General features: G+C 58.8%; 21 protein-coding genes, 5 long non-coding RNA genes and 1 other non-coding gene across 121 annotated transcripts in view; 15 read left to right on the forward strand and 12 right to left on the reverse strand.

Annotated features, from left to right (window-relative positions):
• Positions 1-146: 146 nt before the first annotated feature.
• RPLP2 (ribosomal protein lateral stalk subunit P2) lies at positions 147-2,406 on the reverse strand. The gene is made up of 5 exons (XM_059068602.2): positions 1,984-2,406; positions 1,665-1,788; positions 1,114-1,162; positions 365-463; positions 147-260 (listed from the first exon to the last, which is right to left on the reverse strand). Exons 2-5 carry the CDS (start codon positions 1,785-1,787, stop codon positions 184-186), a joined length of 348 nt encoding a protein of 115 aa, XP_058924585.1. The 5' UTR covers position 1,788; positions 1,984-2,406; the 3' UTR covers positions 147-183.
• On the reverse strand, positions 949-1,083 carry LOC131760677 (small nucleolar RNA SNORA52). Its single transcript, XR_009336782.1, has one exon. It is a non-coding gene; the product is annotated as a small nucleolar RNA SNORA52 (small nucleolar RNA).
• On the forward strand, positions 2,129-3,831 carry LOC136794482 (uncharacterized). The gene is made up of 2 exons (XR_010841324.1): positions 2,129-2,246; positions 2,325-3,831. It is a non-coding gene; the product is annotated as an uncharacterized lncRNA (long non-coding RNA).
• An 821-nt stretch (positions 3,832-4,652) lies between these two features.
• PIDD1 (p53-induced death domain protein 1) lies at positions 4,653-10,490 on the forward strand. Of its 10 annotated transcripts, none has more exons than XM_067037909.1 (16): positions 4,711-4,796; positions 5,458-5,837; positions 6,274-6,687; positions 7,027-7,236; positions 7,323-7,377; positions 7,550-7,751; positions 7,829-7,954; positions 8,090-8,269; positions 8,348-8,495; positions 8,611-8,746; positions 8,828-8,978; positions 9,073-9,148; positions 9,274-9,392; positions 9,470-9,583; positions 9,671-9,870; positions 10,104-10,490. In XM_067037909.1, exons 2-16 carry the CDS (start codon positions 5,534-5,536, stop codon positions 10,360-10,362), a joined length of 2,694 nt encoding a protein of 897 aa, XP_066894010.1. In that variant the 5' UTR covers positions 4,711-4,796; positions 5,458-5,533; the 3' UTR covers positions 10,363-10,490. The 10 variants fall into 10 exon arrangements, with proteins under 10 accessions (XP_066894013.1, XP_066894010.1, XP_066894007.1 ...); XM_067037906.1 differs by having other exon boundaries at positions 4,788-5,110; positions 9,073-9,196; XM_067037908.1 differs by having other exon boundaries at positions 4,788-5,110.
• Positions 10,491-10,957: 467 nt separating this feature from the next.
• On the forward strand, positions 10,958-19,149 carry SLC25A22 (solute carrier family 25 member 22). Of its 6 annotated transcripts, none has more exons than XM_067037918.1 (11): positions 10,986-11,067; positions 12,909-13,079; positions 14,093-14,233; positions 14,332-14,457; positions 14,640-14,695; positions 15,500-15,590; positions 16,619-16,737; positions 16,855-17,029; positions 17,112-17,266; positions 17,359-17,434; positions 17,513-19,149. In XM_067037918.1, the coding sequence occupies exons 3-11, from the start codon at positions 14,214-14,216 to the stop codon at positions 17,661-17,663; spliced, it is 969 nt and encodes a 322-aa protein (XP_066894019.1). In that variant the 5' UTR covers positions 10,986-11,067; positions 12,909-13,079; positions 14,093-14,213; the 3' UTR covers positions 17,664-19,149. The 6 variants fall into 6 exon arrangements, with proteins under 6 accessions (XP_058925183.1, XP_066894019.1, XP_066894020.1 ...); XM_067037919.1 differs by having other exon boundaries at positions 10,989-11,067; positions 12,909-13,821; XM_059069200.2 differs by lacking the exon at positions 12,909-13,079 and having other exon boundaries at positions 10,958-11,067.
• Positions 19,150-19,478: 329 nt separating this feature from the next.
• CEND1 (cell cycle exit and neuronal differentiation 1) lies at positions 19,479-22,601 on the forward strand. 3 transcript variants are annotated; one of them, XM_067037924.1, is made up of 2 exons: positions 19,479-19,600; positions 20,986-22,601. In XM_067037924.1, exon 2 carries the CDS (start codon positions 21,083-21,085, stop codon positions 21,521-21,523), a length of 441 nt encoding a protein of 146 aa, XP_066894025.1. In that variant the 5' UTR covers positions 19,479-19,600; positions 20,986-21,082; the 3' UTR covers positions 21,524-22,601. The 3 variants fall into 3 exon arrangements, with proteins under 3 accessions (XP_066894025.1, XP_058924339.1, XP_058924340.1); XM_059068356.2 differs by having other exon boundaries at positions 19,483-19,628; XM_059068357.2 differs by having other exon boundaries at positions 19,510-19,623.
• A 5,893-nt stretch (positions 22,602-28,494) lies between these two features.
• GATD1 (glutamine amidotransferase class 1 domain containing 1) lies at positions 28,495-35,362 on the forward strand. Of its 4 annotated transcripts, none has more exons than XM_059069084.2 (8): positions 28,495-28,950; positions 30,478-30,554; positions 30,990-31,095; positions 31,463-31,570; positions 32,524-32,618; positions 33,308-33,401; positions 33,572-33,683; positions 33,766-35,362. In XM_059069084.2, exons 1-8 carry the CDS (start codon positions 28,782-28,784, stop codon positions 33,770-33,772), a joined length of 768 nt encoding a protein of 255 aa, XP_058925067.2. In that variant the 5' UTR covers positions 28,495-28,781; the 3' UTR covers positions 33,773-35,362. The 4 variants fall into 4 exon arrangements, with proteins under 4 accessions (XP_058925067.2, XP_058925068.2, XP_066894028.1 ...); XM_067037926.1 differs by lacking the exon at positions 28,495-28,950 and adding an exon at positions 29,023-29,246; XM_059069085.2 differs by lacking the exon at positions 33,766-35,362 and having other exon boundaries at positions 28,689-28,950; positions 33,572-33,687.
• Positions 35,363-36,747: 1,385 nt separating this feature from the next.
• TALDO1 (transaldolase 1) lies at positions 36,748-45,981 on the reverse strand. The gene is made up of 8 exons (XM_059068987.2): positions 45,819-45,981; positions 42,089-42,212; positions 40,014-40,121; positions 39,656-39,787; positions 37,686-37,861; positions 37,400-37,597; positions 37,040-37,185; positions 36,748-36,951 (listed from the first exon to the last, which is right to left on the reverse strand). The coding sequence occupies exons 1-8, from the start codon at positions 45,913-45,915 to the stop codon at positions 36,919-36,921; spliced, it is 1,014 nt and encodes a 337-aa protein (XP_058924970.1). The 5' UTR covers positions 45,916-45,981; the 3' UTR covers positions 36,748-36,918.
• A 3,304-nt stretch (positions 45,982-49,285) lies between these two features.
• Positions 49,286-52,923, forward strand: LOC136794483 (uncharacterized). The gene is made up of 3 exons (XR_010841325.1): positions 49,286-49,361; positions 50,447-50,510; positions 52,586-52,923. It is a non-coding gene; the product is annotated as an uncharacterized lncRNA (long non-coding RNA).
• Positions 52,924-58,371: 5,448 nt separating this feature from the next.
• EPS8L2 (EPS8 signaling adaptor L2) lies at positions 58,372-76,466 on the reverse strand. Of its 3 annotated transcripts, none has more exons than XM_059069066.2 (21): positions 76,328-76,466; positions 73,994-74,086; positions 73,801-73,856; positions 72,933-72,997; positions 65,261-65,422; positions 64,679-64,828; positions 64,526-64,605; positions 64,299-64,441; positions 64,142-64,212; positions 63,841-63,967; positions 63,560-63,648; positions 63,385-63,459; positions 63,026-63,174; positions 62,776-62,908; positions 62,549-62,661; positions 61,116-61,221; positions 60,361-60,474; positions 60,009-60,078; positions 59,706-59,886; positions 59,462-59,594; positions 58,372-59,375 (listed from the first exon to the last, which is right to left on the reverse strand). In XM_059069066.2, exons 2-21 carry the CDS (start codon positions 74,005-74,007, stop codon positions 59,292-59,294), a joined length of 2,115 nt encoding a protein of 704 aa, XP_058925049.1. In that variant the 5' UTR covers positions 74,008-74,086; positions 76,328-76,466; the 3' UTR covers positions 58,372-59,291. The 3 variants fall into 3 exon arrangements, with proteins under 3 accessions (XP_058925049.1, XP_058925048.1, XP_066894029.1); XM_059069065.2 differs by having other exon boundaries at positions 73,964-74,086; positions 76,328-76,462; XM_067037928.1 differs by having other exon boundaries at positions 64,685-64,828; positions 73,964-74,086; positions 76,328-76,417.
• A 1,756-nt stretch (positions 76,467-78,222) lies between these two features.
• Positions 78,223-84,222, reverse strand: TMEM80 (transmembrane protein 80). 9 transcript variants are annotated; one of them, XM_067037956.1, is made up of 6 exons: positions 83,681-83,903; positions 82,461-82,616; positions 81,597-81,631; positions 80,722-80,815; positions 80,541-80,633; positions 78,223-79,256 (listed from the first exon to the last, which is right to left on the reverse strand). In XM_067037956.1, exons 2-6 carry the CDS (start codon positions 82,465-82,467, stop codon positions 79,051-79,053), a joined length of 435 nt encoding a protein of 144 aa, XP_066894057.1. In that variant the 5' UTR covers positions 82,468-82,616; positions 83,681-83,903; the 3' UTR covers positions 78,223-79,050. The 9 variants fall into 9 exon arrangements, with proteins under 9 accessions (XP_066894057.1, XP_066894058.1, XP_066894056.1 ...); XM_067037957.1 differs by having other exon boundaries at positions 81,612-81,631; positions 83,681-83,750; XM_067037955.1 differs by having other exon boundaries at positions 80,722-80,794; positions 80,874-81,631; positions 83,681-83,750.
• Positions 84,141-110,762, forward strand: DEAF1 (DEAF1 transcription factor). 8 transcript variants are annotated; one of them, XR_010841327.1, is made up of 13 exons: positions 84,416-84,799; positions 86,976-87,073; positions 88,493-88,622; positions 88,909-89,055; positions 89,572-89,711; positions 90,426-90,491; positions 93,982-94,108; positions 94,857-94,985; positions 95,344-95,472; positions 97,121-97,368; positions 104,186-104,275; positions 107,126-107,357; positions 110,333-110,762. XR_010841327.1 is itself a non-coding variant. In XM_059068057.2 (12 exons), the coding sequence occupies exons 1-12, from the start codon at positions 84,511-84,513 to the stop codon at positions 110,435-110,437; spliced, it is 1,698 nt and encodes a 565-aa protein (XP_058924040.1). In that variant the 5' UTR covers positions 84,141-84,510; the 3' UTR covers positions 110,438-110,762. The 8 variants fall into 8 exon arrangements, 7 of the variants coding, with proteins under 7 accessions (XP_058924040.1, XP_066894042.1, XP_066894043.1 ...); XM_059068057.2 differs by lacking the exon at positions 107,126-107,357 and having other exon boundaries at positions 84,141-84,799; XM_067037941.1 differs by lacking the exon at positions 107,126-107,357 and having other exon boundaries at positions 84,415-84,799; positions 104,189-104,275.
• A 3,175-nt stretch (positions 110,763-113,937) lies between these two features.
• Positions 113,938-134,705, reverse strand: DRD4 (dopamine receptor D4). Of its 2 annotated transcripts, XM_067037951.1 has the most exons (5): positions 134,573-134,705; positions 116,718-116,851; positions 115,080-115,192; positions 114,349-115,007; positions 113,938-114,227 (listed from the first exon to the last, which is right to left on the reverse strand). In XM_067037951.1, exons 1-5 carry the CDS (start codon positions 134,607-134,609, stop codon positions 114,025-114,027), a joined length of 1,146 nt encoding a protein of 381 aa, XP_066894052.1. In that variant the 5' UTR covers positions 134,610-134,705; the 3' UTR covers positions 113,938-114,024. The 2 variants fall into 2 exon arrangements, with proteins under 2 accessions (XP_066894052.1, XP_058924023.1); XM_059068040.2 differs by lacking the exon at positions 134,573-134,705 and having other exon boundaries at positions 116,718-116,996.
• SCT (secretin) lies at positions 124,309-125,208 on the forward strand. Its single transcript, XM_059068056.2, has 4 exons — positions 124,309-124,412; positions 124,496-124,597; positions 124,684-124,776; positions 124,994-125,208. The coding sequence occupies exons 1-4, from the start codon at positions 124,324-124,326 to the stop codon at positions 125,115-125,117; spliced, it is 408 nt and encodes a 135-aa protein (XP_058924039.1). The 5' UTR covers positions 124,309-124,323; the 3' UTR covers positions 125,118-125,208.
• CDHR5 (cadherin related family member 5) lies at positions 126,779-133,132 on the forward strand. Of its 4 annotated transcripts, none has more exons than XM_059069441.2 (14): positions 126,779-126,872; positions 127,221-127,271; positions 128,427-128,519; positions 128,661-128,762; positions 128,848-128,958; positions 129,061-129,231; positions 129,582-129,672; positions 129,811-129,908; positions 130,014-130,214; positions 130,319-130,432; positions 130,509-130,593; positions 130,680-131,567; positions 132,115-132,305; positions 132,597-133,132. In XM_059069441.2, the coding sequence occupies exons 1-14, from the start codon at positions 126,855-126,857 to the stop codon at positions 133,032-133,034; spliced, it is 2,652 nt and encodes an 883-aa protein (XP_058925424.2). In that variant the 5' UTR covers positions 126,779-126,854; the 3' UTR covers positions 133,035-133,132. The 4 variants fall into 4 exon arrangements, with proteins under 4 accessions (XP_058925424.2, XP_066894040.1, XP_066894039.1 ...); XM_067037939.1 differs by having other exon boundaries at positions 130,821-131,567; XM_067037938.1 differs by having other exon boundaries at positions 129,061-129,120.
• IRF7 (interferon regulatory factor 7) lies at positions 134,184-137,383 on the forward strand. 6 transcript variants are annotated; one of them, XM_059068037.2, is made up of 9 exons: positions 134,207-134,277; positions 134,473-134,791; positions 134,875-135,037; positions 135,132-135,339; positions 135,618-135,718; positions 135,816-136,020; positions 136,348-136,875; positions 136,954-137,072; positions 137,168-137,383. In XM_059068037.2, the coding sequence occupies exons 2-9, from the start codon at positions 134,772-134,774 to the stop codon at positions 137,333-137,335; spliced, it is 1,512 nt and encodes a 503-aa protein (XP_058924020.1). In that variant the 5' UTR covers positions 134,207-134,277; positions 134,473-134,771; the 3' UTR covers positions 137,336-137,383. The 6 variants fall into 6 exon arrangements, with proteins under 6 accessions (XP_058924022.1, XP_058924020.1, XP_058924021.1 ...); XM_059068038.2 differs by having other exon boundaries at positions 135,660-135,718; XM_067037949.1 differs by having other exon boundaries at positions 134,209-134,277; positions 134,566-134,791; positions 135,660-135,718.
• A 499-nt stretch (positions 137,384-137,882) lies between these two features.
• PHRF1 (PHD and ring finger domains 1) lies at positions 137,883-166,005 on the reverse strand. Of its 12 annotated transcripts, XM_067037931.1 has the most exons (21): positions 165,862-165,998; positions 163,067-163,951; positions 162,807-162,935; positions 162,144-162,259; positions 161,749-161,847; positions 157,828-158,042; positions 156,921-157,004; positions 155,194-155,312; positions 149,324-149,421; positions 148,882-149,057; positions 148,220-148,398; positions 145,519-145,715; positions 144,733-144,860; positions 144,103-144,284; positions 143,591-143,710; positions 142,923-143,077; positions 139,715-142,306; positions 139,336-139,481; positions 138,869-139,138; positions 138,647-138,775; positions 137,883-138,234 (listed from the first exon to the last, which is right to left on the reverse strand). In XM_067037931.1, exons 4-21 carry the CDS (start codon positions 162,235-162,237, stop codon positions 138,091-138,093), a joined length of 5,127 nt encoding a protein of 1,708 aa, XP_066894032.1. In that variant the 5' UTR covers positions 162,238-162,259; positions 162,807-162,935; positions 163,067-163,951; positions 165,862-165,998; the 3' UTR covers positions 137,883-138,090. The 12 variants fall into 12 exon arrangements, 11 of the variants coding, with proteins under 11 accessions (XP_066894032.1, XP_066894031.1, XP_058924014.1 ...); XR_010841326.1 differs by lacking the exon at positions 145,519-145,715 and having other exon boundaries at positions 139,336-139,602; positions 148,220-148,346; XM_067037930.1 differs by lacking the exon at positions 162,807-162,935 and having other exon boundaries at positions 163,871-163,951; positions 165,862-166,003.
• Positions 166,006-166,616: 611 nt separating this feature from the next.
• Positions 166,617-168,128, forward strand: LOC136794570 (uncharacterized). Its single transcript, XR_010841555.1, has 2 exons — positions 166,617-167,228; positions 167,853-168,128. It is a non-coding gene; the product is annotated as an uncharacterized lncRNA (long non-coding RNA).
• A 5,348-nt stretch (positions 168,129-173,476) lies between these two features.
• RASSF7 (Ras association domain family member 7) lies at positions 173,477-176,207 on the reverse strand. Its single transcript, XM_059068041.2, has 6 exons — positions 176,074-176,207; positions 175,395-175,525; positions 174,524-175,236; positions 174,251-174,379; positions 174,093-174,174; positions 173,477-174,010 (listed from the first exon to the last, which is right to left on the reverse strand). The coding sequence occupies exons 2-6, from the start codon at positions 175,516-175,518 to the stop codon at positions 173,979-173,981; spliced, it is 1,080 nt and encodes a 359-aa protein (XP_058924024.1). The 5' UTR covers positions 175,519-175,525; positions 176,074-176,207; the 3' UTR covers positions 173,477-173,978.
• A 65-nt stretch (positions 176,208-176,272) lies between these two features.
• On the forward strand, positions 176,273-182,856 carry LMNTD2 (lamin tail domain containing 2). Of its 14 annotated transcripts, none has more exons than XM_067037965.1 (12): positions 177,195-178,490; positions 179,131-179,215; positions 179,352-179,507; positions 179,811-179,882; positions 179,962-180,050; positions 180,340-180,641; positions 181,057-181,168; positions 181,284-181,473; positions 181,566-181,685; positions 181,770-181,966; positions 182,209-182,336; positions 182,567-182,856. In XM_067037965.1, exons 1-12 carry the CDS (start codon positions 178,303-178,305, stop codon positions 182,818-182,820), a joined length of 1,893 nt encoding a protein of 630 aa, XP_066894066.1. In that variant the 5' UTR covers positions 177,195-178,302; the 3' UTR covers positions 182,821-182,856. The 14 variants fall into 14 exon arrangements, with proteins under 14 accessions (XP_066894064.1, XP_066894062.1, XP_066894063.1 ...); XM_067037964.1 differs by having other exon boundaries at positions 177,199-178,490; positions 182,427-182,856; XM_067037967.1 differs by having other exon boundaries at positions 177,199-178,490; positions 181,284-181,401; positions 182,427-182,856.
• On the reverse strand, positions 182,805-204,462 carry LRRC56 (leucine rich repeat containing 56). Of its 5 annotated transcripts, none has more exons than XM_067037977.1 (14): positions 204,033-204,462; positions 201,400-201,869; positions 199,510-199,583; positions 198,834-199,027; positions 196,746-196,830; positions 196,156-196,216; positions 187,667-187,763; positions 187,396-187,596; positions 186,427-186,610; positions 185,917-186,093; positions 185,773-185,837; positions 185,397-185,539; positions 185,036-185,169; positions 182,805-183,732 (listed from the first exon to the last, which is right to left on the reverse strand). In XM_067037977.1, the coding sequence occupies exons 4-14, from the start codon at positions 199,011-199,013 to the stop codon at positions 183,440-183,442; spliced, it is 1,620 nt and encodes a 539-aa protein (XP_066894078.1). In that variant the 5' UTR covers positions 199,014-199,027; positions 199,510-199,583; positions 201,400-201,869; positions 204,033-204,462; the 3' UTR covers positions 182,805-183,439. The 5 variants fall into 5 exon arrangements, with proteins under 5 accessions (XP_066894078.1, XP_066894080.1, XP_066894076.1 ...); XM_067037979.1 differs by having other exon boundaries at positions 187,531-187,596; positions 196,746-196,833; XM_067037975.1 differs by having other exon boundaries at positions 196,746-196,833.
• HRAS (HRas proto-oncogene, GTPase) lies at positions 201,695-206,414 on the forward strand. Of its 10 annotated transcripts, none has more exons than XM_067037986.1 (6): positions 201,695-202,168; positions 204,775-204,936; positions 205,089-205,267; positions 205,358-205,517; positions 205,613-205,694; positions 206,049-206,414. In XM_067037986.1, the coding sequence occupies exons 2-5, from the start codon at positions 204,826-204,828 to the stop codon at positions 205,673-205,675; spliced, it is 513 nt and encodes a 170-aa protein (XP_066894087.1). In that variant the 5' UTR covers positions 201,695-202,168; positions 204,775-204,825; the 3' UTR covers positions 205,676-205,694; positions 206,049-206,414. The 10 variants fall into 10 exon arrangements, with proteins under 10 accessions (XP_066894087.1, XP_066894084.1, XP_066894088.1 ...); XM_067037987.1 differs by having other exon boundaries at positions 201,712-201,773; XM_059068929.2 differs by lacking the exon at positions 201,695-202,168 and adding an exon at positions 203,482-203,590.
• Positions 206,415-210,698: 4,284 nt separating this feature from the next.
• LOC136794485 (uncharacterized) lies at positions 210,699-214,034 on the reverse strand. The gene is made up of 2 exons (XR_010841328.1): positions 211,985-214,034; positions 210,699-211,677 (listed from the first exon to the last, which is right to left on the reverse strand). It is a non-coding gene; the product is annotated as an uncharacterized lncRNA (long non-coding RNA).
• A 19,472-nt stretch (positions 214,035-233,506) lies between these two features.
• RNH1 (ribonuclease/angiogenin inhibitor 1) lies at positions 233,507-245,438 on the forward strand. 3 transcript variants are annotated; one of them, XM_059068173.2, is made up of 10 exons: positions 233,507-233,649; positions 239,674-239,779; positions 242,635-242,805; positions 243,050-243,220; positions 243,667-243,837; positions 243,916-244,086; positions 244,180-244,350; positions 244,621-244,791; positions 244,966-245,136; positions 245,232-245,438. In XM_059068173.2, the coding sequence occupies exons 2-10, from the start codon at positions 239,694-239,696 to the stop codon at positions 245,317-245,319; spliced, it is 1,371 nt and encodes a 456-aa protein (XP_058924156.1). In that variant the 5' UTR covers positions 233,507-233,649; positions 239,674-239,693; the 3' UTR covers positions 245,320-245,438. The 3 variants fall into 3 exon arrangements, with proteins under 3 accessions (XP_058924156.1, XP_066894098.1, XP_058924157.1); XM_067037997.1 differs by lacking the exon at positions 233,507-233,649 and adding an exon at positions 237,047-237,278; XM_059068174.2 differs by lacking the exon at positions 233,507-233,649 and adding an exon at positions 237,531-237,589.
• Positions 236,480-237,534, reverse strand: LOC131759277 (uncharacterized). Its single transcript, XR_010841329.1, has 3 exons — positions 237,473-237,534; positions 236,674-236,734; positions 236,480-236,564 (listed from the first exon to the last, which is right to left on the reverse strand). It is a non-coding gene; the product is annotated as an uncharacterized lncRNA (long non-coding RNA).
• LOC136794484 (uncharacterized) lies at positions 238,478-239,665 on the forward strand. Its single transcript, XM_067037998.1, is given in 2 exon segments — positions 238,478-239,413; positions 239,416-239,665. Coding segments are annotated over 2 exon segments (1,065 nt in total). The 5' UTR covers positions 238,478-238,563; the 3' UTR covers positions 239,631-239,665.
• Positions 245,401-265,332, reverse strand: part of PTDSS2 (phosphatidylserine synthase 2) — a 29,957-nt gene continuing 10,025 nt past the window's right edge. For 7 of the 11 annotated variants that reach the window (XM_059068171.2, XM_059068170.2, XM_067037989.1 and 4 more), the window contains exons 3-12: positions 260,047-260,129; positions 255,794-255,861; positions 250,137-250,271; positions 249,834-249,884; positions 248,973-249,086; positions 248,723-248,841; positions 248,246-248,360; positions 248,029-248,174; positions 247,755-247,940; positions 245,401-247,634 (exon numbers count right to left, since the gene is read on the reverse strand). In XM_059068171.2, the coding sequence (XP_058924154.1) occupies positions 247,475-247,634; positions 247,755-247,940; positions 248,029-248,174; positions 248,246-248,360; positions 248,723-248,841; positions 248,973-249,086; positions 249,834-249,884; positions 250,137-250,271; positions 255,794-255,861; positions 260,047-260,129 (1,177 nt within the window). In that variant the 3' untranslated portion in view covers positions 245,401-247,474. Of the gene's footprint in view, positions 247,635-247,754; positions 247,941-248,028; positions 248,175-248,245; positions 248,361-248,722; positions 248,842-248,972; positions 249,087-249,833; positions 249,885-250,136; positions 250,272-250,762; positions 250,799-255,793; positions 255,862-260,046; positions 260,130-265,332 lie in introns of those variants that run through there. The other 4 variants (XM_067037993.1, XM_067037995.1, XM_067037996.1 and 1 more) reach the window with 3 other exon arrangements.

The raw sequence follows: 265,332 nt of genomic DNA on the forward strand, positions 1-265,332 counted from the left end.
GAAAGTGCCCCCCGTGCAGGCACTCCACTCCTGGCTCTTCAGGCAACCCGCTCCACCTCATTGAGCAAGGGCCTTGGTTCGTCCTGGGATAAGACTAGGATGCAGAGACCACACTCTGACAAAGGGCTCACAGACAGCTCAAGAAATACGCAAACAGGGTTTTATTTGCAAGGGAGTGGGACTCTAGTCAAACAAGCCAAAGCCCATGTCGTCATCTGACTCTTCTGACTCCTCTTTCTTCTCCTCCTTCTTCTCCTCCACTGTGGGGAAAGAGAGCATAGTGAGAAACACCCGCGGAGCAGGCCACACTCCCAGCAGAGACCTCAGTGTGTCTGCAGAGACAGCTGCCTGAGCCTCCACTTACCTGCAGCTGGGGCCGAGCCCGCAGCAGGAGTTGCAGCTCCTGGGGCTGCAGAGACGGCCACAGCCCCGCCAGCGGGCATGCTGGCCAGCTTGCCAACACCTACAGAAACCAGAAAGGAAAGGTGAGACCACAGCAGAATCCTAGCCTCAACGTTACTCAAGAGTAACGAGACACTTAGCCCAACGTATTAGGACCCATATCGTAGGTTCCTGTTCTTCCACACAGGAGGATCTGTTGTCACTCCCAGAAATTGGCTTCTAGGAATCCCTCCAGCAGGGCTACAAGACCACGACGCCCTACCCTGGAGGTAAGCTAGACAAACATGTTTACGATCAGGCAGGTAAAGTCCGCTGCCCCAGTGTCCAGCAGCGAGCTCACAGACCAAGCTGTCTGCTGAGCTGGCTTTGCCCCGTCACGGACCCAAGAACTGAAACAGCTTCCCAAGAGCTCAACTTCCAGACAAGTCCCACCTATCCCAGTCTGACACCACAGGGCAGGGGCTTGTGGTCAGCCCCAGCACCCCAAGAAGGGGTGGAGAGACTTGTTTACAAAAGCCCAGTGAGAGCATGGGAGCCCTGTCCCAGGGCTGTCTAGAAGCGCCCGCGGCATGAGCCCACTGAAACCCTGCTCACTCCTCTGGGTAAGGCTTCTAGGGTGCTCTGGTCCACAAGCGAAACCTGGCAGGTCACAGGCTGACCGGCAGGAATTAGGATGGACCGTGAAAACCAAAGTCCTGGACACAACCTCACCCTGGGCAATGACGTCCTCGATGTTCTTTCCGTTCAGCTCACTGATGACCTAAAAGAGAGGAGTGGCCTAGTTTAAAAGAGGCCTACCGTCACACCCCTGCCCCCAGCACAGCCATCACGACCGACTCGGGACAGGTGAACTAAGACGCCCTGCATGTAAAAACGAACACCAAAACCTACTGCTGAGAAAGAATACAAAATATCTCACTTTACACTCAATATGCGTCAAAATAAGTTTCACCAAGTTGGGTGAAAAAAAGATAAGATCAAGATGCACGTCACCGATTTCATTAAAAAAAATTACTAAGAAACCTTCACTTACACGTGACTTGTGTTACTACGGAGACACGGTGAGATTTCGCTTCACCCCCACTTTTTCTTCCTTCGGGCTGTACCAGTACATCAGGGCAACCCCAAAACTATATGGGCTGGCAGAAATCAGCGGGAATCTACACTTTCCCAAAGGGAAACGTCGGGTTGGGTAAGGGAGGGATCCCCCTGTGCGAAGTACAGAGCAGACTGGGGGCTTCGGGCCCCAGCAAGGCGGCTACCTTGTTGAGCCGGTCGTCGTCCGCCTCAATGCCCACGCTGTCCAGGATCTTCTTGATGTCCTTGGCGTTGGGGGAGGAATTGCCCCCGAGGGCGGCCAACAGGTAGGAGGCGACGTAGCGCATCCTGCGGCGCGAGGAGAGGGCGACGGCGTTACGGGGAGGCCTCCCGCCCCCTCCCCGGCCCGTGCACGGCCGCGCGTGGCTCGGTCCGGGGACCCCGCAGAGGTTCGGCAAGCGCCCAGCCCCGCCCCGCCCCGCCCGCCCGCCCTCCGTGGCACTCCCAGCCCGGCCCGCGCCCCGGCCTGCCCGCCCCACGAACTTGGCGGCGGCGGAGAAGCCTCGCGCGTGCGACTTCTGCGGTGTCAGGGACGGAAAGGAAAGCGCCGGTGCCGGGGGCGGGGGTAATTCGCTACCCAGAAGCCTCCGGGACCTGCGCGCAGCGCCCCTTGAGGGCGCCTCCTAGTGATGTCAGACGGTGCCTAACCCCGGAGGACGCAGGTGACGCCATTATCCCGTCTTGTCCCGCAGCCACCACCGCAAAGGCGAAAGGCAGTTCCGGGCCGCCTTCTTGTATACAGTGGGGTGAGTGCCCCTCAAGATCCCTGGGGGAAGCAGGGTAAAGCGAGGCGCGAGTCCGAAGTTCAGCGTTTTTCCTTTTAGGGCTCCCAGGATGCCACGCGGCGCCTACAGCTCCCACCATGCAGCGCAGCCTTCACGCCCAGGTCGCATCTCTGCGGGAGAGGCCGACGCAGCCGGCGAACTACAAGTCCCATGGTGCATGGCTACCGGAAGCGCGGGTACGCTGCTGCCTGCGCGGGCCGCACGTGGCCCGGGCGCTATTCCACTGGTCCAACCCGCTGCCCTTCCGGGTCGCAGGTGGTTCCCACTCGCGGGAACAGGAGTTCGCTGTCCGGCCCGCCCAGTGGGGTGGGCGATCCGCTCCACGCGCTCACACCGCGGAACCCAGCCGCTGCTCCGCCCCCAGCGCCTTGGTGGGGGCTCTGGCCGAAGCTGGGAGGCCCTGTCACCACCGCCCCGAGAAGCGGAGCCAGGGGTGCCGAAGCCCGCGTGACTCCCACCCGACCCCCGCCCTGGCCTTGTCGGCTTGGGACAAATCTCAGGGTCCACGAGGACGTAGCACACGTCACTCATTCACTCTCCGTGTCAGGAACCCTGCTGCAGGCTGGCGTCGGTCCTGAGAGGGAATAGGCCCGGTTCTGCCTCCGCAGAACTCAGGTTCTAGTGCGCGTACACACTAAATAAACGAGGCAGTTCCAGGCTGACACTAACACGGGGCTGAAGGATGAGAAGGAGCCGGCCCTGCGAAGATGTGGGGCGAGCATCAGGCCCCAGGGGTCAGATGCAAAGGCCCAACTAAGGTGGCAGGAGATGGGTTCAGAGGCAGCAGGTAGCCCGTGCGGGCTCTGACAGCAGGTGAACCCATGTGTTAGCGCCAAGCACTGGTTTATTAACGCAAGCCCCACAGTACCCTTGTCGTGTAGATGAGGTCAGGTGTAGAAAGGTTTTTTTGCTCAGGGTCACACAGCTGCGGTGAAGTGGGGAAACCATTTGCAACCACACAAAGTGTTGTGATTGTTTTTATTTAATTTTTTTTTTTTTTTTTTTTTTTTTTTTTTTGTACGCGGGCCTCTCACTGCCGTGGCCTCTCCCGTTACAGAGCACAGGCTCCGGACGCGCAGGCTCAGAGGCCATGGCTCAGGGGCCCAGCCGCTCCGCGGCATGTGGGATCTTCCCGGACCGGGCCACGAACCCGTGTCCCCTGCATCGGCAGGCGGATTCTCAACCACTGCACCACCAGGGAAGCCCTATTTAAATTTTTTAATGGTAAAATAATATATAACGTAAAACTTACCATTTTAATCATGCAATTTAGCGGCACTAGGTGCATTGACATTGCTGTGTAATCATCACCCCCATCTAGCTCCAGAACTTCTCAAACTGAACTCCATACACATTAAACAACAGCTCCCCATTCCCCACCCCCAGCCTCTGGCCCCCACCATTTTACATTCCGTTTCTATGTACTTGACTACTCTAGGGACTTTACAGAAGTGGAATCATACAGCATTTGTCCTTTTGGGTCTGGCTTATTAGAGTAATGCTCTCAAGGTTCATCCACATTATAGCATGTGTCAGTATTTCATTTCTTTTTAAGGCTGAATAATGTTGCTGTGATTTGTTTGTTTGTTTGTTTTAAATTCTTCTGGCAGCTATGTGGAAACTGAAGGGGGTATAGGAGCTGGGGAGAATGGAGGCCTGGTGGGAATTGCCCGTCCGGATGGGAGGGATGGCGGTAGCTGGCGAGGGTGGAGGAAAGAGGGTACACGCGGTATCATTTGGGGCGGAACAGGCAGGAGCAGATGTGTTTACGTGTCCGTTTATAGGCACCGACTGTGCGGGGTGAGGAAGCAGGAGTGGGGAAGGTTCTCTTGAGAGTCATACAGACCTGGTTTGAGGTCCTTAGCTTTGGCGCTCACCATCTAGTGGCCTTGGGCAACATCTGATCTCTCGGAGCCGCCTTACCATCTAGTGGCCTTGGGCAACATCTGATCTCTTGGAGCCGCCTTTTTCTCCCTTGTGAGATGCGGAAAGATAGGAGGCAGCATGTGAGGAAGCCCACTGCTGGGGGCATGTGACCCACAGTGATCACCATAAAAGTAGGGCCATTGGAGCTGGGGCCCAGGCTCTGCAGGGCTTGAGAGGAGGCCTTTGGGGCTGGCTGGGGACATTCTCAGAGCTGTTCTCTGGCAGGAGGTGGGTGTGGGGCAGCAGCTTTGATCAGCACCCGATACCCCCTGCAGCCAGAGATCCCACTAGCTCATCTCAACATGGGGCCGGGAACGCACAGCCCTAGAGCTGAGCGGGCCCAGGGCCCGAGAACCTCTGAAAGGTTGGGTTTGGTGGCGCGGAACGCGGGCCCTCCCTCAGAAGGCTGGACGGCAGAGGCAAGCGGGCCTACAGGAAGCTGAGTGCAGCAGGGCGGCGAGCGGCGGAGAGCGGGCGGGCGGGCGGGGCGGGAAGGACACTGAGATCCCGGCCTGCGGACCCTCGCCGGACATGAGGCGAGCTTCCGATGCGGTGGTACCCGGAAGCGCGCCGCCGGGAGCGCAGGTGACGCGCGGGCCGCGGGCGCGCCGTGGGGAGGGCGGCGCGGGGAGGGCGCGCTCTCCCGCCCGGGATCCGCCCCGAGCGGTGGGGGCCGCGACTGCGCGGTGCACCGACCTCTTCCGCGGACCGAGGTGCGAGCTGGAAGTGGCGGGGAGCCCACCTCCAGGCGCCAGGAAGTGGGGGTCCGGTCCTTAGGAACCCCCTCACACTCACTGCTCTGACATACGCGGGCACGATCAAGCGGCCCTTTCCTGGAACACCGGCCCCACGTGGTAGATGAGAGCCGGGACCTCTGGTCAAAGCCGAGGAATGTGAAGGTTGGAGGTGGGGCTGGACCCAGAGGGGGGGGGGGCTGGAATAGGACCTGACACCTCTAGGAGTCCCTTGTCAAGTTTCCAGATTTGGGACGTGAAGCCTCACTTTTCCCGCCTCCCTCAAGCACGTCCCCAGGCCCCTCTGCACACAGAGGTCTCCCTGCCTGCTGCCTTCCCAGCCCTGGGGAGTCCTATTCCCCGGCCCCATTGCAGCGATTATCTGTCCAGCCTAGGCTTTGGGCTCTGGACCAGCTGGCCTGGCTCAAGAGCTCCCCCCAGCCAGAGTCCCCCTTCCTCTGGCTAGAGGACGCCCAGCCCCCTCCTACCCACTCCTCCCCCTGACTCTGCAGCCTCCCTTGGCCCTGCCTGAGCAGGCCTGCCTGGCGAGCTGGGACATGTCTGGCCCCCGAGGACAGCCAGTAGGCGATGGCTGCGGTGACGGAGGGGCTGGAGCCCGAGACAGCGGCTGTAGAAGATGCTGCAAGAGATGCTACAGATGCTGTGGATGCAGGGCTGGGGGCACCCCCTCTCCTGGTTGGGAACCGGCTGAGCCTGGACCTATACCCCAGGGGCTGCCACCGGCTGCTGCACCTGTTTGCCCAGCAGGTCGGTCAGCTGCTGGAGGTGGAGTTCCTGCAGCTGAGTGGCCACGAGGACCCTCAGCTGCTGCAGGCCACCCTGGCCCGTCTGCCCTGGAGCCTGCCACGCCTCCGCTCCCTGGTCCTCAAAGGTGAGCCCCACCTGGTCCCAGCCTCATCGCTAGCTTCTGTCTCTGCTTCTTGGTCCTGAAAGGCAAACCCCGGTTCCAGCCTCATCACTGTTCTCTGCACAGCGCTACCCAACCCCTTTTCCCCCAAGAGGAAGCTGGCTGAGCCTGGGCTCCTGGACCTGGCAGCTGCCAGTGGGGTCTCCAGCAGATCCCGGTGCGGGTATTTTTCCTGGGGTGGGTTATGGGTGATGACTGCCAGCTGAGACGAGACTGCATTGTCTCTCACTGCCTCCTTCATCTGTTGGTGACTCTCCAGTATCTGTGTCCATCTTTTGCTGTCGCGGTGGGGTTGGTGTGGAGGTCTGTGTTTCCATGGACCTATTTCCCTGGCTGGCAGGGCTGAGCTGGGACCTGGGACTCTGGCTCTGAGAGCCATGTCTGCCTTTCCCCCACCCAGGTGGGCAACATCGGGACGCTCTGGGTGCCTGCCTCCGGGGCTCCCTCGCCACGCTGCCCGCCAGCCTGAGCGGCCTAGCCCACTTGGCCCACCTGGACCTGAGCTTCAACAGCCTGGAGACATTACCAGCCTGTGTCCCGCAGTTGTGTGGCCTGGGTGCCCTCCTGCTCTCTCATAACTGCCTCTCAGAGCTGCCTGAGGCCCTGGGGGCCCTCCCCGCCCTCACCTTCCTCGCTGCCACCCACAACCGCCTGCAAACGCTGCCCACAGCACTGGGGTCCTTGTCCACCCTGCAGCGCCTTGATCTCTCTGAGAACCTGCTGGTTGCTCTGCCCCCTGAGATTGGAGGCCTGAGCAGCCTGGCCGAGCTCAACCTGGCCTCCAACCGGCTGCAGGGCCTCCCTGCCTCCCTTGGTGAGTCGCAGCCTTGGCTCCCTGGGCCTGATGGGCCTGACGGCCTGTCGGCCACTGCCCAACCTGCCCTATCCCGCAGCCCTCTCTCCTCCGCAGGGTGTCGCGTGCACAGGCTGGCCCACCCTGAGCCTTCGCCCTCCTCGGCAGCCCTTGCTCGCCCCCCACTTCCCTGGCTGTTGAGGCTCCCTGCGCAGGCCTGCCCGAGCTCTCATCCAGCCAAAGAGCGGAGACTGAAAGGGCTTCTCTGGGGGGCCCCAGCGTGAGCGGCCTGGCCTGGCGCTCCAGGGCTGGGGTGGCCCTGCGCGGTCCTCCACTGGCCCTAAGCTGGCACTCCCACAGCGGGCCTGCGGTCCCTGCGGCTCCTTGTTCTGCACAGCAACCTTCTGGCTTCGGTGCCCGCTGGCCTGGCCCACCTCCCGCTGCTTGCCCGGCTCGACCTGAGGGACAACCGGCTCCAGGACGTGCCCCCCGAGCTACTGGATGCCCCCTTCGTGCGCCTGCAAGGAAACCCCCTGGGTGGGCCTAGCCCCGACCCCCACAGTCCTCCAGGTAGGCTTGCTGGTGGGGACGGGGGCAGACCACAGACAGGACGCAGGTATCATCACCATCCTAACAGCCCATCTGTCCTTCCACAGGGACACCCGTGGTCCTAGAAATGCCCAGACTGTTGCTGACTTCAGATCTGGACAGGTATGGTGTGGAGGAGGGGTCGGGCTGCACAAGTGTCTGTCCACCCTGTCACCGTGTCCACTCTGTACACCTGCCCGTGCCTTGGGGGTCTCCTAGAGTTGCCCAGGGTGCCAGACTCAGACATATGGGACCCTGCTGCGTCTGACCCGATGTCTACCCTGTCTTCTCTCAGCTTCGCCGTGACCCCCCTAGGCTGCTCTGTGACCCTGGCCTGCGGTGTTCGTCTGCAGTTCCCTGTGGGAGCCACTGCTACCCCTGTTACCATCCGCTATCGACTGTGGCTGCCAGAGCCACGCCTCGTCCCCCTGGGTCCCCATGACTCTCTGCTCAGTGGTGTCCTGGAGCTGCAGCCCCATGGGGTGGCCTTCCAGAAGGCATGGTCAGGGCAGGTCGGGGCAGATGAGGAGGGCCCAGCGGTGGCCCTGGCACTCACAGCACCCTTGCCTGGCAGGAAGTGGGCCTGTGGCTGCTCTTTGTGCCCCCACGGGCCCGGCGTTGCCGTGAGGTGGTGGTCAGGACCCTGAGTGACAATAGCTGGAGTGACCTGGAGACCCACCTGGAGGAAGAGGCGCCCAAGGTGAGGGCTGTCCAGGCCCATCTGGGAAGGGAGCATCTCTGCCCTCGCCCAACTGTCCCTGACCCTGTCCCTCTGTGTCCCCCTCCATGCCCAGTGAAGCCCCTGACCCTGTCCCTCTGCATCCCCCACGCCCAGCGGCTCTGGGCTCGCTGCCAGGTGCCTCACTTCTCCTGGTTCCTCGTGGTTTCGCGCCCTGTGTCTGACTCCTGCCTGGTGCCACCAGAGGGGACATTGCTGTGCTCCTCAGGACATCCAGGGGTCAAGGTCACATTCCCCCCTGGGGCCACTGAGGAGCCCCGTCACGTCCGCATGCAGGTACGGGCAGAGCAGCTGCCAAGGGTGGCGGGTGGTGCCTGGGCACAGAGGTGATGGCTCGGGTGCTCTCTGCTTCAGGTGGTGCGCGTGAGCAGCAGAGAACTGCCGGCCCTGCTGGGAGAGCCTGAGGCGGCCGCCAGCCCCCTGCTCTACCTCTCCCAGAGCGGCCCCCCAAGCTTCCTTCAGCCAGTCACTGTGCAACTGCCTCTGCCCCACGGCGTCACAGGTGAGAGGCGGCTGTGTGGCCTCCTGGACTTGTAGCCACGGGGTGGGGGGGACAGTGCTCAGAAGGGGGGCCCCGGGCAGGGAGGCCTCAGCCTGTGGCTCCCTGCCACCCACAGGCCTGAGTCTGGACCGCTCACACCTGCACCTGCTGTACCGGGCCCCTCCCGCGGCCACCTGGGATGACATCACGGCGCAGGTGGCGCTGGAGCTCACCCACCTGTATGCTCGCTTCCAGGTCACGCGCTTCTCCTGGTCAGTGACCCCTCCCTCCGCTTCCTCGGTCCCCCACCCCTGCCCCGGTCTGTGCACCCCGCTCACCCCCAGCCTTCCCAGGTACTGGCTCTGGTACACCACCAAGAACTGCGTGGGGAGCCTGGCGCGGAAGGCCTGGGAGCGGCTGCGGCTGCACCGCGTGAACCTCATCGCGCTGCAGAGGCGCCGGGACCCCGAGCAGGTCCTGCTGCAGTGCCTGCCCCGCAACAAGGTGGGGGCGGGGGCAGAGGGCTGGGAGGGCTGGGTGGGGGGCCAGGGGGCCAGGGCAGGGCATTGGGCTCCCAGCCAGTGGGTCGCCCCCACAGGTGGACAGCACCCTGCGGCGGCTGCTGGAGCGGTACCGTGGCCCGGAGCCCTCAGACACCGTGGAGATGTTTGAGGGTGAGAAATTCTTCGCTGCCTTCGAGAGGGGCATCAACGTGGATGCTGGTAGGCCCCCTGCAGCCGGAGAAGGGACCCTGGGGTCTGCTCCCTCAGTCCCTGCTGAGCCCACCCCCTGCCCCCAGACCGTCCAGACTGTGTGGAGGGCAGGGTGTGCTTCGTCTTCTACTCACACCTGAAGAACCTGAAGGAGGTGTACGTGACCACAGCCCTGGACCGGCGGGCTCAGGCCGTGAGGGGCCAGGTGGGCCAGTGGGGTAGGGCCCCCTGGGCTGCCAGGGCCAAGGCCAGGGCGCTGAAGCCCACCTCCTCCCACCCCAGGTGTCCTTCTACCGGGGAGAGGTGCCAGAGGAGGTGCCTGAGGAGGCGGAGGCTGCTCGGCGGAAGAGGGCTGCAGACGCCCCATGGATGGCCACCCTGCCCATAAAGCTGCCGGTGCCGCCTGGCGGGGGGGGGGGCGGGGGGGAGGGGGCAGGGCATGGCCAGGGGTATGGGCTCACTGCCACTGCATCCTCCCCACAGAGACTGCGGGGATCCGAGGGCCCAGGGCAGGGGGCTGGCCTCTCCCTGGCACCTCTGAACCTGGGCGACGCCGAGACTGGGTTCCTGACACAGAGCAACCTGCTAAACGTGGCCGGTCGCCTGGGCCCCGACTGGCCAGCCGTGGCCCTGCACCTGGGTTTGCCCTACCGTGAGCTGCAGCGCATCCGGCATGAGTTCCGGTGAGTTCTTTTGAGCCTCCCTTCCCACTGCTGGCCTGCCTACTGGAGGCTGGCTGAAGTCCTGTCCAGGGGAGGTGGGGGCACGGCAAACAGTCAGGAAAGGGAGGGTCTGGCCACCCCTGGCCCAGGGAGAAAGGAACTCATCTGTGTGTGGTGGGTGGTCCTGGGCTGGACCCCTCCCTCACCATTCCCCTGGGCTGGGCCCCTCCCTCACCATTCCCCTGTCCCCCCAGGGACGACCTGGATGGGCAGATCCGCCATATGCTCTTCTCCTGGGCTGAGCGCCAGGCTGGGCAGCCAGGGGCTGTGGGGCTCCTCGTGCAGGCCCTGGAGCAGAGCGACCGGCGGGACGTGGCCGAAGAGGTGCGGGCTGTCCTGGAGCTTGGCCGCCGCAAGTACCAAGAGGGCATCCAGCACACAAGCCTGGCCCCCGGGGACCCTGGCCCACCTGGTTCTCCAGCATCACAGTCCCCCGAGCCTGCCCAGGCCTAGAACCTACCGACTTTGGGCTGGTCCCTGACATCCTCTGGCCAATGACTAGAGGCTCCCACTTTGAAACCTTCCCTGGGTATGGGGACAGCGACCCTGTCCTCCTTGTGTAACAAACGTGCACCATCCTGGCTGCTGTCTCAGAGCTCAGTTTATTTGCTGGGTGGAGAGTCAGGTAGAAGGCACGAGGAGGCCAGATCAGAGGCCTGGCCCCTGCTGCGAGGGTCCCCGGCCCAGCGCCTCCTCTTGGTCCTGGTCTCGGGGAGAGAGGGGGCCCCAGCTACAGAGTAACGGCCGCAGCCCCGTTGGATACAAAGTCACTCTGTGCGGGATTGCTCATCTGCCCTTTGGTGACGGTGAGGAGCGGGTCCCAGCACCCGCTCCTCCCCTAGGACACCTCGTCCCAGCGCACCTCGCCATCCGCTGGCCCGACGGGAGTAGTCCCTGGTCCCTGGCCCATGCACGGGCGCGAGGCCGGACACGCAGGGAAGACCCTTGGGGACCTAGGGTGAGGGCTTGGCACTGGGCTGTGGCCCGCCGGGCGCAGTGCCCGCGGCGGCCAGGAGAGGGAGCCGGAGGCCGCAGCGGACCGAGGACCGGGGGCGGAGCGCGCGCGGCGCCGAGCGGACGCGCCCCCGCGCTTAGGTGAAGCCGGGCGCGCGGCGCGGCGGGGAGGCGAGAGCGGCGGCGGCGGCGGCAGAGCGCGCGGTGAGTGCCCGCGGGGCGGCTCCCATCGGCGGCGCCCACCCGAGTGCAGCGCGACTGCGGGGGCGAGGGGCACCACGACGGCTGTGGGAGGTGACATCTGCCCGAACGAGGCGACTCCTGCGGGGCCCGCGCCGGCGGATGCTGCGACCCGCTGCCGCTGGAGTGTGGGAGGCCGTGCTCGGCCCCGGGCGGTGCCGGGCGCGCTCCCCGCGCACACGTGTCCCCGCGGGGTAGGTTACGGGGGCCGGTGGCCAAGGAGCAGAAGCCCAGCCGTAGGGGGGACACACGTGGGGCCCTGCTGGACGTATGTGGACACGTGCTTGGCTGGAGTCGCCATCGCGTGGAGGGGGACAGCGTGGCCTCCCGGGCCCCGTCCGGACCCCCTCCAGCGAGACGGGGAGTTGAGCCGGCTTCCAAGCGGAGCCCTGAACCCCCACCCCGCGCCTCCTTTGTCGCCGGCTTGGCGCCCCTCCAGACGGCTGGACAGAAAGCGCCTCCCCGGGGGGAAGGCGCTGGGGGAAATTGAATGGGGAGCAAAATGGCCAGTCCCAGACTCTGAGCGTCACCCCCATTGCCTTTTTTGGGGGTGGGGGACCTCAGCGGCTTCATTTGTGGGAGGTTTTATATCTGCGGGGCCTGGAAGCAGCAGCATCGTCCTGTGGGTGGTCTCTGTGAGCTGCGGTGTCCGCAGCCTTGCCTGCAATCCCAGTTTACCAGGTTGCGGGGAACCGGAGGGGGTACAGGGAGGGCTGACAGCCCTGGGGCCTCAGGCCTGGCTGGGGCTGCCAGGTTTCTATGGCAACATGGGGGTGCAAGGGGAGGGCCCTCCAAGCTGTCTCATGAGCAGGGTGTGGGAACACTGAGTGAGAACAGAAAAAGGAGCGTTCAGGGTCCGGAGGACCCCTTGCCAATCGTCTCCCGGCAGAGCCCACTCCCCCCACTGTTCTCAGTTCTGCAACCGTCTTCCCCATTCCAGCCGTTAGAGTGTGGTGTGGGACCCCAGGGCTGCCTGTTTTCCTGGGACAACTTCTCCCCTCCCCACCTTGGATAGTCTGTCTGACTTCCGGGGCCCCCATCATCCAGATGTCCCTTACCCCAGACGGGAGGCAGGGCTCACTCAGTCCCCGTAGGGCAGGATGTGGACCTTGCCCCCAAGAGTCTGGGACAGCAGAGAGAGGCAGCTGTGGCCAGTCTACACCTGGAGGGTGGGGGTGGGAAGAGAAGGTCAGGTTGAAGTGCAGAGGTCAGACTCCTCTCTGCAGACTGGGGCATGGAGAAGCAGGTCCTGGCACTGAGGCCCTGGGCGAGTGTGTGGGGGGTGCAGCTTGGCAGGGCAGAGGGCTCTGGGAGTGCTGGTTCCCATGCCCTCTGGACCTGCCATGTGAACAGGCCTATGGGTGGCAACCAGTGGCCTCTGAGGCCCAGCCACCCCCTCCCTGGCCTTTCCAGCAGACAAGCATGTCTTTCTCTGCTCCAGCGTGAGTTTTCCCTGAAGTTCACCTTCCCCCAAAAGACCTACAAGTCATACAGGCACGAGTGGACACAGACCAATCTCCACCCCATGGCACCAGATTCCCCATGCCTGGGCACAGAGAGAGCCCTATCCTTGGGGTCCCAGGGCGCTAGGCAGATCCAGCCTGCAGGCTGCAGACAGAAACCCATGGGGCAGCTGGGGGCTCGGTGGTCAGGGCCTGGGGTCTCTGTGAACCGGTTGCGTGGCTTGGTTGGGTCAGCCCGAGTCTGCCCCACTACCCCACTGCCCCACGGGCTGGAGGGGGCTCCGAGACCAGTGCCTGCCTCCCAGAAGCTGTCACACCCCCTTCTCATCCCTTCTCACACAGGGGCAGGGAGCCTCGTCCCGCCCGAAGTGAAAGAGAAAGTCACCACCCCCCTCAGGCCCGCCCCGCCCCGCAGCCAATCCCCGCAGCCGGCACCGCCCTCGGCCGCTGGATCTCCTCCGCCCGCCCGCAGGCCGTAGTCTCGGAGGAGGAGCCGGGCCGGTGCACCTTGGGGTGAGCGGGACCGCGGCGGGGGGCGGAGGGGCTGATGAGGAGGCAGGGGACATCCCGGCCCAGGAAAGCGGAGGTGAAGGTCACCAGTTCTCGGAGGGACGACAGGTGTGATCCAGCCGTGTGACCCTGGGTGGCGGCGCTTCGGGTGGAAGCGTGTGACAGCTGGCCTCTGAGGGGGCCGGAGTGGGGGGAAGGACCCCACAGCCCAGTTTTTATGACTGTGCCCCCCCATCGGAGGCCCCCGAGGCTGGCTCTGGCTCCCCAACCCTGCCCCTAGAGAGGGGCCTCTTGTCTCTGCATCCCTGGAGTAGCTGGGGGACTTGCCCCGGGGAGCCTCGGAAGGTCAGCCATCCCTCTCCCAGAGGTCCCGGTCGCTGGGTTCCTCCGGGGGGGGGGGGTGAGTCTGGGGGTGAAATTCCTGGGAGGGGGTGGGCACAGGGCTGTCTGTGGCTGCGTTGGCGCTTCTCCGGTCACCAGGGGAGCGGATGGTCTGGGGGGTCCAGCGTGGACTTGCCCCGGGAGTGGGGGCAGCACCTACCCGGCAGCTGTGAGCTGAGCCCCAGTGTGGATCCTGGACACTCTCACCTGCCTCCCAAAGAGGGCAGGCGCCCGCTGACTCTGCTCAAGAATGGGGGCCGTCGCAGCCCAGTCCAGGGGCGGAGGTGCCCTGACCAGCGTGTTGGCCCCGTCCCCTGCCGCTGCCTCCCCAGAGGCGCCTGGCCCTTTAAAGGGCTCCGCGCACGTGAGCGAGCGAGGCCAGCTGGGAGGACGCAGCCGGTGGGGGCGCCTTGAGGGGAAGCCGGGGGGCCCAGGGATGGGGCCAAGGGGCGGCGCTTCACTGCACACTGAGCGCCCAGGACGTGTGGAGGGCCCCAGCCTGGGAGGGGGCGCTGGGGGAGGGGCTCAGTGCCCCTTCAGGAGACCTGGGAGGGAGGCTCGGGGGGCTTACTCCTCTGGTGTGCCTCTGAGCGGTGGGTCTGCCCACCCCCGCTGATCCCAGCCCCATTTTCTAGGAGAGAAGTGTTGGCTTTCACATTCCCTGGAAGTAGAGGACCGCCCCTCCCCCTCCTCCAGCCCCACCTCCGCTGTCTGGCATCCACCTCTGTGGCTCCTACCTGAGTGCTCCTGAGTTAGATGGCTGATAAGCAGATCAGGTCAGGAGACCACCGAGCCTCACCCCACCCCTGCCCTCCCCTCCCCGCCGACCTATGGCTTAGGAGGTCGTCCTGACACCCCCTCTCTGCCCACACAGTCTGCCAGCCAAGCTCATCAATGGCGGCATCGCTGGGCTGATCGGGGTCACCTGCGTGTTCCCCATCGACCTGGCCAAGACGAGGCTGCAGAACCAGCAGAATGGCCAGCGCCTGTACACCAGCATGTGAGCCTGCCGGGCGGGGGCTAGCGAGTGTGGAGCTATGTGTGGGGGGCAGACTACTGTGCTCTGCTCCTGTGTCCCCCCATCCTGTTAAACCACAGGGGAAACTGAGGGGGGGCAGGCCTGGGGGAGCTCCTCCCTGATGCCAGGCTGATCCCCGGCTTGCTCCCATCCCTGGGTTGTAGGTCTGACTGCCTCATCAAGACCATCCGCTCAGAGGGCTACTTCGGGATGTACCGCGGTGAGGCTGGGGATGGGGCAGGCCTGGGTAGCACCCTCCTGCAGCCCCAGAGGGGTCCTACCACAGTGGCGGGGAGGCATGTGGGAAGCCAGGGCAGGGCAGAGTACCTGGGCCTGGTGTGATAGTGTGGACCTGTCCCGTGGGGGCTGGCTGCACTTGCACCGGGGGTCATCAGCCAGGCCCTGGGTGCTGGGGGGCCAGGGGGTGGGATCTCTGGGGCACGGCAGTTCTCAGCCCCGTCCCCTGCTCACTACCAGTGCACAGCATGGCAGGACACTGTCTCTACCACAGTGGCCGCAGCCCCCTCCCCTGCCTCCCGGGACGGGTGGGACCCTGTCTATGCCAGGAGATTGGGAGGGATGGGGTTGGTACTGCAAAGCAGCTTAGGAGACAATCTCCAAGCCTGGATTTGCCCAGATGCTGTGCAGCCCTGAGTCCTCGCCGCCAAGAGGGGCTCGCCACTGCCTCCCCAGCTCTGACCCCCGCCAGGCTGGACGTGGCCTTACCCAGAGCCCCGACACAAGCACGCCTGTGGCCCAGCGGAGGTGTACCTCAGGGAGGCCGCCCACTGGACTGGGAGGGTTACATGGGAGGCTGAGCAGGCAGACGGCCTGGAGAAGTCACTCTCTGGCCTGCTGGTCCCGCCCCCGCCAGGCACAAATGTGGGCGAGAGGGCAGGAGGACATAGCCCAGGAGTGACGGGGGGTGGGCTTTGTCAACTGGGAGGCGAGTGCTGGCGGAGAGGCGGAGAGCCTCCCAAGCCCAGGCCACTGACCTGTCTGTGCTCCCCCACGTGCCACACAGGAGCCGCCGTGAACCTGACCCTCGTCACCCCGGAGAAGGCCATCAAGCTGGCAGCCAATGACTTCTTCCGATATCAGCTCTCCAAGGACGGGTGAGAGGCTCTGCTGGCTGCTGGGGCCCAGGGTCATGAGGGGGAGGGGTCTGTGCTTCCAGACAAAGGATGAAGGCTCTGTCCTCCTGGGGGCCCCTCACCCTGACCTTGCAGGGCCTCCTCTTCCTCTTCCTCCCCTCTCCTCTTCCTCCCCTCTCCTCCTCCTCCCCTCCTCCTCCTCCCCTCCTCCTCCTCCCCCTCCTCCTCTTCTCCTCCTCCCCCTCCTTCCCCTCCCCCTCCTCCCCCTCTCCCTCCCCTCCTCCCGTCCTCCCCTCCCCCTCCCCCTCCTCCCCTCCTCCTCCCCCTCCTTCTCTCCCTCCTCCCCTCCTCTCCCTCCTCCTCTTCTCCTCCTCCCCCTCCTTCCCCTCCCCCTCCTCCCCCTCTCCCTCCCCTTCTCCCCTCCTCCTCCCCCCCTCCTCCTCCTCTCCCCCTCCTCCCCCTCCTCCTCCTCCCCCTCCTCCTCCCCCCCTCCTCCCCCTCCTCCTCCTCCCCCTCCTCCTCCTCCTCCTCCCCCTCCTCCTCCTCCTCCTCCCCCTCCTCCTCCTCCTCCTCCACCTCCTCCTCCTCCACCTCCTCCTCCTCCACCTCCTCCTCCTCCTCCTCTTCTCCTCCTCTGTCCCCAGACACTGAGTCAGTGGTTCCCAGGCCCCACGGGTCCTTGGCCCCCAGCCACTGCCTGCTGCCCCTTGTAGGTTGGGATTTGGGGGCCACTGACCAGTTTTCCCCATCACCCGAGGGTGGAGCTGAAAGGGCAGTAGTCCCTTGGAGCACTTGAGCTGCGCCCCCACTCCATTTCTCTTTGCTCAACAACGGCCCCTTGGCCCTTCCCTGGCCCTGCCAGGAGCCATCTGTCAATTGGGCTCAGCGCCTGTTGCTGGAGAGCCTGGAGGGTATCTGAGGCTGCAGGGCTCTGTACCTCACAGGGCTGCCTCCGCCTCCACCCCTCCCATGCCCCCTCACTCCTGGGCGAACAGGGAGGCCCCCGGGGCCTCTGACTCTTCCTTGCAGCCCCACCCTCTTTACTACAGGCAGAAGTTGAGCCTGTTCAAGGAGATGCTGGCGGGCTGTGGGGCCGGCACCTGCCAGGTGATCGTGACCACCCCCATGGAGATGCTGAAGATCCAGCTCCAGGACGCGGGCCGCATTGGTGAGGGCGTGGGGTGGCAGGGCAGCTGGGCGGGGGAACTAACCAGGCCCCTGCCCTGCCACCACCTCGTGCCTCGTGCCGAGAGGGAGACCAGCAGGCCATCCCCTTTCTCCCCAGCTGCCCAGAGGAAGACCCTATCTGGCCAGGCCCAGCTTTCCGGCCGGGGGGGTGCCCAGCCCTCCATGGAGGCTCCAGCTGCACCCCGGCCCACAGCCACTCAGCTGACCCGGGATCTGCTGCGGAGCCGCGGCATCGCCGGCCTCTACAAGGGACTGGGGGCCACTCTGCTGAGGTAGGGGGGCGGGGAGGGTCGGGGGCGGCCCTCCCGCCTGCCCCCCACCTCCCAGCCAGTCACCACCGCCCTCCCTTCACAGGGACGTCCCCTTCTCCATCGTCTACTTCCCCCTCTTTGCCAACCTGAACCAGCTGGGCCAGCCGGCATCTGGGGAGAAGTCTCCTTTCTACGTGTCCTTCCTGGCCGGCTGCGTGGCTGGGAGCGCGGCTGCCGTGGCCGTCAACCCCTGTGACGGTCAGTGCCCAGGCCTGGGCCCGGGTCGGGGACAGGGCTAAGGAGTGGGGTCGGCAGTGAGGGGCCCACACTGACCCGCACGCCCCCTGCAGTGGTGAAGACCCGGCTCCAGACACTCGAGCGCGGCGTCAATGAGGACACCTACTCGGGGTTTCTGGACTGCGCCAGGTGGGCGAGCCCCCGGGGGGTGCGGGGCGGGGGTGGGGCGGCCCCAGCCCTGCGGCTCTGACCCACCTCCCCCCACAGGAAGATCTTGCGGAACGAGGGCCCCACAGCCTTCCTGAAGGGTGCTTACTGCCGCGCCCTGGTCATCGCCCCGCTGTTCGGCATTGCTCAGGTGGTCTACTTCCTGGGCATCGCCGAGACCCTGCTGGGGCTGCCGCGAGTCCAGCCCTGAGCCCGGCCGCCACCCCACGCCCACCAGCTGAGCGGGACCAGAGTGGGGCCAGAGCCAGGCAACACACCCGGCTGATACGAGAGTCTCTCCCCACATGGACGTGGGGGCGGGGGGAGAGGAAGGGGCACAGGGTCCACACGGTGTGCACACATGGGCCTGGTGGGGTCCTGCTTGCACGACCCCTGGGATCAATGTCTTAGGTAGAAAACTCAGAAATCTTTACATTCCTGGAGCCAGCCCTGCCCACCATTGCCCCTGCCTGAACACCCCCAGGGACAGAGCTGGACTCTGGACCGGGGGCCCCCAGGCCTGGGCTGGGCAAACTGGACCCTCCCCTCCAGTCTACCAGCTCCCGTCCCCGAGGCTTGGCCCCTAGTCCACAGAGGGGATCCTGCACAAACCTATTTATTAACTTGCTGAGCACAAGTGGCTCTGTCCATCCCTCTGTCTGTCCGTCCAGCCTCCCCTGCTGCTGTTCTCACCTTGGCCAGCCTTGCGGGAGGATTGGGCTCTCCTGTCCCCCATATTGAGCCCGGAATCCTAGGCTGGGGGTCACCCTGCGTTCTGACTCCCAGGACAGGTTCCCCGCCCCTACTGTGGGACCCAGCCTCCCTCCTGGTAGGCCCCTTGGCCTCCAGCCCAGGCTGGGGACCCAGAGCATGTGAAGTCGGGGCGCATGTATGAATGTTGTGGGAAGCAGCTGGTGGCAGCCCTTTGCTGGCCTGGCCCCTCAGGGATGGGGCTGTTGGGGGGACTGCTGCCCTTCCCCACGTGGCCAGGCGTGTGTGTGTGTGTGTGTGTGTGTGTGTGCGAGCGTGTGTGTGCGTGTGCATGTGTGTGCACACGCACGCACGTGTGCTGTGTGTGTCCTAGACTCCCCACTGCCCCCGTCCAGAAATCCATTTCTCCAGCCTGCCCCCTCCTGCTGCACCTTTAGTAGACCCCTCTTCTGAGACCACCACCCTGGTGCAGGGTTGGCCATAGGGGAGGGTAGGCACGAGGACCAATCTGGAGCCTGGGAGTGCCTGCTCCTCTTGCAGGGGTGCCAGGAGCTGCCCTTCCAGTCTTCCCAGGACCCACCCCGCTCTCTGGGCCTCTGCATACGGCCCCCCCACAATTGGTAAAGCTCCGCCCTCCCAGCGCCCCTCCCCCCACTGATGTGAATTGCGGCAGAGGCTCACCCTGCCCTGCCCTGTCCCCAGCCACGTGATCGTGTTGGTGATTGATCTGATGTGCCGGTGCTGTGTTCTCCCACCCCCCCGGGCCCCCTCCCTGGAGGCCCCTTCCCAGTGACACTACCTGGGGCTCAGGCCTGGGCCCCCCAGTTCACGGTTGTTCCTGGGAGCTGCTCTCTCCCGTCACATCTGTACCTTGGAAGCTGCTGCTTACAGAATTCTATTTTTTTTCTTTCGAATTCAAGAGTTTTAAGAAGTTGTAACTTTTTGTGTCTTGTCACGTAAGAAGATAAATAAATATTCTAAGTAGATGCCTCTTCTCTGAGACTCTGGTAGGGGTGAGGGGGGAAGGGCGCCCTCCTCTCTGGTAACTGGCTCCCCTCACCCGGCAGTGATGGGTCCGTCTCTTCCCACCCACTGCCGGGCACACTGGCTGGAGGGGGTCCTGGGAGGAGTGGCCTCCTGACTCCCTCACAGTCTGGGATGGGGTTGCGGAAAAGCCAGCCTCGGCCCCTCACCTCCCTGACTCTAAGCTGCCCTTGGGATCAAAAGCGGAGCTGGGTTTGGGGGCCCCAGAGGTCTCAGCCAGCGCGGGGCGCTCGGGTGGCCGAGAGCAGGTGGGCGGAGCCAGCGCTGATGCGGTCCCCGCCCCCTTCCTGCGCCGGAAGCAGTGCATTGTGGGAAACTCCCAGTCCTTCATCCGCAGCCGCCGCCCGCCGCCCGCCGCCCGCCGTGATCCCGCGGAGAGCGCGCTGCGCCGAGGTGGGAGCGCCGGTAGCAGCAGCGTAAGGTGGCGGGGACTCCGCGGCCTGGGGTCTGGGGCGGGCTGGGGGCGTTGGGCCCCGCAGGAAGAAGCGGCGGTTCTCCGCTATGAAGGTCACCGGGGGCCATCCGGGGCCCTTGCTCTCTTGGGCACAGCGGCCTGGAGGGGGAGGGGTAGCCGGGTGACGTTAGTATGGGCCGGAAATAACCAAGGGTCTGGGGGAGGCGGAGAGTGGACCCCCTGTCCATTGCAAACTTGATGCCCAGCAGCTGGGTGCCCCTCCAGAATGGCAGGGGTGAGGGGCTGCTGGGGTTCCCCGGGAAGTAGGACAGCAGCTGGGCCTCTCATCGGGACACCCCCATCACGCCGTGACCTTCAGGCGACCTTCACTGTGGTTACTGTGCATTGCCAGGGTAGGGACCTGGGGCTGCCACCCCCAACGCAGGCTCCCTCTCCCTGAGAGTGGAGGTGGGAATTCTCAACCTCCTGGAGAAGCGGCGGACCGCTGGTGTCCGGGTGTCCACGGAGGGAAGACTCAGGTCCAGAATGGCGAGGCCCCCAGTCCCCCTTCCCTCCCCGGACATTGAGGATCTGGGCCAGATCTTCACTACAGCCCAGAGCCCCCGTCCTGTGCCTGGCCCAGATTCGGGGACGCTGAGGCAGATGACAGGGCGCCTGCCGACCCCAGACTCACACGAGGGATTCCCTCCACTCCCGGAGGCAGGCGTGGCCTCGGGGTCACGGAGGACTCCCTGCTCTTAGGCCGGAGCAGGCAAGGCTGGTCATGGGGGTGGGTGCCTGGCGCTGGGGGGAGTAGATGGCTGGCTGGGAGGCACAGGCCTGTCACGGCCACCCTGGCTTCTCCAGCCTTCTGAGAAGACACCCTGGTTTTGTCACATCCAGGTCCTGGAGGCCTGGGGCCCGTTCCTACCCCACCAAGGCCCGAGAGCCCAGACTCTGGGTTCCCACCCTTGCCCTGCCTACCCCGCAACCCACCCAGCCCTGAGAAGGGTATGCAGTCAGTTTTGCCTAGGCCCACGGGGCTGCTGTCCACCTCCCCTGACTGCACACACTCTCTTCTCTTCCCCACCCTGGGCCAGTGTGATGGACACGGCACACGTGTGGGCAAGACCATGTCACAGATGAGGAAACTGAAACCTCTGGCTGGTCTCATCCCGACACCCCAGCCCAAAGGGGGCCCACAGCCCCTGCTTGTGTGTTTGGAGGGGCTTCTCAGAAGGTGGGTGAAGCCAGAAGGAGGCTGAGACCTGGAAGAAGAGGGTCCAGAGAACTGAGCAGGGTCTCTATAGGGACAAGGAGGTAGGAGCTGGACAGGATGCCAGGTCTCTTGTCCCAGCCCCGTTGGGTCTCCCCCACCCCCCAGGCTCCTAGGATGCCCAGGGGTGAGCTGTCCTGAGCTGCTGCAGTCTAGACACCTGCCTGTCCACGCACGCCCCGTGCAGCCCGCCAGCACACCCACCATGGAGTCCAGAGGCAAGTCGACCAGCAGCCCCAAGGCCGACACCAAGGCTGCTGCTGAGGCCCGAGCCCCCACCGCTGCGGACGGGAAAGCCCCCTCGGCTAAGCCAGGGAAGAAGGAGGCCCAAGTGGAGAAGCAGGAGCCTCCAGCAGCCCCCACCCTGCCACCTGCCAAGAAGACTCCGGCCAAGGCAGACCCTGCCCTCCTCAACAACCACAGCAACCTGAAGCCGGCCCCTGCAGCCCCCAGCAGCCCCGATGCAGACCCTGAGCCCAAGGGCCCTGGGGATGGGGCTGAGGAGGGCGAGGCCCCCAATGGGGGCCCAGGGGGCCAAGGCCCCTGCCCTTTCGAGAACTTGACCCCCCTGTTTGTGGCTGGGGGCATGGCTGTGGCAGCTGCAGCCCTGATTCTTGGTGTGGCCTTCCTGGTCCGAAAAAAATGATGGCTGGTGCCCCAGGTGGGGGCACAGCCACTTCCTGTACAGACCTCGGGAATGTAGTGCATGCCAAGTTCACACACAGCTATCTATACCTACGTAATACATATACTCGTGTACCCCCCATATACACGCAGAGGAAGAGAGAGAGGGAGAGGGCCCCTGCCAGCAGTGGAAACCAAGCCCCCTCGGTCGGTCAGTCCCCAGCACTTTCCCCTCTGAACCTGGGGGAAGAAGGAACCCAGGCTCTGGGTTACAGAGCACCACAGGTGGAGCCCTGACACGGGGTGGAGGCTCAGCCTGGACCAGGGCACCTGAGGGTGGAGGAAGGAGAGGGCTGAGTGTGGCCCGCCGGCTCAAGTGCGCCAGCCTGTCCCGAGGGCCCCAGTGGTTCTGTGGGCTTCCTGGCAGCAACATCCCGATGAGCCCCCAGGGTGGGTGCCCCTAGGGCTGGGCAGGGGTCTGGGATGGGTTCTGACCTGGGTCCAGCCCATGTGGGGACATTAAAGGGTGTGGCTGTTTCACTCTCCCCATTTCTGCTCTTTGCTTGCAGCTTGGGGTGGGGCGTTCATCTGGGTGGGCTGACTTCGGGGGGCTGACCTCTGGCGGGCGGCCACACGGGCAGAGTTTCCGAGCCACTTGCCTGGTCGCCTGAGTCCCGGCTGGGTGGACAGAGAGCCCGAAGGCTGGTGCCGGGAGGGGCTCCCCAAGTTTACCTTCTGGCTGGGCCCCCACGCTTCCTGCCCTGAGCCCCATCCCATCGTACGGCAGTTGTCCTGCGGGCAGCTGAGAGCCTGGCAGCGAGGCAGCTGTGCCGGCCTAGCCCCCGACAGATGGCGCCTCCTGCCTCACCCAGCATCCTCGGAGTCTAACAAGCGTATACATGCAATAACACAGGTAGAGTAGAACCGCTTGGCGGGTGACCGTCACCCACGTCCGCCTGCAGGGAGACCATGCTTTGCTGGGCCCGTGGCACAGTGGCAGTGGGCACTGGCAGCCCGATGTGCCCTTGCCTGGCCAGCTGGCCACTGGAACCCCGGGCCTGAGTGGAGGCCGAGTCTGAAATAAACTCTAATTATCTAAAGGCTGGGCTGGCGTCCTCACCTGCACGCGGCCGGGACAGGCTGGGGCTGCCTGTCTGGGTGTGTGGGGTGTCATGTATCCACACCGAGGGCCTTCCAGGGAGGGACAGGGACCCCCCCAGGTGCCCCTCACCAGCCCTTCCTGCCACCTCCGTGCCCTTGATCCTGGTGGGCTCTACCCACAGCCCCACCCAGGGCCTGGCCCCTCCCAGACAGCCACAGCCAGGCCTTCCTTCAGGCCCTGACCCTAGATGGACACCCAGCGGCTGCAGGACCCACCCCCAGGCCCAGGCTGCCGGCCACAGCATGGGGTCGAGCTGTACTGGAGCCACGTTGGGAGGGGAGGGGGACCTTGGCCCTCGGTCGCCCTCTCCAGCTGGGGACTCTTTCTCGACCCCTCTGTGCAGTGAGCTTGCCACTCGGGGGGTGGGGAGGTCGCTGCAGGCAAGGGGGCCCCTACCTCTCATCACCTTCCGCCCGCAGCTCCCAGCCCACCCTGGCCAGGTGTCCAGCTGGGGGAGTCGTGTGGGCGTGGGCTCGTGGGGACGAAGGCCCCCGGGCTCCAGGAGTGCTCTGCGGGCTTTGTCACCCTGGGCCCCACAGACTTCCTCAAGCTGGTTGGGGGCATGTCTCTCCCTTCTTTTCCAGGTACTCATCCCCCATTGGTGCACCCATTCCTCAGGCCCAGACAAGTCCAGAGCCCATCCTTGGGGTGAACACACCCCAAACAGACCTGACACCCTTGCCCTGAGCCATCTGGCCTGAGCTTGGCCACACAGAGCAGGAGGACGGTGCCCACACCCGCAGCCTCCAGCCGGCCTGCCCCACGGGTGCTGGGGCTGCACTTGCCTACCTTCTCCAGCCAGCCAGCCCCCTCTCCCCTTCTGTTCTGCTTTTTGCAACTTAAATGCAAACAAACAAAATTCCTGCCATTTTAGGGGACTTGGGGCAGGACGGAGGTGACTGTGAAGGTGAGCTCTGTCACCTTCAGCTGGACACCCAGGGCTCGGTCCTCCCGATGCGGTGATGTTCTCCCAGTGCTGCTGCCTCATTTTACTTCTCAATTCTCTATTAAAGGATGTTTAGGTTGTTTCAGAATCTTTGCAACTTTAGACAGAGCAGTAATGGAAATCCTTGTCCTGCCGCGGTGCCCTGTGTCTCTGGGCATCCTGCACGCACATCTGACCTTTATTTTATTGTGGTAAAACGTACAATATATAAAATTTACCATTTCATCTTAAACTTTTCAGTGCACAGGGCTTTGGCATTAATCACATTCACACTGCTGTGCTAGCATCACACCATCCGCCTCCGGAAATCATTCATCGTCCCAAACTGACAGTCTGTCCCCATTAAACACTCACTCCCCTGCCCTCCCCCCGCCCCGGCCCTCACCATCTCCTTTCTGTCTCTATGAATGACGACTCTGGGGACGTCATGTGAGTGGAATCCGACAGGATTTGTCCTGTGTCTGGCTTACTCACTGAGCAGCATGTCCCCCAGCTTCATCCACGTTGTAGCCTCTGCGTCAGTATCTCTTTCCTTTCAAGGCTGACTATGCCATCATATGCATGGACCACCTTTTGAGTGTCCTTCATTCGCTGATGGATTCTGGGCTGCCTCTACCTGTAAGGCTGCTGTGAACACGGTTGTGTGCACACCTGAGGCTCTCCCTGCGGTTCTCCTGGGACTCATCCAGAGGTAGGCCACACTGTGTATGTACCTTAAACTCAGCTGCCCTATCTCGTGCCTGTGGGTCGGCCACGAGAGCAGAGCTCCCCTCCCTTGGTGACACAGGAGCAGGTGAAGCACTCAAGGTTTTAAAGCCCATCTGGGGGCTTCCATGGGGCGCAGTGGTTAAGTATCCGCCTGCCAGTGCAGGGGACATGGGTTCGCGCCCTGATCCGGGAAGATCCCACATGCCGCGGAGCAACTAAGCCCGCGAGCCGCTACTGAGCGTGCGCTCTAGAGCCCGTGAGCCACAGCTACTGAGCCTGCGTGCCACAACTACTGAAGCCCATGCGCCTACAGCCCGCGCTCTGCAACACAAGAAGCCACCGCGGTGAGAAGCCCGCGCACCGCAACGAAGAGCAGCCCCTACTCACCGCAACTAGAGAAAGTCCGCGCGCAGCAACAAAGACCCAACGCGGCCAAAACTAACTAACTAAAATAAATAAATACAAAATAAAAATAAAGTCCATCTGAACGGGGGAAGCCGGCCACTTCTGGCTGTTTCTGTTTGCACTGATCCAACTACCACTTTTCACCAGGTTCTTGGCCATCTGGGCCTTGCCTTTTCTGATTTTTTTTTAAAAGATTTTTATTTTATTTATTTATTTTTGGCTGTGTTGGGTCTTGGTTGCTGCTCGCAGGCTTCCTCTAGTTGTGGCGAGCTGGGGCTGCTCTTCGTTGCGGTGCGCGGGCTTCTCACTACGGTGGCTTTTCTTTGTTGTGGAGCACGGACTCTAGGTGCGCAGGCTCGGTAGTTGTGGCACACAGGCTCAGTAGTTGTGACTCGCGGGCTCTAGAGCACAGGCTCAGTAGTTGTGGTGCACCGGCTTAGTTGCTCTGCGACATGTGGGATCTTCCTGGACCAGGGCTTGAACCCGTGTCCCCTGCATTGGCAGGTGGATTCTTAACCACTGTGCCACCAGGGAAGTCCTCTTTATGTGTTTTATATTCCAAGCCTTCATCAAATGGCACTTATCTGCATTCAGTGGCTGGCTTACATCTCACTGTTTCCTGCAACTAGAAATTCCAAAATCTCAGTTTATCACACGGAACTGTTGCTCCCTTTACCATGCAAGCTTTGGGAATCTCGGTTAGAAGGATGTTCTCCCTTGCTGTAGTCTAATACTCTTGGCATTTACTCACATTTAGGCCTTTAATGCATCTGGACCTTAGGTTTCATGTGGAGTAAGCTGGAGAGCTCGTGGTCTTTCTTTCTCACCAGCAGGTGTGATGGGCCAGCATCAGGCAGTGGACGGTCCCCCAAGCCCCATGGTGACTCTGTCTCCTGCTGTCACTTCTCCCACAGCCAGGGCCTACACACAGCCTGGGTCTGCCTACACCTGCCTCAAGGCCACACTGTAGTTTTAAGATAGTCACTTTGTAACCATCTCCCGTTTCTTCTGAGTCTCAGCTTCTCGTTCATAGCATCTCTAAGCTTGAGGAACGTACACATGCTTCCAAAATGAGAAAACAAACAAACAAACAAACAAAAACAACCTCTTGGGGATGCGCAGGCTAACTTAAGTTACTTTTATTATAGAACTGCTTTTGTTTATTTATTTATTTGGCTGCATCGGGTCTTAGTTGCAGCGTGAGGGCTCCAGAGGGCGCGGGCTCGGTAGTTGCGGCATGCGGGCTTAGTTGCCCCGCGGCATGTGGGATCTTAGTTCCCTGACCAGGGATCGAATCCAAATCCCCTGCATTGGAAGGCAGATGCTTAACCACTGGACCACCAAGGAAGTCCCAGAACTACTTTTAAGGTCTAAACAAAATACCAGCTATAAAAAGTATTCAGTGGGGCTTCCCTGGTGGCGCAGTGGTTGAGAGTCCGCCTGCCGATGCAGGGGACACGGGTTCGTGCCCCGGTCCGGGAAGATCCCACATGCCGCGGAGCGGCTGGGCCCGTGAGCCATGGCCGCTGAGCCTGTGCGTCCGGAGCCTGTGCGTCCGGAGCCTGTGCTCCACAACGGGAGAGGCCGCGACAGTGAGAGGCCCGCGTACCGCAAAAACAAAACAAATGTATTCAGTGTATAAAGAGTACACAATGTAAATCCCACTCGAACTTACAAGGACACCTGAAAACCAGGAGAACTCAGATGGCAGCAGCATCTCCAGGGACAGAGGCCCCAGTGGGCTGGGCACTGAGGGAGGGGATTGCAGGATAAGCTGTGTGACACATGGGGTCACCGTAGAGGGACGCAAAAGGTGTAGGGGTGGGCTTCCCTGGTGGCGCAGTGGTTGAGAATCTGCCTGCCGATGCAGGAGACACGGGTTCGTGCCCTGGTCCGGGAAGATCCCACATGCCGCGGAGCAACTAAGCCCGTGAGCCGTGGCCGCTAGGCCTGCGCGTCCGGAGCCTGTGCTCCGCAATGGGAGAGGCCACAACAGTGAGAGGCCTGCATACCGCAAAAAAAAAAAAAAAAAAAAAAAAAAAGGTGTAGGGGTCCAGTTTGCTTTCCTCTCTAGCACTCTCTCCTCTCCCGAGCATAACTTCCCTTTGGGGACCCCACCCTGGCACGCATCCTCGGTGTACCCGGGGGTGCGAATGCCGCTTCAGGATCCTGCCCTCCGCAGACATGGGCATGGCCAGGTAGGGGCCTCTGGAAATGCTCTTCCTCCAGCAAGGCAGAACAGCTGAGGCCGGGGGAGGGCAGATGTGCGGGCGCCTCACTGCCGCGGACCCTCCCCCTGGCTGCTGCATCATCAGGCCTCTCTGATTCCTATGCCTTCGGTGCACCCCTGGCCCCGAGACTCCCTGACCTCAGGGAGGTCCCAGGGCCGGGCAGGCAGAGGCTCCCTGTGCCCCAGTGACTGGTCCCGCCGTGCCTGGGCTTCCTGCCTGGTGCCTTCGGCCCCTGGAGCCGGTGCTGGCTGTCCGAGGGCTGCTGAGCAGAGCGAAAGCCCGCACCACCTTCGCTTGCCACGTCCCCCCGCCCCTGGCCCAGGCACCTGCCCAGCAGGAGAGAAGTGCACGCCTGTGTGTTGCAGAGAGCACTGAGGGGACGTCCCTGGGATCCCCCCCGGCACATGGGAACAAAGCCTGGGTGTAAGTCGGCCCCCCTCCAGCCCAGTGGTATCCGGAGGTGTGTCTGAGGGGAACCCCATTCAGACCCTCCTCTGGATCCTCCCAGGTGACCGCTGCTCCCTGTCCTGATGTCCTGGGCATTGGGGTGGGCCAGCTTGAGACAGAACCCACCTCCCTGTCACATCACCCCACTCCAGGCCACAGATCGCCACTGCCTGTCCAACTGCCTGATGTCCTCCAGCCAGGCCCTGGCAGCCTGGGGTCAGACAGTGGAACCAGCTGATCTGTCCTCTCAACAGTACTGCTGAGGCCCCACCCGAGGCAGAGGGACCCTGTGCCCAGCCCGCTGCCCTGGCCTCAGCCGCCCCAGGCTTTAGGGGCTGGTGCAGGGTCTGCATAACCCACAGGTGCTTGAGGTCTAAGTCTCCCAACAGCAGAGCCCCTGTGCCCAGCCCCCAGGCCTCCCCCACCTTCACCTGCCCCACCCGGGCGCTCACTACTGGACAAAGAGGTACCTGAACAGCGTGTAGATGATGCCGGGGGGAGGTGGGTGAGCCTACACCTCAGGTGTGACCCAGGGCAAGGGCTGTGGGATGAGGCTCAGCAGGACGGGTGGGGGCTCTGAAGGGGGAGCCCCAACCTCTCAGGTCTAGATCCTTCCCAGGAGATAGTCACCAGGCCTGGGCTGCTGGCTGCAGAACTGTCTGGTCCCCAGGCCCTCCTGCATCTGCTCCAAGAGGAGGAGTCAGCTGCCAGTTGCTCCCCTGCAGCAGCCGCCATCACCCCCAGGTGTGCACGGCCACCTGGCCCAGATGTGGGCCCTGAGGCCGGACCTGAGTAACAAGCCCCACCTCAACCGCAGGGGGCTGGGTGTGAGGGACAGGGGCCGCCCCCTGGGATGGGAACCCACTCAGGAAGGGGAAGCGAGACTGCAACCCCACCTGGGGCGCACGCCAGTCACCATGACAGGTCATCTTGTGTGTGTCCTCCCCACTGGACACGAGGGCAGACACGGAGAGGCAGGCCACTGCCAGACCCAGAACGAGGCTTCTGGCTTGTGAGGCTCCATGCCACCACCGCTGCCTCTGTGCAGGATGCCCCTCCCAATTCCACATGCCACGTGGGACCCGTACCCTCGCAGACTGGCCTGCGCGGCCCTGGACTGGGCTTGGGAAGGGGAATGAACCATGCTCCTAACCGCGGGCAGGAGTCAGGCCAGGGGTCTGCTCAGGGCTGCTGAGGGATCTGGCCCGAGAAGACCCTAGGAGGCCCCTCCTGCGGCCCCGCGCCCAAGCTCAGACCTCTGCGGGCCCGCCGGGGCCACGGGGCGGACAGCGTCGGAAGAGTGGCCCGGGCGGACCTCGACCTGGACTCCGACCCGGACCAGGCCTGGGAGGGAGAGGCGGGGCGGGAGGCGGGATGGCGCATGCGCCCGGCGCAGCTCAGCCCGGCCCCCAGGCCGCCGCGGCCCTTGACCTTGCCCCTGGCACGCTCTGCGCACGCGCAGGCCGCACAGGCCGTGGCTGGGCCCATGGCGTCCGAGCGGCTCCCGAGCCGGCCAGCCTGCCTCCTCGTGGCCAGCGGCGCCGCGGAAGGTGAGGCTCGAGAGGGCGGGGCGGGCGGGGCCGGGGGCCGTCCGCCGCGAGTGCTTCCGCCTGGGCCGGGGTTCTGTGGAGACGAGAACCGGGGATGGCGGCCCGAGGCGGGGCGGCGAGGGCAGTGGTGTCTCCTCCCCGCACCCTCCCCGCTGCCCGCCGGCCCGGCACACGGCCTGGAGGACGAGGGTGGGGAAGGGACGAGTCCGGTGGGCTCGCGGGCGCCGTGGCTGGTGGGGCCTGGTTCTCAGCCAAGGCCTCCGGGTGCTCAGGGTCAGCAGGGGAGGAACGAGCCGGTGAGAGTTGCTGGCGCACTTCCTGGGTCCTCCCCGTGCTGCCTCCATCGTAGAGGAGTGACGAGGCCAAGGTCGAGTGGCGGGAGGTGGAGAGCCGGGGTTGGGAGACAGGATAGACAAGACAGTCCGACTCTGGAGTCTGTCCCCATCTTGACTTCTGTATCTGCCCAAGTGGGCGGGGAAGTGAGGACCGCGGGTCACGGGGTCACAGTGTGCTGAGCCCCAGGGCCCCTGAGCTGTCTCCCGAATGAGGGATGGAGGAACTGAGGGACGCCCCCCCCGCCCCCGCATGGGGAGTTCAAGGGTGAGCCATCGAGAGTGGGGTTCAGTCCCGAAGACGTAGGTGGCTGGTCAGAGTGGGATAAGGGTGAGGAGGGGTCGCACTGGCTTGGCTGTGCCACGGGGAAGGGATGCTGAGGACATGGGGTGGGGGCACAGCTCTGACAAGGCTCCTGCGCTCTGTGGGCAGGACGAGCGGGCCCTCCAGAGTCCCTTCAGGGGACCCTGGGGCGGAGCAGGGGGGTGGGAGGGCTGGAGGAACTGGGCAGAACTGGGGAGACCGTCTTTGCCCAATTTGTGGACTCTTTACGATGAATGTGTATTAATTTGTAAGAGTGAATAAAGGTGAAGGCGAGGTTTTGGGATTGGGTCCCTCGATTAAATAAAGGTGGAGGGGTGCAGATCAAGTCCCTGAGAAGCAGGCGTCTCTGGTGGGGGTCTCAGCTCCCGGCAGGGTAGCCGGGAGCCTTCGCACTGGGCATGCGCAGAAGAGGCTGCACGCAGCCCCAGGGCCGGGGCGGTAGGCAGGACCGGGAGCTCGGTGAGGAAAGGAGCCAGCGCCCCACCCCCACCCCGGCCTGTGCAGAGGAGACCAGACGCACCGCGCTTCTTCCTGCTGACACCTGCTGCGGCCCCCACCTCCACGGCCACAGGCCTCGCTCACTGCTCTCCTCTGTGGCTGCATTGGGGGGTGGGGCTGGTGCTCAGCCCCTGGGGGTCTGTGCCGAGACAAGCAGAATGTCAGGGAACCTCATGCGTGGGTTTGCCTTCTGGAAAGGCCTTTCGTGGTCAGGCTGGGGAGACAGCCCCCCTCGGGGGGGTGGGGGGCTAGGGCTGCTACCCCAGCCATGTGAGGGGTGGGCCCCGGGGTGAGATGGGGTGAGGGGCTGCTCCCCAGGGCGGTCCGGGTCTGGGAGGAGCCCTGCACCCACCGGGCCGCGTCTCCTCGCAGGCGTGTCGGCCCAGTCCTTCGTCCACTGCTTCACTCTGGCCAGCGCTGCCTTCAATCTGCAGGTGGCCACCCCCGGGGTAAGTCCAGCCACCCTCTTCTCCAGGAGAGTGTTCCAGCCCCTGGGAGGAGCCGGGAGCCAGCTTGGGCTGAGGGCCCAGGACCCCGGTAGTACCATCTAGTTCTGTTCCCCATTTTCTCAGACCTTTGGGTGCCACAGACCTACCATCGGGAGGACTTCTCAGCCCTCGATGGTGTGGAGCTCAGGGTCACAGAAGTGACCCATCATGTGTTTCTCACTGCGCTAAGGGTCACCCCTGGGGTGGGTGGGACACTTGCTTCCGCTTTACAGGCAGGAGACTGAGGCCACGCAGGGCCAGGAGGGCTTGGGTGCTGCGAGGCTGGCCGGGGCTGGGCCGTCGGGTGCTTTGTCCCGAGGGACTGCTGTCAGTCCCACAGCCCTTGTCAGCATTTTCTTGAGCCACAGCGGGGCGTCTCATGTTGGGCTCCTGCAGGGGAGGACCATGGACTTCGTCGACGTGAACGAGAGCAGCGCGCGCTGGGTGCAGGATTTCCGCCTCAAGGCCTACGCCAGCCCTGCCAAGCTCGAGTCCATCGACGGTGCGGGGCCTGGGGGATCTGGGTGGGGGGTGGTTCCAGCTGGGGTCATGGCCCCAAAGTGCTCGCTCACTCTGTTCCTGGACCGTCCAGGGGCTTGTCACGAAGCACTGTGGCCATCCAGGGCCGTGTCCGGTCCGGCGTCCTGTGGCCGGAGTTCTCCAGCTCGCTCTGGGGGAGGGAGCTGGCAGGCACACAGAGGTGGTTTGTGAGCCTCGGGAGCCTTAGCCCACGTGGGGATAAGTGACACAATCCTTGTGACACAGTGGCTGGCAGGAGCAGCGAGGAGCTGGGCTGGTGGCCGTGTAGGGCCTGGTCCCAGCTGGCGACCTCGCTGTCTGTGACTGACTAGGCTGTGGTCTCCCGCCAGGTGCCCGGTACCACGCCCTCCTGATTCCCAGCTGTCCTGGGGCCCTGGCTGACCTGGCCAGCAGTGGGTCCCTGGCTCGCATCCTGCAGCACTTCCGCTCCGAGAGCAGTAAGTGGCCCCCGGGACTGGGGTTGGGGTGTGTATGCAGATTCGTGGGAAATGGGGCTCCACCAACAGGGAGGAGAGGCGGGGAGATGCCCAGTGAGGGGCATGGGAGGTGATGGCCATGGACTGCAGGGTTCAGGTTTTGTTGCTGGAGATGCCAGGTCATTTCAGGAGCCAGACAGGGTAGGTGTGAAGAGCCATGATTCTGACCAGTGAGTCCCATCAGGCCGCCGCCCCTGTGGTCCCTCTTGCCTGGCCCCCTTGGGGGCTCGTGGCTGGGGATGCTTTAGCCCCCCAGATGGGCAGGCTGGCCTTCTTCCCGGTGGGGTTTGGGCTCGGAGGCCGGTGGGGTGGGGCGGCTGGGAGGACTTCTGCTCTGGAGACATGGCGCCCTGGCTTGGCCTGGTATTGGCGGTAGCGGGCAAGTCGCTGCCATGGTGATGGGACGCTCGTTAGGGCCCAACAGGCAAACCCAGGGGCTCCACACGGCGTCCTTTGTTGGTGGGAATGGGGCCTCCTGGCCCCAGGCAGCAATTGTCCGGGCCTCCTCGGCCGTGGGAACGCACTCATGCCAGGCTGCCCTGAGAGGGAGGCTTGGAGCCAGGGGCCTGCGGGGCAAGAGGAGGGCTGGGGCGCCTCCCCCGCTGCACTCAGAGGCGGGGGGGGCTCCCAGGCTGGCTGCCCCGCAGTGCCTAGACGCCATTCGGGGCCTGGAGCCGGGTGGGTGGTTTTGCGAGGCAGAGGATGGCGGCGCTCTGGTGTGACAGGTGGGCCTGGCACCCGCCTTCCTCCTCGTTGTACCTGTTTCTTGGCCACGAGAACGACTTGAGGGGATCTGGGCTCTAAACAAATCCTAGTTCTGAGTTGTGTCTGGGGAGGGGAGCCAGGGAAGTGGGAGTGTGGGCAGGGGCCGGGGTGGCTTCCAGGGCCTCACTCTGGCCTGGCCCTGCTTCCAGAGCCCATCTGTGCTGTGGGCCATGGCGTTGCCGCCCTCTGCTGTGCCACGAACGAGGACAGGTCCTGGGTGTTCCAAGGCTACAGCGTCACGGGGGTGAGTGCACTGCAGGGGTGCTGGGTTGTGGATGGGTATGGAAGATGTGCACACGCATCTGAGAGCAGGGGGCCTGCTGGGGGGCCCAGGGTCCCCTCCGCTTGGGGGCAGCAGTCGTTTGCCCAGAGGGGCTCTTGGTTACCAGCATGGGGCAGGGGGTGGGGAGCGGGGGTCCTTTGGGGCCTTGTTTTGTGCCTGTTGAGTGTGTCACTCCTTTTGGGTCCAGGAAGAGGTGCCGCCACTTGGGCAGAGGGCCTGGCTGGACGTGGAGCCAGAGTCCGGGTTCTGGGGCAGGTCTGGGGAGGTCTGCCGGGCGAGGACTGAGGCCTAGGTGCGGGGGCTGCACGGGGCCGGCCTGGCCAGTGGCTGGGAAAGGGCAGGAGGAGAGGGGCGGGGGCTCTCCTCTGTGGGGGCCTCGGTCACCACCCTCACGTGGCTCTGTGCTCGACTCCCAGCCCTTCTGCTGGCTCTGCCCTGAGGTTACCTGCCCGGCTCATTCTGGTCACCTGTGTGCCCCGATGCTGGGTGAGGCGGTGACAGGCATCTCCCACCCCACGGTGGCCTTGTCACCTCAGGCGACCCCAAGGTGGGAGAGCCTCAGCCCCGGCCCCTGCTGCGGGCCCCTCCCTCCTCGGCAGCCCCCACGTGGCAGGCATGCCCCCCTGAGCCTGGCTGCCCTTCCCCTGCAGCCTTCCGTGTACGAGCTCGTCCGGGCACCCGGCTTCGCCCACCTGCCCCTGGTCGTGGAGGACTTCGTGAAGGACGCGGGGGCCTGCTTCAGTGGTGAGTGGGGGCCCTGGCCAGGCCCGCCTGCTGGGGCTGAGTGTCCAGAGGACCTTGGGGGCCAGCCCTTGACCACGAGTCCCTGGCCCGGGAGGGCAGGTGCGGGAGGGTCTCGGGAGCCGGCCCAGCACGTGGCCTGAGGCCTGGGCCCCCCGGGGGGTCTCCTGCAGCCAGCGAGCCTGACGCCGTGCATGTGGTGCTGGACCGCCACCTGGTCACTGGCCAGAACGCCAGCTCCACCGTCCCGGCCGTGCAGAACCTGCTCTTCCTCTGCGGCAGCCGGTGAGGGGCCTTGGCCTGGGTGGCGGGTGGGACGCTGCCTTGTGACCGGCCCCTTTGCCTTGACCCGGCCTCCGTCCCACAGGAAGTGAGGTGGCCCCGAACTGAGCCCGCCAGCGGATGCCACCACCTCCAGATGTCCCGGGTGTCCCCAGAGGCAGCTGGACTCTCAGGCTTCCGGGGACCCTGCCTCCACGACACCCCGGCCTGGCTTGCTGGTGGCTCTGAGAATCCTCCCTGAGGGGTGAAGGCTCTGGGGGAGGGGCTGAGCCCCCCACGCTGCAGTCTCCTCAGGGAGGGGTGGGGAGCGCCGAGGGCCTGCTGGAGGCCGGGTGGCCCTGGAGCACTGAGTGCCCCGCAGAGGGTCGGCTGTGGGGTCCGGGCTCCTCTGCCCGTCCCTGTTCACCCTGGTGTCGGGGGCAGAGGCTGAGCCTTCCTGGAAGCTGGGTGGCTGCCGGCTGGGATCCCAGGGTCCCGCTTCTGTGCTGAGGCTCCTCCCAGGCCTCCCTGTGGTCTCCCCAGGCCTTTGGGCGTTGGTGGGGGCTGGGTGGAGGGGGGCCCGCTGGCTGCTGCTGAAGAACCTGCTCTCACCCTAACCCTTGCCTAGTGCACGGTTTCAAACGTGATGGCGACCCCATGTTAAGGCCAGGATGGACCTTGGGGTGGATGCTGCAGTGTCACCATGTCCCTCCTGATGCTGAGAGAAACGCTTTTAATTGTGGATACAACACACGGCCCTGCCCAGGTGGCCTTGGATCCTGACGGCCGAGCCTGGTTTTGCAGCGGCTCTGCCTGTTTCAAGGTGGACGCATAGGAGCCGAGTTCCACTTGGAAGGAGGCCTTGAGTGTGGCTGGCTAGGCTGGGTTGGCAGGGGCGGCGGACAGTCCTGGGAATGCCAGGTGGCTGTCCAGCCAGCCGAGTCCCAGTGCAGCCTGGTCGCTCTCCAGCTTCCCCAGGGCACCTGTCCTGGCCTGTGGCCCTTGGCTGGGGCCTCCTGGAGCTGCTCTGGCCCCGTGTGTGTCACCATCCTTGTCTCAGCCTGACCAGCTCCGCCGTGTCCAACCCTTCAGAACAAAGGAGGAGGAAGCAGGGCGCCCCGAGTCAGAGGCAATGCTCCCATGTGCTCCTTTCTGTCCAGCATCTCCCGGTGTCAGGGCCCCTGCCCCCTGCTGGCCTGCTTTGTGCCCATGGCGCCTGGGCAGCCCCGTCGGTCACCCGTGTTTGCAGTCATCACGTCACGGAGTCATGGACGTCTCTGGACAAAAAGTTTTTTTCAAATGATGATGCCTTCTGACTGTGCAGACCAAGACCCAGGCGGGCTTCTGCGGGGGCCTCTCCACAGCCCTGCTCCCTGGTGGCTGATGCCAAGTCTGCCCCACTGGCTGGTCCTGCATATGCCAGGTCCAGGGCACTGGGGTGGCCGCTGGGTGGGTGCAGGTGCCTGTGCCCCCGGGGGTTCCCCACATGCCCAGGGTGTTTAAAATAGACACTGAGGTTTATCCAAGAGAGAGACCTACGACTCCACAAAAACAGTGCATGAACATCCGTGGTGTTTTTCGCGGTAAGCTGTAGCTTCCATAAAAGGAGCATTCTTACTACTGGACAATATTAATGTCCGTGTGGTGGACCCTTGGAAACATCATGCTCAGCAAAGGAAACCAGACATATGAAAAACCCAAAACTTCAGAGTGGATCAGTTATTTATGGCTGGGGGTGGGGGCAGAGCGAGGGACAAGTATGTTCTAAGGCGCTGGCCGCACAGGGTTGTGCCTGCAGGCAGGTGGGCTTCACGTCCGTCACTGGCATCCACCGTCTCCATCCTGAGGCCCCAGGCCAGGCAAGACGGGGAGCTGAGACCTCCAAGTCGTCCTAGGGACACAGGCCTTTGAGCAGCTCAGGGGGAGGGGGCCGCAGGAAGCCTTAGCCCCCTGACCCAACCTGGCCAGGCAGCTGGGGGACCGGGAGTGAGAAGCCCTGCCCACCTCAGCAGGTCCCTGTGCTGTGGCACCCACCCCCACCCAACCCAAGGCCACCCCCTTAGCACCAGGGTGGGTGGGTCAGCCTGGGCAGGCTAAGTGGCCCGAGGGGTGTGGCCCAGGGTGGCGCCTGTCCCCAGAGCCCTACCTGCTCAGCATTGCCCTTGCCTTTGCGGAGGGTGGCAGCTCCAGAACCACAAGTCCCAGCTACCTGCTCCAGCTCCAGCAGACAGGGTTCCAGGAGCCCCACTCACTTGCAGGGAGTCATGGGGAACAAGCCCAGCCCAGCAGGGGCCCCCAGGGTGGGGGTGGGGGGCACAGGGGCTCCCCGTTGACCCTCAGCCAGACCCAGGGCAGCGTCCCACAGGCCTATGCTGACACCTGGCTCCACTGGCGCAGACCTGGAGGGCCAGCCGGGGCCCCTTCCACCCACCTCGTGCTCCCAGGCAGTCTCACCCAGACCCTGCGTCCCCCCCACCCCCCAGCTTTGCTGTTCCAGGAACAGAGGCTGGTCCCAGGGGAGAGGAAGGCGCTCCCCTGTGGACCACCCATCACTGCCCCCCACCAACCCCTTCCCAGTGCAGCACACCTGTCGCTTGAAAAATCCAGAGGGTGCAAGTAAAGTGTCTCCACAAGCTGTGTGCCCTGCCTCTGCTCGGGGTTTGAGGTTTGGAAGCCCTGCTCAGCACACGCTACGCTGTTCACACAAGGTGGCGCCATTGCCCCACAGGAACCCGGGGCCTGTGGAAGGTCGCGGCTGTGCCTCCGCCCCAGGGCAGCATGGAGAGGCATGGGGGCCATTCCGACAGCAGGACACCCTGACGCAGCGGCTCTTCTCCTGCACAGCTCCAGAGGGCCCCTGGCACCCTCTCACCCAACTCTGCAAGCACAACCTACAAGCCCCGGGCCATGGGGCTCCAGACGCAGAGGAAGTGCTCGGGCAGGTCCCCGCCTTCTGTGTCAAGGCTCCCAGAAGCAGGTGAGGGGCTGTCACCCCTGCCTGGAGGTCCCCAGGGGGCTCTTAACCCAACCCCGCCTCTATCGGGCCAGGCTGCAGCCAGCGGAGGGGAAAGGAGACACACACGGGAACGAAAAGTGACACCTTTAATGCGCTGAGCAGAATTTTACATAAAATCAGAAATCTGTGATTCATCCCCGCTCTGATTAGTAAAAAAAAATCCAAGATTCGTAGCTAGGCATGTGCAATTAGGCCCCAATTCAAAGTCGGCGGCATATCTGCGGTCCAGCCTCAGGTGCCAAGCTATTTTCCGTTCTCCGCGCTGAACATTCGGTCCTAGAGACGGGCGGTGTGAGCCGGTGAGCCGTCCCCCGCCCCAAGCCCCCCAGCAAGGCCCCCCCAGACCGTAACCCTGGGCTCTCACTGTCAGCATCTGCTCCAGCTTCACAGCATCCGCGGCAAACCTGCGGATCCCGTCCGAGAGCTTCTCCACGGCCATGCGGTCCTCATTGTGCAGCCAGCGGAAGGCCTTCTCGTCCAGGTGGACCTTCTCCAGGTCACTGGCCTGGGCTGGGGGAGGGCACGCGCCGGGGCCTTGGGCTCAGAGCTGCCCTAAGGCCCCTGCCTGGCGCGGCCCCCGCGGCAGGTGGGCTGGACAGCAGGTGAGTGCAGGCTGGCCCTGCGGCTCTAGGCTCCACAACCTCAGGTGACGGAGGCACCGATGTCCCCATGGGGGCCTTGAGCGGGGCGGGGCGGGGGTGGTGGTGGTGGTGGGGCTCCTTACCTGCCTTGACCGAGAGCGTGGGCGCCAGCTTGCTGTGGTCCTTGAGCAGCTCCCCCAGGAGCTGGGGAGAGATGGTGAGGAAGTCGCAGCCCGCCAGGGCCTTGATCTCGCCTGTGTTGCGGAAGGAGGCACCCATGACGACGGTCTCGTAGCCGAACTTCTTGTAATAATTGTAGATCTTGGTGACGCTCTTCACTCCTGGGGGGACAGGCCCAGAGCTGCCATGCCGGCCGCCGGGAGCTGAGGGCACAGCCCTCCTCCGCCCCTGCATCCGAGTGCTACTCACCGGGGTCCTCCAGGGGCTCAAAGGACTTCTTGTCCGTGTTGGCCACGTGCCAGTCGAGGATGCGGCCCACGAAGGGGGAGATGAGTGTCACCCCCGCCTCGGCGCAGGCCACGGCCTGGGCGAAGGAGAAGAGCAGCGTCATGTTGCAGTGGATGCCACGCTGCTCCTCCAGCTGCCTGTGGGGGAGGCAGGGGCGCCATGAGCAGCGGGGACACAGCGAGAAATGCTCACGGTTCAGTAACTGAAAGGGCAGGAACAGGGTCGCCCCACCCTCGTTAAGAACAACTCTGGGGGCTTCCCTGGTGGCGCAGTGGTTAAGAATCCGCCTGCCAACGAAGGGGACACGGGTTCGAGCCCTGGTCCGGGAAGATCCCATGTGCCGCGGAGCAACTAAGCCCATGCGCCACAGCTACTGAGCCTGGGCTCTAGAGCCCGCGAGCCACAACTAATGAGCCCACGTGCCACAACTACAGAAGCCTGTGCACCTAGAGCCCGTGTTCCGCAACAAGAGAAGCCTGCACACCGCAAAAAAGAGTAGCCCCTGCTCGCCGCAACTAGAGAAAGCCCACACGCAACAAAGACCCAGTTCAGCCCAAAATAAATAAAATAAATTTATTTAAAACAAAACAAAACAAGACCCACCCCGCCCCAAAAATCCCTGGAGGAACTTCCCTGGTGGTCCAGTGGGTAAGACTCTACGCTCTCAATGCAGGGGGCCCAAGTTCGATCCCTGGTTGGGAAACTAGATCCTGCACGCAATGCTTCAACTAAGAAGTCCGCAGCCCTCAACAAAGACCCAGCATAGCCAAAAATAAATAAATAGATATTTAAAAACAAAAATGTGTAGAGTTCAAATTAGTTCATTTTACTAAAAAAAACAAAAACAAAAACAAAAAACAAACTCTGGAACATTCACCAGGGCTCTCTCGGGCTAGTGAATTGTGGGCGACCAGAACTTCCTTCATCAAACCAGCTACTCAAAACAGGGACAAAGGCGAGAGGTTCCCTGAGAGCCACAGACCCGGCCCCTCACCTCGTCACAGAATCAGCTCCTACCACAGCGCCATCCTGCCTCAGTCCCACCCGGAGCCCGCGGCCTCCCCGGCCCCACTGCTCCCCCTCGCCCTTCTGGGCCACCCTGCAGAGAGTCGGTCACCCACGTGACATCCCGCAGTGGGCCGTGAAAACAGGGCCCTGGCCCCACTCTGCGACTTGCCGGGACGTGGACTGTGACAGCCGAGTCCCTGTCCCAACAGACAGTTTCAGAGGCGCCTCTGCTGCCTGGCTGCAGGAAGGTGGCTAAGAAGTGCAGCTGAGGGGGCACAGGGCAGCCTCGATGGCCGGCACCACGACCACAGCGCCAGCAACTCCGCCCTCCAGTGTGCGCCCACCAGAGACAGCACCAAAGCTCGAGCACATGTGCCCACAGCAGCACCACCCTCGACAGCGCCAAAGGCAGGACCACCACGTGTCCCTTGAAGGACGGACTCAGAAAATGCAGCGTGTACACAAGAGCGAACAACAGCTTTAAGAGGAATGCAGCCCCAACACACGCACAGCATGTGTGAACCTTGAACACATGCCCAGCAAAGGAAGCCAGACATGAAGGCCACGTGCTGCGCGATTCCATCACACGGAAGAGTCCAGAACAGGCGAGTCCAGAGGCAGAAGGTTGCAGGAGTGGAACAGATAACACAGGGCCCCCGCTGGTGCACAAAGGGCGCTCCTGGGACAGCCGTGCATGGCCCTGCGGGGGCGGGGAGGTGGGGGGGCGGCGCCAGAGCAGCTCCCTGTCTGCACCTGCTTCTACCTCCTCCGCGCTGAGCACAGCTGCTGGGAAGTGATGTACATCCCGTACGCGGAGGACAACGTGACGACAGCGTGCGGCATCGCACGGGGCCTGCTTCCGAGGCCCACCGGGATGGGCAGGGCAGAGTCCCCACCGGCTCCCTCCTCACAGGGACACTTACTTTCCAGCCTGGATTCCTTCCCAGGTGGACGACAGCTTTATCAGTACCCGGTCCTTGCTGATGCCAGCCTCCTTGTACAGGTCGATGAGGCGCTGGGCGCGGGCCACCATAGCATCCTTATCGAAGGAGAGCCTGCGGGGGCGGGGCTGTGACAGGGGCACCCAGCAGCCAGCCAGGGGGTGCACAGTGTGCCCGGCTCAGAACAGCTTAGCGGGACTGATATTCAAGCAGGGGCCGGAGACGAGCAGCTCATCGGGGATCAGCCACAGCAGCACCTGGGCGCCACGTGGGGAACCACGGACTGAAAAGCAGCTGTTGCCCTCGGCCCACATCACCTGTGTCAGCCCTGCGTCCTTACCTTGCGTCCACTTCTGTGGATACGCGGCCTGGAATTTTCTTCAGTATTTCTGCTCCAAACAGCACAAAAAGTTTATCAGTAGCATTTGTAATCTGTTCCTCTTGTGATCTGAAAGTCCAGGGAAAAAATTAGGTTAGAAGCTTGTTAGATTTAAATGCACAGGATTCTACAAAACAAATTCTGTTATTCATTTCCCAAATTCTTTTCCCTCCAACTTTTTTCTTACAATAATTTTAAAAAATTGTGGTAAAACACACATAGCATAAAACTTACCATCTTAACCTTTTTTTTTTTAAACTTTGGCCATACCTCACAGGTTGCAGGACCTCAGTTCCCCGACCAGGGACTGAACCTGGGCCACGGCAGTGAGACTGCAGAGTCCTAACCACTAGGCCACCAGGGAACTCCCCCCATCTTAACCATTTTTTGTTTTTTATTTTTTTATTTTTATTTTTTTCATTTTTTGTTTTTTAAATGAGGATTTTGGGTTTTTTTTTTTTTCAACTAATTAATTTATTTTCGGGCTGTGTTGGGTCTCCGTTGCTGTGCGCTGGCTTTCTCTAGTTGTGGCGAGCCAGGGCTACTACTGTTCATTGCAGCGTGTGGGCTTCTCATTGCAGTGGCTTCTCTTGTTGTGGAGGATGGGCTCTAGGCATGCGGGCTCAGTAGTTGTGGTGTGCAGGCTCTAGAGCGCAGGCTCAGTAGTTGTGGCGCACAGGCTTAGTTGCTCTGCGGCACGTGGGATCTTCTAGGACCAGGGCTTGAACCCGTGTCCCCTGCACTGGCAGGCGGATTCTCAACCACTGCGCCACCAGGGAAGCCCTATCTTAACCATTTTTAAGTGACTAGTTAGGGGCACTGAGCGCATTCACATGTGGTGCAACCATCCCTGCCTTCCATCTCCACGTTTTCATCCTCCCAAACTGAACCCTGTCATTTTTTTTTTTTTTTTTTTTTTCTGTACGTGGGCCTCTCACTGTTGTGGCCTCTTCCGTTGTGGAGCACAGGCTCCGGACGCGCAGGCTCAGCAGCCATGGCTCACGGGCCCAGCCGCTCCACGGCATGTGGGATCTTCCTGGACCGGGGCACGAACCCGTGTCCCCTGCATCGGCAGGCGGACTCCCAACCACTGCGCCACCAGGGAAGCCCTGAACCCTTTCATTTTTGGGGACTTGAACAAAACAGTCTTTCCAATCTCTTTGAAGCTGCCTGGGCAGATGAGTAAGGTTCATGATGCTGTTCCAAAACGGACCAGAAAGATCTCCAGCCCGCGTGTCACAGGCTGGACATAGGAGCAGGGCTAGTCTGGTGATCACTAAGGGCACCACCTTGTCACCAATTCCAGGAATACCAAGAAGGGACAGGGAAGCAGCCAGGATGGGGGCGGGGGGCACATGGTGGGGGCAGGGTGGCCCAATGCATGGAGCAGCTGTCACACACTCACCTGCACACCACCTGACCTCAGCACACAGGAGCACCAGAAAGGGACAGGCCAGCCCAGCGTGGCTCCTGCCAGGGGTCACTGTTCCCTGTAGGCTCACTCTCAGTTGAGCAGTATTGCCCGGATGACAATTTAAAGTGACATCCAGCAAAGGCCAATCTACATAGAGGAGAGCCAGTCTATGGTCGCTGGCAGAGGCTCCAGGGAACCTTCTAGGAGGTGCAGATGCTCCAGGACCGGGTTGTGACTGTGTCTGCACCACTGCATAAACTGACCAGAATGAATTGGACAGTGCACTTAATGAATCTCACTCTAGCGGAAGTGCTAAAACATCACAAAAAGCCAGAAAGCAGGTCCACGGTCACCGGGGCAGGGGAGACTGACTGCAAAAGCGGGGAGGTACTTCTGGGGTGGTGTCTACATGTTCCTGCAAACAAAACTCAATGAACTGTATATGCACAATGGGTATTGCCTGCTATGTGTAAATAACATGTCGGCTATTTCTTTCCTGACAAAAAGAAACGGGAAAGCAGACAGCATTCCCTCCCTGAGTCTAAGACCCCTGAGAACTAAACTCAGGGAGGGAAGGAAGCAACCAGACCAGCTGAGGGCTGCTGCCCAGACCCACACTCACCCGCCCAGCCTCCGGCCGTAGGCGATGGCCTCCTCCACCAGCTCCTGGTAGGTGGGCATCTGTGCCGCGGCTAGGATCAGGGACGGGTTGGTGGTGGCATCCTGGGGCTTGTACTCATCGATGGCTGGGGAAATAATTGTGGAAAGCAGGGAAGTAAGCGGAGTGCTCGCTTCCAGCCAGCAACCCGGAAGCCAGCAACCCGAGCCAACCCCTGTAAGCCCTAAACATGTAAACAGAGTCAAGCATGTCTTCTGAGCCAGGGTGTGGCCACACTTCACACGGAAGGCTGGCCAAGAGGCAGCTGTGTGCACGATGAGAAAGCAACAGAGACTAAAGCCAGGAAGCAGGTGTGCCGAGGGCCCAGGGCCGCCCAGCGCCGGAGCAAGAAGGGAGGTGGCCGCCCGACAGCGTTGGCATCCAGGTCTGTATTCTCCTTTAACACACTAGCACCTTCTTGATAACCAGGCTAAGAAGTCCAAGGAGTCTTGTGGCCCAGAGTCATGGGGTAGCACAGAGCTCACGTTCACCAAACTCAGTTTCCAGGATTAGCTGGTTCAGTAAGTTGATTGGGCAAGTTAGTATTGTCAAAGTATCTTCTGATGACAAAACTACAGAGATGGAGAACAGGAACAGGGAAGGGGGACGGCTCTCAGGGCCAAGGGAGGTCTCTGTGGCTGGGGAACAGCTGTGTCCTACCCATCCTGGTGGCTACAAGAACCTGTGCACTATAAAACTGCCACAGGGGATGCCCCGTCCTCTGTGCAGGTGGAAACCAGTGGACATGGAGCTGGCCTGAAGCCTGTTCATGATGTCATGCTAGTGCCAAGTTCCTGGTTCTGATGTCGGCCACACAAAATGTCACCACTGGGGGACTATGGGTGAAGGATTCATGGGACTCTATGGGCTAATTTTGCAACTTCCTAAAAGTCTATAATTATTTCAAAATGACAAGTTAAGAAAAAGTACTCTAGAGCAGAACTTACACAGACAGATGTGTTAAAACCCAGAGTAATGCACTGAAAATAGTGCCTATCATCATATAAAATTATACCTTGATAAAGCTGACGTTTAGCAAAATTAAAAACAAAACCAAGGGGGCTTCCCTGATGGTACAGTGGTTAAGAATCCGACTGCCAATGCAGGGGACACGGGTTCGAGCCCTGGTCTAGGAAGATCCCACATGCCGTGGAGCAACTAAGCCCATGCACCACAACTACTGAGCCTGAGCCCCAGAGCCCGTGAGCCACAACTACTGAGCCCGTGTGCCACAACTACTGAAGCCTGCGCGCCTACAGCCCATGCTCTGCGATAAGAGAAGCCACCACGATGAGAAGCCTGTGCACCGCAACCAAGAGTAGCCCCCACTCGCCACAACTAGAAAAAGCCCGCGTGCAGCAACGAAGACCCAACACAGCCAAAAGTAAATAATTTTATTTAAACAAAACAAAACCAAGACCTATCTGGGGTCAACAGATGGACTTCAGACTCCACGGACCCTTAAACTGAACGCAAAATCGGGTGTGGGGCATCATTCTGGGAAGAGCATCCACAGCTTTGATTGTATTTTCAAAGAGGCCCACGACTCCCTGAAGGTAAGAACCTTCAGTTCATAAAGTGACCACAAACCAAATTTACAGGGGCTTCCCTGGTGGTCCAGTGGTTAAGACTCTGTACTACCAATGTAGGAGGCCATGGGTTCGATCCCTGGTTGGGGAACTAAGATCCCACATGCCAGGCGACACGGCCAAAAAATAAAAATAAAACAAAAAACCCCCCAAATTTACAACTATGTAAGATTTATGGATATACATTATCAACAAATGTATTTTTAAATAAAGTTCTTAATATTCACTTAGAAATCTTTTTTTTTAAAGTTATTTATTTATTTTTGGGTGTGTTGGGTCTTTGTTGCGGTGCACGGGCTTTTCATTGCGGTGGCTTTTCTTGCTGCAGAGCATGGACTCTAGGCGTGTGGGTTTCAGTAGTTGTGGCTCGCGGGCTCTAGAGCGCAGCCTCAGTAGTTGTGTAGGGACTTAGTTTCTCCGCGGCACGTGGGATCTTCCCGGACCAGGGCTCGAACCCGTGTCCCCTGCATTGGCAGGCGGATTCTTAACCACTGCACCACCAGGGAAGCCCTCACTTAGAAATCTTAAATGTCAGCACTTGGGTTTAGATATTTCTAAAAAGAAAGAGGGGGGTGGGGGGAAAAGCAAGCATTCCTCAGGACCCCTCCCGCCTTGTTGGCCCTACACTGACAGAAGGTGTAACAAGACCAGCCATCCTGCGGCTGCTGCCTGGTGAGACCCGAGAGGAAACGATACAGACCAGGGCTTTGTCAACTCACAAAGATGGGAAATATTCCATGCTAAGAAGGTGCAGAAATACAGGCAGCCACTTTTCCAGCACCCTCTATCCTAGTGATGGCATTGCCAGAGGCCTGGATCAGGGAGGGAGGGGGTAGAAAGAAGACCGTGGCCTCCCGGGTGAGCAGGAGCTGGAATCTCCCAGGGCCCCCAGCTCTGATCAGGCGGGGACCCTCTGGCAGATGGTTTAAAGTACAGGTTGGACTCAAGCCCATCACTGTTTCCAGCTTTTATACTGAAGCAGCTAAACATGCTTACTCACCCTCCTAGACTCTGCTAGATAAAGAGGAATTAAAGCCTGTTTCTCAAGTCACCATGAGAAAGCAGAAAAGAGAGGAAATCCCTTCCGTACTGTGTGCCCCACAGCACTCATACCCAGAGAATTTCATGATTTTCCTGAAAATCTTAATTGCTCACAGCCTAACAGAATGGACGCTCACCTAGTCTGGGTTTCCGCTGCAGAGGAAGTAAAAACTAAGTCCCCAGCTGGCTCCAAGGAACATGATTCAAAGCCAGAAAAATCTAGATCTGGGACAAGCTTTGCTTTCCTCGGCGCACGGGGTTTTATCCCCGCAGCTCCTTGGCCCAACGTGGTGAACGTCTAACTGGCCCGCACCCGGCCGCAGGCACCAGCGTGCACAGCTGTCCCCTGGGTAGGGGTGGAAAGTGTGTGCAACACGAGGTTTCAAAAGCACGTGGTGTTATTCGCAGTTTCTGGTCTTTCTGGGCCCAGAACTAACTCATGTTCCTGCTCAGAGGTCAACATTCACGCAACAAAACTACCCCGTGTAACCACAAACGGTCCGCAGCTCCAAGCCGGACCTGGAGTCTCTCCCCAAATCAAAGCATTTGTACACTGTCCTCTGACGCACTGACGGCTCACGGCGGGCTCCCGCGAGCTACCAGCAGCGCAGAGGGGAAGGCGGCCTCGGGACGAAGGCGAAAGGGGGCCGGGCACGGGCGCCGAGGGCGGGGCGCGAGGGAGAAGGGGGGCGGGAAACGCGGGGGCGAAGAGCGAAGAGGGGTCGGGGCCCCGGGAATGGGGGGCCTGGAGCGGGAGGGAGAGCGAAGATGGGGGCGGGGGGCGAAAGAGAAGGGGTACCGGGAATAGGGGGGGCGAAGGAGGGAGCCGAGGTGAAGAGGGCGGGAGGCGAGGGAGAAGGGAGCGGACGGACCGGGTAAGAGGTTCCGAGGAGAACCGGGGCCGACTTCGCGGCCGGGGAAGCCTGGTAGCCCGGCCCGCCCCCCCCCTCACTTGCACGCTCGCGCCCCCGGCACCTCTCCCCGCCTCCCCTCGCCCCGGGCCCGGCCGGCGCTCGGCGCGCACGAAGCCCCTCTCTCGGAGCTCAGGGCCAGCGCAGCCTCACCGTGGAAGTCGCCAGTGTCGGCCACCACGGTGGTGAACTGCTTGAGCTGGTCCAGCGCGCTCTCCATCCTCTGCCGCTTCACCGGGGACCCGGACATGGCAAGCGGCGGCGGGCGCGGACGGCCCACAATGCCCCGCGGGCCGTGCCCGCGGGCGCGGCCAATCCGAGCGCGGCGCCGGAAGGCGGGCCTGCGCGCCTGCGCCCGGGCGAGGCCCCGCCCCCCCGAGCTGTACCTGACCTGGGCGGTTGAGGTCTCCCGGGAGATGCGCCTCTAGGGCGGTGCCCCCGGAGCGATACGCTCCCCAGAGCGATGTGTTCCCCAGGGCGGCGCTCCCGGAACGACGAGTGCCGCCAGGAGAAGCGTCCCGGAGACGGTGCCCCGCCCCCGGGGCGGTGCCCTCAGAGCGTTGGTTTCCCCCGGAGGGATGCGGCCCCCCACAGCTGTGACCCCGGAGTGATGCCCCCTTCCAGTGATTCACCCCTCCAGTGATGCGCCCCTTGGGGCAGTGATACCCAGAGTGATGCGCCCCCTCCGGAGCCGTGACCCCCCTGGAGCGAAGCACCCCCAGGGGTGCTCCTCGCTCCCCTCCTCCCGCGAGGAGTTAAGGCTGAGGGTTAAGCGGAGTCACAGGGAGACCTAGACACCCCAGACCCTGCATCTCGGCGGCGGCCTTCTGGGACCATGAAAAGGGCCGCTGGGGGTGTGGGCCTGGGTCTGGGTTGTCCCCCCTGTTTCCCAGCCCTACTGAGGCCTGGGATGCGCAGGGTGCACGTCCTCCTCTCAGGCCTGGCTGCTCCTCCAAGCCCTCCTAGGGCAAACTGGGCCTGGTGCCTGGGGAGGGGCTGGGAGAGGTGAGGTGGCCTGAAATCAGGGCCTGTGGTTTCGTTTTCTCCTGCAGATCCAGAGCCCCAGGATGGGCCTTTGATTCTGGGAACCCAGATCTGGGAATCTGCCCCAGAGAAGTAGTATTAAGTTCAGAAGTGTGAAATAAAATTCACATTTTATGGCAAGACAAGAAAAATTTAAACATGAAAAATGTTCTCTGCCCTTTGGCCCCCTTTCTCCCCCCACTGTGCATTGTGTATCTGCATTATGCATGGACCATACTCCCCCATAAGCAGAAATACCTGCTCAGGGTCTTCCCTGGTGGCACAGTGGTTAAGAATCCGCCTGCCAATGCAGGGGGCACAGGTTCGAGCCCTGGTCCCAAAAGATCCCACATGACGCGGAACAACTAAGCCCGTGCGCCACAACTACTGAGCCTGCGCTCTAGAGCCTGCGTGCCACAACTACTGAAGCTTGCGTGCGTAGAGTCTGTGCTCCACAACAAGAGAAGCCACCACAATGAGAAGCCCACAACGAAGAGTAGCCACTGCTCGCGGCAACTAGGGAAAGCCCGTGTGTAGCAAGGAAGACCCAATGCAGCCAAAACTTAAGTTAATTAATTAATTTTTTTAAAAAAGAAAGAAATACCTGCTCAACCATAAAGAGCAACATTCTCCTAGCATCAGCAAGACAACTCCTTAAAAGATAACATTTCTTCTTGACCTTGTAAGGGGCCACAATGATACTTAGGTCTGGATTGTGTAAACTGTTGATAATACATCATGTAATATACAGCCCTCTGTCTCAAAAAACTTGTAAAACTGTGCCTGGACTTCTAATGGGTGGAACAGTTCTTGGAGCTTTCTGAGGGACTGTTCCTGAGGTTTTAATCCTCAATTTAGCTCACATAAAATTTTCCATTTCTTTCTTAGATCAACTGATTAATTTTTCATCAACAGAAGGTGTCCCAAGAGAATTAAGTACGTCGCAGGAAATGTAACTGCTGGTTGTTATGAGATTGCTTGTCTTTCTTTCTTTGAATTGAGTTCTTTGTATATTCTCGATTAAGTCTTTTGTCAGATGTGTATGTATTGCAGATATCTCCTCCAAGTCTGTGGCTTACCTTTTCATTTTCTGAACAGTGTCTTTGATGAGTTTTAATGTTGCTGAAGTTTAATATATCAATTTTTAATTTTATGGTTAGTGCTTTTTAAAAAAAATTTATTTATTTTTGGCTGCGTTGGGTCTTCGTTGCTGCACGCAGACTTTCTCTAGTTGCGGGGAGCGGGGGCTACTCTTCTTTGCGGTGCGCGGGCTTCTCATTGCGGTGGCTTCTCTTGTTGTGGAGCACGGGCTGTAGGCGCGCAGGCTTCAGTAGTTGTGGCATACGGGCTCAGTAGTTGTGGCTCGCGGGCTCTAGAGTGCAGGCTCAGTAGTTGTGGCGCATGGGCTTAGTTGCTCTGCGTCATGTGGGATCCTCCTGGACCAGGGCTCGAACCCATGTCCCCCACATTGGCAGGAGGATTCTTAACCACTGCACCACCAGGGAAGTCCCCCTATGGTTTCTACTAGAGATGTTTCAGTTTTGGCTTTGATGTTAGGGTCTTTGATGAATCTCAAATTGGTTTTGTCTGTGTTATGAGGTAGATGTCAAGAGTCATTTTTTTCCACTTGTCTTATCACTCATTGAAAGGACCTTCCTTTCTCCACTAAAATGCAAAAATGGGAAATACAATTCACAGAAGAAGAGATATTCTATTCATCAGAGAAATGCAAATCAAAACCACAATGAGATGTCTCCATTCTCTCACTCAAATAGTGAAAATTGAAAAAACTGACAGTACCAAGTGCTGGTGAGGACATGGCACAACTGGAATGAACACACAGCTGTTGGGGATGCAAAATGGCACAAAAAGAACTCTTTGGAAAACAATTGGGTGTTTTCTCATAAAGTTAAGCATGCACCGGGGCTTCCCCGGTGGTCCAGTGGTTAGGACTCCACGCTTCCACTGAAGGGGGCACGGGTTTGATCCCTGGTCCTGGTCAGGGAACTAGAATCCCGCAAGCCTCGCGGTGTGGTCAGAAAAAAAAAAAAGTTAAGCATGTGAACCAGTCCTCTCACTCCTCAGAGAAAAACATTTGCACAAAGATTTACACACAGATAATCACAGCAGCTTCACTAATTAAAGCTCCAAACTGGAAACAACCCAAATGTCCATCAGCAGAAGCTCCATGCCGGGGAGCTATCTGACCATGAAAAGTAATGGGCTAGTGACCTCTTCAGCAACTCAGAAAAATCCCACAAGTGTTCTGGTGAGTGAAAGGAGCCAGACACTAAAGATTCCATTTCTGTAAAGTTCAAGAACAGCTGACTGCTCATGGTGATACCAGTCCCCACAGTGGCTGACTCAGGGGCGGCCAGAACAGAAGGATAAAAAGCTTTACCGAACCAAACTTGGGTCTGCTTGCCTGCTGAGCAGCAAAGCCAATCACCTGACACGGGGTTGTGGTGAAGGAAAGTACAGCGCTGATTGCAGGGCTAAGCAAGGAGAACGGGCAGCTCCTGCTCAAAGACACCAACTCTCCGGAGGCAGGATCAGCACGTGGACTTTCTTCTGATTGGTTGGTGATGAGGTAACAGGGTGACATTTCAGAAATCTCAGTCATCAACCTTCTGGTTCCAACCAGTCTGGGGTCTACAGGCTTGTGGTCTGCAGGTAAGTCAACATCCACCCAGGTTGCAGGTGTCTTAGTTCCTGAAGAACAGCTCAAAGAATCCCATCAGATTGTTGTGAAAATCCTTGAGGAGGAGCTAAGGTTCAGTTTTATCCTGAACTGACTGTTGTCTTTACTTTTCTTGTTTAGCTGCTTCTCCCTCACTTCCCTAATTAGTAACTGCCTCTCCCTGCTCTTTGAACTCAGGAAGGGCTTGGCAGGCTAGAGCCTTTTTCTACAAACAAGAAATGAGGGACACAGAGGGGCTTTTGTACCCGGGAGGGCCCCGCAGGGTCCTGCTTGGTTTCAGAAGGGGGACCAGGGAGTTTTCTGGGGTGGTGGGAGTGTTCTACAGTCAAGGTTTCAGAGTGAGGCAGGACCACCAGCATCACCTCCCCCTGGGAACTTTCTGAAAAGTCTGTTTTCCGGCCGCCCACAAGGCCTTGCTGATTCTGGTGCAGGCCAGGGTCTGAGAACCTCAGCTCTGTATATTTAAAGGGTAGTGGTCACTCAGTGTAGACAAGGAACAAAACACAACAAAATACAGACCCTCGGAAACAACACCTGCCTGGCATCTACTGGTTCCCAGTACAAGACATCCTGGGGTAGAAGGTTGCAAAGATGTGGGGCAGAGACTGCTAGGCAGTTTCCTGGTGGGGCGTCTCTCCAGGGGCCCCTCTCTCTGCCTTTTCCCCACATGGGCCCCACCCAGGGGAGCAGGGAAAGGGGAGACTCCAGGAGAAGGGGTGGGCTTGTTTGCCTGCAGGAGGCTCCACCCTGGCTGTGTTCCAGCAGGCACTCACCCGCTTGGCTTCAGCCAGGTCCTCAGGGCGATTCAGATCTCTGTGGGCTGAATCTCAGTTGATGGCGGCCCATTTCCCAGAGGTGCGGATGAGTAGCTGGGCCAGGCAGGGGGAGGGGGCCTGGCCAGGCATGGGCTCCCAGGGCCATGGTCACTTCCAGGCGCTGCGGGACCGGGCCAGGAGGGAGGTGTCGACGAACATGGCCCCTGACACCGTGATGACTCAGGGAACGCCAGGAGTTCCTTCCAACCTTGTGATGAAATACAATTTATATTTTATGACAGGACAAGAAAAATTTAAAGATAAAACTATTCTCCACCCTCTTGGGCCTCCTCCCTCCCCTTTAAGGTGAGTTGTGCATATGTATTAACCAGACCTCCTTAGGAGACCACATTCCTTCTTAAACTTGTAAAGGGTCACCATGACACATTAGCTTTGTACGCTTTATCCGTGCAGATCTGGGTTGTGTAAACTGTCAACACATCTCGTAACCCTTTGTTTCAAAAACTTGAGCCAAAGTTTCAAGTTTCAAGAGGCCTAACTGTGCTTTGACCTCTAATGGGCAGAACAGTCCTCAGAGCTTTCTGAAAGACTGTGTCCTGGGTTATAATCCTCAGATTGGCTCTATGTCATTCTTAGATTGACTATTGGTTAATGTTTTCACTGACACTTATGTGGGCGGCTGTGACGCCCAGGGAACTGCAGCCTGGTCGGTGTTTACCACGCACTGAATCAGAGAAGGTGGGATGCACCTGTCTGCAAGCCTGAAACACCATCCACAGCTTCCCTCGTCCTCCCATGATTACCGGCTTTGCCGTTAAAACCCCCAAATCACCACCAACCCTGCCAGTCATCGGGACACGTCCCAGGGACACTGGGAGCCTCGCTTCCCACGTATGCTGGGCTCAGGCTGCTCTGTGGGTCCAAACTCTCGCTGGACGGCCGGCAGTGCCAGACCTGGACCGAGAGTGTGCCCAGCAGGAGGCCAGGAGCAAGGGGGTGGCAGTGAAGATGGTGAGGAGTGATGGCTGACGTCCCCCTCCATCGACTCCATGACCTTAGGGTGCTGGTGTGGCTCAGGAAGGGGGCCTCTGGAGTCCTGGAGAACCCACAGGTGCTGTATCACTACATGGCCGCTCTAACGCAAACCCGGACAGTGGCTGCGTGGGGCCAGTGGCAGGTGTAAGTTTGGGGAGACGAGGTACAGCTAAAGCCTCAGGGTCACAGAAGGAGTGAGGTGTGGGGTGAGAGTGGGGGCTGGGGATAGGGCCTCAGGGGGCCAGCTGGCCGGCTCTGACTGCTCCTGAGAGGCCTGGTGCCTGGCTCGGCCCCGTCCCAGGTGGTGGAAGGTAGGGATAACCCCAAGGTGCTCTTGCATGGGCTGCAGGAAACCTCCCAGGAGCCTTGGTGCCCCCCAGGGGTCCCCTCCTAGGTGCCCACCCCACTGATCCCTGGGGATAGGCCAAGGGTCAGGCTGGGTCAGTGGGCAGGAGGCGGCCCTGGGGAGGTCCAGCCTCACTGGGGCCGTACGGGCCGGCGTGTACAAGGAGGGCTCCAGGACTCCTGTTCCAACAGCGCCAGGACTATCCTGTGGCCCAGCCAGGGCCATGGCACCATCCACTGGGAACCCGGTCGGATGCCTGGAGGCAAAGAGAGGGTGGCAGTGGCTGCCTGGACGCCAGCTGGGAGCACATGGGGCAGAGGCCATGGGCCTGTGAGTGGTGCAGGCATCAGGGAAGGCCCCCCTGAGAAGCTGGCCTTTGAGCAGATGCCAGGGTCTAGGGAAGAGCCAGGCAGGGCGCTGCGGACGGGACACAGCCAGTGCAATAGCCCTAGGCCAGAGTCGCCACCTGTAGTAAGAACTGCACGAGGTTGAGGTCTGGAGGAGTGGGGGGATCCCGGGCCTCCCTGAAGACTTGCGTCAGGACCCTGGAGGGCTGGGAGCAGAGGATGGATAGGACTCGGGTTTTTTTGTTTTTGTTTTTGTTTTTGCGGTACGCGGGCCTCTCACTGGAGTGGCCTCTCCTGCTGCGGAGCACAGGCTCCGGACGCGCAGGCTCAGCGGCCGTGGCTCACGGGCCCAGCCACTCCGTGGCATGTGGGATCCTCCCGGACCGGGGCACGAACCCGTGTCCCCCGCATCGGCAGGCGGACCCTCAACCACTGCGCCACCAGGGAAGCCCCAGGACTCAGGTTTTAAAGGAGCCCTCTGGTGCTGTGTTGGGACAGACTTAGGAGCAAGGGTGGAAGCTGGAAGCCGTGAGGGGCCACTGCTCTCCCTGGGGGCAGGGACAGGGACCAGAGGTTGGTCATGATGGAGTGGGTGCAGGGTGGGGAGAGGATATGTTCTAGGCAACCACTGACTGCCCGTTCGCCCTGGCCAGGCATGACAGTAACCGCTTGCACAACTTGTCTTACAACAGGAAATTCTAGTAAGGAATGAGGAACTAAGAAGCTACCACCAACCGGAAGACCTCGGGAAAGGTCAAAAGGAGAGAGGAGACTCCAGTCCACATGTCCTACCAGCCTCTCAGAATCCTCCTCGCTGGAATCTGTCTTGGCTGAGCGATGGGCACGCTACCAGGAAAGACCCTGAGTCAGAGTGATTGGCCAGAGACAACCCGGAAACTAACCCCACCACCATAAAACCCCAGACTGCGAGCCACATGGCAGAGCCATCCTCCCGGGCTCCCTCACCCTGTTACCCCCGCTGCTCTCCGCCTGGGCGCCCCTTCCCAATAAAGTCTCTTGCTCTGTTGGCACATGTGTCTCCTCGGACAATCCATTTCCTAGTGTTAGACAAGAGCCCACTCTCGGGCCCTGGAAAGGGTCCCCCTCCCTGCAACACCAGGACAGCCAGCCGCTGAAGTCCTGCAAGCTGTCGGGGAGGGAGGGCATCAGGTGGGGGCAGGGGTCTCTGGTTTGGGGGGGGTCTTGGTGCTGAATGCGAAGCAGCAGTGGGGTTAGTGGTCTGGAGCTCAGGGCCGGGGCTGGGCTGGAGAAACATGTTTGAGGGGCACTGGGTGGGGCATCTGAAGCCAGGGGGCTGGAGGGACCACTCAGAGGCCCCTGTCACCAGACAGGACGTCAGGGGTGGTGGGAGGAAGGGCAGCAACCTGGGCAGAGATGGGCAGTAGGCAGATGGCTGTGGCACGGGGCGGAGGGCAGGCTCTGCAGACCACTCTGCATCCTCAGGGAGGCTGCAGGAAGCAAGGCCACCCGCCAAGACGGTCGGGACGCTGGGGGACGGGGGACGGGGTGTGGGCCAGTGAGATGGTGCAGTCCTGGATGTGGCTGGTGCGTGCAGCCTCCTGTTCCTCCTCCGGCTCTGCTGGGCAGGTGTGGGCGGGCCGGAAGGTGGATTTAACCTCTGGGGTTCAGCGGAGGAAAGGGAGCTGCTCAGGGAGAGGAGGGCCCTGTGGACACAGCGGGTGAGGTGAGAAGGGCAGGGCCTGGGGGAGGGGTCGGGTGGGGGGTTGAGTCAGGTGAGTAAGGGCTGGTGTGCAACGTGAGTCAATCAGGCGATGGCAATAGTGATGACAGACAGGAACCAGAGCTCAGCTGTCTACGCTGCCGAGGAAGTTGTCCTGGAGCAGAGTGGCTTAAAACAAGCAAACATTTCTTTCGTCTCGGTTTCTACGGGCCAAGAATACAGGAGTACCATGATTTCTTAAATATGACACCAAAAGCACAGGCAATTAAAAAAAAAAAAAAAAAAAAAGGTAAGTGGAACTGATCTCAGGTGGCCTCGGCCTGCAGAGGCATCAAGCGGGATCTCGGTGAGAGTGTGGAATCCTAACCACTGGACCATGAGGGCCAATGGACAGTGACAAGGCCCTGGCTTGTCTGCTTTGTAGAAATGAATTTCAATAAAGAGACAGAAAGTACAGAAAAGTGTTTATTAGGAGGAAAAATAGTGCGTGTGGATAGACACACGGGCGGGCTGACAGTGAGAGTCATGCCCTCGCGGTGGTTTGGATCACTTATATGGGGCATTTCTTCCGGGTTTCCTCTGGTCAGTCATCTCACCCTGCCTGGCTCTGAGTCTGTATTTGGTTTATCTCAGGCTCCTCCCCTGTGTGTACATCTCTTAGCCAAGATGGATTCTAGCGCAGAGGCATGTGGGTAGGTTGACACCACCTATTAGGGGGTGGCACCCCCTCCCTTTTTGGTCCCTGAGGAGCCTTTCTGCATGTGTGGAGTCAGGAAGGTCTCCTGGACCTCGAGAATGAGGAATATGTGGTGTTTACCTCTTATCTGGACAGGACTCGGCTCCTCTCTGCTCCAGCCATTCTCTTTATCTTGGAGCATCCGTCCACAGGGGACAGACTCCAGCTGCCCAGCTGGGGTCCCATCTATCACCTGCCTCAGAACTACATCAAAATTTAACACTTCAGGACTTCCCTGGTGGCGCAGTGTTAAGAATACGCCTGCCAATGCAGGGGACACGGGTTCGAGCCCTGGTCCGGGAAGATTCAACATGCCGCGGAGCAACTAAGCCTGTGCGCCACAACTACTGAGCCTGCGCTCTAGAGCCCTCGAGCCACAACTACTGAGCCCATGTGCCACAACTACTGAAGGCTTTGCACCTAGAGCCTGTGCTCTGCAACAAGAGAGGCCACCGCAATGAGAAGCCTGTGCACAGCAAGGTACAACGAAGAGTACGTACAACGAAGCCCGTACAATGAAGAGTAGCCCCCACTTGCCGCAACTAGAGAAAGCCCGTGCACAGCAACGAAGGCCCAACACAGCCAAAAATAAATAAGTAAATAGATAAATTTTTAAAAATTTAACACTTCGCATCAAAGGACACAATCAACCAGGTGAAAAGGCAACCCATACGAAGTGAGAGAGTGGCATGGACATATATACACTACAAAATGTAAAATAGATAGCAAGTGGGAAGCAGCCACATAGCACAGGGAGATCAGCTTGGTGCTTTGTGACCACCTAGAGGGGTGGGATAGGGAGGGTGGGAGGGAGACGCAAGATGGAGGAGATATGGGGATGTAGGTATAAGTATAGCTGATTCACTTTATTATACAGCAGAAACTAACACATCATTGTAAAGCAATTATACTCCAATAAAGATGTTAAAAAAGAAAAGGCAACTCATGAGTATAGGAGAAAAAAAGAGTCAAAAGACTATATCTGATGAGGGATTGATATCCTGGGAGCCCACCCCGTGCACGGCCCCCTGGGGCCCCCGGGACCCTCGGTCCATCTCGCTCCGTGGACGGGTCTCTGGCCGCCGTGATGGCGTCGGTCGTTTGGAAAACGCTGGTTCAGAGTCTCCCATTCCGCGTCAACGTGGAACTCACACCTACCTCACACGCTCGGAGAAAGGCCTTCAGGTGGGGGAGCTGTCTCGCTGATGCTGGCAGTTCCAAAACTCTCATTCCCACTAGAGAGCTCGGGTTTACCATGGCAACAAAGACTGTCGCTGTTTTTCTCATTTTGGAGACAACGTCTGCCAAGAGCCCCGGTGTGAACAACGACGGCCCGTCCGTCAGTGGTTCTCAGCCCTCGCCCATCGCCCGAGCCCCGCGCAGCGGGACGCTCGCACCGCCCGGCTCCTCACGCGCCTCCTCACGCGCCAGGGCCCGGACTGAAGTCAGTCCAGTTCGGAGCGTTTGCTGAAAGCTCCTCTTTCCCTGGGAGAGTGTGTGGGGAAGACGGGGGGACCCTTGCTGAGCGGCCAACAGCTTCACCCACTGGGGCTTTTGCACCATCTGTGCCACGGGAGCCCGGTGAAGACGGCAGCTCACCTGGTGTTAGCTTCCACGTCTGTGGTAACAGAGTATCATAACCTGCACGGCTTAAACACCAGGAATTCACTGTGTCCCAGCCTCCAGGACTGGGACACCTGAGTCCAAGGTCAGGTGTGGGCAGCATTAGCCTGTCTACGGCTGTGAGGGAGCATCTGGCCCAGGCCCCTCCCCCGCCTTGGTGGTCTGCTGCAATCTTTGATGTTCCTCCTCTTGTAGCAGCAGCAGCCTGATCTCTGCTTCCATCTTCAGGCTAGGGTTAGACTTCTCTGTGTGTGTGTGTCTACGTCCGAATGGCCCTTATTTATAAAGGTACTAGTCATGCTGGGTCAGGACCCACCCTCGTCACCCTATCCTACATGCATTTGGGGGGATACAATTCGATCTGCAATATACTGCTGATTGTTATGCAGCTTGTTTAGCCTTCAGGCCCCCGGGACCTGTGGAGCCCACCTGGAACGCCGTGCAGTGTGGTTTAACTACTGAACAGGTCGAGAGCCCCTCAGCTCTACTTTTGCCTCTCGCGTTAGCCTGACACTTCAGGATATCAGTCACTGTGGGGCCGGGTGTTTAATAGGGACCCTCTTCATGCTTTCAGTACCGTCCTCACCTGTGAAGCCGACCCTGCCGAGCACCACCTTCCACAGGTGACAGGTGTACCCCCACCTCTATTCTGTTCCCAGCAGCTTGATGTAGGTGTGAAGACATCTCACACCCTATGCTATTTTGTGCAGCAACCTTTTGGTGAATCAAATATTTTGAAAACGTTAAAAAGAAAGGAAGGGCTTCCCTGGTGGCACAGTGGTTGAGAGTCCGCCTGTCGATGCTGGGGACGCGGGTTCGTGCCCCGGTCTGGGAAGATCCCACATGCCGCGGAGCGGCTGGGCCCGTGAGCCATGGCCACTGAGCCTGCGCGTCCGGAGCCTGTGCTCTGCAACGGGGAGAGGCCACAACAGGGAGAGGCCTGCGTACCGCAAAAAAAAAAAAAAGGAAAAAGAAGAAACTCCACCCAAAATGTCATGGGAAGCCGCTCTTGCCTCCTGGCCGGGCCTGTATACGAGAGGAGAGGACGGGACTCAGAGCCATGCCACGCTGGTGGGAAGACGGCCACAAAGACGAGCTTGTCCCCAAGACAGAGACGGCCTTGTTGGGGGGGCAGCACAGCTGGATGCAGAGAGGGTGCTGGGCGGGCAGCTCCCCGCTGTGACGTTCCCTGCTCCACCCATGGTCAGATCCCCCGCAGCCTCCGCTGGGGCTGGTGCCATCAAACCCTCCCTCTTCCCCGCTCTGAGGGAGGGGCTCAGCCAAGCAGGGGCCGGGGCATGGTGTGGGGAGGCTGTCAGGTCCGGGTTCCCCACTGCTGGCTCTTCTGGATCAGCAGGGTCTGTGGGTTTCTGGAGGAAGGCTGATGCCCTCAGCCTTCCCTTTTCACCTTGGGCTCCTTGTCTGTGGGGTCCTGCCCAGGCCTGGGAGGACAGAGCCTCCTCTCGTGGCCTGGGGTTGGAGGGAGAACCTTCCTTTCCCAGGGAGAAGGGGCCGTGGTGGTCAAGCCTCGGTGTGGCCCAGAAGGCACCAGCCACCCCCAGTTGCCCTTGACTGGGCTCTGCTGGACAAACTCGGCCCAGCACGGCCCGTCCCAGTTGGGAGTCGGGGCTTCCGAGGCCTGGCCCAGAGAGGGACGGTCGGCCCACCATCTCCCACCGTGAAAGGCACAACCCGCCTCTGGGTCCAAGCTTCCTGTGGTTGCCCATCAGGCAGAGGCCCCGGAACCGAGCCCTCTGGACACCCTGATCCAGGGTGGGTCCGGTCCACCGGCTGCTTTGGGGATATGCAGGTCAGACGCCCCTGACCTAGCCAGGTGCTGGGGCACCCCTGCCGTCACACACCACAACAGGCAGGGCGGCCAGCAGAGAGCACCAGAGGCCTCCAAGGGTGGGGCCCAAGTTCGCTCATGGCCAGGTGGCTGGGAGCCTGCGTGGTGCAGAGAGCTGCCCCCTGTGTGCTCAGGGACTCCTCTGCTCCTGCACGGACCCCGTCCCAGCTGGCCTCCTGCCTGGCCCTGCAGGCCCACGCCCTCTTCTGGGGCACCTCCCTCAGCTCGGCCTAAGCTCTCTAAATCTAGCTTCCGTCTTGCTCCTGTAACTCATGCCCCCTCCCTCCCTGCAGGTTTGGCAGCCCTGCTCCCCACCGCTCCCAGTCGGGCCTTCCGGACAGAGAGCAGTGGGCAGGGCCCCCCTCAGCCCACAGTTCCCAGGAGTGTCCTCTGGGCCCTCTCGCAAGGGTGTGGAGGGGAGGGTGTCCTGGGCCCCCCGCTTGGTCAAGGGGTGAGCAGCCTCCCTGGGAACAGCCTGCCTCTGCTCAGGAGCTCTTCCAAAGGCGCAGTCCTGGGGGCTCCAGGTCCCACAGTGACCCCACCCACCTCCAGGAGACAGACACAGGGCTGCTGGGAGACTTAAGTGGTTTAATGGTGTGGATTCTGAGCCTTGGTCACCTTTCCTCGCTGGGGCGCCACCCGCAGAGCCCAGGGCTCCAAGACTCCCCCCCAGCATACAGCACACCAGGCAAGGCTGGCCTGAGACTTGCTCAGAGAAAGTTCCCTTCTGGCTCTGCGGAGGGGGAGCGGGCAGGGCTGGGGTGGGGGTGAGGGGTGCCCAAGGCCAGAACTCGGGTGAGTGGTGTTCAGGCCATCCTTGATCCTCCAGGTGGTGAAGGGAGAACGGCATGCCCCTCACCCCAGTGGGGCCCGGAGTCCCCCAGCCCACCCTGGGGGTGCCGTGTGCTGGGTGGGCGCTGAGGGCGATCTCTGGGGGCAAAGGGCACCAGCCCACCCAGTTCAGAGACAAGGGCAGCTGGGTGGCTGGGGTCTGCTGCCCTGGTGGCCCGCAGCCGGCCACCTGGAGGTATGGGGATGCAGTGGCTGCAGGGGGCCGTGGGGAAGGCGGCAGGGCCCGAGTCACCTGCGCTGGGAGGAACCCCTGTGTGGACGGAGGCGGCCAGAGGAAAGGCCCCTGCCCCCTCCCAGGGTGCGTGCGTGGGTTCTTCGGCCTCAGGGAGAGCTGTGGGGAAGGGCAGGGCCGGGTCTGGGACCGGCACAGCTCTGGCCTCAGCGGGCGGGCGGACGAGGGGCTGGCACCACCTGGTGGCAAGTTTGGCTACGGTGGGCGTCGGGGCAGGTGGGGAGTGTGGGCCGGGGCACCGCTGAGCCGGAGGACAGGCCCCACGTGCCATGAGGCGGGCGAGCCGGTCCCCAGCCGGCACGACTCTCCGTCCGAGTCCGCGGTCCGAAATACGTACACGTACAAAAATAATACTCCAGCCGCGGGGGCGGGCCCTGCCGCGGGCCGTGCGCCCTGCCGCAGGCCTAGCTGTCTTCCTCCGCCCGCCACTGGTTCTTGGAATGGAACTTGCTCATGAGCTCCTCCAGCTCCGATCCACCTTGTTGCTTCTGGGGGAGCCGGGGGACCCGCAGGTCAGTGTCCCGCCAGCTCCCCTTCCCGGGGCGCGCGGGGAGCGGAGGGCGGGGCGGCTCACCTCCAGGACGGCCTTCTGCACGGTGAGCTGGCTGTACACGCGGGCGCCCTCCTCCCCGCACACCTTCCGCAGCTCGGCCTTGTTGAGCGAGAAAAGCTGGGGTCCAGTCAGGATGCCCAGGTTCTCCACGATCCTGGGGGCGGGGGGCAGGGAGCGGGGAGGGGGCGTGAGGGCGGGGCCCTGGCCGTGGGCGGGGCGGCCGCCGCGCCAGCCCCCTGCCCGCCCTGTGCGCCCCTCTGCTCACCGGGCGCTGAAGGCCTTGGCTTCCAGCCAGGCGCGGACCTCGCTGGGGCCGGACGCGTAGGTGAGCGGCAGGTGCACCGGCTGGCTGCGCTCCACGCGGAAGTGCCGCGTCGGCTGTGCCTTGATGTGGCTGATCTTCTTGATGAGCTCGTCGTTGACCTCGTCCATGTGCTGCATCATCTCTGCGGGGCGCCGGGCGGCTCAGGCCTGCTCGGCGCGTACCCGGGGCTCCCTCCCCACCGCCTCCCCCGCTGGCTGTGGGCCTCGACCCCCGCCCGTAGGGTCTGGCGGCCCCATCCCTCACCTCCTTTGTTCCCGGCAAAGCCTGGGGACAGTTTGTGGGTTGGGCTGGCAGGACCCCAGTATTTCACCCCCTGCACGGTGAACAAGAGACGGGGGTGGGGGCGCCATTAGGTCAGTTTATCATCCCTCCCGGCACCCCTCCCAGCCCCTCCTCCCCCACCTCCCAGGACTTGCCCAGCCCCCCACCTTCCCAGACTCAGCCCGGAGCCGGGGAGCCCCCGCACCAGCCTCTAGAGCCGAAGGGTTCAGGCTCCGGGCCCCGTCTTTCTCTGGCCCCCGCCCCACCAACCCCCCCCCCCCCCCCCCGCTACCCGGCATGCCCCTGCAGCAGGACGAGCAGAGCTCTGCCTCACCTGCTCCAGGAGGGCGTCCTCCGGCCCGGTCTCGGCCAGGATGTTGCCGGGCACGTAGCCTGCCTGGCCGCTGCGATTTCGAAGCTTCCACCACTGGTGGTCGTCTTCCAGCACCTGTGGGCGCCGCACCTCTGCCATCACCCCTGACCCACAGCGCCCCCCCCCCCGCCATAGGCACCAGTGCTGGGTGCTGGGACCGCCGGTGTGAGCCCCTTTTTACCGATGGGCCAGAGAGAGTTCCAGAGTCCTCCCTGAGCCTGCTCCCTCCTCCCCATTCTACACACCCCCTCCAGGTGCCCTGGCCCACCTGGCCTCCCACCCATCCATAGGGGCTACCCCACCCACCCCCGTCCCTCCCAGCAGCATCCTAAGCCTCTAGCCTGGTTGTGGATATAGATCACCCCCCCACACACCCCCGAGCTGCTCCACTTTCTGTCCCCCAGTGGGTGGCCTGGATTCAGGATGGGCACAAAACTCGGAAAGTGCCTTTTGGGGGCTCCCGGGGTGGGCATGAATGACAAGCCCCTGCTGGACTGGGGTGTCCCCCACTCAGCACAGGGAGAGCCCACCCCACCCTTCAGCCTGAGCCCAGCCCAGCCCAGGGGCCCTTGGGCTCCCTCCGAGATCCCCAAGACAGGGAGGCCCCTCAGCCAGGCTGTGCTGGGGCGGGTGCCAGGCTGTGGACCCAGAGTGGAGCCCTGGGGTCAGGCAGACCCCTCCTCTGGACAACCACCCGCTCCCCGGCCCCCACTCACCTCCAGGACCTCATCCTTGAGCACCGACAGCTCGTTCGCATTGCGGGCTGTGAAGTCGTAGAGGACCTTGACGTACTTGGCCATGGCCGGTGTGGGTTCGTAGCCCCTGTGTGGAATGGGAGGGGCTGAGGCTCAGGGCTGGGCTGGGGTCTCTTCCTGGGCCTGGGGGAGGGCCAGGGACAGCAGCTTCCCAGGTGAATGGCTGCGTCCTGTTCTGCGGCACAGCGGCTGCAGCTGTCAGCTGGGATGGAAACTGTGACAGCCCCGTTGCGTCTGGCGCCCCCCTGTGTGGGGGGCAGTGGAGGCGGATAGGATGTAAGGGCCTGTAGGCACAGCAAGGTCTTTCCTGCCCTAGCCTCTAGCCCTGGGGGCCTAGAGGTCTCCAGGCCCAGCCCCCCAGGGGATCTAGAGCCAGGCATGTACCCAAGAAACGACAGGACGTCCCTGGAAAGCGGCTGACCATTGGAGGAGGGCCAGATGCTTTCAGAGCCGTAGCCCCTCTGGCACTGCAGACACGACACAGGGCCGCCCGCGAGCTGCAGAGTCCCAGGGTGTCCCAGCTCCTGCATGGAGCAGGCCTGTGCCTGCCACCCGTGCTGGGCCATCCCTCCTGGTCAGTCTGGCCCCTGATCACGAGGGCACCCCTCATACAGGTGCTGGGCTCGGGACCCTGGAGAGGTGGGGGTTCTAGGGCTGGGGCAGCCTCTGGGGCCCTGGTGGGGGGCTGTGTCAGGATTGGCCAGGCTGGACTGGTCAGGGGCTGGAGGTCAAAGGATGAAAATGTTTCTTGAAGGTGGCCCTAGGCCAGGGACCGGGGCATCAGGCTGGTGGGGCACAGGGAGGGGCACGCTTGTTCAAAACATGGACTCCAGCCCCCTCCCCTCCTGAGACTGAATCCTGGGGTCTGGTGGGTAATGAGCTCCCCAGGCAGGTCCTGGCCAGGACTGAGAACAGACAGTAGGTGGGGAGGGGAGGAAGGATGGGGACTTCCCCAGGCCCTGGGGCTGTAAGACATGGTCTGTGGAAATGTGTGTGGCCAGAGGGAGAGAGGCTGTTCCACCTAGACCATCAGTCTCCTCCTCGGGCTCTGAGGCTGGGCCTAAATCAACCCCACCAGGGCAACTGGGATCGCTGAGACCATTTAAGTTCAGTGGTTTAGTAAATTTCTAACCATGATTCTAAAGCATAAACGTGAAGAAACAGAAAGAGATGACATATTAGGTACGTCATCTAAGCACTTTATGGGTGCTTTTGACATTTTCCCCTCAATTGTGCACCACAAAGTTGAAAGGAAACCGGGCTCTAGTGTGGAAAGCATTATTTTTCCGTCGTGAAAAAGGCATTTGCTGCCACCTGGTGGCAGTGTACCCATAGCAGAGCCTCTGTGATTTGAGGGGTGAGCGTCACACTCCCTCACTTTGAGCAGAGCTTACCTGTGAGCATGTGGGGAGCTGACTTGGGGGAGGACGTCTCCCTGGGGTGTGGGCTCAGATGCGAGGCCATGCTTTGGGGAGTTTCTGAAGGACGTGCGGCTCACTGGAGTTGGCTGTGGGGAAGCGGACACGGGGGCTTGGTGTGAAGCAGGGGCTGGGCCAGGAGGGCAGCGCGGCGAGGGCAGTGGGCGGAGGTGGAGTGCAAGTGGGGCTGCGGGCGCTCTGACCTCATCACCGGGGGCTGACGCCAGCCCCTCCACCTCCCAGGGGGCCTCCTGCAGCACGTCCAGGGGTGGCTCCCAGCCGCTCTGGAACTTGGGCACGTAGGGGGGCACCTGCGGCTCCTGAGGCCACTCGGAGCTGGGGGTGAGGTCCTGGAGTGAGCTGTGCCCACCCACCAGAGCTGGCCCCACCCAGGACCCCCAGCCCACCCACCGAGGGACCCATCCTGGTGTGCACCCCATGCCACCACCCTACCGGGGTCGTGTCCAGGTCTCCCCCAGGGACTCCCACAGCGCCATCTCCTTGGGGACCAGGTGGCCGCGCAGGAAGCCCACAGTGTCTCGGGAGAGCAGGGGGCTGTAGACCGAGCGAGCAATGTCTGGGCCACCACAGGTGCTGACGATCTGGGGCACAGCGGGGCGTCAGAGGCCCCCTTCCCACCCTGTGCCTGCCTGCAACACCACTGGCCTGCCCACCGCACCCAGCACTCAGAGTGCAGACGCCGGCCCCAGCCCACTGCCCAAGGTGGGCACTTGCTTCCCCCAAAGTCAGGGGCAAGCCCCCCAGGCCCCCGGTCTCCCGCCCCAGCCCCTGCCTCCCCCCAGCCCCAGCACCAGGTCCAGAGGCCCGAAGAGGAAGTGCACCAGCTCGGCCGCGCTAGGGTTCTGGATGTGCTTCTGCAACTTGGCCTGTGGGCAGGGAGCAGGCCGACCTGTGGGGTGGCACCAGGGACAAGGCACCCCACCCCCAACATCAGCTCGGAGGGACGGGGTGGGCCACTGTACTCACGAGCAGGTTGATGGCCAGCTTGGTCTTCCGGAAACAGTCAACGAACTCGGCCTCGGAGGGGGGCCGTGCTCGCAGCGTGAGGACGCCCTCTGGACAGGGGGTGGGGGGGTAAGCCTGTCCGGCCCGTCGCTGCCCCGGTGGGCCTGGCCTCAGTCTGATGTTGCCCACCCGCTGAGACTGGACCTTGCTCCACTCAGTGGCCACTGTGCTCCCCACCTCCACTCCTGTGTCCACCCCGATGCCCCTCCCCTGTCTGGTGCCCCCCAGCCCCTGCCCCGCACCTGCCGGCCCCTTCTTCCCCTTCTTCTTTCCCTTCTTGCGCTGGTTCAGCTGCTTGAAAGCTTCAGCAGCCTTCTGCAGCCGAGCCACGAACCACTCGATGTCGTCCAGGGCGCAGTTGAGGATTTGCTGGGGTCAGAGCAGGGGCAGGGGTCAGCCTCCGGCTGGGGTCAGTCACCCGCTGCAGGGACACCCCCACCTGCTGCCTCTTGGCCCCTGGCCTGGGGGAGGGGGTGGGGGCTGGCTGGGGGCTGGCCCCAGGATCCCGGAGAGGGCGGAAGGTCCTGCCGGCCCGAGACCCACCGTCTCCTTCTCGATCTTCTGAGCCAGCACGGCCCTCGGTTCCTCGTCCTGCGACTCCCAACGGCGAAAGCCTGGCCGGGAGCAGAGCTGCTGCTGACTGAGCCCCCCCACGCCCTGCAACCCTGATGCCGCCCCCAGCCCATCCCCCTTGGCCCACCTGGGTCGCCGAGCGGCATGGGCAGGCCCACTCGGTTCTTGGTGGAAGGCGAGTCCCTGCCGTAGCGCTGGAAGGGGATGGGGGCCGGGCCCTGGGCCGGGGGCAGGACGGACTGCCGCTGCCGGATCTTCTCCTGGTGGCCCCTGAAGTGGGATGAAGGGCCGCTGAGCCTGGCCGCTGCCCCAGCCCCAGGCCCGGCCGCCCCCCCGCCCCTCCTACCCCCCTACTTGAGGGTCTGTGGCCGCATCTTCTTCCCCAGGCGGCAGTCGGCCAGCGCGCTCTCGATGTCCTCATGCACCAGCTCTGCCTGGGGGGACGGGGCGTCAGGCTGGCTCTCGGGAGGCATCTGGGCTCCCCGCCCCCCACTGCCCGCCCCTCACCTCCACCTCGTCGCAGTGGAAGAAGTGGACGTCGGGCTTGCTCTGGTCTGAGTCCTGGCACACAAGCAGCAGCACCGACGGGTAGCGTAGCTGGTTCAGCACCGTCTGGCTGTGCCGCACGGTCGGCAGCGGGAAGTTCTCCAGCTCCTCCTGGGGGACAGGCGGCTGGGCCCGGGCTCGCCGTGGCGCATGGCCAGAGTCCCAGACACGGACGAGGGCTCAGGGCCATGGGCATGGGGAAGACCCGAGGAGCGGAGGCCGGGGACACGGGCTGACTGTGGGCGTGGCCTGTGGCGTTCACGCCACGGAAAAGGAATGTGGCCTGGCCATGGGCTTGGACACGGACCCCATGGGGCAACGTGCACACACGGGCCCCGCCCCGGTCCAGCCAGTGGAGAAGCTCTGGCGAGGTGGATGTGTCCCCGTGTGGCGTGGCTCCCCTGTACTCTCGGCTCCAACCGGCCCTCCCTGCCCTCGGCCCTCTGCCTGTTCCCTCTCCCACAGAGGCCCAGTGTGTCTGGGTCACTGCCTGTGCCTGCCTTGCAGGATGGGCGAACACCCTCCCTCCTGCTGCCACCACACCTGGGATTCCACGTCCAGCAGCCGCAGCGACTGGTCGTTGACCTGCAGCAGCATCTCCTGTGTCCAGATCTTCTCCTTGGAGCTCAGCTGCACCAGCTTCCGGATGGCATCTTCCACGGACACAATGGCCTCACTCTTGTCCATGATGAACGTGGCCAGGTGCTGGGTGGGCAGGCAGGAGGTCACTCTGGGTGGAGCCCTCCTGGTACCAAGAACCAGGGCCAAGGGGCTGTGCCCTGGGGCTCTGAGGGGCTAGGGCCAACCTTGGGGGTCTGAGGGGGTCACAGCCAACCCTCGGGGTCTGAGGGGCCACGGCCAACCCTGGGGGGGGTCCGAGGGGGCCATGGCCAGCCCTGAGGGTCTGAGGGGGCCGCAGCCGACCCTGGGGGCCTGAGGGGGCCACGGCCAGCCCTGGGGGGTCCAAGGGGGCCACGGCCCGCCCTGAGGGTCTGAGGGGGCCACGGCCAGCCCTGAGGGTCTGAGGGGAACATCCCTGCCCTGGGGTTCTGAAGAGACAAAGCCCCACCTTGGGGGTCCTCTGCTCTCCTTAGGGGATATCTGTGGGGGCCATGGACGTGCCCTGGCAAACCCCTTGGCAGCCCTACACACACAGCCCCCAGCCCACCCAATCTGCCCCTGGGCTCCGGGACCAGGCTCCCTGTCCCCCCAGCAGCCCTGGTGCAGGCTCACGACAGGGCCTTAGCACGTGCCACCCCTGCCCGAGCCCGGTCTCCCCCGGCTCGCTGTTCCTTCCGGGCTGTGCTCGGACACGACCTCCCTGCCTGCCTGGCCATGGCCCCACTGTCCGCACATCCTTGACCTGCCCTGTGTTTATCATCATCCGACTTTATGCTGGACACGACATGCTTCTTTGTTTGCTATCTGGCTGCTGCCTCCCCGGTGCCTGTGACAGTGCTGGGCCCCCAGGAGGCCCCCAGTGAATGTGATGGGAAGGAATGAGCAGCCCGTGGGGACCCCTGACCCGCCCCGCTCCTCTCTCTCCAAGCCTGGCTCAGGCCCCTCCTCCTTCCAGGATCCCCCATGTGTCCTCGCTGACCTTTGCTGAATTCAGTAAACAATGCTGGGACAGCTGGGTGAACACTCACAGAAACTCCAAGCAGTTAAGGCTTAACCATGGAACATGGAAGCATGAAAGTGCTAGAAGAAAATACTAGGTAATTTCTGATAGTCTCAGGAAGGCCTTCTTCACTGGGGGACTTTGCTAAGCAAGGAAGAAAATCCAGATGCTCAAAAGACAAGCCCAGGACTTCCCTGGTGGTCCAGTGGTTAAAACTCTGAGCTTAAACTGCAGGGGGCATGGGTTCGATCCCTGGTCGGGGAACTAGGATCCTGCATATGCCATGTGGTGGGGTCACAGGAAAAAAAAAAAAAAGGGAATAAAAAGACAAGACCAACGATTTTTGTTGTTGTTGTTGTTGTTGTTTGTGGTACGCAGGCCTCTCACTGTTGTGGCCTCTCCCGTTGCGGAGCGCAGGCTCCGGACGCGCAGGCTCAGCGGCCATGGCTCACGGGCCCAGCTGCTCCGCGGCATGTGGGATCTTCCCGGACCGGGGCACGAACCCGTGTTCCCTGCATTGGCAGGCGGATTCTCAACCACTGTGCCACCAGGGAAGCCCAAGACCAACAAATTTGACTTAATGAAAAAAAAATTTCTGCCTGAGAAAAAGTACCACATACAAAGTATTAAAAAAAAACCCCACAGATATAATAATAGATATAATGGAGGTGACGTAGGCTAATTTTCTTGATACAGGAAAAGGCCAACATGCATTACAATGATAGTTCTTACTTTGTTAAAAGCTCTGTTTTGTTTAATAATTAAGGATACCAACGATAAATGAATAAAGAATGAAAGAATATGTAAATAAGTAAAAGATTAACAGCTCTATAGAAAAATTGACAAAAGGTATGAACAGAGAGTCTACAAGAAAATAAATATAAGTAGCCTTTTAATATAGAAACTTACATGCAGGGGAATTCCCTGGTGGTCCAGGGGTTAGGCCTCTGCGCTTTCATTGCCGAGGGCCCGGGTTCAATCCCTGGTTGGGGAACTAAGATCCCACAACTAAGATCCCACAGGCTGCATGGTGCGGCCAAAAAGTATATGTGTGTGTATGTATATATATATATATATATATATATATATATATATATATATATATATATATATATATATATAATATACACACACACGTATATATGCAGACTCATCCAATACAAGAATTACAAATTGAAGCTGGAGACTATGACTTTAGGAATGAGCTTTCACCTATGCTGTTGCCCAGTACTAACAAGCCCTTGTGCGTTACACTGGCTGGTTAAGACGTGGAGAAGGAGGAGCCCTTGCTCTGCACTCGCCTGGCTGCTCTGGGGGAGTTGATGACACTGGACCAGCCCACATGCTTTCCTCTTATAATCCCAAGGCAACCTGCACACGTGTAGAATGTGGCATGGGTACAAAGCTGCTCTCTGCACAACTCTTGGAGGCCAACCTACATGGCCATGGGCAGGTTAGAAAGAGACTGGGCAGGGGAATTCCCTGGTGGTCCAGTGGTTAAGAATCCGCCCTCCTATTCAGGGGACACAGGTTCGCTCCCCGGTCAGGGAACTAAGATCCCACATGCTGAGAGCCCAAGCACCGCAACTAAGACCCAACGCAGCCAAATAAATAAATGAATAAAATGCTAAAAAAAAAAAAAAAAAAGCGCACAGGGGACTTCCCTGGTGATTCAGTGGATAAGACTCTGCGCTCCCAATGCAGGGCACCCGGTTCAATCCCTGTTTGGGGCACTAGATCCCACTTGCATGCTGCAACTAAGAGTTAGCATGCCACAACCATGAGCCTGTATGCTGCAACTAAAAGATCCCGCATGCCGCAGCGAAGATCCCACATGTCGCAACTAAGACCTGGTGCAGCCAAAAGAAGTAAGTAAGTAAATAAATAAATATTTTTTAAAAAATAGGGACTTCCCTGGTGGTCCAGTGGTTGAGAATCCGCCTTCCAATGCAGGGGACGTGGGTTCTAGCCCTGGTCGGGGAACTAAGATCCCACATGCCACGGGCAACTAAGCCCACGTGCTCTAGTGTCTGCACGCCACATCAAGAGAGAAGCCCGTGTGCAGCAACTAAGATCCAACGCAGCCATAAATAAATAAACAAATAAATAAATATTTTTTAAAAGAAAAAAGAAAGAGTGGGCAGAAACGTGCAGTGACTATCAGGCAGCTGGTCTGTCTGCATGAGGCGCATTGTCAGCAAAATACTGTACAGCCAAACCATCCCCGCCGTGCTGCCCATGCACTTCAAATGACTGAAAACATACAGAGTGTATTCTCTGACCAGAATGGGATTAAATTAGAAATCAATAACAGAATGATAACTACAAAACCCTATTAATTGGAAATTAAGCAACACACTTTTAAACAAATCATGGGTCCATATTTGTAGAAATTAAACAGCACACTTTTAAACAACAAATGAGTGAAAGAGGAAATCACAAGGGAAATAAGAAAATACCTAGAGACAAATGAAAATAGAAACACAACATATCAAAACTTATGGGATGCAGCAAAAGCAGCACTAAGGGGAAATTTATACCTATAAATGCTTACATGGTTAAATGCTTAAAAAGAAGAAAAATCTAAACAACCCATGGGTCAAAGAAGTCACAAGGAAATTTAGAAAATATTCTGAGTTGCAGCAACATGGATGGACCTAGAGATGATCATACTAAGTGAAGTAAGTCAGGGACTTCCCTGGTGGCGCAGTGGTTAAGAATCTGCCTGCCAATGCAGGGGACATGGGTTTGAGCCCTGGTCTGGGAAGATCCCACATGCCGCGGAGCAACTAAGGCCGTGCGCCGCAGCTACTGAGCTTGCGTGCCACAGCTGCTGAAGCCCATGAGCCTAGACCCCGTGCTCCACCACAAGAGGAGCCACCGCAACGAGAAGCCCGCGCACCACAACAAAGAGTAGCCCCCACTCGCCGCAACTAGAGAAAAGCCCATGTGCAGAGACGAAGACCCAACGCAGCCAAAAATAAGTAAATAAATAAATTTATTTAAAAAAAATAAATAAGAAGTCAGACAGAGAAAAACAAATATATGATATCACTCATATGTGGAACCTAATTTAAAAAAATGATACAAATGAACTTACTTACAAAACAGAAACAGACTCACAAATTTCGAAAAAAAACTAACGGTTACCAAAGGGGAAAGGTGGGGAAGGGATAAATTAGGAGTTTGGGATTAACGTACACATGCTACTATATATAAAATAGATAACCAACAAGGACCCACTGTGTAGCATAGGGAATTATATTCGATATCTTGTAATAACCTATAATGGAAAAGAATCTGAAAAAGAAGGAATACATGTATATGTATAATTGAATCACTTTGCTGTACATCTGAAACTAACACATTATAAATCAACTATACTCCAATAAAATAAAATTTTAAAAAGTAAAATATTCTGAGCTGAACCACAATAAAAACAAGCACATCAAAACTTGTGGAAGGGGCTTCCCTGGTGGCGCAGTGGTTAGGAGTCCGCCTGCTAATGCAGGGGATACAAGTTCGTGCCCCAGTCCAGGAAGATCCCACATGCCGCGGAGCGGCTGGGCCCGTGAGCCATGGCCGCTGAGCCTGCGCGTCCGGAGCCTGTGCTCCACAGTGGGAGAGGCCACAGTGGTGAGGGGCCCGCGTACCGCAAAAACAAAACAAAACAAAACAAAAACAAAAAACTTGTGGAAGATAGCTAAAGCAGTCCTTTGAGGAGCTTTATAGCTTTAAATGAATGTCAGAAAAGAAGAAAAACTTAATATCAGTGGTCTGGGCATTCCTCTTAAGAAACTAGAAAATGACAATCAAATGAAACCCAGAGTAAGTGGAAAGAAGGAAAATAACAGCAGAAACCAATGAACTAGTAAAATACACAAACAACAGAGAAAAATCAACAAAGCCCAAGGTTGGTTCTGAAAAGATTGATGAAATTGATAAAACCTTGGCAAGACTGATCAAGAAAAAATAGAGAAAACACAAATGATCAATAACCAGAAGAAACGAGGGGACATCACTACAGATCATACAGGCATAAGAGTGAATTCATAATAAAAGAAAACTTCCCACAAAGGAAACCCTATATTGAGGGCCTCACAGGTGAATCCTAACAAACATTTAAGAGGGAAATCACAACAATCTTCCATAAACTCTTCCTGAAGACTAGAGGAGTAGGAACATTTCTCCACTCATTTTATAAGGCCAACATAACTCTGATACTCAAACCTGCCAAGAGCATTGCAGGAAAAGAAAATTATAGACCAATATTCTAATAAATATTAATGCAAAAAAATCCTTAACAAAATAGTAGCAATAAGTCTTGTCAATACATAAAAAGGATAATAAACCATTAGTAAATGAAGTTTATCCTAGAAATGCAAGGTTGGTTTGACATTTTAAAATATCAGCGTGATTCATTACATTAACAATAGTAAATACATTTCAATTGAGAAAGCATTTGATAAAATTCAACAACTTTCATGATAAAAGCTCTCAGCAAACAACGAATGGAACGGAACTTCCCCATTCTAGTAAAGGGTATCTACAAAAACATACAGCTTACAAAACGGGGAATTCTGAATACTTTCTTCTAAGATTGGACACAGGCAAGGATGTCCACTATCATTACTTTTATTGAGCACTGTCCTGGTAGTTCTAGCCAGGGCAATAAAGCAAGAAAAACAAAGTGGCTAAAATTAATAAATTAAGTACTGTATTTTCAGACAAAATGATTGCGTACATAAAAAAATCCAATGAATATATAAGCAATTCCTGAAACAAGTAAATGAATTCAGCAAGGTCTCAGGATACTCAATCACTATACAAAAATTCAATTGTATAAAACAAATGCTGGGACATCCCTGGTGGCACAGTGGTTAAGAATCCACTTGCCAATGCAGGGGACACGAGTTCGAGCCCTGGTCTGGGAAGATCCCATATGCCACAGAGCAACTAAGCCTGTGCGCCACAACTACTGAGCTGGTGTGCCACAACTATTGAAGCCCACACGCCTAGAGCCCGTGCTCCGGAACAAGAGAAGCCACTGCAGTGAGAAGCCTGCGTACCTCAATGAAGACCCAACTCAGCCAAATAAATAAATAAATAAATAAATAAATAAATAAACAAACCCACAAGGCTTTGGTGCCTTGTGGCACCTCCCATTGCCACCACCTCTCACCCTCCCTCTTGGCCTCAGCTTCCTCATCTGGGAGCGGTCAGCAAACCTGCCCATATCCCCAGCCTTGCTGGCTGCTGGTCAGGCAGGAGAGGTGGGCCCAGCCTGGGGTCCTTCCACAGGCTAGCTTGGACCAAAGTCTAGGAGAAGGGCTGGGAGGCCCCGCTGGCACAGGTGGCTCCTCACCAAGGAGGGCAAAGTCCCTCCCACAGAGTGGTGGCGGAGCTGCCCCTAGATGCTGAGCCTACAGCAGTCATGAGCTGACCACACAAGACAGCCCCTGCCTGCCCAGGTTGGCAGGGAGGGCTGATCACCAACACAGCCCAATGCAAGAGCCCTAGGGACTCCCATGTCTCATTGCACCCACTGTATAGATAAGAAAACTGAGGCTCAGAAAGCAATGACTCACCTGGCTTCTGTGGGCATGGAGGGCTCTAAGCAGAGGGACGTTCTTACCTTCCTGGTCCAGGGCTCCCCACCTTCCTGGTCCAGGGCTTCCCACCTTCCTTCCTGGTCCAGGCCCCTCATCTTCCTGGTCCATGGCTCCCTACCTTCCTGGTCCAGGGCTCCCCACCTTCCTGGTCCAGGCCCCTCATCTTCCTGGTCCAGGGCTCCCCACCTTCCTGGTCCATGGCTCCTCACCTTCCTGGTCCAGGGCTCCCCACCTTCCTGGTCCAGGGCTCCCCACGTTCCTGGTTCAGGCCCCTCATCTTCCTGGTCCAGGGATCCCCACCTTCCTGGTCCATGGCTCCTCACCTTCCTGGTCCAGGGCTCCCCACCTTCCTGGTTCAGGCCCCCCACCTTCCTGATCCTGGGTCCCCCTCCCTCCTTCCCCTTCAGCCATTCCCAGCCCTGTTGTCCTGCAGGTTTGGATGATGACCAGGAACCAGGAACTTGGCCAGCTGCCACGAGCAGGAAGGTCAATTAAAAAACATATTTCCTGAGTTCTAAGTGTGAATTAAAAGTGACCTAAGAGCAAAGGTCTCTGGAGCTGGTGGTTCGTCTAGAGCGCAGTTACCCATCTCGACTGTCCAGGCCTAGTGGGATTAGCCATGGAGGACGTCCCTGCAGGAGCTCAGAAAAGTGTGTCGGCTCCACCTCCTCCCTCCCAGTCTAGCTCCCTGTTGTGAGGCCAGGATGACAGTTTCCCTCCCACTGGGGCTTCCAGGGGGCACCCAGAGCTGTCCTTGCCTTCCTGTGTTGCCCGTGGCATCCCTCTCCCCAACGTGGTTCCAGGGTTCCTGTGCCCCTCAGACCGGGAGCTCCCCGGGACTGGAGGGAGGCTCCCCAGCGGGGGTGAGCCCAGAACAGGCTGCCTGCTGTGGGACCACTTCTCGCCTGGCCTCAGTTTCCCCACAGGCCCGGGGACCCCGGAGCATGGAGGACAGGAGTGCCCCGTGGGGTGAGGGGCTCACCTGGACGTGGTACTGGGAGGTCTCGTGCATGATGACATTGGAGTTGGAGTACCTCTTCCTCTGCTCTGAATAAGGAGACACGGTCACTCACCCCTGAGGGCGGGACCCCAGGTGGGGCCGCAGGGAGGACAGAGTGCAGGGGAGGAGAGCTGCTCTGTGGGCCCTTTGTGGTCGCCAGGAAGGACACAAGGGCACGGAATGGAGGGACGGCCCCTCCTGGCAGAACACGAAGCTCCCTGGGTCCCCAGGCGGGATCCCCAGCTCAGAGTGGTGATGGCACAACTGTGTCTGGATGGGGTCTGTCCTGGAGCGGATGCAGGAGGCTCAGCCTCCTTTCATGGAGGCCCCTGCCCACCTTCCTGGGGAGGGGTCTGGTCCAGGGCTTCCCCCAACTCTAAGAGCTGCCAGCTACCATCTCCCTGCCTCTCCCTGCCCCTCCCTGGGGCTCCTTGCTTTCCAGAGGCAGCACTGCATGGATGGGGGACGGTCAGAGCTGGGGGAGGTGGGGGCCAACCAGGCCCCGCCCTCCCAGAGCAGACACCTGGCACTCAGTCCAGCAGGAGCCCCCACCCCTGGAGGATCGGGTGGCGGAGAAGAGCACAGAGAATCAATATTGATGCTCCCTGAATTATTAGTAAGGCCTCTCGCCTTACTGGTTCACTGTGGGGAGGGCTATTCAGTGGCCAGAGTTTGGGGGAGGGACCTGAGCACCTGCTGGTTGATTAGGGTCCAGGGGCCTTCTCTGGGTGCCCAGGGCTGACCTGTGTCTCCCTGGGTGGGGGCCTGGAAGAGCCCTGGGGAAGTGAGTAGGCGAGACCCTCCCAGCCGAGCTGGCCCCCGAGGCCTCTTGTCCTCAAACCTCACTCACCAAACAGGTCCTTGGCACTCATCTTGGCCACACCGTCAGACCGGCCCAGGCTGCCACTGCAGGGGAGGGGCTGGTGAGGGTGGGGCCCATGCCGCACCCCTCCCTGGGGACTACGGGTGGGTAGCGGGTGGTGGGGGCCTAGTGGGTGGGGGTGGGGGCTCACTTGGCAGCACCCGGGCAACAGCTCACGGACCCTGATTGGCTCATGGCGTCCTCGACGTTGGCTGGCGGTGAGAGGGCAGACCTCAGAGTGGCCTGAGTCCAGGGCTTAGTGCCTGGCCCACACCTAAGTGCACAGGGGAGCCAAGCTGACACCTTATCGTGACCTGGCCGGGGCCTTGCTACCCCAGCACAGGGCCTGGGTCTCCTCCCCATCCCTCCCCGGATCCAGGGCCTGGAGCCCCGACTGCCTGGGCAGGCAGTCCTCAGGGAGCAGAGCTCTGCCTTCTGGACACACCAGGACCACCCCTGCTCCACATCACACTTGGTGTTCACTGCAGCCCCATCTCTCCCTGGACGCTCGGTCCTCTACAGGGACCCCCAGGACGTGCCAGCAGAGGGGTCCCATCCCCAGAGGCTGTCTGGAGCGGGGCTGCGAGGAAGATGTCCTGGGGGCTCTGAAGGGGGGTTGGGGGAAGAGGCACCTTCCAAGCAGAGGGAACAGCATGTTTAAAGGCCCTGAGGCAGGTGGGAGCCAGACAAGGGAGAAAGGCAGCAAAAGATGAGGCTGGAGCCCAGGGTGAAGGGTAGGGGGCCTGAGGACCCAGAGCCCAGGGTGAAGTCCAGACGGAGCCCACACTCTGAGGGGTGAGCAGAGCCTGGTACCCCTGGGCCAGGCTGACATGTCCTGTGGGATTCTGTGCTCCGTGGGGACCTCTGGGTCCACACTGTGCCACATCAGATGTCACCAGTGATGCCATCCATCTGTGGCTTCAGTGTTTAGGGGGCTGCAGGGTTGGGTCGCAAGCCAGGGGTGCTGGTATCCAGGGCAGGTAGTACCTGGTACCTGGTAGTTTGTACAAGTACCTGGTAGCTTGACCAGGTACTACCTACAGGGAAGGCTCCCAGGACATGTGAGGGACCCAGGGGCTTCAGGCTACCCCCTCCCACATGCCACCGAGGGTCCGGGCTTGGCCAGATTCCTCTGTCCATCTGTCCGTGGAGAATGTCCGGAATGCTCACGGCCTCTGTAGGTGAGCCCGAGTGTTTGCTTAATGGGATTCCTGGCGGGCTGAGCCGAGGGTGCTGGGCACGTGTGTCCAGATACACACACCTGGGCGAAACCGAGGCCTGTGAGCACACAGACACCTAGGTTGTGACATTCGGCCTCCCCTAGGGGGCGGGGTGGGGGGCCTCAGGGCCAGCCAGGGAGGTGGGTCCAGGCAGCTGGGGGAGGGGCCACTTACAGGCCGGCTCCAGTGGGGAGTAAGGGGGCTTCTTCAGCGGACTGGGGGGGGATGACACTAGCCCTGAGGGCCCCAGGGCCCAGGCTGCGCTTTGGTTTCACTGTGGCCATTTTCCGGGTGCAAAGGAAGGCCGAGTGGTCAGGCGGGGGAGGGGGAGGGGGCCCAGCTCCAAGTTCAAATTCCAGCAGCAGCTGACTGACCTTGGGGAGGAGCCAGCTTAAGGCCCAGGGAGCCAGGTGGGGCCCTGGGTTGGGGGAGGGAAAAGCCTGGGAAGCTGTAGGTGGGGAGCAGGACGCTGGGCTTGCACTTGGGAGACAGAGGCAGGCGGCGCTGGACCCCTGACTGCACGGGGCAGGGCCAGGAGAGGCCCCGCCACCACAGGCCGTGGGGGAGGTGCGGAAGCGCCAGCTGGGCTGGGCCTGCCAGCGCAGCTGGGCCTCACCACATCTGGGTGGGGCACAGGTGGTCGGTGGCACACTTCAGAAGCACCAGGAGCCCTGCTCACCCACCTCCGCTGCCATCGGGACACCTGAGGCACAGGGGCTGCCCCAGCCCAGCCCAGCCCAGGTTGGAGGCACACAGGACCCGGCAGCTCGGCCCCCAGCCTCCCTCCCTGAAACTCCCACGCCCCAGCCTCAACCGAGAGCCTGACCCCGGCCCGATGCTTCCCTGGCCCTGCGTTTCCGCCTGAGGAGCCCCCAGCCTGCCCAGGCAACAGTGGTGCAGATCCTTTGAGGGGCAGGGGCTGACCTCCTCAACACCACTTCACTGGAGGAGGGGGTTCTCCCCACCGAGCCCCAGGGCTGGGAGGCGCCGGCTGACTCAGAAGCCACTGGCTTACAAACATCCCCAGCGCACGGCGCCGCCCCAGGACCGGACGGGGCGGGCCAGGCCGCAGGAACCCGGCTGCGGCCACCAGCCCAGGGAAAGCCCGCGGGCCTGGCGCGGCCCCTCGCGCCCGATGCCCCATGCTCCCCGGCCCGGCCTGCAGACCCAGGCCAGGGCCCCGCGTCGCGCTGCCACCTGGGGAAACTGAGTCCCGGGCAGCCCGCCCTCCGTGCGCTCGGCTGCCCTGAGGCTCCAGGGCCAAAGCGGGTGCGGGCGCCAGGTGGGCCACTCACCTGCTCCTCTCGCGGCCCCGCGCCTGGCCGCCCACTGGTCCCTTAGTCCGCGCGTCCGTCCGCCTGCCCGTCTGTCGGAGCCTGGCTCCAGAGGACAGAGGGACGCGCGGAGGAGCCGGGGCGGGGCGCGGGGAGGAACCTGAGCAGCAGGTTAGAGTCACCGTGCGCGGGCGGGCACTGGGCAGGGGCGGGGGTGGGACGCGGATGCCCCGCCCACCCCAGACCCCGCCCCCACCGCGGCTCCCCGCGGACGGTCCCCACAGCCTCCCGGGTCCCTCTGCGCAAACCCCACCCCTAAAGCGGGGGCGCTGGCGGACGGGTGGGCGGCCCCGGGAGCCCATCCCCGACGCTGCTCTGAGATCTACCGGGGTCAAAAGCCCAGCTGCCTGCACCCTAGAGGGGTGGCGTGGAGCCCTGGGGAGGTCACACCTGCCCCTGCCAGGTGCCCCCAGCTTCAGGTGCCCCAGGACCCGGGGCCGAGTCCCACCCTCTTCCACTGGGGCCCCTCAGGTCTGGAGGGAGCGCTAGGGCCAGGCTTTAGTCTGAGTCAGTCTCAAAGGTAGGACCATGGGCCAGAAGCCCTGCAGCCCTGCTCCCTGAGCTTGCCAGGTTCCGGGGCAGGGATACCTCCTCCACGATCTGATCGAGGAGCTCCTAAAGTCTCTTTGTGTCGCCCAGCCCAGTGTTGGCACCCCCTGAGGAGTGGGGCTATCCCATGGCCGGGGAGGGGGGGTGTCAGGACGCCTGTGGCCTACACTGTCCTTGAGTGCCAGGGCAGTGTTGGTGTGAGGGCGCTCCGGGCAGTGACCCCCGCCTTAGGCCAGGCCCCAAGCTCTGCCTGCGGTTCTGTCTTTCCTCCTCCTGAACTGACCCCCAGGATGGCCATGCCCACCAAGCTGGGTGAAGAGGGCAGGCCGGGTGGTGGTGGGCACCCCCAAGGCACCCCAAGGCTCCCGCTGTTGTCCTGGGGTGGAGGAAGCAGGAAAGGTGTGCCAGGACGCAGGGTCCCAGATCCGTGGTCCTAGAAGGGCACGCAGCTGGTGTTTGCCAGGAGCCCCAGCTAAGGAGACACAGTGTGCTGGAAGGGCAGCGGCATTGTCCCTCCCCACATCGTCAGGACCTTCCTGCCTGTCTGGGGTGTTACTGGTGAGCTCGCACAGGGGTGCAGGGAGTGGCCTTCGTCCTCCGGCCCCACCCTGCCGCAGTGCCCTGGCAAGGCCTGGCTTCCTGGTTCTGTCTCCCCTCTGCTGACAACGTCCCCAGAGGGGACGGCACGCCAGCCCTTCCAGGAGGCTGAGCCTGAAAGAGCAAAACGTGGGAGGCACGCAGGGAGGGGAGCAGCTGAGGTGGGCACTCTCTGCTTCTGAAATCAACGTGATCGGCATCAGATCGGGAGCGCTGACCCCCTCAAGAATGCAGTTGGGGGCCTGGAGTCCCAGGCTGCTTGGTGGCCACCTTGAGTGTGGTATGCACCGCAGCCAAAGCAATGGGGATGTCAAGGGCCTGACCCAGACTCTTGGGCAGGCTGTGAACCAGAGGACAACAGGTATCTTGCTGCCTGGGTCTGCAGGGGAGAGTGTGGAGCCCTGCTGAGTGCACAGGAGGGTAAGCAGGAGGATGCCGCCACTGGCCTTCAGGGCTAGAGGCACACACTGGTCCTGAGCTAAAGAAGTTGGCTGAGCAGAGAGCTCTCTGCTCCCACTGGCCCCGAGGGTAAGCCTGACACCACCCGTCCCCCCTCGCTGAGGGCTGGCCCCGTGGAGGCGCAGGCTGGGGGAGCGCAGCTCCGGGGCTGCTGTGTGGGGCCTGCAGCGGGCACGCGGCCTGTGCCCTGAGGGATGAAGGGAGAACCCTGGAGGAGACAGGTGGCTGCAGTCAGGAGCAGTTCAGAGAGGTAGAGAAGCTTCTTTATTTAAAAATACCGTCAAGAGAGAATATCCAGATGCTCAAACACAACATCACTCCGGACACAGAAAATGTGAAATTGAGACCAAGGGAAGGCACTAGAAAGCGTTGGCGCAGACCCCTTCCAGGAGCTCTCGCAGAGGGCCTGGGAGCTGGGCAGCACCCCTACTGGGGACTCTCCAGCTCTCCCCTCCCCTCCACCCCCCCACCCCGTGCTGGGGCTTCCAGGTCACCTTCGCCTTTCTCCAGAATCCCCAAGGGAAAGGTGTTACAGCTGAGGGGCAACCCCCCAGCCCCGAGCTGCCTGGCCCTTGGCAGATGCCTCTTGTGCGCGGCAGAGCCCACCACCTGCCCGGGGCTCGGCCTGCAGAGCAGGACCCCTGGTCCCTGTGCCACCGCGAAGCTGCAGGGAGAGCAGAGACAGCTGATCCCGGCCTGAGAGGGAGATGCCACGACACCACGAGGGCACTGGCCTGGCTGCCTGCTTTCCGAAGGCCTCATCCCCCTCTGCACCCCGGATGTTGGTGGCTGCTGAAGCCAGATCCCCACCAGCCAGAGACGTCCCCGCAATTCCCCACAGACAGGCTGGGACAGCCCCACCCCTGCCCAGCACCTTGTTCTGCCCTGGTTCCCGACCCCACCTCCACCTCATAGACCCTCCACACCATCTGACCCTCTAACAAACACCGAGGCAGGTCAGCACAAAGATATCCTTCCCATTCAGTAACCGTCAGCTGGAGAGGTGACGGCTGGGGCATAGTCTGGCTCTGAGGAGGGTCTCCTGCCCAGGGCTGTCCCGAGGGCCAGGCACCGCCCACCTAGCCTTCAAAGGCGGCGATGGCCACTGCCTGCAGGACAGCCTCCAGGCCGTGGAGTGCCAGGAGCACGGCGCTGAGGGCCGAGTCTGCCCACAGCACCAGGGTCTGCCAGAGCAAGAAGTAGATGGACAGCAGGGCACCGCCCACCGTGAGGACCAGGCTGGCAGCCAGCGGTACCTCGGCTTCCATCAGGTTGCCCTTGGTGCCTGGAAAGCAGAACAGACGTGCTGGGTGAGTGCCGGGCTTTGGGACGCATGGGCCCGGGAGGGCCCCGGCATCTCGGCCGTGAGACCAGTGCCAGCTTTGACCACCATGTGATGCTTGAGGACTTGAGTGAAAGATCCCACTGTGACCACAGTGTGACCTCGGTTGAAAGCCAACCGAGGCTGTGATGTTCTACTCTTGGTCTTTGGGTCAGTTGTGCAGGTGGGAGAGGGAACTTGGTTTTCTAAAGACAATTCCAACTGCATTCTGACACCTTTTCCTAATTCCACATTGACTGAGAAGATTTTAAAATTTCCAAAAATAGTTCACTTTGGGCTAAGGTCATTGTGGAAAATTTCACACATATTTACAAAAAATAAAGCAACTGCACGTTTTACAAGCAAATGGGTCAGCATGGAAGACGCTGATCTCCAGCTGTCCCGGCCACGGGTGCCCAGGGTGTGCCCCAGGAGCGTGAGGGGCTTGCACATGCCCAGCGACTCTAGTGCCGTTTGCGACCCTCCCATGGGCACGGGCTCGTCTGCGTCGTGGGTGTGCGTGTGCAGGGGCCCGGGATGTGCCGGCTGTTCTATCAGCCATTCCAGAAGCAGGAGCGTTTCTCAGACGTGTCAGCAGAACACACAGCGTGATCCCGCTTAGAAGAGATGTGCTCATGTCCGTGTGCCTGTGACTGGGAACGGGGAGGCATGGGCCCTGACGGTGAGCTGTGGAGGGAGTGGGGGAGCTCTCTCAGGGCTCCTATACTGTCTTGAGCTTCAGGATGTGAGGGGAGTCGCCCAAGCAAGATTCTGGCTGTGGGCCTCCAGCAGCTGGACTGCGGAGGCAAGGGAGCCTTCCACCCTCCAGGCCCTGCTGCCCTGGTGGGGTCCTGACAGAACTTTCCAGATCCTTTTCCTCCTGGCCACTGAGGCCAACGGAAGGGGAGGAAGGAGGTGGGGGTGAGTGTTTTAGGGCCCCAGGGTTGATGACTGAGCAGGGTTCTAACCTCAGTGCTGTTTGTTACCCAGCAGCTTGTGCATGATATGCTTCCAAACAGGAAGCATCCCCACCAAGGATGTGGCCAATATTCTTCGTCTTGTGGACAAAGCTTCGGATAAACAAATGAATACTTAATGACACTGTAAAGCGAGGCCTGCAAAACCATGGGTAAGCAGTTTAAATCAAAAGTGTCTCTAAGAACCATGTTACAAAGTGACCAACATGTAAAGGTTCGCACACAAAGCTAGCAACCATCTCAAGCACTATGTGGTTTTCAGTCCACTCACCGAAGTATAACCGAATTGCTTCCAGAATGCCCATCAGAAAGAGCAGGGTCAGGTCGAAGACCAGGTAACTGTGAGGATAAGTGAGAACCTGACCTGGAGAAAAACGGGCAACAAAGCTGAGCTCCCGTTACAGGATGCAGGGCGCCCACACCTTTGAGCTGCCTTCTCGCGCGAGACTCACTTTTGTACACGGCCAGCAGGAGCATAGCTAGGAAATAAAGGGCATAGTACGTCCCACTCAGGTAGAGCAGCATCTGGAGAGGGAGCGATGAGAGCTGGCCACCGGTTAAGGACTCCCAGGCCCAGCAAATGACCCTGACTGAGGGCGCCCACCTGGGGAGCGTGGACAGCAGGGGCTGCCCTGCCACCTGTCCAGAGGCCTGGCAAACACGCGGGTCCAGCGCAGGCACCTGTGGGTAGCCACGGAGACCTGGCCGACAGCCCTCCTGGTGTCACCACACCTGGCAGGGCTCCTGTGGGCTCGGGGTGGGGCCGGGGCTTCCCCCCAGGGGACGTCCTAGCCTGCAGCAAGAGGACTGGGCACATCCTTGGTGACTGCAGGCAGGACGGCCTCGGGACCCCGGGCTTCCTCAGGTGGCATCACCCTGACCTAGGTCCCGGTTATAACACTGAGAGCAAAAAGTGACCTTTTTCACTTTCTTCAAAGAAAACTTCTTTCTCTCTTTTGGGGTGCAGTTTAATACCCACTAACAACTTTCCTGAGCTCTGAACATTTCGTATTTGTTCATGCTAAAACAAATCTGTAAGTTTTCCAAGTGAGGGGTTTTCGTGTTCCTGCCCCCCAGGGCCCGGAGGGAGTCAGGCAGCCACCCCTTGGCGTGGGGCTGAGTGGGGGGCACCAGTGGAGGAGGCTATATCAACTCTCTCCACCTGTAGTGGACGCCCTTCCCACTCAGGTGGAATGACTACTCAAAACTTATAGGGAAGGTGGGGCTGGGGGCTGGGGGCTTAAAGCAGCAAAAAGCAGGAGCCAAAAGCTGACTTCAGGTGCCTGGGAGGCCTGGGTCTTGGGCTGACGGAGGGCCACAGGGATGCAGCAGCAGAGGATACCACCGTGGAGGAAGCTCTCCCTGGAAGAGAAGATACAGTCAGAGAGGTCCCAAGTCCTACCAGGATGCTCCAGAGGCCTGTTCTCCTGTTGCCGCGGATTTATGGCCCGCAGCTAGGTTCCTTTCCAGCACCTCTGCACACACTATCCCTCCAGGGAGGATCTGACCATGTGCTTTTCTGAACCTGAGGCTGGGAGTCAGGGCATACCCACAGGTGAAGCCCAGATCCACACCTGAGGCCAGATGCCAGGAGAGAAACCAGATCCACAGCTTTTCTCATCTCATATCTGCCACACGTACATAGATGAAAACGTTTTTTGATTCAGGTTACAAGTCTCTGTCATTGATAATAGATGTTTGCTTTCCTCTGGAATTTTATTCATGGCCCCAAATACCCCTCCCCAAATAAGAATCTCCTAAGCCAGCAATCTAGTCTCTTTCCAACCCTCTCCCGCCACACAGCAGTTACACATTCTGCCCCGCGTCTTCAGATGACAGTATATGGTGGCGCGCCAATAACGACTCAGAATTTGCCAGCAGCGAGTAGGACGGTGCTCTCTCCTACTCCATTTCCTCCTTAGTCCCCGGGGGGCAAGAGAGAAACTCCCAGCCTGGGTGAGCCCTTGCTTCCTCGGCTGATTCGAGGTCCTCTGGGAGTCTCACTTGGGTGGGGGTCTTACGTGGGTCAGCACAGGACACGGGTGATGGAGAGGCATGTGCTGAGCATGGGGAGCCTCGGAGGGTGCCGAGCACGGATCATTAATAAACCTTCATCACGATATGGGAAGGGCGCTCTCTAAACCCGATCCCTTCTTTTCCAGGCCCAAGCTAAACTAGGCTGCCTCCATACCTGTCATTTATTTGGGTGGATTTCACGTTAATCAGGACTTTGCTCCCTTCTGACCCTTCTCTTGACAGTTCGCTTCAGAACTTCAGATCTATTTGCCAGTTGCCCATTGTTATGCTTGAGATGACGGGGCTCCAGGAAAAAATGCTGTTGAAAAACCTTCAGCGCCACAGGATTTAAATAATTGACACGAAGGGTAGCTACAATCAGATATGCTGTTCTAACGATTTCAGACCTACAGAAAGAGGCTCATTCTGACTAAAGACAACCGTGGCTTTTAGAACTTCGCATTTTTTGTCAATGATTCACTGTAATAACAGCGTGGCCGTCAGAAGTTAAATGTGAAAGCAAAGAGAAAGAATGTTTTTCCTTGGGTGATATACGAGCGATGTGAAGCGGATCGCTCTGGTGTAACCGTAATTTTCCACCAAATGAAAACGGGCGAACCTCAGTACCCGTGGCCTTGCACAAAGGTCTGGCGCTTGGGAACCCGGGAAAGCTCTGTCTGAAGCTCAGACCAAAGAGTCTGCTTCCTTGTCAGCTGCCCAGCTCACCGCTCCGTCTAGTCCCAACCTCTCCTCGCACGAGTAATTTCGGAGCCTGACAGCTGAGATGTGGAAATTGGCCTTTTCCATCCGGCCGAGTGAGCGCCCCGGGACGCCCGCGTACCTCGCTCTGGTTTCACGAGCTGTGAGGCGCGGGCTCTTACAGACCCAGCGGCCAGGACTTCGAATGGGCCGCCGACCGGCCGGCCCCCCGCCGCCCCGCGCAGGGCGCCGAGACAGGACAAGCCCGTGAGCCGGCAATCCCGGCAAGAATCCAAACCTTCGCTCCAGAAGCCGGTCCCACTAGGCCTGCAGGAAGGGCCCACTCCAAACCAGAGTGTCCCCTTCCTGCCAGCCCCGGACGAGCCCGGCCCTCTCGCTGCCGGCCCGCTGGCCCCGCAGGGGTTCTTATCTGGGTCTGGGGGCGCCAAGCGTCCCCTCGGGGGAGCCGTGACCTCACCGCCGTGGCTCCACCGCCCCGCGCGTCCACGGGACGCGTTCCCCGGACCAGGATCTCACCTTGTGGACACATGAAGTCCACCGGTTAACGACCCCGGCGAGCTGCACCCGCAGCTCGGCCTTCCCCGCACCAGGAGGAACCGAACCAACCGAACCCCTCTCCCGGGACGACCTCCGAGACGCCCCTAGGCCTCCGCGATACCTCACCCAGCCACTCACCTCGCCGTGAGACCGCCATCTTGCCGCGGCCCGCCCCGCGGCCCGCCCCCCGACCCGCCGCGATCCCGGCAGCCTCTCGGGGCCGGACGCAAACGGCGTCCCTTCGGCCATTTTCGCTTCTGCTCCCGAAGGAGCTCGACGGCGCCGCGTTTCGGGACTTGATTCCGAACCGTGGCCGAGGCCCGATTAGCACGTCCGACAGCGCTCGGGCACTTTCGGACAGGAGGAGGCGGAGAGCCGAGGCTCGCTCGTGAGGATCCCTGCTCGGGAGCATTCGGCTCCGCTCGGCTCCTCCTCGGGCGGGCTCGGCTCCCCCGGGCGGCGGGTGCAGGCGGATCCTGTAGCACAAGGTTCTCTAGGCAGGGTCGCGCTGCGTCGGAGGCCGGCGGAGTCGGCCTCACAGTACGGGACCCCGTTGACTGGGGACCACGGCCGGCGTGGCCTTCTAGGCCCTGAGGAGGGCTAGCGCAGAGCCTCTCGGAAACCCTCGTGCGGCCTCGGACCAATTCGGACCGACTCGGCTCCGCACTTCGGCCCACTTCGGCCCTCCTCGTTTCCGGACTCTAGGCCTCGGCTCGGCTCGACTCGACAGGGCCTCTTCGTGCCGGTTCGGCCCCTGTTCGGGTGGCCCCGGCTCGGCTTGGCGGCCGGCTTCGGGCGGGCTCGGCTCAGCTCGGCTCAGCTCGGCTCGGTTCGGGCAGCCCTCCTCGGTCAAGCTCGGCCCGGCTCGGTCCGGCTCGGGCGGCCTCCTCGGGCGGCGCGCTTCGGGCTCCGTCCCGGCCTTCGGGCGGCCCCGGCCGGTGCCTTCGGGCGGGCTCGGCGGAGTCCGGATGGAGGACTCGGACTCGGCCGCCAAGCAGCTGGGCCTGGCTGAGGCGGCGGCGGTGGCGGCCGCGGCCGCTGTGGCGGCGGCGGCCGCGGCCGCGGCGGGAGGCGAGGCGGAGGAGCCGGTGCTCAGCAGGGACGAGGACTCGGAGGAGGACGGAGACTCGGAGGCGGAGCGCGAGACGCGGCGGGTGACGGCCGTGGCGGTGATGGCTGCCGAACCCGGGCACATGGACATGGGCGCCGAGGCCTTGCCCGGCCCCGACGAGGCCGCCGCGGCCGCCGCCTTCGCAGGCAAGTGCCGCCCGCCCGCGGTTCCCGCGCACCTTTCCGCACCTGCCCCACACCTGCCCTGCGCGCCTGCCCCGTACACTCCCGCACGACCTGCCGGCACCTGCTCCGCGCGCACCTGCCCTGCCCACGCCTGGCTGACTAGCACACCCATACTCCCCCAGCACATGCCTCGCACCTACCTCGTGTGCCGTGTGGTCCCTGCACACCTGCCCCATGGGAGCATCCTGGCCCTACCCTGCCGCATACTTGCTCCCTGAACTCCTTTCCTTCCTTTCAATGCGCTGTGCTACTTCCAGAACCTTCTCAGCACCTACCTCTTGCCTTGCCTGTCCTCTCCTCCTCTGTCCTGGGTGTTGGTGACACAGGGGTCAGACACGAATCCTGTCCTGGAGGAGCCCGGGTTTGGGTGCATGTGGTCACCCAGAATCCTGAGGGCCTTTTCAGGTGTGACCTTAGCCCTGGGGAGCAAAGCATCTCACTTAGCCTGGGAGGCCCGCAGCGTCTGCCTTTGGGGGCGGTGGCCCTGCAAGCCACCACCGTGCTCCTCAGTCTCCCCTCTGGTCCGTCCGCGTGGCCCCATTTCCTTTATGGGTCTTCCTTTCTTCGGGCACCACCCGGGCTGCTGGCCCACGCTTTTGTTGCTTTTGTTCTTGCCGCACAGAACATTCTCATTTTCAAGGTTTGTGAGCCACGCCCCAAAGTGCCCTTTAGAGGTTGTGTCTCCCTGGGGCACCTTCCCGAAGGAGGTGGAGACTTTCCTAAGCATTGTTCCCTCCCACTTGGGCTCCCTTGTGGCCGGCAGAGCTGGGCACTGGAACCCCTGGGGAGCATCCTAAGGCTCTTCTCCCCTAGGGCGTTTCATGGGTTTCAGAACTGGACAGCGGCCTCACCACCCAGTGCTCCGGTTTATCCGGCCCTGGAGGAGCTGCGTGGGGCCTGCACTGCCCCCATGCCTGTGGTCTATCCGGGATCCTCGCAAAAGCCAAGGAAAGAAGGCTTTGTGGCCCTTAAAGGGTTCCATTTTCGTTGCTAAACTCTGGTTTAAAGTTGAGATTTTGGGTGGTGAAGTTTTTCTTCAGGTTTGTGTTGTTTTTGCACATGTTTTTCTGAATGCAGAAAGGGAATGTGATGTTATTCGTGGCAACATTGGAGACACGAATTGACATCAGGTGTTTCTTTCCTGCAGAGTTTTATCCTTGTGCTTTTCCAGTGTGTTAAAACTTGTTGGTTGTGAATTACCGTGGTCAGGTGATTCCCGGGTTTCTGTAACTCAGCAGGACACGTTGCCGGCTTGAGAGGCTGCCTTCCGGGCTGCTGGGCTGCTGGCGAGCTCTTTAGACCTGAGCATGTTCAGACGCCTCGGCCCCGGGCTCCCTGGGACACGGTGGAAGAGACAGATGGGGAGCAGGTGTTTTTAGAGCAGTTTAGTGAGCTCGGGCTGATGGAATGTGCAGGACTCTCGGTCAGTTTGAACACCTCCCCCAGGCCACAGGCGCTCTAGGCTTGGGACATTCTGGAAGGCAGCGCCACCCCTGGTGGCTGGGGGAGCATCAAGGGAGGGCTGTCCAGGGCAGCCTGTCAGGAGTGGGCCATGGGCAGTGGGGGGAGCATGGGGGACGGGGCGCGGCGGCGCCCCCGTATAAAGACGCTGCTGGGAGGGGCCGGGCTTAGAGTTGGGGGGCGCGTGGGGTGGGCACAGGCAGGTCTGACGCTTTTTAGGAGGAAGAGGTCCGTGGCAGGTGGGGGTGAAGGAAGGGGAGGGAGGGATAGACATGAGCCTTCCTGCGCTGACCTGCAGGAGAGAGGCCAGCAGGATCCCCACCCGGAAGGGAGGGAACTCTACGATTTTAGGGGTCTCTTTGGGGTATGGTTTTAACTAGAAGGGAGCGAGATGCCAGGGCAGAGCCATGGCCGGCTCAGTAGGTACGTGAGGGTGGGCATGCCCTGTGGTCTTCACTGTGCGTGGCAGGCTCTGTGGGGAGGGAGAGGTGGCCTCTTGTCCTTGGAAGGACCAGGTTATTCAGACTGGTCTAGAAATGTTGGTCGGGCGTTTCGTGTACAGCGTGAGGCCTCCCACGGTAGCTCAGGTACCTGGATCCACCGTGGGCCGCCCCCCACCCTCGCCCTATCCCCGGTGGCCTCTGGCTGGGCTCTGAGTCAGGCTCCTGTGTTGCAGAGGTGACCACCGTGACAGTGGCCAACGTGGGCGCCTCGGCGGACAACGTCTTCACCACGTCGGTGGCGAATGCCGCCTCGCTCTCAGGCCACGTGCTGGTAAGCCACCATGGGAGCGCTTCCGGCCCCGAGGGTGGTGGCCCGTCCCCCAGAGACCCTGAGCCTGCCCGGTGCCGACTGCCTGGGGAGGGGAGGGGAGGGGAGGGGAGGGGAGGGGAGATTGCAATGTTTCCTTTTAGCCTGGATCACACACCTGGGACGCTGTACACCTGAAAGCAAAGTGGTTGTTATTGAGATAGTGACAGGCAGAAAACTCTTGCTCCTGAGTGTAAGGGCAGCAGGTTGGTGAAGGACTCAGGGGTGCAGGTTTAAGAGTCTTGGTTTATTTCTTATGGTATCAGGATGAACACAAGCTGATAGCCAGGCAGTGATTTGGTGCCTCTAGCCGGTGTCCTGCCTGACAGCAGACTCTATCACGTTCTTGTTTTCTAGGAGGGGCTGGAGCCAGAGGGTCGGGGAGTTAGGGGCGGCCCCAAGTCAGCAGGCTCTGAGGACAAGAAGCCCCAGAAACTAGTGTGATCCTTCTGGAAACTGACAAGGAGAGGGGGTCTCAAATATCTACATGTCTCACATGCCTTCATGAGAAAAATACATTGTGGTTCTTGAATGAACACAAAGCATTCTGTTTTTCCGGTCGAGAGCTGTACGAATTCAGTGATTCAGACGCAAGCAGTGTAGACGCCCTTACTGAGGCATTGACCCTGCAGGTCTGTGAGAGCAGGCCAGGTGTGTGCATGTGCACGCCGGGTGGGGGGCCCACAACCCCACGATAAACTTCTACTCACCTCCCCTGGTTTGAAGGCCACATTTTCAGATGTAAGAAAAGGTTTTTGTCTTAGTTTTATCCTCTTAGCGTGAAAGCATGAGAGTGTCCCAGGCCTTGGTGTGGACGGGCTGCATCGGGGTCTCTAGTCCACTACAGGGCTGTCTGAGTGAGGCCATGAGCATGCGCCTGTGGGCAGTTGGTGTGGGCTCAGCGCCCGCAGGGATAGAAAAAGGGCATGTGGCTGGCCCAGAGGAGGCAGGCGCAGTCACGGCAGCATCCAGCCGCAGTGGAGAGGCATGTAAACAGCGTGGCTTGGGAGGCCCCGTGTCTGGGTGGGCTCGGGCATGAGAAGGGGTCCTGCACTGAGCCTTGACTGTGGTTATGAACTTGGCCTCTTGGAAACCCTCCCCCGAGGCCTGCAACCTCAGAGCCTGCCCAGGCAGACGGGAGAGCATTTCCTGTTCCAGGAACACATTTATCCCTTAACTTGGACAAGCCATGTGAGCATTCGTTCAGAGCCATGCGGACCTAGTGTCGCCTCTTCTTGGCCTTGGCTCTGCATCTGAGAAGCATGAGGCATGGTGGGCCCCCCGGTGGCAGTGTCAGCCAGAACCTCTCTGTAGGACCATATCCCGGCGTGCAGGTGTGCACCAGCCGCTGTCACTTGCGACTACTGGTGTTCTTTCCTCCAGTCGGGCAGGACAGCCCTTCAGATCGGGGACAGTCTGAACACCGAGAAGGCCACGCTGATCGTCGTGCACACGGACGGGAGCATCGTGGAGACTGCCGGGCTGAAGGCACCCGCTGCTCCTCTCACGCCCGGTACTGCCCGCCTGCTCCAGGCCTCGGGGCAGAACGCTCCGAGAGCTGGTGGAGTTTATCCTGGGGGTGAACTTTATCTTGTGGTGAATTTCAAATTTCAAACACTATTTAGTTTAAGTATAAAAAGTGGATTTTTTCAGTCAACAGAAGAGTTGCCCAGAGTTACAGGGGACAATGCTGCTGAGCTGGGGGAAGAACCTGTTAGAATCAAGCTGTTTTTTGTGCCTTTCTGTTATTTGGGGTGCGTTCAGGGTCTCTCATTTTCATGATGCTTTCTTTGCTCAAGGCCCTCAGTCTCCTCCAACTCCTCTGGCTCCCGGCCAAGAGAAAGGTGGAACTAAGTACAACTGGGACCCATCGGTGTACGACAGTGAGCTGCCTGTGCGCTGTCGGAACATCAGTGGCACCTTGTATAAGAGCAGGCTCGGCTCAGGTGGGCACACGCGGGGTGGGCTCAGGTGGGCAAGGGGGTGGGCCCAGGTGGGCTCGCATGGGGTGGGCCCAGGCAGCTGCTTATTTTGTTTCAAGGATCGCCTTCCTTTGGCATCCCCCACTGTAAGTCAGGGCCAAGGATGGCCTTAATGATGCATAAACTAGTTAAGCAAACGGGCAGGTTGAGGAATGGGGTGGCCCATGGTGGGGGCAGGGCTGGACCATGTTCCCTAAGGTCCTGGGTCAGCTGGGTGACCCATAGGTAGAAGGCTCTGCAAGTGGGAAGAGGCCATGAGCTCCATGTGGGATGTGGTGGAGTGTGCGGTGACCGCGGGCAGCAGGTCAGGGCTCGGGCATGCGGTGGGAAGCGCTGCCTGCAGATGTGGGCTCACCATGGCGCACCGAGGGAGCAGCTGAGAGCAGGCAGGCCCGGGATGCCAAGGGGGCATGGGCGGGAGGGGAGATGGGCCTGGGCCGCTGTCAACGGGAACTACAGCGGGTGGCTTTGTCCTTTCAGGGGGCCGGGGGCGCTGCATTAAGCAGGGGGAGAACTGGTACAGCCCTACCGAGTTTGAAGCCATGGCAGGAAGGGCCAGCAGCAAAGACTGGAAGAGAAGCATCCGCTATGCGGGGCGGCCACTGCAGTGCCTCATCCAGGTACCCAGGTGCCGCGCTTCCCTACCCTCCCGGCTCAGAGCCGCAAGCCGCAGGCCCGGCTCCTGGGGCATCAGCTGCAGGGCTTTCCAGGGCTCACAGGCTGGAGTCAGACAGACGGGATTCCGCAGGGCTTTCCAGGACTCACAGGCTGGAATCAGATGGGATTCGAGTCCCCTGCTCACTTGCTATGTGACTTGGGGCAAGTTACTTCACCTTTCCATCTGCCTCCTGATGTTCCAAATGGGATGTTGAGGGCGTTTGCTCCATACCTTGTTGTGAGGAGTGGATGAGGCAACATAACAGCTTCCATTTGAGCGCGTGTGACTTTTGTTGATTTATTCACAGGAGAAAATCAAACGGAAGTTTAATAACACGTATACATAGGAGAGACCGAGAAAAACTGAGTAACTCTGCCCGTGACTTTGTAAAAGACACCTAACTTCTCTCTCCTTGAGCTCATCCATGAGAGGAGAGGGCTCCTCATTGCTGTTTCCAGTTTAGCTCTAGGAGCTTGATAGAGAAATCATGCCTACACTCCCTGGCAGGGGAGAGATAGGTGCTGCCACCAGCAGAGACGTGTACAAGAGAGAGGTTCTGGAAATGGTGGGATTTTACCTTCCCAGGAGGATCCGGGTGAAACTGGTTGAGATCTGGGGCTGTTGACTCACTTCAGAGCCGACTTTCTCACATGTCGTGGTACTTTTTAAACTTCAGGACGGGATCCTAAACCCTCATGCCGCCTCCTGCACCTGTGCCGCCTGCTGTGATGACATGACCCTGGTGAGTGGGCCCCTGCTCCCCTCAGCTCCTCTCAGGGCTGCTTCCAGCTTAGTTTCTCCCTCAAATTCTGGTTTCTGAACATTACTCTGATGAGTGAGGCCTCAAGTGGGCCCTGGGGCTGCTCAAAGAACGTTAAGGGATAATGTCACCGTCTTTTTTTTTTTTTTTATAAATCTATTCATTTATTTATTTTTGGCTGCGTTGGGTCTTTGTTGCTGTGCGCAGGCTTTCTCTAGTTGCGGCGAGCGGGGGCTACTCTTCATTGCGGTGTGCAAGCTTCACATGGTGGTGGCTTCTCGTGTTGTGGAGCATGGGCTCTAAGTATGCAGGCTTCAGTAGTTGTGGCTCGTGGGCTCTAGAGCGCAGGCTCAGAGTTGTGTAGGGGCTTAGTTGCTCCGAGGCATGTGGGATCTTCCCGGGCCAGGGCTTGAACCCATGTCCCCTGCATTGGCAGGTAGATTCTTTAACCACTGCGCCACCAGGGAAGTCCCTATAACGTCATTGTCTTAACTGTCCTTTTTTTTCTGTGGTGACGACAAGTATATATGTGCTGTTTTATGTTTTTCATTTTTAACGTCACATCATAAAAAAATACTACACTGAGAACTTTTAACGTCTTTTGAAGTCTTTTCTTATCCTAAATTCTTAACTGTTTAAAAACAAGGGATATTTGCATTTTAATGTATGTTGCTGTATAGCTTTCAAGATGTGATACTAATTTGTTATGTGTGAACTACCAGTTTTGTTTTAATGTTCCTATTGTTGAATATTATTTTTAAATGTTTTAAAATTAACTAGAAAGCTGCATGATGAGGTTTCTTTTTTAATTTTGATTACTCACCTGGTTAATTAGCAGCAGCTATGGAAGAAAACTTAATTGGAGAGATGTTGAGTGGGAAAACCAAATATTCTAAAATTGTCTAGTTCGTGTGTAGATCGCACATGAGTCTAGTAGAATGACCAGTAGGATATTTGTGTGAGAATAAAATACTTTTAAAGTTTGCTTGGGAAGACTGGTAGGTGACATCCTTGGAGATCTTTCAGGGGTAAGAGGAGCAGAGTGGGGGTCAGCCCCATCGGGAAGCATGGAGTACCTTGTAGGTTGTTTACGGTCACTCCAAACGCCGAAATCCTCAGGTGTCACCTGACGGCACATGTACGGATCGTGTGTACTGAAGCTGGAAACTGCCAGCAAGAGAACTCCAAGAAGACATGGACCCACGGGCTGGAGGCCTTGATGCAGTGAAGACGTCCTTCTCCCCACACTGGTCTGTGGGTTTAACATGGGTCTCTTAAGAGCCCCGGCAGGATCTTGTAGACATCAACAAGTGGATTCTAAGACTCGCATCAAAAGGCAGAGGAAAAGGGGTGGCGGCACGGTTTTGAGGACGAAGCCTACAGCTGGAGGAATCACAGCACGTGACTCTCAGGCTTGCTGTGTCGTTTCCACGGTCAAGGCGGTGTGGGTGGAGGGGGACCCATTGCTCTAGGAGCAGATCCACGGTCCGCACACACACGGACCTGCAGGTGTGGCAACAGTCGGACACTCACAGGCGTAGAAGTGACCCTTGACCTAAACATGACACTTTATGCACACACGAATTCAAGATGGATCATACAGCCAAATGTGTCCAAAACTAAACTACAATTTGTAGAAGAAAATCTTTGTGATCTAGGGTTAGACCAGGGATTTCTTAGACATGGAACCAAAGGCACAATCCATGAAATGAAAACTCATAGGTCAGACTTCATCAAATTGAAACGTTGTGGCTTCTGCTTCAGGAGTGGTGCTGTGCAGGGCCCCAGGGACCCACTATAAGTAACCCTAACTGGTGAAAATGATAAAAAGCAACCACTTAAGGTCTCTGGAGATTGTCCTGGGGGCATACAACAAAAAAATAAACATTTATCCAGGAAAATCTTATGAGTCTGGCATTGGAGTCAGGCCCTGCTCCCTCCCTGCATCCCTCCAGCACAGCCTAGGGAAGCTCCATCGTCCTGGCCCCACTTGCCCCTAGGGTGGAGGTCCACACAGCCAAGGCCAGCCGAGAAGACCAAGCAGCTCGGCGAGCAGGGCTGAAGGCCTGAGTGCCATTTCTGCCGTGCTCCCGGGCAGCCCATGGGGAGGAGGCTGGCAGTGCAGGAGGCAGCCAGCTAAACCTCTCGCGCCGGGACAGCGGCCACCCTGAGGAGCCGCCTCAAAGGTTTGTCCTAAGAGCCACCCAGTACAGGAGCCTCATGTGACTGGATCTGACAGTGGAGCACTTTGCAAAGTTTAGAGCCGTCGGCTGAGTCCAACAGCTAGTGCGGTAGCTTGGTGACTGCCGCCTGGAGGCCAGCAGGGCCACACTGTGGTGAGAGAGACTTTGTCCAGGACTGCAGCCAGGAAGCCCTGGAGGGAGGGGAAGTCAGCTGCACAGCCACTCAGAACAGCACCTAAAATGTCCAGTTTCAACACAAATTGTGAGACACGTAAAGGGCCAGGGATGTCGAACCACACAGAAGAAAAGCAGCAGGCGGCAGGCACTGCCCATCATGGGGGCAGCAGCCTCTGTGTCTTCGGGGCTGAAGGAAACACGTCAAAGGGCTGTCAGCATGGGTCTCAGTCTGCGGGGACTGGGCAGGAGGCCAGGGCACTTCAGGAGCAGGCGTTGACTTTCTCACAGTTGTGGAGGCAGGCAGCCCAGGTCAAGGTGCTGGTTTGTTCCTGGCGGGGCTCCTCCTGGCTTGTAAGCTCTCGCTTACACAGCTGCTCCTACAAGGGCACTAATCTCGGCGGGTCGGGGCCCTACCCTCAAGACCCCCCCATTGCCTCCTTACTCCAAGTACGGCCACCCTGATGGTCAGGGCCTCACAGGTGGTCCTGAGGACACAGTGCAGCCTAGAAGGTGACGGCAACGTTCACATCACGTGGAGAAAATCAGTAAAGGGAGGAGCCACCAGGGAGACCCCAGTGGAGATCCTTGGGGTTGACACATAGGACGGAAGCTCACTCGCAGGTCCACAGCAGGTTTGAATGGGCAGCAGGAAGGGCCAGCGAGCCCGCAGGGGTCTTGGGCTGAGCCGGGAGGCTCCCCTGACCTTCACGTTTTCCTGCTGTTTCTGCCCCATCACGGTTCTCTCCTGCCTGTCGGGGCCTCAGGGTTTGCGGGGCACCCCCTGCTCCCCATGGGCCCTCTCCCTTCTCCTTCCTTTGTCCCACTTACTTTCTGTCTTCTGGGAATTCCTAAAAATTTGTTGTTGATATTACTCTCCTGTTTGAAGCACTGTCACTCACTCGTTCTCTCTGAAAGTACCTTTTCTGTTACTTTAAGCTGTTTGGGGCCTAAAGGGAGCTAAGGGAGCTTTGCGTGGTTCCGTCTTCTGGCCGCAGTCTGGGCACATCTCCAGGCAGGTCGCCGTCGGAGAACAGTCCCGGGTGGCGTTTCCACGTGTCTCATTCCACGTGTCTCACTTTGCCTCCTGCCCCCCCCCCCCCCGCCTCCGCCAGAGCGGGCCCGTCAGGCTCTTCGTCCCCTACAAGAGGCGCAAGAAGGAGAGCGAGCTGCCCACCACACCCGTCAAGAAGGACGCCCCCAAGAACATCACCCTGCTTCCTGCTGCAGCCGCCACCACCTGTGAGTCACAGCGAAGGAGCTGTCGTCATGCGACATGCTTTTAGCGTGTCCTGCTCACGTGTGTGGCCGAGGGGTCTGGGTCAAAAGCAGGCGCGGCTCCCGCTCAAGGAGGCTCCCTGGCCTCTTTGGTCCCGGCCTGTCCTCGGCATGGACTTCACTTTGCGACTGGAGGCGGGGCAGGCGCGGCTGGGGCACATGTAGGGAGGGGCGGGGGCGGGGGTACATGGGGGGGGCGGGCACATGTAGGGAGGGGCGGGGGCGGCGCCTGCTTCTGAAACCGCCAGGCTAGCGAGCAGCGGGCGGGCTGCTGGTGGCAGAGGGCTGCGCTGGCAGGAGAGGCCTGGGAGGCGCCCAGTCGCTAGGGGCTGTCAGCAGCCCGACGACTCCTGTGGGTGAGGCGCCCCGTGTCCTTGGTGCTGGTCGGCAGGAGCAGACAGAGCCCCCAGAATGCTGGGGACACCGCTGTGTTTTCTCTTCAGCTGTGATGAAAATCTTGTTCTTAATTCAAATTACAAAGTCCTTCTTACGTTCTTTTAAATTTTATCTCTTGCTTTTTCTGACGAGACAGCACATCCAGGTGTTCAGGACACACAGCAGGGCTGCGTTTGGTGGGGTGGGCGTCTCTGCCCCCCCAGGCACCGCCCCTGCAGAGGTGGCTATGCCCCCGCGCACCCTGCCCGGCCCCTGGGCTTTTTTGCGATGGGCCCAGTGGGCCCAGCACGCAGTGACAGCCCCCCTGCTTTTCCAGTCACCGTGACCCCCTCAGGACAGATCACTACCTCCGGCGCGCTGACCTTCGACCGCGCGTCCACCGTGGAGGCCACCGCGGTCATCTCGGGGAGTCCGGCCCAGGGCGACGTCTTCGCAGGGGCCACAGGCGAGTTGTCTCAGCGCCTGGCGGCGCAGCCCCGGGGGTCACTGGCAGAGCTGTGGGGACCCCCGCAGGCAGGGGCGGCGGGACCAGGAACTGAAAAGCTGAGGCTGCTCACGGAGCCTAGGCGGGCGCCGGGGGGCAGAAACGCCCCGTGGGCACGTGGAATGCTCTGGTAGCCGCCTCAGGAAAGTGAAAGGAAACAGTGGGAACTGGCTTTTGTACCGTGTTTTATTTCACCTAGAACATCCCAAATACCGTCCCTCTGACGGTTCACATCCTCCACTCCCGCGGCTCAGGAGCTGCCCTGTTGGACGTGCAGCACAGCTGGGTCTCACGCCATCGTGTCCCTCTCCCCTGACAGTACAAGAAGCAGGCGTGCAGCCCCCATGCAGGGTCGGCCACCCGGAGCCCCACTACCCAGGGTATCAGGACAGCTGTCAGATTGCACCGTTTCCGGAGGCCGCGTTGCCAACATCTCATCCCAAAATAGGTCAGTGTGGAAGAATTCTCTGCGAGTGGCCGTCATGTGCAGATGCAAGGCTTTCTAGGTGAGGTGGGGTGTGGGGCTTCAGGCCTGTGTTTGTAAAGCAGTTTTCACTGGAAGCTGCCACTCGTTTCTGTGTGGGGTGAGGCTGCTCACGTAGCAACCCGAGACCTGCAGAGCCTGAGATTCGGCCAGGCTCTGACCAGGACACTGTGCTTGGGGTCTGTCCCATGAGGACGCTTGTCCGGGTGGCCTCAGGTGAGAGGGTGTGTGCATGTCTGCGACTGGCCCCGCCTGAAACTTGACCCACGTGTGCATTTTGAGCGATTTGTCACTGACAGCACGTTTTAGACACATTTCTATATCAGGACACTTTTTTTACAGGGAGCATCGTAATTCCAGCTGGTGGACTTTTGTGTTTTTTTTATAGTTTCCACCAGAGACAAGACAGAAAGATAGAAACTTGTCCCCGAGTTCTAGAGAACGCCCCTTCTCCTTCTCCTTTGCTTGTCTCACTGCTCTCTCCTCTTGCTGTGACACCCCTCCCACCCTTAAAGCTTGCCTCCGTTCTGCCTCTTCCCCACACCTTGCCTCAGACCCTGGCCCCAGGCCTGGTGAGCCTCCTGGCCGGGCTGCAGCCCTGCTGACTGCGGGGTCTGGGCGGGGCCTGGATGGGGAATGTCCACGCCACGTGGTCGGCTGTGCCCCAAGCAGGGCTGCGAGGCCTGGTCTACCCATACCCCGTCCGCTTACTTGTTGGTTTGCTTGTTTCAGCGTGGACCATGGCTTCCTGTTTCATTCAGGGCGTTGCATCCTGTAGCTGGGATGGGTTGTATTGGGATGGTCCCTGATTTGGCTGGCGGGAGCCCCGAGAGTGGCTGCTGTGTGCTCTGGCCACTCTGTCACGCTGCCCGTTCCCTTATGTCCGGCTCCAGGGCCCTGCCCTTGCGGGGGTGGGGACAGGGTTCACAGCAAGGTCTGGCCATGGCCGAGGGGGGCAGGTGTCGCTTGTCCGGCTCCCGAGCGCTGACCGTGTGTCTCCTGCAGCCCGTGTCCAGTGGCCTCTCGCTGGGGGCTGGAAACGGGCCTTGGTGGGGCTTTTACACCAAGGACTTGGCTAACGCTACAGTCGGGGGTTCTTCTCTGGGAGGATGTTAGACATTCAGCAGCACAGCCTGGGTGTCTCTGCCCCCAGGCCCCCCAGGACAGGGGTGGGGAGCCCTTGCACATCCGTGTGTGGGAGTTGCCACTTCCCGTCCAGAACAGTGTCCCTTTGAGGTTCCCTCCCGCCTCCATGACTTTCTTCTCCAGCTGAGGGGACCCTGTCTCCGGCGTCCCTCATCAGCCCCCCGGGGACCACAGATCCCCAAAGGCTTTCTGTGCGAGCAGCAATGAAACCGGGAGGTTTTCGTTCTTTCGTCTGCTTTACTTTTTATGTGATGTAACAGCCCCCGCCCTCCCACTGGCTCTGCACAAGCTCCGTGGTCACCTCACCTGCAGCTGTTGTGTCGTCCATGGACAGGCGGCTTGAAGGGGGGGCCGTGGGTGTGATCTGTTTGCCACCCTACTTTCCCACATTTGATGAGCGTGCGGAGGCACCTCGAAGCCAGGAGATGGGTTAAGTTCTTTTTGTGTTTTGCTTTCCACACGCTAGTGTTGACATCCTTGCCCGCCCTGGCGGTGCCGCCCTCCACCCCCACCAAAGCCGTGTCTCCCTCTGTGGTCAGCGGGCTGGAGATGTCGGAACCGCGGAGCTGGCTGTACCTGGAGGAGATGGTCAATTCCTTGCTCAACACCGCGCAGCAGCTGAAGACGTTGTTTGAACAGGCCAAGCAGGCCAGCTCCTACCGAGAAGCCGCCGCGGCCCAGGCCAGAGTCCAGGCAGATGCAGAGCGGAAAGAGGTACCATTTGCGCGGCGGGTCTGTGGCTGCCACCTGCAGAGCCCGGCCACCTTCCTGGGCAGGGGGACCCTGAGGCCCACGTACAGGTGACACTTCTCTGATAGACAAGTGGCCACCGTTATCTGTCAGGTGCTTTTGTCCCTCACACACACCAGCTGTTGTTTTTGAGTGCCCGCCTGTTGTAGATGTCACTCACCCTGTCAGGCTGTCCTCCCGGAAAAACGGGTCTCGTGTGTTATCACATCTGGAGGAGCATCCTCTGGTGTGTCTTTGGGGCAGAGGTCGGGGCACGTATGTGTCTTGCAGTCACCAGCCCCTCCAGGCACCCGGCTCTGTGCCCGCATCTCGGCCTCACGGGGACTGGCTTCTCAGCCCCAGAGGCGCCGTCACGGGTATTTCGCTGCCGACAAGGTCCCAGTGGTTCAGGAAGCCTTGTACCCAGAGCACTTACTGTAGCACAGGGTCCCTCAGCCCTGTGGTGCCTTTTGGGATGCAGTCTTCCAGGTGACGCGGGGCATGTGCCCCAGCCGAGAGGAGGTGTGTCCTCACTGCCCAGGGCTCATCTGGGGCCGGAGGACGGTGGGCCGGGCTGCTCGGTGCCCAGAGCCCTCTTGGGGGCGGCTGGAGGCGGGAGAATGGACAGTGATACGTCTTCAGTGTCACTTTGGTTTGTAGGTGAGTCGAATTGGTGTATTTCCACCAAATCTATATAAGAAAAAGAATTTCTGTTAGTACTACTTTTTATAGGTAAGGGAAAAGAAGAGCTTTTCAGGTGCAATTTTCCTTTTTTTCTTTTTTTTATTTTGGCCGTGCCACCTGGCTTGCTGGATCTTAAGTAGGGGGGGCTCTCATTGCCAAGAGGCAGTGGATTGAAAGTCTACGTGTGTCTTTTATGGAGTTGCCTTTACTCTGCTGTGCCCCAGCCAGCCACTCAGCATGGTCGCCTCTTCCTGTACATCACTGACCATCTTCATCATCACTTCTTTAATATCTTGGCTGATCCTAACCTTCGGGTCAGCTCAGCATCTGCTTCTCTTCACTCCTTTCCTCTTGACTGTGGAAGCTCTGTTCCTTCCTTCACATTCCAGTCATTTTGTTTGTCGGACCTTTTGGGTTATTCATGGCAGAAGCTCTGAATTCTGTTGTATTCTTTCTCTTCCCCTGAAAAGTGCTGGACTTGGTTCTTAGAAGCAGCTGAGCTCCTGGCTGGTCTCCTGAACTTTGTTGTGTGAGGGGGCGTCTGTCTCGGTGACCTCCGCCCATCACATCTCTAGTCCTGGTCAGGGCGGGGCGGGGGGGTGGCATTGCTGCCCCCTCACGTGTGGGAATGCAGGCCCTTCTGGGGGGAGTGGGGACACCAAGGTCCCTGCTCAGCACAGCCTTCTGGGCTGCTATTTCTGTTGGCTCAGCCTTGTGCTGGCTGCCTGGGGGCAGCAAGTGCCTGTGGCCATCTGTACTGGTCTTGGTCTCCCTTGGTTTCCAGCCATCTGGCAGCTCGGCCCTCTGCCCGTCCCCCCAGCCCAGGTGACCATGGCCCCTTGCAGTGGCTGCACACACCTGGTGGGCAGGGGAGGCCCTGAGGGAAAAGCTGCCCCACCTGCGGGGGGCCTTTCGCCTCCCCCCACCCCCTCGGGATTGGATCCACCGCCCCCTTTCCTGCCCCACCTGCCTGGGCCTTTCTCCCCGCCCCTCCCCGGGGTTCAGTACCCACCCACCCCCATTCCTTCTTGCTTTAGTTGCTTTCAAGCCTTCAGATCATTGTGTCTTGTGCTCCGTGGTGACTATCTGGGAAGGTCAGCGCTACAGGCTGCTCTGGTCACCAGAACGGCAACTGTTCCTTCATTCTTTGTGGTTTTGGAGACTGCACATGCAGAGCAAAAGTGGTCTGTTGCTGCTTGGCAACCAATTTTTAAAAAATTTAATTTCTGCATATTTCATGTTCATAAATTTTTTTTTTTTTTTTTTTTTTTTTTTTTGCGGTACATGGGCCTCTCACCGCTGTGGCCTCTCCCATTGCGGAGCACAGGCTCCGGACACGCAGGCTCAGTGGCCATGACTCACGGGCCCAGCCGCTCCGCGGCACGTGGGATCCTCCTAGACTAGGGCACGAACCCGCGTCCCCTGCATCGGCAGGCGGACTCTCAACCACGGCGCCACCAGGGAAGCCCTGTAAACAATTTACTAGTCCTGTTTTTAAAATACTTAATTGTATCTGGTTTTTGCAGTTATAAGCAACGTCTTAATCACAAAATGCACTCATATGTTTATGTTTCTGATCATATACTTTAGAAAAATCCCCAATATGCATAACGAAAGGGCATTTTTTTTCTTCGCTGAAATATGGTTCACATACTGTGGAATTCACACCTTTAAGGTGCACAGTCCAGTAGTTAGTTCACAGACTTGTACGGCCATCATCACCATCTGATCCCAGATCATTTCCTCTCCCATAGAAGCCACGGACCCGTTAGCCGTCACTCCCCACCACCCCCAGGCCCCAGCTGCACCAACCTGTTTTCTGTCTCTGTGGCTTTGCCAGTTCTGGATGTTTCTTGGAAACGGAATCACACAACATGTGGCCTTTTGTGTCTGGCTTCTTTCACTGAGCAGAGTGTTTTCAAGGTCCATCCACATTGTAGCCTGGGTCAGAATTTCATTCCTTTTTATGGCTAAATATTAGTTGTCACACCACATGTTTCTTCATTCAACCATTGGTGGACATTTGGGTTGTTTCTACTTTTTGGCTGTTATGAACAACGCCCTGAACATTTTCGCACAGCTGTTTGTGTGGATGTGTGTTGTCACTTCTCTTGGGTATGTACCTGGGAGCAGAGCCTCTGGGTCCCACGCTGGCTCAGGGTTCACTTTCTGGGGAGCCGCCAGACTGTTTGCCAGGGCGGCTGCCCATCTTGCATCCACCACCATGTGTGCCATGTGCCGTGCCCACGGCCTCACCACCACCTGTCACTGATGAGCACGGTGGGGGGGAGACCCTCACTTCCCCCGGGGGTTGACGAGGATGCCCCCTTGCTGAGACCATGGGAGTGGGGGAGACCACTGTGTCCCCCCCATCAGGCTGGCTGGATGGCGGACGGGTGGGCGGCTTGGATCTGGGGTGGCACGGACAGTACAGAAAGCTGAACCTCATCCCAGCAGGGAAGTGCAATGGAAAAACAGTTTAACTTTGAGTTTTACATTTTTCATTAATTTTTGTGGACCTTTCTTTCACAGAATAAAATTACAAGTAAATTAGACACATCTCTTCTCCTCTGTGAAAATTCTCCAAAGACAGGTGGCATGAAAAAGACGGAGTGAGGTGTTTCCACCTGGTCGGTCCCGAGGTTACTTTCAGGGCACCGTGTTGAGTCAGCTGCGTGGGTTTTGTTTTTCACGTAGGAATAGCCCACAGTCACGGCCAGGCTCATCCCACATTTAAGGGTCCAGAAGCTGAATTCCTGTTGTGCAGAACTTCCCCCTTGACCCACCGTGGGACACGTGCTGACGTGCGTGTCTGTCAGGTCAGCCAGGAGCGTCTGCCGCAGCTGGATCTCTGAGGTCCCCACCGTGAAAGGTTGGGCTTTGCATTTCATTTGTAATTTTGTGAATTTCTAAGAAAGAAATACAACGTGAAATCTTTTTATCCTTAAAATCCTGTTTGGCGGAAGGATGCTCAGCCTTTAGTGAGAGGCTTGAGCCCACTTCCCCCGCCAAGGCATCCAACACGTTCGCACATCCTGAGCTTTGAAAATGGCTGGAGCTCTTACAGGTGTGTTTGTCCTCTCTCCAGATCTATAGGTGTGACGTGTCCTCCAGTAGTTTTCCTGTAAGCTGATCACATGGTGGGGGGAAGCTAGGCATCCGTCCTGCCCGGGTGCCACCGGTGGGTGGACGCCAGTGTCCTTTTGTGTGTGCTGATGTGACAAGGCTCCTCGGGTGACCTGGTTAAGTTGCTTGCAGACGTGGGTTGACTGCCGTGTGCACCCTGTGTGTTTTACCTGCGTAACGGGCCACGTGTCTGGTCCCCGTGGCCCCGTGCTGAGCACACAGCGCCTGGACACCGGGTTCTTGGGAGCCGGACTCCTCAGAGCCTGTTCCCCAGGATCCTCCGGGGGCTCCACGGGGCTCGGGGGGCTGAGAGGCCCTGACCTCAGTCACATGTGAGTGAGGGGACGCAAGACGTGTCCCTGAAGCAGGTGAGAAGCGGCCGGTGGGGCCTGGGGGACGATGAGCCGGGAGGCTGGGCGGGGGGCGCCGGTGGCTGTTGTGGAGAGGCTGCTGGACGACGCCCTGCGCCGCTGGGGCGAGACGGAGCCCCCAGCCGGGTGGTTGTGGGGGCCCGCCCCAGAGGGCTCTTCTGGAAGATCCTGTCCGCAGCCTCCTCCTTAGAGCGCTGGGGCTTGGTGGGGAGGGCCGGACGAGTGAGGCCTCAGGACCCCGAGGAGGAGGCTGGACCCTCCTTCTCGGCTCCCTGTGAGGGCGTGGGTGCTTGCGGCCCAGGGAGGGAAGCGGGGCTGCCCAGCTTAGACGTTTTATGTGGAATTTCTTGAAAAATCAAGTTTTAGCCCTGCTGAACTATTAAGGAGATTTTCAGTTTTAACCATGGGGCATCTGTGTTGTGTGTATATAGTTAGCTCAGCAGAGATTTAAACAGGGCGGAAGACCAGACGCCCTTCCCTTCAAGGGCGCCGTGTCCAGCACAAGCCAGCCACATGGCTGCAGGGCGCTGGGCCGCCTGCCATGGCCCCTGGCTGGGGGAATGCGTGCACTCTGGGCCCCATCCCTGTGCTCTGGCCTGTGTTCACGTCTCCCGGCTCCTTCTCAGACCTTCGATGATCTTCCCCACTTCCTTTCAAGAGGGAATTGTGGCCCGAAGAGTAGCAGCGGCAGGCGGTCTGGGCGGCGCCTCTGGCTGCACCGCAGACGCAGACGCTGTTCTCAGCGCTGGGAGAGCCGGTGCCCGCGGGTCGGTCTGGTGACACCTCTTCCAGGCTGCAGCCGAGCCTTCTGGCCATGCTGGGGGGCGGGGCGAGGTCTCTGGTTTCTCTCTTCTCATAAGCCCCCGTCCCCCTCACAGACTCATCTTACTCCAGGGCCCCAGGGCCCCAGGCCCGGCATGCGCATTTGGGGCAGATCGGAGGTTCCCATCTGTGAAGTGGTTTCCCCTTTTCCTCCCTTAGTCACCCTGGGTGGGGGTCCCCCGCCTGGACAGGGGTGATCTAGGAATATTTCCAGAATTCTTCTACGTGGGGGATCTGTCTCTTGTACCTTTGTTTGTATCAAGATGGGCTCATGGCACCCGTGTTACTTGTTTTTGCTCATCCGGTTTGGCTTTGACGGCTGGAGCTCTCAGTCGGCTCCCGCGTCCCTTACGTGCCCCTCAGAGCACCTCCCTCTTTTCTGGTGCTAGAAGATGCTCCAGGACCATCTTGGGGGTTCCCCGCCCCAGCCCTGGAATCGGCCGTTTCTCCGGGGAGCCTGGTTCCTTTATTGGAGAACAAATGCTCTTAGGAACCAAGATCTGGGCCCTCTTGGCTGGCAGTAGGGAAGCAGTGGGTCCTGACCGGTGTGTGCAGACACAGCCTGAGGGCTTCTGTGCCCGCCCGTCTCCGTCTGTCGTCTCCGTCTGTACATTAGCTGGCGTATCTGACCTGGATCTCCTGCTCCCAGTTATCTTGGGTTAAGAAGTAATTCCCAAGGGGATGTGTTGGGAGCCCGGGGTCAGAAGTGCTTGCCACACAAGAGCAGCTCCTGCCCCACGAGGTCTAGTCACAACACAGGCTTTTGATGCAGTTAAGAGGTGTTTATTGAGTGGTTGCTGTTTTCCAAGAACTGTGCTGGCTCCAGGAGCACCAACATGTCAGGTCCAGGTGAGCGGGGCTCGCGGGGCACAGGGTGTGACACGAGGCCGCTTCCCTGAGGACTTCCAAGCTGGGGCAGGAGGGTCCGTGGGGCCCCCGAGCCTCACAGGCAGCCACACCTCTGCTCCCACTAACTGTGAGACCTTTGCTCTCCCTCGAGGAATTTCTGTGTGTGGTTACAGACTGGTTTTTTTCTGTAAGTATTTTGTTCTTTAAAGTAGAGACGGGACAAGCTAACTTAGTAGTATCTCGGTGTCCCCGAAACGCGCGTGTTTCCTGAAGTGAGTGAGGCGGGTGGCGGGGGTTCGGGGTAGAGCGTGTCAATCAGCTCTGGACAGAGAAGGGAGCTGCAATCCAGAACAGGAACCAAGAAGCAGTTTGCTGCTTTGCATATGCTCTCGGGGGTAGCAGTGGGGGGTGGTCAGCGGTGTTATAAACGGGTGTCTGGTGTGGCTCATGGGTGTGTAGGTCACACACTCACCCGCTGGCTGGGAGCAGGGGCCTGGCCTGCAGTCAGCACAGCCAGGTGCGCCAGACAGTGCGGGTCATGGCTGCACACACCAGCGCTAGTGGTGCTGCTGGAGCGCCCCTCCCTGGCTGATTAGAAGGAAAAGCTCCTTCGCGTTTTGTGGGGAAGGCACACAGAAGACCCATCTAACGGAGCCGCGTGGCGGGGCCGGGGGCGCCTGGGCTGTGGATGAGGGTCCGGCTGGGGGACTGCAGGGCCTGGCCACTCAGGAGACGATCCTGACAACTGAGAATCCTGGCCTTCCTCGGTGTGGTTTCCTACCCATACTTGGTGGCAGTGAAATCCCCTGGTATTTGGAGCAAGCTTGGCGCATCGGTGTGATCTGGAGCCCTGCTTCCTTCTTAGCAGGTGCCCAACCCGCGTCTGGGCAGTGGGGGGCGGGGACGCGGGTCAGTCTGTCCGCGTGACTAATGCCTGTGCCCTCTTGCAGCAGTTCTGTGTCAACTGCGGCCGGGAGGCCCTGAGCGAGTGTACCGGCTGCCACAAGGTCAACTACTGCTCCACCTTCTGCCAGCGCAAGGTAGGCCCCCCGCGTCACTTCTGCGCTGCCCCCGGGCTCCAGCAAAGCCCCAAGGCAGCCGCACAGGCCGTGGCCGTGGCCTCGACCTTGTCGCGGTCAGCGCCGCCCAGCCCTGGACGCCTTGCCCTAGACCCCGAAAGTCAGCGCAGTTGTACATGCAGGCCTCTGATTCTAAGAAGACTAAAGAGTGTTCTGGAGTAGCAGTTGCTAGTTCAGGGTTTTGTCGCTTTTCTCACGCTTACTCAGAGTGAGGGGCTGAGCCGTTGACTGGGGCCCGTGGGGTTATTCTCTCCTCTTAGAAACTTTCCACGATTAATAAAGGTAACTTGCCGGGTGGACAGATAGTAAAATATCCCATCCCTGGTGCCTGTGACTTGGAGCTGCATCTGTGGACACAGCCTCTGCCGCGCAGGGGACCCTGTGCCTGGCGGCTTCCCAGAGCGCCCCGTCTTCAGATGTCCTCGGGTGGTAGGTGGGCAGGAGTGACCCGCAAGACCAGGGTGTGTGGGACGTGGCATCTTCCTCCTCTGTGTCTCAGGGCTTCCCGGAGGGCTGCAGGGGCCAGCACAGCGTGGAAAGCATGTCCAGGGGCTCCCAGCTATGCTCCTGAGCCCCAGCCCGTTCCCGGAGACATGGGAAAGAGACCAGCAGGTCTGCTTTCCCTGGTGTCACCTATGGCTCGTGTGCCGAGGAGAGGGCCCACATGCCTGCTGCGCTTGGGGACGCTGGGAGGAGCCCAGGCAGCCAGGAGGAGCCAGCGGGGTGGACGGGCTTCTGCTGACTCATGATCCGAGAGGGCGGCTGATCAGTGACTTCCCTGACTTTGAACCATCAGAGGAAGATTCGTGGGTTTATTTCTTGATGGAGTCGTTTTAACCAGATAACATTTTGTCTAAATGCAAGCTGCAGTCTTGGAACCTCTCTTGGTGAATTGGGCAGTTATATTTCAGGTATAACCTTGTTGACAAAGACTCCATTTCTTCCGTTGATTGTGTTAGTTTGTGCCCCTGTGACACGCTGCCCTGATAAAGGCATAGGCTTTGGTTTTATTGGGTTGGCCACAAAGTTCCTTCGGTTTTAAAGTAGAAAGAAGACACATTTTTCATTTTTCCCAACAACTTTATTGAACAACGTGTTCACCGTTTTGTTCCACTACCTTCTGCCATTTTTCAGCCAACTTCATAATTCCATCTTCCCAAAACTTTTTATCTTTTTGAGCAAAGAACTGTTCCAGGTGCCTTTTACAGTCTTCCAGGGACTTGACATTTTTTCCATTAAGAGAATTTTGTAAAGACCAGAATCAATGGAAATCCAAAGGGGCAATGTGTGGTGAATATGGCGGATGAATCAGAACTTCCCAGCCAAGCTGTAACATTTTTTGCCTGGTCATCAAAGAAACATGCGGTCTTGCATTATCCTGATGGAAGATGATGTGTTTCCTGTTGTCTTGTTCTGGATGCTTTTTGTCGAGTGCTGCTTTCAGTTGGTCTAATGGGGAGCAGTACTGGTTGGAATTAATTGTTTGGCATTCTGCAAGGAGCTTCTAATAGAGAACTCCCTTCCACTCCCACCATATATACATCACCTTCTTTGGATGAAGACCGGCGTTTAGTGTGGTTGGTGGTGGTTCATTTCGCTTGCCCCATGATCTCTTCTGTTCCACATTATTGTACAGTATCCGCTTTTCATTGCCTGTCACAATTCTTTTAAAAAATGGAACGTTTCCATTACGTTTCAGTAGAGAATCGCATGCGGAAATACGGTCAAGAAGGTTTTCTTCGCTGAACTTACGTGGAACCCAGACATCAAAGCGATGAACAGAACCAAGCTGGCGCAGATGATTTTCAGGGCTTGATACGGATATTTTGAGTATGTCAGCTCTCTCCCGCGTGGTATAACGTTGATCTCAATTGTTTCGATTTGATCGCTTTCAACTTCATCTGGTCCACCTGACCGTGGAACATCGTCCAGCGAGAAATCTCCGGCACGAAACTTCGCAAACCACTTTTTGACACGTTTGATCAGTCACAGCACCTTCTCCATACACTGCACAAGTCTTTTTTGGGGGGGGGTTTCAGCTGCATTTTTACCTTTCTTGAAATAGTGAAGCATAATATGCCGAAAATGTTGCTTTTTTCTTCAATATTAAAAAGGCTACACAAAAATTCACCAATTTTGATAACCTTTTTTTAAATGCATGCTGATAGGACAGCTGTCACAGTACAGTCTAACAAAATTGTTTCGAATGAAGTTAAAGACAATTAAATGCTACTAGAGCCATCTTATGGGAAAAAACAAACTCTTTGGCCAACCCAATATTTACAAAAATCAATGTACAGTGAAGTTCAAAAACCATAATTTTCACGTGGGATCCATCATGAACACTCGGTAGGACCTGAAAAAACTTAAGCCCTCGGCTCCTCGTAATAAATGGTGGTGCCGACAGTGCAGCTTCTGGGCCTGCCCACTGTGCTCCCCAGAATTCTGTGTGCTCCCCAAAGACCTGGCAAGGTAGTTAATGTTACTCACCTTCTTACAAGTTGGACAAGGGCCATGAATTGTTTTGGCTTTTACGTGCAGACTTTATTTTCTTTCCAAATCCCATGTGAGGGGTGTGTGTGTGTGTGTGTGTGTGTGTGTGTGTGTGTGTGTGTGTACGTTTTACATCTTCATCGAGGTAGAATTTACATACCATAAAATCCACTAATTTCAAGGGTATGATTCAGTGGTTTTTAGTAAGTTTGCATTTGCGCAAACATGACGATTTGGTTTTAGAACTTTCCATCACCCCCAAAAGCCCCCTCGGGCCCACACCCAGCCACAGGCAACCACGAATCTCTTTCTCTGTAGATTTGCCTCTTCTGGACATTTCACGTAGCAGGAGTCGTATAACGTGTGGTCTCCCGCATCTGGCTTCCTCTGATCAGCGTGTTTTCAAGGTTCATCCACGTGGAGCCTGAGTAGCGTCCACGGTGTGGCTGGGCCTCGTCTTGTCCTCCAGTCCTCAGCCAACGGACATCTGAGTGGTTCCCGCCGTGTGACTGTCGTGAACACTAATGAGCGAGCTCCAGGGTGGAGACAGGTTTTTGTTTGTCTTGGCTACATGCGTACATGGATTTGCTGAGTCATATGGTAAACTTGTGTTTAACTTTAGTAAGAAACTTCCCAACTTTTCCGAAGTGACTGCACCCCCTCGAGCGGCGGGTCCACCCACGTGCACAGCGCTTGCTCTTGCTTTCTGGTCGTAGCCCTGCTACCCGGTGTGAAGCGACATCAGTGCGTTTAGTCTGCATCTCCCTGATGTCTAAAGATGTTGAGCATCGTTGTGCGTGCTTATTGGGCATTGTATATCTTTTGGGGGGAAATGTCTACTCAAATCTTTTGCCCGTTTTTAATTGGGGTCGTTTCTCTTCTTATCGAGTGTGGAGATGTCTGTATATTCTGGATACAAGTCCTTTATCAGATACGTGATTTCCAAGTATTTCCCCCCAGTCTGTGACTTGTGTCTTAATTTCTTAATAGTGTCATTTGAAGGGCAAAAGTGTTTTTTGGAGCACAGGCTCCGGACGCGCAGGCCTAGCGGCCATGGCTCACGGGCTTAGTTGCTCCACGGCATGTGGGATCTTCCCGGACCAGGGCACGAACCCGTGTCTCCTACATCGGCAGGCGGATTCTCAACCACTGCGCCACCAGGGAAGCCCAACAAAAGTTTTTTTAATTTTGTTGAAGTCCAGTTTACTTCTAAAAAATTTTTATTATCTATTATTTTTTATTTTTGGCCGTGCCATAAGGCTTATGGGATCTTAGTTTCCTACTGGGGATCAAACCCGGGCTCCCCCTGCAGTGGAAGTATGGAGTCCTAACCACTAGGGAAGTCCCAAGAAGTCCAGTTTATTAAAAAAACATTTTTAGTAGAGATCACGCTCTTGGTGTCATATCTCAGAACTTTTGCCTGACTCAGGGTTAGGAAAATCTCCTATTTTCCTCTAAAGCATTTATAATTTTAGCTCTTTTTTATTTTCGGCCTCATAGCGTAGCTTGCAGGATCTCAGTTCACCAACCAGGGATTGAACCTCGGCCATGGCAATGAAAGTGCTGGATCCTAACCACTGGACCACCAGGGAACTCCCTTTAAAGCTCTTATTTTTAGACTTATGACCCATCTTGAGTTAATTTTTAGGTATGGTGTGAAACACTGTGGACTTGAGCCCAGCACACATAAAGTTTTACATACTGTATAGACTTACAGAGTCAGGTAATCTACATAGTCAGGTAATTTACAAATTTAAAATGTATTCTCTTGAGTCTAAAAATTAACAGGTGCTGGAGAGGGTGTGGAGAAAAGGGAACCCTCTTACACTGTTGGTGGGAATGTAAATTGGTGCAGCCACTATGGAGAGCAGTATGGAGGTTCCTTACTAAACTAAAAATAGAGTTGCCATTTGATCCAACAATCCCACTCCTGGGCATTTATCCAGAGAAAACTAATTCGAAAAGATACATGCACCCCAGTGCTCATAGCAGCACTGTTCACAATTGGCAAGACATGGAAGCAACCTAAATGTCCATCAACAGAGAATGGATAAAGGAGATGTGGTACATACATACAATGGAATACTACTCAGCCATAAAAAAGAATGAAATAATGCCATTTGCAGCAACATGGATGGACCTAGAGATTAGCATTCTGAGTGAAGTAAGTCAGAAAGAGAGAGACAAATACTGTATATCACTTATATGCGGAATCTAAAATATGACACAAATGAAATTATTTACAAAACAGAAACAGACTCACAGACATAGAGAACAGATTTGTGGTTGCCACGAGGGAGCGGGGTAGGGGAGGGATGGATTGGGATTAGCAGATGCAAACGATTATACATAGGATGGATAAACAACAAGGTCCTAATGTATAGCACGGGGAACTATATTCAATATCCTGTGATAAACCATAATGGAAAATAATGTGAAAAAGAAAAACTATATGTATATAACTGAACCACTTTGCTGTACAGCAGAAATTAACACAACACTGTAAATCAACTAAACTTCAATAAAAGATAAATTTTAAAATTTTATTCTTTTGATATACAGGCAGACCTTGTTTTATTGCACTTCTCAGATGTTGCGTTTTTACAAATTAAAGGTGTGCGGCAACCCTGCCTTGTCAGGTGATGGTTAGCATTTTTAGGAATAGAGTGTCTTTGAATTAGGTTCGTACAGTCACACACAATAGACTACAGTGTAGTGTAAACGTGATGTGTATAAGCCCCGGAAACCTGAAATCTTGTGTGACTTGCTTTATTGCTACATTTGCTTTATTCTGGAACTGAACCCGCAATGTCTCCAAGGTATGCCTGTAATGATTTGAAATTTTACTTTTTTATCATAAAAATAAGGCAACACTTGTAGAAAATTTGGAAGACATAGGACAGCATGAACATAGGCAGCTGGAACCCTGCCCTCCGGGGGTCACCGCTGGTCTCTGTTCTTCCGAGTGTGTGTGATGTTCAATCAAGTCTTGTCATGGCTCACCAAACCCTAACCTCTCCGTGCATCTTGGGGTCCGTGTCTCCACTAACCATGCCCCGTCGGGCCCCCAGAGCGAGCCCTGCTCCAGGCCAAGTTCGGCTCCATTTCCCGCCTGTGAACGGGCGACGGCAGCTCCCGCCCTGACGGGGGGCGTTGGGGAGGGGCGTGGACGTCCTGCCTGACCTCCCTGGGGGCCACGGCCTCCCAGCCCCTCTGTGGACACGTGGCTGGCTCCCGCTCAGTGCTTTCACTTTTCACGGTGGGCAGCAGCATCAGAGACAAGTGTTCCTGTGCAGTTGTGAGTGTTTTTGTTTAGATCCCAGGGAGGAAGCAGCACGGTCAGAGCGCGGACATGTCTTGGGGTCATCCTGGGTGTTTGCCTCTGGAGCGGGACCCTAAACAGCTGGGTGGGTGACTCTGGGAGCCCCCTGCCCCAGGGGGCTGGCCGCTCAGCACATGCAGACCCTCTCCCGGGCACAGCCTTCTCACTCTGAACTGTAACACGGAGTCTGTCCTTCCTTTCAGGACTGGAAGGACCACCAGCACATGTGTGGTCAGTCGGCAGCTGTCACCGTGCAGGGGGACGATGTCCATGTCGCCGAGGGTGTGATCGAGAAGGTCACCGTGTGAGGGCTCGCGGGGCCTCTGTGGCCAGGAAGGACCCTTGAGGACGGGGGGCGCTGAGGACAAGGAGGAACTTGCTGGCCAAGTTATGAGTGGACGTCGCATGACCGGCGCCCTTGGCGGTGCGCTCCTGCCGCCAAGCCCCGAAGGGGGCGGGGGGGCGGGCCTCTCCGGGGCGGCCGGTGGACGCGGCCTGGGCCCTCGATGCCTTTCGCGGTGCTTTTTTTATCCCTTGGATCATGAGCGTGCGGTCTTCCCTACGGGTGTGTCGTGTTCTGTAACACGCGTGTACATACGTGTGTCTGTCAGTAAAGTTGGCGCCCCTGCCCCACGCGGACTGGTGACTCCAAGCTCCGACCAACCCGAGGCCCGGGGGCCCGATCGTGCAGTTCGGAAGCCGAGACCGGACAGGGCCCAGCCCGGCGGGACGGGAGGCCGGCACCTGCTGCCCAGGAGCTGGGGCCCCAGAGCTGCCAGCCCGGAAGGCCGAGGCACCGTCCACTCTCAGGGACGGATCAGCATCTGGGCGTGCTACCTCCCCTTTGCACAGAGTGTGCCCGGGACCCCTGGGGACCTGCCCAGGGTGGCTCCTGCCTGCGCCCGGCTATCCTAGCCCAACTCTCGCGGGCTGTGGGCCTCGTGCCTGCCCTTCCCGGCACCCTGCCCAGCCTGTCCCCAAGCCTGGGTTCCAGGAAAGCCTGTGGTGCCCCTTCTTCTGTGCACTGAGAGATGGACTTTGACCCCGACGCTCGCCTCACTGTTCCGTCTCGTTCACACCTCCGGCCCTGCACCTCCTGGCTCCTGCTTCCAGAGGTTCTTCATAGCACACGGAGACTTGCCTTTTGGTGCCTTTTGGGCCACGGACTCCCTGGTGAGCCGAGGGGGTGGCACCCACGCCCGTTCCCCCCGCGCCCAGCCTGGCTCCAGGTGGGGGAGGACCTGCCCCCCAGAAGCCCCTCTGCCTCCGTTCCATCGGCCTCTGCGGACTAAGCGGGTTTGTTTGGGTTTTATTTGTTTTGTCGTCCCACCTCTCCACCACCCTGGGGAAGGCCAGGCCCGGCCCCTGGGGTTTGCACAGCATGAAGGTGGGGTGGGAAGCGGGGACCGGGGGTGGGGCCGCGTTGGCTGCAGCAGAAGGGGCTGCACCCCAGAAGGAACCTCCCAAACCTGAAACGGCTAAAATGGCGACTTAGGTGGGCAGCGCCCACAGGGAAAGGCTGGCAGGTCCCTCCCTGGCGTCCAGCTCCAGGCAGCGGCCTCCCTGGGAGCAGACTCGGCGGCCTCAGGACCAGGCCCTGCAGGGACGCCATCCTGGGTGAGGGTTTCCTGGGATCGGGGCGGCTTCTCCTCCCCTTCTTAAAGTAGAAGCCTGGGGAGCGCATGTGTTGGGCGCAGTTTTCCAAAGTATCGTTTCTAAGCCTTTGAAGTTATCTGCATAACCCTGGACGTCAGGAGGCTTCAGGAAGTTGCCATCCAGGTGCCAAGGGTGCATTGACACCCTCAGTTCTGTGTCAGCACTTCTGATGGCATCTTCTGCCAGACGCAGCTGCGGGGGCCAGGCCAAGGCTTCTGACAGTGGGCGGTGCGGCAGCCGTCCAGGTGCTGCCCGTCCTCTGAGCTGAGGCTGTGGTGACGCTTGGCATTGGTGGGCCTGGGACCCTCGAGGCATCTGCTGAGCCCCCGGGTCAGCCAGGCTCTCTATATCTGCACCTGTTCCCCCTGTGCCCGCCTTGGCCCCCTCTTGGGGGACACAGGAGTCTGCCCACAGGGCCAGCGGGGATGGCGCAGGACACCAGCAGATCCCAGCCCATCTGCAGCCCCACCTCCGAGAGAGGTGCACTTGCTGGCCTGGCCTGTCAGGGCCACGGTCACCCCATCCCTAGTATAGGAGATGAGAAGGGTACGTGGATGGGGACGTAGCCCTGCTCCACACAGACCCCTGGGTTGGGTGGGCATGGCGGCTGGTGCCCACGGCTGGCGGGCAGGGGTGCTGCTAGTTGAGACCCTCTTGGCAGTGGCAGACACCAGCTCTGACCACCTGGAGTGACCACGGAAGGCCCAGCAGGCGCATGTCAGAGCACATCAGAGATGGGTGGCAGGGCACGGGCGTGGGGTGCGGACCTGAGGGACGAGCCAGGTGGCAGGGCCAGCGGCCACAGTCAGGGGCCCTCTGCTCCGACCCTGACCCTGACCCTGACCCTGCCGTCAGCCTGATGGTCCCTTCAAGTCTGAGGTTCCCAGGAGGGACCACCAGCCCAGCTCTGAAGCAGGTGTCTTGCCCAGGTGAGGCTGTGCCACCTGGGGCTCCTCCCGGGAGGAGACCCAGGATATCCGCTGCAGCCATCCTCATGCTTCACAGGCAAGAAGGTGCTGGAAGCTGAAGCAGCCAACAGACCTGGGGTCCGGCCCTGGGCCCCCTCGCCCACTCCCATTTTGTGTTGGTCCCTGTGCGGTGCAGGGACACAGCACCCCATACTGGCCCCCAGTCCATCAATACTCGGTTCCTCGAGGGCAAGTCTCTCCCAGGATGATAGGGGCAGGCTGGTCCTGGTGGGTGGTCAGGGGAGGCCTCTCAGGAGGCGGCAGCTGAGACTGAGGAGGAAACGTGCTCACCCAGAGAGGGGAACAGGGCAGCCCCTCTCTCGACGGAATATTTTAGCACACTGAGGGCAGGCCTGACGGTGTGGCCCTCACAGCCCATAGTTTCTCATGTTCAGAGGAGAACTTGGCACCCGGCAGTGGCCGGCTTGGTCACAGTTCCTGACGGGAGTGCTCAGCCACAGTACTGGGAACAGCGGGTGCCCATGGCGGGGGACTGGGAGGGTCCAGGTGAAGTCCAAGTGGGGCTGTCTCGGGTTGTGGGGGGCCACGCTGTGGGCTCATGGGGGCAGCCACTCCCTCTGCTCTACCCACTTGCTCCCAGCCAAATGGGCAGAGGATGGCTGAGCGCCTTGTTAGGCCTGTGCTGGCCCTCCCTGGGGGGAGGCTGCCCCCGTGAGCCCACCCAGCACCTAGGCCCCCTGTTCCTCCAGGCTTTGGGCATCTATCGGCACGTCAGGAGCTGGTAGGGAGCTGTGCTCTGACCTTGAGGCAGCTGCCAAAGCAGTGGCAAGGGCAGCTCAGCTGCATTTTGCAGGGACAGTGGATGGGGCCACCAGGACGAGGGGAGGAGGCTGCTGGCCTGGGAACAGCTGTCGGGTCGGGGTGGGTTGCAGCTGGCCGGGTGTGGGGGGGAGGGAAATTGTTAGGGGAGGGTGAGTCGGGGCAGTCTTCCCAGGCAGCGACTGGCCCTGTTCCCAAGGCTTCTGGGGCAGGGCAGAGCTGAGCACACCTCCCTGCAGCCTCCCCGCCCACCCCAGGGGCAGAGCCAGGACCTGGCTTGGTGGGGTCTCTTCTCTGGGCTTCCTCCAAAGGAAGGAAGGAAGGGGTTAACTGGCCGGATGAGGGTCAGTGGAGGCCTGGGCTCCTCCTCCTTGCCCCCTCCCCCGCCTCCAAGAGCCTTCCCAGCAGGTGTTAGGGATCTGTTTAATTACTCCTACAAACCCCCAGGCGAGGCGGGGTGCTGATGAGGGGCTGCGGTGCCAGCGGTCTGCTCAGCAGCGGAGGCGCAGAGCCTTGCGGAAGACGGTCCGGAACTCGGCGTTGAAGATGGTGTAAATGACGGGGTTGAGGGCGCTGTTGACGTAGCCCAGCCAGGTGACCGCGCTCACCAGCCGCGGGGGCACGGCGCACGTGGGACACAGCGCCCGGGAGATGTGCACGACAAAGAAGGGCGTCCAGCACAGCAGAAAGGCCCCTGGGGGCGGGATTGGGGCTGCGGTGAGCGGCTCCCTGCCACACCCCCCGCCCTGGGCGCCGCCTCACACCCTGGGCACTGCAGTCTTCCCCTCTGCCCACGTCCCCCGGCCAGTACCCACCGACCACCACAGGCAGGACTCTCATAGCTTTGCGCTCCCGGCCCGTGATCTTGGCGCGTCTCCTCCTAAGGGCCTGCAGCGGGGGTTCGGCCGGCATGGCGTCCGAGGGCACGACGGCATCCGAGGCTGCGGTGGCGTCGGGGGGCGGGGTGGCGTCGGGGGCCGGGATGCCGTCGGGGGGTGGCGTGGCGTCGGGGGCCGGGATGCCGTCGGGGGGTGGCGTGGCGTCGGGGGCCTGGATGCCGTCGGGGGGCGGGGTGGCGTCGGGGGCAGGGATGCCGTCGGGGGGCGGGGCGGCGTCGAGGGCCGGGATGCCGTCAGGGGGCGGCGGACCGGGGCCGCTGGGGCGGCGAGGCGCACGGCTGTGCAACTGGGCGCGGCGGGCTGCCTCCCAACGCCGGAGGCCCCGGAACGTGGCCCAGTAGAGCAGCAGCATGAACGGGCAGGGCAGGAAGAAGGAACACACGGACGAGTAGACCACGTAGTAGCGGTCCTCCAGGCGGCACACGGAGGGATCGCGGCTGCGCGCGTCGTTGAGGCCGCACAACACGGGTGCCGCCACCGCTGCCGACAGCAGCCACGTGGCGCCGATGAGCAGCAGCTGCCGGCCGCCGCGGCTCTGGCGGTTGTAGTGTAGCGGCACGGCTACCGCCACGAACCTGCGGGGAGCGTGGTGAGGGCGGCGGGGCCGGAGCGGCCCTACAGGGGACGGGACGGTGGGGGCGGCCTACCTGTCCACGCTGATAGCGCACAAGTTGAAGATGGAGGCCGTGCACAGCATGACATCCATGGCCATGAGCGCGTCGCAGAGGCCGGGACTCAGCAGCCACACGCCGCCCTGGACCTGGGCGCAGGGAGGGGCCCCGGAGCAACAACAGACACAAGATGCTACCCTCCCCCAGCCGCCCGCCCAAGCTGTCTTTCTGACCCCCAATGGTCTGGGACTGAGCGGAGGGGCCTGAATATCGGAGGGGAGGGGGGAGTGAGCCGGAGACAGTTGGGCAGTCCTGCCCGCCCCTCAAGCTGGGCGCCAAGAGACGCCCCCCTTCCTTTCTCTAAGAACTGAGAAAGGCCTTGCGGGGGATCCTGGGGGGTATATTCACCTGAGGACTGTGATCTCTGATGCTGTGGGGCTCAGGGTACCGTGGGGCCCCTCCCTGCACAGGTGGGGACCCTGCAGCCCTAGAGTGTGAGCCCAGCACCCCATCTCCCCCCCGCCCCCGCAGACAGCTAAGAGTCGGTGTCTGCGGAAACTCACTCTCTGGGCCTCTGGACGGGTCATTTCACTCCTGTCCCCTCACCCGTAAGAGAGGGTGAGGATGGCACCCACAGCATTGTTACAAAGTCAAGTCCCTGGCATCGTGCCCGGCGGTCCCACCAAGGGCAAAGGAGCAGACAGCCGCCCCCTCTAAATCCCCTCCTGCTGATTTGGGGCGATTAGGAGCTTAAGAGCCATCATTGTGACGTCTGTCTGCGGCTCGGGGGGAGCGGCAGGTCATGTCTATCCTTGTCCTGCTAGCCTCTGCCCCAGCCCTGCCCAGACTCACTGTGTCCACCTTAGAAAAACCAAGCCTCCCCTCCCCCATAGCCCAGGACGCTGTGTCCCCAACTCAGCCCTAAGCAGCTTTACTCTGCCCAAACTGCAGAGTGGACATGGCTGTCATCAAGGGGGACCGACCCAAGGGCCAGACCTGCTCTGGGGCTCAGGTTCTGGCAGGGGCTCTGGCCCCCACACCTGCGCCTTCCCTTGGTTCCACTGTCAGGCCCGGGTGTCACCTCGCTCCAGCTGTGCTCACTGCCCTGCGGCTCCTGGCAGCTGAGCATCCCTCCTGCTGGGAGCCCAGTGGGCGCGTGAGTGAGGGTCTCCTGCCCTGGAGTGCGCTGGTGTGTGTGCGCCTGTGGTCCTGCCTGGCTGTGGTGTGGCCTCGTGCAGTGACGTGTGTGTCTCTGTGCCCCAGCGGGAGCCGGCATGGGGGTAAGCCTGAATCTGCCTGTCTGTCCAGCTGGCTCCCCTGGGGGAGTGGAACCCGGCTGAGGGGGCTGAGTGGGGGGCTGGACTGCCAAAGTCGCCTGTTTCTCGGGTCTCTGCTTGAAGGACAGAGGCATCTCTTGGGTAACAGACACCAAGACAGAAAGGGAGAAGAGGAGGGAGGGCGGACAGACAGCAAAGCGGGCAGATGGACAGCGAGATGGGGGAGGGGAGAGGCTCGGAGGTGCTGGAGGCTCCCGTCGTCCTGGGACCCGGCGCGGCCGCCGGCTCGAGGCTCCTGAGAGGCCAAGCGGCAGGGTCACGCTGGGTCCTCGGTGTGGCTCGGCACAGGGAACACGGGGCAGGCGAGGGTGCGCGTGCGGTCGCGACGCGGGCTCACCTCGGAGTAGACGAAGAGAGGCAGCACGAGCAGAGCGAGTAGGAGGTCGGCGGCTGCCAGGCTCACGATGAAGTAGTTGGTGGGCGTCTGCAGGGCGCGCTCGGCCGCCACGCTCACGCACACGAGCGAGTTCCCTGCGAGCACCGCGCCGATGAGCAGCACGCCCCCCGCCAGCGCCGCTGCCGCCGCCGCCGCCCCGGGGCCCCCAGCGCCGCCGCCCGTGCCGGGCCCGCGCCCAGCCAGCAGCCCGTCCGCGTCCGCGGCGCTGCGGTTCCCCATGGCGCACGGCCCCGCGCGCCCCGGCGGGCGCTCAGCACCGCGGACAGTGCCCGGGTCGGGAGCCGGAGCCCCGCCCCTCCGGCCCGCCCAGCCTGGTCTTAGTCCCGCCCTGTCCGCCTGGCTCGATGGACCCCGGGGCGCTCTAGGTTGCATCCAGTCTTTGCCCATCTTGGACTTTTGCGCTCCGAGAGACGCGGGCAGGTGGACAAATGCAACGGCCCAAAGCGACCCGAATGAAGCGATGGGATTGGCACGGGCGGGCCCAGCATCGCTCGGCGCCTGGAAGGGCTGGGGGGCGACGCGCTGGTCTGAGCCCCGAGAAACCGACGGGGATGGAAGGTCAGCCCGACCATCCCTCGAGACTCGCGGGCGCCCATGCCAGCGCCACCCCGCCCGGCCCCAGAGAGCCCCCACGTCCCTACGTGGACCCAAGCTGGGCGTCGCTCCCCCAGGGACCCTGCTGGAGGCCCTCGAGGCGGAGGTGGAGCCACTTCTCACTCCATCCGGTTCTAGCGGCTGGGGAGGACAGCCTTTTCAGGCGGCCAAGCCCAGCCTCCCCCCTGGGGCCCCCTGATGATCGGCGGTGCCAGCTCCAGGCTCACCCTTCCACCCTCTACACCCCACCCGACCCAGCCTCTTGGGCCCCTTTGCATCCCCCCACAATGATTGCAGACCTCAACCAGGGGCCCTGCACTCCCCCCACACAAAGCAGCCTCTCCACCAGTCTGGACCACACTCAGTCACTCTCCACCCACATCCACTGCCTGACACTTCATCTTCCCCCCATCAGCTGAGGGGTCAACCTCAATTCCGGCTCCATCACCTCCGAGCCTGTGACCCTGAGCAAGCTGTGCACCCCTCTGAGCCTGGAAAATGAGCTCACCCCACAGAGCCTGAAAAGCCGTAACAGGAGGAAAAGCCATGATAAGCCCACAGGGGGCTTAGCAGTCGCCAGAGTTCTGCGTGCTCTTCAGGCATGTTTTACCTGAGTTGCTTCCTTCTTCACAGAGAAAAGCCCCAAATGAGAACCCTCTCAACCTGCACCCTCCACTCCTACAAACTCACTAGACCCCGGGCCTCCCTGGAGCACTGGGAGGGGGGGGATAAGCCTGGGACCCCGTGTGCCCATCACCCTCCACCTGCCAACATAGGACTGTAGGAGCTCGAGGGGCACTGGGTACAGGGTCCCAGACTGCGTTGTATCCATGGGGCACAGAGTTGGCAGAGATGGCTGTGCATGACAGAGAGGTCAGCCCCGACCGTCTATCTCAGATTATAAAAGTGAACAGAAATGGGCTTCCCTGGTGGCACAGTGGTTGAGAGTCTGCCTGCCAATGCAGGGGACACGGGTTCGTGCCCCGGTCTGGGAAGATCCCACATGTCGCAGACCGGCTGGGCCCGGGAGCCATGGCCGCTGAGCCTGCACGTCCGGAGCCTGTGCTCCGCAATGGGAGAGGCCACAACAGTGAGAGGCCCGCATACCGCAAAAAGAAAAAAAAAAAAACCTGAAAAAAAAAAGTGAACAGAAAGAACATGCAAGGAAAATGTGCAGTGAGCATTCACTATGGCCTTCCTGTGACTGCAGCCTGGTCACTAACGGAGCCAAGAAGTGGGCTCTGCAGCTGCATCACTCGGCCCTGGGAGGGCCAGAAAACTCAGGATGGACCCGAAGCACAGAGGTGGTGCCAGGAATCAAGGATCCTGATTTCAAAGACATCAGGAGACACAGGGGCCAGCTTGAGGGACTGGTAGTGTGTGTATTAAAAAGAACACAAGGACTCTGAAGAGACAGATGTCATGATATACTCATAAGGGGCAAAATCACTTGAGGTCTGATAAAGGAAAGGTGTGCAGGACGCAGTGTAGATGGGCATCCAGGTCTGAGTTGCATTCAATATCTCCATCCCTTTCATGTGGATCAGTAAAGGGACAGGCAGGCTTCCTTCCCGTCTGAAGTCTTGAACAAGAAAACTCACAATACTAGTGACTAGGGCAGGAAGTTTCTTTTCTCACAAGACAAAAATCCAAGGCAGGGTTGCCCGCATACCGCAAAAAAAAAAAAAAAAAAAAAAAAAAAAAGAATAAAATACTTAGTAAAAAATTTAACCAAGAAGGTGAAAGACTTGTACACTGAAAACCAGAAAACATTGCTGGAAGAGATTAAAGAAGGCATAAATAAGTCAATTTAATGTTCATGGATTGGAAGATTTAATATTGTTAAGATGCCTTTTCTCACCAAATGATCCCCAGATTCAATATGCTCCCAAGTGAAACTCCAGTGACTTTTTTTAGAAATGGAAAATTCAACCCTAAAATTCATATGGAATTGCAAGGAAATCCAAATAACCAAAACATTCTTGAAAAGGAAAAAACAAAGTTGGCACAGTTGCTGATTCCAAAAATTGCTACAAAACTACAGGAATCAAAACAATATGGTACTGGTGTTAAGGACAGACATAAAGATCAATGGAATAGAATTGAGGGTTCAGATATAAACCCATACATCTGTGATCAATTGATTTTCTTTTAAAAAATATGTATTTATTTATTTTTGGCTGCATCAGGTCTTAGTTGCGGCACGCAGGATCTTTTGTTGTGGCGCACAGGCTTCTCTCTAGTTGTGGCGTGTTGGTGTGATCAATTGACTTTTAACAGGGGTGTCAAGACTATTTAATAGGGAAAGAAGAGTTTCTTCAATACATGGCATTGGAACAAGTGGACATCCACATGCAAAACAATGAAGTTCAATCCTTACCTCACACCATATCCAAAAATTAACTCAAAATGAATCAAAGTCTAAAATATTTGATATAAAACTATAAAACTGGGAATTCCCTGGCAGTCCAGTGGTTAGGACTCTGTGCTCTCACTGCTGGGGGCCTGGGTTAGATCCTGGTTGGGAACATAAGATCCCACAAGCTGCATGGTATGGTGGAAAAAAGAGTCTTACAAGAAAAATAATAAAAATTAAAATAAACCTATAAAACTCTTAGAAGAAAATATAGGGGCGAATCTTCATGACCTTGGATTTGCAATGGTTTCCAAAGAAGGTACACAAATGACCAAGAAGCATGTGAAAGATGCCCTACATCACTCGTCATTGGGGAATCGCAATTCAGAAGCACAATTTCATAGAATTCTAAAATTGATCTAACAATTTGGTGACGTTTTCATTAGTCTTCTAACTATCTTTCTGTAAACCTTGACAAGTAGATCCTAGAATTTATATGGAAATGCAGAGGGTCAAAAATAGCTAAAACACTCTTGAAGAAAAACAAGGTGAACAGATTTGATCTGTCAGCTATGAAGACTTATAAAAGTACCGTAACTAAGATAGTGAAGTAACTGAGGCATTGTAGCTAAGACAGTATGAAGGATGACAATCAGGCTGATGGCATATAACAGGGACCGTGGACTTGGACCTAAGTGCACATAGATAGTTGGTTCACAATTACAATGACATTGAAGGGCAGTGAAGAAATACGGTCTTTCAGTAACTAATGCTGGACAACTGGACAGCCGCATAGAAAAAATGAAACTTAATCACTACCTAACACCATGTGCAACATAAATTCCAGATCTATATCTGGAACATAAAATAATGACGCTTTGGGAGGTAATATATGGGGTTATCTCCCATATATTATGTTGTTATCTTAATTAAGCAGGAGACAAGAAATAGGAAAACACTGTAAGTTTCACCATATTCATATTAAGAATGTTGTCTCCCTGTGTTCACCAGCCCTAAACTATTTACAACCTTTTCTCAATCCTGGCCAGTTTCCTGCTTTGAAAGACCCTTCTTAGAGCAATTGCGCCCTTATCCCAAAGCCTGATAAGGACACCCCCTGAGCCATTCTCAGCCCACGCTCTTCCTGGCTTGGGTTTGTTAACTCAGGTTCGTTTGATCAACGGGCTCCCTTGGCGACGACAGACGATCTCGGTGGGGTCGTCGACAATTGACAGTCCTTAACTTTTTGAGATATATGCTGAAATCCTTACAGGTAAAATGATACAAGTTCTGAAACCTGCTCCAAAATTAATTTGAAAAAAATAGAGAAAATCAACAGGGATAGATAAGATTTATCATAAATTGTTGAAGCTGAGTAATGGTACATGGGCGTTTGTCTACTTTTGTATGTTTTTAATTCTCTATAATAAGAAAAGTTATTTTTCTTTCTCTGGTTCTTAAGAGGGGATGTTCATTCAGGGCCACAGAAAGGCTGCACTCTGTTACCGCAGGCCCCGGGCTCACGTTGTGACGCATCCAGCCAAACATAACCTAAGTCACACTGGACTCTGCAGTTCTGTGGACGGCAGGAAAGAGCACAGTGGCTGTAGATTTGAGAGAAATAATTCTTTTCAATACCTTTCTACGACACTCCTAACGTAGAACTAAGAGTAGATCCAATTAACTTAAACTTGACATTTAAATCTTGGTTAAAACAAACAAAAAAAGAGTAGAGAATATTTTCTGTGCTTTAGTATTCAGAGAATAAAACTGTGTCACAGTGAGAGAAATTCTTCTGCTTCAAAAATGCTCCCTCTTGGGCTTCCCTGGTGGCGCAGTGGTTGAGTATCCGCCTGCCGATGCGGGGGACACGGGTTCGTGCCCCGGTCCGGGAAGATCCCACATGCCACGGAGGGGCTGGGCCTGTGAGCCGTGGCCGCTGAGCCTGCGCGTCCGGAGCCTGTGCCCCGCAACGGGAGAGGCCACAACAGTGAGAGGCCCGCGTACCGCAAAAAACCAAAAACAACAACAACAACAACAACAAAAAGCTCTCTCCTATGTTCTACCGTGAAAAAATAAAGCTGCATATTCTTCCTCAGAATCCTGAATCCTGAAATTGGCCATTATTAGGATCCCACACACAGAGTGATGTCCGATTAGAGGCTCCAAATAGCTATTCACATACGCTGACTGTTCTCTGTGTGTTTGTAACGAGGACCCAGCCAGGATTGACGTCCTGGAAATCCCTGGGGCTCTCCCTGAAATCTGTGGGTTGAACGTGGCGTTTTGTCATGTAGCTTGTGTTGCGTGTTTCAGAGTAGGGTCCAAACCAGGCAAGGTGTGAGCGGACCCGTCCATTCCTGCTCCAGTTCCCATCAGGGTCCGGTCCTCATTACCTGTCGCATTTCAGCATGAAACGCTGAGGCAGCCACAAGTGTGGAGGACACAGGCCAGGACCATCTCTGGAGAGATTCTGAGCAGCAGAGACAAGTGATGACAGCCATTCAGACGTGATGGAGGCAGCTAGTTACAAAATCCTCTGTGCCGTGCACATGCAAGACACAGCCCGCCTCTCCTTGCCTTGGCTCCATCCGGGTCTGTCCTTCTATGCTAGTGACTGCTGAGGACCTCGAGCAGGTGTGACTGAAGTCACTCAGGGCAGTGGATGTGACCACAAAGGGCAGCAGGAGGGACTTCTTTGGGGTGATGGACTTGCTCTGTATCCTGATTATGGTGGTATTACGCGGACCCAAACGTGTTGAAATTAATTTTTTAACAGTATGTTAATTTTTTAGAAGTCAATTTTTTTTTTTTTTTTTTTTTTGCGGTACGCGGGCCTCTCACTGTTGTGGCCTCTCCCGCTGCGGAGCACAGGCTCCGGTAGCGCAGGCTCAGCGGCCATGGCTCACGGGCCCAGGCGCTCCGCGGCATGTGGGATCTTCCCAGACCGGGGCACGAACCCGTGTCCCCTGCATCGGCAGGTGGACTCTCAACCACTGAGCCACCAGGGAAGCCCTAGAAGTCAATTTTACTGCATGCAAAAAAATTTTTTTAATAGGAAGATCTTTCCTATGAAGATCTGCCTGGTCACTTAAGTGTTTGAGGTGCTAAGACATCTGACTGGTTAAACGACTACTCAGAATTTTGAGTGTTCTCATGAATGTCATTAATCGGTCAATGTTGTTAAAGTTTAGCGGTTTTAATTTGCCAAATTTGTGCAAGAGGCCACAGCAGCTGTTGCAAATACATGTACAGAAAACAACAATGAGATACCACTACACATACCCTGGTGTGAATGCAAAATGGTGCAGCCACTTTGGAAGACAGTCTGCTGCTTTCCTATAAAGCAAACCATAATCTTACCATGGGATCCAGCAGTCATGGTCTTTGATGTTTACCCAAAGGAGCTGAAAACTTATGTCTACACAGAAACCTGAACACAGATGTTTACAGCAGCTGTATTCATAATTGTCAAAACTTGGAAGCAACAAAGTTGTCCTTTAATAGGTGAGTGGATAAATAAACTGTGGTCCATCGGACAATGAAATATTATTCAGCACTAAAAAAGAATGAGCTATCAGGCCATGACAAGGCATGGAGGAACCTTAAATGCATATAACTAAGTGAAAGGAGCCAATAAGAAAAGGCCACAGACTGTATGCTTCCAACCCTATGACATTCTGGAAAAGGTAAAACTATGGAGACAGTGAAAAGATCAGGGGTTGATGAAGGAGGGGTGAACAGGTGGCCAGCAGGGGATTTTTAGGGCAGGGCCCTGGTGGTACTGTCTACAATAGCAGACTCGTGTCATTGTACATTTGTCAAAACCCACAGAATGTACAACACCAAAGTGAACCATACTGTAAATCATGGGTTTAGTTAATAATAAGGTACAATACTGGTTCATCGGTTGCAACGAATGTCCCAAACTAATGCCTGGTGCTGGGGAGGCTGGGCACGTGCGTGTGTAAGCTCCTGTACTTTCAGCTCCATTCTTCTGTAACCCTAAAACTGCTCTAAAGAAAGTCTACTAATTATCTTTAAAATGCATATAAAGTTTAACACAAGAACTACTGGTTAATAAGAAGTCCCCTTACGCGATTTGTAATTTATGTGTAAGGATTTCATGGGTGCTGGTTGTAAAAGGCCCGAAGCAGGCTCAGGTCTCCCGCCTCCAAAAATGCACCCCAAAGGCCAAGGCGCCCCAGGCCCGGGTCTTGCGCGACGTCAGCCCACTCCCCCGCCCCTGCGCCCCCGGCCCACCGCTCCCCCGCCGCCCCGCGCCTGGCGCCTGGGAAAGGTCACTGCACGGGCCGACCCCCCGCAGGTCGTGCCCGCCGCCCCCGCAGGGGTCCCCTTGTCCCCGGGAGCCCGACCCCAGCGGGCCCGCCGAGGGGCGCCACCGCGGCGGTGGGGGCGGGCGGCCGGCCGGGACGACAGCTGGGGGGGCGGCCCTGACCTTCCCGTGCGATCGATGGGGCGCGGCTCGGGCGGCGCGGAGCCAGGGCGGCGCTGACCCCCGCCCGCCCCGCTCCCGGGCGCCGCCATAAAGGGGCCGCGGCCCGACGGCCGCTCAGCCCCCGCCCGGCGCCCACCATGGCCGCTCGGGCCCTGCTGCTGCTGCTGCTGCTGCCGCCGCCGCCGCCGCCGCTCCGGGGCTGCGCCGCGCGCCCCGCGCCCCCCAGGTGAGCCCGCGGCCCCGGGGCCCGCGCCCACCCTTCCGCCCCACCCCCGCCCCGGCCCTGACCCCCCACGGCCCCCTCCGCAGGGCCCCGCGACACTCGGACGGGACTTTCACCAGCGAGCTCAGCCGCCTGCGGGAGAGCGCGCGGCTGCAGCGGCTGCTGCAGGGCCTGGTGGGGAAGCGCAGGTGAGGGGCGGCACGGTGGGGTGGGGTGGGGGCTGCCAGGGGGGCTCCCCAACTCCAGAATAATTCTGACTTGGGGTGGGGAGCAGCGAGCAGGACACAGAGAACAGCACAGCCTGGACCAGCTCTGCGGAGGGCCACCTCTGCCTGCTGTGGTCGGACGCGCCCACCCTGCAGGCCTGGTGAGCACCAGCCCCATCCCCCCATCCCCCATCCCCTGCCCCATAGCCTCCCTCCCTGGGGCACCCTAAGTCCTGGGCACAACTGGACACAGCAATGGCCCAGGGGTCTGGGAGGGTGAAACTGTCAGCGCTGGTGACCAGGAAAGGCCCAGTTTCGCCAGGTGGGCAGCAGCCTCCAGCACCAAGCCCCCAACCCCTAACCTGGCTGTCTCTGCAGGATGCCCCTGAGGCCCCCCGAGGATCAGTCCTGGTCTCCCCAGATGCCTCTTGGACTGAGGGCTGGGGTCATGGTGTCAGAGCCGGCCATCCCTGCTGCTGAGGGGACCCAGATGAGGCCCTGAGGAAGAAGGAACCTCCCAAGGGGAGCCTGGACAGGGGATGCGGGGGCGGGGGGTTGCAGTTGGCACCAATAAAGCAGCGATTCAGACCCTGGCCCTGTGAGCCTGCTCTGTGCGCCGTCTGGGTACCATCGAGGAAGCTGCTGCAGGGCAGGGCTGCCAGGGGGAAGGAGAGACCCATCCTCGGGATTCTAGGACCGTGGCCATGCCCAGCTGCCCTTTAAACCTGGGAAGCCAGTGGGGACCCTCATCTTTCCGCTTCCTTATCTCCTGCCCCATCCACTGAGCTCCCTGGAAGCCGCCCGGCACCTCTGGCATCCACATAGCAAACATTCAGGGGCTCTGGGGGGAGCTCAGATGTCCCCCAGCTCCTGCCCCGGTGAGGGGGCAAGGAGGCTCGGCCAAGCAGGAAGAGGCAACAGGCAGGACCCAGGAGGCCTCCCCCCAGTGAAAGGACCTGAGCATGAGTGTTGGCTCCCGGTCCAGGCGTGCAGTCTGGTTGGGTGGCTTGACCTTCCCGGGGCCTGTGGAGCAGGGTTGATGATGACACCCCAAGCGCCAGGCTGCAGGAGGCCTTGTAGGAACACGGGCTCAGGGTTGCTCCTCGAAGGTGTTTCAGGCGTGCACGGCCTGGGGCCTGGAGGTACAAAGGGCTCCGCCCGACCCGTCACAGCAGCCCTTCCCCCACCCAGTGTCCTCTCCCAGCTGCTGGGCTTAGGGGGCTGAGGAAAGATGGAGGTGGGGCAGTTGGGGGCCTGCGCCATGGGCCCCTCCCCAGGATACCCCTCTGTCGGGACCCAGGGTCCCTCCCCAGCTGCCAGCTGCCCCGAAGCACTGCCATCCTTGTCACTGTGACCCCACCCAGGCCCCTGGAAGAAGCCGGCTTGTTTCTGGGACAGGCAGGGGAGTCCCTAGGACACATACAACCTTTCCCTTCCAGACCTAGAGGGTTAAACTGGGGGAGAGGAGGTGGGCCTGGAGGGGAACACCTGCGGCCTGAACCTCCCTGACCGCCTTAGGAGCTGTGCCCACAAGGGTTCTGGCAGAGTGGCCCAGCAGAGGGGCATGCCGGGTTGGGGGGCAAGTACAGCAAACACAGAAGCCCACCCCAGCCCCAGCCCCAGCCCGCCCAGGCCCCCGGTGCCCACCCACCAGCTCTGGCTTCCTCTGTCTTGGGGCCTGTGGGTTGAGCCCCTGTCAGCCCCTGCATGTGGCCCGGTTCCGGCCGGGTAACCACCTGGCAGTCGGCGAGGACTGGCCGGTAGTCGGCGGGAGCCCCCTTGGTGGAGGCCAGTCCTGTGGTTGGTTGGCGCAGGCAGTCGCTGTAAAGGATCATAAAGTGGGGCGGCGCCTGGCAGGGGCGAAGGTCGCCCAGGCAGAGACTGCGCCAGCAACACAGCCGCTCAGAGGGTCCCAGAGGCCAGACGGGCCCAGACCCTCCCCCGGGGCAGCCCGCCTGCCGAGATGGGGACTTGGGCCCTGCTGCTCCCTCTACTTGTGACCGTGGCCCAGGCCCAGGGTGCTGGGGGCAGTGGCAGAGGGGCAGGGCGGCAGGCACCGACCCTTCCTCTCCAACTTCCAGTCTGCTCTGTGAACGAGAGCTTCTTCCAAGTCGATGAGAACAGGAGTCCCGAGCAGCCCCTCCTCGACATCTACGTCCCCGAGGGCCAGCAGGTGACCCTCGGATCCTCATCCAGCCCTTTCGCATTTCGGATCCAGGGGACTCAGCTGTTTCTCAACATGACCCCGGACTATGAGGTGTGGATGGTGGGCCCAGGGCTGGCTGTGCCCATGGGGTCAGCGGGGGTGGCAGACCCTCACTCCTCCCCAGAGAAGGGCTCTCTGGGGATCTTTGGGTCTCAGTTTGCCCAGGGGGGCCTCTTGGGCCCCCAGGCTTGGCTGAGGGCTGGCCCTGAGGGAGTGGGGCCCTCGGGGGATGAAGCTGCCTGGGCCTGGACGCCCTCTGGACTCAGCACAGATGACAGGGACTCTGGGCCAGCACCTGCTGCTCTCGCCCGCCCTCCGTCTCCTCACCTGTGGAATGGGGCGGGGGGTGGGGGCTGGGGCAGCTGGCCAGGTGATTCCCACCCCTGCCCACCCCTGCAGGAGAACTCAAGGCTGCAAGCAATCCTGGAGTGCAAGAGGTCTGACACTGTGGTGAGTCTGCCCCCCAGACCCCCTCCCGGCATCCCCACGTCCCCACCCTCCCCGTGATGTCAGAGGGCTCTGGCTTGGACCTCTGTGCCCTGCTCTGCCTGGCCCACAGTCACTCCCTGGCGACCTCACCCGGTGGTGTGTTTCAAGTGCCACCACTGTGCCGGCAACACCCACACTTCCTCCAGCCCAGACTGTGCCTCGCTCGAGCCGCAGACTCACAAACCCGGCCCCTGACGGACATCACACCCCACAGACGCCCCCACCCCGAGATCCAAGGCCCTCCCAGAGGCGCCTCGCTCGCCCTGCCAGCTTGGTCCTCCCCTCCCCCTCCCCACACCGGTCCTCCAGCAAATCTGCCAGCTGACTGGGCCTGACACCAGCATCTTCCGGCTGGCCCATCTGTTTCCCCCTTGGCCCCGCCCACCCCAGTCCACTCTCCGAATGGCAGGAGAACGATCCTATCCGGTAAAGCAAGCAGCGGTCCCTGCCCTCCCAAATAAAGCGAATAAAGGCCCAGCGGCGCGGTGCGCCCCCCAGCCCCCCACTCCGGCTGCTCCTTGTCACCTCCTCGGAGAGGCGCCCGCCTCCCCCCGGCCCCTCGCACCAGCCAGCTCTGTGGTCTCCCTGAGCCCCGTAGGTGCCCCCCGCCCGACGTCACAGCACACCACTCACATATATCTCAGGATGAGCTTCTAGCAGACAAGGCCGCTTCTTCTTAACTCGGTAGCGTTGTCATGTCCGGAAAAGGCAGGGGCTCCTAAGCAGTGCAACATCCAACGTCCACACCCCCCAGCTCCCGAGCAGTCTTGCACAGTTTCCTGACAGCAAGGTCCACCCAGTGCAGCTGGTTGATGTTTTTCTCACATCTCTTTCAACATATGGGTATCCTGATTTTCCGTGAGACTTATGCTTGAAGAAATTTGATTGTTTTGCCGTTTTCCTCACTTGGGGTTTTGCTGGTTGCGCCCCCAGTGCCTGCGTTATTTTTCTCCAGGGCATTCGCACCTTCCGTGCTTTTAAAAAATTACTTTCTGTTCCTTGTCTGTAATGCCTGCTGGAGCAGGAGCCCCAGGCAGACAGCTATCTTGGGAACTGCTCCCCAGCGCCTAGAATGAACTCACGCTGCTGGGCCGGGGACCCTCCTCCCTCCCACAGGTGACCCAGCTGAGGGTGTTTGTGTCAGTGCTGGATGTCAACGACAACCCGCCCAAGTTCCCCTTTGTAGTCAAGGTCCAAAGGGTGCCAGAGGTGAGTGGAAGGGAGCAGCGGTTCACGCCATCTGGGGCACCTGGCGCCTGGGATGGGGGCCAGGGGGCAGAGGGCTAGTGGCTGGGGGTCTCACCCCGGGGGTCACGGGCGTGGCCAGACCGACCCTCTTCCGTCCCCCAGGACACTAAAGTGAATGCCATCGTCATCCCCGAGACAGAGCTGAAGGCCCAGGACCCCGACAAAAATGACATCCTGTTCTACACCCTCCAGGAAGTGACCCCGGTCAGTGCCCCCAGCCCTTCCCTTTGGGTATCCCCACCTCTGCGCGTCCTCCCGGGGTCCCAGGCTGAGTCCCCCACCTCCCCAGGGTGCCAGCGGCTTCTTCTCTTTGGTGGGTGTGAACCGCCCAGAGCTGCGGCTGGACCGGTCACTGGACTTCGACAGGTGGCCGAACATGACCTTCCAGCTGCTGGTCCGGGTGAGCAGGCCACTCCCGCCCTCGTCCCGGACGCCCACAGCCCCACCTGAGCCACTCCAGCCCCAGGCCCCCAGGCCTGACGGCAGGGCTGCGCTGTTGCAGGACACGCGAGAGGAGAACGTGGAGCCCAGCCACACGGCCACGGCCACCTTGGTCCTGGAGGTGCAGCCCTCCGACCTGCGGCCCCCCTGGTTCCTGCCCTGCACGTACTCTGACGGTTTTGTCTGCATCCACGCCCAGTACCACGGGGCTGTGCCCACAGGCCACGTACTGGTACAGGGGGCGTGGAGGAACAGGGCAGCATGAGCACGGGCCTGGCTGCCACGGGGCCAGAGTTGGCTGCGATTTTCAGGCAAATGTGAACGATTTTTCGCAAACCGATCTTGCCCCACCCCCTGGTGGCAAGTCGGACCCAGGGCCTCTGAAATTCAAATGAGGAAACAGGGTCCAGCTGTCCTCAGGGCAGAGCCAGCCAGGCCCCTGGGACCCAGTGAGGGAGCGAGCTGGGTCCCTGACTGCCCCTGGGGCTGCTCCAGATCTCCTTGAGGGGAGCGGGAGGGGCCGAGTGGAGGCCACAGCACCAGTTCCACAGTGTATGTGCCCTCCCCTCCCTGTTCCCACAGTCAGGACCCCTCATCCTGCATCCTGGGCCCATCTATGCCGTGGACGGGGACAGGGGCATCAATCAGCCCATCGTATACAGCATCATCAGGGGTGAGTGGGCACCAGCCCCCGACTTCTCTCTCCATGCAACGCCCTGACCCCGTCCCCACACGGGCAGAACCTGCTGGGACACTGGGACCTCAGGCCTCCAGAGGGGACTGCGGCCAAACCCTCCCGCCATCCTCCCAGGAAACGAGGACGGCTCGTTCTCCATTGGTGCCGACACAGGCAACCTCACCATGACCAAGAGCATCCCCAGCCCCAAGACCTTCCTTCTACTGGTCAAGGTGGGTGCCACCCAGGGCCAGTCTACACGGGCCCTTCCTGGGCCCCTGGCTACAGGGCTCACCCTTCAAGGACCTGCTGGTCACTGCTGCCTCTCCAACCCCCAGGGCGAGCAGGCAGATTGCGCCAGCTACTGGGTGACCCAGGTCACGGTGGAGGCCCGGGCCACCAGCGGGAGCCTGCCCCACTTCCCCCAGAGCCTGTACCGCGGCACCGTGCCCCTCTGCTCTGGGGTGGGCGTGGCCATCAGGGATGCAGCTGCCCCCTCCCAGCCTCTGAGGATCTGGGCCCAGGATCCTGAGTTCCCAGTAGGCACCGCCTGGTCCCTGGGTCTGCCCGGCCTCCTGCCGTGAGGGGGTTGGAGTGGTCTGGGGAGCAGCCTGGGCTCAGGACTCACTGGGGCCACGTCCAGGACCTCAACTCGGCCATCACGTATCGGATCACCAACAACTCTAAGTTCAGAATGGATGGGGAGGCCATGCTGACTGGGGCTTCACTGGTGCACGCCGGGGTCTGCTATGCAGAGGTGAGAGGTGGGCAGTATCTCCGAGGGCCAGGGGTCAAGCTGGAGCCCAGGAGGGACAAGCCCCCTTCCTGCCCAGGTTGAGGCCAAGAACACGGTGACCTCAGGCACAGCGACCACGGTCGTGGAGGTTCGAGTCTCAGAACAGGAACCCACCCCCACAGGTGAGCCTCCCAGGGACCCCGGGTCGGCTTGGGAAGGGCTCCTTGCTAGGGGGAGTGGCGAGCCTGAGCCCTGGCCCTGGCCCCAGGCCCCCCCACGTCCCCAGAGACAGCAGGAACAACCAGAGCCTCCAGCGGCACCACATCAGAAGCCCCCTGGTCCCCTGAGCCCTCTCGGGGGTCCTCCACGACCAGCTCTGGGGGGGACAGCGGCCCTCACCCCTCCTCAGGCACAACTCTGAGGCCTGCGGAAGAGACAGCAGGAACAACCAGAGCCTCCAGCGGCACCACATTGGAAGCCCCCCGGTCCCCTGAGCCCTCTCGGGGGTCCTCCACGACCAGCTCTGGGGGGGACAGCGGCCCGCACCACTCCTCAGGCACAACTCTGAGGCCTGCGGAAGAGACAGCAGGAACAACCAGAGCCTCCAGCGGCACCACGTCGGAAGCCCCCCGGTCCCCTGAGCCCTCTCGGGGGTCCTCCACGACCAGCTCTGGGGGGGACAGCGGCCCGCACCCCTCCTCAGGCACAACTCTGAGGCCTGCGGAAGAGACAGCAGGAACAACCAGAGCCTCCAGCGGCACCACGTCGGAAGCCCCCCGGTCCCCTGAGCCCTCTCGGGGATCCTCCACGACCAGCTCTGGGGGGCACAGCGGCCCGCACCACTCCTCAGGCACAACTCTGAGGCCTGCGGAAGAGACAGCAGGAACAACCAGAGCCTCCAGCGGCACCACGTTGGAAGCCCCCCAGTCCCCTGAGCCCTCTCAGGGGTCCTCCACGACCAGCTCTGGGGGGGACAGTGGCCCGTACCCCTCTTCAGGCACAACTCTGAGGCCTCTGCCCTCCTCCACGCCGGGGCGGCCCCCCAGTGCGGTAACCAGCCCCTCCCCTCCATCAGCCTCACCCAGCGGGGGCTCAGCACAGACCTTGAAGCCAGGAAACCCTACCCCTGGGCCCAGCTGCAACCTCCAGCCCACAGGTAGCACCACCATTTACCCTAGTTACCCTCACACTTTCTGACTCAGGACTCTGGGCGGTCGCTGTGGGGTAGGGTCCACCCCAGGTCGGCCCAGCACGACCGTGGGGACCACAAAACCCCAAGGGGGGTCTGTTCTGTCTGGCGAAGAGACAGTTCCTGGGGGCCCCAGGAGGTGAGCTAGGGAAGGTGTGTGGAGGGTGGGGCAGAGGCCAGACTTAGGATCCAGCGATCCCCCCCACCACCCAGTTCCCAGGGCCATTCAGCCCACGGGCCCCGTGCCACCCTCAGCTCCCTGCCTGGCATGTTGGCCCCCTACCTCCCACCTGGAACTGGTGGGCACTGACCCCCTCCCCGCCCCCAGCAGCCCGGCCTATCGGGGCTCCCAGGGAACACACGGCTCTCTGGCGGGGGTCAGTGGTGCCCACTTCTCCAGACCTCATCCCCGGTGGCCAAGCCTAGCTCGCTCTTAGGGCGTCCCGAGCTTGCCCTAGGCTGGCCGGGGAGTGCTTGGGGTGGGACAGTGAGAGGGCAGTGGTGTTGCCAACAGGGATGCCGGGGACCGGAGGAAGCAGCACGGTGGCGGACAACAGGCCTGAGGACCGGTGCTTCTCGGGGGTGGAGATGGCGGCACTGGGCGGGGTGCTGGGTGCGCTGCTTCTTCTGGCTCTGACCGCCCTCATGCTCCTCGCCCACAAGCACTATGGCCACCGACTCAAGTACTGCTGCAGCAAAGCGCTGGTGAGGCCCTGGGGCTGGAGGAACAGGACAGGAGGGAGGACACGGAGCACCAGGAAGATGGAGGGGGGGTGGAGAAGCGGCAGGATGGAGAAGGGCACAGCGTGGAGGCCAGGAGTCCATCTGGGAGATGGAGGGCAGCGGTGAGGAGAGATGGGGCGTCCACACCATAGTCCGAAGATGGGGAGGAGGGCAGAGAGAGGCAGAGCATCGAGCCGCCTGTCTCTGGGGGAACAGGGGTGGTCTGAGCCCAGGCCTGGTCTGGTTGACTGCTGGTTCCCGCCTGCCCGCCAGGAGCCCCAGCCCCAAGGCTTTGACAACCAGGCCTTCCTCAACAACCCCGACGAGGCCAACCGGGCGCCGGCTCTTAGCCCCTCATCCAGTCCCGTCCCACCGGCTCCCCCAGAGTCTGCACCCCCAGAACCCAAGACCCCCAGCCCGGAGTCCCTCCGCCGAGTCCCCGAGTCCCCCGCGATGGCCCTGGATGGGGACGGCCCGGCAGCTGTGAGGTCCATCCTGACCAAGGAGCGGCGGCCTGAGGGTGGCTATAAGGCTGTGTGGTTCGGCAAGGACATTGGGGCCGAGGCCGACATGGTGGTCCTCAACACGACTGCCTCGGAGGTGGACGGTGCTGGCGACGAGGGCAGCGAGGGCAGTGGCGACGAGGGCGCAGAGGTGGGCCTGCGCAGAGGTGCCCAGGACACGCCTGGCTCCGACTCCATCTACCTCTAGTGTGGCCACCCCTCTTCTCCCGGCGAGTCTGGATCACCAGAGTCGGCTTGGTCGCTCTCCCCCCACTCCATTGAGCAGAATAAAGTGCCATTTTCGGATGTGCGGGGACGCGTGGGGTCTGCCCCAAAGGGCTGCCAGTGGGGTGGTCAGGACGTGGTCCACTCGCTCCCGCCCTGCACTGAGTCCTCCTCAGAGGGACCGCCAGGGGCGCCGTGGGGGCGGAGAGGGGTGGGCGGGGTCGTTCCCTGCCCAGAGCGCTGGGTGCCATTTCCCGTAAACCACCTGCTTGTGCCCGCGGGGCTTCCCAGGCTCGGTGCCAGCTGGTGGCCAGGAAGTTCCTCTCCTCGTCTAACCACGGCCGACCCAACACAGAGATTCTTCCCCTGGGGGAGACAGGGGAGCCACGTGGCCAGGAGCCACCCTCAAGGACACTCATTTGGAAGAGCATGGGCCCGGGGACCTCCCAGGGGGTCACACTCCTGCGTCTGTGGGCTACAGTGCGGGCAGTAAACACACTGCGGCGCCCTCGGAGGCACGTGGTCCAGGTGGCTGGACTGGGACGGGCGGTGCGGGGTGGAGGGGGAAGGTTTGGCCCAATGAGACAGTGGCAGCAGGTGGGGCCAGTGGGTGCACAGGACAGAGGCTGTGGACGCGACCCAGAGCCACGGAGTTGGGGACCGAGCCCCCTCCTCTGGCTTCCTCAGGGGTGGCCCTCAGTCAGGACTTCAGCCCCGACCACCGCCACTGTCCCTTATGCATCACTGGCGTTTTTTCCTCACGAAAAGGCATTTCCGATTCCTTTCCAAATATTTTAATCTCGACAGTATTTGAGTATTCTTGCCTGGATAACTGTCACCGGTAAGAACCCAAAGAGCACAGCTGCATCTCCTCCCACGCGCCCCTCACCCGCTCGTCTGCTCAGGGGCTGCCTAGTTTTGTTTCTGGTCCGGGGTCCCCAGCCTACCCCACTGCTTCTCCCACCACGTTGGCTGCTGGCGCCCCAGCCCCCCGCAGCGCTGGGTGAGGAAGAGGAGCGGCTGGAGGCCCCAGGGGCTGTGCCCTGCGGCAGCCAGGACCCCAGTGCTGCCCCGCCCCCGCCCGCAGAAGCACGTGACTTCCCCGGCCCCGCCTCCGGCCCCCACCACCATAAAAGCTCTTGCTCCGGAGCCCTAGCGGAGCGGAAATTTCTCGCCACGGCGGTGCCAGTACCAGATACTCGGGACTTCCAACCCACGCGGAGCGAGTAAGGCAGCGACGGCCGCGTCGGACCCCGGGTTCGCTCCGCGGAGCAGTGACCAGGAGGGGGAGGGCAGCGCGGGTGACGGCGTGGGGCACGGGTCCAGAACTGGGGGACCTGGAGGCGGAGGTCACGGTGACACGCGGGGCGGGGCGAGTTAGGTTTCGTTTTCCTACGGCCGTTCCCGTCGCGCCCCCGCAGGGCCCAGCCCGGACTCCGGCTCGACACCTGTGGCCCCTCGTGTGCCCGAGGCCCCGCCGCATCTGTAGCCACACCCATCGCCTCTTTGGCCAGGACTCACCTGGGCAACGCCGTGGCCAGAAGCCCTCAACTTCCATCTGTGACCTCAACACTTGGGATCCCAACACCCGGGACTACCAGCGGAGACTCACGCGGAACCCTCCTCTCAGCTGCGCCATCCCCCGACTGTCTCCGCGACCCCAGCCCTCGCCGCGGAGGGCGTGCCGCTCTTTCCACGCCCAGTCCTGGAGGAGGCAGCAATGGCCGTGGCTCCCGACGGGTGAGCCCGCCGCCCTGCCCGCTGCCGACCCCACGTCCCCGGTGGCCCGCGCGCGCCCTGACGCCCGGCTGCCCCGCCCGCAGGGGGACCCCGCGCGTGCTCTTCGGAGACTGGCTTCTGGGCGAGGTCAGCAGCGGCCGCTATGAGGGACTACGGTGGCTGGACGCGGCCCGAACGCGCTTCCGCGTGCCCTGGAAGCACTTTGCGCGGAAGGACCTGGGAGAGGCCGACTCGCGCATCTTCAAGGTGGGACCCCAGCCCCGCCCGGGGCGGGTGAGGGCCGGTCCAGGCCCAGGCCCGAGTGTCCGGGCCGCGTAACCCACTCAGTCTCTCTCCCCAGGCCTGGGCCGTGGCCCGCGGCAGGTGGCCTCTCCGCAGCAGCGGAGGTGCCCGGCCGACCGCCGAGAGTGCTCTACGAGCTTCCTGGAAAACTAACTTCCGCTGCGCGCTGCGCTGTACGCGGCGCTTCGTGATGTTGCAAGACAACTCGGGGGACCCTACCGATCCTCATAAGGTGTACATGGTCACCCCCGAGCCGGCGTGCGGAGGTGAGGAGACCACGGCAGGGCTGCCGGGAGGGAGACTTTTCGCTCTGTCCTGGGAGCAGCCGCTGGGTCGGATTTTCAGGTTTAGAAAACTGTCATGGGAGAGGCTGGTGCCAGATTGCTGGGGGATGGCGGGGCCGGGGTGAGGGCGTGTGGCGTGGCTAGGGGGGACTGGGGATCGCTGGGAGAAAGCTCATGGGCCTGTTGGGACCAGTGAAGGGGAAGTGCGGTTCAGCTTTGAGGAGCTGCCCAGGGATTCACACCAAGGTGTCCCACTCCAGAGTCGCAGGTCCAGTGTTCCCACAACCCCAATTCTCCCTCAGAAAGCCCAGGCATTAGCCAGGGGGAGGACGAGGCCCTTGAAGATGCCCCACCTACAAGGGTAAGGTCACTCTGCCCTCCTGGATCCCACCTTGGGGCTGCCCCCTCTCACTGGGGCTGGGGAGCAACTGATTTATGCTGGGACTGTTCTCCTGCAGGATGGGCTTCTGTGGCCATACCTGGCAGCAGATGCTGGCGAGAGGCTGGGGCATGGGCTGGCCGGGCTGAGCCCTGAGCCCTGTGCCCCAAGCCCAGCTGGAGATGCTGGGGACCTATTGCTCCAGGCTCTGCAGCAGAGCTACCTGGAGGACCATCTGCTGAAAGCTGCGTGTGGGGTGGAGCCGATAGCCCCCAAGGCTCCTGGTGAGGGGCTGTTGGAGGGGGATGCTCTGCCCTGCAGGGTTGTGTGTGCCAAGGGGAGGGACATGCAGGACAGCAGAGTCCCTGGAGGAGGGCCCGGGGGAGAGGGGGGTGCCCAGCAGGGATGGTGCTGGGCAGAGGTGGGCCACCATCCCTGCTGGCACGGCCGAGCCTCCTCAGGTCCAGAGCTCCCTCCTTGGGAGTTGTGCCCACCATGGTGAATGTGGTGCCACAGCCCCAGGCCCAGGTAGCAGGAGCTAGGGGACATGTGGAAGGAAAAGGGAGGAGCTGGCAGCTCAGGTGCCAGCTCAGGCCTGCCTTCCTCTCCAGACACAGGCCCACCCCCAGCCCCCTGGCAGCCCCAAGAGGTGGAGCACCGCACCACAGCCTCCCCCAGTGCCTGCACCCTGACGGCAGGGCATCTGCACGTGGCTGGTCCCACCTGCTCACAGCTTGGTCTGCACACAATGCCCAGCCTGGGGGCCCTGGACTTGACCATCACATACAAGGGCCGAACAGTGCTGCAGGAGGTGGTGGGGCGCCCGAGCTGTGTGCTCCTGTATGGTCCCCTCAGTGTAGGTGGTGGGGCTTCAGAGCCCCAACAAGTAGCCTTTCCTAGCCCCGCCGAGCTGCCCGACCAGAAGCAGCTCCACTACACAGAGAAGCTGCTGCAGCACGTAGCCCCTGGCCTGCAGCTGGAACTCCGGGGTCTCAGGTTGTGGGCCCGGCGCCTGGGCAAGTGTAAGGTCTATTGGGAGGTGGGAGGACCCCTGGGCTCGGCCAGCCCCTCCACCCCCGCCTGCCTGCTGCCCCGGAACTGCGACACCCCCATCTTTGACTTCGGCACCTTCTTCCAAGGTCAGTGATGCACCTGCCCTGGGGCTGAGGGCCTCCCCACCTCCCCCCAACCCCCCTCACCAAAGCCCTGTCCTGCAGAACTGGGGGAGTTTCAGGCCTGCCAGCGCCGATGCTCCCCTCACTACACCATCTACCTGGGCTTTGGGCAGGACCTGTCAGTGGGGAGGCCCAAGGAGAAGAGCCTGGTCCTGGTGAAGGTGAGGTGGAGGGTCCCTGGGGTGGGGGTTGGGGGGAGTGGGGGGAGGGAGGCTGTGCACAGCCCTCCCCTGGCCTGACCGCTTCCTCCCCACAGCTGGAACCATGGCTGTGCCGGGCATACCTGGAGGGCGTGCAGCGCGAAGGCGCGTCCTCTCTGGACAGCGGCAGCCTCAGCCTCTGCCTGTCCAGCTCCAACAGCCTCTATGATGACCTGGAGCACTTCCTGGAGCACTTCCTGATGGAGGTGGAGCAGCCTGGCTAGACTGGTCCCCCAGCCCCTCCCAATCTAATAAAAAGACCCCAAGAACCAGTGCTGGTGTCCTGACCAGGGGCAGGCTTGAGATTGGGGCTTGGGAGGGGCACTGTGGATACGAGGTTCACCCTTCACAGGAAGCCCGTGACCTGGGGGCCCAGGAAGGGAGCCCCCTGCCCCCACCCCCGCCCACGTACACCTCCTGTAAACACCCGTTCTCCTGACTTCACAGTAAGAAACTCGGGCCGCGCTTCAGAGCCAATAAACTGCTCCAAGAGCACAAGGGCCCCTCAGGAGACATGTTCCCCCCTGCCCCCCGGAGGAGGCAGCACCTGGGACCCCTCCGCCGTGAACAGGGCTCCATCTGTGCTGCGCCCAAGGCCTGTCCCTGGCCTTCGAGACCTGCCAACACTGCTCTGCCTGGGAGGTGGCGGACCTAAGTGTAAACCTGAGGAATCACTTGCAAAACACAATGAGCAGACAAGGGAACCCTGGGACCAGATGGTTATGTGTGGGAGAAGCACCGGTTTCCCCTTTCAAGTACCGAGCCAATCAAGACATTTCTAAAGATAATCCGTTTTTGATAAATTAGAACACAATGGGAACAGTGTGTGTCTATAATATACATATAAAAGTCCAGTTTTAAACTGAGCAAGACAAGTGCACAGACCACGTGCGATCCCAGAAACCCTGAAAACGGGAGGGCAGGCGTGCCTGGAGTTTTCTGCTTCGGCTGCTCCAGCCATAAGGGCCCCGGGCGGGCCTCAGCCCTCGGCACCCTGGGCAGGCTGCTCCTCACTGGCCTCAGCCCGCCGGTGTCTGCGCATGTGCCTGTACTTGTCCACATAGGCCTTCACCAGGTTGCCCACCTTCACGGGGTTGATCTCCCCACTCTTGCTGTGGCAGATCTGGGGGAGGGGAGCACAGTTACCCGGACGTCCCTTCACACCCGCACGGTCAGGGACCATGGGGATGGGGCCCTGGGGACCACACTGTGAGGGACAGCAGGCTGCCTGACCTACGCCTGCCTGCTCTGCCCACCTCAAGGGCTGCTGAGGGTCCCACTGAGATCAGCCGGCATGTCCATCTCTCAGGGTCTCACTTCCTACCCGTGAGCTGGGTTAAACATCTTATGTCATTTAGCCTCTTTAACGAAAGTCACAAGGACACAGTCGTAAGCCCCTCACAAACACCAGCATTTACACCCCCCCAAGCATCAATGAGGTGTGGCTACAACTGGCCTGAAGCTGCGGCCAGGATATAGCCGAGCGACCCTGGGGCCGGAGCCCCTCTCTCTGGGCTCAAGGACCCCATTCCCACCTTCTGCACGGCCTTGCGCAGAATGTCCTTGTACTCGTCCTTTGTCACCTCCCTCTTCTGGTAGAAGGGCTTGATAGCCAGCTTCACCTCCTCCACGGCCCGCTCCTGCACGTGCAGCTTCTTCATGTACTTAGAGGAGAGGACATTTGTGAGACCATCGGCCCCTGGCTTCCCACCCACCTGCCTGCGCCGGTACCTGGAGGAAGGAGGGGTGGGACTCACCTCCTCATTCTTGGTCTTCTCCGAGGCTGGCCTGGGAGCAGCTGTCCTCTCCTCGGAGCTGTTGGCAGTGGCGGTCACGGTAGCATGACCAGCCGGCTCTGAGGCCGTAGTCAGGACGGGAGGCACCGGCGCCGGGCTCTGGGCCACCCCGCAGCCCATCAGGGGCAGGCTCCCCTGCAAGAGGAACTGGACCGCAGGCTGGCTGACAGGTGCGTATGGTGGGACACTCGAAGGCAGAGCCAGGGTGGGGGGCAGGTTCGGACTCTGTACCTGGGCGAGAGCACAGCCCGCTCAGCCTCCGCAGAGCTCAGTGCCCCAGTGCCCCTGGCAACGCGCACCCAACCCCCACTCTCGAACCACTAAATGCCCCGGCAGAAAGGGGCTGGTGCGTGAGGTCCTCAGCCCCAAGCTGGCCCAGCTCGCGCAGCCTAAACCCAAGGCCACATTCCTCCAGCCCAGGCGCCCACCTGAGAAGGATCAGCATCAGGAAAGCCAGGCTCTGGAAGCACATAACCAGGGGGAGGGAGCTCAGAGAAGGAAGCCTGCTGGAACGCAGCCACGGGGCCCGCGTCCTCGGTTTCCCGGGGCTTCTGCGGCCTGTGAAGCGGCGTCCCTGAGGGCCAACACAGGGGGGTGGGTGCTCTGTGGCCACGCCAGAAGGCCGTTTCCTGGCTGGTAAATTCCAGAAAAGCATCCCAGCAGCAAGGACCACAGGTCAGGCTGTGGCCATCTCCCTGCATGACCAAGGAGGCCCATGAGCCATCCAGGGAGAAGATTCCGTGGTGGTCGCTCTGAGCCATCCTTGTACCCCGCCCGTTGCCCCACCCCGCCCAAGCGCCTACTCACGCAGGCCTCTGTCCTCAGCCAGGGCACCGCTCTCCACCTCCTGCAGGTCCCAGGTGACTCTCTTCACCAGCGCCTTAGCCCGCAGCAGGGGGTTCTGAGAGGTACCCTCCTCCTTCCCCGCAGGTGCCCCACCCATGGCTTGGCCTCCCAGAGTGCAGGGAGCTGTGGCTGCCTCAGCCGCGTCCTGCTGGAGCAAGTGCTTCTCTCGAGGGCTCTCCATCCTGGGCAGGGGCTGCACCACATCTTCACCGTGGATCCGAGACACCTCCCTGCGGATGATGGCCACGGCCAGGCCAGCGTCGTGCTGCTGGCCAGCCGGGGGCCCAGCGGGCTTGGGCAGGAAGCCTCGCTCTGGGGAGGAGTCCGTGCTCTCCGGGGAGGGTGGGGAGCTCATGTCATCAAGCTGCATGAAGATGGCTTCGTTTGAAAAGTCTTCAAAGAGGTGCCCTGCCTCCACAGAGTCACCGTAATCCAGATCCTCGGGGGGGTACTCGGCTGGCACCTCCAGGACTGGGGGTACCTTTGTGGGGGGCTTGTCAGCCTCGGGCCCCTCCAGCAAGGCATCTGTTCCTGCCAAGGCCAGGGGCTCCCTGTCTGGCCTGGGCTCCCCCTGGGGAAGGGGTGCCGGAGAAGCCTCTTTCGGGGCCAACTTCCTCTCCGGGGAGCGGGGGCGGGGCCGTGGGCGCTTCTCGCGGGACCGAGGCCGCCGATGCTCCCGGGGCCTGTGCTCGGGGCTGGGTGACCTGGACCTACGCCGCCTCCTCTCCCGGGAGCCTCGCCTGTCTCGGGGCCGTGCAGCACTCTCCCTGTCGGGCCGCTCCCTCCTCTCCCGGGGGTGCCTGGGCCTCCGGGATCTCTCCAGGCTGCTGGGGGGCGAGCACTCCCTCCCCCGAGACCGGGACCCCGACCTCCGCCTCTTCTTCCTCCTGCCCTCGCGATGCTCGTGGGAGGAGCTGCCGGGGCTGCCGGAGCGGGAGCGGGACCTCCGCCGGCCTCGGCCCCAGGAGCCCCTCCTCCTCTCCCTGCTCTTGTCCTTGGCCTTCCTCCGCTTGGTGCGCTCGTGGCTGCTGGAGCGGTCACTGGAAGACCTCCGATCCCGGGCCTTGGGCCGGTGCCTCTTGGCCTGGTCCTCACCTGCTGGTGGCGATGCAGACTGCGAGCTTCTATCCCCCGAGCGTGAGGAGCGGGACCCTGAGCGGGCCCTCCGGTGCTCCCTGGTGGCAACCCTCGGCCTCTGGGCTTTCTTCCCACCGCGGGAGCTGGACCTGGACCTGGAGCGGGAACGGGTGGGGGACCGCAGCTCCACGACCCTGTGGGTGGTCGCGGGCAGGGTGTCTGGACTGGGTGGGGCATCCGGCTCCACTGCAGTCACACAAGTCACCGTCCGCCCCTCTGAGCCAAAGAAGGAGCTGCAGGGTGGTGGGTCCTCGTCCCCCCAGGGCCCTGGCGGGGACAGCCTCTGTGCCTGTGCCGCGGGCCCCTCCTCGCCCTGGAGCTCGGGCAGGTCACAGAGCCCCTGGGGGGGCTCGGGCTCCTTCCTCATGCCGGTCTGCACCGTGTAGGAGGTGACGCAGCGCACGGGCGGCAGCGCTGGGGCCTTGGGGCTGTCAACGGAGATGGTGCGCGTGATCTCAGAGGGCAGGAGGCCAGAGCCCGGGTGCTCGGGGCTGCTGCTGGCTGAGCTGGAGTCCGAGCCCGTGGGGTTGAAGGGGTCATAGATCTCGCTCTTGAGCTGCTTCGTCTTCCTGACGGAGAAGAGGGGCACCGGGCTCTCTCTTCTCTGCACCTTGCTGTCTACGGGCCGGAACGTGTTACAGAAGCCGGGGCTGAGGACTCTGCCGGAATGGGCTGTGTTCCCAGGAATGTTGATCCTGAAGCTCTCGAAGGTGGAGCCAACACCCTTCCCCCGGGAGGGGCCCAGCGGGGCAGGGGGCTGGGGGCCACCCCCAGAGCGCGTGCTGGGCTCCTGAGCACCCCTGCTGCTGGGCTCACCCTCTGCCCTGGCGCCACAGCCAGGCTGCCCGGGGCCCTCCCTGCCCGTCAGCCGGCTGATGCAGGAGCTGGGAATCTCGACTCTCTGCCCGCCGGCGGGGACCTCGCCCACCCGCCGGTCGTCTCTCCTGATCTTTGGTATCCTGGGGAGCTCGGAGATGTCCGTCCTCCTGGGAGCTGGTCTTGGAGCCTGTCCCAGCACCGTGCTCTCAGAAGGTGAGTTAGAGCTACCATTTGAGGTCTTCGATGCCGCAGACCTAAGAGGCGGAGGGTGCTTGCTGTCGCCATTAAATCGGGGGCCGTCACTTTGTTTTAAGCTGGGTCTGCTTGCGCTGGACAAGGTCTGAGCCTGGCCTGACTGAGGGGTCACCGAGGAGTCCAGCCTCACAGCTGCCCCCAACGCGAGCACAGGGACCTGGGCAGCTGCGGGCGGGGCCGGGGCCAGGGGAGTGCCCAGGGCGGTCCTGCCTGGACAGCTGGGCGCCGAGCTCTCTGGCCCACTTCCTGGTCGAGTCCCTCTGGGCAGCAGGCAGGCCCCAAGCCTGGCGCCTCCTGCCCCTCTGGAGGGACCAGCTGAGTTTCGCGGAAAAGAAACTGGCGCTAAAAGACAAAAGGCAAACAGCCATCAGTTCCCACCCCTGTCCTCAAAAAGCTCCAGCTTTCTCAAACGCCCTCCCGACGGGGCATGATGCCCACCCCCGCTGGCTCTGGCTGGGCGCAGGGACGGGGCCGGAGGCTCGCCCTGCTGCTGCCCACCTGCCCCTTCTGCTTCATACACCATCTTCACGCTATTTGTGGATCAGAAGGGGCCTGAGCCCGTCATGGACACTTGAAAACAGGGTAGCACCCCAGTCTACCACTGACCGTGCCCAGGTAGCCTACCCTGCCCTCCACGGCCAGACCCCCCCAGGCCCGAATCCCGCTGGGGCCCAGATCCACGGAGAGGGCTCCACACTGGTTCCTGGAGCTGTGAGAACAGACGGTGGCTGCTGACAGCAAGGAGGGCCTGTGGGCTGCCTGGAAACTCCCCCAACAGATGTGGTATCAGAAAGCGATAGGACAGGCATCTTCAGTCCCTCAGCACCCTCACCTACTGCTCAGAAGCAAACCCTAGAGCCGCTGGGTCACACCACATGACTGTCCCTGGAGGAACGCGTGTCCTAATCTCCAGGCGCGCAGAGGTGGGGACAGCAGGCCGTGTGCAGAGGCTCCTCACCTGCCCTCTTGGCGCTGAGGGAGCCGTCACGGTGGATGACGATGTCGGCGCCGTTCATCATCAGGAAGCTCTGGCCCGACAGGATGCTCCCCAGCAGGTCAGGGCCAGGGTCCACATCCACTTCTGGCTGGGGCGCCATGGCGGGAGCACTCCTCCTGCAGGGCAAACCCGGGGCAGGCCCAGCCGTCACGGCCCTCCTACCCATACGCCTCCACACCCAGGCAGCAGGCAGGGGCCCCGAGGGGAGGGGTGAGACCCACCCGGCAGCTCCAACTAAAGGAAGATGGGGTGGAGTCGTCTGAGGCTTTGGCCCCGGCTCCACTCACTAACAGGCAGGAGCTCATGAGCAACACTGACTGGTGGTTAAGTCTTTCTTTTGGAGGGTCAAACAGAAAAAGCTTGGCTCCCTGCCCGGCCCCTCCCTGCTGTGGGCTCTGCAGCAGAGCTAGGCACACGGAGGCAGCCTCTGGGGCTGTCACCTCGTCCCCACGCCTTTGGCTTGGGACCGGCCGCAGCACTTCCTCACCCAAGAGCCAGAGGACAGGCCACACGAGAGGCCGTGGGTGCCGGGTGGCAGAGTGCCAGCCCTACATGGAGCCTGCGGTCCCTGCACGCCTGGGGCCCCACCCCGCACCACCGCCCTGGCCATCCTGTCCCCCAGGACACACCTGGAGAGTCCCATGGAGACGGGCCTGGCCACGGGCTGGTGCGACCGCAGGGCTGACCGGGACAGAATCCTCCTCTTGGCGCTCAGAGGGGAAGCAGGGCTCGCAGATGCCTCTTCACTGCTGGAGGGGGACACAGGCCAAAGGGCATGGGGTGACCCTGGACGTCGGGGCCCAGGGAGCCACCCCCCAACATCTCAGCAGCACGTGGCACAGGCGAGGGGCTAAGCACTGCCCCCACGGCAGCCCTCGCGACTCAACACTGAACCCAGGCCCCGTGCAGCGGTTTTCTGTTGGCAGCTACCCGGGTCACTGAGCGGGGACGGGGTGGGGGGCAGGCGTGTGAATTAGATCTTTCTCCAAATTAGGGGATGAGTAGATACAGAATTCTGAGAACTCGGAAGCAGGAATTTCACAAATGTGAATTCTGAGGGTGAGCCAGGCCTCCACCAGCGGCGACATGTCCACGGGCCTAGGAAAAGAGTGAGCCCCCCCAGCTCCCCCTCTGCAGTCACCTGTCGAAGGGGTCCAGCTCATAGGGGTCTCCAAACAGGGAGAGAGAGGCTGCCCCAATGTCTGCACGCATCAGCCCCAGAGAGGGGTCTGCAGGCTTGTACACCGAGGGGATGCAGGCTCCATGGGCTGGCCTGCGGAGGCCCAGCGTCCGCGCGATGCGGGAACGAGCTGTGGCTTCATTCTGAACCCAGAGGACAGAGGAAGAAACACTGATCCACAGGGCTGAAATCTACAGCCTCCATTCCAACTATGGATCCGTAGCACCAAAAGCTGGGCCGAGTGGCCACAACCCTGCAGCCTGAGGGTCACGTGTACTCATCACACGTGAGGACCCCGCCTGGGCCTCACCCCCACCTGGCTCACACCGGGTGCCGGCACCCCAGGGAGCAAGCGCCTTGACGGGTTGTAGCCCAGCCCCCTGCGTCCCCCTGCGGTCCCAGAGCTGCTCTGCGGGGCCCACAACACATCTTGTCTCAGCCCCATCTTCAATCCATGCTGCAGAAACGTGCATACTTATCGGTGAATCTCTAAGTAATTATAAAAAAACGGTCCTTCTATGACTCCCACTATCTACCTACACACAGGACTGAAGCTTGCCCAGTGTGACCCACCCCCCCTTCCGACGCTACCTTTATCTTCTTCTCTTTTCTCTTCTTCACACGACCCTGGCGTTTCCTGGACTTTGTCCCCGAGCTCCTGCTCTTCACAGATGGTCTGGACTGGGTTTTCTTCCTTCCTGACACTTTCTTCCGTCTTCCTATGAAGAGCACATCGATAGCACACACTTCACTGTGCGTCCCACCCCAGGTGTCCCCGCCCAAGACCCAGGGGATGACGACTGTCCATCCCGGCCTGGAGCCTTCCTCTTTATTTTTTTTTGGTTATAGGGTTTTACATACTTTGCCACAGAGGAGGGGAGGGGGAAGGCAGCGCAAAGCAAGAACAGAGTGAGTCTGAGCCTATTTTGATTTGTAGACCTGATTATTAGAACCAGCGGATTATTTTACACAATTATGAAACAAAATTAAATTAAAAAACACAAACCCTAATAATCAAAAGTAAAAGGAAACACTGGCTCCCAGCTCTGTATCCACTTGGTGGTCTCACCCCAGAGAAGCACTCTCCCAGAGGCTTGGAAACAGACGACCTCACGGTACGTGTCCAGTAAAACGTATCCTGAGGATTACATTGCAAACCCAGCAGCGTTCCGTCCCCCTCAGCCACCCTGGGGCGCTACGGGCTGACTGGGGATGAGTCATGGCAGCCACAGGGTGCCCTAGTTCTGTGACGCTCCAGCACCCCCGAACTCTCAGGAACCCCAGCACAGAAACAGCAGGTTCCGAGAAGACGTGTGCTGTTAAAGCACTTCCGCTACACTTGAATCTGTGACCTCGCGATGAAGCTAAAAGCCCTACCTGATCTCCACTGAAGGATGCTACAAGCAGCTCGGGGGTTCTGAGAACTGCTCAACAAAGGAAACAGACGGAGGCGCCAGCGAGCCCGTGCTGTCCACGGAAACTGCACTCCTGGAAGCAGCCCGTCAGGAGGAAGCCTCTCCTTCACCTCCTCCGTGACTTCATGGATCTGAGACCTGAGCCCCGGGGCTGCCTGACTGTGAACAGAGAGCCTGGCGGAGCTGCCCGCTGGGAGGACCCCCAACCCCAACCCAAGCAACCCTGAAAACACCCAACCAACCCAATGAAACGCCCACCGGCACCTGAGCCAGCCTCAGGGCTCCAGCCGCCCGGCCGTAACAGGTAAGACCTGCCCACGAGGGATGCGCCGGGACAGGAGACCCTGCATCACCCCCAGTCAAGAGGACATAGACACTTAACAGGCAGCCACTGGCGCAACACAGATCTCCTCTGGCTCGAGATTCAGATAAACTATTTTTTTTTTAATTCCATCACAATTTGTGACACAATTAGAACCTTCAACACCGACCATTTGTTTCACCCTGCTGCGGAATTACCACTCACCCCCTGGGGTGTAAAAGCTCCTCGCAGTTAAATCAAAAGAAACACTCCCTCTTCCACAAACATACTGTGAGACACTTAAGAGGCAAAACGAGGATCTGCTTCAAAATAACAGAGGAGGAGGGGGTGGAGAGAGATGAAGCAGCCCCAGCCAGGAGTCGCCAGGCCACAGCAAGACGGTCCCAGGGTGCTGTTCCTGTCTCCCTGCGCTGCCACAGTGTGACTACGTCTGTAAAAAGTGCGAAACATTGGGCTTCCCTGGTGGTGCAGTGGTTAAGAATCCACCTGCCAATGCAGGGGACACAGGTTCGAGCCCAGGCCTGGGAAGGTCCCACATGCCGCGGAGCAGCTAAGCCCATGCGCCACAACTAGAGCCCGCGAGACACAACTACTGAAGCCCGCGTGCCTAGAGCCCGTGCTCTGCAACGCGAGAAGCCACCGCAATGAGAAGCCCGTGCACCGCAACAAAGAGTAGCCTCCACTAGCCACAACTAGAGAAAGCCCGCACACAGCAACGAAGACACAACGCTGCCAAGAAATTAATTAATTTCTTTTAAGTGTGAAATATTCACAGCAAAGATGTAACAGCCAAATGTGGGGGCCACTCGGGACAAAGGGAGAAGTGAGCCGGTCTCTCTAGGAGCTGCAGCACCTCCGGCTCTTATCCTGGGATGGGTCTGTGAAATGCAAGGGAGCAACTGCTGGGGCTGAGAAGTGAGACCCTGGACACGAGAGGAGATTCAGACAGAAAATATGAAAAGCAAAACCTCCTTCATCCTGAGATTCAAGGCAGTGATCAGCGTGACCTCGGGGTACAGCTCCTGGCTCCATCCACTACACGGGGATGCGAACCAGGACCACCCACCGGCGGCCCTCGGGTGTCTTCTCTGTGCTCAGCTCTCCAGGGGCAAGGGCTCTCCGGGGGCAAGGGCTCTCCGGGAACACACATGAGCTCGGCACCCGGTGGGGCCACGCAGGGCAGCAGAACCTGACACACACACGCCCGCTGGGGGTGGGGAGGACGAGCGTGGGCAAGAACACAGCACAGCTACAACGCACACGTTGCTGACGGGAGCGCAGGGGGCGCGTCACCTCCAACACACGTTCACCAGTTGCACCAACTAGTCTACCGCTCTCTACCGACCCACAGCAACGCAAACACCGGCCCGCAGGAAAGATACTGACAGCAGCTTTATTATAGACCCAACCCAAATGCCCGGCACAGGCAGGAGGACAAGCTGGGGTGGTGCGTGCCATGGCATGCTCCTCGCCAACAAACAGAAATTAACCCCGGACGCCCGTCCACAGGTCCCCCAATCACTCTGCTGAGCAACAAACCAGATCACACACTCAAGACCTCACAAGTGAGAAGTGAGGATGGCACGGCTAGCGCCAATGACAGGGCGGCAGGTGCCTGGAGGGGCTGCCTGGGGAGTGGGGGCACCGGCTGGAAGCCTCGTCAGTCTCACCGGGAACCATATGCCCAAGAGTGGATGTGCTCATCACAGAAAACGTATGTCTCGATACTGCTGATTTTTAAAAGACCACAGATTGCAACCCACTGAATGAAACAGGAGACCACATCTACCGGTTTAAATGAATTGTCAAGAAGAAAAAGGAAAACTCTTCTTTGGAGAATTCCAACCCACGAATATAAATGGAACACATACCCAGAAATCGCCAAGGATGTTAAACTGGGGTGAAAGCTTCTCCCCAGGCAGGGATGTCGACTACCAAAGAAAAAATGGAACTTACTGGGACAAGATTACCGAGACTAACACAGAAAAGGACTAGAAAACGTGAACAGAGCCAAAACCAGCAAAGACACTGAATTAATAATTTTAGCTGTTTCCACCCAGAAAAGCCAGGCATGGGGCTTCAGCTGTGTGTTGCCCAATTTAGAGAAAACATCGCGAATCTTCCACAAGGTACTTGGGGACTCTTCCCGATCAACTTCGTGGAGGCTGTGTCACCCTGATGCACATGCAGAGCACTGCTGCATAAACAGCACCTCGGGGGGTTCAGAGGGAAGGACCAGACCGACCCCTGGGCCTGCAGGGCCTTCTGCGGAATGGTCTGCAGAAACCAGGCTACAGGGATGGCAGCGACCACGGGAAGCCAGAGACCAAGCCAGGCCTACCTGCTTTCCTCCTCCGACGGGCAGGGGCTCGCGGCCCGGAGTGCTGGTACACAGCTGTGCTCAGCCCAGCGGCCACAGCTTCGATGGTCTCGTCCAGCAGAGAAGACACGAGGTACCTCGGGACGTGCTACACAGCACGGGACGGCGCTGGTCAGCGGGGCTGGAGCCGCCTCAGGCCCCTTGAGGGAGCCCCGAGGAGCCCCCTGAGCACCTGGGAGGCTGGATGCCTCAGCCTGGTAGCAGCAGACAGCAGGCAGGCTGCTGGGGCTCCCCAAGGGCCCAGTGGGAAGTGGGGTCTGGGAAGGCCTCCCGAGGAGCAGGCCAGGCAAGGATGCAGAACAAGGAGGGCTCGCGGGCCTCAGAGTGGAGGGCGGAGGTGCCAGGAGGGACTGTGGGCATCTGTGGTGGGGTCCCAGGACCACGTTCCCCACGAAGTCCTCTCAGCTCCTCTCAGTTCAGTACTATGGCCTTGGCAGGTGACAGCTGCAAGGCAGGGGACCCCCGGCAGCTTCCACGATACACCTATGGGCCGGGTCACCAACCACTGGCTGGACCCGACTGCCCGGCACCCCCAGGGCCAGCTCTCCACTGCTGCCGCCGCCTCAGGCCCACTTGGCTTTGTTCCCTGCATGCGGCCAGGATGCGAGGCCACCAGCACCCACCTGGATCCTCCTGGCTGTGGAGATCCGGTTTCGGTTCACCGTCGCGCGGACCCTCTCACTCTGCCGTGTCCTGGCGATGGCCCGGGTCCTCCCCGCATGTGGCTGAAGCCGGCTGGTGGTGGGCACCACGTCGGCCAAGAGCAGGGAGACCTCCTCCTCACTCACGGGACCCGCGTCTTGGAAGAAAACACCCTGGGCTGACGTGCACTCTGCTGAGCTCTGGCCCTGGTAGGAGGGCTCCAGGAAACGGGGCACAGGGGGTGTCTCCCTGGAGCTTGGGCCCCTAGACCCCCATCAGCCAACCCCCTGTCTCCAGCCCTTGCCCCTGCAAGGAGTGCAACCGAAAGCCGCCCCTGCTGGAGAGCCGGACGCAATCTCCCCGGGACGAGGGGCTGGCCCCTCAGAAAGGGTCTGGGCCGCCTGAGGGGGGGCAGTGTGTTACCAGCAGCAGGGGCGGTCCCGGGGGCAGTACATTCTGGACAGAACCACTCGTCCACTGGCACCTCCTGGAGAGGGGGGTCCAAACACTCCATGTGGTACCTAGGAAACGAGACGGTGTCCCCAGCCTCACTGTCCCAACCAAGTGAGCCCTATGACAGGCCTCCCAACAACACACCCTGCTGTGGATCTCGTGGCCCCCCAGTTCACGTGTGGAAGCCCTAACCCCGCAACGCGATGGCACCTGGAAATGGCCTGTGGGGGTGACGAAGCTTAAGTGAAGTCATGAGGGCGGGGCCCTGACCAGGGACACAGCTCCCCCTCCCCGACCGTGAGCTCTGCCAGGACTGACTTGGATGCCCCCACCCGAGGCCACGGGGGAGGCACCTGCTCAGAGGCCTGCGCACTTGGAGCTGCAGACACCTGTCTTCTCGCTCTCCCACCGGCATTTGGGTGGACGGACCCCCACCGCAGGCTTCTGCACATCTCTGCCCTCCAAGGGGACCCTGATGGCCGCCAAACTCTCCCCGGGGGACGTACCATCTGGAGGGACAGAGCTAAGAGCGCGGTAGCTGGACCCTGGAGGTGGCACGGTGGCAGCCACCATCCTGGGAGGCCAGTCTCCAAGGAACTAACACTGTGCACGGCAGCACCGCCCAACAGCGTCTGCTTTTCAGTTGCTTCTAACTAGTCCTCAAGGGAAGCAGTTGGGGAGGAGCCACCGCTGGCGTGGGCCACCGGTGCCGGAACCCTCCAAACTCCATCCCAATGTCCCAGATGGCGCCGAGCCAGGTGGAAACCAGTGCCGAGCCCAAACTGAACACCCGAGCCCAGGCTGGACTCAGTTTCAAAGCCGCGTGCCGCTCACAGCCCCTGCCCTGTGTGAGGGTCCAAGACAGACCCACACCTGGCTGGACCTCACCCGAGCACCCTGGGGACGGACGGTGGAAGGCCGCTCCTCCTGGGACGCGGCAAGCTGGCACCAAGGACTGGGAAGCACCCAGAACCCCAACTAGGTTTCAGCCTGAGAAGATCCTCCAGGATATGGTCTCAGGAACAACATCCAAGAACTGAGTGGTAGCTTCTTCTTTTTTTTTTTTTTTTTTTTGCGGTACGCGGGCCTCTCACTGCTGCGGCCTCTCCGCGTTGCCGAGCACAGGCTCCGGATGCTCAGGCTCAGCGGCCATGGCTCACGGGCCCAGCCGCTCCGCGGCATGTGGGATCTTCCCGGACCGGGGCACGAACCCGTGTCCCCTGCATCGGCAGGCGGACTCTCAACCACTGCGCCACCAGGGAAGCCCTGAGTGGTAGCTTCTGACAGTGTCCCCAGGATCGAGCGTGGTTCAACCCTGTTCTCTCCACCAAGCCCCAGGGCCTGGGAGCAGAGGCTTGTGGGAGTGACAGGCACCCTGCCCAGCCAGTCTGCACCCACTAGTCCCTCCAGAGGAGATGGCTGAGGGCTCAAACCTGGGACAGCCCCGTGATCACCCAGCAGGACCGGCCTGCAGTTCTCACTTGAGCACATGGATGACCCTCCTCCCACTGGGAGCCACAGCCACGCGGCAGAGAGGTCCTCCCTCGAGAATAAATACCGCTACATAAAACACAAATGCGGGAACTCCCTGGCGGTCCAGTGGTTAGGACTTGGCTATTTCACTGCCAGGGTCCAGGTTCAATCCCTGGTTGGGGAACTAAGATCCCCAAAGCCACGGAGCACGGCCAAAAAAAAAACCAAGCCGGGGCTTCCCTGGTGGCGCAGTGGTTGAGAGTCCGCCTGCCGATGCAGGGGACACGGGTTCGTGCCCCGGTCTGGGAAGATCCCACATGCCGCGGAGCAGCCGGGCCCGTGAGCCATGGCCGCTGAACTGGTGCGTTCGGAGCCTATGCTCCGCAATGGGAGACGTCACAACAGTGAGGCCCGCGTACCGCAAAAAACAAAACAAAACAAAAAAATACCTACAAATCATCTGTACCTTGCTTCATATAACAGTGACAGAATCTGGCATATCCACATATCTATAGACAGGCTTGTGATTTACTCATTTAAAAACGAGTAACAGGGATTCCCTGGTGGCACAGTGGTTAAGAATCTGCCTACCAATGCAGGGGACACAGGTTCGAGCCCTGGTCTGGGAAGATCCCACACGCCGCAGAGCAACTAAGCCCGTGAGCCTCAACTACTGAGCCTGTGCTCTGGAGCCCGCGGGCTACAACTACTGAAGCCTGCATGCGTAGAGCCCCTGCTCCACAACGAGAAGCCACCGCAATGAGAAGCCCACGCACTGCGACGAAGAGTAGCCCCCACTCGCCGCACCTACAGAAAACCCATGCGCAGCAACGAAGACCCAACACAGCCAAAAATAAAAACAAATAAATAAATTTATATTAAAAAAAATTCAGTTGCATCTCCCATTATTACAGATTGATCTTAGACTTGTAGACTTGCGACTTTAGCCGAAAGACTTAACTGTAAGAAAATTTAGCTAATGGCAAATATTAGCAGTGAGGATATTCAGAAGCATACGAATCACTATATTTTTTATCAGTTTTAATGTTTTAGATTTATCACAATTTTTATGTACTTGCTTTATCTGTTAAATTCAAGCACATAAAAAAATAAATACGTTTATAAATATACTTTACAACAAAAAATATTTTTGATGAAGTTGCAAAAATCCCCAAGAGTCACTGTTAAAACTACTAAAATTGAAACAATTATTTTTTTGGCCACACCACACGGCATGTGGGATCTTAGATCCCTGACTAGGGATTGAACCTGACCCCCTGCACTGGAAATGCGGAGTCTTAACCACTGGACCACCAGGGAACTCCCCGAAACAGAACCTGATATAAAGAATTAACATAATCAAGGATTGTAGGCTCAGACAAGGCAATACCGAGAAAGAACTGAGCTGGAGGTATCACGCTCCCTGACTTCAGACTATGCTACAAAGCTACCATAATCGAAACAGTACAATACTGGCTCAAAAACAGACACATGGAACAATGAAACAGAAAAGAGAGCCCAGAAATAAACCTACAGTTACATGGTCAATTAATCTACAACAAAGGAGGCAAGAATATACAATTGAAGAAAGACAGTCTCTCCAATAAGTGGTGCTGGGAAAGCTGGACAGCTTCAGGTAAAAGAATGAAATTAGGACACTTTCTCACACTATATACAAAAATAAACTCAAAATGGATTAAAGACCTACACGTAAGACTGGAAACTATAAAACTCCTAAAAGAAAACAATAACAGAACACTGACATAAATCACAGCAATATTTTTGGGGATCTCTCAAAACAAAGGAAATAAAAGCAAAAATAAACAGATGGGACCTAATTAAACTTTAAATCTTAACTTTTGCACAGCAAAGCAAACACTGGCAAAACGAAAAGACTTCCTGAATGGAAGAAAATATTTGCAAATGACATGACCAACAAGGGATTAATATCCAAAATATATAAACAGCTCATACAACTCAATATCAAAAAAAGTGATTACAACATGGGCAGAAGACAGCAGACATTTTTCCAAAGAAAACATACAGATGGCCAAAAGGGACATGAAAAGATGTTCAACATTGCTAATCATCAGAGAAATGCAAATCAAAACCACAATGAGAACACATCACACCTGTCTGAATGGCTTTCATCAAAAAGACCACAAATAACAAATGTTGGCGAGGATGTGCAGAAAAGGGAGCTCTCTTGCACTGTTGGTGGGACTGTAAATTGGTGCAGCTGCCATGGAGAGCAGTATGGAGGTTCCTCAAGAAACTAAAAATGGAACTACCATATGATCCAGCAATTCCACTCCTGGGTACTTAATTAAAGAAAACGAAAACACTAATTCAAAAAGATACATGCACTCCAATGTTCACAGCAGCATTATTCACAAAAGTCAAGATATGGAAGTAACTCAAGCGCCCATGAACAGACAAATGGATAAAGAAGATGTGGTGTACACACACACACACCCTCAGCCATAAAAAGACTGCAATTCTGCCATTTGCAAAAACATGAATGGACCTGGAGAGTGTACGCTTAGTGAAATACATCAAAAGAGAAAAACAAATACTCTGTTATCACTTACATGCGTAACGTATAAATGAAATAAACCACCGTATATAATAAAACAGAAGCAGACTCAGATATAGAGAACAAAGTAGTGGTTAACAGTCAGTAGAAGGGAGTTGGGGAGCAAGACAGGGGTATGGGATTGATACAAGCTACTCTGTATATAAGGTACAAGGATACACTGCACAGCACAGAGAAGGAGAGCCAATATTTTATAATAACTTTAAATAGAGCATAACCGATAAAAATTTTGAATCACTGTGTTGTACACCTGAAACTAATATAACTCTATAAACCAATTATACCTCAATTAAAAAAAAAAATGCATGCTATGTTCCACTCAATTTTGTTATGAACCTAAAATTGCTCTGAAAAATAAAATTAAAAAAAAAAAAAACTGTAGGCTCCATTTAAAAGCTTAAGGGGGGAACTCCCTGGCAGTCCAGTGGTTCGGACACAGTGCTTTCACTGCTGAGGGCCCGGGTTCAATCCCTAGTCAGGGAACTAAGATCCCACAAGCCACGCAGCAAGGCAAAAAGGGGAAAAAAAGGGATAAAAGCTTAAGGGAAAATCGAGGCTTTGTGAGTGAAAGCTCCGACAGCCTCATTCAGGGCTCCCCAGCGTCCTCAAGGCCACCGGAAGGCACACAGGCTCGTCTGGCACAGAGAATCCAGGCCAAGAAGGCAAGGATGGTGACGAGGGCCAGGCCAGGTCAAGGGGTGTGGTGGCCAGTACCAGGCTTCTCCTTCCCACCACGTGTGGGCTCTCAGGCAGCATCCAGCTGTCCCAGGCCCTTCCTTCTCAGGCCCTGAGCAGCCACCATCACTGGGGAAAAGGGTGCAGTCTGCATGCGAGCAGCGTTCTGAATGCTGCCACCCCCACGGCCCCATGTCCCCACTCGGTCATGGAGCATGACACCACGAGCTGTGATCTGGACACACGGGTCTGCAGGACACCCAACGCTCCGCTTCTGCCCTCCAGCCCCAGACTGACAACAGGCTAGAGGGGACCCGCTCAGACACGGCCAACTTCTGGGACCCCAAAGGGGCAAGGAGCACCAAGGTCAGGCAATCGTGTCACCGAACATGGATGCAGGCCGAGACTGGCGAGAAAGGAGGGAGGAACGCATTCTCAGCTGCATGAGCCCCGAGGGCGGGGCTTGGAGGAAGGTGGGAGATGCTGCCAGGCCCGGGGAGGGTGACCTGCTGTCTCACTGCAGGGAGGTGGCAGGTAGTGGGCCCCGGTGGGCAGCCCAGGCAGCGTCTGCACTGAGACAAGCGCAGGCCCCACAGGTGCCCATCCTCCAGGGCTTGCGCTGCTCCAGGACAAGGAAAGGGCCTGACGAGAAGCAGAGGACCCAATGGTATTGAGGAATTACAATGAAAGGGGCTCCACAGACACAGGGGTGGCTGGCAGCCTGGCTGGAACCGTGTCCCGCTGTCCTGCCGTGTGAGGCTGCCCGGACCTCTGGCCTCGCACAAAGGTGAGTCCCGCTCATGTCCGTCCCCGGCCCAGCCAGCCCACACCCCCATTTCTTGCCTCTCCCCCTCGTTCTGAGATACTAGGTACAGCTCTGCAAGCGGCCTCAGGATGTCATCTGGAAATAGGTGGAGGACATAAACAGCAATGGTGGGGGCGGGGGACGAAGCACGCGGAGCCCAGGACGCAGGGGTTCAGACGACCCTTGGGGGGCAGGCGGCGCTGAACACAAGCACAGCCAGGCAGGCCCCTCTAGCAGGCCAACAGGATCAGCTCTGGGCCAAGTTCAGGGCACCCGACGGGAGGGGCTCACCCAGCGTCACAGCCATCACAGAGCAGCAGGCGGTCCTCCCGGTCGCTCCTGCCGCACACCCCACAGAAGGTCGGGTCTTCATCCTCGTCCTCCCCAAGGCTGGCGCTCTCCACTGGGATCTGGGGACAGGGCAGCGTGCTCAGCACGTGGCAAACGGGACCCCAATCCCAGAGCCGTTTATATCACGGTTTGCAATGGACCCAGAGCAGATTCACAGGGGCTCCGTGGGCCCAGAGGTTCTGAATTAACACGCACCAGTGACTTTTACGTTTTCTAACCATCTCAGGGTAGTTAGCCCTGAGGAAAAAAATGATTCAACAGAAAAAGTCTGACCCACGGAAAGGCCCCAGAGCGGAGTGACAGGTGAGACAGGCAAACATGAGGGCTACGCTGCACGGACCACGTGGGTGGAAACAGGGACGCGCCGGGCTCTTGTCCCTCGAGAACTGTCCCAGGACCAAGCAAAGACACAGAAACATGACTGCCAAAAAATGACACTCAAACGTGCTGCCCCATGACGATAACGGCTATTCCTCATCTCTGCCGCCAGCCTGAGCCACCTCCACAGGCTGCCTCAGTCTCCTGCCCATGAGTCCCACCAAGAAACAGCCTCTGCAGCTCACTTCCCCACGGGTGACACGCCTGAGTCACACTCTCTGCCTTTGTTGCTGCACCAGCCAGGGACTCGGGACCCTCCTGCGGCCTCCTGGACTCTGTGCTGGATCGGAGCCACTCTTGGATCTCCTCCAACTGGACCTGCTGGCGTGTAAGCGGGCCCTCCGCCCACCTCCCCTTCCCACACAGGAGGTACTCGGGGCCAAGGACTCAAGAGGCAGGCACTCAAGGAAACAGAGCTTGCCTACGGGGAAACTGCTAGTGCTCCCCAGAGACCTCCGGGCAGAAGAGAAAAGCGCCCAGGCCAGGCCACAGGAGGCTCCACCAGCAGGACGGGACGGGAGCTGCCAGCCCCGGCAAAGACTCCAGGAGAAGTCTGCTCACCCAGAGCCGGAGTCCTCGCACATCCCTGGCTCCGCAAATAAATAGGCACATCTGCGGCTACAAGACTCGCTGAGAAGGTGTAAGGCAAGTCTCTACGAGTCTTTCTTTTTCTTCTTTTTGGCCGAGCCGTGCAGCTTGCAGGAACTTCCCCGAGCAGGGACTGAACGCAGGCCACGGCAGTGAAAGCAAGGAAGCCTAACCACTAGGCCACCAGGGAGCTCCCCCAATGAGCCTTTCTAATGGTGCTCCCCGACAGAAGAAGAGGTACGGAGGCCTCCCAGTCCCCAGACAGCAGGTGAGCGAAAGCACGCTTTTAAGAGCAAGGAGAACACGTGTCCCCAGCCCTCCCGCTCCTGCCGTGCGCCTCCCGAAGTCTGGTCCCCAGAGAGCTGGCCCCCTCTCCCAGGTCTGGGGTCCACACCCTGACCTTCCCTGCCTGCTGTGGCTGCTGCGGCTCAAGAGGAGAGAAGCTCGGAGATGCAGAACAGGCATGTGGGAGTGGAGAGGAGGAAGCCTGGGAAATGGCTCCCAGGCAGAGCCCAGGCTGGCCGGGCACACGGCACCACCTCCAGCACCGGGTTTCACATTCGTGGCCGCAAACAGCCTTTTAGTCGATTACTAAAACACATGTAACCAATACTTCAGGAAAGCAACTTGCCTTTTGAAGGCATGTTTTCCCATGAGGTGGGGACCAATGCAATACACAAAAAGGGGGCGCCTACACTTACCTTCTTCAAGATTTTACCGCCAAATTGAGCTCGAATACAAATACATTTAAATATAGTTCGATCAACTGGACAGGAATTGGCATTCTGTAAGAAAGAAAAATCACACCGCAACCTTATAGAATCACTCTCACTAGTAATACCATCTGAAAATAATTTCAGGGCTTCCCTGGAGGCACAGTGGTTGAGAGTCCACCTGCCGATGCAGGGGACAGCTGGGTTACTGGCCAGCAAACAGGGGGCAGAGGAGAGGAGGCTGGGTGCTTGAGACGAGGCCGTTACTGTCACCCTCGCTGGGTAAGGGCAGGTGCGGTGCGGCGAGTCCTGCCGCCTTCCTGGGGTCTGGGTTGGTGAGGGCGGGAACAGAAAAGCAGCAGGCAGGGCCGCTGAGCCTCGAGGACGCTGAAGGGCACGGGGCTGCGGGCCACGCATCCTTGGACTCATTACTTCTTTGAGGTTTTTCACAAAGTTCAGAAAGTAGGGAGGGGGTAATGCTTCTAAAGCTAACACTGCACCATCTGGTGAACCCCATGTGCTTTTACTGTTAGTTACACGACTCAGGCTTTCCTGGGTCTATGAGATGACCCCTCAGCACGTGAGCACCGGCCAACTCGGCCTGCGCAGGCTGCCCCTGGGCCACTCAGGATTTCTGGTCCCCGAGGGGCACTGGCCCATAAACAACCCTCCTGATCCAGCACTCCACGAGCATATCACCCCACAGTGAGCTTCACCAGCCACCCCAAGGGCCTAGAGCTCGAACGAAGTAGAGATCAAGCTCGGACACCACCCGGGGCTCCAACTCCTGCTGTAGAGCAGAGACCCAGACCCTTCAGAGGCCAGCCATGGGCTAGGTCACACACACAGAGAGGCCAGCCCGAAGGGAGGAAGTGCCCGAAGAGAAGCCACGCACCTTGGACCACTCCACGATGCAATCGAGGCAGAAGTAGTGGGCACAGTTCTCGGGTGTCCCCACAGCCTGGTCCCTGAAAGCATTAAGACAGATCGGGCAGCTCTCCGAATCATCGTCAGAGTTAAATGCACCGCCGGCTTCCAGCGCCCCCCGAGTAGCCGCTGCTGCCGCTAACATGTCCACGTCGTCACCGTCTTCTTCGGAATCCTCAGAACCTTGACAAAGAGGCAACGCTACAAGTCCACAAACCAGAGTACAGGAGGCATGCAGGCCGCAACCGCACTCGGGTGAGCAGGGTCCCGAATCCCACACACGAGGGACAGACCCGCTCCTGCAGCCCCACCAGGACAGATGTCACCAGCCATTTTAACCCGAAGCTGCTTCCAAGCTCAGGGGACACCAGCCCCACCCCCGCAACCTGGAGCCGAATCAGAACCCTCAGGAAGCAGGCAGCCTCCAGGGGCCAGCCCGCCTCTCGCTCAGTGCAGCGGCCTCCAGAGGGCGCCACGTGCCGTCAACACCCTTCTCAAAACAGTGCCAGTGAGCCATGGCCCTCATGGAAGGCCTCTCCTACAGGTCTTTCATTTTTCTTGCTTCAGGGATTAGAGAGCATAAACTCCTAACCCAGCAAGCTGGCCACAACAGTCCTGATCAATTTCTGAAAGCTTCTGAGGCTGGGGTTAGGCCAGCAGAAAAGGAAGGAGACACTTTCAGTTCACCAAGGCAGAGTCAACATGTGCATTAGTTTTCTCTCCCCACTCAACTCCAAAATAACGCTACTTCACATGGACAGAAGCAGGCTAGGGGTGTGGCAGGCAGGGTTCTTACACGCCCCCGAGACCCTGCTGTCGCAAGGCAAAGGGAAACTAGAACATAACCAAATGAGCTCTTTAAAAGCAGTTTCCTCTGGCTGGTTGCAGAACGTTGTGGCCTGTCCACTGAGGGGTGGCTCCCAGGAGCTGAGTGACGACGGCCTTTCCTGGCAGCCGGCCAGAGACAGGACTGGAGCCCCATGCCCGCAGGGATCTGAAATCTGCTGACAAGCCGTGACCCTGGGGAGCACCCTGAGCCTCAGATGGGAATGGCAGACCTGTGACCCCTTGGTGTCAGTTGGGTGAGACCCAAGCAGAGGACCGGCCACCGGTTTCTGGACTACAAACCCATGGAACCACTGAGACACTGAGCATGCGTTTCTCAGCTGCTGTGTTCATGACAATCTGTTACAAACCAAGAGAAAACTAACAAAACTGGTGTCCACACAATTTTGGAGAATGACTTTGCTCAGCTTCCTGCCTGGCTAAGGGCAAAGGGGCAGCAGCAGGCAGAGGCTGGAGGATCTGGTTCTTCCTCCGGAATTCCAGAAGGCTCAGGAACCAAAGGGAAGGCAGAGAGCCGGCCATCTGAGGGCCACCTGACCCCTCTGTGGTGTCCCACCCATGGAGGATGCCTTTGAAGTGACTGAGAGGCAGTGACCGCCAACAGAGAGGCGGCTGAAGACACAGGCAGGTGCCAAGACCCTGGGCCACCGCCTCCCCACCCCGTCTCAGGGGCTGCCGGATCAGGCCCCAACCAGACAAAGGACCAGGCCAAGGGAGGTGCAGACACAGGTGCCAGCCTGGCGTGGCAGCTGGCGGCACGGCATGTCTGGGAACCCAGCGTGGGTGAGGGCACGGCTCACGCGAGGTGGGCAGGACCACACTGGAAAGAGCTGGGAGCGAACCGAGATGAGGCCGAGCAGGGAGGGGCTGCTCTGAGCAGACCAGGACGTGTGCGCACCGCCTGGAGAGCAGGCTGAGGCAGCGGGTCAGAGTCCCAAGTCCTCATGTTTCATCCTAAGACTTGAACAGATAATATGTATCCAAAGTTAAAACAGCGACACAAGCAAGTGACTTTCAGGAATCAACACTAGCGCAGGAAAAGCAAAAAGACGAGTAGAAAGAGCTGCCAAGGGAAGGGGGACGTGGCACATACCAGGCCCGTAAGGATGCAGGTAACTCCCTTTGAAGACACTACCTTTGAGACCTCTTAAGTTCTCACGAGCCAGAGATACACTCCTTGCCCGTGAGTTTCACAGACCAGCGCGGAAAACTAGGCATGTCTGGTGGAGTTTTACTGCCCATCAGCTATGGCTGTGGCTTCTAGGTGCCTGCCTGCCACCGGGCACCTCCTCACCACCTGCGGGCCTGCTGGGCACTGGGCTCTACGTCAGCTGTCCCTGCAAGGCACTCCCCACCAGCCCGTGTCCCCCATTACCCGGCTAACCCTCCAGCCCTTCGAATCACAGCTTAGATGTGTCTTTCTGGAAGCTTCTCCTCACCAGCCCAGGCCCACAGGGGCTGAGGCCTCCCCATTCCCATGATGACCCCGTAAACACACTCTTGGCATCTATCACCTGACCTAACTGCTCCTTTACACCGTTCTCTCTGCTGCTAGGCAGTTAGCTTGGGCAGAGAGCCCCGGCTGGGCTCCCGCCCACCCTCCAGACTGCAGCCCCCATCCTCTGGCCTCCAGTAGAGCCTCAAACCTTTGCTTGAGGGATGAAGTGGCAAAGACCTGATGTCCTCTGCCTCCAGCCTGGTCAAGGCCACATGCCTGTGCCCAAGCCCCAAGCCCATCTGCAGAAACAAGCGAAGAGCCACAACGTGACCTGCAAACTCAGTACAGAACTTCACGTGCCTGCACAGAAGTCAAAATCTAACTCTGGAAGAATATATCACCAACACACGCGCAGTAGCAAACTCACACTGATGTGCTATGTCAATGCTCTTCCCTCACAAGCACTGTCCCACACGTGAGGGTTTGCCTTTCTGGAACATACTAACGTTCATAAACACAGGAGTCCAAGGACTGTGATAAAAAGACTAGGCAGATGCTTCAGGACCACACATGTCCTGAGTGGACAGCTATTCTCAGAAGGAAAAGAACCGTAAGCCAAGCTTCCAAAGCCCGGTGCCACGTGGGGAGGGGGCTGAGCGCATCTCCCTCTGAGGGGCTGGGACAGGGCAGTCCAGCCTGGGGACCAAGCAGGACACGTACCAGCCAGGGTGCCCGGGAAGGCCAGGGGAGGAGGTGCCGCGAGGTCCTCAGGCGGCACTATCTCCCCTTAAAGCAAAGCTCCCCGCGCAGGAGTTCAGGGGCACAAACATCAAGCAACGGAAACAGCCTGGGAACTTCTTGGTGGTACGCGGGCCTCTCACTGTTGTGGCCTCTCCCATTGTGGAGCACAGGCTCCGGATGCGCAGGCTCAGCGGCCATGGCTCACGGTCCCAGCCGCTCCGCGGCATGTGGGATCTTCCCGGACCGAGGCACGAACCCGTGTCCCCTGCATCGGCAGGCGGATTCTCAACCACTGCGCCACCAGGGAAGCCCCTGGGAACTTCTTAATAAAGTCACTCCGTGTGTCTGCCAGCTCTCTCAGGGGTCCCATCAAGAGCGAGAGGAAGAGCCACAGGCGGCACCACATCCTGCCCAGGTGGTCCCCGGGGTCAGGTGGCTCCCTGGTCAGGCGGCCTTAGGTCCCGGCAAACCTCGGCTCATGCTACCCCTGCCCAGCAGCAGGCAGGGGCTGGGGGCCCACTCTGCCCCCAGGTCCTGCCCGGCTGTGCTCTCCTTGGCAACGCCCTTCGCACTGCGCCCTGTTCTCAGGCATTTTTAACCTCCTGCCACCACCAGGGAAGAGACCGATCCACTGTGCCATCAGCCCAACCACATCAAAGCGAGCCAGCTTCCCAGCTGAAGACGAGCCCCACTGCAGGGGACTGCCAGACAAGGCTGCCGTGCTAGGGAGTTTCACCCCCAGTGTTCACAGCCCCAGGTGGCCAGTGCGGTTAAGACAGCAACTTCAACAAGGCCATTTTATACCAGCGACCCCTGTCACGGGAGAGGGGACACGAGGGGCCACTCGAACGTCGGCATTCTCACCAGATCCGTCTTCCAGGTGCCCCTCCTCGTCCTCGCCGTCACTGTGCTCACTGCACGTGTCGTCCTCAGAGCCCCCACTGCGGGCATCGCTGCTTTCTTCTAGATGGACAAGTAAACACAGGCCCGGGGGGCAGCGTCACGGCCGAGGCAGGTTGGAAGATGCACAGAGGTGTTCAGAGGACACCTGCCTACAAGGAGCCCAGTGCTGCCCCCAGGGATGGGGGGGTGGGGCCGCATGGGGACGTGGGGAGGGAAAAGCAACATCTTTTGCTCGACTTACATCTCTGTTGATTGCATTCAAAACAAACACCAAACAATGTGCCACTTGTGCACTCGAGGAGCAAAGCATGAACACTCGCTCCCCAGCTCCGTGTGGAGGCGGGAGGGCGGCTCACCAGCATCACTGGTCAGGGCGGCAGGACGGAGTCTCGGGTGGCCATCGGGCTCCAGGCTTCGGTCCACAAGCTCGTCCAGGCTGTCCTCATCCATTGCTGGACATTGGAGTTCAGCTCTGGAAGAAACCAGGCTCAAGTAATTCCTCTCTGTCCCAAGCTTTACGTAAAGCTCCCTGCCGAGAGCGCGATAGTCACTCTCTACACGTCACGTCCTGGTGACACGCGTCCACCCATAGCACAGGAGACATAATACGCTCAAAACCGTATATACACACAAAAAAGACTGGCTCCTATCTACAGAGCCACATTCAAAGTCAGATCCCAACTTACAACAAACCTGAGCCTCAGACTGGCCACCTTCCTGTTCAGTCAGGCACCTACCACACCTCAACACTCCCCAGGCCAGGGGCCTGACCCCAAGGCCAGGCTTGAAGGAAATGGCTTACCACAAGCTGAGGCAAAGCAGTGCTTTCAATGGGGGAGGGTCACCAGAAGGCCCCGGTGCCAAGCAGGGCCCTCTCCCTGCACTCCCCTGGCACCTCCCTCTCAGCCCTGGCTGGCCAGCCCAGGCTGTGCACACCTGACTGCGGCCGGGAGGCCACAGGTGCCAGCTGAGGCTCCTCTGCCCGCGCCCCAGTGCATCACAGGGCACCGCCAGGTCACCTGACAGCCTGGAAGCAGCACGGGGCCACGAGGAGCAGAGGTCCGCTTCTGCCTCTCGGCCGCCATGTCCGCCTGCTCTTGGGCTCCGGCTCTCCAAGTGGGGGCGCCTGTCCTGCCTACTCTGCAAGGCTGCTGCCAGGATAACACAGAAGATCTAGACCAATGACCTCACAGACACGGGGGACACAATTACCCTCCCACACCAGGGTCTCTGACTTTGGTCTCCAAATAAGGGTTCCAATCCCATCAGTGCTACTCACTTCCCAAGTGTCCCCGAGAGGAAACACCACCCCCATCCAGGTGGCCCAGTGTGCTTCCGACCAAGTCCAGTCTGCATGGTCAAAGGAAAGGGGTCACAGGAAAGTCCAGAAGGCAGAGGGGCAAAGCAAGAACCAGGGGCAGTGGGTTAGGCTGACAGCAGCGTGCCCAGAATCCAGGAAAAGCTCTCATTCCTGGATCCCATGTGCAGGCTTCTCTCTCGTGGGCTATGGGCCACACACTGTGCATTACACATGCATCACAGAAACAAGGGGCAGGGCTGTCACTACCACCACTGTACATATACTCCCAAAGAAGGATCCCCTGATGGGGCTGAGGCCAGGTTCAGGCCCCGGAATGCCTCACTTCCCATACAAAGCCCGATTCTGGGACGATGTTTTCTGAAAGAGTGAGGGCATATTAATGTCGTGAAACTGCCAACTACCATGTGATGCTTCTACCTGGAAATAGTCAACTGAAATTTTTAACCCCTGAAAGCCACCATGATTCTTTTACCTAACGTCCTAAGGTTAAGAAAATCAGCAACAGTCCTACTCAACTTAAGGGTCTGCACCCCACTTCTTGGTGAATCAGCAACACAGCAGGGACCTTCCCTGTCTTGTACCCACGTCCTGACCACGTCTTCTGCTGGAGACACACAGACCATCTGACGAGATGGTGCCACTGTCCGTCCAAAGGGATGACACCTTTCCCCTGAGCATGATGGCTGCAGTCCACTGCAGGTAAGAAGACCTATTATCCTCTGGCTATAGCTGTCATTCTGGGACACCTGCTCTCATACTTACCCTGCCCCTACTGTGTGCAGAACAGGTCCTGCCCTGGAGAAGCACAGCCTACGAGGGAGGTAAATACTCACACCCAGGAACCTACCAGGGAAAAAAATCAGAAAATGTAACCCCCCAAGGAGACGACAGAGCACAGCCAGGGACAGTTCACACGCAAAAGGTCAAAAGCACAAACAAATAACCCCTGGCCTCTCCCTTGATGACGGAGACCTAGGCCTGCCTGCCAGGGGCAGTGGCAGGGCCTGGCTCAGAGAGCTGTAAGAGGTCAGTGTGGCCACGATGGGGTCTGGCTCGCCTGAGACACCAACTCCGGAATCAGGATGACTGACTCCCTGTGTCCCTGCACCTGTGGGGAGCAGTCCCGAGAGCCCTGTGCTTCTCCATCACAGCTGCGAGAAGAACCTCCAGGCCTCCTGACAGCCCTCCCTTCCTGCATCATCACACACGGTAACTTCTGGCGGCGCCCAGGGAAAAGAGCTGGCTAGCCTCTGAAGGTGCTTTCCAGAGCAAGCGCTGTGTGACCACGAAGGAAGAGAGCACCGTTAGCAACCCGCGGCCCCCCCTTCCTCTGTAAGGAACCCTGCACTCACAACACTGTGAGAATGGGACCATGGCTTGGCACGTACTGGCCCCACCAGCAGCCCCAGCTCACATACGCCTGCCCAGATCCACCATCCCCACCTCTGCTCATATGTCCCAGGCCGACGGCCAGGAAGCCTTTTCTGCAGGACAGCCCACAGCCTCCCGGCTGCTGGCCACCTTCGGCAGTGCCGGCAGCACTCTGTGGTGTTCCTGCTCAGCCTTCAGATTTAAGGGAACTAGGGGAAAAATTTAAACCAGAAAAAGTATTTCCCTCTCTTTTCAAATTCAGGGACTCAAAGCACCTGCTATCCCAACCATCACTAAGGAACCAAAAGACCTTCCGGTGTGGTCACCAGCAGCTATGCCAGGACCAGAACCTGAATGCCCATCACCAGGCCCTGAGCAAGCCTGCCCGGTTCAACGTCTCACACGGGGCAAAGTCTCAATTTTCACTCATCGTCTGCCACAGAGGCTACAAGACCTCGAGACTGTAAACTGCAACGGAAGTCAAAAAGCTAGGGCCCAGCAAGGTCTTGGCAGGGTTGAGACAGACACCAAGAGTCCATGCTGGGAGGCTACTAAGAGAACCAAAGCCAGGCTGGCCCTGTCATGGCCTTGCCACCAGCCTGGTGCAAAAAAAAGGAAACGGCTGTTGTCATTCTGACTCAACATTCTTCTCCTAGGAAAATATACCGAGTGGTCCAGGGAGAGGGAAGGTGTGCTAAGCCCCAAGTCAAACCTCACTTCAGCCTCAGGTGCTGTCCAAGTGACCACCGGCCAAAATGTGGCTCACAGGCTGACTACCACCTTGCTGCTGCAGAATCAAGGTAAGTATATAAACGCCAAAGTTGACAAGAATGTAAAACAATCCTTGTTTTTATTAAAAAAAAAAAAAAAACAAAAGCATGGGCCAGGAATCAGGGCTAGGATTAACACAGGGCCCTCGCTCCGCACTCAGGAGCTGTGTGACGTTGGCAAGTTACTTAACCTCTCCGGGCTCCAATCTATGTATGTAAAACAGGAAGGCCAACATCTAGTCCTGAGAAACTGCTGTGAAGACTACGTAAGCTAAAGAACGGGAAACCATCCCATCAAATGAACGGGCCTGTCGAAACACAGGCGAAGCCAATGAAAGCAAAGACGACCAAGAGCTGGAAACGAGTTAGCAAAGGGTCACACTCCGCTCTAGAAAGGCGCCCCCCCGGAAACCCGCCTGCAAGCCCGGGGCCTCCCAGCCTCTGCGCGAGGCCTCCCGCGCCCGCAGGCGGTCACCGCCGCCCGCCAGCCCGGGGCCAGTGCGGCGCAGGCGTCGCACCGCTGGGCAGGCCGCAGACAAAGCGCGAGGCGCCCGGGGCGGCCCACCGGCTGGGGCGCAACAGACACCTGGGAAGCTGCAGCCCAGCACGTACCCGGAACCTCGCGCCCCGCCGGCCGCTACCGGGCGCTCGCCGCCACTGCCGCAACCGCCGACCGAGCGAGAACTACGACTAGGCCCGAACGCCGCCACCACCGCCGCCACCACCGCCACCGCCGCCGCGCGCTCCTCGACCCGGAACTGCATGGAGCCGGCTTCCGGAGTCCTCCCACCCCGCCCGTTGGCGGGAACCACTGGGACCAGGGAGGGGAAGAAAGGCCTCAGGTGGGAGAGCTGCTCCCTGAGCTTGGGGATCTCGAGGCTTTGGAAACACTGTTTAATGTGTTATCACTTTCCAAAGAGACAAGCTTCTTGGAAGAACTTGAGGTGTCTAAGTTCCCGCCTTTGGGTTGCTCTGGGACTGCTCCCTCCTTCGGGGAGCTGGTACAGTCCGGCCCTCCTCCCGTCGCCCAGGGCGAATGGGAGCGGAAGCCTGGCACACCTAGGGTCCCGCCCCCAGCCAGGGTCCCGCCCCGTGCGATGGCCCTGCCCCCAGCCCGGGTCCCAGTCCACGCGAAGCCCCCGCCCCGCCCTCCCGCCACCCACCTCCCATCCCTCAGACCCCAAGCGCGAGCTGCAGAGAGCCGGGCCGGGGCGGCCAGGTGGCGCTCCAGGGAAGAGCAGCTTTGTGCCGTCCGTTCACTCCGACCAAACACTGATGGACCCTCTGCGCGGGCTCCGCCAGGCGCTGGGCACAGCGAGGACGATTCCCCAGTCCCGTGTCCCATCTTGTCCAGACACAGTAAACACTGAACGCTGCGAATCACTGCGCCGCGTCGTGTGTGAGAAGCTGATTCGTGCTCTGATAAAAAGAGCAGAGTCCGGGGCTCCAGAGGCAGGAGGACTGGCCAGTGGTAGTTAGCGAGTGAGGATGGACCCGGCCGAGACGTCATGGCGGAGGGAGCAGCCGTGGGGAGCGCCGTGGTGCCGGCTGGGGTGGGGCAGCGCAGGTGCTGGAAGAGATCCGCTCCTGGTAGATTCTGAAGACAGAACCGAGGGGGGGGGTTGTTGAGGAGTGGGATGTGAGATGCCAGGTAAAAGGGGAAACCAGGAAGGGTTCCGGGAAGCCAGGGGAAGAAGGCGCATCCAGGAGGACGCCTGTGTGGAGCGAGGTGGGAGTCACCGGTGACCCAGAGGATAGCAGCGCTGGGGGGCGGGGCAGCTGGAGGCGGTTTAAGAGAAGACAGCAGAGTGATGGCCGGCGAGCACCAAGCGGGAAACAAAAGTGGAGGCAGCTGGGAAGGAGCCCACCGAGAGAAGGTTGTTTTTTTAATTTTCTGTTTACGAGGGGAGAAATAACCCGCGTGCTTACAGGCTCTGGAAAGGACTTTGCAGAAATGAAGAATGGATGGTGCCAGCTAGGTGAGGGACTCTGGAGGGAATCTTCCTGTGGGCGCGCGCGCGCGCGCGTGTGTGTGTGTGTGTGTGTGTGTGGACTCTGAGGGGAATCGTGTGTGTGTGTGTGTGTGTGTGTGTGTGTGTGTGTGTGTGTGTGGCGCTGGCACAGCATAGTACCTCTTGGGTGTCACCCAGGCCAGGACACTTTGGCTCTCAGCGTAAGTATGGATCTTGTGACCTCGGAAGAGTTTCTCAATCTCTCTGTGCCTCGTTGGCTATAAAATAGTGATGCTGAGGGCTGGATGGGTGGGGTCTAGCATGGTAAACACCCTGCACCAGACACCTCCCCCTCCCTCTCAGCTTGGTCTCAGCAAGGGTCGGCCCTTCTGCACACATGCCTACCTGCCAAAGACCACTAGAGATGAGGACACCACCCAGCAGAGGATCCCAAATCTGGGTGGGTGGGAGCATGCCACTAAAGCTCCTGGGAAGGAGTTGGACAAGCAGCTTGGAGCCCCCTTGGATTAGGATCAGGCCCTCCCACCCTCATCTGCAGCTGCTCTTGGGGCCTGCTGGAAGATTGTCATAATAAACACATGCAGGGCTTCCCTGGTTGCACAGTGGTTAAGAATCTGCCTGGCAATGCAGGGGACACGGGTTCGAGCCCTGGTCCGGGAAGATCCCACATGCCGCGGAACAACTAAGCCCGTGCGCCACAACTACTGAGCCCACGTGCCACAACTACTGAAGCCTGCATGCCTAGAGGCCATGCTCCGCCACAAGAGAAGCCACTGCAATGAGAAGCCCGCACACCGCAACGAAGAGTAACCCCCACTCGCCACAACTAGAGAAAGCCCGCGCGCAGCAACGAAGACCCAACACAACCCAAAACAAATAAAAAGAAAGAGAGAGAGAGAAAAAAAACCCCTGTGCCTTGCAGCCCTCACTGGGTCCTGGTGCATGCTGGCACACTCTGCTCCTGCCCCTCGCAGGCCCAGGCAGGCCCAGACACAGGATGAACGCTCCTGTCCTCATGTGCGCAGGAGGGTGGAGCTGGACAGGGAGCTCCCTTGGTTCTGTCCAGCCCAGGTCAGCCCTGTCCCCTGCCATCAGTCCTGCACAAACACACAGGGCCAGAGCCGCAGAAAGGAGACAGGCAGGGCTGTGATCCCTGACTTCGGAAGGCCGGTATATCAGTGTCCTAGGGCAGCCATAACAAATGACCACAGACTGGAGGGCTTAAAACCACAAATTTCTTCTCTCACAGTCCAGGAGGCTAGAAGTCCAAAATCTAGGTTGACAGCTGTGCTTTCTCTGAAATCTGTAGAGGGAATCCTTTGTTTCCGCTTCTGGTGTTTGATCTTTCAGTCTTCCGTGGCTTATGGCAGCATCACCCCAATCTCTGCCTTGGTCTTCGTATGGCCTCCCTCCCTGTTTGTCTGTACCTTTCTTAAAAGCACACATGTCTTTGGATTTAGGACCCACTCAGATAATCCAGTGTGATCTCATCAAGGTGCAAAGACCCTTTTTCCAAGTAAGGTAACATTCACAGGGTCTAAGCATTTGGATAGAACATATCTTTTTGAGGGACCACCATTCAATATACTTCAGAGGGTGATGAAGGGTGCATTTGGAACCAGCAGGACCCGGGGACTCTGCTGGAGGCCGTTCCAGCAGGGCAAGGCAGGAACTGGGAGTCAGCCTGCCTTCTGGCCCGTCCCTGTCCCCGAATCCCAGACTTCTCCCCTCCAAACCTCTGCCTGTCTGCCCGCCCCCAATCATGCCCAGTCCTGAAGGTGCACGCCCTGCCCACAGCAGGCCACACCCAACACCCTGCACTTGAACTTCCCTACTCAGGCTTCATGCTCCTGAGGTCCCAGGCAGGGTCAGATGCCTCCCTGGAGGCCCACACTTAGCCACCTGGGCAAGTTCTGAAGGAAGAAATGAAATGACCAAGATGGTGGGAAGGGTGCAGGAGGGGCCCACACTGGTTTTGTGGCAACTGGTGGGCTCCAGCCCAGGCTTATGTGGGCTCCGGGGAGGACAAGGAGTGGGGTGGTGAGCTGGGGGGCAGGAGGGCTGCAGGAGAGCAGCCGGGGGGGCTGATGCTGAGGAGGTACTGTCCCTGGGCCAAGTCGGGGGCACAGGGGCCCTTTGTAGCTGCCTGGAGCCGGGAGAATGGTGTCCTCCAGGGAGGGCCAAGCTCTGAGGCATGTGCAGAGACTCTGGTTGACTTGAGGGAGGTGGGCAAACGGGGGAGTTGTTGCTTACTTTGGAGGGGACACAAAGGTCTTAAGAGGACCTTAACCCTAACCCTAACTCTCCAGACTGGATGGTGGAGAACAGAAGGGGCTCGGGCACCTCTCTGCCTGATTAGGGGTCCGGATGACCGATGATTCTGCCTCAGGGAGGCTGCGAGGGGAGTGTGAAAAGAAGGGGCCAGGGCCACGACTCTCCTGGCTGCCTCCTTGGGGCTACACCAGGAATGGATGACTCCAGATCTGAAACGCTCCGTTCCCTTGGTTTCTACATTTTCAATGCCCGGACAGGACAGGGCAGAGGACGCGGGCAAGCTGCCGAGGGCCCTGCGCCCCGTGCCGTGGCCCCTCCGGACAGGAGCGACCACGAGTCCCCAGGGCTGGCCCGCGGGCGTCGCGGGTCAAACCAGGCAGAAGCGAAGCCCCCTCCACGCCAGCCAGACCGCCCCGGAGTGGGTGCAGGAGGCGCAGGCAGTAGGTGGTCGCGAGGGCACGGGCCGGCTTAACGTGTGCCGGCGCCCGGCCTTCCCGGGGAGGGGCCTGGCTCGAGCGGCCGGAGGGTGCTGAATCGCCCGGGCTGTTCCACCACCCGGGCCGGCGGAGGTAGCGCCTCGGGTCGTACCACCCGCCCCGGCCGGTGGGGGAGCTGCCCCGGGCGCCAGGCGGCGACGCGGCGCCCGCAGGCCCCGCCCGGCAGGTGGCGGCCCCGCCCAGAGGCCGACGTGCGGAGAGGAACGCGCCGGCCGCGCCCGCAAGGCGCCGCGCGACGGTGGGCGTGGCGTCCCGTCCCCGACTCGCACACAGTGGCTGCGGCGCGGCAGGGCGGGCCCGGCTCGGCCGACCATTGGCTGCCGGACCTGTACATTTGCATACGGGCCCGGCGCCGAGCGCGGAGCCGGCGGGGGCGCGAGGGGGCCGCGGCCGCCGCCGAAGTTGGGCAGAAAGCCGGTGACGGCCCAGTGCCGGGGTCGCAGGTGACGCGCGAGGGGTCCCAGGCCGGCGGGCGGGAGCTCGGGCCGGGCAAGGCAGCGGGATCGGACAGCCAAGTTGGAGGGGAGGGAAGGGTCGGGGGCGCGGGACGACCCCTCCGCCCGCACGGCGGTCCCTCCAGGCGCAGGGCAGCCACTGCCCACCGCACACTGCGCTGCTCCGGACCCACTGTGCGTGTGACAGCGGCTGATCTGTCTCTGGGCTGCGCGACCGCCCCGTCCTATCTGTGACCCTGCGGGGCAGGGGACGGCCACACATCGGGTCAGAGGGAGCGCGCCAAGGCGGGTGGTGGGCAAAGGCGCCCCATGGACTGGGTGTGCTTTTCTGCGCCCAGCAGTGGGCCGAGGGAAAACAGGGGACAATAAGGGAACTTCGCTGTCCTCCGCACGAGGGGGCTCAGATTGGACCAGTTGCCCTCTTGGAGGGAATTCTCTTTCCCTGTGTGTCTCAGGGTGTCAGGATATGCAGGGTTCTTGGGACCGCCTTCCCGATGTCGCCAAGCTTAAGGCAGTCCTGGGCAGGCATGGGTACCGGGGTTCGACCCTTGGACTTTGGGACAAGGACCTCCAGAACCAGCCTCTTGAGGGCTACCTCTGGGGACTTCCTTGAGGACAGTGGTGACAGATTTGACTTTTCTGTGCACTCTCCCACTTCAGCGAGGCCGCTAAGGGAGTCGGGGCTCTGAAGACCCTTTTGTGGTACCCCTGACACACCCTCCCAGGGGCGGGGGCTCCCGGAGGCCCGCTTTCACTGTTGGGGATTCTCGAGTTCACCGTGAAAATCTTGTGGTTGTGGAGCCAGCCCAGAGCAGCCTGTGGGTCTGCAGACGCCAGGAGGCCAGCAGCAGGCTCTGTCCCCTCTCCCAGCTGGTGGGGAGGCAGGCTTAGACGGGGCCTGCCTTGTGTGGACTCGGACTCCCCTTGGGAGGGACCCTGTCCTAACTGATGGTCGATGTGGTGTGCTGAGTGTCACACCCAGCAGGCTTGGCAGGGCCAGGTTCTGCAGGTGGCAGGGAGGCTGCTGGTGGCTTTGGGGTTGAGCACCAACAGCTGATCTGCTGCCACTGGGCACTGACTTACTGTGGGCACAGCCGTCTGTGAACCCTGGTGACTCAGCCAGCCCTGGAGGGCCCTGCTGTGCGGGGCGGGGGGGCAAGCAGGAACTCTGAGGCCAGTCGGGGCACCAGTGCCTTCCCCCCAACACAGTCTGGCAGTGCACAGCGACAGTGAGGATGGCTGCCCGGTACTCAAAGCAGGCAGGGTCCTGCACTGCCATCCACTGGTTTGATGGGAGCTGGGCCTTTCCTCACCTCAGCACATTTCACATCATTGTTTTCAAAGTACAGTTTAAAACTCAAAAGTAAACTTTTCAGCAACTCAAGGATTTGCTTAGTGATCTGAAGCACGTCTGGCAACTTTCGGGGTGTGTGTAATTTTGTTCACCTGGAACAGCCTCAGAGGAAGGTTCTGCCTGAGGACCCTCTCTGAGCTGGAGAAGAGGGCTGTCAGCGTCCTCAGAGCCAGCCTCAGGCCAGGGGCGGGTCCCTGCCAGTGACTTCAGAAGGAATGGGTGTTCCCTGAAAACAGACACGGAGAACAGGGGGCAGAAGTCTGCCCAGTTCTGTGTCTGCCACCCTTTGGGGAGTGGGGAAGCCCATGACACTGGGAAGGGCATGGGCTGGTCCTCCCCTTTCCCGTGTGTGTAGGGTGGTCCCTGGATGGCACCTGGCCTTGCCCCCTGCTGGCCTACGTGCTCAGCTTGGGAGATGACGCTGTGCTAAGGCTCAGGGCTGGTGCCCAGCGGTCCATGCAACCCTCTGGAGCACAGGTGGGGGCTATAGGTGAAGGGAGCAGGCCCCTTGGACAGTCCCCAGTCCTCCCACCCAGGGCAAGGCCTGACTAGCCCGGGCACTCTGGGCTGCACCCTGTGTGGCTTGTACTTGGCCCTATCTGGAGCCACAGGTCAGGCAGGAGTGTGGACAGGTGAGGGGATGGGCTGGGGGCTGCACAGAGGAAGCTGGGGCCAGATCCCTTTCGCCACCAGGCCTGTGCAGCCACTCCCATCCCTGCTGCAGCTCAGGCAGGAGGTACCGGCTCCTGGTTACTCCCATAAGCCGTGCGCTTGGTGGTTTCCTTGCTTCTTGCACTCAGGACTTCACGTCCCCTACTGTCAGCCCCAAAGGAAGTGGGGAATACCAGGCCTGGCTCAGGGGCCACCCCAGAAGAAGGCTGAGTCCATCCCAAAGTTGCCCGCCCCAAAACTAAGCACGAAGACCCCTATGATCTAGGCTGTCCCACCCCCTGTTCCTCCATATGCATGTCTGCACCCAAGCCTCAGAGCCCCCCAGGCTCTGACCGATGGAGCTCTCCCATCCTAGCCACAGCTATCTGAGCTGGGAGCCTGTGGCCCACCCCAGGACCAGGGCTGTGATTTGGACCTCGCCCTGCCCCAATTTCAAGGCTGCAGGCATGCAGCTGAGGCTTCATGCCCACCTGGGGAGCGGAGGTTGGCAGCACACCCTCCAGGGGCCAGCAAAGCTCCCTGGGCCTCGTAGACCCAGGAGTCCTCGCAAGCTCTCAGACTCAGGAAACCTGATGGATGGGTCTGGCGTGTCCTTGAGTCCTCATATCCAGGAGCCACCCCAGAGGGGGCAGCGCTTTCTGCTGCTGGTGGGGAGCAGGCCAGAGAGGGAAGCCAGGTGGGGAAGAGGTCCAGACAGAAACTCAGGTCAGTGCTGAGGCTGCTTCAGGTGCCCAGCACCACTCCAACCCCAGGCTCAGGTTGCCAAGGACAGAAACACCCCCCCACCCCCGTCTCCACACACCAACAGGGAAGGGCCACCCCCCCAGGGGGTGGGTGGACACAGCAGCCTGAAATGTGAGCCCCTGGGAGCTCCAGCTTTAGACTAACTGATGACTGGTCCCTGGGAAACCCCCATCTCAGGATCTTTGGCTGCTGCCAGCCCCAGGCAGCTCAGGGGACTAACCAGGGACCCCACAGACCCTGCCCAGTGCAGCCTCGGGACACGCTTAAGCCACCTGGGGCAGTTTATTGAGGTTTTAGTGTCGGGGTAGGAAGGCAGCACACACACGTGCGTGAGCGCGCGCACCTGCACACGCATGGACGTGGGGAAGGATACCTCCCGCACGCAAGCACATACCTACAGGCTGAACACAGGGTGGTCCGTGCACCTTCCTTCCCCAACAAGAAGCTGTGGCCTTTGGGGCCTAGTGGTTTCTGGGCTGGCCACGCCCTGTGCTTCTCCAGGGGTCTGGGCAGATTTGACAAGGACTAGGGCGAGAGTCCTCAGCCTTCCCCTGTCCCCTGCAGCAGAAACCCAGGGCTCCAAGGAGTCCCATCTCAGACCCAGGGTACCAGGGCTTCCCACTGCATGGTGGAAGGAGTCCTCTGTGACCCCGAGCTCGCCTTCTGTCATCCAGGCTGGGCTGGCCTTGGCTGCCGTTGCTCATGTCATCAGAGCCCAGGGCTGGGCTGGTATTGGACGTCCACTCTGGGGCAAGAGCTGCTACCTCCAGGAGTTCTGCGTCATAGGGGTGACTGTGGGGAAGACATGGGCTGAGAGGGCTGCGGGGGCCACAGAAGGACCTCGTCCCACCCAGAGTCGGGGAAACAGACATACTCTCTGGGCTCATGCAGGACACTAGGGCTGGACTCTGGGGGGCTCCCAGGAGGGGCTCTTCTCTGGACGGAGGCAGAAGATCCTGTGGGAAGAGTGGGTCAGCTTGGAGCTGGGCTGGGCCCCCCACTGACCTGGCCACCCTCCAGAATCGTTCTGACCTGTGTGCCAGGGGGGGCCCCGTCCGGCCGTGGGGGTGGGGACAGCGCAGCCCCCGTCTGCTGGATGAACTGCTGCAGGTTACACTGACGCAGCTCGCGGTTCAGCTCCTCCAGCTCCTGGGCCTGGGCCTAGGGCACACGGGACCCTCAGAGGCGCACGGGACCCTCAGAGCCACACGGCCTCACACTCTCCCTTGTCTGATCCTGAGACCGACACCCAAATCCACCCTGCGATGCAGGAACTGGCAGGGCTGCGGGGTCCAGCGGGCTCACCTGCAGGGCGTGCTCAGCAGCCTCCAGAGCCCTGCCCACCAGGGCAAGGCTGCCCTGCACCTCCACACTCTGCCGCTCCTGGGCGGCCAGGTCCTGGCGCAGGCGGTCTGCAACAGATGCTGTGGGCGAGGGGGGCCCAGGGGCCTCTGCGGCCACAAGTAACTCGGCCTCCAGGGTGCGGGTCTGGGCGTCCAGGGCCTGCAGCCGAGCAGCATGCTCGGCCGTGGCCGCGCTCAGCGCCTGCAGGCGGGCCTGCCCCTCGCGCTCCCGGGCCCGCTCCCGCTGCAGCTCCTGCTCCCAGAAGGCCTCCTGGCCCAGCTCCGCTGCGTTCCTGCGCACCCGTCGCTCCAAGCCCTGCAGGTCTGCGCAGCAGCCCAGCATTGGTGCTGCGGGACCCACGGACTCGGGTGGCACAGGGCCGGAGGCCAGCCCAGGGAGGCCCAGGCTGAAGGTCAGTGCTCTGCAGGGCTCACGGTCCAGTGCTGGTCGAGGCTTTGGGGGCAGGCTAGCTCGGATTGGGCAGCGCTCAGGGGGAGGGCAGCTGTCCGAGGAGGGCCTCCCAGCGAGGCTGGGTCCTGTCCGCCTCAGGACAAACTGGACATCGCTGGCAAACTGTCCACAGGTCGCCTGGGCACCCACTGGACACTCCTGGGGTAGCAGCTGCCGTTCCTTCTCTCTGAGACGCTGCACAAGCACAAAGCGGCCTGTCTGGCCTGGAGTAGGGGAGAGGGGTCAGTCAGCCCACATCCCTTACCGTCTGTCCACCTGGCTTGCTCAGTTGGGGGAAGGCAAGAGGGGAAAGCAACAGCCCCACCCTCCTTGGGGAACCCCAGGTGCACCTGCTGGGCCATCCGTGCTTCAGGGGACTCACCTATCGCTTGGGCCAGTGCGATGACCACTTCCTGACAGGTGGTCTGCTCTGAAACTCCACAGACCACACGCTGGATGCCATCCACCCACACCTTCAACTCCATGGTCGCCAGCTCTGAGAGCATCCCTGTCCTGCAGGGAGGGTGAAAGCCACAGGGTCAGGCCCTGCCTGGCCCCGCTTTTCCTCCTTGAGGCCTGCCCCTCACCCCCTGAACTGGCTCAGGACTGCTGCCCCTCAGCGTCTGCTGCCCAGCCCCACCTGCAGGCCGCGCATTCCTGGGGTTGGGGTAGCAAAGACCAGTGCCCACCAAAGGGGGAACCAGTGTGCCCTCCCGCAGCGCTCGGAGGCTTCCTCACTTCCCAGCCTGCTCTCGCCCCGCCCCACTCCCGGAACAAGGCTAATCATTAACCAGACACAGCCACCTGGCTCGGAGGGTACAGCCCCTCCCGCGGGGCGTCCGCGCGCAGACCTCGGCCCTGCGGACCCACCGCACCCGGCATGGGCGGCCCCTCCCCACTCCCGCCCGTCCCCGCGATCGCCGCGAGGCCGCTGTCCCCGCCCGGGGCGGGTGCAGGTGCGGCGCGACCCCCACGCCGGCCCGGCTTGCGCCCCTCCGTCGGAGTTCCCGTCCAGGGCCGCACCCTGCGCTCTGGAAGCTCCGGGGCCCGGCGCGGCTCACCTGGACGCTCGCCTGCCTCCGGAATCCGGACGCGAACTGGCCGCTGCCAGGCGCCGGGCGCCGCCGCAACCTGCCGCCTACAGCGCCGCGGGAGCGCCCCGGCCCGCCACCCCATTGGCCCACGGCCGGCGCGCCCCGCCCCGCACACTTCCATTTGCTCTTCGGCGCGCACTGCCCGCCCCGTGCCGACGCCCATTAGCCACCTACTCTGAGCCTCGCCCCTGGCCCTCCCCATTGGCTCCCCGCCCGCCCCGCCCCCGGCGGGGCCCAGGTGTGGGCGGGGCTCTGGGGAGCTGAGGGGCGGACAGAACCCGGGTCCACGCACGCCCCAACCCCGAAAACGACACGGAAGCGCGTCCCAGACCGCAGTCGCAGGCGGAGCGAGGGGTAGGTGCCTGGCCGCGATCCACGACTGACTTCCGCAGAAGCCTCCCAGTCTGATGAGCCTCCCGCCTAGGGAGGGGGCGCCAGCCTGGGACCCCGCGAGCCCGGCCTACGCCCAGAGGAGCCGCGGGGCCACAACCGCCCCTCCCCCGGCCTGATGGGCCCGCGTCGGAACGCACAGGGGTCGGGGGCTCTTAGCGGGAGGGAGTGGAGCTTGTTGGCCGCTGCTCCTCTCTGGCTGCTGCCAGGCTGACGATCCTGGTGGGTGAGGGGGCTGCCCAGAGGTTGCCTGGGACAAAGGCCCTGGACTCTGTCTGAGATTCCTTCCCCCCACCCTTTCCTGCCCTCAGTGGGGCCCAATGCTTGCCCAAGCTGTGGACACGCTCTTGCACCAGGCCAGTCCTGCTCTCCTGCCAGGAGACCCCAAGCCAGCGCGGCAGCCAGGGCCCCTCGTAGCCTCAATGCTATCTGTGTGGCCCAGCAGCAAGGGCATCCAGAGCCTGTACTTGCCCAATCAGACTGGGCCATGGGCGGGGGTGGGGGGGTGGGGTGTCCTCCTTCCCACCACAAGCCCTACCAAGAGCAAAAACTGAAAGTCTGAATGAATGAATGGTGAAGGAATGAAGGTGGGGTGGGGGTGGGGCAAATACTGGAGGGCATGAGTCTTATGGATCAGGTCTGGGGCCTCACTTTTGTCCAGGGGCGCGGGTGAGGGGACCATTGTCATCATTATATGTGTCCCTAGGCCTCCCTGCAGTAGCTCGAGTGGTGGAGGTGGATGGGGGAAGGGGAAGGGGAGGCATCTCTCTTGGTCAGGTAAATGGGCACCAGCCGCTATGTGCACAGAGGCCATAGGAGGAACTCAGGAGGGGCTCCACTGCTGGTTACAGTTCAGCAAGCCCCTCCGCCAGGTTCTCAGAGCTCTCACCTGCCTCCTCTCCCTCCTCCCCAGTCAGCTCAGGCCCCAGTGAGGGCCATATTCTCACGAAGGCCGTCCTGTTGGCCTGTGGACACACTCACGGGGCAGCAATGCCCCCAATACCCACTGATCACCATGGTCAGGCTGGGGATGGACGGTGGGAACCTGCCCCAGGGTCGGTTGGAGGCGTTGGGCTGAGCTGGGGACCATGGTAGACACTACTGGTGACTCTGTGTCCTCTGGGCCTGCGGAGGTTAGCTGGGCAGTAGCTCAGCCTCTCACAGCTTCTCCTTCGGGCTGGACAAGGAGGGGGCCCAGGGTCCACTCAGGGCCCCAGTCTGGGGTCTCCCTGGAGACTCCTGGTAACAAACGGCCCCTCCCCTTCTGGGTGCTGGTATCCATGGCAACATTGTAGAGCCTTTCTCTTCCCAGGCCTGCTTGGATTTCAGGCCTCAGGTGAGTGTTGGCGGGAGGGCCTTGGGTCTGAGGGGGACAGGGACATCACCGGCAAAGGACTAGCACCTTTGGGGACACTTGCACTAGGCTGGGGGGCAGGACTACAGCTCCTGGAGGGCAAGGGTGACAGGGGGGATATGACAGGGAATGTGTGAACACCCAAGTGACATGGTGCCAGGGGTGGGGTGACCTGCTGCCCTGGCCTGGTCAGAAACATGCAGGTGTGGACACCCACATGACTGGCAGTGTGCTGTCCTGTGGGGCAGACACACACACACACACACACACACACACACACACACACACACTTCTTGGAGAGTGATGCCCTGTGAACCAGCGGTGCCATCTTGGGGCTGCCATACACACGCACGTGCGCTGGCCATGTAAGGAGAGCCTTGCAGGGGTGCCCACACACGGGGCCCAGTGCAGCCCTACCATCCCTCCTCTCAGCTCCCTCAACAACATCAAGAATGGCCCCTGAGTCTTGTCAGGAGGCTGAAGATGCCGAGGAAGAGGCTTTCCCATCCCTGGTGGACCGAGAACTGGTCAGCGGCCACGTGGGGCCTCCAGCCAGCACCTCTGCCGACTCTGGGGCTCCCGCGTGCCCTCAGGACACCAAGCCCAGCTCCACCAGGATGGTCTCCTCTGTCAACCCGCAGTAAGGAGGGGAGGGGGGAGGTCAGCCTCTTGGGCCAGGCCAGCCAGAGAGCAGGGCCTGATCAAACGGCAGGAGCGCTGGCCTTTCAGGTCTGCCCCCGAGTCCCTGGACCCCCTCACCCTGCGGCTGCTGTGGAGGCAGCGAGAACTGGAGATCCAGGCCCTGCGGTGGGCGATCGAGAACCACTGGGAGGCGCAACATTGCCGTATCATGCAGGAAGCGGCTGGGCTTCCAGCCGAGAGGTCGGCAGCATACTGCTGGTCCACCGCCTGCCCAGTCCCCGTCTCGACCCTAACTCCGAGTTTATGTCTGACTCCAAAGTCCTCTGCCAAGACCGCAGCCCCGACCCTGGCCCTGACCTTCGCCTCTAGCCCCCGTCCTTACCTGGCCCTGATCCCCCACCCCAGCCCTGAAGAAGTTAATATACTGTAAAGCCACCCAGACCCTCGTCCCGAACATGTCCGTGGGTGCTGAACCCAACCTAGACGCCACCTCCAGCCCAGACCTCTTCAAGGCCTGACCTGGCCTATCCCAGGTGCACTCTGTGCCCTCAGGCCCCTAATGACAGTGAAGAGGAGCCCCTCTTCTCCTTGGCTGCCGACCCAGAGGTGGAGGCTGCTGAGATTGCCCTTTCCCCCAGGAGCTCGTGCAGTCGGAAGCTCTTGCAAAACCAGGTCCAAAAGCTGACTCTGGAGTTGGAAGAGCAGAAAGAACAGGCCCAGCTGGTGAGGGACAGGTGGGATCGGGGAGTGGGGTGCGGGGCCCAAGCCGGGGTGAGGATGGGGGGGGCCAGGCAGGGCTTGGCCTTGGCCGGCAGGGTCTGCAGAAGGCCCCGCCCACCTCTGGGCCCTCCCCGAACAGGAGAAGGCACACCTGGAGGAGTGGCTGCTACAGACCGGAGACACCCTGCGGCAGCTGGAGGCCGAGTTGCAGGCCTTGCAGAAGTCCTGCCTCCTGCAGCTGGCCCGCTCCTCCTGGGTGGGCCGCATGCTGCAGTCCTCCACGGGCAGTGTGGAGGTGAGCTTGGCCCCTGGGTGCCCCCCAAGCCCGCCATCCTTGGTCTTCCCTCCGACAGCTAGCATGTCCCCTTGAGACTGGTGCTTCCGCTGGGGGTCCCTGCGCTGCCTGGGAGGCCTGCCCCCCTCAGGCTGCCTCTGGAACCAGGACTGAGGCCTGGGACAGGGAGGCGCTACAAGCCCTGTAGTCCCGACACCTGATACTTAGCGAGTGTGTGCCTCAGGTACTGGGGAGGTCAGAGGGGAGAGTGACCTTGAGCAGAGGGGAGCGCTTCCCCCCCACCGCCTGCTGCCTCTTTTGCAGGTGGTGACGGCAGAGACCCTGATGGACCCCAGTGACCTCTCTGAGAACGATCAGTCCCCCACTGCTGGGGAGGTAAGCGAGGCCCTCCAGGTGTGTTGGCTCTGCAGTCCTGCGGGAGGGTCAGGTCATGTGCTTGTTGCTCCCTGGCCAGGGTTTCCGGCTGGAGGATGTGGACTGGAACAGCATTGCCCACCGGTACCCCAACCTCTTCACCAACCTCGAGTCCAGCTCAGATCAAAAGTAACTGCACTGGGTGGGGACTCCCTAGGGGTGAGGGGAGGGGAAGGCTTGCCTTGGTTGGTATGGACCAAATTCCAAGTTCCACCCCTTAGTGTCCCTGGACAGGTCACTTAGAAGGGAAAGGGCTCTGGGGCCATCTCTGTCCAGCCATGAGCCCTTTGCCCAGGCTGGATCCTAGGGACTGGGGCCACAACTTGGTGTGCCCTGCCCTCCTTATGGAGGTTGGATGGGGGCAGGCCTGGGGTCCAGGACCTGAAGCCACGGGCAGCGAGCTGTTCTTGACCTGCAGGCCCCCCCGGGCCCCGCCGCTCCCGGAGTTCCCACCGGCCACACAGCCTGAGCGGCGGAACTCAGGGCTGTACTGCCGGCAGAGGAGGCATCGTCTCAAGAGCGTCGAGTGGCGCTGCCCGCCCCTGGTGGGCAACAGCAGCTCCAGGGGCACCGACTCCGAGGCCAGCAGCTGCCTGCTGGCTGCACGTTATCACACCCAGAAAGTGACAGGGGACCCTCCCCAGGCACCAGGCCACATTGCTGAGCAGACAGAGGCACAGGCACAGAGCCTCTGCGGGGACAGTCGAGCGACATCGGAAGGTGGAGTAGGGCGGGTCTCCCCTGGTTTCTCCCCCCTCCCACCCCCGCAGGACTGTGATCTCGCCCAAAGTCCTCGAGGGTGTCCCCCACCTTCTGGGCTTTCACAGTAGCCCAGTTTGAGGCAGTTGGGGGCTTTCCAGCCACATCCCTAGGGGTTAAGGTGGTCTTGGAGGACTACTGCCGCTGCCTTTGTGCTCTGGCTTGAATCCACACCCCCCACCCCCCACAAGCACTGCCAGGCACTCCCCTGCTTCCCTCAGCCTCCTGGGTCCGCCATCTCTCCTGTCTGGGATCTGATCCTTGCCTGGGTGCTGCTTCTCTCCCACGTGGAACCTCAGGGCGCTGTGGGCCAGGTCTGGCCTCACAGGACATGTCCCCAGTGGACCCTCCATATTGGGGTTCCCTTCCTAGACAGGCTGCCTCTCCCTGGATCTCCGGAAAACCCACTCGGACAGGCAGGGCAAGAATGGCCAGGAGCCTGAGTCCCGTGCGGACCCCCACCCCCGGCATTCCGGGCGCTGTCCAAGGTGAGGAGGGGAGCCAGCCCCGAGCGCAGGGGCACGGGCAGGTCTCCTAGCGGGACCGCGGTGGGAGGGGCCCGAACGTCTCGGCACAGCGCCCCTGCCCGCGCTCCCGCCCCAGCCCCACGGGCTCCTGCCTGAAGATCACGGCGGTGAGCCGCCGCCAGAGGTTCGTGCGCATCCTTAACCAGTCGCTGGAGGAGACGGCCGATCTGGGTGGCTTCGTGCTGCAGCAGCTGGTGCGCGACTTCCCCGTGTGCATGTACCGCTTCCCGCCCAGCACGCTGCTGGAGCCAAGGCACCACGTCACGGTGCGCCCTGCTCCCCGCGGCCCTCGCGGCCCCGCCCCGGACCCCGCCGCCGCCGCCCCTCGTCCCTCACCCGCCGCCGACGCCGTCCCCAGGTGTGGGGCGAGGCGCCCCGCAGCACCAAGCGGCAGACACCCTCCTGCTTGGGCCAGGAGCCCGTCCACTTCCACTCCAGCCGGGACTGCGTGACCCTCCTCCTGAACCCCCAAGGCGAGGTCAGTGCGGGTCCCAGCGCTGGTGGTGGGAAGGGCGGGCTTTGCGGGGTGGAGGTGACCACCGTGTCCCCCGCGGCCCCGCAGGTCCTCAGCAAGCACCAGGCCGCGCATTGCGTGACCCCCGTGTGCAGGATCTTCGCCGACAACACCGACTTGTCCATCGACCGTTTCCCGCTCTCAGAGGCCCGGCCCTGCGCCGACCTCGCGGAACAGCAGCCCCTGCCTCGACCCCCGCGCAAGGGTCGGGTGCAGGAGGCCCGGGCCGGGCGCCGGCGGCCGGGGTGGGGACCTCGGGGCCCTCAGTCCGTACCTCCTCCCCAGGCCCAGACTCCACAAAGACCCCATACGCCCTGCTAGGACTGTCCCCCCACCTCCCCAGGGCCCGCCCTTGCCAGGACCACCCGTCAGCTATTCAGGATTCCCCTCCAGTCCTCCACCTCCCCTGGCTCCGTCCCCTCCGGAACCACCCCTTCCCGCGGACAGGCTCTTCTCTCACGACCACCCTCGCCGCCCTTCCCCGCAGGACGCGGGTCCAGTTGCCCCGCCTGAGCACCAGAAAGCTCCTCCGCCAGCGAGAGGAACCAGCGCGGCCCGAGGGCGCCGCCGAGACCCTCCCAGAGCTCCTGCCCGCCAGCCGCATCCCCATCCCCGGTGAGTGCGCAGCAGGGAGGGACGTGGAAGGAGGGCGGACAGCGAGAAGGGGGCGGCCGGCCGACCCCACACCCTCATTGTCCCGCGCAGAGGCCGAGCTGCGCCTCGAGGACTGCCAGGCTAGGAAGGAACACAAGCTCCCGGTGAGCGCTGGCGCGGGAGTCCGGGCAGCCCCCGGCCCAGCCCCGCCCGGCCCCTGCCCTGCGGCCTCTCAGGCCCCGCCCCCCCAGGTGCGCCGGAAGAGCGTGGACCGCGGCTGTCCGATGGTGGCGCTGTCGGTGCAGAGCACGGCCGAGAGCAGGTTCGGCTTCCGCTTCCTCAGCTGCCCGCCCATCACCGCGGACTCGCGCTGGCAGGTGTAGGGCCGGGCCGGGCGGCGGCACCGGCCCCTGTGCTCCCGCGTCTCCACGACCGTGGCTGCGGGGCGGGGCGGGGCGGGGAGAAAGCGCCGGAGGCAGGCGGTGCCAGCTATATAGTTTATTGAACCAACGCCGCCTACCAAGTAAACCGCGTTTCTGTACACCTGAGAGTCGAAAATGATTCGCTTGGTTTCCGGGTATCTGGCCCCAAGAGAGGGAGCTGGCCACTCCATCCCCGCGCGGGGAAGCCCACAAGTCCACCAGGGATGGGAGGCGTGGTCGCACCCTGGTTGGCCTAGGGCAAGCGCCTCTGCTCGGGACCGCAGCAACCCAGGGGTGGCTCAGAGCCCTGGGGCGGCTGGAGGGCTGGCCAGGGGATGGACAGGGCCCAGCTGCAGCCACCTCGGCCTGGGCCCAGTCTGCTCCTCCTGGGAAGGCCAGGCCACACGGAAGAGGTGGGCAGCTGGGCCAGCGGTGGCGAGTTGGACCACCTCTCCTGGGCTCCCCCTCTTCCCACACGTGGTGGTCCCAACTCCTAACTTCCCTCTATCAAGAGGGTCCTCTCCTGTGCCAGGCTCACTTCCCACCCCCCAACACACCCGCCCAGGTCCTCTGGGTTCTGTGAGACCAGAGTTCACAAGGGGGCTCCCACAATCGCCCTGGCGCCCTTGCCTACCGCCCAGGCCAGCCTGGCAGTGGGTAGTGGTGTACACTAGGGGTGGGGGTGGGCTGGGGTGATGAGGTTCAGGTGCGGCATGCATCGGAGGCTGGGGGTCTGGCTGCTGGATCTGGTGCTGGCTTTGGGCCTGGACAGCCTTCGGCTCGAGGGCTGGGGCCTGAGGCCACCTCTAGGGCTCTCAGAGCAGTCACTGCAGCCAGCCCCTGACCCAGGCCAGGCCCCAGACTACCCAGGGCTCTGAGGCGACGCCCCCGGAACTGCAGATCTGTGGACCCCCACGAGCTGCTGCCCCTGTCAGATGGCATGAGGGACTTGGGAGGAGAGGGGGTCAGGTTATAGCCCAAGGTCCTGGAAGGCTCTGGAAAAGAAGGAAAGAGAAGGCATGTCAGACAAGGGCCCCCAAGGAGTCACTTGGGGTGGTCACCATGGGCAGGGCTGCAGTGTCCACTGTGGCTCCTCCCCTTAGCCCTTCACACACACCCCCAAGGCAGCACCCCACTGCCCCACTTCCTGTGCTCTCCAGGGAAGCTGTGGCCCCTCGGCCCTTTGACCTCTGACCTTGCTTGAGCTGGGCCCACCTCTGGGGAAGTCTGGGTTCTGGCTTTGGGTCACTGGGTCCCGTCCCCCAGGGCATGCTCACAGGCTGGTGGCCCTGGGGCAGTTCCCAAACCTCCCCTATAGAGCGAGGCCCTGGCACCCACCTGAGGGCAGGCTGGGTGGGTGTGTCCGTGGTCACCCAGAGCCCACGGGACCCAGACTGGAGTAGGAGGTCGTGGCACCCCTTTGTCCCTCCCTGGCTGCCTGCCGGCTCTCCCTCCACCTTTCCACCCCTCCTGGCTGTCTCATGGCCCACCTTCCCCAGCCCCTCCCCGCAGGCCGCAGCCAGCACAGGAAGTGCAGAGCTTGGACCTGCCCTATCCCTGCTCCATCCTGGCTTCCTTGATGCGCACCCACCCCCAATGCCACGCCACCTGCCTCCCTGGAGGGTCACTGGGCCAATCTTGCAGCCTACACTCCTGTGGCCCCGGCTTGCAACGCCCCCTCCCTGGGTTTGCCCACCCAGCTGTTCTGGCAGTCGGTTCAGACCCTTCCTCCAGGAAGCCTCCCTGGGGCCTGCTGGGTGAGGGATCTCTCTGCCTCACAGGCCCTGCATTTGCTCCTTTCAGCCATGGTCACTCTGAAGCCAGTGTCCCTGAGGGAGGGCCTCGCCTGGCTTAATTCTGTGTCCCGAGCCCAGCACAGGCCCTGTCTGCAGAGGAAGGGCAGTATCCCTCCCCGCCTTGGTCTCCTGCCCATCTGGTGGCCTTGTTCCCTTTGCTGGCCTTGTGCCATGCTCCCCTCAGGACTTCTGGTGGGCCTGTCCTGCTTGTTGGGCCTGGCCCCTCATTGCCCCCACCCCTGGAGCCACTTGTGCTTTCACTCAGGACCCCTCTGGCCGCTGCTCACACCGCCCTTCTTTGGAGGGCCTTCTCTCTCTCTCTCTCATCCAGCCCCAGTGGCCACATGGTCCCATGGGCTCAGAGGAGGGGGACTTGGGGTTGGAACCCCTTGGTCGTGAGACCCCACCCCCAAGAGAGGACCTCCCCGTCCCTGCCATCTCAGAGCCTGGCTGAGGAGGGGGCAGAGCTGGTCTGAGCCTGTGTGCGCGGTCACGCTGGTACCTGGGGCCAGGCTCGGGGGGCTGGGGCGAGTCTTGGGCCCAGCCTTGTCCTGCTCTTCTTCAGGGCCCTTCTGTGGGCCCCTGGGGGCGGCGGCCCCCTCCTCCCGGGGCTCCAGAAACCTACTGGGGAGGGGACTGGGGTGCGGGGAAGGGGAGAGGCTGCAGCCCTGCCCCTCCTTTGGAGCCAATCCCACATGAGTGTGGCTCCGGGCTGGTGCCCCAGCCTTGGGCTCCCATGACCAGCCCCTCCAGCCATCCTGAGGACCAGCGAGCACTCAGCCAAGGCAGGTCCCAGCCAGAAGCCCCCACCGGTCGGGACACACAGGGTGGGGGGGCCAGGCTGGGGGGCAGGGAGCACCCACCGCAGGCGCAGCTCCCTCAAGGCCGGAAGCCCGGCCGAGGCCAGGAGGCGGCGGCTGTCTGCAGTGTCAGGCCCCGGGGCGGAGGCCCGGGCGGCCAGGTCTTCAGTCCTGGGAGGCAGCAGCCTCTCTGGGTGTGCCCCAGCCTGGGGAGGGATGGGCTGGTTCAGGGGCACGGCCTTCGGGGGGTGCTGGGGCAGAAGCCGTCAGGCCAGGGCACGGCCTTCGGGGGGAGCTGGGGCAGGCGCCGTCAGGCCGGGGCACAGCCTTCGGGGGGGTGCTGGGGCAGGCGCCGTCAGGCCAGGGCAAGGCCTTCAGGGGGGTGCTGGGGCAGGCGCTGTCAGGCCGGGGCACGGCCTTCGGGGGGAGCAGGCTGTACCTGGCACTGGTGCCGGCGCTCCTGCAGGCCTTTGGCGGGGTTTCCACAGAGGACCCGGCCGGCACCTGAAGAAGAGGGTGCGGCTGGGCCTAGTTCGGGGCTGCGGGGCTACAGGGCAGCTTCACGCTGAGGTGGGTCGCCTACCGTGGGTGAGGCTGCTGGCGTCGTCCTCTGGGGCTGGGCCCTGGGGAAGAAGGCCTGCAGGCAGGGGGCCTCCGGGGACCAGCAGGGAGAGGGGCCAGGGCCTGGGGGCTCTGCACTGGGTCTCAGGTGAGCATAGCTCAGGGCTGCGTCTCCAAACGGGGGATCCATGGGGAGAACCTGCACAACAGTCAAAATCAGGTCATCAAGGCCCACGCCAGCCGGCCCCCCAGGAGCCCCCCAGCTGAACCCTGTCCACGGAGCAGAGCCCCCCGCCCCTCCAGCATCTGTGTGCCCGATGCCCAGCACCACCACGGGGCAGGTTTGGTCCTCCTTTTCGCCTGAGGATGGTTGGGGAGGCCCCCACCAGGGTTGCTCACAGGGAGGGTGTCCTGGGCCAGGGATGGTTGTGCAGGGCTCTGGGGACGGGGCAGGTGGGGCTCGGGGTGGGGGGGTGGAGCCCTCTCCTGAGGCAGCCCCAGCCTGAGGCCCCTGGACGGCTTCCATCTGTACCCAGCCCGGGGAGCAGGCTGTCCAGGACGCTGCCCTCCTTGATGGCCTCCTTCACCATGAGCCAGTCGTGGTCTAGCTTCCGGGAGGTCGGCAGTCGTGTGTGTGTGGCTGGCAGCTCATCCAAGACCTGCAGCTGGGGGATGAGCTTCCTGACCTCTGCCCGGTAGTTGTAGTCCTGGGGCACCTGCGGTGGGGGTGGCAGGCCTGCATCCGGTGGGCCTGTCAGGGCAGCATCGCCCTGTAGCCACTGCCCCCAGACCTGCTGGGGGGCAGTGCAGGAGCTGGGGGTCGGGGATGCCATCTCTCTCTGCCCAGGCTGCCAGGCCAGCCGGGGTCACTCTGGGACAGCAGGGACTGCAGGGACCCTGGGCTCTTACCCATGCATGACCTCACTCTCTGGGCTCACCGCCAGGGTCCAGGGGCGCCCTCTGGCCTGCGGAGCTGCCCTGAACTCAGAGCTCCGGCCCAGTGGGTGGCCGCTGTGCACGGGCGCCACGAGTAGCTGGGCAGGTGTGTGAGCTCTGGGTATGCACGGGCAGTGCGGGGGTGTGTGCAGCCGCGGGCGGTGTGCACAGACCCCTGCTTTACGAGCAGCGCTACAGGGGGTGGGGCTGCCTCTGAACAGGGCCTGCACGGGTGTGTGTATGTGAGCGTGTATGCTTGTGTACACAACTCCATGTGGAGACTGTACAGAACACGCGTGGTTCCCCATGGTGTGCGCACAGACCTCTTGGGGGGTACGCGTGGCCCTTCGGAGTCCGGTCCTGGCCCAGGAGGACGAGCTGGCAGCTGCCGGGCCTCCAGCAACATGGGAATGAGATCCCAGTGAAGAAGCCCCCCGGCAACAGGTGGGCGTGCCCTAGGCATGTGCCCTGGGATCCCCTGCGACCCGGCCGGCGTTCAGGTGGGCAAAGCAGTGCCCAGGCCAAGAGGCTGGAGCTACAGAGCGCCTCCCCGCCTGGTGCCCACCTGGTGGGCGGGGCGGGGGCTGGGCCGCAGGCATAGCGGGTTGCCCTCCAGGGTGAGCGTGGCCAGCCGCGGGCACAGCTGCAGGTAGCGCAGCTGCCCCGGGTCCTCCACACAGTTGCCCTCCAGGTCCAGCACCTCCAGCTGCTCAAGCAGGCACAGCGGGCTCAGGTCCGAGACGTCGTTGTAGGAAAGGTAGAGTTCCTGGGGGGCACGAGGGGGCTCAGTCAGGGCCCCCCTGCCCCCCGCACTCCCCAGAGCGCCGCAGACCCACCTTCAGGACCGGGAAGGAGCCGATGCCATCCAGGTCAGCCAGGCCACAGCGAGCCAGCCACAGCACTTGCAGGTGGCCCAGGGAGGTGCCCAGGTCCCTGCAGAGGGTAGGGTTGGCTGGTCATTGTGGTCCTGGGCCGGAGGGTCATGTCTCAGTGGCCATGAAGGCCCTGTGCCACGCCTCCTGCCCAGCCGCCACCCACATCTGGCTGTCTCCAGGTTCAGGGACAGTTGTGACTGGCTTGGATGGCCTCCAGGCCGAGGAAGGGGCTCCAGAGCCCCTGGCCCCGTCTTCCCTCCTGGCTGCAGCCACCTGTCTTGGGCACCTTATCCAACCCCTGCAGGGTCTGGGCCTGGACGTGGGAGCTGCCCTCGTGCTAGATGGCTGCTGCCTGCTCCAGTGGGTGTGGGAGAGATGTCCCCTCCCCAGCGGGGTCAGCCGGGGTGTCCTCCCTCCCTTTTTCCCCCCGGCCTCTTTTGTGGATGATTTCCCTGTGTCACAGCCCCTCCCCTTGCCCCCACCCGGACTTGTTTGTGCCACCATCCCTTGGTGGCCACTCGCCTGCCAGTGGGCAGGCCAGGGCTCTCCCATCTGCCCCCGACCTCAGTGGGCCCCACCTCTGCCCACGGGGTCCTCTCAGCCTGGGTGACCCTCGTCTCCTGTCCGGGCACTGGTCCACTGTTGCACATCCTTTCCATCAGCTTCTGGGATGTTCCCTTTTGTATTTTCTCTCCTCGCAGTCTCTGCTCTCGTATCTGGTGCTCAGCCTCTCATGTGCGGTCTCTGAGAAGGAGCTTGTTCTCATCCCTTCTCTCTCCCATTTCCATCTCTTTGCCTTTCCTCTGCTTTCTGGGAGATTCCCTTGTCTTCCAACAATGCTGGTAACATTTTTTTGTCAGCCCTCATACATTTCATTCCCAAGCACCCTTTGTTGTTCTCTGATCTTATTTCATGGCATTCTGTTCTTGTTTTGAGGGTGCAAAGAAGCCACGTCTTCTTCCGTGTCTCTCAGAACATTCACTGAAGGTACCTGGATGTTTTACTCCCCTCCTGGCATTGTCTGCTTCCTCTGGGGTCCTGTGGGTTTGTCCTGACTTTTCCCTTTCATGCTGGGGTTATTGCTATATTCCTAATTATACTATTAATAGCTTCTTGGGCATTCAGATTGGGAGTGAGGGTCTGAAATACTGCCTGGAAGTGCTGACTCACTGGAGACGCTGAGGTGAGGGGCTTCCCTGCGGTGATGAGGTGGCGCATGTTGGTCCTTGCTGGCCGCCCTGCCCTCCCTGCCCCGGCTCCAGCAGCTCTGGTCTCCCCATGGTCCTGAATCGCACCTGCACTGTGGCACCCCGGGTCTTGGCATCTTCTCTTCCTCCTGCTTTGGGGGCTCTGCCTGCTCCCCTGGTCCACATGAAGGCACCTCCTCACCTTTCTGCATCGCTGGGGCCCATCTTCCGGTTCACAAATTACCCTTTGGTTGCGTCTCATCCACCGATTAACCTGTATGTTACATTTTTAAAGTTTTGTTCTGTTACCGTAATCTCCACTTTTAGTTACAGAGATTCCATGTTTCTCCCCAGTCTATTGCCTTCAATGCATTTTCCAATCATCTTTTAATTGGCTGAAATTTGCATCTCATGATTCCTTCAAGAGGGGCTAATCAAACTATTTTCCTTAATCTCTTACTCATTCCAAAATGTTGGCTGGGTATGAAATTCTTGATTCATACCATCTTTCTGCTGGGCTGTGACATCATTCTACTGTCTTCTGGCTTTGAGTGTTTCTATGGAGAAGTCTGAGGAAAACTTCCTTTTTTTCTCTTCTTGAAGGAAGACTTGATCTCTTTCCTTGGCTGCCCCCAATATGATCTGTGTCTTTAAGTCCAGGAACTTTATTAGGATATGTTTCAGAGTTGGCAATTCAGTTTTTTATTTCAGTCTGTAGATGAAAATTTTCTTTTATGTCTGACAAGTTTTCTTTATCCTTTAAACATCTGTTAGGTTCTATTGTTTCTCTTCACTTCTGTAAAGATTACAATTCTGCATATGCCAAGCCTCTGCTAGCTGCCCTCCAGGATTCTTTTATTTTTATTTTATTTTATTTTTAAAAATTAATTAATTTTTGGCTGCATTGGGTCTTCGTTGCTGCTTGCAGGCTTTTCTCTAGTTGTGGTGTGTGGGCTTCTTGTTGTGGTGGTTTCTCTTGTTGTGGAGCACGGGTTTTAGGTGTGCGAGCTTCAGTAGTTGCAGCATGTGGGCTCAGTAGTTGTGGCTCATGGGCTCTAGAGAGCAGGCTTAGTAGTTGTGGCTCACGGGCTTAGTTGCTCCGCGGCATGTGGGATCTTCCTGGACCAGGGCTGCTGGAATCCGTGTCCCCTGCATTGGCAGGCGGATTCTTTTTTTTTTTTTTTTTTTTTTCCGGTATGCAGGCCTCTCACTGTTGTGGCCTCTCCCGTTGTGGAGCACAGGCTCCGTACGCGCAGGCTCAGCGGCCATGGCTCACGGGCCCAGCTGCTCCGCAGCATGTGGGATCCTCCCGGACCGGGGCACGAACCCGTGTCCCCTGCATCGGCAGGCGGACTCTCAACGACTGCGCCACCAGGGAAGCCCGGCAGGCGGATTCTTAACCACTGAGCCACCAGAGAAGCCCTAAAAAGTTAGATCTTTAAATATATTTATCAAAGAAACTGGAAGGAGTAGCACAATTAAGCTAAGCATTCAGCTCAAGGAGCCAGAAAAAGAACAACAGCAAATAACAAAAGAACATGAAGGAAAGATGTAATCAAGATTAGAATAGAACCAGTAATACCTAGAAAAACCATAGAGAAGATTAACAGAGCCCAGTGCTGATTCTTTAAAAACTTAATAGACAACCCTCTGGCAGGACTGATCAAGGATGAACAGAGGGACAATGCAAATAAATGTGTGGAACTAAAAAAGAGGGATAATTATGGCTATAGCAGCAATTTAAAACAACAAAACCCATTATGAACAAACTATATACCAACATTCTTGAAAACTAGATAAAGCTAGTGCCAAAAGAAAGAAACCAAGACTAATAACCACTAAAGAAATTAAACGGTGATTAACACCCCTCCCCCACCCCCGCCAAGTCCCCGGATCTGGATCAGTTTTAAAAATAAGATCTATCATGGAATAGACAGTCTCTATCTTCCACAATAATTTCTTGTACAGGAAGTTTCAAAAAATTAAGCAGTTGAAGAGAACAATAAAAGGGAGGGCCCCGTCTGAGTCAGTCCTTGATTCCAGGACCAGAGAGGTACAAACTGGGGCATTAACGCACTATCACTCATGAAGACTGATGTGAAAATTGCAAAGCAAATATTATTTTAACGTTACAGTGATTTAAAAATAACTCATCAAGTAGTGTTACTGCAGGAATGTAAGGATGAATTACCATCACAAAAGCTGTCAGTGGAATCCAGTGCATAAAGAGACTAAAGGAGAAATATCATTATATGATCATGTCAATAGATGCAGAGGAACCCAGACACATACCTGTTAAGACCAGGTACAAACCAAGGATGCCTGCTACTGTCATTGCTGCTGTCTAACATTGTACTGGCTAGTAGATCCTGGCCAAAGCAATAAGACAAGAAAAAGGAGCAGGAGGATTTGAGTGAAAGATAGCATTCGTAACTTGCTGATAACATCACCATCAATACAGAAACCCATCTGAATTAACAAATTATTTGAATTAATAGGAGAGTTTGGCAATAATGTTAAATACAAAACAAAGGTACACTATTGCCAGAGGTAATAGACCCATTTATAAAAATCATTTGTTTTATTGATTTAAAAAATCTGGGCTTCCCTGGTGGTGCAGTGGTTGAGAGTCCGCCTGCCGATGCAGGGGACGTGGGTTCGTGCCCCGGTCTGGGAGGATCCCACATGCCATGGAGCGGTTGGGCCAGTGAGCCATGGCTGCTGAGCCCGCGCATCCAGAGCCTGTGCTCTGCAATAGGAGAGGCCACAACAGTGAGAGGCCCGCATACTGCAAAAATAAATAAATAAAAATAAAATTTTTAAAAAAATCTATTCTAGGAAATCCAAAAATGAGGGCATATATGTACACATATAGCTGATTCACTTTGCTGTACAGTAGAAACTAACACAATATTGTAAAGCAACTATACTCCAATAAAAGTTAATGAAATAAAAATTTAAAAAATCTATTCTAAATCAACATAGTGTTTCTCTAAATTTGCAACAATCAAACAGAATACAGCAGAATCAGGCCCTCATCCATGATTATAAAAATACTATAAGTATGTGGGAATTAATTCAGTTCTGGTTTCAGGGAGCCCTGCCTTCAGAGGAGGCTGGTGTCCTGCCCTGTCCCAAGTGGCAGCAGGGTGCACAAGTGGGGGTCCTGGTTAGCCCACTCCGATCATAATTCCATTCCCTTGCTAGTGGTTGGTGTAAGAGAGTGTATACATGATACAGTTCTGGCCAAAGAAACACAGAAGAATGCTGGGAACCTTCTTGTTCTTACTGATGGACAAAGGAAGGCACATTTCCTGTTATGGGATGAATTGCATTCTCCCCACCCCACAAATTCATATGTTGGAGTCCTAATCTTCAGGACCTCAGAATGTGACCTGACGTGGAAACAGGGTCTCTGAAGATGTAATTGGTGGAGGTGAGGTGGGCCCTAATCCAATATGACTGGTGTCCTTACAAAAAGGGAAAATTTGGATCTGGACACAGGGAGAAAAAGTCCACGTGAGCTGAAGGCAGAGATTGAGGTGATGAGTCTACAAGCCACGGAACATCAAAGGTGGCCAGCAAACCCCCAGGAGTGAGGAGTGAGCTGGGTTCTCCCTCTGCCTCAGAAGGAGATACACCTTGATCTTGACTCGTGGCCTCCAGACCTGAGGGAGTCAGTTTCTGCTGTTCCAGACACCTGGTTCATGGTGCTTTGTTCAGCAACCCTAGAAGACTAGCTACCACACTCCCTCAGCTCCACCAACGTGGCTGCAGCAGCCCCAGGCATGGGAATGGGGGCCACATCCGGAGGGGCCACCGGCTGTGTGAGCCACCACCAGGCTCCTTGTGTGCCCTCAGAGACAGGGATTCTCACCTGTTCTGTTCCCTGACATATCCTCTGTGCTTAGAACAGGGTTTGGCCCATGGTCCTTAGGCACTTAAGGGATAAACAATTTCTCACTGCTCAGGCTGGTTGGATGCAGGTTTCTGTAACTTGCAGCTGAAAACATTCTAACCTATAAACTTTACAGAAGAAGTTTAAAGACTCTATTTTTTTTTTTTTTTTTTTTGCTGTACGTGGGCCTCTCACTGCTGTGGCCTCTCCCGTTGCGTAGCACAGGCTCCGGACGCGCAGGCTCAGCGGCCATGGCTCACGGACCCAGCCGCTCTGCGGCATGTGGGATCTTTCTGGACCGGGGCACGAACCCGTGTCCCCTGCATCGGCAGGCGGACTCCCAACCACTGCACCACCAGGGAAGCCCCTAAAGACTCTATTAAAAACATTAAAGCACACATGAATGGAGAGCTATACCATATTCATGGATGTATATAATGTAAAAATTAACCCAAATGAACATGTGACTTTTAAAAATTCCAAAACAAAACAAAACAAAATCCTGAAAGGTAAGGGTGTGTGAAACCCAGCAAACTGATTGTAAAACTCAAATGGAAAAATAAGTGCTCAGGAATAGCTAGGTCAGTTTGGAAAATGGGAAACTACGATGAGGGTAACAGATGTTACAGATTAACACAAAGCCGTGCCAATGAAGACTGTGATGACAGAGAGCTCCTTACCCCACCAGCGTGTCCGCGTGGGACTGGGGTAGACGATGCTGGGAAAACCGACTCACCAGGTGGTGCTAAACAGAACTGGGTCCCCACCTCATATCAGGAGCAGAAGCAACCTCACAGATAAGTAGGATTAAAGACCCAAAAATGAAAAGTGAGACCATAAGTGAATAAAAGAAAAAGTAGAATATCTCCAAGACCTTGGGGGTGTGGACAAACCTCCTAAAAAACACCCACAATAGCAGCCAGAACTGATGGGAGTGGAACAAATCAAAATGAGGGGTTTCTGTTTAAGCGAAAGCCACCATGGTCTGAGTTCACGGTAGAAGGAAGGGTGGAGAGTCTTCAGGGGACACACACACGATTAAGTTGTAGTGAGAACTGTCCCTTCAACCATTTTAATGATCTCCAAGTTAGTTGCTGAGTTTCAGAGATTGTTACTGTCGTTTCCCCACACAGTGGTACTGGTGAAGGATGCTCTTGTCGGATGCTGGCTGGCCTGGAAACCAGCCCCATCTGTCCTCACGTCAGTGACACTTTCAGGGGCTGAATTCTCTCTCAGCTTCAGATGAAGTGACAGCCATCACCTGAAAATTACCTTCCAGTCCTCATAACACTGCCTGAGGTTTTAATGTCTTGACTATCTCTGTCATCAGCTAAGCTGTAATACTACTTCATTGCACTGTCACATTGAATTAGTTTCCTTTTACAAATATTTGTTTACTATCACTCCGTGGAGATTTGCAAACAACATTTGGCCAAGTTTCAGGATTCGCTAACAGACAACTTAAAGATTCCTTACATTTTTCACTGTCGTTATCAAGGAACAGAACACATGTTTTAGATAAATCATGATTTAATTTTTTCTTGGAATTGATTTTTTTTGAAATCAAATATTTTGTTTTGTTACAAATGGTAACAAATACTTAATTTTATACCTTCCACTTCTCTTTGTAGTTTCCATCCTTTATTTTATGTTTTCTATATATTTTATTGTTCATTGAGCTAACTTGTAAGCCTTAATAATGAAGGAGTAAATATGATTTTTTTGTCTTTGTTAACTTAAAGTATTGATGTCTCTGTCAGAATATTGCTGAACCATGTATCAGTACTAAAGGCAATTCCGAGAGCCTGCTTTCCAGACCCTCCCTTGCAGGCCCAGGAGCCGTGCAGGAGCTGCGGAAGCTGGCATCCCTGCCTGCTTGTCCCTGCCTATGGGGGCCACACGGCCTCTGATCTTCTTTGCTTCCACTTCTAGGCTTTCAGGTGTTTTTCAAATCCTTTTTGATGTTTATTTGACAAACAGCAGTACAAATAGGAAAAATCGTGCAAGGCTGCTTAATGAATACCTTTATCATCTCCTCTGGAAATGACTGGATACTTACAGCCCATTTAAAGCATGAGGAGAACTTTCTAGAATTGGGACTGGCCTCCCGCTGCCCCAGGACGGCTGTCTGGCCACTTAAAACCCGCAGGGGTGGGCTTCCCTGGTGGGGCAGTGTTTAGGAATCTGCCTGCCAATGCAGGGGACGTGGGTTCGAGCCCTGGTCCGGGAGAATCCCACATGCCATGGAGCAACTAAGCCCGTGCGCCACAACTGCTGAGCCTGAGCTCTAGAGCCTGTGAGCCACAACTACTGAGGCCCACGCGCCTAGAGCCTGTGCTCCGCAACACAGGAAGCCACCACAATGAGAAGCCCGCACATCACAACGAAGAGTGGCCCCTGCTTGCCACAACTAGAGAAAATCCCGTGCGCGGCAACGAAGACCCAACGCAGCCAAAAATAAATAAATAAAATAAATTTATTTTAAAAAAACAAAAAAAAAAATCCCAACAGGGTTTTCCTGACACCCATTTTGTTCAAACACCCAATAAACTCTGATATTACTTCAGCTTTGTTCTTTCCAGCCGACAAAGTAAGCAAAAACCTTAATCTGTCCTGAGTTTTGCATTTTGTCTTTTTTTTTTTTTTTTTTTTTTTTTTTGCAGTACGCAGGCCTCTCACTGCTGTGGCCTCTCCCGTTGCGGAGCACAGGCTCCAGACACGCAGGCTCAGAGGCCATGGCTCACGGGCCCAGCCGCTCTGCGGCATGTGGGATCTTCCCGGACCAGGGCACGAACCCGCATCCCCCGCATCAGAAGGCAGACTCTCAACCACCGCGCCACCAGGGAAGCCCTGCATTTTGTCTTTTAAGCTATTAAGATGCTGTCATGTTTCACGTGGGGCCTGAGGTCCGGCTGGGCAGCAGCGGCCGGGCTCCTCTGCCCATCTCGCTGGGCTGATGGGGCCAGCTCAAGCCCCAGCTACGGCCCCACCAGCAGGGGGACACAGCCCTGGGCTGGGGTGAGGGGTGTGGGGACGCCCCGAATCCAGAAGCCGGTCGGTGATGAGCTGCCTGGGCTTGCGGGTTGGGGGTCCTCTGCCGAAGGTCAGTGGGCACCTTCCGGGCACCACAGGGAGGTCCCTGGAGACCTCGTCCGCCACAAAACCTGCTGTGACCAGCCTGACCCTGACTGCAGGCTCCGGGTGGCTGGCATCACCCTCAGCAGGGCCTCCAGCTGACCAGGGGTGGGCGACGTGACCACGGGTGGGCGTTAGGGCCGGGGGCCGGAGATAGTGGGATGCCCAGGACCCCACCCAGGCTGGCAGCACAGCCTCCCCTGTGACCACTGCGGGGGGTGGACACTCACCTCAGGGAGCCCAGGCAGCTGCCATTCAGCTTCAGCTGGCTGAGGTTGGGCAGGTGCAGCCCTGTGGGGCCGCAGGAAGAGCGGTCGGTGCAGGCCCTGCCGCCCTTTGCACTTTCAGAGGTGTCAGCGCCCCTCAGCCCCTGCTGCCCGACGGCTGCTCTGAGGCCCAGGGGCAGTCTTGGGGCCACATGCTGATGTCTGAGGCCTGGCTTGAATGACACAGGCCAGCAGGTGAGGGGGCAGAAGGCACCCCGTGGGGGCAGAGGCACACAGAAGGCCACGGGGCCACGGGACTGCGGGGAGGGGAGCCTGGTTGGTGCGGGTCTCGCCCCCAGGCCGCCTCTCACGGGGAACTGCGGGCATGTCCAGACCACACACTGGGCTCCAGAGCATGGCCCCCCCCAGCCAGTGTCCCGTGCTCCCAGGGCCCTGGGAGAGGTGTCTCAGTCCCTGGAGAGCGGGGTGCAGGGCAGGTCTGTGGGTGCAGTGGTCCAAAGACCAGAGCCTGGTGGGCAGGGCCTGTGCAGGCCGAGCCTTCAAGCACGTCCTGGCCGTGATGGTAGCGGGTGTGCACGGGGAGGGGCTCTCACCAAAGTTCCCCAGGCTGTTCTCGTGGGTGTTGACACACAGCTCCAGCACGCTCACCAGTCGGAGGTCATCCACCTGGGCCAGGGCCTGCTGCAGGGGTCGGTGGGGAGTCAGCCCTGAGAGCTGGACGGTAGTCACACACACGCCGCCCTGCCCCCCAGTGAAACTCCTGTTTTTGGCTACAAGGCTGGAGCAGGTGGCAGGCGTCTTCCTGCCTCACCCATGTTGACTGCAGCCATGACTAGCTCCAGCTGGATGATAAGTGTGATGTGACAGGAGTGGAGATTGTGATCCTGTGTGGCTGGTGGGGCCGTTGCCAGAGAAGGGTGTGCCCTGAGGTATGCTGGTGTCCTAACGAGACCCATGGAACAGACCCAGTACAGCTCAGGGCCTGGAGCCCAGCTCTGCTCAGCACGGCCAAGCCCCAGCCTCCTTCAAACCCATGGACGGTACACTTGCACTCTAAGCTGATGAGTTTGAGGGTTGTTTGTTATGTAGCATCACTATAGCAATAGCTGACTCATACAAAACTTGGGACCTAGGTCCAGCTCCAATACCTACCATAACAAAATTGATGAAACGATATGACACTGGAAGGGGACTGGTGTGTGGAGGGTGACGTGAGTGTTACTGAAGCTGGAAAGATGGAGACCCAGGTCATGTGACAATGGCATTTTTGGTAAAAGGGTCTCCTGTAGTAAGCTGGATGGCAGAAGACGCACACAATGAACTTGTGATGGGGTGGAGAGGTTCAAGGCAATTGTGGGCAGAGTGAGGTGGCCACAGTTCACTGCATTTGACGAGGTTTTACAGAAGGCAGAGTTCAGAGCAGGTGGAGAGAGCCCAGGGGTCCTGGAACTCATGGCTTGGAAAATAAAATGGCTTGTCAGCTCAAACCAGTAAAAGAAAAAACGAAGAAGGGCTTGGAGTTAGGATGACTCAGTGAGACTCAGCCTCAGCGAGAAACCAGTTGCCACATGCTGACTACATGCGGGAGGGTCTGGGAGGACAGAGGCCTGAGACCCCTGGTTCCAGTGACCGAGGGAAATGCTTCAGCAGCCGCGCTTTGGCATGGTGGGCACTGGACTCAAGTACGTCAGGAAGTAAGGGTAGTCCTGGGGTGCTTGGGCTGCGCTCACACAGGCAGCCTCTCTCCCCAGCCAGGAGCTGGGTGGGGGAGGGGGAGGTTGCAGGGTGGACGGAGCAGCTCGGATCAAGGTGTGTCCCCAGCACCCAGCCCGTGCAGCAGCGGGGGCCGGTGGCCTGACGAGACGGGTCCACGCTGGACCAGGACCCTGGGTGCTGCGGGCGGGGACACATGGGGTGGCTGGTGGGGGGTGGGGAGGGGGCTGGCGGGAATGTCCTGTCCACCTGCAGTGATCAGACCTCGTGGACCCTTGTCTGAGTTGGTCAGGAAAGTGCGTGGGGACCTCAGGCAGCCAGGCTTCCTTCCGCCGAGTGTTGGTGGGTACGTCACCCCAGGGTCTCCAAGGGTCCCTCGCCTGGGTGCCAGTGTTTGTGTGGGCTGGAGGGGTGCTGGGGAGTGCCTGGCCCTTAGTGTGGCCAGTGACGGGCGAGGGGCATGGCCAGAAAGGGAAGGGATCCGGTCACCAAGAGGCGCCAGGCTGCTCTCTGGGGTCACTGGGCAGGAGCCTGCAGTCAAGAGGGCTCTGCAGAACCTGCTGGGCCCCAGGGTGGGGGTGGGAAGCGCTGCCACTGCACCCCAGGTTTGGGAGAAAGGCTTCAACGACCGCGCCAGGTGGGTCAGTGGGACCCCAGGACGCCCCGCCCCACAGATGCCTGCTTCCCTCCTCTGCTCGTGGCTCCCTAAGTCTGTGCACCACGCGCTTGGATGGGCTGTCACCCTGTTTCCCACAGGGATGAGGGGCCTCTTCTCCAGTTCACGGAGGGTCCCTGGAGCCCAGCGCACGGTAGGGGCTCAGCAAATCTGTGGATGGGCCTGGATCGGGCCCTTCTGTGGCCCGAATGCCTGGGGGACGTCTGGGTTGGCCCAAGGGTGGAGCAGGTGCAGGGGCCCCTGCGGGCCGCGGGCCGCGGGCCGAGGGCATCTGGCAGCCCCCAGCACTCACCAGTCGGGCAGGTGAGAGGTGCTCCTCTGGCGGCAACCCCCTCCGGCAACCTGCTGTGGCTGCCCCCGGGGCCGTGCTCTGGGGGCGGGGCTTGCGCCGGCTCTGCCAGCTCAGCGTCCGCACTCGGACACTGGCTATGCTTGGCCAAGGCCCATGGGCTCCGTCCCAGGCCTGGTCCATTCACATCCAACCTGCTGGGTGTAGGCAGAGGGCAAAGCTGATCAGCCTCTGTTCTTCCTCTGATCCGCAGCCCAGCCGAGACCTTGTGCAGCCCTTGACGTATGCACGCACACAGCAAGGCCCCGGAGCCCACCTCTGGCCCGGAGAAGGCTGTAATGGTGAAGCCCCAGCCTGCCCGGGGGCCTTGCCGTCTCCTCCCTCAGCCTGGGCTCACACCCCTGGCCTGGGCAGGCCGCCCTCTCTGCGTTTCTGCCCACCCTTCAGGGTCCATGCGGGCTGCCAGCTCTGGCCTACCCTCTGAGGCCCCAGGTAGGCCAGGGAGGGGGGCTGCCTCGAGGTCCCATTCGCCCATTTGCTGCTGTAATCAGCAGCAAGCCTCTGCCTCAGGCCTTGTGCTGTGTGTCCTTCTTCACCTGATGGTCTCTGACCCTGGGGGACTCAGGACCAGGGTCTCAGGTACTCCCCTCCACCCCTGTGCCCACTGAGACCCCCTCACCTGGAGGCAGCTGCTTTTTCCTACCGTAGGTCAAACATCTGAGCAAGAGGGCAGCATGTGGCCCCAGGCGGCACCTGCGAGAGACAGTCAGGTTGGCCTCCTGGCCAGGTCACCATGCTCGAGGGACCTGGGACAGGCTGGGCCAAAGTCACAGGGCCCAGAAGTGAGCAGGTGCAGAGGTGTGGGGCTGTCAGCCTGGGGCCTGGCCCTTAGGTCCTTTCAACCATCCTGATGGGGCACCTGGCCTGGCTGACTGGGAAGACAGCCATATGGGTGACCGACGCTAGGGTCCCTCTGGGTCCATCCAATGCACATGCTTGGTCTTCATTCAAATCCCCACTTTCCTCCATCCCCAACTCCACCCTCTCTCTCCAAAAGGGGTCCCAGGCCTGTTGCTCTGGACCATCCCCTGTGGGCTGGCCTCCCAGGCACCCTGTCCCTCTTGGGTGTTACCCCCAGGCCCACAGGAGGTGGTCCACCTGCACTAGGCTCACCTGGCATTGCTCCTTAAAGACACAGATGCCTGTGCCTGGCCCCAGACCCTGGAATCATCTCTGAGGGTAGAGCCAGAAGTTTGTATAGAAATCCTGGTTTCTTCCCTCCACCTTGGATCAGGGCCTCGCCGACCCCCACCCCTGTGCTCCCTCCCGACCTTCTTGGACTTACTACCTGCTAAGACCGACTCCCTTCTACAGCCCTCGGTTCAGCTGAGTGAGTGCCTTGCCTGAAACAGCAAGTGAGCTCTGTGTGGGCAGGACACTCACCTGCTATGTCCAGTGTGCAGAACAGGGGCTCAAGAATATCCCCCCCAAAATCAGTGAATGTGGCAGATGCAGCTTCTGGCCACTGTTCTTGTCTATCACCCCCTGGGGATGGTCAGGATTCATCCTCCCCGGGGCGGGGGTGGTCAGCTAGCCTTTGACAGAGAGGGTGGGAGGGAGTGTTGGGCCTTGGGACAAGCTGCCCGGGCTCCACGTGCCCTTGTCTGGAAAGTGACCACACACCAAGGACCTAAGGAGGTGAAGGCCATGCAGGGGAGCCTCACGGAGAACCTCACGGAATTTCTGGCCAGGATTTCTTTCCAAAAGTTCCTCTGCGGCCTGCCTTTCTCCAGCTGGTGAAAGGCCCTAAGCCTCAAAGGAGGACCCCAGCACAGGGCCCCCTAGGAAGGTGCTGCCCCCGCCTACCCCAGGGCTGCCGGCCTTGGGCTCTGGGAAAGGGATGGGCTGGCCAGGCTGTGTCCTGGGACGCCAGTGGGCTACCCTCTTCCCTCTGTGTCTGAGAACAGCTGACCTGAGGTCCTGCCCATGACTAGGCCCAGAGTATGGGTCCGGATTAGCCAAAGGTCTTGGGGTCCAAGGAGCAAGACCTGGGTTGGAGGCTGAGGTTCCCACTGAGACACTAACCCCTCACATCTACTCACTGGCCTGGACCCGTCCACACTGTTCATGGCCCTGATCCCATCCTGCCCTGCCACTCCCTGAGCCCCCGAAGTTGGAAATGTGGCGGCCTTTCGCTCTCCACCGCCCAGACTAACACAAGCTCCTGGCCAGGCTCATCACCTCTCTGGATCCCCTCCACCTGCTATCCCTTCTGAGGGTAGGGCCTCTCCCCTCCTAGGTCCCCATCATGGAAACTCCCAGAGTGGGTCCCAAGTCAGGACTTGGGGTCCCTCCTGTCCCAGTGACCGAGAGACGCTCAGCAGGGCCAGGGGTTGTGGGATGGGTCCCCAGGGGACCAGATCTGACAATTGAGGAATCACTGGGACCTCAACTGTCTTTCTGCTCCATCCTCGGCCTCAGTTCCGCCCCCCACCACCACCCTCACCCCGACACGGGAGGAGACAGCGAGGACTGCGGCCCCGGACCCAAAGGCGCGCTCGGTTCTCACCTGAGGGGTCGGCCTCGGTGCCCCAGCGTCGGGGGCTTGGTCCCGGGGGCCCTCCTTCGCCGGGCGCTCTCTTCGACGTGTGGTTGTTCTTCCGGCCGCGGGGTTGAGGGGCCTGGGCGCCAAGGCAACGGGGGCGGGGCCTCCTCTGAATCTGCAAATATTCACGAGCCGCGGGAATCTTCCGGCTCCGCGAGGCCTAGCCACGCCCCTTAGCAACGGTTGCTAGGGTCGGCGGGAGGGCGGGCGAGGCGGCGGCCAACCAGGTTGGGGGGTTCGCATGTGTCCCGCCCCGCACGCGCGGGAGCGCCCCTTGGGCCGGGAGGGAAGCTGGGGACGTGAGACGCGGTCGAGACGGCTGGGCGCAGGCAGGCCAGGTGTCGGCTTCCGCAAAGGTGGTCTGGGGTGGAGACTGGCGCCCACCTTTCTCAGGTGGTAGGCACCCGTGTCGGGTCGTCCCTGAGGCCAAGGCCCTGCGGGATTTAAAGGAAGCGCCTTGGGAAAGGACCCTCTGAAGAAGAGGGAAATGCAGACCTGGACTCCTGGAGGGGAGTCCAGAGTGTCCGCTCCGGCGAGAGGCGCCGTCACCCGTTTTCACTTATCCGCCTTTACTTCGCGTCTACGCGCGTCAGGCGCGAGCCGGGCTCCGTCGTGGCTGCGGCGCAGTGCGCGGGACGGCCAACCGGACACAGCCACGGCACGTGGGGTCGGCGGCGTGCCTGGGGCGGGGGCGGCCCCCCAGGGGCCCGCCGAGGTCAAGGCTTGCAGTGGGGTGAGCTCCTGGGGAACAGCACGCAGCCGGCACGGGAGGGGGCCGAACGGCGCGGAAGGGGTAGGAATGGAAGTGGGTGCCGGCCGAGCAGAGGGGGAGGGGTTTGGCCTTACGTGTAATGCACCATTCTTTCTTATAAACAAGGAGAATGTGTCTATGCGTTACTTTGAAATTTTTCAAAGTGTTAAATCATGTACTTCTGAGAGTCTCTAAAGGAGATACAATGTGCATATTTATGCTTGGGGTGGGGGAGTCTTCAATTCAACCCCCTATGGCAGCTTTTGGGTTGGATTTCCTGGGTACCGTTTGGGCCTCAGGGTGAGCTTCTGCAGGGCTGGGCTCCGGGCTTTGGGGAAGCTGGGTGGGCGGGTAGTCTGCAGGGCCTGCCGAAATTGGGGGAAGCTGGAGATCAGGAAGCGCGGGACAAGGGCCCTCTGCGGAGCCCGGGGCGGGGCTGCACACTACGTAAGTGAAAAACAAGACCCCCGGCACTGGGTGAAAAGATTGAGCCGGACTCGCTGCTCCGCGGGCTCAGACGTCCCCGCCCAGCCGAGGCGCCCTGCGCCGCCTGGCCCTGGGCGCATGGCTGAGCCGCGCCCAAGGACCCTGCCGAACCTGCCAGGCGTCCTGGGACCCGGGAGGAGCCCCTTCCGAAACCACCTGCACCTGACCCTCGTCCAGGCAGCCCCTCCGCTTTTCCCCGGCCTCGGGTCCAGGGGAGTCTGCGGTGCTGACCCCGCGGGCTCCACCCTCCCTGAGGCTCAGCCCTCGGGCTGTCCCCTCCGCTCCGGAACCCCTACGGTGTGCTGCGCGGCACGACGCAGGGACGGCCTAGGGGGGCGTGGGCGCAGCTGTGCGCGCCGTGAAGGTGCCCAGAGGCCCGGCGCTGGGCTCCAAGAGCGGCGCAGGGGCTCGAGTCGGACATCGGCGACCCCGCCCCAGCCCACACCCGGCCGCGGACCCGCTTCGCCTCGGGGTCTCTACCTCCCCGCGAGTCCCGCCTGTTCCCGGGAGAGTCCAGGCAGTCTCCGGAGAAGTTGTCACCCCCGGACCCCATCCCTAGAGGAGCTAACCCCGCAGGCCGCAGCCCACGAGGCCCAGCCAGACGGGAACCGCCCTCCGCGCAGCTCCCGGAAGCCCCGCCTGGCCAAGGCCTCTGACGGGCGGGCCACTCGGCCAACCGGGGGTGGGGCAGGGCGGGGCTCGGCGCGCGAGGCCAATGGCAGGCTGTGCCGGACTGACGGACGGGCGCGGGGCGGGGCGTGCGCGGCCCGGTCGGGTGTCCGCCGCCCGCAGCCCGAGCCGCACCCGCCGCGGACGGAGCCCATGCGACGGGCGAGCCAAGTGCCCCGACCCCGGCCCCCGCCGCCGCCCCCGCCCCGGCCCCGGCCCCGGCCCCGGGGGCAGTCGTGCCAGTGAGCGGTGAGTGCGGCGAGGGCCGGGCCGGGCGGGGGGCCTGCTGTCCTCGCAGGGCGCGCGGGGGCGCAGGTGAGCCGCGGGCGGCGGCGGGCGGGGTGCTGCGGCGGGGGTTGCGGGCGGCGGCTGGTCCGCTCTGCCTCACCCAGGCCAACCCGTTCGGCTCCGTGTACCGGGCCCTGTCTTCCGGGGCCCCACAAGTGCGCTGGATGTCCCCGAGCGGAGGCCCGTCCGTGACCATGGCGCTAGGCGGGGTCTCCCACCCGCCAGAGACCCTAGGACCCCTGCGAAGAGCTCGGGCACCGGGCGGCCATCACGTACACCAGACGAATCTGAGGTTTAGGAAGTCACTGCCTACTATTCCCGCAAGGGCATCCCTTCTTTAAGCATCACAAATTGGGGCCACCCCACCTAGGGGCCTTGGCCCCAGGCCCTTTTCCCTTCTCACCTGTTTCCTTATTTCCACACCTCCTTTGGGTCTTTTCCTGTGATCAGCTTCTGCTTTCTGGAGTCCTGGCTCTCTGCCCGCCTCCTCACCTTCCTTATGCTCTCCAAAGTTCTTTTGGCGGTGGGGCCCCGTGGGTTTTCCTTTATTTTTCTTCTATGTGGATTTTTTCTTTGGAGCGTAGCCCGAACCTGCCAAGGCAGGGGTACTTTTTGTCTGCTCGTCATCCTGTGCCTGGAGCAGTACCTGGCATGCAGTAGGTGCTCAGTGAATACTTGTCAAAGGCACCAGCACGCCCGGGAGTGGGGGGGCCTGGAGCCGGTTGTCAGCTGCCACCAGCCTGTCCGGGCACGCTGCTGTGCCCGCCACCGTGGCAAGGCCTGTTCTCATGGGGACGCCGGTAATCTCAGCCCACGGCTCTTCCAGTTCAGGCTTCTTGCCTACCCAGCAGCTTCTAATTCGGGTGCATGCTTGGGAGACAGCTCTCAGCTGTCAGCCCTGCCTCTGGGGGGCCAGCATCCAGCGTCTCTCACACAGTCATTAAATGCAGCTGGAGGCAGGGCCCCCCCTCCCACCTCTGCGCTGGAGGTGCCACAGGTGAGCGGCTAGGCCACCGTGCTGGCTGCCGCCCCTGTTACCTGGATGTCCGGGCCCAGAGCAGGCCGGGCCTGGGCAGGCTGGCCCAGGGAGCTCAGCGGGCCTGCCCTGCGTGGTCTGGCCGTGCTGAGTGCCGCTTCCTTGGCAGGTGGGACAGGTGACCTCTGCGGTGCCTCGTACTGTGGTCCTTTGAGGAGCGATGACGGAGTATAAGCTCGTAGTGGTGGGCGCTGGAGGCGTGGGGAAGAGCGCCCTGACCATCCAGCTCATCCAAAACCACTTTGTGGACGAGTACGACCCCACCATAGAGGTGAGCTGGCCTGGCTCCTGACACGGGCTTGTTTTCCGCCCACCCGGCAGGGGGGGTCTCTTCGTCATAGGTCCCGGGGGGGGGGCATGAGAGGCGCGAGGGAGGGTCCCATCCCTGGAGGGCCGGCTGTCTCTAAGCAGCATCCTCCCCAGGACTCCTACCGGAAGCAAGTGGTCATCGATGGGGAGACCTGCCTGCTGGACATCCTGGACACGGCGGGCCAGGAGGAGTACAGCGCCATGCGGGACCAGTACATGCGCACTGGGGAGGGCTTCCTTTGTGTGTTTGCCATCAACAATGCCAAGTCCTTTGAGGACATCCACCAGTACAGGTGAGCTGCCTGCCAGCCCTCAGGGGCCTCCTGTCCTCCCTCAGGGGCCACGGGCAGCCTGCCTGCCGGCTCACCCCGTCCCCTTTGCAGGGAGCAGATCAAAAGGGTGAAGGACTCGGACGATGTGCCCATGGTGCTGGTGGGGAACAAGTGTGACCTGGCCGCGCGCACCGTGGAGTCTCGGCAGGCCCAGGACCTCGTCCGCAGCTACGGCATCCCCTACATCGAGACGTCAGCAAAGACGCGCCAGGTGAGCGGGCCCCCTGCCCCTGCAGCCAGCCAGGGCCCCGCCCCACCCCACCCCGCCCGGGAGCCGCACTCACTGCCCCCTCTCCCTTGATGCAGGGCAGCCGCTCTGGCTCTGGCTCCAGCTCCGGGACCCTCTGGGACCCTCCGGGACCCCCGTGACCCAGCAGCCCCTCTCGCTGTAAGTCTCCCCGGATGGCAGGGCAGCGAGGGAGGCCAGGGCCTGGGTCTGGGCCGACACAGCTCCCGGGGGAGGTGGCGGTCCCCGGAGAGAGCTGCCCTGAGCCAGACCGGAGCGGTGACCCTGGGGCCCCCACCCCTGTGCCCCCAGATTGCCCCACGGGTCCTGGTTGGCCCCAGCCCCTCAGCGGGCCGTGGGGGAGCTGCTAAGGACAGGCCTCTCAACGGGGTGGCCCTTGGGCCAGAGAGGAGCAGGGTCCAGCTCCCCGTTTGCGGGGTGGGGTGGAGAAGGGGCTGGGATTCTGCTCGAGGCTGAGGCAACGGTCTCCCCCCTGAGCTGGCCTCCTCTTCCCAGGGCGTGGAGGATGCCTTCTACACGCTGGTGCGCGAGATCCGGCAGCACAAGGCGCGCAAGCTGAGCCCGCCTGACGAGGGTGGCCCAGGCTGCCTCAGCTGCAGGTGCCTGCTCTCCTGACAGCGACGTGGGTGCGGGGTGTGGAGGTGCTGGATGAGACATGGGCTAAGGATGCAGGGAAGGAAGGAAGTGCCGCCAGAGCCTGGCCAGCCCAGGTCGGTGGACAGAGTGACCGCGGGCCTCCCGGGACGCTTTGCACAGACTGTCATGAACTGACGCCGGCGGCCCCCAGTTGTCACTCTCCTCCAGCCCCGTCCTGGCCCAGTGGGTACAGGCTGAGTTGCAGTAAATTATTTCATGTCTTGACCTTGGCATTTGACTGAGGCCGGGAGGCTGCGGTGCGAGTGACCCCACAGGAGGCATGCGGGAACCTCAGCTTCGTGCATCCGGCAGCTTCTCTGCCTCTGGGGGCCCCGGGTGCGTCCTCCGGAGACCTCTGGGTGCTGTGAGAACCAGCCCGTCTACCGCTTAGCACACGAGACTTTATTCACCTTTAACCGGCAAGGGGGGGGAAACTGAGGCCAGAGACTGCCCCTTACCTGGGAGGGAGGCCTTCCTAGGGAACGGCTGGGGGGTAGGGGCTTCTTCACACTCCGGTTGGGGTCGTATCTCCCGAGTTTTGGGGACCCCGGAAGGCAGTACTTGACTTAGGCAGAGGGAGGGACACAGCCTGTCGGCTCCGGCACAGTCTACTCTGCCCCATGGGGACCAGGTGGCTGCACAGGGTTCGGTGTCTGGCTGGCCCTGCCTCCTCATGTATGTGAGGCTGGCCCGCTGGCCCCTGCCATCCCCTCATTGGAGGTGGCCTGTGGCTCCCAGGGCCACCTCAGGTCACCAAAGCGGCCTGTGGGGCCCATGCAGGCCCCAGACGGCCACACACAGCTCCGAGAGGGCTCACCGTGCCTTGGGCCGGACTCGCCGGGGTGGCCCGTTTCGCCATTATTCCAACTGTCGAGGCGCTCACGGCGCCTCTGCCTCCCCGGGGCCCCAGTGAGGCCAGGCCAGGTGCTTCTGGGTCAGGGCCTTGTGTCATGTGAGGGGTCCTGTCCTCCAGGAAGGCCAGTGTGAAGCAGTGGGGCGTGTCGCTGGCCTCCCGGGGCCTCGGGGTCACTGTGCTGACAGTGACCTTGTCCTCTGGAGGCCCCTGTGTCCAGCTCCCTTGTGGACGCAGAGGCTGGGGGTTGTGGGGACATGTGGGGCTGCTCTTGGGGCACTGCCCCGGCTCCATCGTGGCCGTGCTGGTCACTGCTCCAGGAGGGTTGCTGGCGGCACTTGCCACAGGGCAGGAGGGGTGTCGTGGGCCTGGCAGTGCCATCTTCAGTGGGCTGGGCAGAGCCAGTGGCGGGGACCTCAGTGGGTTTGCAGGGCCATGCCTGTTGTGTGGCCCTGGGGGTGGCCCAGGCAGGTGCTGAAGGGGAGAGGACCCAGCATTCCAGCTCAAAGCCGATGTCTGGGGGCCACTTGCCTGTGGCCTCACGGTTCACTGAGAGCCTTGGGAGGGAGATCCATCACCGTGGCCGCAGCCGATCCTGAGGACCGTCCTGGGCTGGGGACGGGCAGGCCAGACTCGGAGCCTCCGGGGCCCCCAGCGGGAGGCCTGCGGCCATGGCCCCCTTGTGCTGCCGCTCCTCAGCCTTCAGGACGGCCGGGCTGGGCGAGGGGCTGGGCTGCTCGTTCTGGGCACGTGGGCCAGGGACGGCCAGCTCATCTTCTCCGGGGAGCGTCTTGATGCTGGGAGGGGTAAGGAGAGGCCTGGGGGCTGGGGCAGGTCGCTGCAGGCCCAGGGGCCTCGTGGGGAACTCTTCAGGTTTTGCTGGAAATGAACAGACCAGGTCAGCTTCTCGACCAGGCCGTTCGGCCTGCGCAGGATGGGCCCGTGGGACCCTGCATGGCCGCCCCAGCCCAATGCTGAGAACAGCTTTTCAGGCTGCTGAGCCCTGGCTGTCGGCCTGGTCGGCTGAGTCTTAGAGCAGAAGTATAGACGGACGGGGGTGCGGAGGAAGGCCTGGGGCTTGCCCCGCCGCTCACTGTCCCGGAGCGTGACTCCGGAGGAGACTGTTGCCGAGTGCACCTGCGGGAAGCAGGTCCTGCTTCAGCCTGCGTAGCTTGGCCACGTGGCCTGCAGCTGCCTGAGCACCGCATCGTCCTCCAGGGCCCAGGCCCGGGACAGCGTGTCCTGCAGGAACTCCTGCAGGCCTTCCAGGGGCAGCTTCAGGAGGCATTCTGGGGGTGCAGATGCCATCGGGCTAGCGGGGCCCCCAGCGGGAAGACTCAGCCCCCCACCCTGGGGCACCTCCTGTGGGCGGTGGCTGTGTTCCGCTGGGCACCACCCCTGGGGGTCTGCTGTGCCCAGGAGAGCCGTGGGCAGGGCCAGTGCCAAGGGCGCGCTCCGGAAGGTGACCTCTGGGCTCCTGTGCCGGCTGGCCTGCTTCCTCTGCGGCCTGCACTCCGCGCTCGGGAGCCTTGAGGACGGCGTACACTGTGGCCGTCAGCATGTGCTTGCTCTCCAGGACGTAGGCATCCCGGAGCTTCAGGGTGAGCGAAAAAGGGGTCTGGGCACAGCAGGCTGAGGAGGGGCAGCTTGAGCAGGGCACGGTGGTGGTCCCAGCACAGGGTAAGAACCCGCCACCGGCCTCCGGCCCCTGCAGTCCACCCGGGCTGCATCAGACAAGGTCCTGCAGCTCCTCGTCTGGCTGGGCTCGTCCCAGTGGGGTCGTGGCTCCTGGACTCAAGGTCCTGAGGGCCTGGCCAGCACAACCCCTAGTCTGGGGGCAACAGAAACTGTCCCACGCTCGGTGGGGACACCTCAGTGGAGCAGAATGCTGGCTTGCCCCCCCCGCCCCGGGCTGACCCAGCCTTCTGATGGGAGCCAGAGCATTTCGAAACGGCTGGGACTTCAGGATGTCCTGCGCCCGCCACGAGGGCTCTGGGCTGCTCCCCGGATGCCCTTCAGGAGGGGCGTGGCATGTCTGCAGGGGGTGCTGGGTCCTCCCCAGGCATCAGGAGTGGGACCAGGGAGCACCTCTGGGACTCAGCCTCCTGGGCAGCCTTACCCGGTTGATGAAGCACTGCAAGAACCACTGGGTGGTGTAAGTCCCCGTGGACACCTGTCCCTCGTCCTGCTGGAGGGCACAGGGGCTCAGGGCCTGCGTGCTCGGCCGGAAAGCTCCCTATTTCGGGATGCCAGGCAGCCGCCCCCAGGGCCCACGTGGCCATGCTGCTGGGGGCCTGCTTGGCCCGAGCTCGCCTCTGACCGCCCCCCCCCAGGAGGAGGAGGAAGCCTGCAGGTGGCCAAGCCCCCACTGTGGTTGTGGGACAGCGCCTCTGTGGGGGGCAGGGGCAGTGCATCTACTCACCAGGTGTCGCCGCAGCTGGGGGAGGGCTGTGCCTAGAATGTGCTCTTCATGGGTCTGGAGTCTCAGCAGTTTTGGGAACCCCGGGATGAAGAAGCCCGAGGAGCCCCCGGACACCCACAAGTCAGAGCCGTGTCCAGTGAGGGTTGAGTACTGTCCCCGGCGGTGACCCCAGCGTGCAGGGCCCTCCTGACCCCTGGTTGTGGACACGCTCTTCCCAGGCAGGACAGCCTGTGAGGCCGGGGCAGAGGCCCTGCTCCTGGAGGCCCAGCTTGGCTGGCGCCCTGGGCTGAGAGGTGGGCAGGCGTCCGGCCCTGGCACTTGCCCTGGCCGGGGGGTGGGGGACCCAGTACAGAGGGGCAGGGAGTGCGGCCCACGGGGTGGTTGACGGGGCTGTGCCTGTCCCTCTCCTAGGCTTGGCAGCCAGGCTGGGGCCACAGGAGGGGCTGTTGCTGCCGCCGGGGCTTCGTCTGGCCGTGGGCTTGGAGGGCACTGGGGGGAGGCAGGTGTGAGGCAGGAGGACCAGCAGGGAAGGGAGAGTTGCCTGGATGAGGCCAGGAACGAGGGCCGGGGCTCTAGGACCCAGAGGGCAGCGTGGGGAGCCAGCGCCCTTCGCTGATGGGGAGATGGACTGGGCCCAGGTCCCCACCAGCCCACTGCTGGGGGAGCTCTGCAGGGAGACCCCTGGCCCTGAGGCTCTCCCAGCTGTCCTCAGTGGTCACCTACCACGCATGGCGTGTTTCTCGTCAGTCATCAGCTGGACCAGCGCGCAGAAGGTGTCCTCCTCACTCAGGAACATCAGCAGGATGGCCATGACCTGGTTCATGCCCTGGCAGTAGCCCACCTCTTGCAAGAGCCAGATGTGCATGGAGGACCCACCCGGAGGCCTCTTCTGCCCACCTCCAGACTACCACCTCAGCTCCTGGATGAGCTCCCGCCTGGCCAAGCCCACACTGCCCTGGAGGGGCCACCTGAGATGCCCTCTGGGCTGGAGAGCCCCTGAGCAAGACCTCACTGTGGGCAGCCCGTGGGGCCCTCTCAGCTGGTGTTCCTTGAAGGAATGTTCTGGAAGGAGCAGGTGGAGCAGGAGCTGCCTCCCGGGGCCCCAAAGCCCTGATTACTGGGGACCTTCCTCCCACCATGCTCCTGATTAATAATGCAGCAGTTTTAGGGTCAAAACTTAAGTTTCAGGACTAAAGTCTATGTGCAATGCAATATAAATATCCCAGGTACAGAGTTTGACAAGTTTTAATTTTCTTTATTTTTTCAGTTTGCACACATTACAATTCAGCCTCTGGGATGTACAGCCCCTAGGGTTTCCGCACACGGGCAGGGCCCCCGCATCCTTGCTCCAGGCTAAGATCCCACCCTCCCGGGGCTCTGCTTTTTCCACAATGCCCTGTGGATGGAGTCATATGTGGGTCTGATTCCTTCACTGAGCAAAATATGTCTAAGACTCATCCATGCTGTTGAGTGAATCAATAGTTTGTTCCTTTGTGTCCCTGAATCAAAGTCCATCTCATGGAATCCCACGGTTTATCCATTCCCTCGATGAAGATGATCTTGGTTGCTTCCAGTTTTTAACGATCGTAAACAGAGCAGTGAATGTTACATGCAGGTTTTATGTGGGTTTAAGTTTTCAGCTCATTTGGGTAAATACCAAGGAGCATCATTGCTGAACGCATGGTGAGTGTATATGTAGTAGGTTTTTTTGGGCTGCATTGGGTCTTCGTTGCTGCAGCACGTGGGCCCTAGAGCACGTGGGCTTCAGTAGTTGTGGCTCACAGGCTCTAGAGCGCAGGCTCAGTAGTTGTGGCGCATAGGCTTAGTTGCTCCGCGGCATTCTTCCCTGCGCCAGCAGGGAACAGTATGTGCGGTTTTGTAAGAAACCACCCAGCTCTCCCCCACAGTGGCTGGACCATTCGCATCCCCACCAGTGCTGGATGAGAGTTCCTGTGGCTCCACATCCTTGCCAGCACTTTGGTTCTTATTCTGCATGAGTCCTTAATTAGATATATGATTGGCAAATATTTTCTCCCACTCTATAGCTTTTTCATTCTCTTAACAGTGTCTTTTGCAGAATGAAAGTTTTACATTTAGATACAGTTCTTTCTCTCATAGGTGTCCTCTCTCTCACCTGACCGGCCTCTTTTCCAGTGTCCAAGGCCTCACCCCATCCTGGCGTTCTGGTTTTCTAATGCAACAAGTGAGTTGCCCTGCAAACAAGCCAGAGGTTCAAGATGGAACCAGAAGCTGGGACACAGCCACGTTTACTCATTTGTGTATCCAACAGGCTGTGTTCTCAGACAACAGTGGCTGGGCCTGAAGTTTAAGATATTTACATTCTGGTGCATTACAGGAAAGCGCCCTGATCTTGTGCCCAGGCCTGCAGATGGGCAGGGGTGGTGGGACTGCGGGGCCCACAGGCTTATCCTCACAACCTGGGCTCCTGTCTGTGTGAGGCCTGCAGCCTGGTGGCTGTGGGGTGATGGAGGTTCTGAAGGCCAGCGGCGGCTGACTCACCCTGGGCCCGGCCTTGGAGGTCAGCAGAGACACAGCCACACTCCGGGCCAAGACAGACATGGGGCCTCCCAGCTTCAGGCCCGTGGAGTCCCCCCGGTAGAGGCATCTCGTCATGAGAGGAGCATGGGAGGTCCAGGGCGACCACTCGGGAAGCACAGCCCATGCCTGCCTTGATGCTCCCAGCACGGTCTTGGCCAGACCCCTCTTCTCTCTGGGGTCAGGGCTCTGAAGAGCATCTCTTGGTCCAGAGTGAGCTTGATCTGTTGGCTATTCATGTGCGCCCCGAACCTGTCACGGCAGAACCTGCTCTCCTGTCCACCCACAAGGTCTCCCCAGCCGGCAGGGTCTTTGCCCCATACCCAGTTACCCAGATTGGAACAGGTTGTTCAGAAAGGAGTGAGGCGCTGGGAGATCCAATATTAGGGCTCTCATTAGGGCTGGATATTAGGGGATTACAGTAAATGCTTCAGGTGTAGCAACAGGGTGAAGGTCACGCATAAGAAAAGAATCCCTGTGTTGTGTCCCGTCCTGTCCCCCCGGCCCCCGCCCCAAGATCCCACTCGGCTTTGGGATCTTAGTTTCCCAACCAGGGATCAAACCCTGGCACTCCGCAGTGAAACTGCCAAGTCCTAACCACTGGACTGCCGGGGAGTTCCCAAGAATCCCTGTTTTTAAAATGCATACTGAGAACCTAGGGACGGGGTGAGGCCAGACATCTTGGGTTCTCTGTAAAACACCTGTGCTAGTCAAGTGTGTGGCGAACGCAGGACACAGGACAGGACAGTTGCTAGTGTTGGACCTGGGTGATGGAATTTGGGGGTTCATCCCACTTTTAAAAAATAAATGATGGAAATTGTCTAAAAGAGCAGAAATATATAACTAAAAACGTCAAGATGGGCGTCATTTTGACCCCGCCGACCGCATTCGTTCCATTCGTTCCATCTGGGCTCGGGTCCAGCCTGGTCTCTGCTGCCTGGAGCCCCTCCCCTCCCGCGGGGCCCTCTGGGGCCTGTTGAGCCAGTCCAGACCGGTCCCCACTCTCCCCTCGCGCCCCCCACCCCGTGCCCCACACCGCCACCCTCGCTCCTCAAGTGCCCACTCGCGCACCCCTCGAGGCTCAGCCGGCACCGCCAGGCCAGGGGTCGGGCACCCGCCATCCCAGCTGCAGACCCAGGTCCACGACCTCCCCGCGCGGGGTCCCGTGGGAGGGGCCCACTTGATGCCATAGCGCTCCCGGAACATGATGTGGTTTCGGAAGGTGCGGCTCCCATCCAGGTCGGTCTGCTTTCTGTCCCGGGAGTACAGCCGGGCCTGCTCTTCGGGCTCTGTGCGCGGGGCCAAGGGGCGGGGCGGGCGTCAGGCGGAGCCCGGACCCAGGGTCACCACCGCCGGACAGAGCGGGCGCTGCGAGGCCCGCGGGAGCTGAGCTGTTTCTGCAGAAGCCACATTGTGCGCGTTTCTGAAGCCAGGGCGGGTCACGAGTGGCGCCCACGTCCAAGGCTCAGACCCCCGCCCTTTAGGGAGGCACCATCCAGGCCAGCCGTACCCCTCCTCCGACCGCTGCATGGGGCCTCCCAGGCTGACAGCGCCCCCGGGAGGCGGCTCCCAGGTGCGCAGGGAGGCGGAGAGGGCGGTTGGGCCTCTGTTCCCTGACCCCCGCCGGAGTCCCACCGCCAAGAGGCGGGGACACGAGGGCTGAGGCGGGGCGAGGCGGGGCAAGGCGAGGACAGTAAGGGCGGCTCACTGCCTTCCCCCCGATGTCACCCACTCCTTGTTTCCCAAGAGTGAATCTGGCATCAGCCCGGCTCAGGGCCGATGGGGACGGGGACGGGAGGGCTGCTGGGGCCGCGGGCCCCCAACACCCAGACGCTAAAACAGCCCAGGAGGAATGCAGAGCCCCCTTCTCAGACCCCTGGTTAAGAAGGCGAAAAACATATCCTTGAGGCTCCCCTTAGGCCTAACAGACATGCATGTTTCCCGTTTCAGAACTTTTTATGTTCATACAGAGGGGCATTCTTGACCTCCGCATATTATCTTGATCTCTGTATGTATCTGCCTGGTTTCCGGGGGCCCTTTGAGGGCTCCCGGACTGAGCGTGATGCTGGCTGTGGTCCCACAGTTAGTGGGTGTCCACCACATTCTTAGCCTCTTAGTTACCCGTCCTTGGGTTGCTTGTGGAAGCATGACCACTGTCACATTTCCCCTGCTGGTCTTACTTGGTCTGGGCACACAGAGCTCCCTCCCGGGCAATGTGACCTGGGGGTGCCCTTGGTGGAGAGCGGGTGCTCAGCGGTGGGAACAGGCCAGGTGTAGGGACCTCTCTGGGGCGATGGGAAAAGACCTGTTTCTTGTCCGGATTCAGTCTTTCGGTTCAAGTGAATGCAGGCCTGTCGTTCATCTGGTTTGGCTTTGCTTTCTCCTTTCAGGGCTTCTATAGGTGTCTCCTTGCCCATTTCCCCCTGGTTTCTATCCCTTGCTGTGTGACTCTGTCCCCCCCTCAACTGTCTGGGAGGGCTTAGTTTGATTCCAGGTGGCACGTGTCCATCTCTGGACCCAGTGTCTGCACTGGGCCAAGTGGGATGGGCAGCAGGGGGGTGGGTGGGGCCTTCCCGGCAGGTGGGCCCCGGGGCCTGCAAGCCTGGGAGGTGCCAGGAACGCGCTGGGGATGGGCAAGGGGTCCCTGAGGCCCAACCCCCCAAGCTCCTGATGTCCTGGCCTGTTGGTGCTGCCCCCGCACAGGTGGAGGGGCCGTACCTGGTCGTCCCTTTAAAAAAAAAAAAAAAAAAAAATATATATATATATATATATATATATATATTTATTTATTTATTTATTTATTTATTTTTGGCTGTGTTGGGTCTTCGTTGCTGTGCGTGGGCTTTCTCTAGTTGCAGTGAGCGGGGGGCTACTCTTCGTTGCAGTGCGCGGGCTCCTCGTTGCGGTGGCTTTTCTTGTGGAGCACGGGCTCTAGGTGCATGGGCTTCAGTAGTTGTGGCATGCAGGCTCAGCAGTTGTGGCTCGCAGCTCTAGAGCACAGGCTCAGTAGTTGTGGCGCACGGGCTTAGTTGCTCCGCGGCATGTGGGATCTTCCCGGACCAGCACTCTAACCCATGTCCCCTGCATTGGCAGGCAGATTCTTAACCACTGCGCCACCAGGGAAGCCCTGGTATTTCCCTTTGTTCTCAGCCTTCACCTTCTCCATGTCCAACAGCAGAGACCATACCTGACCTCGCACCTGTGGGGGGATTCCTTTGTAGACCTGCCAGCGCATCTCTAGGAGAGAAGCCAGCTGTGAGACAGGCGCAGGGGATGCCGAGGAGAGAGAGCGAGAGGCGTCTGGAGGATGCTCCGGAGGCGCTGGGTCTCCCGCAACTAAGAGTGGGCCGTGGCCCCGCTGCTCCCTTCCTGCGGGGTCCCCGGCTGGGCTGGCTGCGGCCCTGGCATCGGATTCTCCCCGGCCTTGTGGGACACCCAGCCCAGTGCCTTTCAGGGTCAGGATGCTCAGCTTGCTACCTTCTCGTCGCCCCAGTATTTGCTCCAATTCCTCAGCATCTTTACCCACTTGTCAGCTCGCCCGATCTCCTGGGCTTCTTGCTGGAAAATGGGAAATGGTGGTGTTGGCCCAGCTGCCAGCTTCCTAGGGTGGCCCTGATGGGCGTGAACTCAAAGGGGCCAGGAAAGGCGTAGACCCCTCAGCCCGAGGACCCCTCGACGGCTCTGGGGTCAGGGCGGCAGGGAACCGAAGCTGCACCCACGACGTCCTCCCCCGTCCCGCCAGTGCAGCATGGATGGCTCTTACCCTCGCTGAGTGGGTGCTGTGGTCGCCGATGCTGAGGCTACGCAGCTCCCCTGACTGGAAGGCAAGAAAAGCAGAGCATGAGGACCTGCACCCGGCCGGGTGCCCAGAAGGCCCCACCTGCCCCAATGGGCCCCCAGGTCTCAGCCCAGGAGACTGCGAGGGGGAGGGCTGACCCCAGGACGGTGCTGGCTCAGGGATGGGCTGTGTCCCCACAGCAGTCCCCAGGAGATGCCCCTCCTCCTGCCGATGCTGGTCACCCACTCTGTTCCGTGCCCTCCCACACCTGCCCTGCCAGAGAGCAGAGGCCCCCGCTCAGGGGTCTCAGGTGAGTTGCTCCCCAGGGCCTCACCCTACTCCAGAGTGGACGCCTCCGTCCAGGAGCCCAGCACCCTTACCCCTGCTGCAGGCCAGCTCCGTCCAAGTACATGCACGTCTTCTCCTCTCTCCCCCACCATGGCCTGGCCTGGCCTTCTACCCCGCGTCTCCGCCTGCCTCTGTCACCTCCCCATGAGCTCCTGAGGCTGGTCCTGCCTGCTCACCTGCCTGAGTCCTTCCAGTGCCTGGCGCCACACCTCACTGTCCTCCAGGCCAGAGCCTCGGAGACCTATGGGCCAGGTGCCCCTCACCCTGTGGCCACGCTCTGCAGAGTCTGCTAACCAGGCTGAGCCTCCTTCTGACCTCGGAGGCAGAGGCCAGGGCCAGGCATGGAGGCCCTGTGGCTGAGGGCCAGGCCTGGACCAGCAAAAGGGAACCTGCCCCGAGATGGGAAGGAGGGGCATATCCTGATGCCTCATGGCAGGAAAGCTAGCCTGTCGGTGACTTTGTACAGTGAGCAGTCAGCATCTTCCCCGGGTTCCACTGGAGACCCTGCCTGGCCCTGAAACCCAGAGAGGCCAGAGGTGTGGCAAAGGAGGGGAAGGACACCTCCCCTGCCCTGCGTCCCAGGAGCACAGCATGAGACACACCTGCCCGAGTGGGAGCTGCCTGGGCCTCACCTGCTCGTATCTGGCCTGGATCCTGCCTGGGCCACCTGGTCCCACTGGCTGTGACCCCCACCCAGGCCATACCCGCTCCTCCGGGTGAGGATATCCACTTGGGCTCCGCCGGCTCAGCCTTGGCTGGGATCCCTGCCTAGAACATAACTGCCCTGCTGCCTGTGGTTCCCACTGGGCCGTACCTGCACACACCTGGCAATGGGCCCCACCTGGGCCTCACCCACCCCTCCTTGGCCCTGATCCCACCTGCTGTACCTGCTCCTACTGGTGACCATCCTTGCTTGGGCCTTTCCTGGTCTCCCTGGCGATGAGCCCAGCCTGGGCCTCCCCTGCTCATCTTGGCTCTGACTCTTCCTGGGACATACCTGCTCCTGTGGGCTGTGACCTTCACCTGGGCTGCTATGATTCCTGCTTGGGGGCTGTACCTGCTCCGACTGGTGACGATACCCACTTGGGCTCCACCTGATCTACCTGCTCGGATCCCCGCCGGGCCTCACCTGCCTGTCCTTGGCTCTGACTCCTGCCTGGACCGCACCTGCTCTTAGTGTTTACTATCCCTGCCCGGGTCTTACCTGCTTGTATTTGGCTGTTATTTCTGCTCGTTCCAGGGCCAGCAGGGTCTCCGGCTTCTGCATGTCCAACGCTGCAAGACAATAAAATCCAAATATTCCAGTGTGCTAAAGAGCTTCAGAAAGCCAGCAAGTTGAAGTTGGCTCCTTGTCGGCAGCTCCCCCGTCTGTCTGATCAGAGGGGAGAACACCACGCTGCCTGGGTGGGTGGCATCCCGGTTGGCGGGTCATGGCTCGCACCCACACCTCCTAACACTTCCACTTCCAGGCTCCCCTCCAAGCTGCCTGGGAAATCCTGTCACATTGAGGTGATGAGGAGCAAGAAGGGGCCCGAGGCCCAGGCGAGGTGCCGAGCTGCACGCGGTGAGCTGCGCTCCGGGCCTTGGGTGCTGAGGACAGGAGAGGGCGGCTGCCGGCTGCACAGGGGCTCCTGCGCCTTCTGGGAATCACATTTTTAAAAAAATTAATTAATTTATTTTTGGCTGTGTTGGGTCTTTGTTTCTGTGCGTGGGCTTTCTCCAGTTGCGGCGAGCAGGGGCCACTCATCGCGGTGCGCGGGCCTCTCACAGGCTCCAGACACGCAGGCTCAGTAGTTGTGACACACGGGCCCAGCCGCTCTGTGGCATGTGGGATCTTCCCAGACCAGGGCTCGAACCCATGTCCCCTACATTGGCAGGCAGATTCCCAATCACTGCACCACCAGGGAAGCCCTGGGAATCATATTTTGCTTAAGCATCAGAAGCACGAGCAACAGGGGACTTCCCCGGCGGTCCAGTGGTTAGGGCTCTGCGCTTCTACTGCAGGGGGCACGGGTTTGATCCCTGGTCGGGGAACTAAGATCCCTCATGCTGTGCAGTGCGGCCACAAAATAAATAAATAAATAAATAAATAAGCACGAGCAACAGAAAAAAATTGATAAACTGGACTTTATTAGCATGAAAAACTTCTGTGCTTCAAATGACACCATCAAGAAAGTGAAAAGACAACCTACACAATGAATAAAAATATTTGTGAATCACCTATCTGATAAAGGGCCTAGTATACAGAATATATAAAAACTCCTAACTCAATAGAAAGAAGTAGACCAATTAGAAAATGGACAGAGGACATGGATAGACCTTTCTCCAAAGTCTACCCAGCTTCAGAGACAAGGCCACAGGACACACCACTCCTCAACCACAGAATGGCTATTACCAGTAACACGAGGATGCGGAGAAATTAGAACCCTCCTGTATTGTGGACAGGAAATACTGATCCGGGCTACAACATGGATGGAGATGATGCTCAGTGAAAGAAATTGGATATAAGAGACTGCAGTGATCCCATTGATCTGAAATGTCCAGCACTGCCAGATCCATAGAGACACAGAGACAGAAACTCGATCAGTGGTCCCCAGGGCTGGGGGAGGGCCAAGGGGGTTCTCTGCTGATGGATACAAGACTTTGTTACGAGGTGGTGAAATGTGGACACGGTGGTGACGGTTGCACAACTTTGTAAATACTCTAAAAACCATTGATTGGTATACTTTAACAGCTAAATGTGGTGATGTGTGAATTGAAGAAAAAGAGCTCTCTGAGCCCGATTCCCCAGTCTCAGCCCCAGGAGACCCTGAAGGTGGCAGGGGCGCTTCTGGCCAAGGGCGGCCCTGAGCTCCTGCCCACGAGGCTCCTCCCAGGACCGGGCGCCCACCCAGGATGGCCCCACTCGGGAAGCAGAGCAGGGACTGGGGACCGGGGGTCTCTAGGATGAGATGCTCACACCTACTCCAGCTGACTGAACTCGTCGCTGGTTCTGGCTGGTGAATCAGCTCAGAGGACACCGCAGCTGATCAGGAGGGTGTGGCTTGGGGAGAGGAGGACGTGTTTGACCTCAGGCATCATCTGTGCCGCTGAGACCACCTCTTGGTCCACAGTTCTGAACAAGGCAATGGGGGAAGGGCCTCACTGTCCCCATCCACGCAGAGGGACCCACTCGTTCCTGGACACTTGCAGAAGGCCCAGCCCATCGGGTACATGGCTGGGATGTGTTGGGCCAGTGACGCGGCGAGAGGACTTGGGACAGGGCACTGCCCAGGATGAGGCCCTGTGTCCCACCCCGGCCCACAGGCCGAACACACACGTCCTCACCTGGCAATGGCTCTGATCTGGGGCACGGTGGACAGGCACTTCGAGGACGCAGGACACAGCACAGGGCTTGGAGAGGGCGCCAGGCTGTGGGGCTTCCGAAGCTCTGACCACCTCCCCGCACCCTGCCCTGCTCCGCTCGCCTCCCCTCCACCCATGTGCCTCCCCTCCCCTCCCTCGCAGCCCTAGCCTTCACCCTTCACCTCCTCCTGCACCCTCCCCATCCTTCCCCCTCCTCCGTCAGCTGCTGCACTGTCCCCACCGGCCACGTGTCTCCACCCTTCCTTCTCCTGCATTCTCCCCGTTTCCGACACCCAGACCCACTCCTCAGCCCCTCAGCGGCTCTCCCCTACTGCTGCTATTTCCTGCCGCCTCGCTGCCGCCGCCATCCATCTTTCCTGTCCTCCCCCCGCATCCATCTCCCCCCTGGCTCTGTCTTCTCTTCATCTCCCCCCACATCCTCCTGCATCCTCTCTGCCCCCTCCTGCTCTCCCTGCTTCTCCTCTGGGCCAGGTGTCTAAGCTCTGACCTCGGGCTCCTCACATGGACACGGGCACCTCTGGCAGCAGCCCTCCCCCCACGGAGGCAGGAGGGGCTGCAGGGGCCTGGCCCAGGGTCAGTGGGGTGGGGTCCAAGTCAGCTTGGCTGGAGCCAGGGAGGACAGAGGCACCCACCCACGGGCCTCTATCCCCACTGTGGCCACGAGAGATGAGGTGATGCTCACCCATCTGACCTCTTGCTGCTGGGAGATGTGCTTGCTCGATGGAAATGAACCCAGGGACGGGGCAGGAGAGATGGAGCTGGGCAGGTGAGGGTCAGAGAAGGTCAGAGACCACGGGGGCCTCCAAACACCTACGGACACGAAGCAGAGTGGGTGCCAGGCAGCAGGCAGAACTGTGGCGTCGCTGCCCGGGTCAGAGGTCAGGATCAGAACTGAGCCCTTTACCTCAAAGGTCTCTTGCCTTCGGGGGAGGGTCCTGTCACCCTCAACAGTAAAGCAGATATTCCAGCTAGGGAGCAGGCAAAAGACACAGCTGGACACCTCCCTGAAGACGGGCACAGCTGGTGAAGAAGCTCGAGGAAAGACGCCCATGTCATCAGCCACGAGGGAAGGCAGCTCAGAGCCACACGAGATGCCCTCCACAGCCATCAGACTGGCTAAGGTAAAACAGGGACCACGGCCCGGGGACAGGAACCTGCAAACCCCACCCCAGCCCCGGAGCAGCCTGGCTGCTTCTCACTGATTGAACATGACCCAGCGATCACACGCCTCTGGGCATCCATCCCAGGGAAATGAGAATACAACGTTTACAGCAGCCTTGCTCCCAACAGCCCCTGAGTGGAGACGAGGCGCACACGTGGTCCAGCCTCGCCACTGCCCTGTTGTCGGCAGCAGGGGGGCGAGAGCCGCAATACAGCAACTCTCTCCAGAGAACCAGGCCGCCTGCAAGGCCAGCCCTGGCATGTGCGTTCAGCACCCCTGTCCCCTCCTTGCCCTAGAGCCTCCGCTTCGTGGACAGAATGCCCGCGGCGCTCCCCGGAGGCATGGGCTCCGGGAGCTCCCCCGCGGGGCTGCGTTCTCACAGGTCTTTCTGGGGACGGAGGAGCCCTGTCCTGCCTGCACGTGACACGCTTTCCAGCGTCCGTCATCTTCTCTTTACAACTTTTCTCTATAGATTTTAACTTCCCACTGGTTGACACAGAATTATGGAGACAAGTACTAATACAGTCTGAGAAATAAAAGACTGCATTCTAGACCACGTTCCCGACCAAGTTCTAGACCTCTTTAAACCACGTCTTGGCAAACAGCTGCGCAAGTGTCCTGATTTGGAGGTAATCGTGGGCACACGGACTCCTGGTCCTTCAGTGCTGGCCACCGGCCAGACTCACTGGCCATATGGTCATGTCCTCAAACAGCGAAATAGGAGGAAAAACTGTCTCCTCCCAGGTTCTGCATTTATAAACCCCAGCGTTCACAGCAGATATCCAACACTGACGCCTGCAGTTCTGAGGCAGAAGTCAGGCTGAGCCACGAGCTCAAGACAAGTTTTCTATTTATAGTCTCCTGCAGAAGAGCAGTGTCTCCAAATGTGAGCCATTAGGGAAATGAGGGCTGGGAGGTCCTGAATGGCTGCAAAAGAGCAGCCCCCGCGTGGCCCTCCGTACTGAGATCTGGGAGCAGAGCCAGCCCCCAGCAGCCCTGCCCAGGACGGGACGTCCACTTCTGGGCGCGGGGAGGCCGCTGCGTGCAGGACCAGTGCCCGGGGACACAGGAGCTTTTCTCCAGTGCTCCGCTGGCTCTGGAGAAGAGCCCTCCAGGCGGCCTCCAGCCCTCTCCTTGTGGTGCTGGTGGCCGGCCCCGCGCCCCGTCCACAGGGGGTACTGTGCTGCCTCTCGTGGACCCTCAGCCACGTGGCGCCTTCCTGTGGGCTCCCCTGCCACCCCACGCCCGGGACACCATGACACCCTTAGTGTCCCTCATTCCGCTACATTTATTAACCACCTGCTATTATGTGTCCAGACCCACTGACTATGGAAACAGAGGGGGTTTTAGTCTAAAAGGCCCTGTTCCTCTTGGGCAGAACCAAGGCCCTTGTGGTTGGAGCAGACCCCACCTGGCAGGCCCCGGAGGGCACCGCAGCCTGAGGGCTGACCACCTAGGAGGAGTGGGCAGGCCCCCTGGGCTCCCGATCCCCCCGTCCCCGTCCCCACCCCCACCTGCCCCCGCAATGTCCTCGAGCCAGTGGCCGCCATGCCTCAGTGCTCCACTGAGACCCTGGGCGCCCCTGGACCAGCACCTGCACTCTGCCCAGTTACAAGTGCCCACCCACACATGTGCATTTGCAGATACGCCCAAGTGTGATCTTTCGTGTGGTTTTAGAACCACGGCCTTGGGACTTCCCTGGCGGTCCAGTGGTTAAGACTCTGAGCTCTCGCTGCCAAGGGCCTGGGTTTGATCCCTGGTCAGGGAACTAAGATCCCACAAGCCGCATGAGGCGCAGCCAAAAAAAACCAAACAACAAAAAACCCCACGGCCTCTGCCTTTCCATTCTGTGGCTCCACACCGTGATTTCTGCCACCTCTGCAGCAGGACCCCCTCCAAGAAAGCCCATGAGGTGGTGTCTTATTTCTCCTGACCCACCTCCTGCATCTGCGTGGGATTCCCCCCGAGTCCGCTGCGCTTGGCCTGTGCACACACTGGTTGCCGCAGGTTCATTACATGGCTCTTTACTACACACGGTTCCGCCCCCTCCTCACCTCGGCAGCTTCCCTGTTGCCTTCCCAGAGCGTAGAGCTTGGGGTTAGCCTCACGCGGTTCTGGGGCCGTGCTAGCGGATGTCCAGTGCACTCTCTGCATGGCCATTCCCGTGGCCCTGCGTTTCAGCCACCGCAGGCAAAGCTAAACCCTTCTCCCTGCATCCTCAGCATGGATGCTTCTTTCTGTGGGATGGCCCAATTCCCTGGAGAGAAAATTCTAGGTCAAAGATCATATATCATTTCAATTTTGCCAGATGCTGTCAGACTGCTTTCCAAACAACTATCCCTCTTGACAGTGCTACTAACATTAGGATACACATTTTTGCCTTTGATGGATTTTGCTTTTCATGTCAAATCTATCAACTCCTTACCTAACTCCATGCTAGTAAGATTTTCTCCTATGTTTTAATCTAAACATTTTATATTTTTAGATTTTATATTTAGACCTATGACCCATTTAAAGTTAATCTTTGCATAAGTTATACGGTTTAGATCAAAATTCTTTTCTTTTTTTTTTTGCGGTACGCGGGCCTCTCACCGTTGCGGCCTCTCCCGTTGCGGAGCTCTGGACACGCAGGCTCAGTGGCCGTGGCTCACGGGCCCATCCCATGTGGGATCTTCCCAGACTGGGGCACGAACCCGCGTCCCCTGCATCGGCAGGCAGACTCTCAACCACTGCGCCACCAGGGAAGCCCAAAAATTCTTTTCTTTTTTCACATCAATATCCAGTTGCTCCCACACTATTTATTGAAAAGATGATTCTTTTTCTGCTGAACTGCCTTTGTACCCTTATCAAAATCAGTTCACCAAAGGTGTGAGGGCCTATTTCTGGGCTCTAATCTGCTCTGTCCATCTGTGTGTCTATCCTTCACCCATACCACACTGTCTTCATTACTGCAACTTCAGAGTGAGTTTTTAAGTTGGGTAATGTAATTCTCACACTTTATTCTTCTTTTTCAAAATTGTTTAAGCTATTCTCATTTTTTCCATCTGTACATGTAAATTTTAGAATCAGCTTGTCTCTGTCTACAAAAAGTCTTGCTGGGATTTTGATTGGAATTGCAATTAATCTATAGATCAATATAAGGAGAACTGATATCTTTACTATGTTGAGTCTTTCCATTCATGAACACGGTATACCTCTCCATTTATTTGTCTTAAAATTTTTCCTTCATATGTATAACTGAATCACTGTGCTGTACACCTGAAACTAACACAATATTGTAAATCAACTATATGTCAATTTTTAACATTAAAAAAAAAATAATTCTGGGCTTCCCTGGTGGCGCAGTGGTTGAGAATCCGCCTGCCGATGCAGGGGACGCGGGTTCGTGCCCCGGTCCGGGAAGATCCCACATGCCGCAGAGCGGCTGGGCCCGTGAGCCATGGCCGCTGAGCCTGCGCATCTGGAGCCTGTGCTCCGCAACGGGAGAGGCCACAGCAGTGAGAGGCCTGCGTACCACCAAAAAAATAATAATAATAATAATTCTAAAAAGCTAAAAAAAATTCTTCCTTCAGGATTTTGTAGTTTTCAACAAACAGATCCAGTGCATGTTTTCTGGAGATTTATACCTAGTATTTGATTTTTGGCGCTACTGTAAATGTTATTTTAAAATTTTCTGGTTTCTAATTATGATCTTTCTGTTGCAATCCTGCATGCTGAGACCTTACCAAACTTGTGAATTAGTTCTACAAGTTTTTCTTACAGAGTCCTTGGAATTTTCTACACAGATAATCAGATCATCTGTGAATAAAGACACTTTTATTTCTTCCCTTCCAATCTCTGTATTTTTGTCTCCTTTTCACTGGGGTGGCTAAGACTTCCAGTATGATGTTGAATAAGGATGGTAAGAGTAGATTTCTTTGTTTTGTTCCTAATTTCAGGGGGAAAATGTCCAGTTTCTGCCATTACATGTGATGTAAGCTGTAGGTTTTTGTAGATGACCCTTATTTGGTTGAGGACGTTCTCCTCTGTTCCTATCTTACTGAGAGTTTTTATCATGAATGGGTGTTGGATTTTGTCAAATGCTTTTTTCACATCAATCGACATGGCGTGTGATCTTTTTTCTTTAGACCATTAACATGATGAATTGTAATGATAGATTTCAACTAATGAAGCAACTTTGCATTCCCAGGATAAATCCCAGTTAGTTGTGATGCATTATTCTTTTTATATATTATAGGATTTGATATGATTATATTTTGTTGAAGATTTTTGCAGTTGGCTTATGAGGGCTATTGTCTGTAATTTTCTTTTTCTTTTTGGCATTCTTAGGTGTGGGGATGATTCTGTCCTCAAAATGTGAGTTCAGACATATTCCCTCCTGTTCTGTTTTTCTGGAAGAGATGGCATAGTATTATTGTTATTTCTTCTTTAAATATTTGGTAGAATTTGCCATTGAAACCATCTGGGCCTGGAGATTTCTTTTTCAGTAAGTGTAACTACAAATTCAATTTTTTTATGGTCACAGGACTGTGATATCGTGATTTACAATAAATATATATTTTGGTCTTCATCCCAAACCCCTTAGAATTTCCTAAGAGCAACGGGAGCATCTTTCGTTACAATATTTGGTCTTCTGGCCTCAGTCCCTGAAATCCCTGAGAGCCACGAAGTGAAATGGGTGTCTTGTTATTCATAACAAGTCTCTTTCCACCACTACTGGGTTTATAGTAAGAGGTGACTATTGGAAATCCCCTAAGGATGGGGATATTGTTGCCAGGGGAACCGACCACAATTAGAGGGTTGGAGCCTCCATGACAACCCAAAAGGAGGGGGTTCAGAGAGCTGCTAGGTTGGTGAACCAGAAAGCTTCCACGTGCCAGGCCCCAAACTCCACAGGGACAGAAGCTCCTGCATTGGGAACCCTTCCAAACCTCGCCTTATATACATATCTCTTTATCTGGCTGTTCATTCATATCCTTTAATATCCCTTATAATAAACCCGCGATCTAGTAAGTAAACTGGTTTCCTGAATTCTGTGAGCCACTCTAGCAAGTGAATCCAACCTGAGGAGGGGGTCGTGGGAACCTCTGATCTATAGTCAGTTCGTCAGAAGCACAGGTGAACCTGGATTGGCGGCTGAAGTGGTGTCAGTCTTGTGGGACTGAGCCCTTAACTGATAGCTGGTGCTATCTCCAGGTTGACAGAATCAGAATTCAGTTAAACTTGTGGGACATCTGGTTAAACTTGTGGGACACCTGGTCTGTGAGAACAAATTCTTTGGTGGTGTGGAAAACACACACATCCTAAGGACTACCCCAGCTATCTAGTTTATCTTGAGTGAGTTTTGTCAGTTTGTAGTTTTTGAAGAATTGGTGCATTTCATCTAAGTTGTCAAATTTGTATGTGTGTTGTCTGTGGTTTTTCCTTCTTACCCTTTTCATGTCTTCGAGGCTTGTAGTGATACCCTCTCTTTCCTGATATTGGTAAAATATGTCCTTTCTTTTATTCTTGTCTGTATTGCTAGAGATTTATCAATATTTTGGTATTTTCAAAGAACCAGCTTTTGGTTTTACTGATTTTTCTCTGCTGTTGTCAATTTTGTTGATATATATGCTTATTTTATTATTTCTTTCCTTCTGCTTGCTTTGGGTTTATTTTTTGGTCGTCATTGTATGGTGATGGATGCTTAGTGGATACTTAGTTAATTGATTTGAGACCAATCTTAAGGTGGATGCTTAGTTAATTGATTTGAGACCAATCTTCTTTTGTTATGTAGGCTTTTAGTGCTATAAATTTCCCTGTAAACACTGCCTTAATTGCAGCCCATAAATTTTGACATTTTATTTAGTTCAAAATACATTCTAATTTCCCCTGAGACTTCCTCTTTGACCTATGAACCATTTAGAAGTGAACAGGTTAATTTCTAAGTGTTTGGAGAATTTCAAGGTATCTTTCTGTTAGTAATTTCTAGCTTAATACAATTATGTCATACTACATGTATCATTTCAATTGTTTTAAATCTACTAAAATTTGATTTATGACATAAGACAAGGTATAGCTTAGTGAATGTTTCATGTGCACTTGAAAAGAGTTTATGTTGGGTATGTGTATCTGTATTTATTTACACACACATACGTGCATATGTGTATGTGCGTATACATATACATGTTTATGTGTATAGGTACATGTACTCGTGTCTGTACACACACAGTTGGTTAACATTGTTCTGTTTATATCCTTCCTTATTTTCTCTCTACCCATTTTACCAGTTACTAAGAGAGGAGCATTGAAATCTCCAACCATAATTGTGGGTTTGTCGAATTCTTCTTTAAATTCTATCAGTTTTTGCTTCCTGGATTTTGAAGCTCCAATGTCAGGTGCATACACACTTAGTACTGTCGTGTCTTCCTGATAAATTGGCCCTTTTATCATTACATAATGTCCCTACTTATCTCTGGCAAAGTTCTTTGCTCTGAAGTTGACTTTGATATTAATACAGGCACTTCGGTTTTCTTCATTAGTGCTCACATAGTACACCCTTTTACTTTTAAACTCACACTTGAAGTGAGTTTCTCATAGACAGTACATAGTTGTTTTTTTCTTTTAAGTATTCTGGCAATCTCTGTATTTAGAGATTTTCCATGTATAGAGAAAAACGGTTAGTGTTACTGCTGTAAGGCAACAGTATGCAGTTTTCAAAAGCAGGTGACAGCCTGTCAATTACTGTGTTCAGACCATCTGCACTCAATGTAATTATTGATAACTTTGCATTTAAGTCTATCATTTTATTATTTGTTTTCATTTGTGCCTCTGTTTCTTGTTTCTCTGCTTACCCCTTTCTGTCTTCTGTTGGGTTATGTGAACTGTTTTAGGTATCCCATTTTAATTACATTTTTTATAATATCTCTTTGTATAAACATTTTAGTGGTGGCCCTAGGGATTACGATCTTGTATCTCTACTTTACGCCATTCATACAACAATCAAATATAGGTGGGTTAAAATCCTAGCTATAAAAAGCACACTTTAAAAATGTTTAGAAGCTGAATCCAACAACACATAAAAAGGATCATACACTGTGATTAAGTTGGATTAATCCCAGGGTCACAAGAATGGTTCAACATCGCAAATCAATCAATGTGATACACCACATCAGCAAAAGAAAAACAAAAACCACATGATCATCTCAATAGATGCAGATAAAACATTTGATAAAATTCAACATCCACTCATGATAAAAACTCTCACTAAAGTGGGTATAGAGGAAACATATCTCAACATAATATAAGCTATTTATGAAAACCCACAGCCAACCTAATACTCAATGGTAAAAAGCTGAAAGCCTTCTGCTAAAATCTGGAACAAGACAAGGATGCCCACTCTCACCACTTCCATTCAACATAGCATTGGAAGTCCTAGCCACAGCAATCAGACAAGAAAAAGAAATAAAAGGCATCCAGATTGAAAGGGAAGAGATAAAACTGTCACTATATGCAGATGACATGACACATTATATAGAAAACCCTAAAGACTCCACACAAAAACTACTGGAACTGATAAATGAATTCAGCAAGGTAGCAGGATACAAAATTAATATACAGAAATCTGTTGCATTTCCTTACACTAACAATGAAATACCAGAAAGAGAAAGCAAAACAAAAATTCCATTCAAAATCATGTCAAAAAAAAAAACCACCCCAAACAAAAAACAAGGGACTTCCTTGGTGGTCCAGTGGTCAAGAATCTGCCTTCCAATGCAGGGGATGTGGGTTTAATCCCTGGTTGGGGAACTAAGATCCCACATGCTGTGGGGCAAATAAGCCCGTGCACCATAACAAAAGATCCCTTGTGCTGCAATTAAGACCTGACACAGCCAAAAAACAGACAAGAAAACAAACAAACAAACAAACAAAACCTAGGAATAAATCTGACCAAGGAGGTGAAAGACTTATATGCTGGGAACTATAAAACATTGTTAAAGGAAACTGAAGATGATGTAAAGAAATGGAGAGATATCCCGTATATCCCATGCTCCTGGATTGGAAGAATTAATATTGTTAAAATGGCCATACTACCCAAAGCAATCTATAGAGTTAATGTGATCCCAAGTTATCTATGACATTTTTCACACAACTAGAACAAATAATCCTAAAATTTATATGGAACCACAAAAGACCCAGAATTGCCAAAGCAATCCTGAGGAAAAAGAACAAAGCTGGAGGCATAATGCTCCCAGACTTTAGACAACACTACAAAGCTACAGTAATCAAAACAGCACGGTATTGGCACAAAACCAGACATATGGATCAGTGGAACAGACAGAAGAGAGAGCCCAGAAATAAACCCACACCCCTATGGCCAATTAATCTTTGACAAAGGAGGCAAGAATATACAATGGGAAAAAAGACAGTCTCTTCAGCAAATGGTGTTGGGAAAGCTGGACAGCTGCATGTAAATCCATGAAGTTAGACATTTCCTCATACCATACACAAAAATAAACTCAAAATGGCTTAAAGACTTAAACATAAGACATGAAACCATAGAACTCCTATAAGAGAACAGAGGCAAAACATTATCTGACATAAATCATAGTACGGTTTTCTTAGATCAGTCTCCCAAAGCAGTAGAAATAAAAGAAAAAAAAAAACAACAAATGGGACCTAATCAAACTTAAAAGCTTTTGCACAGCACAGGAAACCATAAACAAAATGAAAAGACAACCTACCTACTGGGAGAAAATAATTGCAAATGATGTGACTGACAAGGGCTTAATTTCCAAAATATACAAACAGCTCCTACAACTCAATATCAAAATAACAAGGAATACAATCACAAAATGGGGAAAAGACCTAAGCAGACATTTCTCCAAAGAAGACATATAGTTGGCCAACAGGCACGTGAAAAGATGCTCAACGTCACTAATTATTAGACAAATGCAAATCAAAACTACGAGTTACCAACTCACTGTGGTCAGAATGGCCACCATCAAAAAGTCTACAAATAATAAATGCTGGAGAGGGTGTGGAGAAAAGGGAACCCTCTTGCACTGTTGGTGGGAATGCAAATTGGTGCAGCCACTATGGAAAAGAGTATGGAGGTTCCTTAAAAAACTAAAAAAAAAGAGTTACCATATGATGTAGCAATCCCCCTCCTGGGCATATATCTGGAAAAGATGAAAACAATAATTCGAAAAGATACATGCACCTCAATGTTCATAGCAGCACTATTTACAATAGCCAAGACATGGAAGCAACCTAAGTGTCCATCAACAGATTAACGGATAAAGAAGATGTGGTACATATACATACAATGGAATATTACTCAGCCATAAAAAAGAATTAAATAATGCCATTTGCAAGAACACAGATGGACCTAGAGATTATCATACTAAGTGAAGTAAGTCAGACAGAGAAAGACAAATACTAAATGATATTACTTATTTGTGGAATCTTAAAAATGAAACAAATGAACTTACTTAAAAAACAGAAACAGACTCACAGACATAGAAAACAGACTTATGGCTACCAAAGGGGAAAGAGGGAATGGAAGAATAAATTAGGAGTATGGGATTAACATATACACACTACTGTATATAAAATAGATAACCAACAAGGACCTACTGTATAGCACCGGGACCTATGTTCAATATCTTATAACGACCTACAATGGAAAAGAATCTGGAAAAGAATATATATGAAAATACCCTTAACCTCACCAACTGAACGCCCAAAAGATACCATTTCATATTCTTAAGACTTGGCTTGGTTGTACATCTGAAACTAACACAACATTGTAAATTAACTATACTTAAATTTTTAAAAAAACCACACTTGGGTTGAGGGAGACAGACTGTCAAACCAGTTACTGGTGAAGCTCTGGAGCAGTGAGGAAGCTTCCGCCCTAAGGTGCAGGGGGTGGTTCTTACAACCACTCTAGAGGGTGACTGCACGAGACCGCTCACATTATGACCCAGCCAAGTACCTCCCCCAGCGAGCAGAAGCGCAAGCGGTAGAATACATTGGAGTGTATTTGCAGAAGCACTATTTGCAGTGGCAAGAAATCAGAAAGAACAGGTCAGCGAGTAGGTGAATGTTGGTATATTCGTGGAATGGAACACTGCAGCAGTTAAATGAATAAACTCCATTGTATCAACATGGACAAATCACACCTCAAATTTTATTGAATGGAAAAAGCAGCTTGCAGAAGGGTACACACGGTATAAACTTTATACATTGTTTGAAATATGCAAAATAAGTCTTTGTATCTTTTAGGAATGCAAACTTATGTCATTAAAATAATACATGGGAATAATGAACATTAAATTCAGCTTAGTGGTTACCATTGGGGCAAGATTGCAGGATGGGACTGGAGAGGAGGTACAAGGGACTGCAATCATATTTTTATTATTTATTTATATTTTTGTATTGGTTTATTTATTTATTTATTTTGGCTGCTCTGGGTCTTAGTCATGCAGACTCTTAGTTGCTGCATGCATGCGGGATCTAATTCCCCAACCAGGGATCGAACCCAGGCCCCCTGCACTGGGAGCCTGGAGTCCCTGCAATTTTATATATATATATATTTTGCAGTACGCGGGCCTCTTACTTTTGTGGCCTCTCCCATTGCAGAGCACAGGCTCCAGACACACAGGCTCAGCGGCCATGGCTCATGGGCCTAGCCCTTCCGCGGCATGTGGAATCTTCCCGGACTGGGGCACGAACCCATGTCCCCTGCATTGGCAGGCGGACTCTAAACTACTGTGCCACTAGGGAAGTCCCAAGCATTTTTTTTTTTTTTTTTTTTTTTTTTTTGCAGTACGCGGGCCTCTCACTGTTGTGGCCTCTCCCGTGGCGGAGCACAGGCTCCGGGCGTGCAGGCTCAGCGGCCATGGCTCATGGGTCCAGCCGCTACGCGGCATGTGGGATCTTCCCGGACCAGGGCATGAACCCGTGTCCCCTGCATCGGCAGGTGGAATCTCAACCACTGCGCCACCAGGGAAGCCCCAAGCATATTTTTTTAAAATAAATAAATAAATTTATTTATTTATTTAGGCTGCATTGGGTCCTTGTTGCTGTGGGCGGGCTTTCTCTAGTTGTGGTGAGCGGAGGCTACTCTTTGTTGCAGCGCATGGGCTTCTCATCGTGGTGGCTTCTCTTGTTGTGGAGCACAGGCTCTAGACACGTGGGCTTCAGTAGTTGTGACATATGGGCTCAGTAGTTGTGGCTCGTGGGCTCTACAGCACAGGCTCCGTAGTTGTGGCACATGGGCTTAGTTGCTCCGTGGCATGTGGGATTTTCCCGGACCAGGATTTGAACTTGTGTCCCCTGCATTGGCAGGCGGATTCTTAACCACTGTGCCACCAGGGAAGCCCTCAAGCATTATTTTAATTGATTCTAGATGAAGAGCAGAGAGTGAGGCATTCAAAATATCTCAAGAAATAAGAGCTGAGAGTTTCCCAGAACTGATGAAAGATATCAAGCTACAGATTCTGGAAGCACAGTGAGCAACAAAAAGGATAAATACAGGGAAAAACACATCCAGGCACAGTATAGTAAACTGGCTGATTGAGAATAAAGAGGAAAGCTTTAAAGTACCCAGGAAGACATGTCATCTTCAAAGGAGTGATAATAAGACTGACAGAAAGTCTGGAAACCAGAAGACAATGGAATAACATCTTCAGAATGCTAACAGAAATAAATGCCAACCTACACATCTATACCCAGTGAAAATGTCCCTGAAAAATAAAGAATGCACAGAAAAATTTTCAGAGAAACAAAACCTGGCAGAGGAAACTCATATCAAATGAAATACTAGAAAGTGTTCTCCATGGGGAAAAAAAAAAAAAAGTGACCCCAGATAGAAGTTTGAAAATGCTAGGATTGAAGAGGGTTTGGTTTTGGTTTGATCCCTGGTTGGAGAACTAAGATCCTGCAGCCACGCAGGAAAGAAAAAAAGAAAGGAAGAAAGGAAGGAAGGAAGAAAAGGACTCAACCAGGTGAATCAGGTAAGTTCAAAAATAACAAGAATGACATAACTTCCAGTGAATCCGAAAGGGCACCCCACTGTGGCCAGCACATGTATGGTGGTAACCTGCACCCTCAACTTTGTGGGGTGTCTCAAAATTGACAAATAAGGGTGAGAAAATGAGGGGAAAGGCACTTCCAGACCTTCCTTCCCCTCCTCAGGAGTTTTACTCAGCTTTTAATTTTATGTCCTTTGGCTGGGCACCACTTGTTTCATTCAGTCTGTGGACACCTGGCCACACCCCTCACCAGCTGGCCTTCCCCTCCCGAGTTTCCCTCCATCAGGGATTTCTGTCTGTTCTACTCAATGTTGAATCCTCAGCACCTACAACACAGCCAGGCACACAGGAGTTAATAAATATTTACGAAGAAATGCATTTAGGTGAGGCCGAATTGTTAACATTCATTGACAATATTAGATGAATGAAACATCGCCTATAGATTACAATCGTTGCCTTAATTAACAAAGTTGCCACTTTCTTCCGAAACCAACTGTCTGTCTGTGTCTGTGTCTGACTCTGCAGCTCTAGTTGTCGGTGCTCGCAGAATCCCGACACCCAGACTTCGCTCCAAGTCGGAAAACCGACCGGCTCGCTGCACGCCACGTTAATATCACGAGGCCTCATCCTCACCGGGTCCGACTTTCGAGGCCCACCTACGGCACGCGCGGGTCCGCCCACCAATTCCAGCCGGGCTGGAGGCGGTGAGGGCGCCTTAGGGACCACCGCCGGCCCCGCCCCACCCACAGGCCCCGCCCCACCCGCAGGCCCCGCCAGCAGGTCAGCCCCTGTCCGCCCGCCCATAGGCCCCGCCCCTAGAGACCCCTCCCACCGCCTGTTGCCGCGGCGCAGCGAGGCCTCGCCCCACCGCTGGTCCTGACACAGACTCCCCGGTCGGAAGTAGGCCGTCTCCCTCCCGGTCAACAGGGCAGGGACAGTTCATTGTTGTGTCTAGGTCAGTCACTCCCTAGGTCCTTCATCGGGTGGGCCAAACAGACGGTAGGCCGGTCCGGGGTCAGTCCTTACCGGCGCCGGTCTTGGTCGGGCCGCGCGTGGACGCACGCCGGGCGCCACCGAGGCCACGCAGCCCTGGGAGACGCGCGCTCGCCAGCAGGGGGCGAGGGGTCTGCTGGGCCGGGTGCACCCCGACTCCGCGGGCGTGGGGGCAGGTCCTGTCGGGGGCGGGTCCGGTGAGGTGGTTCCACGCAGGCCGAGCCCGCGGCACCGCCCAGGGAACGTCGGCGCGCCCCGATGACGTCAGGGTGCCCGATTTCGCCACTGCGCGTGCGCGCCGCCGCCGGCCATCCTCCTGGGGCATGCTGGGACCTCTGGCGCGGAGCGCTGGGTCTGCGCCTGCGTGCTCTGCGGCTTGGGGGTCCGACCTTTGGCGCCGAGCAATCTATACCAGCAAGGGGTGGCTCAGCCAGACTTTCCTTCTCAAATTGGGTAACCCCCGACCTTATCCCCAAAAGAACCGATCCCCAGGAAGGACAGACAGCCCTGGCAGAGAGCACACGCCCGGGTGGCGCCCACAGGGTGCTGGGCCTTGGGATGGCCATGTGTCCTCCCTGCAGTTCTGTCCTGTTAGGTCACCCGAGTGTCCCGGGGGAGCTGGGTGGGCAGCTCCTGTGGGAAAGAGAAGGACATAAGTGGGACAGCACCTCGGAGGCCGCGAGGTCGGGTTGTCACAAGGTCTGGCTGAGACAGTCTAAATGTCAGCTTGTGGAGATTGGTTGAGTAGTTTGAATACACTCGAACAGTGACACACAGTGTGCCCACTAAAAGTTAGCTTCCATACATATCTGTTCACGTACGTGTATATTCGTGTATACATTGTATACATATCTATTCTTAGGTGAGAAATATAGCAGCTCCCTAATGCATTAGTTTCTTACTGCTACTGTAGTGAGTTGCTACAGACTAGATATTTTACAATTCTGGAGGTCAGAAGTCAGAAATGGGCCATAGGGGGTTAAAAATCAACGTATCCACAGAATGGTTCCTTCCAGAGGCTCCAGGGGAGAATCTAGTTCTTGGCCTTTTCTAGCTTCTAGAGGCTGCCTGTCTCTATCTTCAAAGCGCAGCCACTCCAACCTCTGCTTCCATTGTCACTTCCTCTCTGATTTTGACCCTTTTGCCTCTCTTTTAAGGACCCTCAGGATTACATTGGGCCTATCCAAGTAATCAAGGACAGTACCCCCCATCTCAAGATTCTTAACTTTGTCATATCTGCAGAGACCCCTTTGCCATCTATGGTAACTATGACAGGTTTGGTGATTAGGACCTGATTTCTTCGGGGGCCATTATTCTGCTTACTATTGCTTATATTCCATTTTTATTTTTAAAACTGTGTATTGTGTATACAGGAGGAGTAGGAGCAGACACACATATGTCAGGTCGTTTATCTCTGGAAGATGGGCATTCTTGGGCCTTTCATTTTTTTTAAATCTCTTCTGGTTTTTCTACAAAAAGCACATACTGCTCCTGTGATAAAAATCCTGTTAAAGTTGGTTGGCATGCCAGTGCACCCAGAGGCCTCTTTCTGGCCCCTCCCCTCTCCCTACTCCATCCTCACCCACCCCAGCCTGCAGAAGTTTCTGCCAGAAACCCAGCACCACGCTCATTTTCCTGCATCAGGGTGGGAGAGAGCTGCTCACTGTCTTCACTTGACAACTTGTCAACTTGCACTTGCTCTGTGGTAGCTCATGGCGTCAGGTGGGGGTGGGTGTCTGTGCCTTGGGGGCCCAAACCTGCGAAGCCACTGGTCTCTCCAGGACCCTTGGCCCCACGATGGTGGCCGTCCTGACCCCTTACAAACTACTCAAGCAAGAACTGGCCCCGCCGGATATTCTCCCCAAGTTGAGTAACCAACCCCCAGGCAACTGGTCAGCTCCCTGAGGCTCCTTTGTTAAATTTAGAGATCTTGGTTGGTTTCAGTAACTGACCATCTGGGCCACATGTGCTTTTCTCTTCTGCTGTAAATTCCGGCTGTGATGTGGTTTTTTTTTTTTTTTTTTTTTATGTTTTAAATTTAAATTAAATTTATTGAGCCTGAGAAACCCTAGGCTGCCAACCTTGACGTCAGTTAAAGCAGAACCCTAGCCGCCTGCCCCCAACCCCCTGCCCCGTCCCTACCTCGCTCTGTGGCCCCAGGTATGCCATGTGCATTCCAACACATGTGAGTAATAAACCTTTTTTTTTTTCCCCAAAGTTTCCTAATGGTCTTCGTTGAAGGCTGCCTTGCAATCACAAGGGCAAGTCCAGCCACGACACTGGTTATGGCTAGGCCAAGAGGGGCGCAAAACAGGTGTGTTATGAAGCCTTTAACCATCTTCCTACTGGTAGACATTTAGATTGTTTCCAGATTTGGACAGTTGCAAAATGCTGCAGAAAGACATTTTGAACAGTCTCCTAAGCTCATGCATGAATATTCCTCTTGATCGATACACAGAAATGCAGGGCTGTGTAGTGTTTTACATAAGCCAAATGCCATGCTTGTTACCCGAAAAACGTTTCACCTTGTGGCGAGTGTTGAGTCAAAAGACACAGCCAAGCCAAAGATCCGGAGAAGGAAGGATTTATTACTGGCTGCAAGTAAGGGGAACACTGGGGATCTTCTCCAAAGCAGTGTCTCCCTGCAGAGTCCAGGGTTTATTTGATTGAAGTCAAGAAGGTCAGAAAAGGTCATCTTCACCCCTTAGATTCCAGTAGGTCTGGTGGTTGCGGCTTCAGGCTAATCGTCACCATTGAAACAGAACCAGGAGTCTTTACAGCTGGTACATTATTTTTGCTGTTGTTACTTCTCTTGTCTGATTACAGTCGTTTGTTTCTGCGTTCTTTTGTTCCCTCAAGATCATCAATTACTGAGACCTGTTCAAGGGCAAGCATTGTGGCCCAGCTTAGATCACAAAACGGCTTAGGCCAAAAAATGGCTTCTGTTAAGAAAGCCATGCCTGGTTCTCTCTCCCAGGAAACCTACCGTATCTGCTTACACACTGACGCATTTCATCACAGCCAGGACCGATAGTTTCCATCTTTTACTGTGTGGCAGCAAAAAGAAGTGTCTCAGATATTCGATTTCTGTGCTTTGGGAAACTCCCATGTCCTGCCTGCTGGTGGGAGGGTGCAGAGAAAACCCCTACGGCCTCTGTCTCCTTGGGGGTGGTCGGGGCTCCCCGCGCCTGCGCCCGCATCTCCGCCTGGCGCCCCTCCCCGCAAGGTGGCCTGCCCCCGTTCTGGGCGACAAGGTGGAAAATCAAACAGGGACGTCAACTTTTACCCTGGAGTTAAGCGGAAAGCGACGAAGGCTTAACTGGGGGTGCAGGCTCGGCACACGTCTCAGAAAAAGACTTGGGGCCAAGTCGGGGAGGGATGGAGGAATGGAGAGATGGAGGGATGGAGGGCGGGCCCCTCCCGGGGTCTAGTGTCCTCCCGCCGGGGTTCAGTGGGCGAGGCCGAGCTGGCGCGGGGCTCTGGGCTCGCCCGGCCCCCGCTCTCCAAGGCCCCGCCCCAGGACGTGACCCCACCCCCTGCCCGGGCGGAATACGCAGCTCGGCTCTGTGGACTGCGGTGGAGGTCCCGGAGGTGAGGTCTGGGGTTGGGGCAGAGCGGGAGCGGGCCGGGGAGGGGGGCGCGGCGAACCCGCGGCGTCTTGGGGGTCCCCCAGCCGCTGACCGCGTGGCGGACGGTCCCCGGCCCCGAGAAAGCGCGGGGACCGGGAGCGCGGGGAGCCCTCTCCGCGCGGCATCTGAGCGGCCCGGGCCCGACCCCGCGCTGACCTTCGACCCCCGAACCCCGGACACATGCGGAGGCTGGGGCGGGCGTGGGGGGCGGCGGCGGCCCCGCGCGGACCCCGGCGCGCCCCTGCTCCCCGCCGCCCCCCGCGCCTCGCAGAGGTAACTAGGCTGCGCCGGTAGCGGGGGGCGGGCCGCGGGCGCCGCTCCAGGGAAGGCCCGGGCCGGACGCTGAGGCGAAGACGCACCTCCTGTCTTCCGGCACGGTCTTGCGCAGCGGCCTGTCCCCGCCCTTGGTAGCGTTAATTAGGGACCGTTGTTGATATCTTGGACCCGCGACTTAGGGCCTGGGGAGCAGCCCTGCTGGTGGGGGTCCTGATTGCCAGGGAGGCCGTGGGCCGGACATGTGCTTGTTCCTGTCCAGATCAGGCGCCCTAACTGGGGGCTTGTGAGGAAGACTGTACACGCGGCATCTTTGCGGAATGTTAACTTTTTCATGCGTTCTCAAAGGGATCCGTGTTCTCTGGAGGCTAAGATGCCCACAGGCCAGCCAAAGGGATACTCTGTGTCAAGTCTGGGGGCTTGGGGGGCGCAGCTGCCAGGGAGCATTCCTACTCTGGAGAGGCGAGTCCCCTAATGTCACGCTGGATTCAGGGAGGGAGCAGCCGGGGCAGCAGTTTTGGGGCTGGAGATCCTCAGCGGCCCCCCCCTCCTGCGGGAGAAGTCCCGCGGGCCACACCCTGGGCTGGGGGTGGGTGGCAGGGCTGGTTTTGCTCACGTGCTCTGGCCAGTGGGCTGGGCGGCCTCTCCCTGGGATGGTCCCTCCCTGGGATGGTATGTGAAGTGGCCAGTTACTCATGTCCTCGCCTCAGTTTCTTAGCAGGCCCCTCTCCTGGGACGTGCACACGTGAATCTGAATCTTACCTGATCATTGGCACCAGGGGTCTCCCAGGAGGAATGTAACTAGAGCCTTTGCCTGGGCTGGCCCTCCTCCTCGCTGTGGGCTCGAACCAGCTGGGGGCTGGCAGGGGGCATGCCCTCTTCAGCAAGGCCGGGGCTGTGCCAGGCACGGACACAAACACGAGTGAAGCATTGTTCTCAGGAATCTGGGGGTTTCGGGGAACCAGGAACCTCACATGGGTCTGAGTCATCCTGTCTCCAGAGACCTGGAAAGGCATGGCTTCCAGGCGCGGGTGTTTACTGAACTGTTGCTCTTGACTGAAAGCCTGCTCCCTGCCCGGGCACCCCCCAGCTCATGGCTGCTGCTGGGTTCCTCTCCTGCTGGCCCCCCCTTCAGGGCCACAGTCAGCACCCGCCCGGGGCTCTGGTTCCTCATTTGTTCAGGCTCTGTGTGTGGCCCTGGTGAGGTTTCAGGGCCTGTGACCTCCCATCCCAGACCTGCTGGCCGGAGGCCTCCCTCTTTTCTCAGCCTGCTTGGTGACCTGTCTTCTTTGTTGGCTGGTCCCTGGGCTGAGCCAGAGTTGGGCAGAGGACGTGCCCTGTCCAGAGTCCCAGCTCCCAGAAGGGGCTCATGGAGGCAGGCACCCCGGGTGGCCACCCATGAATGCACCATCCAGAGTGCAGGTCACTGGACCTGGGGACCCCACCCCACCTGCTCTGTCCTGGCCAGGGCACTTGTGGCTGGCACCCCTCAGGAACTGCCAGCTGACCACCTGACAGGGCTGCTTCAGGGCAGTGAGGCCTCCGGTGCTGGAATCCTGGGAGGGTCTGGCTTTGTGGATGCCGGCCAGGTGGCCTATGCGCTGCTGCCTTCCTGTTCTCGGAGGGGAAGTAGGCGGAGTCGGCAGGGGCAGTTACCGCAGCACGTCACAGATTGCGGCCCCTGTGCTCCCCGGGCTGGGGTCTGCACACCGTCCGGGCCCACAGCCCCCCCCCCCCACTTCCTTGCTGGCAAGGCAGAGGCAGGGCTTCAGGCGGTGAGCACCGGTCTCCCCTTCCTCGGGCGGGAGGTGCCCAGGGGGCTGGGGCTGAGAGCAGCCTCTGTCCCCACGGCCACATCCCCCAGCTCTGTGGTCCGTGGCGGTGTTTGCCCGGGAGCCCTCTCCCATTTCTGCTGGAGGCTGACGTGGATAAAGGTGTTGAAGAAGGGAAACGAAGCAGGCTGCGGCTTCTCCTGGAATGTCCCCTGGGGTCCTGTTTGGGCGTCTTCTGTTCACTGCATCTTTGGCCTGTCAGACCTTGAGAGTTTGGCTGAAATCCTCTCCTTCTCCCCTGCCTGTGTCCAGGCAGCACCTCACCTCCCACCATGAAGCTCGATATCCAGTGCGAGCAGCTGAGTGACGCCCGGTGGACGGAGCTCCTGCCTCTCATCCAGCAGTCCGAGGTGGTCAGGTAGGACCAGCCGTGCCCGTGTCCCCAGGCTCACCACCCTGCAGGGGGTGACGTGTGCTCCCAGGTCACTTCACTTACAGAAGCGTGATGTAAATTGTGTATGATTTTCACGTGGCATAAAGTGTGACTCTTTTTGTATTTTTTTCCAACCATTTGAACGCAAACCCATTCTGGCCCAGGCCTGGTGGGCAGAGCCACCTGGCCCAGGGTCTCCTCCGCTCGTCCCCTTCCCCTGGGCACGCAGTCGCTGCAGCTGGCTCGTGTGGGCACTGCCTGTCCTCTGCCCCTGCCGGGCTGCGGGCTGGGAATCCAAGTCCAGGCTGACTTGTGCTCTTGAGGCCCTCAGACCTGCAGGTTCCTCAGGGCTCACGAGCAAGAGATGAGTGCCTGCCTGCTTATCTTTCTTTTTTTTTTTGGATTTAAAAATATTTTATTTTTGAATGGGTAAGACATATGGTACAAAATTCAAAAAGACACAAAAAGGGAATACAGTGAAAAGTCTCTCAGTCCTGTGCCCATCCACTCTGTTGCCCTCCGCATCAACTACCCTTGTTTCTAAGAATTTAGTCCACAGGTGTAATTCCGTAGATGTAACGTGAAATAACATATGCACAAGAATGTTCATTACAGCATTATTTTTAATAGCAAAAGATAGGAAACAATGGAAATATCCATTAATAGGGGACTGATAAAATAAATTATGATTTATCCGTTCAATGGAGAAGCATAGTCATAAAATAGAATGAGACAGCCCTTTATGTGCAAGTATGTATTAAATAAAAAAAGTGCAGAACAGCACGCACGGTATGCCGTTTGTGTTTCTGATACAAAGAAGTATGTGTATGTGCGGGAAATATCTTGGGAAGAGTGAGCAGGAAGGTGGGGGGATGGTGAGGAGCTGGGGGACCAGCATTTAAGAAAGTGCAGCGCCCGCGGGTATATTGAGGAATGGTGAGTTCTCTGAAATATGGCGTGTGAGGTGGGGTGGCAAGGATGAGCTCAGCAGATATCCCATTCTTTTCCCCCTCTGTTTTAGACAAATAGCAATAGCAGTGTAGGCTTCACTTTGTTGTATAGCCTTCCTTTTTCCCTTAATCTATATTGGAAATTTTACCCAGGCATTTAGAGCCACTTTTTTTTTTCTTTTACCCAGGCATTTAGAGCCACTTTTTTTTCTTATTAGGGCTCCATAGCAATTAATTGCTTCTAACCTTTTGCTATCACAAACGATGCTATAATAAATAACTTCTTACATATGTCATTTTACTTTTTTTTTTTTAACATCTTCATTGGAGTGTAATTGCTTTACAATGGTGCGTTAGTTTCTGCTTTATAACAAAGTGAATCAGCTATACATATACATATGTTCCCATATCCCCTCCCTCTTGCATCTCCCTCCCTCCCACCCCCCCTCCCTATCCCACCCCTCTAGGTGGTCACAGAGCACCGAGCTGATCTCCCTGTGCTATGCGGCTGCTTCCCACTAGCTATCTATTTTACATTTGGTAGTGTATATAAGTACATGCCACTCTCTCACTTTGTCCCAGCTTACCCTTCCCCCCTCCCGGTGTCCTCAAGTCCCTGCTTATCTTTCTTCTTTTGAACTTATTTGAAATAGTTTTATGGAATAGTTTTATGGAAGGTTTATGGAAGAGTCACAAAGACAGTGCAGGGTCCCCCGTGCCCCGTCGCCTGGGGCACTGGTCAAAGCTAAGAGCTGACATGGCCGCCTTGACTCATGTCACCGGCTTTTCCGTGCGTGCGTGTCCTCTCCGGTTCCAGGCTCATGCAGGACCCCCCACAGCATCATCGCCGCGTCTCCACGGCCCCTCCTATCTGTGATGGTCCCTCCATCCCTCCCGGTCCTTTGCCGCCTGCCTCTGGGGTCTGCTCACTCGGGCTCAGGTGAAAGTGCCTCTGATCTCTTCTCAGGGTTGAGTCACACGTTTTGGCCAGACAACGCAGAAATGACATTGTGTCCTGCCTAGCATATCGTATCGTGGGATGTGTGGTCACGGCGGGGCCACGTGGTCACTCTAATGGTCGCCGTGACCACCTGATGCAGGGTGCCTGCCGCTTCTCAGGGTGACACCCCCTTCAGACTGCTCATGTCCGGTTTCTGCTCGGAACTTTGGCCTGTTGATCTTCGCAGCTGTTGGTGGTTTTTTGCCTGAAGTGTTCCTGGGACTCTGCCTCACTGGGGTTTTAAATTTTTTCATTCCTTCCACATTTATCACTTGTCATTCTCTGAGGAAGAGCTGGCTTTCCTTCCACCTGTATTGACTCAATGGTTCACTTAATCGGTGGACGTGATCCTGGGTCAGGTTCTGGCACGTTCCCCGCTGGCCTCTCTGAGCCTCTTCAGCCGGGCTCTGCCCTCGAGCTGCCGCCTCCAGGTTTGGTTTCTTTCCTGGGGGTGGACGGGCACTTGTGCCCGCTGACCGTGTCTTGGGGAGGATGTGGAGATACGCATCCATATAGGTGTCAGTATCTTTTTTTTTTTTTTTTTTCCCGGTACGTGGGCCTCTCACTGTTGTGGCCTCTCCCGTTGCGGAGCACAGGCTCCGGACGCGCAGGCTCAGCGGCCATGGCTCACGGGCCCAGCCGCTCCGCGGCATGTGGGATCTTCCCGGACCGGGGCATGAACCCGTGTCCCCTGCATCGGCAGGCGGACTCTCAATCACTGTGCCACCAGGGAAGCCCAGGTGCTAGTATCTTAACAGTTTTCACGACACGATCCACGCGCTTTTTCTCTTTCATTTTAAGATGCGTTGGTTGTGACCCACCCTGTTGAGTTCTTGGCCCAAGAATGGGTCACAACCTGCTGTGTGAAGTGACTGAGTGTCCGTCTGCAGGCTGGATGACTGTGGCCTCACGGAGGTGCGGTGCAAGGACATCGGTTCCGCGCTCCAGGCCAACCCCTCCCTGACGGAGCTCAGCCTCCGCAACAATGAGCTGGGCGACGGCGGCGTGCACCTGGTGCTCCAGGGCCTGCAGAGCCCCACCTGCAAGATCCAGAAGCTCAGGTGAGCCGTGCCGGTCACTCCTGGGCTCTGGGCCCTGGGCCCTGAGGCACACCTAAGCCCTCTCGCGGCCCCCACCCCACGGCCCCTCCTGCAAGGCCGGCTGCCTGGCCTCCCCGTGCGGGTGTGTGTGGTGGCGGCGGTTCTGTGTCCGCCTTGCTTGGGCTCTGGCAGACGGAGGGGTGGCTCGTCTTGCGTGGGAGCCACAGCTGGCTCGTGGGGCCTGCTGACGGCCACGTGTGTCCAGCCTCCAGAACTGCTGCCTGACGGAGGCCGGCTGCAGGGTCCTGCCCGGCGTGCTGCGCTCCCTGCCCACCCTGCAGGAGCTGCACCTCAGCGACAACCCACTGGGTGACGCCGGCCTGCAGCTGCTCTGTGAGGGGCTCCTGGACCCACAGTGCCACCTGGAGAAGCTGCAGTGAGTGTGTACCCCACCCGGGGCCCTGAGGTGCCTACGCCCACCCGTCCCCTGGGTTTCGGCTGTCTGCCCTGGGCAAGCCCCCTCCCCAGCTCATTGGCTGCAGGGAGCTTCGAGTAGGGGCTCTTCCCTGAGGCTGGGGCTGTGGCCTCTGAAAGCAGCTGGCAGCTGGCCTGTGACCCCGAGTGAGCACACAGATGGGGTCAGCCAGAGGGAGGAAGCTGAGCTGGAAAGCCCTAGCTCAGGCCGGGTGTCTTTCTCCTGGGTCTCTGGGCACCCGCCACCCGGGGAGATGGCCCCTCGGCCACAGCCGTGCTGTCACCGCCTGGCAGCCCTCCAGTCACTGCAGGCCTCACGGCCGGGGTGGGAAAGGAGACCCAGACAGGTGCCCCCTGGGCCATGCTGTGTTCCTGCAGCCGAGGGGCTGACTGCTCGCCCGCCCCCAGGCTAGAGTACTGCAACCTGACGGCCGCGGCCTGCGAGTCCCTGGCCGCGGTGCTCAGGGCCACACAGGACCTGAAGGAGCTCGTGGTGAGCAACAACGACATGGGCGAGGCTGGCATCCGGGCACTGTGCCGGGGCCTGGCGGACTCTGCCTGCCAGCTGGAGACACTCAAGTAAGCTCCGGTCGGGCTGGGGGGCGGGGCTGTGGCTGGGGGGTGCGCCCCAGCTACCAGCCCCTCTTGTGCCCCCAGGCTGGAGAACTGCGGCCTCACGCCGGCCAGCTGTAAGGACCTGTGTGGGATCGTGGCCTCCCAGGCCTCGCTGAACGAGCTGGACCTGGGCAGCAACGCGCTGGGCGACGCAGGCATCGCGGAGCTGTGCCCCGGGCTGCTGAGCCCCGGCTCCCAGCTCAAGACCCTGTGGTGAGCCGGCCTCGGGCCAGGCAGACACAAGCCCAGAGGGCAGCAGGACGCGTTGGGAGCCTCTGTGTGCTGACAGGGGACCTACCTCCGCAGGCTCTGGGAGTGTGACATCACCGCCAGTGGCTGCAGAGACCTCTGCCGCATTCTCCAGGCCAAGGAGACTCTGAAGGAGCTGAGTCTGGTGGGCAACAGTCTGGGTGATGAGAGCGCCCAGCTGCTGTGTGAGAGCCTGCTGCAGCCGGCCTGCCAGCTGGAGTCCCTGTGGTGAGGGGGCCGCGGCACCAGGGGATAGGCGGGCCCGTGCAGAGGACCCTGGGTGGCCCGGGGGCGGGACAGCGCCGCAGGGGGCGGGGGCGGCTGGTGAGGTGCAGGTGCCCTGGGGGGGGGGGGGAGGGGGTGCCGAGGTGGAGCCACCGAAGATGGGTGGGTGGAGACTGGGGGGGAGGGAGGCTGGCGCTCAGATCCCCAGGGGCCTCCCGGGCCACCCCAGAGGTGTGGGCTGCGGTGGCCCCAGTCCCCGTCTGCCGCCTGCAGGGTGAAGTCCTGCAGCCTTACGGCCGCCTGCTGCCACCACTTCGGCTCGATGCTGACCCAGAACAAGCGTCTCCGGGAGCTGCAGCTGAGCAGCAACCAACTGGGCGACTCGGGCGTCCAGACACTGTGCCAGGCTCTGGGCCAGCCCGGTGCCACGCTGAGGGTGCTCTGGTGAGCCTACTGGAGGGGGCGCCCCGTCCGCCCGGGCTGAGGGCGGGGACAGCTAAGACTCAGACTCCCACCCCCGCCTCCCGCACTCCATGATCTGGCGGTGGCCTGGGCCCTGGTCGCACAGCCACCTGGGGGCGCACCCTCCGCCTGACCTCGGCCCTGCCTTCCGCCCAGGCTGGGGGACTGTGATGTGACGGATGGTGCCTGTGGAGGCCTGGCCTCACTCCTGCTGACAAATCGCAGCCTGCGCGAGCTGGACCTGAGCAACAACGGCCTGGGTGACCCCGGAGTCTTGCAGCTGCTGGGCAGCCTGGAGCAGTCTGGCTGTGCCCTGGAGCAGCTGGTGTGAGTGGCCCTGGGGTGTGGGGGACAGGAGAGGCACACGGGGTGGGGTGGGGGCGTGGGGCATGGCCGCTACCTCACCCCCTCCCTCCCTGCAGTCTGTACGACATCTACTGGACAGAGGCGGTGGAGGCGCGCCTGCAGGCCCTGGAGGGGAGCAAGCCTGGCCTGCGGATCATCTCCTGACACCTCTCCCCGGACGGCCCTCCTCCCCCAAGGAGTCCTGGCTTTAACTGGGGAAGAGCTTAAATCAGCTTATTTCTGGGAGAGCATTTTAGGCACTTTATTAAAACACTTTTCTGGCAGGAGGGGTCTTTGTCCGTCTTCGTGGTCCCCACAAGGCTCTGGTGTCAAGGGGGTGATGTTTTCATGAGCACCACAGACGCAGCAGCCTCAGGCAAGTCAAGTCAGGGGTCCGGGCCTGGGGGCGGGTGTGCCCAGCGGGATCCTGCTCCTTGCAGCCTCGGAGGCCACCCCATCCTACAGGCCTTCACTGCCTCAGGTCTGCGAGGACGGCGTCCCGCCTGCACTAAGGGGCACCGGAACATGGCCCCTGCCCTCGGGGCCTGGCTCACCTTGGCCAGCAGCGCGCTTGGACCTCCTGTATGTGGGTCAGAAACCCCGGCTGGGAGCTGCTTCTAGGGCCTGGTCGAGCCTGCCGATGGCTGGCTCCCGACTCCTCTCCTGGTGGAGGCTGGAGCCCTGTGGACATAAGGGCAGGGTCCACCCCGTCTAGCTGGCCTCATCTGGCCGTGGGGGACAGTGTAGAGTTGACCTGCCCTGAACAGCACGATCAAGGTATAGACACGGGGCAGCTTCCAGGGGGTCGGGTGCCTGGGTAGTAACTTCCTACCATCACTACAAAGTCTTTCAAGGTACCCAGGACCCTGGCTTTGTAACACCTTCCCCCAGAAGGGAGCAGATCTGTGGAGAATTGGGTGGACTCACCCAGGTCTGGGCGGGAGACACTCCAGGGGAACCTGCACCCACCTTGGGCCAGAAACTGCTCCCGGGGGCCATGCCTGGGACCGGTGAGCAACACGGGCCTCCAGCCCTGCAGGGAGAGTACAGGCCAGAGGGAGGGAGGTAGTCTGGGACCAGAGCGACTGTGAACCTCGTGACGCCGAGAACCCCGGGTGGAGGTGGGTGGACAGGACGCTTGGTGTCTGCAGTGGTGGGACAGGCGTCGGCCCTAAACCCAGATCAAAGGTGACACTGGGATGGCAGCAGGTGGGGTGGGGCACAGTGAGGCCCCGGGTCACGCCCCTGACATGAGGAAGCCCACAGAAGCCAGAGGCTGAGAAACTCAGCTCAACGGCACAACACAAGAGCAGCGCAGGGGGTGGGGGGCACAGGCGCGCCGCCGTCCGTCCTCACAACCACCTTAGGTTTGAAATTCTCCCCAGAAATAGTTGTTACGGGAAAATAAACTAAGGAAACGAGTCCACCTCATTTCAGGCCCTGACGCTCTGAGAGGCCCTGCCCTTGGGAAGGTCGGGAATGTCACCCTTGCCCAGAAATCGGCGCTTCCCTTGGCCACCAGTGCGTGTGAAGCCTGAAGACAGTGCGCCATCACCCACACCCCGCCCAGCACTAGCTCCCTCGGGCCGGATGCAGCAGGAGGCGCCAGGGAGGCCGGTGACCCTTGTGCCTGCTGGTCATCTGCCAGGACAGGTGTGCAGCCTGGGTAGTTCCCAGCTGCCCTCTGGGTGGCACAGAGTAGGGCGGGGGTGAGGGACAGCGAGGAGCTGTGGAGCCGCAGGCTGTCACCGTGGCTTTTATTTGTTCTGTTTGCTCATGGGGGTGACCTCAAGCCTGGGCCACAGAGACACTCCCTCACAACCTGCCCTCCTGACGGCGGGCACCAGGCCTTGGCATCTCTGACTCGATGTGCGGGCAGCCCTGTCCACGCACCCTCCAGGTTGGAGGGTCAGATGGAGGCTCCCGAGTAAGCAGATCTGCCCTTTCCCAGCCACGCCAGGGTGTCCCTGGACGACTGTCCTTCACATGTGCCGCCAGAAGGTCATGGGGGACCGGCGGGGCCCAGGGAGCGGAGAGGGGCGGGCACCGAGACACTGCTGCCTGGGCCGGGCCGTCTGGGCACCAAGGCTTGGGGGCGCCAAGGCAGCGGGCTGACTGTGCAGGAAGGGAACCAGCCGGCCCGGGGCGAGCCTCAGGAGCACACGTGCACACACCACACACACACGCGCCCCACCCCACTGTGCACGCGGGAGAAGAGGGAGATAGAACCTTGAGGGCTGAGGCCTGCTGGAAGGCTCCTGGCGGGGATCCCAGAGTGGGGAGGGCACCAGGCCTGGGCTCTGCAGGCCCAGCTGCAGCGTCAGTGTGGTGCTGGCACCCCCTCCCTCTCGGCCTCCTCGGGCCCTGAGGGGTCGTCGGGCCCTGGTGGGCGCCCGTCCACGCTGCCGTCTGCCCTGCCCTGGTCGTCCCTGCCCTGCTGCTTCTGCCGCCGCGTCTCCTTGTACCTCAGGGTGATGTCCCTGGGGACAGCGGGGGCTGGGTCACCACCGGCCGGCCCACGGAGGTCCCTGGACACTTCCCCGCAGGGGAGCTCAGAGCCTGGGGTGGGCAGGCAGGACCACCGGGGCCACAGCGCTCACCGCAGGAAGAAGCGCCAGACGGTCCAGGTGAGGGCGAGCACGGAACCGAGCGTCCAACACTGGGCAATGTAGAAGGGCAGGGACAGCGTAAGAGTGTGCGGATCGTACTTCACCACGATGAGCAGCTCTGTGACGGTGATGGCCGCCACCAGCCAGGCCTGCTGGCCCAGCTTCTTGTGGAGCTTCCTGCAGAGGGAGGCGGGCGCAGGGGTGACGTCGTCGAGAGCGCAGCGCCCCGCCCCCGCCCCCGCCCCGGCCCCACCCAGGCCCTCACGGGTCGTCCATGAAGTCGTAGATCTCCCGCATGGCCACGCCGCCCACGTTGACGAAGAAGACCAGCCGCAGGAGGACCAGGTAGTGCTCGGGGGGCATCCACAGCACGAACTTCAGGTAGAAGGTGTTCAGCTCTGCCAAAAGAAACTGGGGCAGAGGAGGGTGGAGGGCGCCCGGGGCAGGGAGGGGCGGGGCGAGCAGGAGGCCACAGGCCTTACCACCAGGATGATGCCGCACACGGCCAGCCAGCGGCGCAGGCTGGAGGCCGGCTTCCACTCGAAGCGGACCCAGCTGTAGGGCGTGAACTGGAACACGATCCTCTTCATCTTGCCCCTGGAACCGCAGCCGCTCAGCCCAGGGCAACGCCCGCCAGGCACACTTGCCCCCGGCCCGCCACCCACCCCCGGCCCCCCAGATCTTTTCCTGGGCTGTTTCTCTACTTCTTCACAGAGGGAGACGGCTGGGAAGGGACGCTCCCGAGAAGGGCCAGCACGGAGGAAAGAGCTGGCTGGACGGGGAGGGGCTGATGTCCCGGCCGCCACGAGGGCAGCACCCAGGGTCACATGCTGGGTGGAGTTTACAGAGGCAAGATCCTCGCATGCAGCACCTCACAAAAGGACCTCGGGGTGGGGGGCCCTGCAGGCCCCACACTGGGGTCAAGGCCTGCGCGGAGCAGGGTGGCTCTCCAGACATACTTGTAGGTCGGAATGTTCCAGAGGCCCTGCCACTTGTACGTCTTTAGGGACAGCCACTCGAGGGTCTTCATGCCGCAGTAGATGCCCAGCCCGTTGCAGACGAGCACGTCCATGATCCACTGGGGGCAGGAGCCAGGCGGGAGGGAGGTGGGTGCCACAGGTCCCCAGGTCAAAGGGCCCTGGCTGAGGGGAGCCCGTGCCGCCCGCTGCCCCAAGTCGTGGCTGGCCGGGACGCAGAGGGCGCACTTACGTGGTCCCACCAGCACTCGCTGAAGTTGGGCAGCTGATGCTCCAGGCTGTATTCCAGGAACTCAAACATCACGCTCACGATCGTGCACATCCACCAGTCACGGATCATCAGGGTCTGCGGGCCGCCAGGGCATCAGCCGCCTGCGCGGGATCCCCCAAGGACAGCCCGCCCCCTACCCATGCCCCACTGCCCTCAGGTGGGGCGGCGGCAGGGCAGCTGTGGCTCTGGCCGCCCCAAGTTAAAACTTTGAGGGCTTCCCTGGTGGCGCAGTGGTTAAGAACCTGCCTGCCAACGCAGGGGACACGGGTTCGAGCCCTGGTCCGGGAAGATCCCACATGCCGCGGAGCAACTAAGCCCGTGCGCCACAACTACTGAGCCTGTGCTCTAAAGCCTGCGAGCCACAACTACGGAAGCCTGTGCACCTAGAGCCCGTGCTCCGCAACAAGAGAAGCCACCGCAACAAGAAGCCCGTGCGCTGCAATGAAGAGCAGCCCCTGCTCGCCACAACTAGAGAAAGCCCGCGTGCAGCAACGAAGACCCAACACAGCCAAAAATAAATAAGTTTATATATATATATATATATAAAAGACTTTGAGGCAACTTGCAGGTATGTCGACGACTTGTGTGTCCAGGCCTGAGGGTGCCCAGGGCTGGGTGGGATGGGGGCCCCCCGTGGGTCTCTCCCCTTTGCTCTCCGGCGGCCACCGCAACGCCCAGGACACGCAAGGTCGGGTCAGGCCCCCCAGCTCGGCAGCCCGCCTGTCCTGCACCGCGGCTGCAACCCACCGCACAGCTGGAAAACGGCCCAGGGTTCAGGGCGGCTCCGAAACCAGGTGCCCCGCCCAACGAGGAGATGCCTACCTTCAGGTACCAGCCGATGAAGTGTGCGGGCACGAAGCCATCCAGCTTGTCCTGTGGGGAACAGAGGCAGGCCTCGCGCTCGGTCCACCATCGTGAGCTGGGAAGGGGCCCCGCCACAGCCAGAGGCATCACCACATGTGGGTGGCACAGCCCCTGGTACCCTCACCCCATCCAGTCCAGTGACTCGGGTCACAGAAACATCCACGTCTGGGGCAGCGCCGAGCTTCACGCGTGGGAGGTGGTGCGGCCCCGCCGGGAGGGGCCCCACGTCATGAGGCCGGCCGGCCCCCTCGGGGCACCTACCCAGACGTTGTGGAAGGGGTCGGTCTTGTTGTCTGCATCATAGATGAGGCAGTTTCCCCCGTAGTCCCTCTCTGGCAGCGGGACCCCCAACCTGGGGTCGACGTACTTCAGAAACTGGCGGCCGTCCTGGACGGTCTGCAAGGGCGGCGGCACGTCAGTGGGGCGGGGTTTGGGGTGCGCAGACAGCACCCACCAACCGCGAGGGGAAGCACCGTCTCAGCATCGCCCCCACCTCGGGCCAGGCAGAGCGAGGATGTCCCAAGCCCGAGGACGTCCTCACGCCTCATGGGACCCCAGGACCGCGCCGCGTGGCGCCACAGGGGCACTCCCGTGGGAGGGCGCTCAGATCACCAGTCTCCCCACCTCCCCTCCCTGCGTCCGGTTCGGGGTCCAGACCCCACACCGAGGAAAAGCGCTGTGGGACACGCTCCTGCACGTGGCGCGCAGACAGCCTCTCCCAGATGCCTAGGCACAAAGTGGGCTTTTGGGGCACACCCTGGCAGAAGAGGACCCCCCATTCCTCCCTCCAGGCCCCTGCTGGCCGCCAGCTGGGGCCTCTAGTCCATGGGAGGCACCCTGGGACACCCGTCATCAGGACCCTGTCCCCTCGCTCCTGCCCCGAGTACCAGCGAAAGGGCACAGCAGGGAAGGGGCTCCAGGCTGGGGTGACGAGACGCGGTCCGTGGTGTGTGTGGACAGATGACACTCAGACCTGCATCTTGTCACACGACTGAGGTGACACCACGAACAACTGAAACTCCCCCCATGTGTGCCCTGGTAACACGGGATCTGAAGGGCAGACAGCAGGGCAGCACCTGACACTGCTGTGCTCCTTAGTCAGGATGGCCCCACGGGCTCTGCTCCGGTGCCAGGTCAGTAGGGGCTCAGATCCCTGGACACTCGACCCTCAGAGAAGTGAAAAACAGCACTGTAACAAGTCTCCGTCTCAGGGCATCTGAGGGCTGACGTGACGCAAGAAAGTCAGCTCCGGTCCCAGCTGAGACCTTGTCACCCAAGCCCAGAGGGCCAGACCATGAACCTCCACTCCAGCAAAGGCCAGGGAGGCCAACTGACCCCTCCCTCGTGACATGGCTCTGGGAGAGGACAGCAGCCTGGGCAGGAGGGCCTCCCAGAACCGGCCATTTATAAATCTGCAGACTCACTGGTCAGGACCCACAGGGCTCCGCGCTGCTGACCGAGAGAGAGCCCAGATCTTGGCTCCTACGAGCATTTGTTCTCCAATAAAGGAACCAGGCTCCCTGGAGAAATGGCAGATTCCAGGGCTGGGGCAGGGAACCCCCAAGATGGGCCTGGAATGTCTTCTAGCACCAGAAAGGAGGGAGGTGCTCAGAAACCCAAAACAAAACACCAAGAACCCACGTACGTGGGGTATGGGAAAGCTCCCAGAAGCCAAGGCTGGAACAATTTGAGCAACGAATCAAGTATTGAATTGTAACCCAAAGTATAACGTAGATACCTACCCACGAGTCTGCACTGATTTAAGAAATGACCGAACACATTAGTGAGTCAGGGAGAAGAGACAAACCTCCCACACAGAAGGTTTCCCATCGGATTATGGAGTTGCTCTCCGCCCGCTGCACAGGGGGGCCTCCCTCCCGAGGGCGAGGCGTGGAGGGGACCCGACAAACACGACAGACACACCTCTGCCAGGGTGTCGGGGTCAGCACCAACGGTCAGAATCATGTGTCAAATCACGACAGAAACACCAGACAAACCCCCAGCAACCCTGATACCAAAATCAGAAAAAGACATTCCAGGCAAACTACAGAGAGTGTCTCTTATGAATATGGATGCAACAATCCTCAACAGAACATTAGCAAAGTGAATCCGCAGTATATACAAAAGGTCATACACCACGACTAAGTGGGCTTTATCCCAAGAATGCTAAGCTGGTTCAAAATGAGAAAATGAATCAACACAAAACATCATGTTAATAATGGGAAAAAAACCACATGATCATCTCATTTGATGCAGAAAAAGCATCCAACCAACAAAATCTAATACCCTCTCATGAAAAAAACTCAACAAATTAGGAAGAGTGGAACTTCCTCCACTGACAAGGGGCATCTGGTGAGGGCTGAGGACTCCCCGCTAAGAAGTGGGGGACAGTGTGAGGCCAGAGACGGACAGACAGACACTCAGGTTGGAAAGGAAGAAGTGAATTCCCCCTATTCCTGCACAGAGACCCCCTCAGGAACCCCCCGAACAGCAGCAGAGCTGTGGGAACCAGTGAGCAGACACAGAGGACCCAGACCGACAGAGCAAGCAGGCTGCGTTTCCAGATGCCAGGGACCAGCAGACCAACACAAAATCAAGACCATCCCACTCAGGACGGCATCAGAAAGAGGGAGATACTTAGGAATACACTGAACAAAGGAAGTGCAAAACATATACTCCGAAAACCACAAAATGTTGCCGAGAGAAATGAAAGACCCACGTAAGGGGAGGGTCCTGTGCTGCAGAGGAGGGGAAAACCTGAGAGAAAGTGTGGGTTTTAGTTAATAATGATTAATTGTAACAAATGCGTCATACTAGTGTAAGATGTTCATAACAGGAGAAACCGGGTGAAGAAACTCTCTGCACTAACTTCACAATTCTGTAAATCTGTCTTAAAACAAAAAATTTATTTTAAATAAATAAAACAAAACATGAACCATTTAAAAAAATCAATCAGAACAAAAGCTGGTCTCCCAAAAAGACATACAAACATCCAACAAGCACATGAGAAGATGTTCAGCATCACTAGCAATCAGGGAAATGCAAATCAAAACCACATGAGAGGACCTCCCTGGTGGCGCAGTGGTTAAGAACCCGCCTGCCAATGCAGGGGACACGGGTTCGAGCCCTGGTCCAGGAAGATCCCACGTGCCGCGGAGCAACTAAGCCCGTGTGCCACAACTACTGAGCCTGCACTCTAGAGCCCACGTGCCGCAAATACTGAGCCTGCACACCTACAGCCCGTGCTCTGCAGCAAGAAAAGCCGCCGCAATGAGAAGCCCGCGCACCGCAACGAAGAGTAGCCCCCGCTCGCAGCAACTAGAGAAAGCCCGCGCACAGCAACGAAGACCCAACGCAGCCAAAAATAAATAAATAAATTTATTTTTTTTAATAAAAAGGAAAACCACGAGATATTTTACCACTTCACCACCCCGCTCCCCCCCAAAAAGGGAAAATAACAAGTGTTGGTGAGAATATGGAGAATTGGAGGCCTGCGTGCTGTTGGAGGGACTGTAAAATGAGTCCAGCCGCTGTGGAAAATAGTCCGGCAGCTCCTTTAAAGGTTAAACAGATTTACTCAGCAATCCCACGTGTAGGCGTGTCCTCAAAGGAATGGAAAGCAGGGACTGGAACAGGTACTCACACGCCCACGTTCACAGTCACCAGCAGGTGGAGGCAACCCAAGTGTCCATCCATTGCAGTGGATACACAAAGTGTGGTTTAAACACACAATGCAACATTACTCAGCCTGGCTCCACAGGGTGAACCCTGAGGACATTACACTCAGTGAAATAATCCAGTCACAGATGGACTAATCCTGTCTGATTCCACTCCCAGGAGGTCCCTGGAGGAGTCACATCCACAGAGACAGAAAAGTAGACCATGGGGCCCAGGGCTGGGGGAGGGGAGAGGGTGAGTGTTCATGGGGACAGAGCGTCCATTTGGGAAGACGGAACGTTCTGGGGATGATGGTGGGGAAGGTAACATGACCATGTGAATGTGCTTCGTGCCCCGCCCTGTGCACCTAGAAATGGCTGAGATGGTAAATTTTATGTTATGTATTTTTTACTGTAGTTAAAAAATACTTTTAATTAAATACACTGCAATAAAACCAAAAAAAATGCACAGTATTCTACATACACGTGTGCACACATGAGTGTAAAACTGAACTGTGACAAACTCTGTGGAGTGCATTGATATCAATTTCCTGGTTTGATACTGTCATATATATATATATTTTTAAAAATTATAGTTGACTTACAATATTGTGTTAGTTTCAGGTACACATACTGTCCTACACTTGTGCAAAATATTGAGGACCTGGGTGATGGAACACAGGACCTACCTGTACAATTTGTTCACAACTTCCTGTGAATCTACAATCGTTCCAAAACAAAATGTAAAAAGAAACTCAACACGAATAAACAATCTCAGTGTAAAATGTATAACCAGGTAGGTTTTAAAAGAAAGTATAGGAGAAAATCTTAATAAATTGGTGTTGGACGAAGAAGTCTTAGATATGACATCAAAAACACAAAAAGAAAAGACGGAAGGACCGCCACTGTTAAGGAACGAAGGCCCAGCACATCCAGCAAAGGACCTTGTAACCAGGACTATATAAAAAGCTGTCATAACTCAACACTACAAAAACAAACCACCCGATTTTTAAAAAGGGCAAAAAATAAACACTTCACCGAGAAGGATGTTTGTTTCATGGCTCATAAATGCAGAAGTTGGTCAACATCATCAGCCACCCAAAAATGCACTGAAATCCATAAGACACCGGCTGAAATAAAAGACCCTGGCGACGGCAAGTACTGCCAAGGGTGAGAGAGGTGCTGGCGGGACACAGCTGCCCTGGGAGTGAGACACCTCACCTGCGACGCAGGAGTCCCTCCTGAGTGTTCACCCTCAAGAAATGAAAGCTCAGGTCCACACAAGAGACTGTACTGAGGCTCAGAGCAGCTCCACGCACATCTGCCCCAAACCAGACACAAGCCCAGTGAATGGACAGATGGCGGTCCCTCCACCAGGAGCCCCATCCACAATAAAGAGGACCGGCTGTAGGTGCGCACCGCTTGGTTGAGTTTCAGAGGCAGTGAAGGCCACGCTCTGCACAACTCCACTCACACGAGACTTTCCAAGAGACAAATGGTGGTGGGTGATTCAGGGACAGATGGCCGCTGCGAGGCCACTGCGAGGCCAGGGCCACGGAGGTGGCACCCGCGGGGGCCTGGGGCTCTGTGCCTAACTGTGGTATCCACACAAACAAGTGTTACAGCTCCCAGCCCTGCACACCTACCCGAAATGCAAAGCTTCCCACGCGATGATAAATCACTCAGCTATCGCTGACTGTTTTGAGACTGAATACTGAAGACCACCCTCAAAGGCGAGCTCGATAAGTTCAGCAGAGCAGGAGTATTAGTCAGACAGACATTAGCGGCAACAAATCCTGATCCAAGGTTTACTGAGGAGCTAAGTTTCCAACCTCCACCCCAACCCCCTTGCAGAACGTGTGCCAGAAGGGAGAAAAGCACACAAAGCCACGGCTGGTCACACGCAGAACCAGCAGCGAGGCCCGTGGCAGCTGGTCCCGGGTGCACTGCCCACACTCGGAGCGCCTGTGCTGCGGGGTCAGGTGTGCCCCTGAGAGGGCTCAGCCCTGCTCAGATCTGGAGCGCCGCCAGGCGTCCACGCCTGAACCCATTGTCTCCCGGCCACGCCGCAGCTGCGCGCAGAGGTCCAGGCCCGCTGAGAACGGAGACTCTGCCGCAGGCGATGGCTGGCGCCTTCCCACCCTTACAGCCCCTGCCCCCTTCAGGTGGGCTCCAGCCTCCTACCAGAGCCCTGGGGGCCAATGCGCCGTGTTCTGTGCCACCTCCATTTCCACAGTTCACCCAACCAAGAGACCCGCTTACCTGGAAGAGTATAAAGATGAGCACCAGCTCGTAGACCACACTGACGCAGAGCCAAAACCTCCAGTAGGCTGTACAGACACGGAGAACACAGAGGCATCAGGGGGCCGCCCTGCGGCCCGCGGCCCCGCCCCACACAGCTCCCGCACACGCGGCCTCTGCTTGGGGCCCTCAGGTCCCTGGTAGAGACTTCAGAAGCAAGATCTAACTCAGGGCTGAGCACAGTTTCTCTCTGACTGTTTTTCCTTCCTTCTCTTCCATTCCCGTCCCTAATCTTTCCTGCAGCACAGAAGGCCCGCAAACCACCAGATACGAGCAGTGACAGCAAACATCCTTGTCTTGTGTTTCCTAGGGATGCTTCTAACCTTCGTCTTTAAGTAAGTTTGCAGGGTTTCGGTGGATACCTTTTGTCACGTTAAGAGAACCTTTTAATTCCAGTATGCTGTGTTTCTATCATGAACGAGTACAAAACTTTATTCTTCTGCATTTACGAGGATCAATTTTTTTCTTTAGTGTTAATGTGATGAATGAAATTAACACATTTCCCAACATTAAACCACCTCTGAATTCCTGGGATGACGATTTGTTTTAGGAAACTGTCTTAAGTTTCAGTCAGCACTTCTGTCCCTCCGGTGACAACACTTGGCGATTCTATATTATATGCTTTAAAGTTGCTGAGAGAGTTCATCTTAAATGTTCTCACCATAAAAAAAAAAAAAAAAAGTTGAGATTACATGAGATGACAGAGGGGGGTTAACTAACCTTACTGGAGTATGCAATACACATGTATCAAATCATCACACAGTACACCTTAAACTTATGTTACATGTCAATCCTATCTCAATAAGACTGGAAAAAAGAACGAACGTGTCTCTCAGAACCCCTTTCACTGGCCGGGACTCCTCTCTCTCACCATCTGCTTTTCATGCTCTCAAGTCCCTGAGGGATGAGATAACAGGAAGGGGAAGGTCTAGAACTGTCCTAAAAGCCACCAGTAACTTCTATCTTCCAAGAATCTTCAGAATCCTGTTTAATAAATGCCTAAGGGGACTTCCCTGGTGGCGCAGTGGTAAAGAATCTGCAGGCCAATGCAGGGGACATGGGTTCGATCCCTGGTCCGGGAAGATCCCACGTGCCGCAGAGCAACTAAGCCCGTGCGCCACAACTACTGAGGCTGCACTCTAGAGTCCGTGAGCCACAACTACTGAAGTCCGCCCGCCCCAGAGCCCTTGTGCCACAAATACTGAGCCCACGTGCTGCAACTATTGAAGCCCACAGACCATAACTACTGAAGCCCGCGCACCTAGAGCCCGTGCTCTGCAATGAGAAGCCTGCGTGCCACAACGAAGAGTAGCCCCCGCTCGCCGCAACTAGAGAAAGCCCGCGCACAGCAACGAAGACCCAATGCAGCTAAAAAACAAATAATAAATAAAATAATAAAATAAATAAATAATAAGATATCTGCTTCCCCTATGCTTATGTCTGTAAAGAAAAAAAAAAACCCACCAGCCTACTTTTAAAAGCTAATTCACCTTGAATTAAAAAAATAAGCCGTGCTCACAAACTGGTGACACAAGGTCTGGCCACAGCTATTCTACAGCTATTCCAGGTCATCTGTGACAGCACCATGCGCTCTCCCGCCCCCGCTTCAGTGGGGCCCAGGGTACAGGCAGCCGGGCAGGTGAGTGGGAGGGTGCGGGGCCTGTCGTGCCAGAAGAGGGTGAGAACTGTACACACGCCAGGCTCTGGGGCCAGCCCGGCACCCTCAGGGCTTGGGCCTGACCCACTCACTGGGGGAAAACTACCCCGGAGCCTGACGAGAATCCAACTTCGCATGGGCAGGAAATACAAACGTGGTGAGTTCTTGGGAAGGTGGACTAACGCGTTCTGAGACAACGGACGTAAACAGCCGAGGTGACAGACTTATTCTTCGTGCCCTTGAATATAGGAAAAACCTGGAAAATTCTCCCTGGTTCGAGGCTGCAGCAGCAGGACAAGGGCTGTGGAGCAAGGACTTGGGGCGGCCGAGTGTGGCTGCCCAGCTGTGGGGACGGCCACCTCCTCCCAGGAAGGCTGCGCTGTCCCTCCCCCGGCCACCCCCACTCGGCTCAGACTCCCCACCACTAGCACCCCGTAGAGCCCACCAGGACCCAGGCCTGCCCCCCACCAAGTGGCCAGCGGGCCCTCGTCCCTCTCCACAGCCAGGGTCCCCACACCCCGCCGCAGCTCCGGCTCTCCGCGAGCCACCCCGGAGGCTCCTGATCACTGGCTGCCCTGCTCCCAGACCCGCACTTTTCTCTTCTTCCCGAGCATCAACTCCGGCCACCTCAGCAGCACCTGCGACGTCCTCGTCTACTCCAGCATCTGCAGGGAGCCGCTCGCAAAGGCAAGGGGGCCTCTTTAGTGGCAGCCCCAGCTGGAGCTGCAGCCAACTCGTTTCCAAATAACGCAACGCCCCATACAGGTCGGCTGTCTGCTCCCCCGGTGGCTACCTGAGCCGGGCCCAGAGGAGGGCGGGAGGCACACGGAGACCCCAGGGCGCCTCCTTTGTGGAGTCAGTTCCTGCCAGCGTGCACACATAACCTGATTTGAGAGGCTGAGGACTTCATGACAACTACCAGGTGAACAAGCCATCTAGACGGTGCTCCGGGGCAGGTCCCCACGTGAACTAAGACAAGACTGGCGGAGAGACAGGGTGTGCGCACAGCAACCAAACTAAGGAAAGGCAGAGCCACGCTCAGAGCGCCGGCTCGGAAATGGCGGCACTGCCCGCTCCGGGGGGCGCCGGCCTGACACTTGCAGCGCTCAGAGCCGCAGGCAGAGCTTCCCTGAAGCTGAAGCCCCCGCATGACGCGGGCGGGGCCCCGTCGGTCCTGCTTGCGGCTTCGCCAGTGCCGGCTGCCCACGAGAACTTCGCTGCACCCTCACCCACCGACAGCCTCTGGGGAGTTTGTGGCAGCTCCTGTTCTCCCTTCCAAGTCCGTCGGACGAGCACTGAACACACCTGGTTTCTCACTGTGACTCTGGTGGTTCTGACACTACAGCTCACTTTTCCGTTGCTCTGGTTAAGAGTCCACACCCTTCTGAGGCAATACTGGACGGGCCACACCAGTGGAGACGGTGGAGAAGGTCCTGCAGCCCCTCCCCAACCCCCAGTGGGGGCTGTACCCTTCGGCTCAAGAAGCTCACGCTGCCCCGGGGGCAGCACCAACGTCCCCACCAGGCATTGAGGGGGCAGAGCCCCCGGGGGCTTCGCTCACAACCCCCGGCTCGCTGGCCCCTGGGCAGACATGCCCCTTCTAGGGGGCAACTGGGTAGCACCCATCAAGAGCCCCAAATGCTCATGCCCTTCATCTGCTACTTCCCCTGGACCTTTGGTCCCATGGATAATCAGACAGGTACACAAAGGTGTACATGTGGAAATTCACTACAGCCTGGTTTATTGCCACGAAATCGGAAACCCCCAAGTATACAATCATACAGGACTGGTTAAGTAAACTGGAGTACATTCAAACGATGACTAAACAAGGAGCCATCAAGAAAAATTAACAAGGATATGCATGTGTTAACCCTGAGGTGAATAATGCATGATACAAAACCACACATACAGTATGATGCCAACTTCTTGTTTTTACACCTGTGTACGTATACACGCACACACACGCATTAAATCTTAACAGTGGTTATTTTCGTGAGTGGTTTTAATTTTTATTTAAAAATACTTTTTGTATTTTCTAAATTTTCTACGATAAATATATACCCTTACTGAGACAGAAACTCGTTACTAAATTGAGACCCTTCAGGAAAACTGACCACCCCTGCCCCGGAGCCGGCCCCTCGGGGAGGCTGGAGCCTGGACAGGCTGGGGCCCCTCCAGCTGTGAGGGGATGTCCCAGGGGTTGCCAGAAAGCCCCACGACCCTGGGGAGGGGGATGGGGGGCTGAGGATGGCGCCCGGTGAGCCCCCCAACAGCGGGGGGCACAACCACCAGCTCAAGGCCATGCCAAGCGCACTGGACGGCCCTGGGCGCCTCCGCCTGCATGGAGACCACCCCCCTGACTAGCACAGAGAGGGCAGGGAGGGGGAGAGGTGGGGGCAGGGGAGGGTCCCCGGGGGCTTCGAGGTGGCAGTGAAGCCGGCCAGCCGGGAGGGGCCCGAGGGGGACGGGACACTCACACGCGGCAGCACAGACACAGAGCCACCCTCAGAACAGCACGGCCACGCGGGCACACACGGAGAAAGAAATGGCAAGTTACCTGGATGAGGTCTGGAAAATGGCCCGTCTTTAGCTTGTGTGACTCCAAAACATAAGAAAACCAAAATACTGGCCACAATACCTCTGCAAATAAAGAACAAACAGCCCTCAGTGTGCAGAAGCGCCAAGCTCCGGGTCGGCTCCTCCACAGCAGGAGGTGGGAGGGACCCCCGGGCGCCCACCACGGGGGACGGCCCAACCCCCACCTGGGGCAGAGCCGAGGCTAAGCCGCAGAGAGGTTGGCGGCCCAGCACTGCGGCCCTGGCCCCAGAGGCGGCAGCACCACCCCGGGGAGAAGGCCCTGCCGCTGGGCTAGGTCACGTGTACCGTCAAGAGCCACGTCACCAAGACGTGCAGCACGTTAAAAACACACAGACAAAAACCCCCTAAATTTCCATACAGGATGATCCAGAGCTCGCTAAAGCCCTAAGATGGAAAGGTGTTATTAGGATCAAACGGCTTCCCGCTCCAAGAAGGCTGGGGCCCCGCTGGTAGCTCTTTCATCCTGTGGGGCCACCATATCCAGTCCCAGCAGGAACCCACCAGGAGACAGAGTGAAAGCCACGCAGACACACACGGCACCCCTGCCCACGACGGAGGAGCAATGCGGGCCCAGCTCATCCCGCCCATGGGGGACTGTCATGCCACAAGGGTTCACAGTCTCGCGTTCGCAGGCCTGGGTGACTGCACGTGAAGCTGCTGTGCACGGACGCACTTCTCACGGGACGCCCGGGGCCGCTGTCCCCAGGAGCAGGTCTGAGGACACAAAGCCCTGTCCCTGGCACTCAGCGGTGGGGGGGGGGGGGGGGCAGGCGAGGATGCCCTGGGGGCAAGCGTCACCCTTCCAGGGTCTGGTGAAAGAGCAGCTAGATACCCTCCTGCCCCAAAGGGACGATGTGGGAAAATCTGTCACCCAGAAGGACTTTTAGAGGAAAGCAAATAAATTACACTTTAAAACAATCTTTTAATTTTAGAACAGAAAAGTTACAAAGATAGTACAGAATTTCCTACACTCCATGCGCGTGGGACAGCTGTCACAGTCAGTGAACCAACACCGATACAGTAACTGAAGTCCACAGTTTTTTCTTTCAGATTTCTTTACTTTCTACCTAAAGTCCTTTTCCTATTCCCAGACCCCATCCAGGGCCCCACAAGACAGTCCTCAAGTCTCCTTAGGCTCCTCTGGCCTGTGACAGGTTCTCTGACTGGCCCTGTTTTGATGACCTGGACAGTTTTGAGGAACACTGGTCAGGTATTTTGTGGAATGCCCCTTAATGAAGGCTGTCTTTTTTATTGGATCAGGGCTGTTTATGATTAGACCAGGGCTGTAGGATTTTTGGAAGTGAGACCACAGGTGTTAAGGACCCTCTTCACATCACATCAAAGGTACACGCCATCGACACGGTTCCAATTGTCAGTGCTGACCCCGACCCCCCGGCAGAGATGTGTCTGTTGGGTCCCCTCCGCGCCTCGCCCTCAGGAGGGAGGCCCCCCTGCGCAGTGGGTGGAGAGCAGCTCCGCAACTGGATGGGAAACCTTCTGTGTGGGAGGTTTGTCTCTGCTCCCCGATTCACTAATGTGTTTGGTCATTTCTTATGTCAACCCAGATTTATGGGTACCTACGTTACACGCTGGGTTATAATTCAATACTTGACGGATTTCGTTGCTCAAATTGTTCCAGCTTTGGCCGCAAGGAGCTTTCATTTGGCTCCTGTACTGCTTTGACACGCCGCACCTTTGTGGAGGTTTGTATTGTTGTTTCTGAGCGCCTCCCTACTTTCTGGTGCTAGAAGATGCTCCAGGCCCATCTTGGGGGTTCCCTGTCCCAGCCCTGCAATTGGCCATTTGTCCAGGGAGCCTGGTTCCTTTACTGGAGAACGAATGCTCTTAGGAACCAAGATCTGGGGGCCCGTGTGCTCCTTGCCTCTGGGCCCTCTCGGCCGACAGAGCAATAAGATTCGTGCGTGCCAACCTTGCATACACACATACGTTACAAATATTCCTGTGTGTAACCACCTGTCTCTACATTAGACTGAACATGAGTTCTCACTGATGTCTCCAACCAGCATCTGTTAGCCACGGATCATTCTCCCCTTGGTCGTCTGTAACCTCCCACTCCTCCCGGGTGAGACTACCAGCCCCCACCATCCGTGTCCTTTCCTGTTCAATCCCAGCGCACGTGTACAGCAGGGACACGGTTGTTGACCCATGCCCCGTGGGAGATAACTTCACCACTAGAGCCCAGTGCTGTGTGCACGTCCCTTGCCTTCAGGCCTACAGACCCCACTCGTTTCCAGAGTGACTCAGGTCAGCACCTTTCGTATGTTCTCCTGTCACAGTCTGCATTCCTTCCTGGGGTCCTCCACCTCTTAAACGACTTTTTTTTTTAAGTTTTTTGTTTTTCTTTTTAAATTTATTTATTTTGGGCTGCATTGGGTCTTCGTTACTGCACGAACACTTCCTCTAGTTGCGGTGAGAGGGGCTACTCTTCGTTGCGGTGCGCGGGCTTCTCATTGCGGCGGCTTCTTTTGCTGCAGAGCACGGGCTGTAGGTGTGCAGGCTCAGTATTTGTGGCACGTAGGCTCAGTAGTTGTGGCTCCCGGGCTCTAGAGCGCAGGCTCAGAAGTTGTGGCGCACAGGCTTAGTTGCTCCCCGGCAATGTGGGATCCTCCCGGACCACGGCTCGAACCCATGTCCCCTGCATTGGCAGGCGGGTTCTTAACCACTGCGCCACCAGGGAAGACCCTAAACGATTTTTAAAATTTGCATACTTGGGTTTACTCTTTGTGTCGTTCAGTCCTATGGGCTTTGACAAACACACAGGGTCACGCATTCACCACTACAATATCAACAGAACAGTTTCAAGGCCCTAAAAAATCTCACACTCCATCTATTTGTTCACCCCCTGCCCCAGGAAACCACTGATCTTTCTACCATCACATAGTTTTGCCTTTTCCAGAATGTCACAGCGTTGGACTCATACAGTATGTAGCCTTTACAGGCTGGCCTCCTTCCCTCAACAATATGCATTTAAGCTTCGTCTCTGTCTCCATGGCTTGATAGCTCATTTCTGTTTATTACTTAATGATATTCCACTGCATGAAGGTACCAGTTTGTTGACCCATTCACTCACTAAGGACATTTTGGTGGCTTCCAAGTTTTGGTGACTGTGAACAAAGCCGCTACAAACGTCCATGTCTGGGTGTGGACTTAAGTTTTGGGGACTGTGAACAAAGCCGCTACAAACGTCCATGTCTGGGTGTGGACTTAAGTGGTCAGCCCCTCTGGGTAAGTGCCAAGGTGCACAGCTGCTGGATTCTGTTTAGCTCTCTGGGAGAGTCCCCAGCCGTCTTCCCGAGCGGCTGCCCCTCACGCTCCCACTGGCGACGGCTGGGGTTCCTGTTGCTCGGACCCTCGCCAGCGCCCCATGTGCCATGTCTGCAATCCTGGCCACGCGAGCAGGTGTGTAGCGGCGTCCCCAAGCTGACTCATGGTGCTGAGCGCGTCCTTTCATGCACTTGTGTCCTCTTTGGTGTCCGTCCAGACCTTCTGTCTGGTTTGTAACTGTGCTGCTGGTTTTCCTACCGCTGAGCTTCAGGAGTTCTTTGCACAGTGAATACAGATACTTCATCAGAAGTGTAACTGGCAAATATTTCCCACCAGCCTGTGCCTTGTCTTGTCTTTGTCTCAGCGGTGTGCTTTGCAGAGCAGAAGTTTTTAATTTTAATCAAGTCCGACTTATCAGTTTTTTCTTCTATGGATCATGCTTTCGGTGTTCTATCTAAAAAGTCATTGGGACTTCCCTGGCGGTCCAGTGGTTAAGACTCCACACTTCCACTGCAGGGAGCACGGGTTCGATCCCTGGTCGGGGAACTAAGATCCCACATGCCTCATGGCGAGGCCAGAAAAAAGAGGCATCATCAAACTCAAGGTCACCAGATTTTCTCCCATGTTTTCTTCAAGAAGTTTTATAGTTTTCTATTTTATATTTAGGTCTATAATCCATTTCGAATTCATTATTGTGAAAAGTGTAAGGTCTGTATCTGAATTATTTTGTTGAAAATTCTCCTTTCTCCACTGACTTGCCTTTGCTCCTCTTTGTGTGGGGCTCCTTCTGGGCTCTCTACTTGTCCAGCCTTCTGCCAGCACCACTGTCCTGACCACCACTGCACAGCTTTACAGTCAGGCCTGAAGCCAGGCAGCGTCAGTCCTCTGCCTCTGTTCTTCAGTACTGTGAATACATTATATTCCTACACATTACAAACGTGCAAAATGTTTATATTGTACATGTATTGATTTATTTACACATACATATATGTATATATACGTAAACATCCCAACGTCACCGACAGATAATGGATCAAGGAACTGTGGCATGTCCACATGGTGGACCACCCCTTGGCAATGGACCAGGATGACCGCTGACAGACACGGCAACGTGGGTGTCACAAAACCATCATGCCGAGTGGGAGGGGCCAGACACAAGGGCGCGTGCTGGATGAGACTGTACAACAGGCAAGAAGGGCCTGTGGGGACAGATCGGTGTAGCCTATGGCCAGCAGTGCAGACTGACCGCGGCCCTCAGAGGAAACTCAGCGTGTACCTCCACCTAGCTGTGGCACGTAGACGAGCCGTACGTGCATGTTATATTAAATGACACAACAATAAAGTTGGCCCAGGAAGAAAAATCTACTTCCTTAAAGTGACAGAACTTGTTAGATCCACAATGACACACAAGGTGAAACTGAAAGCTTAAGGGAAACAAACCAATTTCCTAGATTTTTTTTTTTTAGTGGTTCGCGGGCCTCTCACTGTTGTGGCCTCTCCCGTTGCGGAGCACAGGCTCCGGACGCGCAGGCTCAGCGGCCACGGCTCACAGGCCCAGCCGCTCTGCAGCATGTGGGATCTTCCCGGACCAGGGCACGAACCTGTATCCCCTGCATCGGCAGGCGGACTCTCAACCACTGCACCACCAGGGAAGCCCCTAGATTTTTAACAATGTAAATATTTTAAAAAAATAACCATAACCTTTGAGAAGTATTTTACATATACAAAACCTTCCCCTGAGAGCATCAAAAGCTCTGACATAATAAAAATCAGCAGCCCCAGTGGCCTCCTGAGACCAGGGTTGGGTGGGGGGTGGGGGTGGGACCTCATCACAGCCCAGGCTGACGTGGGGGGCAGGCTGTGGGCCCCTCTGGGGTCCACGGGGGTGAGAGTGGACTCAGCAGAAATGAACCCACACGCGTATGTGACTGTCCCTGGAAGAAGCCGCAGAGCCTCAGAC

This window comes from Kogia breviceps, chromosome 7 (genome assembly GCF_026419965.1).
Source record: "Kogia breviceps isolate mKogBre1 chromosome 7, mKogBre1 haplotype 1, whole genome shotgun sequence".
Taxonomy (NCBI): Eukaryota; Metazoa; Chordata; class Mammalia; order Artiodactyla; family Physeteridae; genus Kogia; species Kogia breviceps.

Coding starts and splice junctions, on each gene's coding strand:
- RPLP2 (XM_059068602.2), bottom strand. CDS start 1,787: ATGCGCTACGTCGCCTCCTACCTGTTGGCCGCCCTCGGGGGCAATTCC. Junction 1,163..1,664: donor ACGACGACCGGCTCAACAAG/GTAGCCGCCTTG, acceptor CCTCTCTTTTAG/GTCATCAGTGAGCTGAACGG. Junction 261..364: donor GGGCTCGGCCCCAGCTGCAG/GTAAGTGGAGGC, acceptor CTTTCCCCACAG/TGGAGGAGAAGAAGGAGGAG.
- PIDD1 (XM_067037904.1), top strand. CDS start 5,534: ATGGCTGCGGTGACGGAGGGGCTGGAGCCCGAGACAGCGGCTGTAGAA. Junction 7,955..8,089: donor TGGAGGAAGAGGCGCCCAAG/GTGAGGGCTGTC, acceptor CCCCACGCCCAG/CGGCTCTGGGCTCGCTGCCA. Junction 9,584..9,670: donor CCCTGCCCATAAAGCTGCCG/GTGCCGCCTGGC, acceptor TCCTCCCCACAG/AGACTGCGGGGATCCGAGGG.
- SLC25A22 (XM_059069200.2), top strand. CDS start 14,214: ATGGCTGATAAGCAGATCAG. Junction 14,234..14,331: donor ATGGCTGATAAGCAGATCAG/GTCAGGAGACCA, acceptor CTGCCCACACAG/TCTGCCAGCCAAGCTCATCA. Junction 15,591..16,618: donor TATCAGCTCTCCAAGGACGG/GTGAGAGGCTCT, acceptor TCTTTACTACAG/GCAGAAGTTGAGCCTGTTCA.
- CEND1 (XM_067037924.1), top strand. CDS start 21,083: ATGGAGTCCAGAGGCAAGTCGACCAGCAGCCCCAAGGCCGACACCAAG.
- GATD1 (XM_067037926.1), top strand. CDS start 29,045: ATGGCGGCCCGAGGCGGGGCGGCGAGGGCAGTGGTGTCTCCTCCCCGC. Junction 29,247..30,477: donor AGCAGGGGAGGAACGAGCCG/GTGAGAGTTGCT, acceptor GTCTCCTCGCAG/GCGTGTCGGCCCAGTCCTTC. Junction 32,619..33,307: donor AAGGCTACAGCGTCACGGGG/GTGAGTGCACTG, acceptor CTTCCCCTGCAG/CCTTCCGTGTACGAGCTCGT.
- TALDO1 (XM_059068987.2), bottom strand. CDS start 45,915: ATGTCCGGGTCCCCGGTGAAGCGGCAGAGGATGGAGAGCGCGCTGGAC. Junction 40,122..42,088: donor TACGGCCGGAGGCTGGGCGG/GTGAGTGTGGGT, acceptor CTGGACTTTCAG/ATCACAAGAGGAACAGATTA. Junction 37,186..37,399: donor CACGCTCTCGGTCAAGGCAG/GTAAGGAGCCCC, acceptor GCCCTCCCCCAG/CCCAGGCCAGTGACCTGGAG.
- EPS8L2 (XM_059069065.2), bottom strand. CDS start 74,007: ATGAGCCAATCAGGGTCCGTGAGCTGTTGCCCGGGTGCTGCCAA. Junction 63,968..64,141: donor AGAAGATCGAGAAGGAGACG/GTGGGTCTCGGG, acceptor CTCTGACCCCAG/CAAATCCTCAACTGCGCCCT. Junction 62,662..62,775: donor CGTCAGCCCCCGGTGATGAG/GTCAGAGCGCCC, acceptor GCTTCCCCACAG/CCAACTCCAGTGAGCCGCAC.
- TMEM80 (XM_067037952.1), bottom strand. CDS start 83,954: ATGCTCCCGAGCAGGGATCCTCACGAGCGAGCCTCGGCTCTCCGCCTC. Junction 81,632..83,680: donor GATGGCGGTCTCACGGCGAG/GTGAGTGGCTGG, acceptor CTTCTCTTCCAG/GGAGAGCTTCCTCCACGGTG. Junction 80,816..81,596: donor CGGTGGTATCCTCTGCTGCT/GCATCCCTGTGG, acceptor ACCGGTGGCCAG/CTCTCATCGCTCCCTCTCCA.
- DEAF1 (XM_059068057.2), top strand. CDS start 84,511: ATGGAGGACTCGGACTCGGCCGCCAAGCAGCTGGGCCTGGCTGAGGCG. Junction 89,056..89,571: donor TAAGAGCAGGCTCGGCTCAG/GTGGGCACACGC, acceptor TTGTCCTTTCAG/GGGGCCGGGGGCGCTGCATT. Junction 95,473..97,120: donor AACATCTCATCCCAAAATAG/GTCAGTGTGGAA, acceptor TCCACACGCTAG/TGTTGACATCCTTGCCCGCC.
- DRD4 (XM_059068040.2), bottom strand. CDS start 116,996: ATGGGGAACCGCAGCGCCGCGGACGCGGACGGGCTGCTGGCTGGGCGC. Junction 115,193..116,717: donor CTCTCTTCGTCTACTCCGAG/GTGAGCCCGCGT, acceptor CCCTGCGCCCAG/GTCCAGGGCGGCGTGTGGCT. Junction 114,228..114,348: donor AGTCCTGCCTGTGGTGGTCG/GTGGGTACTGGC, acceptor TCCCGCCCCCAG/GGGCCTTTCTGCTGTGCTGG.
- SCT (XM_059068056.2), top strand. CDS start 124,324: ATGGCCGCTCGGGCCCTGCTGCTGCTGCTGCTGCTGCCGCCGCCGCCG. Junction 124,413..124,495: donor GCGCGCCCCGCGCCCCCCAG/GTGAGCCCGCGG, acceptor CCCCCTCCGCAG/GGCCCCGCGACACTCGGACG. Junction 124,777..124,993: donor GCGCCCACCCTGCAGGCCTG/GTGAGCACCAGC, acceptor CTGTCTCTGCAG/GATGCCCCTGAGGCCCCCCG.
- CDHR5 (XM_059069441.2), top strand. Junction 130,594..130,679: donor ACAGGAACCCACCCCCACAG/GTGAGCCTCCCA, acceptor CCCTGGCCCCAG/GCCCCCCCACGTCCCCAGAG. Junction 131,568..132,114: donor CTGCAACCTCCAGCCCACAG/GTAGCACCACCA, acceptor TGTTGCCAACAG/GGATGCCGGGGACCGGAGGA.
- IRF7 (XM_059068037.2), top strand. CDS start 134,772: ATGGCCGTGGCTCCCGACGG. Junction 135,340..135,617: donor CCCCGAGCCGGCGTGCGGAG/GTGAGGAGACCA, acceptor GTCCCACTCCAG/AGTCGCAGGTCCAGTGTTCC. Junction 135,719..135,815: donor AAGATGCCCCACCTACAAGG/GTAAGGTCACTC, acceptor GTTCTCCTGCAG/GATGGGCTTCTGTGGCCATA.
- PHRF1 (XM_067037930.1), bottom strand. CDS start 162,237: ATGGATGAGGACAGCCTGGACGAGCTTGTGGACCGAAGCCTGGAGCCC. Junction 149,058..149,323: donor CGGGACCGCCCCTGCTGCTG/GTAACACACTGC, acceptor TTTTCTTCCAAG/ACGCGGGTCCCGTGAGTGAG. Junction 142,307..142,922: donor CCTCAGCGCCAAGAGGGCAG/GTGAGGAGCCTC, acceptor TTTGTCTTTTAG/CGCCAGTTTCTTTTCCGCGA.
- RASSF7 (XM_059068041.2), bottom strand. CDS start 175,518: ATGCTCTCAGAGCTGGCGACCATGGAGTTGAAGGTGTGGGTGGATGGC. Junction 175,237..175,394: donor CGCACTGGCCCAAGCGATAG/GTGAGTCCCCTG, acceptor CCCCTACTCCAG/GCCAGACAGGCCGCTTTGTG. Junction 174,175..174,250: donor GGGCCCCCCCTGGCACACAG/GTCAGAACGATT, acceptor CTCTTCCCACAG/GATCTTCTGCCTCCGTCCAG.
- LMNTD2 (XM_067037961.1), top strand. CDS start 178,303: ATGGCCCCTGAGTCTTGTCAGGAGGCTGAAGATGCCGAGGAAGAGGCT. Junction 179,216..179,351: donor AGAAAGAACAGGCCCAGCTG/GTGAGGGACAGG, acceptor CTCCCCGAACAG/GAGAAGGCACACCTGGAGGA. Junction 179,883..179,961: donor AGTCCCCCACTGCTGGGGAG/GTAAGCGAGGCC, acceptor CTCCCTGGCCAG/GGTTTCCGGCTGGAGGATGT.
- LRRC56 (XM_067037975.1), bottom strand. CDS start 199,013: ATGGACCAGGCCTGGGACGGAGCCCATGGGCCTTGGCCAAGCATAGCC. Junction 196,217..196,745: donor GAACAGCCTGGGGAACTTTG/GTGAGAGCCCCT, acceptor GCGGCCCCACAG/GGCTGCACCTGCCCAACCTC. Junction 185,170..185,396: donor TTGAGGGAGCTGCGCCTGCG/GTGGGTGCTCCC, acceptor CCCGCACCCCAG/TCCCCTCCCCAGTAGGTTTC.
- HRAS (XM_067037983.1), top strand. CDS start 204,826: ATGACGGAGTATAAGCTCGTAGTGGTGGGCGCTGGAGGCGTGGGGAAG. Junction 204,937..205,088: donor AGTACGACCCCACCATAGAG/GTGAGCTGGCCT, acceptor CATCCTCCCCAG/GACTCCTACCGGAAGCAAGT. Junction 205,268..205,357: donor GAGGACATCCACCAGTACAG/GTGAGCTGCCTG, acceptor TCCCCTTTGCAG/GGAGCAGATCAAAAGGGTGA.
- RNH1 (XM_059068173.2), top strand. CDS start 239,694: ATGAAGCTCGATATCCAGTGCGAGCAGCTGAGTGACGCCCGGTGGACG. Junction 243,221..243,666: donor TGCCACCTGGAGAAGCTGCA/GTGAGTGTGTAC, acceptor GCCCGCCCCCAG/GCTAGAGTACTGCAACCTGA. Junction 243,838..243,915: donor TGCCAGCTGGAGACACTCAA/GTAAGCTCCGGT, acceptor TTGTGCCCCCAG/GCTGGAGAACTGCGGCCTCA.